General features: G+C 43.2%; 13 protein-coding genes, 1 long non-coding RNA gene and 2 pseudogenes across 32 annotated transcripts; 2 read left to right on the top strand and 14 right to left on the bottom strand.

Annotated features, from left to right (window-relative positions):
* Window positions 1–38223: 38223 nt before the first annotated feature.
* LOC139573408 (oocyte zinc finger protein XlCOF6-like) lies at window positions 38224–46333 on the bottom strand. 3 transcript variants are annotated; one of them, XM_071396814.1, is made up of 3 exons: window positions 46253–46333; window positions 45126–45631; window positions 38224–44659 (listed from the first exon to the last, which is right to left on the bottom strand). In XM_071396814.1, exons 2-3 carry the CDS (start codon window positions 45580–45582, stop codon window positions 43236–43238), a joined length of 1881 nt encoding a protein of 626 aa, XP_071252915.1. In that variant the 5' UTR covers window positions 45583–45631; window positions 46253–46333; the 3' UTR covers window positions 38224–43235. The 3 variants fall into 3 exon arrangements, with proteins under 3 accessions (XP_071252915.1, XP_071252914.1, XP_071252913.1); XM_071396813.1 differs by having other exon boundaries at window positions 46094–46329; XM_071396812.1 differs by having other exon boundaries at window positions 46086–46328.
* Window positions 46334–49067: 2734 nt separating this feature from the next.
* On the bottom strand, window positions 49068–55655 carry LOC139573410 (uncharacterized). Of its 2 annotated transcripts, none has more exons than XR_011674592.1 (3): window positions 55187–55655; window positions 49465–52125; window positions 49068–49337 (listed from the first exon to the last, which is right to left on the bottom strand). It is a non-coding gene; the product is annotated as an uncharacterized lncRNA (long non-coding RNA). The 2 variants fall into 2 exon arrangements; XR_011674591.1 differs by lacking the exon at window positions 55187–55655 and adding an exon at window positions 52533–54662.
* A 1472-nt stretch (window positions 55656–57127) lies between these two features.
* On the bottom strand, window positions 57128–67273 carry LOC139573409 (zinc finger protein 436-like). Of its 3 annotated transcripts, none has more exons than XM_071396816.1 (4): window positions 67033–67273; window positions 59105–59484; window positions 58921–58996; window positions 57128–58674 (listed from the first exon to the last, which is right to left on the bottom strand). In XM_071396816.1, the coding sequence occupies exons 2-4, from the start codon at window positions 59450–59452 to the stop codon at window positions 57290–57292; spliced, it is 1809 nt and encodes a 602-aa protein (XP_071252917.1). In that variant the 5' UTR covers window positions 59453–59484; window positions 67033–67273; the 3' UTR covers window positions 57128–57289. The 3 variants fall into 3 exon arrangements, with proteins under 3 accessions (XP_071252917.1, XP_071252916.1, XP_071252918.1); XM_071396815.1 differs by lacking the exon at window positions 67033–67273 and adding an exon at window positions 60732–61164; XM_071396817.1 differs by lacking the exon at window positions 67033–67273 and adding an exon at window positions 60198–60570.
* A 1481-nt stretch (window positions 67274–68754) lies between these two features.
* On the bottom strand, window positions 68755–91922 carry LOC139573406 (zinc finger protein 436-like). Of its 2 annotated transcripts, none has more exons than XM_071396811.1 (4): window positions 90987–91922; window positions 70728–71107; window positions 70544–70619; window positions 68755–70285 (listed from the first exon to the last, which is right to left on the bottom strand). In XM_071396811.1, the coding sequence occupies exons 2-4, from the start codon at window positions 71073–71075 to the stop codon at window positions 68901–68903; spliced, it is 1809 nt and encodes a 602-aa protein (XP_071252912.1). In that variant the 5' UTR covers window positions 71076–71107; window positions 90987–91922; the 3' UTR covers window positions 68755–68900. The 2 variants fall into 2 exon arrangements, with proteins under 2 accessions (XP_071252912.1, XP_071252910.1); XM_071396809.1 differs by lacking the exon at window positions 90987–91922 and adding an exon at window positions 72805–72890.
* On the bottom strand, window positions 73652–80822 carry LOC139573407 (gastrula zinc finger protein XlCGF57.1-like; annotated as a pseudogene).
* Window positions 91923–97935: 6013 nt separating the features above from the next.
* On the bottom strand, window positions 97936–105550 carry LOC139573404 (gastrula zinc finger protein XlCGF57.1-like). Of its 3 annotated transcripts, XM_071396805.1 has the most exons (4): window positions 103828–105550; window positions 101256–101537; window positions 101079–101166; window positions 97936–100897 (listed from the first exon to the last, which is right to left on the bottom strand). In XM_071396805.1, exons 1-4 carry the CDS (start codon window positions 103885–103887, stop codon window positions 99450–99452), a joined length of 1878 nt encoding a protein of 625 aa, XP_071252906.1. In that variant the 5' UTR covers window positions 103888–105550; the 3' UTR covers window positions 97936–99449. The 3 variants fall into 3 exon arrangements, with proteins under 3 accessions (XP_071252906.1, XP_071252907.1, XP_071252908.1); XM_071396806.1 differs by lacking the exon at window positions 103828–105550 and having other exon boundaries at window positions 101023–101191; window positions 101256–101389; XM_071396807.1 differs by lacking the exon at window positions 103828–105550 and having other exon boundaries at window positions 101023–101166; window positions 101256–101316.
* Window positions 105551–105672: 122 nt separating this feature from the next.
* On the bottom strand, window positions 105673–110401 carry LOC139572574 (multiple epidermal growth factor-like domains protein 8; annotated as a pseudogene).
* On the bottom strand, window positions 110015–115094 carry LOC139573405 (multiple epidermal growth factor-like domains protein 8). Its single transcript, XM_071396808.1, has 6 exons — window positions 114929–115094; window positions 112625–112793; window positions 111444–111636; window positions 111067–111251; window positions 110736–110866; window positions 110015–110154 (listed from the first exon to the last, which is right to left on the bottom strand). Exons 1-5 carry the CDS (start codon window positions 115092–115094, stop codon window positions 110815–110817), a joined length of 765 nt encoding a protein of 254 aa, XP_071252909.1. The 3' UTR covers window positions 110015–110154; window positions 110736–110814.
* Window positions 114294–122686, bottom strand: LOC139573403 (gastrula zinc finger protein XlCGF57.1-like). Of its 6 annotated transcripts, none has more exons than XR_011674590.1 (5): window positions 120580–120833; window positions 119379–119660; window positions 119193–119280; window positions 114513–119014; window positions 114294–114354 (listed from the first exon to the last, which is right to left on the bottom strand). XR_011674590.1 is itself a non-coding variant. In XM_071396799.1 (5 exons), the coding sequence occupies exons 2-5, from the start codon at window positions 120667–120669 to the stop codon at window positions 117567–117569; spliced, it is 1908 nt and encodes a 635-aa protein (XP_071252900.1). In that variant the 5' UTR covers window positions 120670–120672; window positions 120846–121854; the 3' UTR covers window positions 115622–117566. The 6 variants fall into 6 exon arrangements, 5 of the variants coding, with proteins under 5 accessions (XP_071252900.1, XP_071252901.1, XP_071252903.1 ...); XM_071396799.1 differs by lacking the exon at window positions 114294–114354 and adding an exon at window positions 120846–121854 and having other exon boundaries at window positions 115622–119014; window positions 120580–120672; XM_071396800.1 differs by lacking the exons at window positions 114294–114354; window positions 120580–120833 and adding an exon at window positions 121861–122686 and having other exon boundaries at window positions 115622–119014.
* Window positions 122687–122930: 244 nt separating this feature from the next.
* On the bottom strand, window positions 122931–163346 carry LOC139573402 (multiple epidermal growth factor-like domains protein 8). 5 transcript variants are annotated; one of them, XM_071396797.1, is made up of 43 exons: window positions 163212–163346; window positions 161509–161760; window positions 161165–161328; window positions 160666–160875; window positions 160146–160326; window positions 152869–152957; window positions 151708–151921; window positions 147813–147996; window positions 147196–147341; window positions 146914–147024; window positions 146598–146761; window positions 146040–146141; window positions 145746–145893; window positions 143350–143513; window positions 142225–142428; window positions 141902–142105; window positions 141516–141761; window positions 141282–141400; window positions 141036–141167; window positions 140638–140835; window positions 140171–140398; window positions 139784–139968; window positions 139411–139624; window positions 138922–139165; window positions 138670–138802; window positions 138330–138580; window positions 137844–137954; window positions 137592–137710; window positions 137157–137394; window positions 135194–135365; window positions 134749–134912; window positions 134437–134572; window positions 134097–134328; window positions 133789–133915; window positions 133498–133714; window positions 133152–133366; window positions 132783–132978; window positions 129208–129376; window positions 127997–128189; window positions 127628–127798; window positions 127287–127417; window positions 126347–126479; window positions 122931–126154 (listed from the first exon to the last, which is right to left on the bottom strand). In XM_071396797.1, the coding sequence occupies exons 2-43, from the start codon at window positions 161681–161683 to the stop codon at window positions 124652–124654; spliced, it is 8637 nt and encodes a 2878-aa protein (XP_071252898.1). In that variant the 5' UTR covers window positions 161684–161760; window positions 163212–163346; the 3' UTR covers window positions 122931–124651. The 5 variants fall into 5 exon arrangements, with proteins under 5 accessions (XP_071252898.1, XP_071252895.1, XP_071252896.1 ...); XM_071396794.1 differs by having other exon boundaries at window positions 163164–163251; XM_071396795.1 differs by having other exon boundaries at window positions 146610–146761; window positions 163164–163251.
* A 10431-nt stretch (window positions 163347–173777) lies between these two features.
* Window positions 173778–179193, bottom strand: LOC139573401 (zinc-binding protein A33-like). Its single transcript, XM_071396793.1, has 6 exons — window positions 178482–179193; window positions 176128–176223; window positions 175451–175681; window positions 175237–175259; window positions 175041–175159; window positions 173778–174852 (listed from the first exon to the last, which is right to left on the bottom strand). The coding sequence occupies exons 1-6, from the start codon at window positions 178905–178907 to the stop codon at window positions 174314–174316; spliced, it is 1434 nt and encodes a 477-aa protein (XP_071252894.1). The 5' UTR covers window positions 178908–179193; the 3' UTR covers window positions 173778–174313.
* Window positions 179194–189358: 10165 nt separating this feature from the next.
* LOC139573400 (chromobox protein homolog 5-like) lies at window positions 189359–197289 on the top strand. Its single transcript, XM_071396791.1, has 2 exons — window positions 189359–189480; window positions 196607–197289. The coding sequence occupies exons 1-2, from the start codon at window positions 189465–189467 to the stop codon at window positions 196840–196842; spliced, it is 252 nt and encodes an 83-aa protein (XP_071252892.1). The 5' UTR covers window positions 189359–189464; the 3' UTR covers window positions 196843–197289.
* Window positions 197290–211904: 14615 nt separating this feature from the next.
* Window positions 211905–217413, top strand: LOC139573399 (C-X-C chemokine receptor type 3-like). Of its 2 annotated transcripts, XM_071396790.1 has the most exons (4): window positions 211907–212203; window positions 215327–215345; window positions 215570–215725; window positions 215909–217413. In XM_071396790.1, the coding sequence occupies exons 2-4, from the start codon at window positions 215343–215345 to the stop codon at window positions 216629–216631; spliced, it is 882 nt and encodes a 293-aa protein (XP_071252891.1). In that variant the 5' UTR covers window positions 211907–212203; window positions 215327–215342; the 3' UTR covers window positions 216632–217413. The 2 variants fall into 2 exon arrangements, with proteins under 2 accessions (XP_071252890.1, XP_071252891.1); XM_071396789.1 differs by having other exon boundaries at window positions 211905–212203; window positions 215327–215725.
* Window positions 217414–219417: 2004 nt separating this feature from the next.
* Window positions 219418–224401, bottom strand: LOC139573397 (C-X-C chemokine receptor type 3-like). Its single transcript, XM_071396787.1, has 3 exons — window positions 223279–224401; window positions 222110–222469; window positions 219418–221667 (listed from the first exon to the last, which is right to left on the bottom strand). The coding sequence occupies exons 2-3, from the start codon at window positions 222461–222463 to the stop codon at window positions 220891–220893; spliced, it is 1131 nt and encodes a 376-aa protein (XP_071252888.1). The 5' UTR covers window positions 222464–222469; window positions 223279–224401; the 3' UTR covers window positions 219418–220890.
* A 2009-nt stretch (window positions 224402–226410) lies between these two features.
* LOC139573398 (C-X-C chemokine receptor type 3-like) lies at window positions 226411–230707 on the bottom strand. Its single transcript, XM_071396788.1, has 3 exons — window positions 230373–230707; window positions 229144–229503; window positions 226411–228705 (listed from the first exon to the last, which is right to left on the bottom strand). The coding sequence occupies exons 2-3, from the start codon at window positions 229495–229497 to the stop codon at window positions 227929–227931; spliced, it is 1131 nt and encodes a 376-aa protein (XP_071252889.1). The 5' UTR covers window positions 229498–229503; window positions 230373–230707; the 3' UTR covers window positions 226411–227928.
* A 2858-nt stretch (window positions 230708–233565) lies between these two features.
* LOC139573396 (C-X-C chemokine receptor type 3-like) lies at window positions 233566–237373 on the bottom strand. The gene is made up of 3 exons (XM_071396786.1): window positions 237061–237373; window positions 236006–236365; window positions 233566–235550 (listed from the first exon to the last, which is right to left on the bottom strand). Exons 2-3 carry the CDS (start codon window positions 236357–236359, stop codon window positions 234774–234776), a joined length of 1131 nt encoding a protein of 376 aa, XP_071252887.1. The 5' UTR covers window positions 236360–236365; window positions 237061–237373; the 3' UTR covers window positions 233566–234773.
* Window positions 237374–239355: the final 1982 nt, after the last annotated feature.

Here is a 239355-nt window from a genome sequence, read left to right as displayed (position 1 = left end):
ACATCGACGGGGCTGTCGTGGAGCGGGTCGAGAGTTAAGTTCCTTCGTGTCCACATCAACAACAAACTATCATGGTCCAAACACACCAAGACAGTCGTGATGAGGGCACGACAACACCTTTTCCCACTCAGAAGACTGAAAAGATGTAGCATGGGTTCCCAGATCCTCAAAAAGTTCTACAGCTGCACCATCGAGGGCATCCTGACCGGTTGCATCACCACCTGGTATGGCAACTTCTCGGCATCCGACCGTAAGGCGCTATAGAGGGTAGTGCGTACGGCCCAGTACATCACTGAGGCCAAGCTTCCTGCCATCCAGGACCTATATAATAGGACCTGTCAGAGGAAAGGCCCAAAAATTGTCAAAGACTCCAGTCACCCAAGTCATAGACTGTTCCCTCTGTTACCGCACGGCAAGTGGTACCAGAGCGCCACGTCTAGGTCCAAAAGGCTCCTTAACAGCTTCTACCCCCAAGTTATAAGACTGTTGAACAATTAATCAAATGGCCACCCGGACTATTTACATTGAACCCCCCCCCTTTGTTTTTACACTGCTGCTACTCACTGTTTATTATCTATGCATAGTCACTGTAACGGGTGTCCTCCTCCTCTTCAGACGAAGAGGAGGAGTATGGATTGGACCAAAGTGCAGCGTGATATTTGGACATAATGAAGTTTATTAAAGTACTGACGAAAACCGAAAACACTTCAACAAACTACAAAATAAGAAAACGACGTAGACAGACCTGAACATGGAACTTACATAAATGCACGAAGAACTCACGAACAGGAACGGACTACATCAAACGAACAAACAAACCGAAACAGTCCCGTGTGGTGCAACATACACAGACACAGAAGACAATCACCCACAAACAAACAGTGTGAACAGCCAACCTATATATGGTTCTCAATCAGAGGAAACGTCAAACACCTGTCCCTGATTGAGAACCATATAATTACAAGTGACCTAAACATAGAAACACAAAACATAGAATGCCCACCCCAACTCACGCCCTGACCAACTAAACACATACAAAAATAACATAAAACAGGTCAGGAACGTGACAGAACCCCCCCCTCAAGGTGAGAACTCCGGACGCACCACCAAAAGTCTAGGGGAGGGTCTGGGTGGGCATCTGTCCATGGTGGCGGCTCAGGCTCTGGGCGTGGTTCCCATCCCACCATAGTCAATCCCCGCTTTCGTATCCCCCTCTCAATGACCACCCTCCAAATAAACCCACCTAAATTAAGGGGCATCACCAGGATAAGGGGCATCACCAGGATAAGGGGCATCACCAGGATAAGGGGCAGCACCAGGATAAGGGGCAGCACCAGGATAAGGGGCAGCTCCGGACTGAGGGACGGCAGCTCCGGACTGAGGGACGGCAGCTCCGGACTGAGGGACGGCAGCTCCGGACTGAGGGACGGCAGCTCCGGACTGAGGGACGACAGCTCCGGACTGGCTGACGGCTCTGGCTGGTCATGGCTCGCTGACGGCTCTGGCTGGTCATGGCTCGCTGACGGCTCTGGCTGGTCATGGCTCGCTGACGGCTCTGGCTGGTCATGGCTCGCTGACGGCTCTGGCTGGTCATGGCTCGCTGACGGCTCTGGCTGGTCATGGCTCGCTGACGGCTCTGGCTGGTCATGGCTCGCTGACGGCTCTGGCTGATCCGGTCTGGCGGAAGGCTCTGGCTGATCCGGTCTGGCGGAAGGCTCTGGCTGATCCGGTCTGGCGGAAGGCTCTGGCTGATCCGGTCTGGCGGAAGGCTCTGGCTGATCCGGCCTGGCGGAAGGCTCTGGCTGATCCAGTCTGGCGAAAGGCTCTAGCGGCTCCTGTCTGGCGGACGGCTCTAGTGGCTCCTGTCTGGCGGACGGCTCTAGCGGCTCCTGTCTGGCGGACGGCTCTGAAGGCTCATGGCAGACGGGCGGCTTTGCAGGCTCATGGCAGACGGGCGGCTTTGAAGGCTCAGTACAGACAGGCAGTTCATGCGGCGCTTGGCAGACGGACAGTTCAGACGGCGTTGGGCAGACGGGCAGTTCAGACGGCGTTGGGCAGACGGGCAGTTCAGGTGCCGTTGGGCAGACGGGCAGTTCAGGCGCCGTTGGGCAGACGGGCAGTTCAGGCGCCGTTGGGCAGACGGGCAGTTCAGGCGCCGTTGGGCAGACGGGCAGTTCAGGCGCCGTTGGGCAGACGGACAGTTCAGGCGCCGTTGGGCAGACGAGCAGTTCAGGCGCCGCTGGGCAGACGGGCATTTCAGGCGCCACTGGGCAGACGGCAGACTCTGGCCGGCTGAGACGCACTATAGGCCTGGTGCGTGGTGCCGGAACTGGAGGTACCGGGCTAAGGACACGCACCTTCAGGCTAGTGCGGGGAACAACAACAGGGCACACTGGACTCTCAAGGCGTACTATAGGCCTGGTGCGTGGTGCCGGAACTGGAGGCACTGGGCTGGATACACGCACCACAGGGAGAGTGCGTGGAGGAGGAACAGGGCTCTGGAGACGCACAGGAGGTTTAGTGCGTGGTGTCAGCACTGGTGGTACTGAGCTGGGAACACGCACCACAGGGCTAGTGCGAGGAGCAGTAACAGGACGCACAGGACTCTGGAGACTCACAGGAGGCTTTGTGCGTGCTGTAGGCACTGTCTTAACCAGACGGCTAGCACGCTCCTCAGGACGAGTATGGAGAGCTGTTCCCGGTGACATTAACTCACCAACACGTTCATTCGGACGGATGCCGTGCCTCATGCACCAAACCAGTACATCCCTCATAACTCTCTCCTCCAATTTCTCCATTAACTCCTTTACTGTCTCTTCGTCACTCACCTCCAAATCCGCCCTCACCGGCTCCTTACGGTAAGCAGGAGAAGTTGGCTCACATCTCCCGACTGACCCAACTAAACTACCCGAGAGCCCCCCCCCCAAGAATTTTTTGGGTTTGACTTACGGGCTTCCAGCCTTGTTTCCGTGCTGCCTCCTCATATCGCTGCCTCTCTGCTTTCGCTGCCTCCAGCTCAGCTTTGGGGCGGCGATATTCTCCTGGTTGAGCCCAGGGTCCTTTTCCGTCCAATATTTCCTCCCAAGTCCACGAGTCCTGCGATCGCTGTTGCGCTCTCTCACGCCGCTTGATCCATGGTTGGTGGGTGATTCTGTAACGGGTGTCCTCCTCCTCTTCAGACGAAGAGGAGGAGTAGGGATTGGACCAAAGTGCAGCGTGATATTTGGACATAATGAAGTTTATTAAAGTACTGACGAAAACCGAAAACACTTCAACAAACTACAAAATAAGAAAACGACGTAGACAGACCTGAACATGGAACTTACATAAATGCACGAAGAACTCACGAACAGGAACGGACTACATCAAACGAACAAACAAACCGAAACAGTCCCGTGTGGTGCAACATACACAGACACAGAAGACAATCACCCACAAACAAACAGTGTGAACAGCCAACCTATATATGGTTCTCAATCAGAGGAAACGTCAAACACCTGTCCCTGATTGAGAACCATATAAGGCTAATTACAAGTGACCTAAACATAGAAACACAAAACATAGAATGCCCACCCCAACTCACGCCCTGACCAACTAAACACATACAAAAATAACATAAAACAGGTCAGGAACGTGACAGTCACTTTACCCCTCCCTACATGTACAAATTACCTCGAATAACCTGTACCCCGCACATTGACTCGGTACCGGTACCCCCTGTATATAACCTCGTTATTGTTATTTTATTGTGTTGCTTTTTCATTTATTTAGTAAATATTTTCTAAACTCTATATCTTGAACTGCATTGTTGGTTAAGGGCTTGTAAGTAAGCATTTCTACACCTGTTGTATTCTGTTGTATTCGGCACATGTGACTAATAACATTTGATTTGATGTTCAGGGTTCCCCTAGTGGCCATTGATGTTGCTGCAGCTTCACCAGACAGCTTCTCTCCACTGTTATTTGGTTCTGAACGGCAGATTGCAGGGATTCTGATCACGCTGTCCGTGGTGTTGAATATGCATCTCTGCTATCAGCGCTATTTGCTTGTTTGTTTACATTATTATTCACGTGAACCCACAGGGATAACCTAAAAAAAGGTCTGGATAGACAGTCATATTTTCAACATGGATGTGAGGGTGCAAACCTATAATTTGAACCCTGCTAGCTAGAGACTTCTATGACAGCTTGAGTACTGTATGATGCCAGCTCCATCCTCTCTGACTGACTGACAGACAGTGAGAGATGGGGCTGCCCGCTGCAATACCAGACTGAAAAGCGGGAGAGTTTTGGCTGATACATGGATGGCCTTTTATTTCCCCTCCTGAGATTGACACTGGTGAATGACACACACACACACACACACACACACACACACACACACACACACACACACACACACACACACACACACACACACACACACACACACACACACACAGAGAGCGAGAGAGACTGATAGCAGTCCCCTGCCTGTCGTAGTGACTGGCTCTGTGAAGGAGTGTTTGACAAACCCATTAGGGAGACGGCAGTGTAATACCTTGGTATGTGTGTCTGTAGTGACTGGCACAGGAAGACTTATAGTCGTTGAGATGACTGACGCACCATGTCTGACTGACATGTTACTGAGACTGTCTGTGCTGAAAAGAGACACTGACACCAAGAGAGAAAGCCCTCAGACACATAGAGATACAGAGACAAGAGGACACACAGTGACGCCATGTGGGTCTGGGATGGTTACTGACACAAGACAGAGATATGGGGACAGTAAGGGGAGCAGTGGCCATTTTAGCATGTACATCTTGGTGGAGCAAAATAAAAAAGTGGGATGCATGCCAGCAAAGCCACTACACAACACTAAACAATACATTAATTGCACTATACCACTGCTACACCTGGCTATCAGCAGAGCCTTGTCTGGCAGCAAAACAGTTAATTCCTCCTCATTTACTGCCTTTAAAGAAACATAGCTGATATGGCTGACTTGCTTAAACAAATGTGGTTTCTACTGACAATTGAGATGTACAAACTATGGCATAAAGGAACAAGTGGATAAGAGCCTATCCGTAATTTAAATTAAGACATTAATGAACGAGCTAGGATGGACGTAGTCAATATAATTGTTTGTTCAGCACTTTTGAAATGTACAGCGACAGAATTCAGAACATGGGCCATTCTACAGTGTTCTCCCTGTACACCAAGTCAGAACCGTATGATAAATAAAGGGGGAATATAAGCAGACAATGAAAGCTTTTACAATATTCAACGATTACATTTCTCAAAAACAGGTTATAGGTTACATGTGCACCACCAAGTCAGAACAGTAGGCAAAAATAGACAATTATTAGGGTGAGGTCCATGGGCTACTAACAGCTTACTACACAACATACACTTAGTATTACTTTCTTAGCTACAGTATACATATCTCCCTGGCATATTGCATCATTTATGCAGCAGCATAAAATACATTTTTGGACTCACCTTGTTGTGCTGTGCTCACTTGAACAGGAAGGTGGCACAGTGGTCCTTTGTGGATTTGTGGTGCTTTCAAGACAACTGGGAACTCAGGAAAAAAAAGCTGAATCGTGATGACGTCAGTGATCTTCAGATCGTAGCTCTAGAAAGAGGCCGAGTTCCCGATTTACAATTCAGAGTTGGATGAAAGTTCAAAACATATTTTCCTAGTCTTAGCAAATTTTTCCCGAGTTCCCAGTTGTCTTGAACTCACTAAAGTCAGATTTTGTAGTTCCGAGTTAACAGTTATTTTGAGCGTGGCATAAATCATGCTTCATTGACAGCATGGCCAATGTTGAATGTTTATAATTTTAAACTAGGAAAATAAACCCTTAATCTTAGACTTGGGACCACACAGCCACAGCCACTGCACTAAATGGCAGACTAATGATTGCTTTGCAACGCTTGCAGTTAGCCACTGATTCCTTCCAAACCACTCATTGCTGAAATTGTGATTTCCAACTTGTTGTGTAATGTTTATGTCCAATGGCCGATGAGCACTGATAATTATTTATATATACAGTATATATATATGTTTACTTTTGCCCCTTTTTCATGGTATCTAATTGGTAGTTACAGTCTTATCTCATCGCTGCAACACCCGTAAGGACTCGTGCGTCCCCAAAACACAACCCAGCCAAGCTGCACTGCTTCTTGACACAATATCCGCTTAACCCGGAAGTCAGCTGCACCAATGTGTCGGAGGAAACACCGTACACCTGGTGACCGTGTCAGCGGGCCTTGCGCCCGGCCCGGCACAGGAATCGCTAGAGCGCGATGGGACAAGAACATCCCTGCCAGCCAAACCCGCCCCTGACCCGGATGACGCTGAACCAATTGTGCCCTGCCCCATGGGTCTCCCGGTCATGGCCAGCTGCGACAGAGCCTGGACCTCTAGTGGTACACCTAGCACTGCAATGCAGTGCCTTAGACCACTGCGCCAGCCGGGAGACGCACCAATACATTTTAGCTATAATTTCTCTTCATATGACAAGGATTTACCAGTAGATTGTCGACTTGATTCATAATGATAACTGCTAGCTAAGATTTTGAAAGTAGTCCAATCAAAGCTACTGTAGATATGTGATTTGATGTGATTTTATCTGTGGCCAATGACCTTGAGCCTTCTTGGATGGGCACTTCTAATATAACTCTATGGCAGCACTCAAGGGGTTAGAATTTTCTAGCTCTACCCTTAGACTTGGTGGTGACGTAGTGTCCCCATGAGTGACAGAACACTGAGCCAATCACGGTGCAACTCTCCATATTTTCTGCTGGCTTGCCCCACCACCACAGAAAGCACTGAGCTAGGCTGAAACACCTGCATTTTGGAGCTGCGTTACTCAAGAAAACAAAAAGAGACCATGTTTGTATGCGGCTTTATTAGCTCAATGATATATATATAAAAAAAAAATGTTTTTACATTGTTTGCACACTGATATGTGACACGTGATAATGCCAAAATAACATCCAAAAAAAGGCTTGCCTGTTTTGCCTCTGCCCCACCTGCCCTGAATGACAGGTCGGCGTTGAAGGGGAGACACAGATATAGAAATATACAGCAAATACCAGAGGACAGCCACTGGTGTGTCCACATTTACAGAAGGGTGTGACTAAATCTAGGTGTCAGACTTGTTATACAGTGTTGTTGCGGTCAAATGTCTATGATAGACGGGTCCAATAAAAAGAAAGGGGAAAGTGAGGTAGAACAGAGAAATAGTAGAGAGCCATAAAGGGAGACAGTGGTAGAAAGAGAGAGAGAGAGCAGGGAGAGTGAGATACAAAGGAGAGAGACAGAGACAAAGTGTGAGACCAAGAGAAAAGAGTGATGGTGAATTGAGGGTGTGTGTGTGGATTAGTGTGTGCGGCGGGGCCGGGGCCGGCAGCAGGCAGCTGAGCAGAACCAGCCAGCCCTCACAAACCAATCAGGCCTTCATTAGGCCGGGCGGGAGGGATCGATGGGCAGCCTGCATCAATTAAACAGGACCCACACCACACATACCTAGGTTACACAACGCTTAACACACCCACACTACACAACTCGAGACACACGGCTTTCCTACAAAATGCTATACACAACTACGCTACGCAACACACACCTTCTGGCTATACACACACACACACACACACACACACACACACACACACACACACACCTTCACTACACGATGCTACACAAACTACACAATTCTACACAATAGTATAGACACACCACACATGCTGCACACATCTACACTACAAAACAATATACACACTATACGAAGCATATATATATATATATATATATATATATATGCCTAATGTATGCTCACAGACCACAAGCATCTACACTATACACTAGTATTCAACACTAGACACTATAGAACATCTGAATACATACACCACTATAATACACCATACATCCAGAGCAATACAGAACATTAATATAGGACACCCACACATAGGATATAGATCAGCTGCAGTAATATGAAATGTTATGAGAATGGCAATTTAAATCACTGAACATCTTACAGACTGTGGCTTTAAGGTTTTAAAACCCACAATCATCTGTACATGTGTTTTTAAAGTATTCTTTATCCTTGTATGATTGACGACAAGAAATAAAAACACTACAAGCACTATAAGGATTTCAGTAAATCCAGGCAATTTACAGACAGCTATACACAAAAAAACTGACCATCTTTTAGGGGGAATGTCTGAGTCCTGATAACAAACAATGAGAACTTTCCAGAGCATTACCTCACAACGAGGCCTCCACTCAACCCGTGATCTGTCCAAACTCACTTTGAGACTCACACAAACACTCACAGCATCGATAACACCCAATTACACACACGCTCGCACATGGTGGGTCCTGAACACACAATTACACGCGCTCCGGACAAACTTTTATTAACACTCAATTACACACGCGCATAAATCACCAACCAAGCGCGCACTCAGCGTGAACACACACAGGCAGGCGCATGCACGCGGGATCACAGGCAGGCGCATTCCACTCCCTGTCCCTCGCACAAACCATAGGCTGAAATAAATTCTACAAACAAAATCTCACCATAAAATAAACGTGTCTGTTTTCGACGATTACCGGACCACGCTTCCTGAGCCCTATGCGTCACCTGCGCAACGCGGCATTGACACGTCAGTCTCCCGCGGCTAACGCAATGTGACAGTGTTTAGATTATAATATCTGGCCCGTATTACTGAGCATTAACGCCATTACCGCGCCCCGCCCTCGCCAGAGACGTTCAGGTGGGCCATTCTGGGGCTGAGAGAGAGAAAGATGAGGAAATTGAGAAAATGCATTGAGGAAAGAGGGTTGAGGAAAACAACGAGAGATGTGTGAATAGGAAAACAGAAATGGTCAAATCAGTTTAGTTCCCTATTGGAATAGTATTTTGGTGAGTCTGGAAGAGAATGTAAAAATTTGACAATTAACTGGGAAAGATAGAGTCTTTTTGGTTGATTTTATAGTTTTCAGAGGGGTTATTGTTTGAAGGGGCCTGGACTGTAGGCCCTAGTACTGTAGGCCATAGTACTGTAGGCCCTAGTACTGTAGGCCATAGTACTGTAGGCCATAGTACTGTAGGCCCTAGTACTGTAGGCCCTCGTACTGTAGGCCCTAGTATTGTAGGCCCTAGTACTGTAGGCCCTAGTACTGTAGGCCCTAGTACTGTAGGCCATTTAGTGAGCAGATTCACTTGCCACCTAAACCTGGATGCCATCAAAAAGATCCATATTCTCAATGGAAAGGGTTGTTAAGATGCTCTCATTAAATGGTTTGAGGTAATAACAATAACTAAATGGGGAGGGGGAGCCAAACCCAACCCGACCCAATGGATATAAAGCCATTTTAACAATGAACAGCTGAACAAGCACCATCACTTTATATGATTTAGTGTTTACACTGAGCCACGTTCCGCTTCACATTGCTTTTCTCAGCCTTCATTTGTTTCTCACAGAGAAAACACTTATTATCTCAGCCTTGTTGTTTTAATTAGGGAAATTAATACATACGAATAAATGAATATGGCCTGCACACTCCAGAAAGTAGCACCCACCCATGCCTAGCTACGTCCATGCCTCCCTGCCTGGGATGTATTTGCGCACTGTAATTAACACCTAATAAGTAAGTGATTCATTATGATTAGTGTGCGGATTCGCCGTAATGGCCTCTCTCTGTGCTAGCAATCAACCTCATTCTGTTTACCCGTTCGTGGATCTCTCTATCCATCTCTGTCTTCACACGAGCTCATCTCCTCCCCAATCTACATATCCACCACTGTTCTTCGTGCCCCTCCATCCCTCTGTTAGTGACGGAGGGCCATTGGCTGTGTCTCGCTCCATCCATCTGAGCGTCATTAGCCACGCAGAGACTGATGCAGGCTGGGGAGGAATCAGAGCCGTCATCACACTGAGGGATCACTCACTTTTGAAGGGGTAAGGGGTGTTTAAGGGTGTGTGTGTCTGTGGGGGTGGGGGGGTGATCCCTTAATTTACTTAACAAAAGGCACATCTCAATAGGTGGTGCAGGAATGACATGACATGGCATAAGTGTGTGTACATTACTCTATTTGTACTTGGGTTATTGTTTTTCAACAGAAAAGGAAGAAAATAGCTGGAGAGAGTATTTTAAGAGTTGGCGGTTGGGAGGGGGGTATATAGAATGAAGCCTCATATGCTGAAGGAATCACTTATTATTACTCATCAAGTGGGGGATGTGTTATGGGGTTGCACACAGACGCCATGTGAGGAGACGATCATACGTTTTGGGGGCACTAATAGGAGACACCATCTTGTGATGAGGGGATCATTTGGGACTCTTTACAGGCAGAGAGAGGGATGGACGGAATCATCAATCGTCAAGGAAGTGGGGGAAGAGGGGTTTGTTGGTGATGATTTCAATAATCAAAAGCCTATGCCAAAGGGCTCTGGTAGTGCTGACATTAAGAAGAACAAGAGAGAACATACAACTATGCACCAATAAATTATTTCAGGGAGGTGAGAGAGAGGTGCATGGACCTTCTACAACTCCAGGTTCTAAACCCAAACAATCCGGTTGAAGATCCATGAGGATTTTCAGCAAGCTATTCTTGACAGCAGTTTGCCTGAGTCATTATATACAGTCAAAGAACAGGTTGTTTTTTTCTCCCCTTCCTTGCTCCTTCCCTCCCTATAGAATGTTCCTCGCCCTCAAAATCATTTATTGGTCATTTTAGCCCCTTTGGGAGCATGCGGCGATCAATTCTCTCTTCTCTTCATGATGGTCTTAGCGCTTGGCCACAGGAGTTTGACCTTCTCTAAAAGATCTATCCATTTATCTGTCCATCCTGCTACCTACCTATTAATGTTTTCATATTGCTTCTGGGTTTCTGGCGCCTGTTGACGATAAAGACTCGTGTTCATCAAGCCATTATCTCTGTCTGTTTGTGCAATTATATGCCCTGGTCCTAAAGCGGGGCCAAAATCAGCCAGGGAAGAAAATGACGGGTCATTGTTGAGAATATGCACTTGAGACAGAGGGAAACACATTGTGTGGGTTGTGATGGTGGGATACAGGGAAGAGCAGGGTCAGGCTGAGAGTAAATTACATATCACATTACCTAGTGAGGGTCACCCAATTCCTCCCAATCTTTCACCATCCTCACCACAGTAACAGCTCTTTCTGTCCGTCCGTCTATGCACCTGTCTGTTAACTGTATTGTAAACATTAAAGCTAATGTCCAGGACTCCTATCAGCAGCAACAGTTTCAGGACCTTGGACAGCAACCCCAGCAGGCACTGTCAGACTATAGTCACATTTCAGCACTGGACAGCAACCACTCATTAGTAAAATGTCTGTTTTCTTGTATGAGAGGACCATTTATTGGCAGGCTTATTACAATTGTTGCTCTCTGTATTTATATTCAATCTCTACAAAATAATATTAATAACAAGTATGAAGATCTTGCCTTTCTGGTTTTGCTTTCATACCTAGAATCACCTTTATATACATGTCATATGGCCAGACATGATCAAGTGTAAACAACTGTACAAATAGATGTACTTACAGTGGTAGAGAGACAGACTCAGTCGTCTCCATGTTGGTCCCACAGGGAGATTGCTGACAGGGGTTAGACTTCTTTCTGAGAGAGGTCACAACCTGAGGAAGTATAACCTGGTTCGGCTATAGTAAAAACTAAGTGAACATAATAACACTTTGAGAAGCATGGTAGGAAAAGCCTACTGGGGGAGGGAGGGGAAGGGGTAATCTGAACAAATGTTAGAACATAGAGATCATATTAAATGTTCTAATTCTTAATTCTGTGTTAAAAGACATCATTATGGAAAGGAAGGTATTTTTAATGACATATGAGGAGAGGGGATTTCAAATCCAGGCCCTGCGGTCCAGAGTGCTGCTGGTTTTCTTTACTCCCTGGTAGTTCATTGATTGATTAATGTCATCGATTACCCTCCTTTTTCCTTTTTCTCATCACTGTGATGGTTAGTTTGTTCTTATTTACACTTACATAGATAACCGTACAGAACTTTCACCTCAATACCTCCCATTAGGTCCATTCTACAAAACTCTCTCTCTCTCTCTCTCTCTCTCTCTTGAGGTGATGTCTCTCTCTCTCTCTCTCTCTCTCTCTCTCTCTCTCTCTCTCTCTCTCTCTCTCTCTCTCTCTCTCTCTCTCTCTCTCTCTCTCTCTCTCTCTCTCTCTCTCTCTCTCTCTCTCTCTCTCTCTCTCTCTCTCACTCACTCACTCACTCACTCACTCACTCACTCACTCACTCACTCACTCACGCCCCTTCTCTCTTTCCTCTCATTCACACCCCCTTTCTGTCCCTTCCAATCTCCCTCTTCCTCTCTCGCCCTCTTCTCTGGCTCACAGGGCAGTATTAAATATTCCAGTCCCATGCTTTGCATGATTTGGGCAATAGATGAAGCCATATCCCTCTCTCCTCCTCCGTCTCTCCCCTCCCTCTCTCTCGCCTTGTTGTTTAATGTTTCAATTTGGAGGAAGCAAACATTCAATCAGACAGATTAACTGTTTAATGCATGTCATCAGTCAAACTGTCTAGGAGAGGGGGCCCCCTCGGCCTAGCGCTCTCTCCTCTCTCCCCCCTCCACCCACGCTACGTCCTTCTCACTCCCCTGCTCTCCACGCGCCCACTGTCTACTCTCATTCAGGCTGGCCCATCCAGCACCAAGCCCATACACAGCAGTGTACACACACACACACGGTTCACACTGATATACATATAAATATATAGCGTCAAATGTGCTCAGACACACCAGTACACAGACGGAATAGAGACGTGTGTGTGTGTGTGTGTGTGTGTGTGTGTGTGTGTGTGTGTGTGTGTGTGTGTGTGTGTGTGTGTGTGTGTGTGTGTGTGTGTGTGTGTGTGTGTGTGTGTGTGTGTGTGTGTGTGTGTGTGTGTGTGTGTGTGTGTGTGTGTGTGTGTGTGTGTGTGTGTGTGTTTCAGCAGTACATGAAACATCCAGTGGGATTCCGATGCCACATATCTTTATGTGCTAAAGGACACGTGGTGATTCACTTAGGATGGTAAAACTGCTTTACACAATTAAGTCACACTCTCTTAACAGACGACAGTCACATACACATCCCGCAGGCCAGTGGACAGGGAAATCAAAGTGACACAGATGTAGAGCAAGGGAGTGAAAGATTAGAGGAAATGAAAATAGTAAAGAGGAAAGAGGGAGAGAAGGAAAGGGTTGCAGAGCGTGGTGGAGGTGGAGTAGACTGGAAAATAGGGCCGATAGAGTCGTGCACTTTAGGAATGAAATGAAATACACTCTAGATCCAGCCTGAGTTATGAAGTGTAATCAAGACATTTTCAACTGTTCATTTCTGTTAAATGTTTTTGATGAATGAGTATGAATGTCAGTGTCAATGTACATCTGCTTACAGATATCATTGCAACATTTATATCATTTCCATTAAAACTTCTCTCGCTCTCATTTTCACCCCTTTTTTTAAACATGCTCGATCTTGATCACTTTCACTGCTCCCCATCTCTATGTTTCTCCCTCCCCCTCTATCCCTCCTCTTCCTCTCCTGGTGCTCCAGTGCATCTGGTCCCCCCCCACTCTCTGACCACAGCGCTGAGGGATGGTGTCTAAACCAGGTAAGTATTGACAGGGAGCTCCAGTGACATGAGGAGAGAAGAGACAGTCAATGCCCAGACACACAGGTCAGGGGTCAATGACAAAAGGTAGGTGTCCTTGCCTGGATAGAAGAGGGGGTGGGATGGATAAGGGAGAGTAAATAGAAAGGAATGAAGAGAGGGAAAGAGAGAGGGAGAGAGAGAGAGAGAGAGTGTGTGTATGGTTGAAAAGCAATGGACAACAAAATACACAAATACACAGAACAAGTACTGACGTGTAAATGTGAGCCCATCTCAGAGGATTAAGACAATCAGTTTCTGACACATACACAAATCAATGGATTAGAGGTCCTCATTATATATAGAATTTTCACACAATCAAATAATCCCACAATTAGCTGGATTGTAATCTCAAATTGAGAGAAAGTATTGAGAGAGATGAACTGAGAAAAAGAGAATGAGAGTGTGAATGAAATGTTAGCGAAGAGTTGACAAGAGTGGGTATGCCACTGAACTAGGATTAGGATACACACACACACACACACACACACAAACAGACACACACACACACGGTATGTATTGACACAGAGGGAGAGTGTCAGTGTGTATTGAACGGCGGCGGTAAGCGAGCCCTCCCCTCCCGCCCTCTCTCTCTCTCTCTCTCGGATATCAGTCCCTTCTCCTCTAATCATTTCCTTCCTTCTGGCCTTCTCTTCTTTCTAATGCAATTATCCATCATTCATCTCTCTCTCCTTCTCTTTATCAATTTTTTTCTGGTTACATTACATTTGTACTCTTTGCTTGGATGGCAATGGCCTTTTGCTGCATCTTTAGTTTCCGTCTCAAACAACTGACTCCTCTTCTTCCTTTATCTAAAGCTTCTCTTGTTGTTTCTTCTTTTGTTGGTTCTCACCTTCTGCTCTTTTGTTCTGATCAATTTACACCCTCAAAGAGTGAAACAAAATAGCACTCATCCATGTATGTCACTCTCCAAATCCTAAATGAACTTTCCTATGGTAAATATAAATGTCTATTACGTCTAACCTTTATGAACAGAATTCAATTATTATTATTATCAAGCAAATAGACAGACAGTAACAATGAAACAACGTAATGTATCGATATACATTATCATGTTTTAATGAAACACTGATGTCATTACTCCATTTCCTGATTGCCATGGTGTCAGGTGGGACTCAGTGAGGCCAGGTGGTCTCATCTCTGCAGTAGAATAGAAAATACAACACCTGATGGTGAACAGTGGAGCACCCACCTGCTCTATAACCTCTCTGGAACTGGCCCAAATCATTGGATGCTGTTGGAGTCAACAACAACAAGAGATCTAAGATCAGCTCTCCCTCCCTTAGCTTTAATCTTAGCCTTTATGAGCAGAACAAGATGACATGCCTGGGACCAGCTATTTAGCCGACCATAAGATGTAGTTAGATATACAATAATAACCACCAGCCAGAAACAGACAACCCTCTAATATGTGGCCCTCAACCTGTGGACTGAAACGTAGCCTACAGATTTTGGGAACTATACTGTAAACAAAACCAACGCCACAGGCTAGTACAGTCTTAAGATACACTTCAGAAGGAATCAGCTGTGTGTGTCCCTCCAGTGCCCACAGTTGGGAAGCACTCCACTCCTCTAATCTATGCACTGTATATAATCACATGTACTGTATAAGCCATTGACTGCCTTGGGCACTTCCCCTCGAAGAGGTGCTTTGTCTCCCTGCCAGTTCACCTTGATAACACACACACACACACACACACACACACACACACACACACACACACACACACACACACACACACACACACACACACACACACACACACACACACGCACACACACACACGCACACACACACGCACACGCACACGCACACACACACACACCGCCTTGTTCTGCGCCAGACGTTCTCTTAATGAACAGAATGCGAACAGTGTTAATTTGTTGACAACCTTCAACCCACCTGTACTTTCCCTGGTCTCTCTTCCTTCCACCTTGCTCAATCTTCCTCTATCCATCTCTCTCTCTATGTTTCTCTCGCTCTCTCTGTCTCTCTCAAATGTGCAAGTTTTTGATATCTTCTGAAATGAAAGCATACACATAGCTCAGATTCTGTTTTTGAGAAGTACACTTACAGTATATACATTTAATGCAATGTAACTCGCTAAAATTAAGTAATGTAAGAGGTTAGTGATATAGGAATGAGCCTATGACACAAATGTTTGGTCACTTTCATATGAACCCTATATGAACTCAGTATGTTGAGGATATCCTTTGAATTATGATTTTCAGCCTAATTCAAGAAGACCATTCATCTGATGGGAAGATGTGGGTGTTTATAGACTGGGCTAGTGTGTGGCAGTAGGAAGGAGGTTTGTTGATTTCTGGTTCTGCCAAGGAAAAAAGAAAAAGGAAGATAGCATGTATTTTCTTACCTCCTGTTAGGTCTTTAGAAAAGTTTAGTGGAGTGAGAAAATAAATCAAACGGAGCATTTTCACAGTAACAGGCGTATTGGCAGACAACCACCGTTCCCTGCAAATTTGCGAACTCTGCTTCCTGCCCTGCGCTCAGAGTTCTTCAGGAAACAGATGGTTGCCGGAATGTCCTCGAGCAAAGTTCTACACAACTTGCTAGCCAAGAGGCGCGTGACGAGGGGTGTGCGCATCTCTGACAACTTCTGCTATTTTCTATCGTCGTCCTCTTTGCATGAAAAACATGCAAACAGGCGTTAAAATATATCTTGAAGTGTAACAGCAAAAATAGACAAATGAGATGGAAGAAAAAGTAGGCCTATTTGGTGCTATAGGCTATTTATCTCTACGATGGAATATATGTGGCCCACATATGTCATATGAAAATGTTAGAATGACAAGAACTGCCTACAAAGTTCAAAAAGTGATGCAGTCTTGAATATTTAAGGAATCTGCAACGTGAACTCGATCTGGCGCTGACCAAAAGCGAGGTGCTGACCTGACGCTGTCCATGGTGCTGAAATAGCTAACGCCTGACCATAGCAAAGCGCACGGTCATTCAGCGTTCAATGAAACTCATATATAGCAACATTGGCTATAGGCCTAATATGAATAGGATATTGTAGGCTGCACATTTTGAATCCCATAGGCCTTAGGTCTATGCCTATTTGAGAACTGTATCCAACAGTTTCGCTTTGGCCTATGAGGGAGTAGTGGGACGATAGAGGCCTAAACGAGAAGCAGAATGTTTGAACCACCTCTTTTAATGGACTTACAGACTCATTTCCAATTAGCCCGTTGTAATCCGCAGCTCATCCCTGTTTTACGCCCCGCTTGTCCTACACCCGATACTTTGATCTGGACTCAGCGGGCCTGACGCTCCGGCCCTTTGTTAAAGACTTCGCCGGGACTAATCTCAGTGACCCGGCGTAACCTTGACCACCCATTCCCGGCCTTGGGTTTGGTTCATCACCGCCCCGGACACACAACGTTTCCCGGGAGAAAGACCTTGATCGTTTCATCAAACAGTGCGCCCCGTCGACTTCTCTCTCATCCTAACATGGGGGGAGTGGGCACCGCCATCGAGGAAATTATCTATAAACAGCGCAGGCCAATAGTCAAATGGGTAATGAGATACTTTATTGAAACTTCAAGAAGCATGGGCTGAAACTAAAATAAACAAAATTAGTGGTGGAGAGGATTTTGCATATGGCTATTGTTGATTGATGGATGGGTGGACGGATGTATGGATGTATGGAACGTTTTTTCTCTTCCTCTGAAGACAGATGTGATAAGGGAAGCGAGTAGGCTATAATGTCTCAGCAGCTAACAATGATCTTAATGAGAGTCTACGTTTGTCATCATTGTATCATTAATAACGGAACGCCAATTTAACAACACTTCAACCAAAGATAATGGGGAGAGTTAATACGGAGGCGTATACATCAATCGTTTTGCATATATTTAGTCAAACGGGTACAGAAAATGATACGCACAGACGAAAAAGCTCAATCGGATGAAGATAAAAACGGTTTCACTGGCTCTTATTGCAAAGCAATATACAACACAAGACACTCTCACAAGCACTCAAACTCAAACAGAGAGAAGGATAGGAAGAGAGAGAAGGGGGGAGAGAGAGTGAGAGACCCACACAGCCGCATCTCTCACCCCCACCCCTCCCTCCTTCCTTCTCTATCTCTCGTTCTCCTCTCTCTCTCTCCTTCCCTGGAAAAAAACGGCAAGCTGCCGAGACTAGCAGGGCCGCACATAGCTGATCAATATTCGATTTAGTTGCTAATTTAGGGCCTTTCTATACCTGTCATCCCGTGATGTATGAGTCCTAACCCGAGGTCGCCGCGGAAAAGAAGAAGGAAAAAAAATAAGAAGAAAAAATCAAACACCAGTCAACTTTTCACTTAACAATAGAGCGACTTGAATATTATTTATGGGCGAAAGGCTCACTTTATGGGTGAATTGCTCCTATAGCTGGCGGAATGATGAAGCGCCTTGTAAGTACATGCCACACAGGCATTGACACAGGCGTAAACAGACACACAGGGGACAAAACATGTAAACATGTGAAAACCTGATGTTTTGTATAACGCGTGCAAAGAGAGGAAGCATTGGCATCAGCACACATCAATTGAGTATCGATACACGTATACCTAACTACATATGAGCTCACGGCTTGTGTTTTTTATGTAAAGGGGATTTAGCTAGTACAACATCAGTGATGACATTTGGCCATTGTATGTAAGTACATCATAACATAGGGCGGCAGGTAGCCTAGTGGTTAGAGCGTTGGGCCAGTAACCGAAAGGTTACTAGATCGAATCCCCGAGCTGTTCAGGCCGTCATTGTAAATAAGAATTTGTTATTAACTGACTTGCCTAGTTAAATAAAGGTAATAAAATAAATACACATATGGGTTGAAAACAAGCCTTATGGACCTTTTACTGTTAGAGAGTTACATCTAGAGACAGATTATATGCTTTCCTAAGAACACACACACACACATCACAATCCCTGCTTTATTTGATCACTTAATGTCTTACCGATCGATCACTGTTCTAAGGATGTTATCAATAATTTGAAAGCTTGATTAACTTCAACGTTTCCACAACAATTCTCCACGTTTATAGTCTCTCGAATTTTTAATTAACGCTTGCTTAATTAGTTCGAGATCGTTTGGGAGTAAGACGCTTTATTTTAGGGGGAGGGGTGGAAATTAACATAGAAATCTCGGCTGATAAATTGATATATTATCAGGAAAGAAATGTTGTAGGAATTTCTTGGCGGAACGAATCATAAACAGACATCCATCAAAATAAGGCAGCTAGAGATAAAATATTATTCTTTAGCAATATTATTTAATTATTTGATGCCTCTACAACTGTTTAAATGTTTTAGACTGGAATAATGAGAATACAGTCATAATGTACTTTAGTACTGCCTCTTCACAAAGGCCAATTAAATTGCCAATTGCTAAATATTGTATCAAAAGGGCTCAATAAACAAAGATAGGCCAACAGACCACTATTTATCTCCCACAAACAAATAATTTCAGCTGGTCTGTCATTGGGCGAGTATAAAGCATCTTTGATATGAAAGTACTCACTTTGTCTGTGGTGCAGTAGAGTCCCATTCCTCCCTCTCATTGGATCTGTAAAGATAATCAAACATGATGCATCGACAATTTTAGATACAATTGCCACTTCCATTGTAGGAGGTCAGTGGAATGAGTCAAAGGTCACAGTGGTCAAGGTCTGGGTGATGTGCTGAAGGTAACATATATTCCAGACAAAGAGGAAAGCTCTAACAGTGTATTAGTTTGGCATCAGACTTAAGACCTAATGGTGAATAAATTAATGCATGTTCTAATGCAATGCTAGTTCATAGAAGGCATTTCATTAGTGTAATCAGTTGAAGGATCAATGAGCTGGCATTAGCAACACTACTATTGGCCAACGATCTCCTAAGAGATCTGTGGTGACTTTGTCACCTGCAGAATATCTAATGTTAACCTTTCAGAACCATGGACAGCGATGATAGCTGTGTTCAGAGTTTCCAACCTTCAGCACTACAGGGCAATGGACTGGGACTGTCACCCATAGTTTTTATTTTTCCCTTTAGAATTGTAAATAATCTACACCACCTAAGGGCTCTCTGAGACTTCTGGACAGACCAATGGAGAAATAACACACTATGATCAAACATGAGGTGAATAAATATACTCATTTATGTCAGTTGTTGTAGGTCCCATATTAGAAGCCTAGGAAGCATTGACTGTGAGTCACTGGCTTTAGACTGTGATTTCAAATTATTCACACACATTCAATCATACAGCACAAATGTGATTCTCTTTTACAGTATACAAACAAACCATGATAGTGGATGGAGAATGGTTCAACTTGGCCTGTATGTAGCTCCCTCAGCTCAGTCCTATAGGATCCAGTTGTTTGGTGTGAGTGTGATTTCCCCAGACCCTGCTCTCCAGGGACGCCCCGCTCCCCTGCCATCTCTCTGAGCCCGGCTGGTTAAATGGACAGGTCATTCATTCCCTGCTGCCTTTCAATCTCCCCTCCCTAGATGGGCCCTCACTGCCTTAAAGGCCACATTTCCCTGCCCATTATCTACAAGTCACAGGGAATATCTCATCGCACTGCAGAATGATAACCCAATCAACACCGTTGTAATCATCATAACCCAATCAACACCGTTGTAATCATCATAACCCAATCAACACCGTTGTAATCATCATAACCCAATCAACACCGTTGTAATCATCACCAGTAAATGGGGACAACTCACTCATAAGGAAGTAACGAATAACAGAAAGATAGAAATAAGATGAGGCTGATTAGAGTTTTACAAATTGTAAGCAGAGAACATGTTCAATGAGAGCGTTTTCCGCTGCCTGTATGTAACAAGGAATATGCCACAACATTGTAGAAAGGAAAATTGAGGTGAAAAAAAGATGTGGCCACTTATGGTGCTAATAACTGCTTAACTTGTACAAGTGATTGCTACTGCTTATTATCTATCTTGTTGACTTGTCCCTTTACCCCTACCCATATGTACATACAGTATCTACCTCAATTACCTCGTACCCCTGCACATCAACTCAATATTGGTAGCCTGCGTATATAGATAGTTATCGCTACTCATTGTGTATTTATTCCTCATGTTATTATGTTTCTATAATTTTTCAATTTTTCTCTCTGCATTGTTGGAAGGGCTGGTAAGTCAGCATTTCACTGATAGTCTACACCTGTTGTTTACGAAGCCTGTGAGAAATACAATTGGATTTGATTCTAATCTCTACACCAACACCAGTGAGCTACAGATGTAGGATCTTAATTTGAGCCAGTTTGCTACTGCAGCAAAATAATCCTGCACCAACAGGAAATGTGAATTATTATGTGGATTACAATTAATGGACATTTGACATATTTTTCATAAGGGAAAATCAAGTCTGAAATTTCTAAGTGAAAATTACAAACATCAAAAGCCTTTTTGAACCTCAAATACATTACAAGTTTTAAATGTCCTGGAACAGGATGATCAAATTAAGATCCCACATCTATAGGGGCATCATTTAAATGAGTCAAATGAAATGGGTGCCACCTCCCAAGAGCCTACATGACAGGCATAGAGCTGTGTGCTGGGAATGAGAGATGATCAGAGTGTGCATTAAGACTCTTGTCTGTGTTGATGATGGTGGTCCTGACTGGGCCGGTTAACAGTGTTATTAATAATCCTGTGATCTATGAGCTTGTCTGATGTCAGTCAGCCATTAGAGACTTGCCTCTATGTTCTCCACACTTGGTTTCCTTGACGCCGGTGTCGGCAGCGGAGCAGAGGCCTGTTCACATAACTGTGCGTTAATAGGCAAAGAGTGGTGGGGGTGAGGAGAGGGGGAGGAGGGGGAGAGAGGGAAAGAAGTGTTTAAAAGGCAGGGTCATAATTTACAGGGATGATTAGGTGCCTTGACTGACCCATGCCCTGCATCTCACTCACCAGAGACAAATGATGGACAGATAGACAGACCAGAGATAAAGAGATAGAGAGAGAGAGCGGGAGGAATTGGAGACTTAGAAAGAGAACAAGCTTGTGAAACAGGGAGACTGCAGACAGATAGGGAGGCCAAGAGAACAGAAGAAAATATGACCAGAGGAAACAGAAACAAAAATAGTGACAGGAAAAGAGAACAAGGTAGGGTGCTCTGACAGGATGTCTAGTGGGCAGAGCGGTAGCCTACAAGATAGGGGTGCTATGATAGGATGTATAGGAGGCAGAGCGGTAGCCTAGAAGATAGAGGTGCTATGATAGGATGTATAGGAGGCAGAGCGGTAGCCTACAAGATAGGGGTGCTATGATAGGATGTCTAGGAGGCAGAGCGGTAGCCTACAAGATAGGGGTGCTATGATAGGACCTATAGGAGGCAGAGCAGTAGCCTAGAAGATAGAGGTGCTATGATAGGATGTATAGGAGGCAGAGCAGTAGCCTACAAGATAGGGGTGCTATGATAGGATGTCTAGGAGGCAGAGCAGTAGCCTAGAAGATAGGGGTGCTATGATAGGATGTATAGGAGGCAGAGCGGTAGCCTACAAGATAGGGGTGCTATGATAGGATGTCTAGGAGGCAGAGCGGTAGCCTACAAGATAGGGGTGCTATGATAGGATGTATAGGAGGCAGAGCGGTAGCCTACAAGATAGGGGTGCTATGATAGGATGTATAGGAGGCAGAGCGGTAGCCTACAAGATAGGGGTGCTATGATAGGATGTCTAGGAGGCAGAGCGGTAGCCTACAAGATAGGGGTGCTATGATAGGATGTCTAGGAGGCAGAGCGGTAGCCTACAAGATAGGGGTGCTATGATAGGATGTCTAGGAGGCAGAGCGGTAGCCTACAAGATAGGGGTGCTATGATAGGATGTCTAGGAGGCAGAGCGGTAGCCTACAAGATAGGGGTGCTATGATAGGATGTATAGGAGGCAGAGCGGTAGCCTACAAGATAGGGGTGCTATGATAGGATGTATAGGAGGCAGAGCGGTAGCCTACAAGATAGGGGTGCTATGATAGGATGTCTAGGAGGCAGAGCGGTAGCCTACAAGATAGGGGTGCTATGATAGGATGTCTAGGAGGCAGAGCGGTAGCCTACAAGATAGGGGTGCTATGATAGGATGTCTAGGAGGCAGAGCGGTAGCCTACAAGATAGGGGTGCTATGATAGGATGTATAGGAGGCAGAGCGGTAGCCTACAAGATAGGGGTGCTATGATAGGATGTCTAGGAGGCAGAGCGGTAGCCTACAGACAGAGTCAAGTGGAGGGGACTTTTAAGGGGCCTAATCAGAGCGGAATGAGCCATGTTAGGAGGGAGGAACTAACGAACACTGACTAGCAGGTCTCCCCTGACCTCTCTCTAACTCCCTCTCTCCCACCGCTACTTTCCCCCCTTCATTTCCTCACTTCCTTCCTCCCCGTCCGTCCTCACCTCTTTCCCTTCAATCTACAAACAAAGTTGCCCAGTGTTGACTGGACTCTGGAGGCTTCAACAGGATGGTGGAGGAGAGAGAAAGAACGAGAGAGAGAGAGACAGAGAGAGAGACAGAGAGAGAGAAAGAGGGGGAGGAGGAGATTGAAGCGTTTCTAATTTAAATAAACCCTTCGGCAGACTGAAACTGGCAGCAAGCTTCCCCTCCACGCGCCAGTGAAAGAAAGAGAAGAAGGGAAAAGGGAAAAGAGGGAGGGCAAAAGGAAAGAAGAGATAGATAGATGGATATAGAGATGTCTCCATGTTGGTTTGGTTATCCGCATGGGAGAGCTAGGGGCGGGGGACGGGGGTCGAAGGGAATAGGCTAAAGTGGAAAAAGATAGGGAGGTATATAGAGGGAAAAGAGACGGGACAGGTAGAAATAATGGTTACCAAAGAGAAAGGAATACAGAGGAGATACAGGAAGTAAAGAGGTAGGGGAAAGAGAATAGGAGAGAGCTGGGAAAAGTTAGGCGTTAAGGAGAGAAGTCACTGTGTGTGTGTGTGTGTGTGCGTGTGCGTGATCGTGCGTGCGTGCGTGTGTGCGTGCGTGTGTGTGTGAGAGAGAGAGAGAGATTGGGAAATAAGGTACAACGGCATGAGGACGTCCATTGGGAGACCTCCAGTCCTACTCCCTGTCCTGCTCCCGGTTTCAATCACACACACACACTCACACATTCAAATAGGGTCTCTCAGCGGTGGGCCGATCAGTCTCATTTCATCAAAAGTGGGCTGAAGTTTTTTGGTTTGTTCCTAGGACATTGTGCTAGTCAGTCAGATTGTCTCCCCCTGCCCCTCTGCTTCAGCACAGCAGTGGCCCTCTCTCTCTCTCACTGGGCCACAGATCAACCACCTGGAGGGATGGTTCAGTACATCCACTAGGCTGAGCTATCATTAAAGTCTCACATTTGAATTCCTGAGAGTAAGGATTGTTGGCCAGAGATATCCTAAGGATTTATTTGTTCATGAAAAGTTTGTGGTTCTGAAAATACAGCCAGTTCAGTCAGTTCAGTCTGTACAGTCTGTTCAATCTGTTCAGTCTGTTCAGTCGGTTCAATCGGTTCAGTGTGTTCAGTCATAAACAGTAATAAAATAAAAACATATTGAAAGAAGGCAAATGCCTTTCAGCGTCACAGACATACAGTATATATTAACACTATGAATGTAGTCTGTAGAAACCCAGAACCAAAGCATCCTGTTACCCTGTATTACATGAAGTATAGACTATCACCTAGCTCCATAAGAGGCACCAATCGAAGAAACAGGTCCTATGACATGCATGTAGACAAAAATGACAATATGCGATTACACAGTCCCAGAATAAAGGAGCATGTGCACATAGCGAGACACACGACTCTGTTTGTGTATATGCAAGATATATATATATATATAAAAGAGAGAGAGAGAGAGAGAGAGAGAGAGAGAGAGAGAGAGAGAGAGAGAGAGAGAGAGAGAGAGAGAGAGAGATCACCCCCTCCTTTCTTCAAACACACACACCGAGAACTGGCCCTGGCTTCGGCGGCGCTGGAGTGGAGCGGAGACGAGGGGAGAACCATAAATCTTCATATAGCGGCTGTTTTGATTAATGCAGCCGAGTCGAGCTAGGGGGCTGGACCTATCCCATTACGGCCTAATGGAAGATGGAGCGGCGCTGTCTCCACCACTAGGCCCCTGTCATTTGTTCCACTTTGCAGTCCATTTGGCCGAGAGACTACAAGCCACTCCATCAAAAATATTTTCAGAGTTAATTTCCGCCCGCTTAATTCGCCTTGATTCGGATTGCGTATCGAATGGCAGGATCGATTTTCGCCTGGCGTCTAAATTAAATAAAAGAGGGGGTATACTTTAAGTCTGCGTTTTCTTTATTTTCTCTTTTCCATTCCATTCTTCCACCCTTTTTCCAACCATCCTTTACTGTTGGTTCCCCTCAGTCTTTTTTTTCGATGCATCTCATTTCCCACCTCTCTCTTAGATTTTGATATGTTTGGGGAGGAGAAGGAGGAGAAGGAGGGAGAGTCGGCACAGATCCTTGGGTGTAGTTACAGATGAAGGTAGACCTATTGAAAGACAAGTAGTGTAGGTTGATAGATTTATGGATTTGTCATAAATTATAAACAGACACAAATAAAGACACTCGTTTTGGGTAGCCTTTGGGTTAAGTAGCATGATCCCATCATGAAATGGGTTGATCATGGGTTAAGTGTAGGCAGGTAGTTTATTATTAATAATACATAATAGCCTAATGCAAAAAAGAAAAAGACATACAGATACAATTTTAGGCAAATGATAGGCGAATAGTAGTCTAACCAAGACAAAAATAATGTGGGAAATGTGTAAAGAGAATGGATGGAACAGGATGGGGTGAAGAAGAATTGGATAGACGGGAAAAGTGGGGTAAATTAGGGGCATCGGTGTATTGAAGAGGCGAAAATAATAGGTGAAAAAGTACAAAAAATAAATGAAAAAAGGTAAAGAGCGCAGTGACAAATTGGTCGAGTGTGTCGCGAATTCCCTTTTAGATTTAAAGCCGCGTGTAGCCTATCGTCATATCTTTCCAGAGTAATTTATTTTCTCATTTCTCTCTCTCCCTCAGTCCCTCTCTCTCGCTCTCTCCCTCCCTCTTGCTCTCTCTCTGTGAATTTATCTGTTAGCCCCCACGCAGGCTCCAGTCACGTGCGATTGAGTAGGGGAAAAAGTCAATGCAAGTCTCCAGCGACAACTGTTTCCCCCGTCCGCCTCTTGCGTCTCTAGCTCTATCTTTTCCCAGCTTCGTATTTTATTTGTTTATTCGTAAAAGTTTATCTTCCTTCCCGTCCTCTTTCTCTCTCCTGTCTCTCAACCTTTCCCTTTCCGTCACATTGCTTCATTTATTCTCCTCAGCAGTCAACATTTAGATATTGATTTGATTCTTCCTCCTTCTCAACTGTTCACACTGAAATTAATGATTAGCCCAAATCCCTCTCTTGAGTCCAGAGGGGAAGTTCTTTAGAAATATGAACACAGGCATAGACATACACATAGACATACATGGGGGGGGGGGTCACAGTTGATAAGGCCTCTGCTTAGCCCACCCTGAGGGGGTAAGACATGTCCCAGATAGGAGGACTGATGACCGCTGTCTCTACTAGTGATATGACCAGTGCACTCAACCCATCCCGATATCTGTGTCTCTATTTCAGACCCCACATCTGTTATTGTATGATCTCTAAGAAAAACTGCCTGAGCACAGAATAATGAAATCAAAACAACATACACAGTCAACAACCCTCTGGTAAGAAACACACCGTGTCAATATTAATCACACTGACAGAAAGTCGAAATATGGCATCTGCCAAACGCCATCTTCCCTCTCTCCTGTCTTTCTTTGTTGGAGGAAGGAGAGATGGAGGGAAAGACAGAGAGGGGGAGGTTTGGGGTGAGAGAGGAACGGGAAGGTGCTTTAAATGGAGGAGTTGGAGGGTCAGTAGAGAAGAGGGGAATTTGAAAGTGAAGGTATATGAGGTATAGGCCTAATGATGTATAAATGGTCTAGTTGCCTTAGTAATGTTTAGTGTGCTAGTTTGAGTTAATTCAGTAGGAAAGGCCTCAACATAATGCTAATGGCATCCAAACTATGGTTAATAGTGTAAAAAGCATGAAGGGAAAATGACCACAACGCAGTAAATATATGTATTTATTGGTTGCCGTGGAAATCTCTCTACAAGATACTTCCCTTTAAGAAATGAAGTGATTGAAGGTCAAGGTCTGAGGTTCAACAAGTCTCTAAAATTGAGATCCGAAGCCTGTCTGTCTTGAGGGTTAGAATAACACCAGGATCTACACATTGTCAGGAATCACACTTGTAAGAGCTCAAACAATATACACAAGTCCATTCTCTGTCCCTCTACATTTCATCAGTCTTCCTGTTTGCCATGCTTCCCCAAATACATCCACTATCTTCTATTTATCCCTCAATCATCTCAGCCTCTCCATTCTGTTATCCTCCTCTCCCACTCATTCCATCCTCCTTTCTTTTCTCTCGTCCTCTCCCCATCTGCCTCCTTCAATTGCCCCTCTCTCTCTTTCTCCCCTTCTCTTTGGCTGTACTGTGGTCACTTCTTTGTTGCCGCTCCTTCGCTCGCTACTTTCCTCTCCTCCTCGCTCCTTTCCTCTACCCTCCATTCTGCCCCTCTCTCCCTTTCCCTCCCTCCCTCTCCCTCCCTCCCTCCCTTTCCCTCTCTCTTTCCCCTGTGATGAATGAGTCTGTCTGCTGGGTGCAGTTCATATTTACTGAGCAGGGGAGCGCACACTGTCAGTCTCTCTCGCCCTCCACATCTCTATCCCTCCCTAAACAGACAGAGGGAGCAAAAGGTTACATTGGGATGGAGTAGGAGGGAGGCCGTGGTCAGAGAGCCACGACAGCAGCCGCTGCGACAGATGCTAGCTGGATGGTACAGCTGGACAAGCCCCTAGTCAAGCAAAGAGAAAGTGGTTAGCAGTTCCTGTTAGCGATAGCCCTGGAAGTCCTCACTACATACACTACATGTCCTGACTAGGAAAACCTCTGGAACCATATAGGCTATATAACTAAGGCCATGAGTTTTTCTAGGTCAGATCTTCAAAACACAGGCCCTATCTATATGCCTGCATACCAGAGGGTGTAAAACAAATAGTTGGCAACAATTGTCTAGGACAGAGGTTGTTAAACTTTTTCAGCCTGCCCAGCAAACCAAAACTGTTTCTGTGAAAGTTCCCAGAACATTTGTTAGGTCTTGGCAAATGTTCTCATAACACAAAAACTGTCCAGTCGTGCTGATGATTATAGAATGTTTGTATAAAACATTCACCTGATGTTGCAAGAATATTATAGAACACATTTAATCTGTTCTTTAAAATGTTCCCATAATGTTTCATTAAGTCTATAGAAACAGTCTGGTGAGAACATTATGGGGATATCACAAAATATATGTTCTCAAAATACAAAAACTGTCCAGTTGTGTGGTTGATTCTACCAGTTGTGTGGTTGATTCTACCAGTTGTGTGGTTGATTCTACCAGTTGTGTGGTTGATTCTTTTAGGGTGCAAAAAAACATTCACCTGATGTTACAAGAATGTTCCCATAATAACATTATTATTATTATTTTTTTTATCATTCTAACATTAGATAAAACCATAACTAGAACTTCATGGGAATCTTAGCTAATGTTTTGGGAATTTTCCCAGTTTGTTGGGTGGGATCGAAATGAGAAACTCAGTGTTTTCCATGGGCCCACGCCCTTTTGGGGGCCTTTTTTTTGCAATTTTATAAAACAATTCGGCAATTGTACTCATTTTGCCATGGGATGGAGTGAAGTCTTTGCAGTTTTAAAGGTAGACTCAGCGATATGACGTAGATGCAGAAAGTAAACAGCATTGTGGGTCTGTGTGCCCTCCATGCCTGGTTGGTATTCAGCCTTGATTACTTCAAGTTTAGATAAACTGGCTAGATTAATTTACCAATCTAAAAATTTTTGCTGACATGACTAATTGAGTGACTGTCAATGACTGACATGAGAGGAAAACTGCTGAGGCACAACCACATTTTGAAATTGCACCTTGTGTATTCTACTATTCTAACTCTCAACCGTAAATTGAGAACCCAGAGAGAGTTCCTAATAAATGTAAAAATATATAGAATATACATATATATATTTTACTCTGACATGTCGCGATCCACCATTAACGTATCCGTGGCCCACTTTGGGTCGCGACCCCACTTACATACCCAGGTTGTTCACCAGCCTCCTCATAGCACTCTTTACCAAACAATTGAGTTATTTTTTTCCTTCTTCTTTTGTGTAAACCAATAGTTTTAGGCGTCTTTGGACTTGTGAGAGTGAGGCGAAAGAACTGTTACCAGCTGCAGCCTATACCAAAGCCCCCCCAAAATACCCAGTTTCATCTACGCCTACACACCAGCGCGTCTCTCCAGAGTCTAACGGGATGTTTTGACCCGTATTTTGACCCCTTCATGAATGAGAGGAGTGGATGCGGACCTGGTGGAGCCCAAAGGGACGGGCCGAGAGCGGCTCCAAAGCCCCCATAGAGCCACCTTCTCTTCCCACACACTGACCTCCAGGGCCAATGAGAGCCAAAACCACCGTACCGCGACGACACCGGTGACACCGAAGCACCAACGCGTACAATGTGTTCCTCTGCCAAATTGACAAAAATATAGACAGTAAATACGAGGAAAATTGGATAGCTCAAATTACATCACAGAAAGAAAATCCCCCCAACTGGACTTTTATAGGATCCAATATGAGGTAATTCAATTTTCAGACTGCAACCTAAAGGACTACCAACTGTCTGTCAGGGGACAGATTGAAAACGCTTTTGCCGTTTGTCTTTGGGATGTCGAAGGCTAAATAAATGTTTGGTTTCATGTTTCGATTTGTTGATGATTTGCAGTAGTATCCGTAATAGTACCATCTATATTGTACTGATGAGATATAATGTCATTGCAGAGTCAGACATTCATAGAGTATACTGGAGCACCATAAATACAATGTATCTGAGGCTGGGGAAAGATAATGGATGGAAAATAAGAGCCATAGAGAAAAAAAATACATTATTGAAGGGAGGGAAGAGATGCATCATGCCATAATTATGTGAATATTATAGAAAATAGGACAGAATGTAGGAGAGATGTTTGTCATTGGACACAATGACTGGTTCCAAAATAGGAAACACAAAAGCATTGGCTGTGTTGTCTCTCTCTACAGGTTCTAAAAGTTGTTTTAGATGGGGAAAAACACAGTGCTAAATAAAAGGGGTGTATTCCACTTGTGGCATGTAATACTGCTCAACATTATAGATACAAGAATACATGTAACACTGCTCAACATTATAGATACAAGAATACATGTAACACTGCTCAACATTATAGATACAAGAATACATGTAACACTGCTCAACATTATAGATACAAGAATACATGTAACACTGATCAACACTATAGATACAATAATACATGTAACACTGCTCAACATTATAGATACAAGAATACATGTAACACTGCTCAACATTATAGATACAAGAATACATGTAACACTGCTCAACATTATAGATACAAGAATACATGTAACACTGCTCAACATTATAGATACAAGAATACATGTAACACTGCTCAACATTATAGATACAAGAATAAATGTAACACTGCTCAACATTATAGATACAAGAATACATGTAACACTGCTCAACATTATAGATACAAGAATACATGTAACACTGCTCAACATTATAGATACAAGAATACATGTAACACTGCTCAACATTATAGATACAAGAATACATGTAATACTGCTCAACATTATAGATACAAGAATACATGTAACACTGATCAACATTATAGATACAAGAATACATGTAACACTGCTCAACACTATAGATACAAGAATACATGTAACACTGCTCAACATTATAGATACAAGAATACATGTAACACTGCTCAACACTATAGATACAAGAATACATGTAACACTGATCAACATTATAGATACAAGAATACATGTAATACTGCTCAACATTATAGATACAAGAATACATGTAATACTGCTCAACACTATAGATACAAGAATACATGTAACACTGCTCAACATTATAGATACAAGAATACATGTAACACTGCTCAACATTATAGATACAAGAATAAATGTAACACTGCTCAACATTATAGATACAAGAATAAATGTAACACTGCTCAACATTATAGATACAAGAATACATGTAACACTGCTCAACATTATAGATACAAGAATACATGTAACACTGCTCAACATTATAGATACAAGAATAAATGTAACACTGCTCAACATTATAGATACAAGAATACATTATCAAATGGAATAGAGACCTTCTGATTCAGAACATTCTGTGCTTATCTGAAACAATGTGCTAAGTCTGTTTACTGCCGTCTCTAGTTTGTGCCATCTAACAGCACTCAAGCTCTTCCTCCTGCCTGCCCCTAAATCAGAGAAGGAGAGATTTCCTCCTGTATTCCCTGGCTGAAGCATCCATCGACAGCTAGCGGTTTCCCCCTGCTGCCCCGAGAAAGGAACTGCTTGTCAATTAGGACCCTTCAGTGACAATTTACGGGTGAACTCATCTGCATTAAGGCAGTTCTGGACTTCAAACTATGACACATCCGGCCATTACAGTACTAACCATAACAGAGACACACACTCACTCAACATATCTACACACTAACACCTTTATCTGTGAGGCAGGATGCATTCTCTGCTGCTGCCCTGTGTACTCTGTTTTATCCCCCACCACCACAACCCCTGATCATATTTGTCCATCTTCCTCCCAAACCAATGGAACATTCTAAATATGTCTGCTGCACAATCCATCTCAATTTTCTAAATCTATTAACTTTCTTTGTGTGGCCTGCCTCCCCTAACGCCCGATCTTTAAAAACCGTGGTTGTTCAACAATTATGATAACTGCAACAGGGGAATTAGAAGATCCAGCCCATTTATCTCCCGGCCCCTCCTCTGCACATACATGACGCGGCTAAATGAAAAATGGACACGGTTTAAAACGTATTGATTCCAGCTTTAAACAAAGGTACACTCAATATTATTTAGCTCTAAATACATCTTTGTTATCTGTGCCTGAGTGGTAGTTACAGCTACGTCCTCGTAATCACGGACATAAAAATAATAGAGCAATTCCCTTTGAAATGACCCAGACAAGCTTGTTTGGGACCCTTGTCCAAGTGATGCATATCCAGGCTGTAAATGAATGTGTGAGTAAGGTTCACAGCTGATGAATGGCTGGCTTACTATAGGGTACTATTAGGGACAAAAGTGTTTGTGGTCCTCAATGACATGAGGAGTGGATTTAACACAAGTTTAAACGATACAAGTGATTTCAAGAATGCACAGCCGCAAATAACTTAGTGCCTTTGAACGGGGTATGGTAGTAGGTGCCTTTGAACGGGGTATGGTAGTAGGTGCCTTTGAACGGGGTATGGTAGTAGGTGCCTTTGAACGGGGTATGGTAGTAGGTGCCTTTGAACGGGGTATGGTAGTAGGTGCCTTTGAACGGGGTATGGTAGTAGGTGCCTTTGAACGGGGTATGGTAGTAGGTGCCTTTGAACGGGGTATGGAAGTAGGTGCCTTTGAACGGGGTATGGTAGTAGGTGCCTTTGAACGGGGTATGGTAGTAGGTGCCTTTGAACGGGGTATGGTAGTAGGTGCCTTTGAACGGGGTATGGTAGTAGGTGCCTTTGAACGGGGTATGGTAGTAGGTGCCTTTGAACGGGGTATGGTAGTAGGTGCCTTTGAACGGGGTATGGTAGTAGGTGCCTTTGAACGGGGTATGGTAGTAGGTGCCTTTGAACGGGGTATGGTAGTAGGTGTCTTTGAACGGGGTATGGTAGTAGGTGCCTTTGAACGGGGTATGGTAGTAGGTGCCTTTGAACGGGGTATGGTAGTAGGTGCCTTTGAACGGGGTATGGTAGTAGGTGCCTTTGAACGGGGTATGGTAGTAGGTGCCTTTGAACGGGGTATGGAAGTACGTGCCTTTGAACGGGGTATGGTAGTAGGTGCCTTTGAACGGGGTATGGTAGTAGGTGCCTTTGAACGGGGTATGGTAGTAGGTGCCTTTGAACGGGGTATGGTAGTAGGTGCCTTTGAACGGGGTATGGTAGTAGGTGCCTTTGAACGGGGTATGGTAGTAGGTGCCTTTGAACGGGGTATGGTAGTAGGTGCCTTTGAACGGGGTATGGTAGTAGGTGCCTTTGAACGGGGTATGGTAGTAGGTGCCTTTGAACGGGGTATGGTAGTAGGTGCCTTTGAACGGGGTATGGTAGTAGGTGTCTTTGAACGGGGTATGGTAGTAGGTGCCTTTGAACGGGGTATGGTAGTAGGTGCCTTTGAACGGGGTATGGTAGTAGGTGCCTTTGAACGGGGTATGGTAGTAGGTGCCAGTCGCACCGGTTTGTGTCAACAACTGCAATGCTGCTGTGATTTTCCCGCTCAACAGTTTACTGTATGTATCAAGAATGGTCCACCACCCAAAGGACATACAACTAACTTGACACAACAGTGGACAGCATTGGAATCAACATGGGCCAGCATCCCTGTGGAACGCTTTCAACACCTTGTAGAGTTCATGCCCCAACTAATTGAGGCTGTTCTGAGGGCAAAAGGGGGGTGCAATTCAATATTAGGAAGGTGTTCCTAATGTTTGGTATACTCAGTGTATATCAGAGGAGAGGAAGAGGCAAAGCGAGAGGCTTCACTCTCACCAAAATCTGTACAAAATAAGCCCAATGCGTGTCTATGGGCTTAAGCATGTCTCCTACCTTCCAGCCTTGGGAAACTACTCCGGGCGGAGACATGAGCATCTCGTCATTACATACAGGTCTCTGATATCAGTCACTGGCAATGTGTAACCTTTATTTAACTATGCAAATCAGTTACGAACAAATTCTTATTTACAATGATGGCAATGAGTTGACTCATTGGTGATAAGGTGACTTGATTCATCTTGTATTTTGCTTAAATAGAAATAAACACATACTATACAGTGCCTTCAGAAAGTAGTCATACCCCTTGACTTTTTCCCACATTTTGTTGTGTTACAGCCTCAAATTAAAATTGATTAAACTGAGATTGTTTGGCACTGGCCCCATAATGTCAAAGTGGAATTTGTTTTTAGAAATTAAAATCTGAAACGTCTTGAGTCAATAAGTATTCAACCCTTTTGTTATGGTAAGTCTAAATAAGTTCAGGAGTAAAAATGTGCTTAACAAGTAACATAATAAGTTGCATGGACTCACTCTATGTGCAATAATTGTGATCTGTAAGGTCCCTCAGTCGAGCAGTGAATTTCAAACACAGATTCAACCACAAAGACCAGGGAGGTTTTCCAATGCCTCGCAAAGAAGGGCACCAATTGGTAGATGGGTAAAAAAATACAAAATAACCTGATGCTGAATATCTCTTTGAGCATGGTGAAGTTATTGATTACAATTTGGATGGTGTATCAATACACCCAGTCACTACAAAGATATAGATGTCCTTCCTAAGTCAGTTGCCGGAGAGGAAAGAAACTGCTCAGGGATTTTCCCATGAGGCCAATGATGACTTTAAAACAGTTACAGAGTTTAATGGCTGTGATAGGAGAAAACTGAGGATGGATCAACAACATTGTAGTTACTCCACGGTAGTAACCTTATTGACAGAGTGAAAAGAAGTAAGACTGTACAGAATAAAAAATATTCCAAAAGATGCATCCTGTTTGCAACAAGGCACTAAAGTAATACTTCAAAACATGTGGCAAAGCAATCTTTTTTTTCTTCCTGAATACAAAGCATTATGTTTGGGGAAAATCCAATACAACACATTACTGAACACCACGCTCCATATTTTCAGGCATAATGTTGGCCGCATCATGTTATAGTTATTCTTGTAATCGTTAAGGCCTGGGGAGTTTTCAGGAGAAAAAAAATTAAGGGAATGGAGCTAACCACAGGCAAAATCCTAGACACTGGGAGATGAATTCACTAGAGGTCGACCGATTAACCGGCATGGCAGATTAATTAGGGCCGATTTCAAGTTTTCATAACAATCGGTAATCTGCATTTTTGGATACCGATTATGACCGATTACATTGCATCCCACAAGGAAACTGCGTGGCAGGATGACCACCTGTTACGCGAGTTCAGCAAGGAGCCAGGGTAAGTTGCTAGCTCGCATTAAACTTATTTTATAAAAAACAATAAATCTTAACATAATCACTAGTTAACTACACATGGTTGATGATATTACTAGGTTAACTAGCTTGTCCTGCGTTGCATATAATCAATGCGGTGCCTGTTAATTTATCATTGAATCACAGCCTACTTCGCCAAACGGTGGATGATTTAACAAAAGCGCATTCGCGAAACAAGCACAATCGTTGCACGAATGTACCTAACCATAAACATCAATGCCTTTCTTAAAATCAATACGCAGAAGTATATTTTTTTGAACCTGCATATTTAGTTAAAATAATTCATGTTAGCAGGCAATATTAACTAGGGAAATTGTGTCACTTCTCCTGCATTCATTGCACGCAGAGTCAGGGTATATGCAACAGTTTGGGCCGCCTGGCTCATTGCAAACTAATTTGGCAGAAGTTTACATAATTATTACATAACATTGAAGGTTATGTAACAGCAACAGCAATATTTAGACTTAGGGTTGCCCCCCATTCAATAAAACACTGACCGGTTCCGTATTTCTTTTTTTGTTGTTGAATTTTACCCCCTTTTCTCCCCAATTTCATGGTATCCAATTGTTAGTAGTTACTATCTTGTCTCATCGCTACAACTCCCGTACCGGCTCGGGAGAGACGAAGGTCGAAAGCCATGCGTCCTCCGAAACACAACCCAACCAAGCCGCACTGCTTCTTAACACAGCGCGCATCCAACCCGGAAGCCAGCCGCACCAATGTGTCGGAGGAAACACCGTGCACCTGGCGACCTGGTTAGCGCGCACTGCGCCTGGCCCGCCACAGGAGCCGCTAGTGCGCGATGAGACAAGGATTTCCCTACCTGCGATGTAGTGCCCTAGACCACTGCGCCACCCGGGAGGCCTTGAACGGTTCCGTATTTCACTGAAAGACTAAACGTTTTGTTTTCAAAATGATAGTTTCCGGCTCGTATTTCTGTGTTTATTATATTATAATTTAGTCTATGATTTGATATTTGATTGAGCGGTGGTAGGCAGCAGCAGGCTCGTAAGCATTCATTCAAACTTTACTGCGTTTGCCAGCAGCTCTTAGCAATGCTTGAATCACAGCGCTGTTCATAGTCAAAGGTGCCTCAAACTCAGTGCCTCTTTGCTTGACATCATGGGAAAATCAAAACAAATCAGCCAAGACCTCAGAAAATAATTGTAGACCTCCACACGTCTGGTTCACCCTTGGGAGAAATTTCCAAACACCTGAAGGTACCACGTTCATCTGTACAAACAATAGTACACAAGTATAAACACCATGGGACCACGCAGCCGTCATACCGCTCAGGAAGGAGACATATTCTGCCTCCTAGAGATGAACGTACTTTGGTGCGAAAAGTGCAAATCAATCCCAGAACAACAGCAAAGGACCTTGTGAAGATGCTGGAGGAAACAGGTACAAAAGTATCTATATCCACAGTAAAACGAGTCCCATATCGACATAACCTGAACAGGTCGCTCAGCAAGGAAGAAGCCACTGCTCCAAAACCGCCATAAAAAAGCCAGACTACGGTTTGCAACTGCACATGGGGACAAAGATTGTACTTTTTGGAGAAATGTCCTCTGGTCTGATGAAACAAAAATAGAACTGTTTGGCCATAATGACCATCGTTATGTTTGGAGGAAAAAGGGGGAGACTTACAAGCCGAAGAACACCATCCCAACCGTGAAGCATGGGGGTGGCAGTTGTGGGGGTCATGTTGTGGGGGTGCTTTGCTGCAGGAGGAACTGGTGCACTTCACAAAATAGATAACATTATGAGGGAGGAAAATTATGTGGATATATTGAAGCAACATCTCAAGGCATCAGTCAGGAAGTTAAAGCTTGGTCGCAAATGGGTCTTCCAAATGGACAACGACCCCAAGCATACTTCCAAAGTTGTGGCAAAATGGCTTAAGGACAACAAAGTCAAGGTATTGGAGTGGCCATCACAAAGCCCTGACCTCAATCCTAGAGAAATTGTGTGGGCAGAACTGAAAAAGCGTGTGCGAGCAAGGAGGCCTCCAAACCTGACTCAGTTACACCAGCTCTGTCAGGAGGAATGGGCCAAAATTCACCCAACTTATTGTGGGAAGCTTGTGGAAGGCTACCCGAAACGTTTGACCCAAGTTAAACAATTTAAAGACAATGCTACCAAATACTAATTGAGTGTATGTAAACTTCTGACCCACTGGGAATGTAATCAAATAAATAAAAGCTGAAATAAATCATTCTCTCTACTAATATTTCATATTCTTAAAATAAAGTGGTGATCCTAACTGACCTAAGACAGGGAATTTTTACTAGGATTAAATGTCATGAATTGTGAAAAACTGAGTTGAAATGTAATTGGCTTAGGTGTATGTAAACTTCTGACTTCAGCTGTATATATATAAAACAACAAATGTGTCACTGTCCCAATACTTTTAGAGCTCACTGTATGTCTGACCACATTATTGAGAGCTGTTCAATCAACAGACCAGTTATGACAATCAAACCTATCAGCAATACAAACACACTTTCCATATGGCGCAAGCTGGTAGAAGCCCTGAATGAGTCCTTTGTTTTATTCTGTTTCAAAGCCTAAAATCTCTCTCTCATATATATATATAATATCAATAATATATATAATAAATAATATATACATACATTATTATTATTTTTATTTATTTATTAAATCAGCCGATTAATCGGTATCGGCTTTTTTTGGTCCTCCAATAATCGGTATCGGCGTTGAAAAATCAGTCGGTCGACCTCTAGAACTCACCTTTCAGCAGGACAATAACCTAAAACACAAGGCCAAATCTCCACCGGAGTTGCTTACCAAGAGGACAGTGAATGTTCCTGAGTGGCCGAGATAAAGTTTTCACTTAAATCTATGGTTGTCTAGCAGTGATCAACAACCAATTTGACAGAGTTGAGGTAAATGTTGCACAATCACAGGTGTGGAAAGCTCTTAGAGACTAACCCAGAAAGACAATTGTAATCGTTGCCAAAGGTGCTTCTACAAAGTATTGACTCGGGTGTGAATACTTATGTAAATGAGATATTCCTGTATTTCATTTTCAATACATTTGCAAAATGTTCTAAAAAATGTTTTCACTTTGTCACTATGGGGTATTGTGTGTAGATGGGTGAGAAAAAGAAATACTTTTAATCAATGTTGAATTCAGGCCTTAACACAAAATGTGGAATAAGTCAAGGGGTATGAATACTTTCTGAAAGCACTGTAAGTGCTATATTAATTCCTAGCATCTATTAGGCTTACATTGTACAGAAATTGTAAGTTTCAAAACAAAACACATCTACCTAATAAAACAATATATCAATATACCACTTTTTGAAATAATTTATTGCATTGTGCACAGTTTGGTTAAACAGCCTTAACATTTTTCATATTTTTTAGTCAATGTAATGACTTAGTAGATAACAAGTTATTGACACATTCTTATAATAACAGTTGCCTAATCATTTATAATAAATACCACTATCGTTCAAAAGTTTGGGGTCACTTAGAAATGTCCTTGTTTTTGAAAGAAAAGCAATTTGTTTGTCCATTAGAGTGTCTACTTTGAGAAAAACACCTCACAAGTCCTCAACTGGCAGCTTCATTAAAAAGTACCCGCAAAACACCAGTCTCAACGTCAACAGTGAAGAGGCGACCCCCGGGATGCTAGGCAGAGTTCCTCTGTCCAGTGTCTGTGTTCTTTTGCACATCCTTATCTTTTATTGACCAGTCTGAGATATGGCTTTTTCTTTGCAACTCTGCCTAGAAGGCCAGTATCCCGGAGTCACCTCTTCACTTTTGACGTTGAGACTGGTGTTTTGCAAGTACTATTTAATGAAGCTGCCAGTTGAGGACTTGTGAGGCATCTGTTTCTCAAACTAGACACTAATGTACTTGTCCTCTTTCTATTCTGGTTAGAGACAGTTTGCGCTGTTCTGTGAAGGGAGTAGCACACAGTGTTGTACGAGATCTTCAGTTTCTTGGCAATTTCTCGCATGGAATAGTGTTCATTTCTCAGAACAAGAGTAGACGGACGAGTTTCAGAAGAAAGTTTTGTTTCAGGCCATTTTGAGCTTGTAATTGAACCCACAAATGCTGATGCTCCAGATACTCAACTAGTCTAAAGAAGAACAGTTTTATTGCTTCTTTAATCAAAACAACAGTTTTCAGCTGTGCTAACATAATTGCAAAAGGGTTTTCTAATGATCAATTAGCCTTTTAAAATTATAGCTAATCTAAGTTTAACACAACATGCCATTGGAACACAGGAGTGATGGTTGCGGATAATGGACCTCTGTACGCCTATGTAGACATTCCATGAAAAATCTGCTGTTTCCAGCTACAATAGTCATTTACAACATTAAATGTCTACACTGTATTTCTGATCAATTTGATGTTATTTTAATGGACAAAAAAAATGTGTTTTTCTTTAAAAAACAAGGACATTTCTAAGTGACCCCAAACTTTTGAACGGTAGTGTAATTAATCAGTTACAACACAACTATTTATCACACACACAAAGATACTACTATTTATCACACACACCAAGACAACACTATCAGTTAAAGTAGGTTATAGATTCAGTACATAGGCTGTATAAAGAGTATTTGTTTCTTGTATGTACAGTCGTGGCCAAAAGTTGAGAATGACACAAATATTAATTTCCACAAAGTTTGCTGCTTCAGTGTCTTTAGATATTTTTGTCAGATGTTACTATGGAATACTGAAGTATAATTACAAGCATTTCGTAAGTGTCAAAGGCTTTTATTGACAATTACATGAAGTTGATGCAAAGAGTCAATATTTGCAGTGTTGACCCTTCTTTTTCTTGGACCTCTGCAATCCGCCCTGGCATGCTGTCAATTAACTTCTGGGCCACATCCTGACTGATGGCAGCCCTTTCTTGCATAATCAATGCTTGGAGTTTCTCAGAATTTGTGGGGTTTTGTTTGTTCACCCGCCTCTTGAGGATTGACCACAAGTTCTCAATGGGATTAAGGTCTGGGGAGTTTCCTGGCCATGGACCCAAAATATCGATGTTTTGTTCCCCGAGCCACTTAGTTATCCCTTTTGCCTTATGGCAAGGTGCTCCATCATGCTGGTAAAAGTCATTTTGTGTCACCAAACTGTTCCTGGATGGTTGGGAGAAGTTGCTCTCGGAGGATGTGTTGGTACCATTCTTTATTCATGGCTGTGTTCTTAGGCAAAATTGTGAGTGAGCCCACTCCCTTGGCTGAGAAGCAACCTCACACATGAATGGTCTCAGGATGCTTTACTGTTGGCATGACACAGGACTGATGGTAGCACTCACCCTGTCTTCTCCGGACAAGCTTTTTTCCGGATGACCCAAACAATCGGAAAGGGGATTCATCAGAGAAAATGACTTTACCCCGGTCCTCAGCAGTCCAATCCCTGTACCTTTTGCAGAATATCAGTCTGTCCCTGATGTTTCTCCTGGAGAGAAGTGGCTTCTTTGCTGCCCTTCTTGACACCAGGCCATCCTTCAAAAGTCTTCGCCTCACTGTGCGTGCAGATGCACTCACACCTGCCTGCTGCCATTCCTGAGCAAGCTCTGTACTGGTGGTGCCCCGATTCCGCAGCTGAATCAACTTTAGGAGACGGTCCTGGCGCTTGCTGGACTTTCTTGGGCACCCTGAAGCCTTCTTCACAACAATTGAACCGCTCTCCTTGAAGTTAAATGGATAAATGGTTGATTTAGGTGCAATCTTACTGGCAGCAATATCCTTGCTTGTGAAGCCCTTTTTGTGCAAAGCAATGATGACGGCACGTGTTTCCTTGCAGGTAACCATGGTTGACAGAGGAAGAACAATGATTCCAAGCACCACCCTCCTTTTGAAGCTTCCAGTCTGTTATTCGAACTCAATCAGCATGACAGAGTGATCTCCAGCCTTGTCCTCGTCAACACTCACACCTGTGTTAACGAGAGAATCACTGACATGATGTCAGCTGGTCCTTTTGTGGCAGGGCTAAAATGCAGTGGAAATGTTTTTGGGGGATTCAGTTCATTTGCATGGCAAAGAGGGACTTTGCAATTAATTGCAATTAATCTGATCACTCCTCATAACATTCTGGAGTATATGCAAATTGCCATCATACAAACTGAGGCAGCAGACTGTGAAAATTAATATTTGTGTCATTCTCAAAACTTTTGGCCACGACTGTACTGCAGAGACCCAATCTGCTGACCTTCATAAGAAAACAATTGTCATCATACATTCAGTAAAATAGTGTCATTATTTTAGATATAGTACAAAACAGAGATAATTCACTCAAAATAGTAACTGACATGATAGACGTCTACCTTACATTTAAGTCACTTTATTGCGCTATAATCAAATTTTGACGTTTTGATGAATCATCTACACCTACAGCCACTGTAAGTGGGAAATTAGATTAATTTGTACTTTGTTGTGAACTATCCCTTTAATGTCCAGAAAACAAATCTGAAGATGCATGCCAACTAAGAACTCTACCCAACATCTAGCTGTATCTAGTAGAGGTCGACCGATTAATCGGAATGGCCGATTTCAAGTTTTCATAACAAATCGGAAATCGGTATTTTTGGGCGCCGATTTTTTTTTTAACACCTTTATTTCATCTTTATTTAACTAGGCAAGTCAGTTAAGAACACGTTCTTATTTTCAATGACGGCCTAGGAACGTTCTGCCTCGACAGATGTTTAACCTTGTCAGCTCGGGGGATCCAATCTTGCAACCTTACAGTTAACTAGTCCAATGCTCTAACACTGATTACATTGCACTCCACGAGGAGCCTGCCTGTGCCGCGAATGCAGTAAGCTAAGGTAAATTGCTAGCTAGCATTAAACTTATCTTATAAAAAACAATCAATCAATGACTGTCATTGCTCCAATATGTACTTAACCATAAACATCAATGCCTTTCTTAAAATCAATACACAAGTATATATTTTTAAACCTGCATATTTAGCTAAAAGAAATCCTGGTTAGCAGGCAATATTAACCAGGTGAAATTGTGTCATTTCTCTTGCGTTCATTGTACGCAGAGTCAGGGTATATGCAACAGTTTGGGCCGCCTGGCTCTTTGCAAACTAATTTGCCAGAATTTTACGTAATTATGACAACATTGAAGGTTGTGCATGTAACAGGAATATTTAGATTCATGGATGCCACCCGTTAGATAAAATACGGAACGGAATAAACATTTTGTTTTCGAGGTGATAGTTTCCAGATTAGTCAAAGGTATATGGTTTAGAGCGAAATAGTCGACGCGTTATAATTCCTGTAATAACTTGCGGCTGAACTTGAAAGGGGTTCCTTCGTTATTTTACCGTTCATGTCTTCCATAGAGAATGTCTTGATCTACTTCAAATAAGGTCTGTGTTTCGTGCAGGCTTAAACTGCCTCGACATTTTGATACCCGTGTAAATCTCACTAGGATATGGTAAAGTTTGTCAACATATTTTCATAAATCCACTCTACAAAAAAAATGATCTTTGCTTATATTTAGCCAATATTGATCAGAGTTACCTTGTCCTATGGATATCTACAGTTATAAAATTGTCACGGTGGTGTAAGCCTACACGAAACACAGACCTTATTTTAAGTGAATCTAAAAATATCCTATGGAATAAATGAAGGAACCGCTTTTCAGATTTTGCTAGAAGGTGTCATGGGAATTATGACGTCAATTCTTACCATGCCCATTATTAAAATAGGATTTCCTGCATATAGAAATGACAGTTTTTGTTTTCAACATTCATCACAGGTAACTTACTCTATTTTTATTCAAACAGTTGAGAGTATTTGTCTCCTAAGCAGACTCTTCAGTATCATTGTCACTTCAGAGCTGTGTGTGTGTGTATTTATGTATTATATTAAGGTAAAATAAAAGTGTTCATTGTTCATTCAGTATTGTTGCAGTTGTCATTATTACAAAAATGTGTGTGTGTGTGTGTGTGTGAGATATATATATATATATATACAAATTTTTTTTTTTTTTTTTTTATTAATCGGCCGATTAATCTGTATCGGCTTTTTTTGTCCTCCAATAATCGGTATCGGCGTTGAAAAATCATAATCGGTCGACCTCTAGTATCTAGTGGAGTGTCAATGTCTGGAGCTCTTACACCTTCGAATTGACGCTTCCTACATCATCTTGTTTGTCCGCTGTAATAGTCAGCCAAATGCCCCACCTCCACCCACCTCAGTGTTCTAGTGAAATATGGCTGCCCCCCCAGGTAAGGGCTACAAATTGGGAGTAGTGGAAAGGGTGAGTTACCCCCATAAAGCAATGAATTTGAGAAAGGCGCAACACAACCAGGCAAATCATTATCATCAATCAGCGACACTGAGCCAGGTGAACAGAGAGGTGGTGGGTGCGAGCGAATGTCCGGAGGCAGCGGGGGCAGGAGTACGGTCTCTCACCAGTGTGGGTCCTCATGTGAGTTTTAAGGTGGCCGACCAAGCGGAAGCTCTTGTCACACTCCTGGCAGGGAAAGGGCCGTGAGCCATTGTGGATCCTCATGTGTTTTCCCAGATCCCCTGAAGAGGTATAGCAGCCGTGGCAGACAGAACATTCATACGGCTTCTCTCCAGTGTGGGTGCGTATGTGTTTTGTGAGATCTCCAGATTGAGCAAAGCTCTTGCTGCACTCAGAACAGACGTATGGTCTCTCACCTGTGTGAGTGCGTTGGTGGTTCTTCAGGTGTTCCAGTCGAATGAACTGCTTGCTGCACACTGTGCAGTGGTAAGGCCTCTCACCGGTGTGTGAGCGCATGTGTGTCTTCAACGCCCCAATGTCTATCACCTTCAGGCCGCACTCCCCACACTGGTGGCCTTTCTCATTGTTGTGGATCTTTAGGTGAAGCCTCAGGTTTCTCTTGATAGAGAAGTCTTTACCACACTCTGTGCAGTGAAAGGGTTTCTCCCCTGTGTGAGAGCGTAGGTGAATGGTCAGACTAGACTTGTATCCAAACTGCCGGTCACAGTGGGAGCAGGAGTACTGCTTTTTGCCAGAATGAGTGGTCATGTGACTCCTGAGACCCTTCATACGGGCAAAATCCTTCCCGCATTCCTGGCATTTGAATGCCTTGACTCCAGAGTGTATCAGCAGGTGTTTGCGTAAACTGCCGCTCTCAGCAAATCTTTTGCCACACTCCTTGCAGGCATAAGGCTTCTCTCCGGTGTGAATTCGCATGTGAATGTTCAGGCTCTGAGGACTACAGAGGATCTTGCCACACTCTGAGCAATGGAAGCCGACTTCAAGACAGACCACAGGCTTAATGTCCTGAGGTTCTGTGCCCTCTGGTTCGTGACACAGGTGAGGTCCCAGTCCCCAACAATTCTTGAAGCTCTTCCCACAATCGGCACAACTGAGGTGTCCATTGGTGCTGACAACAGCCATTTTGTGTGAAAGCTCACAGTGGTTTTGCAGACTGCCCAGGTATCTGAATCTGCGGGCACACTGTGGGCAGGTGTAGAGTTTCACCGAAACCCTGTGGGGACGAGCAGGTTTCCGGGGAGTGGCTGAAGGGTGGATCTGGCGGGTGTGGATGCTAAGCAGCCGTGGGGTTTGGAACATGAGGCTACAGTGGAGGCAGCTGTGTGTTGGGACCGTCTCTGTTCCACTGCTCTTTGAAAAACTGTTTCTCAACATGGCCAGATACTCCTTCTGGTGGTTCCACTTGATGTGCTTCTCCAGGAAGGAATGGTTGGTGAAGGAGATGGTGCAGTATGAGCAAGGAAAGAACTGAGGAGAAGAGACTGAGGGAGAGTGGTGGAAGTAGGGGTAGAAAAAGACAAAGGGAGAATAATAGATGAGTTGTTATTCTTGACTTTACTCTTTTTATTGTTATTATTGCTATTGACTGATGTACTGCATAGTTGAAGGAGCATTTCACTGCACCTTTTACCTGCTGTAAACTGTGTATGTGACAAATAAAATTTGATTTGATTTACAGAAGAGGGACATAAACTAAAATAACAAAACATTTCAAAAGTAAACGAGAGTAGTCCTATATTTTCATGATGAATCTTAAATTCAATATCAAATAACCATTTAGCCTAGTCAGTCAATATCAAATAACCATTTAGCCTAGTTAGTCAATATCAAATAACCATTTAGCCTAGTAAGTCAATATCAAATAACCATTTAGCCTAGTCAGTCAATATCAAATATTCAAGCAAATTTTAAGATGACACTGATTTTAAGGGTGGGTGTGTTGCATACCTTTGTTGCTGTCAGTATCCCTCCCGTCTTCGGGGTCCTCATCTGTGTTTTCTTCACCCACATTCTCCTCCTTCATGAAACACACTTGAGTTTCTCTCTTAACCACCACCTTGTGTATTTCAGAATCAGAATCATACTCCGCTTTTATCTCTACTGTTCCTTGGCTAATGTAAACGGAATCTGTTTCAGTCTTGGTTATGACGGTTCCAGAATCCTTGTGGAGTGCTCTAGAATCCAAGCAATGACTCTGTACTTCAAAGTCTGCTGGTTCCTCTTTAATTTGGATGGAGTTGGAAGTAACCTCTTTAGTGTTGGGAGAGGGAGCTTGGCTAATGTCTGGTTCTTCTCTTTTGCAGTTAACATCATCTGACTGTGTTTCACACTCTGTTTTGATGGGGTCTCGATGGTGTTTAGACCTCTTGATTTTGTGTTGCTTTTTCACAGATTTGTTCTTCATCTTGTTAACAAGAGTGTCTCTGGTTAGGTCAACACCTTCACATTACATTCTGTGGCGAAAAGACAAGGTTTGATTGAACATCACCCTATTATGATCCCTGATAGAGAGCTATCAGGGATCATAATAACCCATCCAACATGTAAAAAGTAAGAAACCCCCATTCTGCATTAGTTATGCTGAAGTCTGGTTTAGTAACACTCAATAGCCTACTACTTCATAGCCCTTCATTACACAGCATTATCATTATTACCTGATGAGTAACTTTTGGTTACAACCTACCTAGCTAGATTGTTACGTCGTCGTTGGTAACCTATATTAGCTTGCATTGTTGTAGCAAGATAGCTAAACGTGTCTGTTAGCTAACGTACCCTTGCTACTTTGTATGATTGTCACCCACCAAATGTAGCTATCTTGGTTATGAAGAGAACCACGAGACGAAAAAGTTGTTTCTCTCGTATAAATAAATAAAAAAGCAAGCTAGCAAAGTTTTGAAAATAGCTTACCTAGCTACCTTATTTCTGATTGTTGTCACCGGAAACAGAGACGGAATAGAAAGCAAGACATCCCACTCCCTAAATGTTCTGGTTCATATACAGTCAATGAACTAAGCAGACCAGACCAAACTGCTAATGCATTGGCGAGCCACCACGTTAAGCAGACCGGAACGTACCATTTTATTTTAATGATCAACGGCCTGAGCGGGACCTCTTCATTTATCCACCATCTTTAACCGGAAAGACGCTACATTTCCTGGATTGTTAGTCATGAAACCTGACCAATCAGGCAAAGATCCCTGGATCATGTGCAAAGATTTAGCGCCTGTTGACTAATTGCCTGATGTGGATTCTTAAAGGAACATTCATTCTCGCCAAAAAGTATCTGCCATATAGAATGATAGAGACCTCTAGTGGCCAAAAGGCAGAATTAGCATGGGCAGCACAATTGAGGGATTCCACCATTTTAATGTAGCCAACTGGGTGGGACTTACAACTTCATTGGATGATCCCTTCTGGAGACCCTGTTGCAGTCATGTCCAACCAGGCCACCAGGAGGGGTCAGCCAATTGTGAAGAAGAAAATTGACTACCTGAAAATGGAGATTGCCTCAGTGCCGCTGCCCATGCCGTCACAGACACTAATCAAAGATAGAACAATGAGCCAGATATTTTACCGGATGTATGCACGTGAAGCATTTGGTTGATGTTTCCACTCACTACCAGATATGGTGAAGAGATGAAGCCCAGAGGCCAGCAGAAGGAGAAAATGGAGCAAGGTGATTTTGTCCAACATTCTGCAAATGTTCTAATCGATGAAACATTTGATCTCCATACAGTTCTCGGTTTCCAAAACTAAACTCTAACAGAGTGGACTGCATTTTGTAGACTTTACCCTTTGCCATTGCCAAAGTTTTACAAAAATGGCGTTGTTTGGAAGGAGTGCAAGGGCGAATTGAGTTATTACATTTAACATTTTACATTTATTACACACGCACACGTCACAGAGTAGGTGTTCCCTAATGGAAATACGCAAATAAATGCTAGAACGTGCTAATAGGATCTCACTAGCTCGTGGAAACTACAAGCTCTGGTCTATCTTGGGTTAGTTATCAAAAAATCTTTGCTATAATGGCACAGATACAAAGATGAGTCTTCTATCTCTATGTTATCAGCAGAGAAAGGGAAAAGTTAAAAGTACACTACATGAACAAAAGTATGTGGACATCTGCTCGTCAAACGTCTCATTCCAAAATCATGGGCATTAATACAGAGTTGGTCCCCCCTTTGCTGCTAAAACAGCCTCCACTCTTCTGGAAAGGCATTCCACTAGATGTTGGAACATTGCTGCTGGGACTTGCTTCCATTCAGCCACAAGAACATTAGTGAGGTCGGGCACTGATGTTGGGCAATTAGGCTCGCAGTTGGCGTTTCAATTCATCCCAAAGGTGTTCGATGGGGTTGAGGTCAGGGATCTGTGCAGGCAAGTCAAGTTCTTCCACACCAATCTGGACAAATAATTTCTGTTTGGACCTCTGTTTGGACCTCTCCATTATTCCTCCTCCACCAAACTTTACAGTTGGCACTATGCATTCGGGCAGGTAGCGTTCTCCTTGCATCCACCAAAACCAGATTCTTCGATCGGACTGCCAGATGGTGAAGAATGATTCATCACTCCAGTGAACGCATATCCACAGCTTCAGAGTCCAATGGCGGTGGGCTTTACACCACTCCAGGCGACGCTTGGCATTGCACATGGTGATCTTAGGCTTGTGTGTGGCTGCTCGGCCATGGAAACCCATTTTACGAAGCTCCCAACAAAGTTATTGTGCTGAGGCTGCTTCCAGAGGCAGTTTGGAACTCGGTAGTGAGTGTTGCAACCGAGGATAGGCTATTTTTTTTTACACACTATGTGCTTCAGCACTCGGCAGTCCCGTTCTGTGAGCTTGTGTGACCTTCCACTTTGCGACTGAGCCATTATTGTGAAGTGGAAACGTCTAGGAGCAACAACAGCACTTAGTTGACCGGGGCAACTCTAGCAGGACAGAAATTTGACGAACTGACTTGTTGGAAAAGTGGCATCCTATGACAGTGCCACGTTGAAAGTCACTGAGCTCTTCAGTACAGGTCATTGTACTGCCAATGTTTGTCTATGGAGATTACATGGCTGTGTGCTCAATTTTTATACACCTGGCAGCAACGGGTGAAACTGAAATAGTCAAATCCACTAATTTGAAAGCATGTCCACATACTTTTGGTATCAGTTTTGTAACAGTTGCGCCCTTCTAATTTTTCTAGCTTTATCAAAGCAGTACTTACTGTAAAACTGTTGTCAAAGATTAAATGTGTCCATTGGATTAGCAAGATGATGGTTATTGAAGCCAATGTCTAAACTACAGCGGAGGCTGGTGAGAGGAGCTATTGGAGGACGGGCTCATTGTAATGGCTGGAATGGAGAAAATAGCATAGGAACCCTACTCTAATTGGTAGAGACAATCACTGTCAAGATGTGGAAATGACAATGTAGCCGACATGCTTGGCCCAATCATCTTCAATAGAATGAATGTGTATGATTATTAGCAAGTGAGACATGGCGCAATATCAAAACCAGTGCAGGCCATTGATGGCATATGAATTGACACAAATCAGTTATGACAGGATGTTCTACAGCTGTTGAAGTGATCACTGTATAATTCATTTTAAAGTAATGTCTAATGTGCAAATACCAAACAAACATGTCCTCTTTCACATACTTAATTCACAGCAATCATTGTCACTTTTGTCATCCCCAGCCAGTAAGTCGGGCATATACAACCATCATCTGTTATAAGTGCCTTAAATTTTCCTGGACTCCAGGAAGAGTAGCTAATGGGGATCCATAATAACTACAAAATACAACACAAAATCAAGAACCATGCTCAACTTAACAGTTCAAATAAGTCTTTGGGTGCAGGGTCCAAAAGGCATATAAACTGGAAAAGGAAAACCGGCATTCACCAAAATAGTCAAAGTTTTAATGTTCTTTAGCAGCAGCAGCAGAGGTCAAACAAACTGACATCTTTCGATGACACATAGCTTTAGTCAACGCAGACTGCAGTGGATGAGAAGGGTTGAGGTCTCCAGAGGAAGAATGAGAGGTTGTGGACATGTGCACATGCTTACAAACAGGAGCTACAAGCTGCTTTTAAGACATCACTGGCATCATGGGACCTTATACTCCCTTGCAGTAGTTCAGGGAGTTTCCACCATCCAGTCTCAATCACTGTTGGAAACACACCAATTCAAAACACAGTTGGGACGGAAAAAAATACTATTTACGTAAATATACAATCTATTACACATATAGATGCAATAAAAAACCTTAGCACAATGTTTTATTAATATGTTACCTTGAATATAAAGTCCATTCTTCTCATAGTCTGGTTGGCAAACTGGTCAATGACCCTCTCATACCAGTGAGGATTCTTCTGTAGTGATTTAAGAATTCTCCTTTCTATAGATAGGATTGCCAGGTTCCTGAGTCGCTCTTGTCCCATGGTGTTCCTTGTGTAGCTTTTCAGCCTCTTCAGACGAGAGAATCTGCTCTCCACGCCCGCTGACGTTGCCCCTATAGTTGCAACAAGGCACATGAGCCGGTACACCTCAGGCATCACTTCATTCAATCCACACCCCTTGAAATGCAAGATTCTGTCACACAGTTTTCGACTGTTTCCTTGAAGCTCCTCACCACAGTAGAACACTTGCAGCTCATTTTTCAGTTTTTCCATGTTGAAAAAACACCCATAGCTCTGGGACAGGCTTTCCATTGCATTTGCAGGGAATTCACTCCGGAATGACTCAAATTTCTCATCATCTAACAACTCCATGTTTCTCCTGCTGTCCAGGCTTTGGAACCTCTGCTATTTGTGTCTTGATGTTGTCATGGATTGAATCGTACAGTGATTTGTACGTCTGCGTTACATCCTGAGTGCTCTGCCTTCGCTTCCTTCTGTGCATCAACTCTGGATCATCTGTCATGTTCGAAGCCTTCTGATATATAGCACTAAATTCTTCTTCAGATTTGTGCTCCTCTATCTTGAGTATAAGATTCTCAATCCTCCTCTTACAAAATTCTACATCCATGGCATTCTGTTGCACACTGTCAAAAACCACATCTGTGCAAGCAAATATATATTCAAAAGTGAGAAGTAAAAAAATAAAATGAAAATCTTCCAGCTGTGTCTTGAACACATTTGCATCGAAAATCGTGTCATCATCCATGTTAGGATGCTCTGTGATACTTGTGAATGTGTCCAATAGATGCTCAAAGTTTTTTGCCACTGTGTTAACGACTCTAGACGTGAAATTCCAATGTGTTGGTACGTTTTTTGGCAAACTTGCACAAGTGGCCTTTTCTAGCAGCATTCTATTGGTGGACTTACAAAAAAACGTTGCGAAGCCACCCAGTGTGGCAAAGAAAACCTTGGTCTTGGGCATGGACTTCACGCTCTGGCTTAATACGGAGTTGAGGGGATGTGCATAGCAATGCACAAAGGTGGCGCTCGGAGCTACAGCTCTTACTTTTGCTTGCAGACCATTTAAATCAGAAGCCATTACAGCAGCGCCATCATATGTTTGAGCGACTAGTTTCTCCACAAAGTTTAACTCTGACATCTCCGAATTCACTAGATCAAACACAGACTGTGCATCTCGCCCAGCTGACACATCAAAGTAGCCCAAGAAACGCTCCTGGACACACCCCCGATCATCCACATACCTGACAATGACAGACAACTGCGAATGGTCTGTAGTTTCATCCATTTGCCATGAGAAAAATGGAGCAGCGTCAACTTCGCTTTTAATCTCACTTTTAATTGATGATGCAATAGCAGTTATCAAGTCGTTCTGAATTGTTCTTGACATTCCAGTGAACACAGTTGAAGATTCCATATGCTGAGCAAGTAAAGCATCATACCGTGCGATTACCTGTGCCAATTCCCTGTAGTTGCCTTTGTTAGCGGAACTTTCCGTCTCATCGTGCCCCCTAAAAGCCAACTCTTGCAAGCCTAAGTATGCAATGCTGTCAATGAGGCGTTTGAGAACATCCCTGTTTCTTCGGACCTTCTCATTGTGTTGCGCAGCTTGAATATGCAGGCCTTCATTGAGTGAATGATTGGCATGATGACTCGGGTGTCCCAAAAGCTTGAGTTTCGCGTAGGAGTTGAGATGCTCCCGGCATTCGTCATGCCGTTTAGCTGAACGGTCAATGTTCTTCAGGTCACTGAACCCCCCTTTAGCCCAAGGCTCAAAAGTTCCAAAGAGCAGACAAGGCCAGCAATACAAGCGGCTTGATGAAAGACTACCTGTTAGCCATTGATACTTTTTATACCAGTTGGTATTGAACGCCCTCCTCACTTTGTCATCCTTCCTTATGTACTTGATTTCAGGCAGAGGTCGACCCTCAGTTTTAATTCGCACCCTTTCTGTGGACTCCAAAGAATGAAACGGGGTCTTCAACAAAAAATCCACAATGTTGTCGGAATTCGCGACCTGGCAGGTGTGGACAAGTAGCTGCTGTGGTGTGTGGAACATGCAACTGCAGTGGGGGCAGCTGTGTGAGGGGGCGTACACTAGAGTTTCTGTCTTAACCACTCTGATTTCTGAATCATGCTCAGTCTTAATTTCTACCGTTCCTTGGCTAATGTGAACAGAATCTGTTTCAGTCTTGGTTTTGATGGTTCCAGAATCCTGGTGGAGTGCTCTAGAATCCAAGTGATAATTTGATCTGATTCCATTATGTTCCTCACTTGTTTCATGCACTTCAAAGTCTGTTTCCTCTTCTTTGATTTGGATGATGTTGAAAGTAAACCCATTACTGCTGAGAGAGTGGGCTTTGCCAATGTCTGAATCTTCTCTACTGGAGTCAACATCAGCTGACTGTGTTTCACAATCTGTTTTGATGGGGTCTCGATGACTTCTAGTCATCTTGGTTTTATTGCGTTACTTTTTCCCAGGTTTGATCTTAATCTTGTCGATTGGTTATTGTCTACATCTTCCTCTTCATTTGCATTCTGTGGAAAAAAAGACTTGATTTGAATGAACATCACCCTTGCAGAAACACCAGGTCAGGAATCATCATGACAATCATCTTATCCAACACTACAAAGGAAAAACAAACAGGCTGGTACATACTAAGGAGAGCATTTCGTTACAACATGCATTTTTACATAGCTTATCAATGGGTGAATAAATAGCTAGCAAGACAGTAGCCCAATATTGGACAAAAGGAGCCTAACGTTACTCCTTAGTCCAAGATCCTTACATCTTGTTTATAGGGCGAATTAGCTCTGCAAGCCAAAACAGCCAAATACTCCAAAACGTGAATCAATTCTCAATTGCGGTATGGTTCTAGAAACTTAAATCCTTCTACTTTCATCTCACATCAAAATAATTTCACAAATGCAAAATACACACTTACTGTAAGCTAATTAGCACAGGTAGTTGACTGTCTTCCGTAAACAAGAGCTGTAACATGGAAATATGGCCGTGGGGAACCTTAACCCTATAAAAAGGTATATCATTTTAACCTCTGGTTTTTTGAAAATTATTTCTCGCCAAGATGAAAGATCCTTATGCTTCCAAAACCGTACTACAAGTGATGCGTGTCAAATGTTCAGGCCGAGCATCAGTGCTCTTAAAAAAACTGCCCCCTAGAGAAGACACCATAGTCCAATTACTCGTTATGTGTAATGCAGAGCCATATACAGTGCATTCATAAAAGTATTCACACCCCTTTACCTTTTCCACATTTTGTTGTGTTACAGCCTAAATTTTAAATTGAGATTTTGTGTCACTGATCTACACACAATACCCCATAATGTCTAAGTGGAATTTGTTTTGTAGATATTATTAATAAAAAATTAAAAGCTGAAATGTCTTGAGTCAATAAGTATTCAGCCCCTTTGTTATTGCAAGCCTAAATACGTTTAGGAGTAAAAATATGGTTAACAAATCACATAATAAGTTGCATGGACTCATTCCATGTTCAATAATAGTAGTTAACATGATTTTTTAATAATTACTCCATCTCTGTACCCCACACATACAGTTATTTGTTAAGGTCCCTCAATTGAGTAATGAATTTCAAGCACAGATTCAACCACAAAGACCAGCAAGCTTTTCCAATGCCTCGCTAAGAAGGGCACCGATTGGTAGACGTGTACAAATAATAAAAGCAGATGCTGAATATCCCTTTGAGCATGGTGAAGTTATTAATTAGGCTTTGGAAGGTGTATCAATACACCCAGTCGATACAAAGATACCGGCGTTCTTCCAAACTCAGTTGCCAGAGAGGAAGGAAGCTGCTCAGGGATTTCACCATGAGGCCAATGACTTTAAAACAGCTACTGAGTTTAATGGATGGATCAACAACATTGTAGTTACTCCACAATACTAACCTAAATGACAGAGTGAAAAGAATGAAGCCTGTACAGAATAAAAATATTCCAAAACATGCACCCTGTTCGCAACAATGCACTTAAGTAATACTGCAAAAAATGTGACAAAGAAATATACTTTTTGTCCTGAATAGAAAGCATTTTGGACATATCCAACACAACACATCACGTGAGTACCACTCTTCATATTTTCAAGCATGGTGGTGGCTGCATCGTGTTATGGGTATGCCTGTCATCGGCAAGGACTAGGGATTTTTGGGGGGGAATAAGAAAACGGAATACAGCTATAAGCACAGGTAAAATCCAAGAGGAGAACCTGGTTCAGACGGCTTTCTAACAGACATTAGGAGACCAATGTATCTTTCAGCAGGACAATAACCTAAAACACAAGGCCTAATCTACACTGGAGTTGCTTACCAAGACGACATTGAATGTTCCGGAGTGGCCTAATTAGTTTTGAAAATCTATGGCAAGATTTGAAAATGTCTAGCATTGATAAATAATGAACCTTTATGAATAATGGGCAAATAATGTTCAATCCAGGTATGCAAAGCGCTCAGAGGCTTACCCAAAAAGACTCACAGCTGTAATCACCGCCAAAGGTGCTTCTACAAAGTACTGACTTAGGGAAGTGAATACTTATGTAAATGAGATATTTCTGCAGTAAAATTTAAATACATTTACAACAATTTCTAAAAACACATTTTCACTTTGTCATTATAAGGTATTGCGTGTATTGGTGGGTGAGGAAAATAAATATATTGAATCCATTTTCAATTCAGGCTGTAACGCAATAAATGTAAAATAAGTCAAGTGGTATGAATACTTTCTGAAGGCACTGTGTATACATATGGCTCAGGTGTAATGTAATGGAACTGAATTGAGAGTCATGGTCAAAAACTAGCAAGATTGATAGTACAGAGTAAAGCCAACAAAATACTAGGCTGTTGGGAAAAAACTATTCTGGCTTAGCCAAAACACTGGAGAAGTATGTTTACTTCGACATACCTTAATTGCACAACACTATCATCACAGTACGAGTCATAATACCCATGAAACATAACAGTCAAACAAGGAAATGGTTCCAATTGTTTTTCCCATAGGGATTTTAGAAACACTTAAAATATGGGGTTTGTTTCGTGTAGGCTTACCCTGGCGTGACGTTTTGATAACCGTGTGAATCTCTCTAGGACAAGGTGACTTTTCAATATATTCGCCTATATTTACCCCATCCAAAATGAAATTTGTAGTCTTGCATGTCTACTTTGATTCTAATTAGCATTTTTGGATCTGAGTAAATAGAGCTGAATATATTGATAAAAGTAACCTTGTCCAAGAGAGATGTACATGGTTATCAAAAAGTCATGCCAGGGTAAGCCTACAAGAAACACAGCCCTTATTTTAAGTGTTTATAAAATTCCCATATTTTATGGTGGAAAACCGATTTGAACCATTTCCCCGTTTGACCGTTTGGTTCTATGGGTGTTAGGACACCTTCACTGTTTCTCTCTACTACAACGGTCACATGGACATACCTCTATCAGAGGCAGTACAGAACCTCGGTGTTATTTTCTCAAATCAAAAGGTTTAACATACAGCAGAGTGGAGCATTTGATAGCAGAATACATTTTTACGTCATCATTGGGAGGTTAGTTAAATTAGCTAGGTTGCATACCTTTCTGGGTCAGAAATTGACTCTTCGCCTGGCTAACGTTAGCAAACAATATTAGCTAGATAGTAGATAATGTAAGCTACCTTACTCCTTTTGACGACTAGATATCTCTCACCAAATACTGATTGTAAAGATACTAACCATGAGAGGAACACTTTTTTGTTTCTCTTTCAAATACTCACAAATAGAAAATAAAGTTTAGCTACACCGGAAGAATTATACGTTTCCTTACAGAGGAAGAGGCGAAGCGAGAGGCTTTACTCTCGTTAAAATCTGTCCGCGAGATAATTGTTTTGTTGTATGGAGGTCTATGAGAGTGTCGAATTACGTTAGGCTTTTTTTTATCAAATAGAAGTTTCGTAATGTTTAGGTTGTTACAAATGTACGGATATAAGTGGATGCACGTTGCATTACGGCAACTAGGAGAAAAACGACTTAACACGGAACCCAAACCAGCTGCGCGCGTGCGCCATCGTGCATAAATGTATTTTGCCCCCCCCACACCAAACGCGATCACGACACGCAGGTTAAAATATCAAAACAAACTCTGAACCAATTACATTAATTTGGGGACAGGTCGAAAAGCATGAAACATGTATGGCAATTTAGCTAGCTAGCTTGTACTTGCTTGTTAATTTGTCCTATTTAGCTAGCTTGCTGTTGCTAGCTAATTTGTCCTGGGATATAAACATTGAGTTGTTATTTTACCTGAAATGCACAAGGACCTCTACTCCGACAATTAATCCACACATAAAACGGCCAATCGAATCGTTTAGTCATCTCTCCTCCTTCCAGGCTTTTTCATCTTTGAATTTATATGGTGATCCATCTAAACTTTCATTGTATTACCACGACTACCTGCAACATAGTTCTTATTTCAGTCACCCACGTGGGTATAACAAAGAAATGGGAATGACTTCTATTTTAGCCCTTGGCGTCACAGACGCTCGTCGGCGCGCCCGAGCAGTGTGAGTGCAATAATTGAAAGACATGGATTTCTAAATTTATTTTGCGACGCTCGCGCACGCGACATGTCCGGTCTGGTCAGCATGTAAAGTACTGCCTGTTGTGCCCAAGTATATCTGCCCTCTCATTGGCTAGAATGGTCCCGCCTGTCTTCCATAATTGAGGGAGAACATGTATTTCCATTGTTAGAGCGGTCACTTGACTATCTTGTCATCATAATAGACAAGCGTTTCCATTCCTGCGTTAATAATTCACGGTACCTGACCAATCAAGCAATGACCCCTGGATTATGTGCAATAATTCTTAAATAAATATTAATTCTCGCCAAAAGTATCAGTTTTGTATCAGCAATTTTTGTAGCTATGCCAGTTCTGACTCCGAGTGGCGCAGCGGTCTAAGGCACTGCATCTCGGTGCAAGAGGCATCACTATAGTACCTGGTTCGAATCCAGGCTGTATCACATCCGGCTGTGATTGGGAGTCCTATAGGGCAGAGAACAATTGGCCCAGCGTCATCCGGGTTTGGCCGGAGTAGGCCGTCATTGTAAATAAGAAATTGTTCTTAACTGACTTTCCTATTAAATAAAGGTTACAATCAAGAACGAATTGTTGTCTTTGTATTAGCAAGAAGATAGTTATTGAATGGATTAAGCACCTGTTGTAAAGAGGATAGAGCATACCCTTTTATTTACTGTCCTGATTCTCCATAGGAAGACAGGTTGACTCCCACACTGACAATGTTGCCCTAGGTCTGGGATTTCAAAGACAAATAGCCTAAATTATTGAATCAATCCTCTTCAATAGCTTGCGTATTGTAATATGAAATGTACAACATGGTATAATATCAAAACGAGCCAGTGCAGGCCAATGATGGTTTACCAATAGAATACTGGGAGATTGAAATGTATGTGATATGGCTCTCTTATTTCAGCTCAAAGAAAAAACATACACAAAATACATCAGAACCAGACAACAGGCGTGCCATCTTTCACAGACTATAGAGGCCTTTATTGACATTACCATTTATTGGCATTACCACAACAGAGTAGGGCACAAAACCATATTCTGTACATCACTGTTCCCTTAATAAATAACTACAACAAGAGTAAAAGAGTTGACTGTATATAAATAATCTAATCATTCAGCAACATCTAGGCAGGTGACCAGAGAGGTGGTGGGCGCGAGCAAAAGTACGATGGCAGCGGGGGCAGGAGTACGGTCTCTCACCAGTGTGGGTCCTCATGTGAGTTTTAAGGTGGCCGACCATGCGGAAGCTTTTGTCACACTCCTGGCAGTGATATGGCCGTGAACCATTGTGGATCCTCATATGTTTGCCCAGATCCCCTGAAGAGGTATAGCAGCCGTGGCAGACAGAACATTCATACGGCTTCTCTCCAGTGTGGGTGCGTATGTGTTTTGTGAGATCTCCAGACTGAGTGAAGCTTTTGCCGCACTCAGTACAGGTGTATGGTTTCTCACCTGTGTGAGTGCGCTGGTGGTTCTTCAGGTGTGCGTGTCGGAAAAATGTCTTGTCACACACTGTGCAATGGAAAGGCCTCTCCCCAGTGTGTGTGCGCTGGTGGGTTTTCAACGCAGCAATGTTTATGAACTTCAGCCCACAAACCCCACAATGGTAGTTCCTTTCATTGCTGTGGATCTTCAGATGCAACTTAAGATAACCTTTATCTGCAAAATCTTTACCACACACAGTACATTTGAAAGGTCTCTCCCCTGAGTGTGTGCGCAGGTGAAGCTTCAAAGAATCACTGTATGCAAACCGCCTGTCACATTTGGGGCAGGATAAAGGCTTCTCGCCAGAGTGAACGGTCATGTGAACTCGGAGGTGCCACATCCGGGCAAAATCCTTTCCGCAGTCCTGGCATTTGAATGGCTTGACACCCGAGTGTATCATCATGTGTTTGCAATGACTGCTGGCTTCTGAGAAGCTCTTGCCACACTCCTTACAGACGTAAGGCTTCTCGCCGGTGTGTGTGCGCATGTGAATGCGCAGATTCTGAGGACTAGAGCAGCTTTTGCCACACTCTGAGCATGGCATGCCAATGTTCAGACAGACAGGGCCATTCACAGGCTTAGTGTCCTCAGGCTTGTGACACTGGTGAGGCCCCAGTCCCCAGCAATTCTTGAAACTCTTTCCACAGTCAGCGCAACTGAGGTACCCATCTGTGAAAGCGACAGCCATTTTATGCCAAACCTTGCAGTGAGTATGCAGTCTGGCTATGTACTGGAAGCTGCGGGCACAATAGGGGCAGGGGTGGAGTTTTCTCAGAGAGGGAGAGGGGTGGGCCTGACGGGTGTGGACGTGTAGCTGCCGTGGGGTATGAAACATGCAGCTACAGTGGGGACAGCTGTGTGTGGGGGCATACACGGTTTTACTCGTTGAGACATGGCCTTTGAACAAAGCCAGGTACTGCTTCTGGTGTTTGGTCTTCATGTGGTTCTCCAGGAAGTAACAGTCAGTGAAGGAGATGGTGCAGTGTGGACAAGGAAAGAACTGAGGAGAAGAGACTGAGGGAGAGGGAGGGACAGAACAGTGGAAAGAAGGTAGAAAGAGGGAGAAGAGATAGATGGGACAGAACATAGTTGTGTTTTCCTACATTTCCTCATTCAACAATAAAATACTTGAGTAAATATCTTTGCTGAATATTCATTTCAAAGTTTGCTAAATTAATGTTCAAGTGATGTTCAAGTAATCCCATCATCCATTTCAAATGCAGTGTTGAGGGTGGACTGGATGTATGAACTATGCCTTACCTCCATCGGGCACATCTGGGTTTTCCTCCTTCACCAAACACACTTTAGTGTCTCGCAGAAGAGTCTTAACCACCACCTTATGGATTAGAAAGATAAAGAAACAGTATGCATGAACCAAAAGTCTAAATACTATTGTCTAGTTACTAACTGTCACATGTTGGGAAAGACCACTAACTCTTCTTACATTAGACAATCTTGTTAGCATCACCATAGGACTCCTTGATATCTGGCTACACCCGGTCATAGGACTGGATGTATTTTGATGTTTGATGTGCTTCTTCTGGAAGGAAGGAACAGAACGGTTTTGTTCCTCTCCCATTCCCTGCTGTTCAAAGTCTGTTGGTTCCTCTTTGATTTGGATGGAGCTGATACAAACCCCTTTAGTAATGTAGGGTGATTGGCTAATGTCTGGTTCTTCTCTATTGCAATAAGCATCATCTGACTGTGTTCCACACTCTGTTTTGATGGGGTCTCGATGGTGTTTAGTCCGCTTGGTTTTGTTGTGTTGCTTTTTCCCAGGTTTGTTCTTCATCTTGTTGACTGGAGTGCTTCTTCATTTGAATTCTGTGGGGAAAAGATCAGGTTTTATTGAGCATCACCCTTAGAGAGCTATACCAAGCAGTGATCATATTAATAAACCATGCAACACTATAAGTCACAGGAAGACCAAAAAGATCATCAAGGACAACAACCACCCGAGCCACTGCATGTTCACCCCGCTATCATCCAGAATGCAAGGTCAGTACAGGTGCATCAAAGCTGGGACCGAGACTGAAAAACAGCTTCTATCTCAAGGCCATCAGACTGTTAAACAGCAATCACTAGCACAGAGAGGCTGCCATATACAGACTTGAAATCATTGGTCACTTTAATAAATGGAACACTAGTCACTTTAATAATGCTACTTTAACAATGTTTACATATCTTGCATTACTCATCTCATGTGTATATACTGTATTCTATACCATCTATTGCATCTTAGCTTATGCCGCTCTGACATTGCTCATCCATATATTTATACATTCTTATTTCATTAATTGACTTAAATGTGTGTGTATTAGGTTTTTGTTGTGGAATTGTTTGATATTTATTACTTGTTAGATATTGCTGCACTGTCAGAACTAGAAGAACAAGCATTTCGCTACACTCGCAATAACATCTGCTAACCATGTGTATGTGACCAATAAAATTTGATTTGAACAATCGGGTAATTTGTAAAACCACAAGTCTGTATGAACAATCAACGTAAATGCATACGTTTTTAACAGTCAACCTACCAGTAATAATAGGCCTATAGACGGGTTGGTTGTTTAGCAACAAAACCGACGCCTGTACAACTAAGGCAAAACAGATGGGGTTGTCTTAAATTGCTGACAACATGTAAACTATATTTCGTCTCCAATGTTTATTGAAAACATAAATACATTTGCACAATGAGAACTTGTCTCTCAAATACATCGTTACATTTCTTGGTTAGCTAGCTAGCGAATTTGAGCCATAATAGCATAGATGACGTGGCAACAATAAAAACACCCCAAAATACGACATGGTATCAAGAACAAGATAAAACGATATGAAACGAGCCATTAACGATTCCCCACACGGCAGCTTCTTGTCATTGTTGTTAGCTATTTGGCTATCCAGAATCACAACACATGGAGTTATGCCACATTGAAGCATGCGCATCCTTTTCGTGACGTTGTCAGCTAACCCTCAATATGACATTAGCATTCATGTTGCTACCAACCCCCTCCCTCAGACATAGCATAGCTCGTTATAGGATTATATTACAGGCAGCAAACTCTACTTACTGTTGCAGACTACTAGCTACTGCTTTGAGCTGCTAGTAGCATAGTCTTTGTAAACGAGAACAACACAACGAAGGCCAATTACTTTGTATCTTGTAAATGCTCAACGACAGAATAGCACACAGCTTCGCTTTCCTTTGTTGACGCCTTAAAACGCTGCACTTCCTGGTCTATGTCCGCAACGTTCCACCACATAAAGAACAAGGTCGTCACTAGTTACCACAGCCACAAAGCCAGAAACCCCGCCCTTTTTCTTAAAAAAAAAACATTATACCTAATTTAGCAGACACTCCTATACAGTAGTGAATGCATACATTTTTGTACTGTTCCCCCGTGGGAATCGAATGCACAACTCTGACGTTACAAGCACAATGCTCTACCAACTGTGCCACACGGAACCTATTCTACAATAAAAAAAAATAAAAAACGTGGTTTTAAACCGTAACCACGGTGCTAACCTTATTTCTAAACAAATTTTGACTTTGTGGATTTGGTAACTAGTGGAAACCATAGAACAAGGAATCAGATGTTTCACCGGATGTGTAAATCTGAAGCATCCGGTTAGAATTTCCACTTCACACCAAATATGGTGTGAAGAAGCCCAGGGGTCTAGCCTGACCACTGAGAAAAAAAAGAATGAGCCTGATGACTTGCACAAAACTCTTCTGCTGCTCTGTCGTTCGCTATGTACTTTGGTCTGAGACTCCCATAATTGAAGTCGTTTGTGGTGAAGAGGGGCACGAGCATCAAAGTCAACAACATATTTTCAAACCACCGCTTTACCCAGGGAGAAAGACTGCCCCCTCTCATTGAAGCATAGACAGCGTTAATAGATAGCGATAGCGCTGACGTCATCCACCTATTTCTATGGAAAACTCCCGATGGCGTATTTGAATTTGAAATGCGCGGCGCCATATTGGCACAGACAGAATAATCAGCAAGATATTTCAACAGGATGCATAAGTGTGAAGCATCCGGTTAGCGTTTCCACTCACTACCAAAAATGGTGATGAGAGAACACTAGAATCTGTTACAAACAGAGTGGACTAAGTTTTGTAGATTTTATCCTTTGCCCAAGTTTTAAAAAATGGCGTTGTTTAGAAGGAGTGGAAGGGCGAATTGGGTTACGGACATGTTCAATCTCTCCCTATCCAAGTCTGCTGTCCCCACTTGCTTCAAAATGTCCACCATGAAAGCAAAGGTAACTGAACTAAATGACTATCGCCCATAGCACTCACTTCTGTCTTCATGAAGTGCTTGAGAGGCTAGTTAATGATCATATCACCTCTACCTTACCTGTCACCCTAGACCCACTTCAACGTGCTTACCGCCCCAATAGATCCACAGAGGATGCAATCGCCATCGCACTGCCCCTACGTCAGAATGCTGTTCATTGTCTATAGCTCAGCCTTCAACAGCATAGTACCGTCAAAGCTCATCATTAAGCTCGGGGCCCTAGGTCTGAACCCCGCCCTGTGCAACTGGGTCCAGGACTTCATGACAGGCTGCCCCAGGTGGTGAAGGAAGGAAACAACACTTCCACTTCGCTGATCCTCAACACAGGGGCCCCACAAGGGTGCATGCTCAGCCCCCTCCTGTTCTCGCTGTTCACTCATGACTGCGTGGCTACGCACGCCTCCAACTCAATCATCAAGTTTGCATATGACACAACAGTAGTATGCCTGATTGCCAACAATGATGAGACATCCGACAGGGAGGTGAGGGCCCTGGCGGAGTGGTGCCAGGAAAATAACCTCTCCCTCATTGTCAACAAAACGAAGAAGCTGATCGTGTACTTCAGGATACAGCAGAGGGAGCACACTCCGATCCACATCGACGGGACAGCAGTGGAGAAGGTGGAAAGCTCCAAGTTCCCCGGCTTACACATCACTAACATTCTGAAATGGTCCACCCACACAGACAGTGTGACGAAGAAGGGGCAACAGCGCCTCTTCAAACTCAGGAGGCTGAAGAAATTCAGCATGGCCCCTAAGACCAATAGAAACCTTTCCAGATGCACAAATGAGAGCATCCTGTCGGGCTGTATCACCACCTGTACGGCAACTGCACCACCCTAAACCGCAGGGCTCTCCCGTGTGTGGTACGTTCTGCCCAACACATCACCGTGGCAAACTGCCTGCCCTCCAGGACACCTACAGCACCCGATAACGCAGGAAGGACAAAAATATCAAAGGACATCAACCACCCGAGCCACGGCCTGTTCACCCAGCTATCATCCAGAGGGCAAGGTCAGTACAGGCGCATCAAAGCTGGTACCAAGAGACTGAAAAACAGCTTCTATCTCAAGACTGTTTTATTTTAAGGGATGTATCAGCTTTAATATTGCAGATAGATTGTTGCTTCCATCAATGTAATAGTCTGCACCATATATTTTGGGGGTAAATATATATATCCATTTACAGTTGAAGTTGAAGTTTACATACACCTTAGCCAAATACATTTAAACTCTGTTTTTCACAATTCCTGAAATGTAATCCTATTAAACATTTCCTGTCTTAGGTCAGTTAGGATCACCACTTTATTTTAAGAATGTAAAATGTCAGAATAGTAGTAGAGATAATGATTATTTCAGCTTTTATTTCTTTCATCACATTCCCAGTGGGTCAGAAGTTTACATACATTCAATTAGTATTTGGTAGCATTGCCTTTAAATTGTTTAACTTGGGTCAAACGTTTGGGGTAGCCTTCCACAAGCTTCCCACAATAAGTTGGGTGCATTTTGGCCCATCACTCCTGACAGAGCTGGTGTAACTGAGTCAGGTTTGTAGGCCACCTTGCTCGCACACGCTTTTTCAGTTCTGCCCACACATTTTCTATGGGATTGAGGTCAGGGCTTTGTGATGGCTACTCCAATACCTTTACTTTGTTGTCCTCAAGCCATTTTGCCACAACTTTGGAAGTATGCTTGGGGTCATTGTCAATTTGGAAGACCCATTTGCGACCAAGCTTTAACTTCCTGACTGATGACTTGAGATGTTGCTTCAATATATCCACATAATTTTCCTCCCTCATGATGCCATCTGTTTTGTGAAGTGCACCAGTCCCTCCTGCAGCAAAGCACCCCCACAACATGATGCTGCCACCCCTGTGCTTCACGGTTGGGATGGTGTTCTTCGGCTTGCAAGCCTCCCTCTTTTCCTCCAAACATAACGATGGTCATTATAGCCAAACAGTTCTATTTTTGTTTCATCAGACCAGAGGACATTTCCCCAAAAAGTACAATATTTGTCCCCATGTGCAGTTGCAAACCGTAGTCTGGCTTTTTTATGGCGGTTTTGGAGCAGTGGCTTCTTCCTTGCTGAGCGGCCTTTCAGGTTATGTCGATATAGGACTCGTTTTACTGTGGATATAGATACTTTTGTACCTGTTTCCTCCAGCATCTTTACAAGGTCCTTTGCTGTAGTTCGGCGATTGATTTGCACTTTTCGCACCAAAGCACGTTCATCTCTAGGAGACAGAATGCGTCTCCTTCCTGAGCGGTATGACGGCTGCGTGGTCCCATGGTGTTTATACTTGCATACTATTGTTTGAACAGATGAATGTGGTACCTTCAGGTGTTTGGAAATTGCTCCCAAGGATGACCCAGACTTGTGGAGGTCTACAATTTTTTTCCGATGTCTTGGCTGATTTGTTTTGATTTTCCCATGATGTCAAGCAAAGAGGCACTGAGTTTGAAGGTAGACCTTGAAATACATCATACATCTACAGGTACACCTCCAATTGACTCAAAGGATGTCAATTAGCCTATCAGAAGCTTCTAAAGCCATAACATAATTTTCTGGAATTTTTCAAGCTGTTTAAAGGCACAGTCAACTTAGTGTATGTAAACTTTTGACCCACTGGAATTGTGATACAGTGAGTTATAAGTGAAATAATCTGTCTGTAAACAATTGTTGGAAAAATTATTTGTGTCATGCACAAAGTAGATGTCCCAACCGATGTATGTATGTAAACTCCGACTTTAACTCTATTTTATGTCGGAAACAGTTAGTTATACATTTTTATGTCCTAGTTATAAACAAGTTATCATCTAGTAGGCTTTGATTACATTTCCAATATCCTCGCCCACGTGGAAATTCTGTAAGTGTAGTATGTATGCCAATTAAGTGATGATCTGACCGCATTCTGTCCCCATGAACACTTTTTAAACTTTTGGTGCCAGAGAGAATGACATAAGAAAGTAATCAAGATGACTAGCTTGATTAAGCCTCCTCCATGTATAACTCACTAGGTCAGGGTATTTAAGCCTCTGTATATCCACTAATTCCAACATATCCATGACATTCATGATTTCCTTAAGTGCCTGAGGGTGATAGTGTGATTTCCTTTACGGTCCATAGAGGTATTTAAAACCTTATTAAAATCCCCCACCATAACAATAGAGTCTAGTGTTGCTTGTAGAGTGATAAATTCTTATATTTTCAAAGAAGCTTAGATCATCATTATTTGTACCGTATAGGTTAATAAGTCATATCTGTTTATTGTCCAATAACATATTCAAAATAATCCATCTTCCTTGATGATCTGTTTGGACAATTTGCACATTTGGATCAAAATTACTGTTAGTTAATATCATCAACCCTTTTGAATTTCTTTGCCCATGGGAGAAATATATTTCACCCCCCCGGTCCTTTTTCCACAATACTTCATCTAAAATTGTTGAATGAGTTTCCTGTAAACAATAGATACTATATTCCTTCTCTTTTAGCCAGGTAAATTCTGATCATCTTTTCTTATTATCTGCTAAGCCATTGCAATTATAACTGGCTGTACTTATTTCACCACTTACCATAATAAGACACACGTTTAAATTCTATTAATCAAAATATATGTTTGCAAACGAAACATGATGATTGAGTGTCTATATAGGTGTACCATGATATTTGCATTGCTACTAAGTAAACCTCCAATTGGTCCCCCCTATTCCACCCGCTAAAATCCCTCATCCTGAGTTGGGTTGTCATCCCAATGCCCGGCAGACCACCCTCGACCCTCCGGATCACATAGCCCCGGAGAAACCGGGACCCATCCTTCGAAAAGAGCACACAGTGCCACCCACAGAACAGAAGCAGATCAACCGCCAAATGCATTTCCATCGCCCTCACCTCGATTTATATTATATATAATTAGCTGTTAATGTTTGTAGTAATGTAGGCAATTTATGCAAAGGATTTTTACCTCTCACCAGTCTCGCCATTACCAAAATTACATTATGGCAAGCAATTATTATATTAGCAAACAACTATTGTGAATCTTCCTATATTGTCCCTAACATCTTTTACTCCCTCGCAACAGTTGTGGGATACACACACGCATACACACTCAACCCCTTTCCCCCACAACAACCATAGACTCAGATTCTCAACAGTTGCACCATTCCAGAACCCAACTCAAGAAAGGTCTTGATATTCAGTTACAGCTGTATGAGAAGGCCTGCAAAACTGTCTCTTTTTTTTTTCAGAAATGGGGAGATTTGATTAACCATTGTCATGTCCTAGATGATGGAGGTCAGATATACCCCATAGACCATATTCCCAAGCATCTCTATGCAGACTGTTAAATAGCCATCACTAGCCGGCTACCACCCGACTACTCAACACTGCACCTTAGAGGCTGCTGCCCTAAATACATAGACATGGAATCACTGGCCACTTTAATAATGGAACACTTGTCACCTTAATAATGTAACACTTGTCACCTTAATAATGTTTACATACTGCTTTACTCATCTCATATGTATATACTGTATTCTATTCTACTGTATTTTAGTTAATGCCACTCCGACATTGCTCGTGCTAATATTTATATATTTCTTAATTCCATTCTTTTACTTTTAGATTTGTGCATTGTTGTGAATTGTTAGATATTAATTCACTGTTGGAGCTCGGAACACAAGCATTTCGCTACACCCGCAATAACATCTGTTAAATATACTCTACCGTTCAAAAGTTTGGGGTCACTTCGAAATGTCCTTGTTTTTGAAAGAATTTTATTTTTTTTGTCCATTAAAATAACATCAAATTGATCTGAAATACAGTGTATACATTGTTAATGTTGTAAATGACTATTGTAGCTGGAAACGGCTGATTTTTAATGGAATATCTACATAGGTGTACAGAGGCCCATTATCAGCATCCACCACTCCTGTGTTCCAATGGCATGTTGTGTTAGCTAATCCAAGTTTCTCATTTTAAAAGGCTAATTGATCATTAGAAAACCCTTTTGCAATTATGTTAGCACAGCTGAAAACTGTTGTTTTGATTAAAGAAGCAATACAACTGACCTTCTTTAGACTAGTTGAGTATCTGGCGCATCAGCAATTGTGGGTTCGATTACAGACTCAAAATGGCCAGAAACAAATAACTTTCCACTGAAATTCGTCAGTCTATTCTTGTTCTGAGAAATGAAGGCTATTCCATGCGAGAAATTGCCAAGAAACTGAAGATCTCGTACAACGCTGTGTGCTACTCCCTTCACAGAACAGCGCAAACGGTTTCTAACCAGAATAGAAAGAGAAGTGGGAGGCACCGGTTCTACACTCATCTAAACTCCTTACTTGTTCGTTGAAACAATGAACAAACGCCACCTACTGGAGAGAGACCGAGTTTCTGCGAGTTGTGCCTTCCTCTTCCTTTTTGTTAATCAGTGGTCTCACGCCGAGGCAGCTCGGTTCCAAATCGAATGCAATCTACTTTCAGCAGGTGCAAAACACGACTACACGCTTGCCTGGGCAAGATTAATCGAACCCCCTCATTGAAAACGACATAAATGAACTATTTTGAGTTAGTTATAAATGAGCGCGTTCGATATTGCAGCCGACTTTAAAGGCAAGTCGAGACTGACTGATCACCTTGCATCATTAATAACCCTTTAACTGGCACACCAATATATATACTTTTTTTTATTTTAGTCTATTGCACTGATGGCACATTGTGTCACCTTCTTCAACTACAAGACCTACAACCCACAGCCTTGTTGCCCTAGGTCTGGGATTTCAGAGATTAGGGGATGTTCTCATTTGGGAAAAAGGCTGTCCTCTCCTCGAATCCTCTGTCCTCTCCTCGAATCCTCCGTGACCCAGAAACCGATAAGTGGTCGAGTGTCAATATGTTAGTAGAACTGAGGAGTGTCCTCGCATCCTCATGTCAAGGAAGCACAAGATTATCCTACCGGAGTCTTTTGTGGGAGGGTTTGGAGATCCGCTACACCCCAATTGTTCTTGACAGAGAAAAGCAGGCACGTATTTAAAAACGACATGCTACTTATCCTTTTATTTATGAAACTAAATGACGTTTTACTACTTTAAACATTTAATTTGCACGTGAAGGAGTCTTCATACATGTGCATTTGTTTCCACATTTCCTCTCCTCCTCTTTGATTACCTTTGACCTTTTTCAAAAAGAGGCGAGGAGATGACGAAAGAGCTTTAGGTAAGCTAATTGAGAATGTCCCTAGGTCCACAATGTGACTATCAAAATGTGGGAATGATATTGTAGCCTGAAAGCCAATTTATGCTTGATCTACAAATGTGGTCGGAGGCGTTGTATGGAAGGTGTGACACAATTACGAAGCCTCCGGAGGCATGCAGAGGCCAAATCAAGCTCCGTACCACATCGCTGTGCGCCTTTCACATTTTGTAACAATGCAGAGGGCACTGTATAGCTCAGCATTGACATGATTGGTTGGCGGTAAGTGGGGGCGGGAGGTCCTGTATAAACATTGTTCTGGCTACTGTGGCGGCTGCATCTCAGTAAGTGCTATACGGCCACAGCAGGTGGCAGATTTACCATGCAGAGCCTTTAAGAGCTTAAATCAATCCACTTCAATAGCATGCATATCGTAATATGCAGAGTCAGTCATGCTGCAATATCAAAACCAGCCAGTGCAGGCCAATGTATACTGGGAGACTGAAATGTTTGTGATATGACTCTTATTGGCTACGCACGCCTCAAACTCAATCAACAAGTTTGCATACACAAAAAACACCAGAACTACACAACAGGCGTGCCATCTCTCACAGACTATAGCGGCCTTTATTGGCATTACCACAACAGAGTCAGGCACAAAACCATCTTCTGTACATCAATGTTCCCTTATTAAATCACTACAACAAGAGTAAAAGACTATTTATATACATTCTAATTTCATCATTCAGCGACATCTAGGGAGGTGACCAGAGAGGTGGTGGGTGCGAGCGAAGGTGCGATGGCAGCGGGGGCAGGAGTATGGTCTCTCCCCAGTGTGGGTCCTCATGTGAATTTTAAGGTGGTTGGCCAAGCGGAATCTCTTGTCACACTCCTGGCAGGGATATGGCCGTGAGTTATTGTGGATCCTCATGTGTCTGGTCAGATCAGCAGAACAGATAAACCGTCGGTGGCATTCAGAACATTCAAATGGCCTCTCCCCAGTGTGGATGCGCTTGTGTTTGGTCAGATCTCCAGACTGAGTGAAGCTTTTACCGCACCCGGTACAGGTGTATGGTTTCTCACCCGTGTGAGTGCGCTGGTGGTTCTTCAGGTGTTCATGTCGGAAAAATGTCTTGTCACACACTGTGCAATGGAAAGGCCTCTCCCCAGTGTGTGTGCGCTGGTGGGTTTTCAACGCAGCACTGTTTATGAACTTCAGCCCACAAACCCCACAATGGTAGTTTCTTTCATTGCTGTGGATCTTCAGATGCAACTTCAGATAATTTCTGTAAGCAAAGTCTTTACCACACACAGTACATTTGAAAGGTCTCTCCCCTGAGTGTGTGCGCAGGTGAAGCTTCAGACAGTCCTTGTATGCAAACCGCTTGTCACATTTGGAGCAGGAGAAAGACTTCTCGCCAGAGTGAATAGTCATGTGAACTTGGAGGCGCCCCATCCGGGCAAAATCCTTTCCACAATCCTGGCATTTGAATGGCTTGACCCCCGAGTGTATCATCATGTGTTTGCGGTAACTGCTGTCTTCTGAGAAGCTCTTGCCACACTCCTTACAGACGTAAGGCTTCTCGCCGGTGTGTGTGCGCATGTGAATGCGCAGATTCCGAGGACTAGAGCAGCTTTTGCCACACTCTGAGCATGGCATGCCAATGTTCAGACAGACAGGGCCATCCTCAAGCTTAGTGTCCTCAGGCTTGTGACACTGGTGAGGCCCCAGTCCCCAGCAATTCTTGAAACTCTTTCCACAGTCAGCGCAACTGAGGTATCCATCTGTGAAAGCGACAGACATTTTGTGCCAAACCTTGCAGTGAGTATGCAGTCTGGCTATGTACTGGAAGCTGCGGGCACAATAGGGGCAGGGGTGGAGTTTCCTTAGTGGGGCAGAGGGGTGGGCCTGACGGGTGTGGACGTGTAGCTGTCGTGGGGTATGAAACATGCAGCTACAGTGGGGACAGCTGTGTGTGGGGGCATACACGGTTTTACTCTTTGAGACGTGGCTTTTCAACATGGCCAGGTACTGCTTCGGGTGTTTGGTCTTGATGTGATTCTCCAGGAAGTAACAGTCAGTGAAGGAAATGGTGCAGTGTGGACAAGGAAAGAACTGAGAAGTAGAGACTGAGGGAGAGGGAGGGACAGAGCAATGGAAAGAAGGTAGAAAGAGTGAGAAGAGAGCGATGTGGGGAGAGAGGAAACAGAACACAAATGTGATTTCTTACATTTCCTCATTCAACAATAAAATACTTGAGTAAATATCTTTGCTGAATATTCATTTCAAAGTTTGCTAAATTAATGTTCAAGTGATGTTCAAGTAATCCCATCATCCATTTCAAATGCAGTGTTGAGGGTGGACTGGATGTATGAACTATGCCTTACCTCCATCGGGCACATCTGGGTTTTCCTCCTTCACCAAACACACTTTAGTGTCTCGCAGAAGAGTCTTAACCACCACCTTATGGATTAGAAAGATGAAGAAACAGTATGCATGAACCAAAAGTCTAAATACTATTGTCTAGTTACTAACTGTCACATGTTGGGAAAGACCACTAACTCTTCTTACATTAGACAATCTTGTTAGCATCACCATAGGACTCCTTGATATCTGGCTACACCCGGTCATAGGACTGGATGTATTTTGATGTTTGATGTGCTTCTTCTGGAAGGAAGGAACAGAACGGTTTTGTTCCTCTCCCATTCCCTGCTGTTCAAAGTCTGTTGGTTCCTCTTTGATTTGGATGGAGCTGATACAAACCCCTTTAGTAATGTAGGGTGATTGGCTAATGTCTGGTTCTTCTCTATTGCAATAAGCATCATCTGACTGTGTTCCACACTCTGTTTTGATGGGGTCTCGATGGTGTTTAGTCCTCTTGGTTTTGTTGTGTTGCTTTTTCCCAGGTTTGTTCTTCATCTTGTTGACTGGAGTGCTTCTTCATTTGAATTCTGTGGGGAAAAGATCAGGTTTTATTGAGCATCATCCCTTAGAGAGCAATACCAGGCAGGGATCATACTAATATCGAACCAGGGTCTGTAGTGACGCCTCTAGCACTAAGATGCAGTGCCTTAGACTGCTGCGCCACTCAGGATCCCTAAACTAACTAGCTAATGTCTTGAGCTGCTATGATTTGTATTTTATTAGGATGCCAATTAGCTACTCTTACTGGGGTCCAAACAAAACATAACATATTACATAACATTAATAGATAGGTACAGAACATACATTTTAAATTAGAATACACACTTTTATACATTTACGCCTTGGCATTCCATGCATAATGTAGTAATTATAACGGCAATACTGCAGCCATTAATTTCCCATACATTGCCATCCTTTACTCTACCGTTAAAATCGCTTAGTCTAAAAGCCGATTTATGCGGTCGGAGGCTCCATATGGATGATGTGAAGCAATTTCGGAGCCTCTGGGGGCATGCATATGCCAAATTGAGCTCCATACCGTACCGCCGTGCGTTTCGCAAATGGTGTAACAATGTGGAGGGCTCCATTTAGCTCCTCCGCATTGACATGATTGGGTGACGGTAGGTGGGGATGGGAGGTCCTGTATAAACACAAACTCATTCCTTGACAACTTCCTTTACAACAGATCTGCGCTGCTTGACAAAGTGCAATAAGTATAAATGCCCTGACTTCTGCAGAGGCGTATCGCAAACATCAGATGCAAACATCAGTTTGACCACGTAGCGCCTTTAAACAGGTCAGGATATCCTAATCTCGCAGCATCCTTGAACCCTGATATAATAATCTCACAGCAGAAGTTGTTTTGTAAACACCAGATAGAATCTCAGAACATCAGGGGTGTAGTCATTAGTCCAACCACGAGTTTCTATTGGACAAATTCAGATAGGTCCTTCCCCGTTTCGTTCCTTTTGCTTCCGTTAAAGAAACGTTTTGCAACAGAATCAGCTAATGAATAGCCCCTGGAACCATCCTGTCCTTGGTTCTTCCGTTTGACGTCAATCCTATGTAATCGTGTGATTCATTGATGCTACTGAGTGCAAGTGCAACCAGATAGGGAGAGGCAATGCAAGAGGGTGTACTCTGCCCAAAATCTGTCCACGTTAAGCAGATCATTAGTTATGTATGGAGTTTTTGTATGGGGTCGGGGCAATGAGTGTCGAATTTATTCAAGATAAAAAGGAAATGCTATTTTAATAAGTGCGGCTTATTTGATATAATAGAAGTTTGGTAATGCTTAGGTTATTACGAGTGTACTGGTATAAGTGTGATGCACTGACATCCCGGCAACTTTGAGAAAATCACTTTATACTAGAGCTGTCCCTGTTGAAATTCAAGACGGTCTACAGGCGGTGGACGTTAACACCCCTCATAGAATATTCAAAAAAAGAGATGTATCCACCTATCTAAAGAAAGCAATAGGGGGGACCTCGCCGTTATGCTGTGGACAACGAATCCCCATTGTTAGGGCGGAGACACACGCATCTCATTATATCCAGTATCTTTGGTGCAACACACGACAACGAAAATGCAATAATCACATGGAGTTTCACAGAAGTCGTTAACGAGTAGTCTCGTCTGTTGACAAGAACAATACAGCAAAGGCTAACATATTTTATATCTCGTAAATGCTCAATGATAGAAGGGCAAACACAGCCTCGCCTACCTTTGTCGACGCCATAAAAACGCTGCACTTCCTAGTTTATATCCTTAAAGTGCCTACTAAACGTGGCCTTGACCAATCAGGTAATGGATCCTCGAGATGCAGCGATTTGGAGGCGGTTTATTGATGTGGATTCTTAAAGCAATATTCCTCAAAATAAATGATACTGGAAATGTGTGATATGTTTCTGATAATAAAAATAGTTATTTTATTGCAATAATAACAGGCCTCTTCTGCTGTCAAAATGTGGGAACGATACTGTTTAGCATTGGTTCCCAACCGTTTTTGGTTACTGTACCATCAACTAAATGTAGCTTTTCCTGGAGTACCCTTGAAGTATCCCATCCTGTGCATTTTACCAGTAGGCCTATTGTCTCATAAGTCTATGAGTTTTCTCAAGTACCCCCAGGGGTCCTAGGCTAGTACCCCTGGTTGGGAAACAATGCTGTACAGGACAAAGTGATATCAACACCACTGCAGGCCAATGATGGTTCTTATCCTATGGACTGGTTCAAATCAGTTAATGACAGGATGGGTGGTTCTCTGTTCAAGTGGTAACCCATGCACATAGTGTAGATCAGAGGAGGCTGGTGGGAGGAGCTATAGGAGGACAGAATCATTGTAATGGCCGGAATTGAATAAATTGAACAGTATGAAACACAAACATATGGAAACGACGTTTGACTCGGTTCCATTCCAGACATTACAACGAGCCCGTCCTCCCACGAGCCTCCACTGGCACAGATACCACGTGAGAGCAAAGTCTTGCATCTCGCATTATCTGTGGTGCTGCTCGTGGCAACGTCATTTCACTAAGTCTACCTTTAAGCACAAAACACAACATACATGCCATCTTTCAAAGACCGTCACCTTTATTGTCAGTCATCAGCAGGAGTCGGCATACAAATCTTGTGTATCATTTAAAAAGCGATAAAATGAAGAAAACCCCCCCAGAAAAATAGTACAAAGACGTAGTTCATTAAACAATGTAACTATAACCTACTAATGACGTTCCATTATAACGTTATAATTTCACTGTGGTGGAGTCATCTCCAAGTGATACCTATGAATACAATGAGTTTCATTATATAAGGTGTTATATAAAAAAGTCAAATCATGATCATTTACAACATTAGGCAGGTGTTTCAAGAGGTTTGGTTTGAAGCTGGAAAAGCAAGGGGGGCAGGGGTACAATCTCCCCCCCGTGTGAGTCTTCATGTGGCGTCTAAAGCGTTTCTGTTCATAGAAGCTTTTCCCACATTCTTGGCAGAAGTATGGCTTCATAGGTTTGGTATTGCAACATTTCAACCAGTGCAGGCCAATGATGGCTTATGGAATGAAACAAATCATGTGTTCAACTGTTCTAGTGGTCTTTATGTAATTAACTTTACATATATATATATATATTTTTTTTTAAATGTAACTAGTTAAGAACAACTTCATATTTACAATGACGGCCTACACCGGCCAAACCCGGACCACGCTGGGCCAATTGTGCGCCGCTCTATGGGACTCCCAATCACGGCCGGTTGTCCTACACCCTGGTTCGAATCCAGGTTGTCTGTAGTGACACGTTTAGCACTGAGATGCAGTGCCTTAGACTGCTGCGCCACTCGAGAGCCCCATGAATCTAACGTCATGTTTATAACAATGCATGGAGTGAGCTTTACATAAATGCTCCTCTTGTTCGAAGTCAAGGAATACACTACAAAACAAAAATAAACATACCATCATCTTTTCAAAACATTATCACCTACTCATCACTAGGACAATAAGTCAAACAATCTTCTGTATATCACTGTCCCTTCAAAAAATATATATAAAATACAGGTTAAAACTACTAGACAACAAAAACGTAACTAACAACCTAATGTATATGAACAAATTGGAGTATTGCTAAAGACATTGTGGTATCATAGGTAGATTCTGTGATATGGAGTTACCATACACAGTAGGGGTACAGTTTGCATCTGCTGTCAAGCAGCAATCACTAAAGGGAACAAATCCCCCTCCTATTCATTCATATGTTTAACGCATTTAAGTTAAAGACATCTAGGCAGGTGATTGGAGAGGTTGCTCTTGCGTACAAAGCAACAAAAAAAAATTTGGGGACAGGAATAAGGTTCCCCTTGTGGATTTTCATGTGGCCGTTCACATGACTCTGTTCATAAAAGCTCTTCCCACACTCTTGGCAGGAGTATGGCTTTACGTCACGGTGAGTGTGGGTCCTCATGTGCAGAGTCAGAGAACCTGAACAGATAAACCTGCTGTGGCATTCAGAACATTCAAATGGCCTCTCCCCAGTGTGGAGGCGCTTGTGTTTGGTCAGATCTCCAGTCTGAGTGAAGCTTTTACCGCACTCGGTACAGGTGTATGGTTTTTCACCTGTGTGAGTGAGATGATGGTTCTTCAGGTGTGAGAGTCTAAGAAACTCCTTGTCGCACACTGTGCAGTGGTAGGGCCTCTCACCGGTGTGTGAGCGCATGTGTAACTTCAATAACCCAAGCCTTATGAACTCCCGCCCACAAACGCCACAATGGTAGTTTTTCTGGTTGTTGTGAATATTCAGGTGTGTCTTCAGATAATCTTTGTCAGCAAAGTCTTTACCACACACAGTACATTTGAAATGTCTCTCCCCTGAGTGTGTGCGCAGGTGAAGCTCCAGACTACCCTTGTATGCATACCGCTTGTCGCAATGGGAGCAGGAGAACTTTCTATCACCAGAGTGACCGGTCATGTGATTCCTCAGAAGGTTTGCCTGGGCGAAAGCCTTCCCACAATTCTGGCATTTGAATTCTTTGACCCCCTTGTGTATCAGCAGGTGTTTGCCTAAACAGCTGCCGTTCGAGAATCTTCCTTGCATTCGTAAGGCTTCTCTCTGGTGTGGATGCGCATGTGAGTGTTCAAGCTCGTAGGAGTAGTGAGGATCTTGCCACACTCAGAGCAATGGAAGCCGACTTCCAGACATATCACAGGCTTAGTGTCCTCTGGTTCGTGACACCGGTGAGGACCCAGTCCCCAGCAATTCTCAAAGCTCTTCCCACAGTCTGCGCAACTGAGGTGTCCATCGATGCGAACAACGGCCATATTGTGCAAATTCTTGCAGTGCTTCAGCAGGCTGCCCAGGTACGGGAATCCACGGGCACACTGAGCAGGTGTGGAATTTCTCCTGAACCCTGTGGGGACGACCAGTTCTCCGGGGAGGGGCAGGTTTCTGGGGACGGGCAGAGGGGTGGGCCTGGCGGGTGTGGATGTCTAGCTGTCGTGGTGTATGGAACATGCAGCTACAGTGGGGACAGCTGTGTGTGGGGCCGTACACTCTTTTACTCTTTGAGACTTGGCTTTTCAACATGGCCAGGTACTGCTTCTGGTGTTTGGTCTTGATGTGGTTCTCCAGGAAGTAACAGTCAGTAAAGGAGATGGTGCAGTGTGGACAAGGAAAGAACTGAGGAGACAAGACTGAGGAAGGACAGAGATGGGTGGGTGGAAGGAAGGTAAAGAAGAAAGAAGGGTATGATAAGAGGGGAGAAAGGGAACAGACAATGGGAAATGTCATTTCTCTCATTAAAAAATCCTTGCTGACATTTAGTTCACCTTCAGTAATTCATCACCCGTTTAATCCTGTGAGACGCAAGGATTTTTGCAAATCTGTTTTTGCAACCCATAAAAAAATTCCTCTAGTTCAGAAAGTTTCTTGACTTTTTTTTCTACATAGTCACTGCATCTTAGAGATGACAGTATACAACAAATGCTTCTAAGAGATACATCTGGGTGGTGCCGAGCAATTCACCGAAATGTGAAAAGAAAAATAACCAACAACTAAATGACCGACGTCGGTTCAATTATTCTAATTAAATTAATTTTATTTTATATGAGCTCAATGCACAGATTGCACAGTTTCTCTAGAGATTAATCAGATCAAGCCTGAACTGTGCAATTAGTATGGAGTTGTAGTTTCCAAATAGTCTACATAGTTTTGCAGAGAAAACATGGTAATTAACTACAATGACCATAATCCATTGCATGCCTACTTGTCCGGTCCGTTTCTTCTACGCCTGCTACGCCTGCTACGTAAAAGAAAGAATGCATGATCGAGAAGGATGGAGAGCAGTTGCTTCGAGAGGAGCAATGAAAATACACGATCTAAGTGATTGATAGTTGGTAATCAGCAGTCATAAAAGTATGCCTTATTTCCTTTTAGTACTACTAAAATAGTGATTCTGTCAGAAAATAGGCAGCAGCTCTATAGAGATGAAATGATGACTTGGAATGTAATAAAGTCATAATAATAATAAAGTGTAATATACAAATATTTTATTAAAGTAAAGTGAATAAATTATGGTTAATAAGTGATAAGCAGTAATGGGCATTAACTGACTTTAATTGTTATATTCTGTGTTACAGCATTCAAATCACAATGCTTGGTGCATTTAATGTTTAAAAAAATGATCCAAACTGAAAACAGTTAATTTTTAAAATATTATAATTGAAACAGAACCGACCTCAAAAAGCACTAATCACTCAGCACTATATCTGGGTCACAGGAGATTAACTGTGTAGTGTTTGACATGAGTTAAGACTCTTACAGGGTTAAACTGCAGTGTTGGGAGTAGACTAAAGTATGTATGAACACTATGTCCTACCTCCACTGTTGTCTTCACCCCTCCTGGCATCTGTCTCTTCCTTCACTAAACACACTTTAGTATCGCTCAGAAGAGTCTTAACCATCACCTTATTGATTAGATAGATGAAGAAAACAGTATGCATTAACCAACAGTCTAAACACTCATCTAGTTATTAACTATCACATGTTTGGAAAGACTACTAACTCTTCTTACCTTAGACAATCTTGTTAGCATCACTAGAGGACTCCATGATATTTCACTACACGGGGTCGGTTGGTTGGATGTAGTTTGATGTTGCTTGACATGCTTCTTCAGCAAGAAAAGTTTGGAACGGTCACCTATTTCCTTCTGCTCAAAGTTTCTTGGTTCATTTTTTATTTGGATGGAGTTCAAAGTAACCCCATTCGTTTTGGACTGTTTAGTCCTCTTGGTTATGTTAACTTTTTCCAGGTGTGTTCTCCATCTAGTTGACTTGAGTACCTCAGTCTGGTTAACCTTCATCTTTCTTTGAGTTCCGTGGAGAAAATACCAAGCTGACTGAACTCGTGAGCTAGACCATCACCCTTCCAACACAAACATGTAATAGTAGGTTGCCGTATCAAATGCTTTCTTCAGAATTATGAACCAATAAAAGTCTGCATGAACCAAACTACGAAATGCTGAAGCCTACTAAGAGCCATAAACTCGGAACTAGCTTGCTAGTCTACTTACAAACAAACCACCAGCAATAGCGGCGATCTATTCACAACATTATCATAATGTTGCGGTGTTTACCATGTCAGAAAGTGCATTTTATGGTATTTTATGGCACTAGCCTCTTTGCTAATGCTGTAGCAAATTAGCTACTAGTCTGCTCCGTAGACCTGTGTCTGTACTAAATTGAGTACTGCTAGCGCTAGGCATCTAGCACCTGGCTAACAGATAATGGTCTTTGTTGATGAGAACAGAGCAAGCTAAAACAGAAACCCACCACCTGCAATTCTAGGCTATAAACTGGCGAGCAAGAAAGCTAATGTTAGACAACTTTCAAACCCAACAATTACCAAATCCACCAGAAACTGTTTTTGTTCCTCATTAATAATCTTCACGGATAAAACAGCATGCTGGATGTCGTACTGGCCGAGATTAAAACCAGAAGACAATTTACTTTAGCCGGGACAACTGGCCAATCAGGTAATAGCCAAAGATTAAGAGGCTGTTGATTGGGTGTGTATTCTTAAAGGAATATTCCAGTGGAATCATGTACATGATACAGCGGTTCTTAAACTTTTCAGCCTGGGACCCAAATGAGAAATTCTGTTTTCCTGGGATCCAAGCTTAGGAAAATATGCAACTATACGTTAATATCGGTACATTTCATTGCCCTTATGCCTAAAAAAATGCAATATGGACAAAAACAAATAACAATGAAATACCCATAAATATCTTTTGTTTATTTTTCCCCATAAAAAACACTCTTACATACCTGTCTAGGTTGGAACTGTTGCGGTTAAAATACAATAAATGATTTCATTCTGAACTGGAATAAACGGATTGACCACATCACACAGATGTATAACAGAACACACAAACACAGGCTTTTTGATCGTGCAACCCTAAGTAACAGTATAGATTTTAAAAATGATCAGCCCTACTGTACATCTTACTGTTGTAGGAGTAAGTGACATATGTAGGTAGATATCACACTATTAAACAATAGACAGGAGTATACTAGAAAATAGTATAAGAAGGCAGATGTGAGTGCATTTGCCATTCTGGTAAATACAGGAAACCAAAGATTAGCAGATGGTGTAGTAATGTAGTAGTAACGAACCACATGTTAACATAGATCATGAGACCGTGGTAATGGAAATCTACTAAGGGACGTTCTGACCCTCTGACCCTTGTAGATTCTCCATTGTGCTGACAGATTGACCAGACATGTCGGCGCCTGGGTGCTTTGACACACTAGATTTATAGTCTACCCATTCCACTAGAAAAGCATACATACCAGAGAAATATGCCTGGGGTGGCTGGACACTAATGAACAAGAAACACATAGTCTGCTGATTCCATTTAAGTGAAACTGACCAGACACATAGACCAGATACATAGATAGGATAGGGGGGCACAAAGAGTGCATTGATTTAGTGGTGAAGGGAGGGGACACAGAGTATGTTGACACACTAAGATGGAGGGTCTGACCACTATTATAATTTAACTGAAAGCAGATGATGGGCGTTAGTATGTGTGAACAAGCAGGAAGCCTGAACTAAAAAGAGAATGATGTTGAAGAATTAGGGGAAGTATGTTTATTTGCATATGGGGTGGACTCATATGCTATTTGGGTATAAAGAGCGAACCAGTGCTCTGGGAGTGGGGGTGTTCCGCGGGGTGTGTTCCGCGGGGACATGCCAGTGGGCTGTACAGTTGTAATAAAGAGCATGTTTGAATTTACAAGTTCTGATAAGCGTTGTATTTGAAATGATTTTCCACAACATATTTGGCGAGCTGAGCCAGGAGGGACAGGGACTGAGGAATGGCGTTCAGGGCTGGAGATAGTTTCTTTGGACAATCTGGCAAACAAGGGTGGCCGCCCAACTAGACGGTAAGCAAGTTCTTACAATAGTTGAAATGTTTGTGTAAGATTGCTTCAGAGATACTGTCTCAGCGAGAGGAGCGCCACGTAAGTCTCTCTTTCAAATTTCCTAAAATGAAACCAGTAAATACAAAAGAACTTTTAAATTCAATGAATTTGCATGTATGTGTAATTTGGGGAATTGTATTAAATATAAATGTATGCGCATGTATAGAGACTGAGTGAATAGGTGCTGTGAACTTTGCTTGTGTTAGATGTAGAGTGGGCATGCATGCGCTCGTTCAGATCAGACCGTTCGAATGTGTAGCTTAAATTATGCGGTTGTTTGCGCATCTGGCTGAGATGGTTGGCTATAATGTGGGACAGCCCATACGGTCAAAACAGAAAATGTAGGTAGAAAATCCTGTGATACCTCTTCAATAAAATTAGTAGAAGGAATGCTTGGACAGGTTACTTATGAATAACGGCTCTAGAGATAACAGAGAACTGCATAAATAAGTAGTTAGGAAGCCATGATACCGCTCTTTAAAAAAGGAACATTTTTAAAAAGGTCTGCTTGGGTGGGATATTCACGTCGCGGCAGAAGGGTCTGTTGGTGAATATTTAGTAGTTAAATAAATATTTCATGGTTACCGCTTTGAAAGAAGGACTGAACGGGTGAAATATTTAGAAGGCAGGAAAAACGTTAGCCCGATTGTGCGGCGTTCAACTGCAAAAGTAGCTTATACGGTCAAAGCATAAATCAGTAGGTTGTAGGAGAACGTTAGCCCGATTGTGCGGCGTTCAACTGCAAAAGTAGCTTATACGGTCAAAGCATAAATCAGTAGGTTGTAGGGGAACGTTAGCCCGATTGTGCGGCGTTCAACTGCAAAAGTAGCTTATACGGTCAAAGCATAAATCAGTAGGTTGTAGGAGAACGTTAGCCCGATTGTGCGGCGTTCAACTGCAAAAGTAGCTTATACGGTCAAAGCATAAATCAGTAGGTTGTAGGAAAACGTTAGCCCGATTGTGCGGCGTTCAACTGCAAAAGTAGCTTATACGGTCAAAGCATAAATCAGTAGGTTGTAGGAAAACGTTAGCCCGATTGTGCGGCGTTCAACTGCAAAAGTAACTTATACGGTCAAAACATAAATCAGTAGTTAAATAAATATTCATAGTTTCCGCTCTGAAAGGAGGACTGTACGGGTGAAATATGTAGGTGCAGGAAAAACGTTGGCCCGATTGTGCGGCGTTCAAATGCAAAAGAAATCCTGCGAATAAAAAAACCGCTCTGTCTAGCTAACAAGGTTTTGAAATTCAGTAGGTCACGCCACAATACTCCTCTAATAATAGAAGAAAAGATAAGTATTGGGGGGTGAATAGGATATGAAGACAAGCTGATCCGATTAGACAGTAGTCTCGTCATATTGTAGAAATCTTAGCAGTCTAGGCTTATGTAGGTGGAAGTGAATTAAGTCAATAAAGAAAGACTAAGTTGTTTTGAGGTAAAAACAAAGGGATTGAATGAACAGGTGAAAAATAAAAAGGATGAATGAAAATGTTGTAAGAAATGAGTGGATCTGTGTAAAAATAGAACATTAGGAAGGAAAGACAAGTTGTGTGTGTGTAGGCAGAGCGTCCAGACGAGGGAGCGCGCAGCCTTCCTGTGACAGAGTAGAACGTAAAGAAAGGGTGCCTCTAAATACTAAGATAGAGGGAACGAAATTAAGAAACATCGAAGTAAAAATAAGTTGTAATCAAGGATAAAAACACTGATGTGATAAAGTAATAAGCGACCATAGTAGAATTACTAAAAAAGGTGTCAAAACAAAGAATAAATAAAAATACTTAAAAAGGCGTTAACCGAATAGTATAAATACGGATAGAAAAGTGTGAAACAAAACAGAAAGTAGGAGCGCCAATGAACTGAAATTGTACTATAACGTTAAAACGAATCTAAGTTGGTTAAGATAAATAGTGGAATCCAGGACACATTAAGAATTCGCGTACGGTGAAACAAAGAAGGAGGACAAAACAGGCCGTCAGACACTCTGTGTCTACAGAAGCTACGGTCTAAAAACTAGCCTGCAGGGTAGACAGCGGTGCAAAATCGAGTGGCCAGGATAAAAAGGAGAACAGGGGTGGCTTGACTCACTAGTAAATTGACCATAGGATCAAACAATAAGAATATGGAGAAGAGGTAAGAAAGTAGAGACAAAATAAATAAATAAAGGTAAAATGTTAAGACGTTAGATAGAGATCTTAACGGAGCGGGCAGTGGTCCCGTGTGGCTCAGTTGGTAGAGCATGGCGCTTGCAACGCCTGGGTTGAGGGTTCAATTCCCACGGGGGGACCAGGATGAATATGTATGAACTTTCCAATTTGTAAGTCGCTCTGGATAAGAGAGTCTGCTAAATGACTTAAATGTAATGTAAATGTAATCATAAAATTGATTAGAGCTATAAGAATAGAATAAACCAAACGGATAAAATGAATTAATAATGATATCTGTAAAGGGAAAAACACAGTGATATTTGAAGTACTGTACTAGAATAAGACATTAAGTCTTCTGTAGTATTCAGAAATAATGTCTGTACTATAAAGAGTAGGCTTTGATAAGAGAAATTAAGTGATGTGACAAATGAATTATTAATTGGAAAGGAGATTAGCTCTATCTCGGAAAAATAATAAATAAAAGGTGTATGGGAGTATTTAGGAAAAATAAATGAATAAATAGTGGTATGAAAACAAAAATGATTGTTTCTCCCTAGCATAGAGGGTTTTTAAAAAGCCATGGAGTCACTGAAAGACGCGCACATTAGTTCTACCGACTTCGGATTGAATATGAAAAAACTGGATAATGGGGGACGCCATTACCCGGTAACATTCTATCTTCAGAAAATACATTACTATAAAAGACAAATGTGGTTCCACTCGTCCTCGCAGACGTGCGGGTGATTAGTAGAACTATTGACAATATCTAAAAACAAATAAGAAAATAGCTCCCTGGTTTGAGTATGGATATAGCGGGTTATGGGGAAAATTAGTGTAAGGTGACACTAGAACTTAGTGTGGTAGCAGGAAATGCCAATATACGAGAGTTTATTTCCTTGTCAAAATAACAAACAACTAATCGGTTTGAGGTTAGTGTGAATGGAATTTTTACTTGGCGGTGTATTGTCTCTGAGCGAACAATGAGTGGTTCATAGAGATTACAGTTTATATGTGGTCAAGAAGAAGTATTAGTTCACGTTTGACTTGACATATAGTAGAGTACAGATGGAATTTTAATTGTTAGACATTCTATACCGTCATTCTCTGAAAAATGTTAAGACGTTTATGAAATAAAAACTATTTGCAGATTAAAAGCTGACGTTGTGAAATTAACGATATGTATACTTTCTTTTCCAGGAAAAAAAAAAAGGGTTTAATCTTCTCTGGTCAAAATATCATTGGAGTCTGCATTACTGTGGAAAGCAGTTAATTAAAGTCAGACGCTTTCAAAATAAAAATATCTGGATAAGGCTAATAAATAGAGTTCTGGTTAAGTGAGTCCAGTCCCTGTGTGCTATTGGCTATGGTTTACTAGTAAGTGCACCATGTACTGGGAATGAATATACATTAGTAGATTTATTGGAAGGGCTTTTTCCACTTCAGTTTCAATTTGGGTATGCAGAATGATGGAATTATTTTTTGAAAAATGTATTTCAGTTGTTCCTAAAGAAAGGGGAGTGGAAACATTTTAATGGTGTCAAAATGCCCTGATTCCTAAGAATTTCCTGTGAAAGACTGATCACCTTTTACTAGAAATTGTTGGAACAGGTGGGATTTAATTTTTAAATGATTAAAAGACACAAGACTCTATTCAAAATGTCTAATTACTTTGAAAATCTATTATGTCCCTGGGAAAATTATGAAGAGTTGTACCCTTAAATTGAATAAGTTATTCGGAATAGGTTTATTTTTGTTTTTTTGATATAACATGTGTTCATAGGTAAAATTATCAGTTCCTTGGGGTTATGGTCTTTGGGTAAATACACAAATGTGCTTTGTTCATTCTGCATATAAAAAGTGATGTAAGTTACTCCAAAGGGTTTATTGGAGTGTGGGTTTCTGTGTGGGTTTTGTTGATAAATACATCATCTGTAATTCATCTGAGAGATCACCAGTAGAATAAGGGAGTTGTCATAAAAGGTGACGTCAGAATGCTTTAAGGCATGGGAGAGAATATCACCACAAGTGGGTGTGGAGCTCATACCCACCCTAATTGACTGAATAGTGAGGGACAACTGTGTCTGATGACCTGTGAACTGTATCAAATAATAGACATGTTGAAATGATATGGGCCAGGGTGAATTATGAATTAAAGGAATTGGGGTATTGAACTTTTATTACCAGGCCACTCATGAGAGAAAATCTGTGACAAAAGGGCTATTGGGAAAATAGATACTACTGGTAATAAAAGTGTTTAGTATACATGTTAATTATTAAAGGGATGATGTGTATTGAATTGATAAGGTCATATTTGAGTTAAAGTAAACACTAAGGATTGTTATCCTGAATATTGGGTTGGAAAATGTATTAAAAAAATAAAATAAAAAAATAACTGTTTAGTTATTTAGATATAGCACTGTTTAAATTTAATAGGCCTAGGGCCGCTCTGGAATCTAATCCTGGGACAAGGAGGTTGACAAAACTTCCAGAATATTTGATTAAAGGTTTTTTGTTTCTTTTGTTTTATAATGTCATTGGAAGTGTAATGATAAATTGTATTGTTTGATTGAATATAAAGGTAGTCTGTTGTGCGATGATACCCAAGAATGTAGAAGAAAGAGACCAATAATAACGTGGGCATAGAATGACACGGATGGACGTTTTCTCCAGGTTTAATTACATTACAAATAGTGGTAATTTATTGCAAATGTGTAATTATTATAAAAAAAAAACTTTTTTTTTTTTTTTTCTCTTTTTCTCGTTTGGTCGATTTATTTTTGTTTTGAGGAACATAAGGTTGTGTATATGTTCCTGAGGAGGGATTTGATACTGATATAAATGATATATAAATTGACTTAAGGATGTTTTAAGTATGTATCAAACAATGGCTGTTATGGGTTAGGGGACTCATAAATGACGGTAATGGTAGTGAAGGGGTGTTATTTCTAGAAACTATGTATAAAAATAGAGATAATTCACAGAAAAGGAAAGACAGCTGGCTGTGTAAAATATAGGGACAATTCAAAAGTAAATAGAACAATTCACATATCTAAAGATATGGTAAAAAGAATAAGTGGTGGCATTTTGAACATTAGAGCAAAAATTTAAGAAACTTATGACATAGTTTTGTTAGGATTGGATATTAATCCAACTGGAAAACGCTTGAATGATTATATGTTATTTTACAGCAGTTGCTGTAGGGACAATCATTTGACTATCATTATGAATATTTCTGTGGCAGGAGGCCAGGTATTTGAGGCAGAATGGTTACATAGGGCTGTTATTAAAAATTAAGATTTAGTGATCTTGCTATAAGAAGGAAGTCTGTTGTCAGGGAATAACCCATGTGTTAGTGTGTATGTTCTCAGGAAAAAAAAACAGCCAGAAATGGAAGGGCTTGGGCTGCATTCTGGAGACTGAGTGTACATCAAGATACACCAGGCTGGTGGTATACTTCTTACAACACTGCGGTGGTAAAGTTCTTCATGTTTCTCTTTGGTGGGTACATAAGTCTCACGAGAAGTGAGGTCCAGCTGAATAAAGGGTGAGCTTGAAAACACCATGACAGAGGACGTGGAATCAGAGAGAGAGAGAGAGAGACTAGATTCCACTATAGACATACTGGGTTGAGTTTGAGGGTTACTTGTTTCATTTTTTAATACATCATGTGAAAAAGAATAGATGATAGGATATTATACTCTAAACAAACATGTTAAAGGGATTGATATGAAAGCATAAACAGTGTTGAATTAATTCAAGAAGAGATAATGTTAATTGTAGGTTATGCACATGATTATCAGTTGAAATGGAGCAGATGGGAAACTAAGTAAAAATTGACATGATTTGGGAACACCTCTCAGAACCTGGGGCCGAAAGGGGAAGACTGGGTGGAAGCATGAGGAAGCTTTTTAGGGCTTTTATTTTTGTGGAGTCCAGCAGAAAAGTATCCTGGAGGCATAGAGTCAGGTAAAGAGAGAGTGGGAATTGTCATGGTCTCAGATTTCAGTTTGCATGAATATATTTATGCATAACACATAACATTGTCAATGCTGTTATGTTTTGTCTGTTGTTTTCCAAGTCTTATGTTTAGGAAAACAGAAGGAGAGGGGTTCGCCAGCTTCAGCTGGAATGTCTGTTTGTTGTGTGATGAGTGATGGAAGTAAGAGGATGTATGGTGCAATCATAGAACAGAGGCCATAAGTCTCTAAGTATGAATGCTTCACAGAAAGTAGGCAGAAACCTGAACCAGGATGAGAGGTTCTGCGTCTGATGATCCAAGGGGACCAGAAGGACCTCTCCCAGTGATACCAGGAGATCTAGTCCACGTTGGAGGGATCCGGAGGAAGTGGGATCAACCGAGGAGAGATGGACCCTATGAGGTGGCCAAAGCAACAAGAACGGCCGTCCAAGTGAAAAGAAGCCAGACGTGGTACCATCTGAACCACTGCAGCTGAGTCCCAACAGAGAGAAGGATACAACCACATAGAGATGAGGACACAGAGGATGCTGATTCACCAGGAGGGAGCCTGGAGGGAGCAGGAGCAGCGGAAACGATTGAGACACCAGGGAGGAGCCAAGAAAACAGCAAATCAAGTGAAAGCCAAAATGTGACAGGTGCACCGAATAATGCACCCAGAAGAGGAGGAGAGGCCTCACAAGGAACAGAATGAGAACATCTCTTCCCTAAAATTGAAACCCTTCCAGATGGAAGCTAAGTCCTGCCTGAGGAGGGAGCCTCAGGTGAAGAAAGAGAAGGAAAAGTCCCGCAAGCTGAAGAAAATGGGGATTTCCCCACAATTGACTTTTAAACTCTTGAATGGTCTTCTTTACAGACAATTGATGTTAGAACCACAAAAGAATAATGACATTGACATAACAGAAGTAACAGTGAATGCTAGTATAGAAACAACAGACTAATGCACAATCAAGATATATGGTGGAAGCAGGAAGAGAAGAAAGGAATCAGCCGAACAATCCAAAAAGACTGACAAGGTTAGAATCTCTGTTCCACCTCAACTTATAACAGAAGCTGGAGAACTGAAGTCTATCTCAATCATAAGGATCAAACCCTTACCGGAGATGGCACTCTGTGGATGGACACATCACCAAACAAAGGGACAAGTCGTTTGGGATCCGAAAGGATGTGACCTGACATTAATTAAAGAAAAAGATGAGAGGGTGCTCATCATGAATCAGATTGAACCAGTTGAAGGTGAAGAATTAATAGTTGAAATAACAAGAACAACAGTGACCGAAGGGAGTAGCACCATGGTCATTAAGATTGATCCTACCCCTGCACCTGAACAGGAAGAACCTGTGACAACAACAAGGGTGGCGGCTGCTGTGATGACCACAGTAGCTACCACTAAGATGACATCGACCTCCCTTACCAAGCAGACCACCGTATCCACAAAGCAACCTGAGACATCAGAGTCAGGAGAATTTTTTACTGACATTTGGAACTTTCTGATAAACTCTAATGATCTACCTCAAGATAAGAACATTGAAAAAGCGACAGAATTAGATATATTAGAACCACTCAAGGACAGCACACGAGAAGAAGTAGTGAAGAACGAGTGGTACAAATGGGTTAAGTCTATGGCAAACAAACACAGAATGGACAATTGTATTTTGTGTAGAAAATCACCTTTGTCTGATCTTTTAATAGTCTCTGAACCAGCATCATTTAAAAACTGTGTAAGTTGGAAAAATGACCATTGTACCAATAGAAAGTATTCTATTTCCTTGTGTGACATTGAATGTAGGATTGCTCAAGGGAGCACTAGAGGCAGAGCCATGTTAAACGAGACTAAGTTGGGAGACAATGATTGTGCTGCCTATGAAATTAGAACTGAATTAAATGGACCCCAGTTAGACAGAAGTACTGTGGTTAAAGGAAAATATGAATGTTTTTACAGACACCACACTGAAGGAATTGATGTAGGAAACACCACTGTAGAATGTGATACTATTTGGGTGCTAGAGAATGCGGGAGTTCGTAAAAGTAATGATAAAGGATTGATTATGAATAGAAAAGGGTTGTGTAGTTACATAACTCAGGTTGCGCCATCTCTTACTATGTTGAAAAATCAAGACAGAGGTATTGCTGATAGTTTCTGGATGTGTGGAAAAAAACTAACTGTTGAATGTATTGCCTGATGGATGGATTGGTCCTTGTGCCTTAGTTAGAGCAATTAAATAGGTTACTATTATTGAATCACTCCATGATGACTATGTTAAACCTAGAGTTAAAATGGCTTATGATAAGGATCCTGAGGTATACCTTAATGCAATTGGACTGCTTAGAGGTCTACCTAGGGATTTCAAGGCCAGAGATGAGGTTAAATCAGGATTTGAATCTATATTTTTGTGGATAACACCAAATATGAACTTAGAATGGATTAATTATATATGTTATAATCAACAGGGATTCATTAACTATACTTAATTGGCTCTTAGTGGAGAAGGGTGGAGTTTGTGTCATGTTTGGGGATGACTGTTGCACCTTTATTCACAATATTGCTATGGCCAAACTCAAAGGATTACGAGCAGAAGTAAAGGCTAATGCTGATGTAAATGTAATGAAAATGTTTAGACTCTCATGTATGAGTTTGGTTGGATCTAGCGTTAAGAAAGTGGGGAGCCATGTTTGCTAGGATGACCATCATGTTGGGAGGAGGGTTGTTGGCTTTGGGTATTGCATTTTGTTGTGTTATACCCCTGGTAAAGTCAATTGTGGTTCAGACAACAGTTAAATAGATGTCTGTAAGGAGAGATGACCCTCCTGTGGTGATTGATCCTGTACCGGGTAGCCCAGGCAAGTATACTAATAAGTATGGAAAGCCTTGTAATGCGGTCGGTGGACCTTTGGACTGCCCCTTTGGGAATCCAAACTGTCTATATAGAGTAGTTCCTGGAGGTGGTTTTGCTTGTCATGATTTTCGTAAGGATGGTCTACCTGTATATGCTGTATTCCCAAATTCATGTCTGCAAGGAGGATCATGTTGAAATGCTTAAATTTAGAATGATGTTGTGTCAATTTTCTTTTGTAACTGCATGTAGGTCTTTGATTTTCTCATATTCAATTTCTTATTATATTCATTGTATTATTTTTATTTTTTATAATGTTTCTGATTGGATCTTTTACTCCTATTTCACATTGGAGATGTTTGGTACAAGTGTTTTGTAAGCTTTATTTTAATAATGTTTTAGTCAATTGTTGGTATTGATATCTACTCTCTATATGTCATTTTAGTATAGTTTTTGAGGTTAATTACCCTCAAGAGGAGGGATTATGTAGGAGTAAGTGACATATGTAGGTAGATATCACACTATTAAACAATAGACAGGAGTATACTAGAAAATAGTATAAGAAGGCAGATGTGAGTGCATTTGCCATTCTGGTAAATACAGGAAACCAAAGATTAGCAGATGGTGTAGTAATGTAGTAGTAACGAACCACATGTTAACATAGATCATGAGACCGTGGTAATGGAAATCTACTAAGGGACGTTCTGACCCTCTGACCCTTGTAGATTCTCCATTGTGCTGACAGATTGACCAGACATGTCGGCGCCTGGGTGCTTTGACACACTAGATTTATAGTCTACCCATTCCACTAGAAAAGCATACATACCAGAGAAATATGCCTGGGGTGGCTGGACACTAATGAACAAGAAACACATAGTCTGCTGATTCCATTTAAGTGAAACTGACCAGACACATAGACCAGATACATAGATAGGATAGGGGGGCACAAAGAGTGCATTGATTTAGTGGTGAAGGGAGGGGACACAGAGTATGTTGACACACTAAGATGGAGGGTCTGACCACTATTATAATTTAACTGAAAGCAGATGATGGGCGTTAGTATGTGTGAACAAGCAGGAAGCCTGAACTAAAAAGAGAATGATGTTGAAGAATTAGGGGAAGTATGTTTATTTGCATATGGGGTGGACTCATATGCTATTTGGGTATAAAGAGCGAACCAGTGCTCTGGGAGTGGGGGTGTTCCGCGGGGTGTGTTCCGCGGGGACATGCCAGTGGGCTGTACAGTTGTAATAAAGAGCATGTTTGAATTTACAAGTTCTGATAAGCGTTGTATTTGAAATGATTTTCCACAACACTGTATAAATTATTGTTGATAGAAAGTCTAGGTTGGAACTGTTACTTTTAAAATACCTTTTTAAAATTTTTATTCTGAACTGGAATAAACTGATTGATCACGTCACACAGATGTAGACCAGAAACCACACACAGTCCCAATGAGAGGTGTGTGGCTGGTTGAAGTTTTCAACAAGCAGGTCTATTCTGGGCTGTTTTAGACAGTGCAACACTGAGGTGATGCTCAGCACTGACACTGTTTCTGTACTTGAGAACCCTGACTTGCATAGGTATGTGGTGTCAAACTGGATCAGAACATCTACTGCTTTCTCAGTCAGGCAGGAGACTGCTTCCTGCTGCAGATGAGCAACCCAGAACTGTGTGTTTGCCTCAAAAAGCATCTTGCTTCAATCAGTTTATTCCAGTTCAGAATAAAAATGATTACTTGTAACAGCAACAGTTCCAACCTAGACTTGTTTTCAACAATAATTTCTACAGTAAAATGTACAGTAGGCCTGATAATTTTTAATCTTCCTCTGTACTGTTTCTTAGGTTTGCACTATCAGTAGCTAGTTAGCTTGATTTGGCTAACATTAGCTATTAGCTGTGTTTGAAAGAAAAACTTACATCTACTAACGTTACTCACTTGTTATAAAATGACAACAATGCCTTGTTAGTTGACTTACTTTTCCACTTTCGAAGCACTGTTTCCTGAAGCATTCTGCCTTGTTCTGAAATAACTCCCTGGGTTTACCGCCATGTACAGTACTGCCTGGATGTTTGGTCAGGACGTGTCGTTTTATTAAGTTGTTCGTTTTGAAAGACTCATTACTAAGCACTTCCCCACACGAAACACATTGTGAGCGCTCCTCGTTATTTCTCAAAGTGTGTATGAAAGAGACAAAAAGTAATCACTGTACATGAGTCAATTTCATGACAGCGGTGAGGAATAACAAGTCAGTGGCTTGTACCACAGCGCTGCAGCGTGTGGGTCGCGGAGTGATCTTCAAGAAAACTGCAGAAAAAAAGATCCAGTAAACCACGAAGCACACAGGCATCTCCCGCTACCTCTCCCACTTGCGCAGCTGCCAAACTAGAGCAAGCAGAGAGCGCACTGAACCGAGAGCGCAGTTGCACTTAGCCTAATCAATTACAGTAATTAATGAAATAATTATACATTTACATCGCGACCCACCATTAACAGGTCCGCGACCCATACTTTAAGAAACGCTGAATAATAAATGGTAGCAAAATGTAGGAATGATACTACCATAGATATTCAATATAGATAGATATACAGTATATAGACATGCACACACACTGGACAGTTTTATCTCCATCTCTTCATTCAAAGACTCAATCATGAACACTCTTACTGACAGATGTGGCTGCTTCGTGTGATGTATTGTTGTCTCTACCTTCTTGCCGATTGTGCTGTTGTCTGTGCCCAATAATGTTAGTACCTTGTTTTGTGCTGCTACCATGTTGTTGTCATGTGTTGCTACCATGCATTGTTGTCATGTGTTGCTGCCATGCTATGATGTTTTCTTGGGTCTCTATTTATGTAGTGGTGTCTCTCTTGTCATGATGTATGTTTTTTGTCCTATATTATTAATCTACACACAATACCCCATAATGACTAAGCAAAAACAGGTTTAGACATTTTTGCAAATATATTACAAATAAAAACTGAAATATCACATTTACAGAAGTATTCAGACCCTTTGCGATGAGACGCAAAATTGAGCTCATGTGCATCCTGTTTCCATTGATCATTCTTGAAATGTTTCTACAACTTGATTGGAGTTCACCTGTGGTAAATTCAATTGATGGGACATGATTTGGAAAGGTCAGTACAGGTGCATCAAAGCTGGGACAGAGAGACTGAAAAATAGCTTCTCTCAAGGCCATCAGACTGTTAAACAGCCATCACTAACAGAGAGGCTGCTGCCTACATACAGCCTTGATTATTAATGCCACTTTAATAATGATTAAGGGTTGCACATTTTGGGGAATATTCAGAGGTGGAAACTTTTTGTGGGAATTAACCAGAACATATGGGAATTAACGGAAATATATGTAAATTAATATTAATACCATTTCAATGTAGATGCTTTTTGCATTGGATATATTTACCATATCATATGGAGACAGAAACATAAACTTTTTACCTTATAAGTAGACATAATTGCAAATGATAAATCCTTCCAATAGAAATAAAATGTTTTTAAAAATTGTTACGAATTTAACTTTAATTAAATGAGTGGACTCTTCACATGGGATAATTTCACTGAACAACAAAATAAAGTGAATATTGAATGATCCCCAATGATCCATCACATCTCCCACAAACGATTTCAACATGCATCTGTAAAATGATAGTTTCTAGACTAAAGCTTTGGTTGTCTTCCTCTCAGGCTTCCATGTCTTCTCCTTGGACCTCCTCAATGTCCACCTCTTGAACATCAGACTCTGAGGCCTCATCTTCACTGTCACTTTCCAACCTTGTTGAGGATGGCTTGTTGTCAGGCTCAAAAAGCCTCAAATTTGCCCTGATGGCCACCAATTTTTCAACCCTTGTATTGGTCAGCCTGTTGCGTGCTTTGGTGTGTGTGTTCCCAAACAAGGACCAGTTGCGCTCTGAGGCGGCTGATGTTGGTGGGATTTGGAGGATGATGGAGGCAACAGGGGAACGAGTCTCAGATTCACAAAGTCCCTTCCACCAGGTGGCTGATGAGATATGTTGGCACGACTGCCATATTGCATCTCCATCTCAAAGCCTTTGCTTGGAAGTGTACTTTGCCAGACTGCCAAGAACCTTACCCTCATCCAGGCCAAGGTTGAGAGACACGGTAGTGATGACACCATAGGCTTTGTTGATCTCTGCAGCAGACAGGATGCTCTTGCCAGCACACTTGGGGTTCAACTTGTACACTGCGGCATGTATGGGCTTCAAGCAGAAGTCTTCACGATTTTTGATGTATTTCAGAACTGCAGTTTCCTCTGCTTGGAGCAACAGTGAAGTGGGCAGGGCAGTACGGATTTCTTCTCTTACATCTACAAGCAGAGTCTGAACATCAGACAGGATGGCATTGTCTCCCTCAATCCGTACAATGGCTACTGCTATAGGTTTCAGGAGTTTCAGGCTGCTTACCACTCTCTCCCAAAATACATCATCCAGGAGGATCCTCGATGGGGCTGTCCATATCGGCAGACTGTGATATGGCCATTTCTTGGAGAGACTCCTTCCCCTCCAGAAGACTGTCAAACATGATGACAACACCACACCAACGGGTGTTGCTGGACAACATCAATGTGGTGCTCTTATTCTTCTCACTTTGCTTGGTGAGGTAGATTGCTGCTGTAACTTGATGACCCTTCACATACCTAACCATTTCCCTGGCTCTCTTGTAGAGTGTATCCATTGTTTTCAGTACCACGATGTCCTTGAGGAGCAGATTCAATGCATGAGCAGCACAGCCAATGGGTGTGATGTGAGGGTAGGACTCCTCAACTTTAGACAAAGCGGCCTCCATGTTTGCAGCATTGTCTGTTACCAGTGCAAATACCTTCTGTGATCCAAGGTCAATGATGACTGCCTTCAGCTCATCTGCAATGTAGAGACCAGTGTGTCTGTTGTCGCTTGTGTCTGTGCTCTTGTAGAATACTGGTTGAGGGGAGATGATATAGCTAACTATTCCTTGCCACGAACATTCAACCACCCATCAGAGATGATTGCTACACAGTCTGCTTTCTCTATGATTTGCTTGACCTTCACCTGAACTCTGGTTGGAGGGGTGTATGCTGGGTGAAGAACATTCAGAAATCTCTTCCAATACACATTGCCTGTGAGCATCAGAGGTGAACCAGTTGCATACAGAGCTCGAGCAAGACATTAATCAGCATTTATCTGACTACGTACCTCCATTGAGTACAAAAAAAACTTCTGATTCCAGGAGGACCATGAGCTGTTGCTATTGATAAGGTGTCTGATTTATCATTTTCACCTCGACTAGAAGTAGAGGGACTTTTGTCAGAGTTTGCTTGTTGTGATCGCTGAGGGAACTTTATGCACTTGGCCAGATGATTCTGCATCTTTGATGCATTATTCACATATGATTTGTCACAGTATTTGCAAATGTACACAGCTTTTCCTTCTACATTAGCTGCAGTGAAATGTCTCCACACATCAGATAGTGCCCGTGGCATTTTCTTGTAAAGATGAGAAAAAATGAATTAAAAAAATACAATTCCATGTACAGATAAATAGTTAAGCAGTTAGATTAAACAACCCACATGGTAGCAAAAACTAACTAGCAGAAATTGTTAACAAGTTAGAAATTATATGAACACACTTTGCTGTAGGCTACTATTTACTAGTTATTAACAAAAAATCATGTATGTCATATAAAATATATTCACCCCACCCAGTATTGTAATCAAAACTTACCAGAAAGCATGTAGTCCTTGGCTCAGACAGTGTAGTAGTGTGGGCTCAATAGCATCTCATTAGTGTGCAAGATCTTGAGGATCAGCTGTACATGTGATGGAAGAGTGCACTGCACATGTGATGGAAGAATACACTGTGCATGCAGAGGGTTGTCATTCCATTGAATTGGGGATAGTTGAATCAAAATATGCCACAAGACCTATAATTGCCTTATGTGTATCCCACAAAAAAAGGTTCACAGTTATAAGCTTACCTTTTTGACGAATTTAAGCAAAATTCCCCAAATTCCTGGGCTTAACTTCCCATGGAAAATTTCCGGAAAACTTCTGGAAAGTTTCCGACCCTTTGCAACCCTAATAATGATGTTTACATATCTTGCACTACTCATCCCAGATGTACAGTTGAAGTCGGAAGTTTACATACACCTTAGCCAAATACATTTAAACTCAGCTTTTCACAAATACTGACATTTTATCCTAGTAAAAATGTCCTGTCTTAGGTCAGTTTACCACTTCACCACTTTATTTTAAGAATGTTAAATGTCAGAATAATAGTAGAGAGAATGATTTATTTCAGCTTTTATTTCTTTCATCACATTCAAAGGGGGTCAGAATTTTACATACACTCAATTAGTATTTGGTAGCATTGCCTTTAAATTGTTTAACTTGGGTCAAACATTTCAGGTAGCCTTCCACAAGGTTCCCACAATAAGTTGAGTGAAAGTTGGCCCATTCCCCCTGACAGACCTGGTGTAATGGCGTCAGGTTTGTAGGCCTCCTTGCTCGCACACGCTTTTTCAGTTCTGCCCACAAACTTTCTATGGGATTTAGGTCAGGGCTTTGTTTTCCTTAAGCCATTTTGCCACAACTTTGGAAGTATGCTTGGGGTCATTGTCCATTTAGAAGACCCATTTGCGACCAAGCTTTAACTTCCTGACTGATGCCTTGAGATGTTGCTTCAATATGTCCACAATTTTCCTCCCTCATGATGCCATCTATTTTGTGAAGTGCACCAGTCCCTCCTGCAGCAAAGCACCCCCACAACATGATGCTGCCACCCCCGTGCTTCACGGTTGGGATGGTGTTCTTCGGCTTGCAAGCTTCCCTCTTTTTCCTCCAAACATAACAATGGTCATTATGGCCAAACAGTTCTATTTTTGTTTCATCAGACCAGAGGACATTTTTCCAAAAAGTACAATCTTTGTCCCCATGTGCAGTTGCAAACCGTAGTCTGGCTTTTTTATGGCGGTTTTGGAGCAGATGCTTCCTCCTTGCTGAGCGGCCTTTCAGGTTATGATGATATAGGACTCATTTTACTGTGGATATAGATATTTTTGTACCTGTTTCCTCCAGCATCTTCACAAGTTCCTTTGCTGTTGTTCTGGGATTGATTTGCACTTTTCGCACCAAAGTACGTTCATCTCTAGGAGACAGAATGCGTCTCCTTCCTGAGCGGTATGACGGCTGCGTGGTCCCATGGTGTTTATACTTGCATACTATTGTTTGAACAAATGAACGTGGTACCTTCAGGTGTTTGGAAATTGCTCCCAAGGATGAACCAGACATGTGGAGGCCTACAATTTTTTTCTGAGGTCTTTGCTGATTTATTTAGATTTTTCCATGATGTCAAGCAAAGAGGCACTGAGTTTGAAGGTAGGCCTTGAAATACATCCACAGGTACACCTCAAATGATGTCAATTAGCCTATCAAAAGCTTCTAAAGCCATGACATAATTTTCTGACATTTTCCAAGCTCTTTAAAAGGCACAGTCAACTTAGTGTATGTGAACTTCTGATCCACTGGAATTGTGATACAGTGAATTATAAGTGAAATAATCTGTAAACAATTGTTGGAAAAATTACTTGTCATGCACAAAGTAGATGTCCTAACCTACTTGCCAAAACTAGTTTGTTGACAAGAAAATTGTGGAGCGTTTGAAAAATGAGTTTTAATGACTCCAGCCTAAGTGTATGTAAACTTCCGACTTCAACTGTATATGCTGTATTTTATACCATCTATTGCATCTAGTGTTTTCCGGTTGGTCATTGCCCAGCCATATATTTTTATGTACATATTCTTATTCCACCCCTTTAGTTAGATTTGTGTGTATTAGGAAGTTGTGGAATTGTTAGATTACTTGTTAGATATTGCTACACTGTTGGAACTAGAAGCACAAGAATTTTGCGACACTCACAATATCTGCTAACCATGTGTGTGACCAATAAAATTGTATTTGATTTATATAAGGTCCCACAGTTGACAGTGCATGTCAGAGCAAAAACCAAGCCCTGATGTTGAAGGAATTGTCCATAGAGTTCGGACAGGATTAGGTCAAGGCACAGATCTGGGAAAGGGTACCAAAAAATGTCTGTAGCAACCCTAAGTGCACAGCCAAGACAAGAGTGGTTTCGCGACAAGTCTCTGAATGTCCTTGAGTGGCCCGGCAGGAGCCCGGACTTGAACCTGACCAAACATCTCTGGAGACCTAAAAATAGCTGTGCAACAATGCGCTCCAAACAACCGGACACAGCTTGAGAGGATCTGCAGAGAAGAATGGGAGAAACTCCCAAAATACATATGCCAAACTTGTAGCATCATACCCAAGAAGACTCGAGGCTGTAATCACTGCCAAAGATGCTTCAACAAAGTACTGAGTAAAGGGTCTTAATACTTATGTAAATGTGATTTCATTTTTTTTTTTTTTTAATTTCAAACATTTCTAAAAACCTTGTTTTGCTTTGTCGTTATGGGGTATTGTGTTTAAATTAAGGAAAAACTATTTCAGCCATTTTATAATAAGGCTGTAAAGTAAATGTGGAAAAAGTGAGTCCGAATACTTTCCTGAATGCACTGTATATGCACACAGAGAAAGAATACTACATGCTTGTCAACCATGTTCAAATGTTTGGTAATGTAATAAAAATCACAACCAGTGCAGAGTTCCCGAGTGGCGCACTGCATCTCAGTGCTAGAGATAAGTCACTACAGATCCTGGTTCGATCCCAGGCTGTATCACAACCGGCCGTGAGCGGGAGTCCCATAGGGCGGCGCACAATTGGCCAGCATCGTTCGGGTTAGGAGAGAGTTTGGCCATCAATGTAAAATACGATTTTTTTTACTGACTTGCCCAGTTAAAAGATCAAAGAAAACAAAAAAGCAATGGCTTCTGGACTGAAACAAATCATGTGGTGTCTACGTAATTAACTTTAATAAAATGGCATGTTTATAACAATAGTAGTGGAGTTACCTTTACATTAATTCTCCTCTTGTTCCAAATCAAGGAATACACTACAAACACAAAGCAAAAAAACCTGACGATCTTTCTGAATTTATTATCACCTACTGATCATCAGGACAATCAGTCATGAAACCATCTGAGCAAATAAAAAAATGAAATAAACAACTGTTTATAACCTCTTAGACATAAGGTCCCTTGTAAGGGGACCTGTGTGGTTCTGGTACCAGTCCCGACCCTGCGTGACATATGATGTGAAATCTTACACCATTTGAAGCTGGGATGTCCCTTCTACCATTTCAAATCGCTCTTCCGACTGTCCAACTCCTGGCTGAACCCTATATCACAACTACTGACAAAGCACATGCTTTGCCATCCTTACATCATAGCGCAGCAGGACAGTGGTTTCATTACAGTAGCACATTCAGAGATAGATTTATAGCCAATAATCTAAAACAATTAATAGATTTTAAACAAAAAAGATTAACATGAGATGGAGTTCCTAACGAGTTCATGAAGCCAAACTAGAGCTCTGAAACTTCCACAGCGATGGGGGCAAACATTTTGATCAAGAGAAACCTGTAGAAAATATGCACTTTCTCTAACACTAAACATACAAATATGTAATTTACAGTTATGAGGTGAAATCTTAGTGTCATTTTGTAATTTATTTATGCTAGATTTAGAAAGCACACAAGTCATTTCAAGCATTATTCATACAATTTTGTTGAAAAGAAAATACATAACATCTCATATTTGTACTGTGTACTTGAGCTAGTGTTCTCAAAACTGACCACCTCAGCAATTTAACTATTTTTTCACTATTAGTGAGATTACCTTTTTTTGAGTATGCAACATTACTAGTTATCATTTATGGCCCTCGTGATAATTACTTTTGGGGATTATGTAGATTACATTGAACTGGTTAAACAAACAACCATAAAACAAAAGAGCAATAAAAGTAACAACCTAATGTACACTGAGCTCCAAAAGTATTGGGACAGTGAATTTTTGTTTTGTTCTTTTGGCTCTGTACCTACAGCACTTAGTTTTTGAAATGATACAATGATTATTAGGTTAAAGTGCAGACTGTCAGCTTTAATTAGTATTTTTATCCATATGAACCGTTTAGAAATTACACCACTTTTTGAACATGGGGGGGGACGGGACTATTTTAGGGGACAAAAAATATTGGTACAAATTCCTTTTTGTGTAGTAGTCAAGTGTAGATTATTACTCTACAAACTTTTTGGATGCTACCATGATAACGGATAGTCCTGAATGAATCGTGGATAATGAGTGAGATATCATACCCCAAGACATTGCTAAAATATTGTGGCGTACCCATAAACAGGGTAGAAAAGTTGTCACATCCATCACTGACTAAAGAGATCAGACTCCCCTCCATTTAATTCATAAGAGTAACGGAGTTTCATAAAAGGTGTTATGTTAATATACATCATTATCATTTAGGTTTATGACGTCTAAGCAGGTGTTTGGAGAGGTTGGACTTGCGAGCAAAGCTGATAAAGCAGTGGGGGCAGGAATAACGTTTCCCCTTGTGTATTTTCATGTGGCCGTTCACATGACTCTGTTCATAAAAGCTCTTCCCACACTCTTGGCAGGAGTATGGCTTTACGTCACGGTGAGTGTGGGTCCTCATGTGCAGGGTCAGAGAAGCAGAGCAGATAAAGCGTTTGTGGCATTCAGAACATTCAAACGGCCTCTCCCCAGTGTGGAGGCGCTTGTGTTTGGTCAGATCTCCAGACTGAGTGAAGCTTTTACCGCACTCGGTACAGGTGTATGGTTTCTCACCTGTGTGAGTGCGCTGGTGGTTCTTCAGGTGGTCGAGTCGGGTAAACTGCTTGTCACACACTGTGCAGTGGTAAGGCCTCTCACCGGTGTGTGAGCGCAGGTGTATGTTCAGCACCCCAATCCTTATGAACTTCTGCCCACAAACCCCACAATGGTAGTTTTTCTGGTTGTTGTGGATCTTCAGATGCGTCTTCAGATAACCTTTGTCAGCAAAGTCTTTACCACACACAGTACATTTGAAAGGTCTCTCCCCTGAGTGTGTGCGCAGGTGAAGCTTCAGACTCTCCCTGTATGCAAACTGCCTGTCGCATTGGGAGCAGGAGTACTTCCTCTCACCAGAGTGAACAGTCATGTGCTTCCTGAGGAGCGACTTCTGTTTGAAAGCTTTCCCGCAGTCCTGACATTTGAATGGCTTGACCCCATTGTGTATTAACAAGTGATAACGGTAAGCGCTGGTATCTGAGAAGCGCTTGCCGCACTCCTTGCAGACATAAGGCTTTTCTCCAGTGTGGATGCGCATGTGAGTGTTCAGGCTTGTAGGAGTAGTGAGGATCTTGCCACAATCTAAGCATTGGAAGCCGACTTCCTTAATGACCATCTGTTTAGCGTCCTTAGGTTTATTGCCCTCTGGTTCATGACACCGGTGAGGCCCCAGGCCCCAGCAATTCTCAAAGCTCTTCTCACAGTCTGCGCAACTGATGTGTCCATTGGTGAGAACAACGGCCATTTTGTGCAAACTCTTGCAGTGCTTCAGCAGGCTGCCCAGGTACTTGAATCTGCGGGAACACTGTGGGCAGGTGTGGAATTTCTCCTGAACCCTGTGGGGACGGCCAGTTCTCCGGGGAGTGGCAGGTTTCTGGGGACGGGCAGAGGGGTGGGCCTGGCGGGTGTGGATGTCTAGCTGTCGTGGTGTATGGAACATGCAGCTACAGTGGGCACAGCTGTGTGTGGGGCCGTACACTCTTTTACTCTTTGAGACTTGGCTTTTCAACATGGCCAGGTACTGCTTCTGGTGTTTGGTCTTGATGTGGTTCTCCAGGAAGTAACAGTCAGTAAAGGAGATGGTGCAGTGTGGACAAGGAAAGAACTGAGGAGAACCTGAGAGTGAGGGATAGAGGGAGAAGAGATGGGTACGATAAGAGGGGAGAAAAAAATGACAAATGTAATTTCCCTCATTCAATAGTCCTTGCCGATATTAATATGAATGTTCCAATAACCATCACCCATTTAAACTGCACTGTTGGGAGTAGACTGGAGTATGTTAAACAGTATGTCCTGCCTCCATGGTTGTCTTCATCCCTCCTGACATCCGCCTCCTCCTTCACCAAACACACTTTAATATCTCTCAGAAGTGTCTTAACCACCACCTTATGGATTAGAAAGATACAGAAACTACAAGTATGCATTAACAATCTTGCCACAATACTACACATCAGAAAACACTAATCCTACTTACCTCAGCCAACCTGGTTAGCACTACCACAGGATCCTTGTGGAGTGGACTAGAATCTGAATGATGATTTGAACTGGTGCTCTTCGAGAGGGCTTGGGTACAATCTGATTCATCTCTGCCGGTGGAGTCATCACCTGACTGTGGGTCATGTTCTGTTTGTGTTATACCCAGGTTTCCATGGCGTTTAGTCCCCATGGTTTTTTTGTGCAGTAGTTTAGTTTTTGAACGTTGTTTGATCTTCATCTTGTTGACTAAAGTGCCTCTAATATCCTCCTTACTGGCATTCTGAGTAAAAAGAGAAGCAGTTTCCGGCTGATGCTCTTTAACCAAGACAAGCTAGACTAGGTCAGGAACCGTAAGGGAAACTCTTCTCATGGCACTTCGACATTTTTGTAGCAGGTTAGGAGACTGTGGTTAAGGTTAGGAAAATGCTCTCCTTACCCGCTATGAAAATCACTTTGTATCAAAGTGCCATGAAAAGAGTATCCGGGACCAAAACAGCCTATACACACACACAAACACTGCAGACTTAGGCTGCTAAGCAATGATGATTACACACAATTCTGCATTATTAGCCAAAATTTGAATCACTCAACTAACAAGACTAGTCGTCTTAAATTGGCACAGGCATTTATTTTATTAAATCACTCTACATAATAGGCCATTATTAGAGACAGTATTCTATTTGAGCAAGGCATCTACACTGAACAAAAATATAAAACGCAAAAGTGTTGGTCCTATGTTTCATGAGCTAAAACAGACCACAAATTTTGCATATGTACAAAAAGCTTATTTCTCAAATTGCACAAATTTGTTTACATCCCTGTTAGTGAGCATTCCTCCTTTGCCAAGATAATCCATCCACCTGACAGGTGTGGCACATCAAGAAGCTGATTAAACAGCATGATTACATTTACATTTTAGTCATTTAGCAGACACCTATCCAGAGCGAATTAGTCATGAGTGCATACATTTCATAGTTTTTTTTCTCCGTACTGGTCCCCCGTGGGAATTGAGCCCACAACCCTGGTGTTGAAAGCACCCTGCTCAACCAACTGAGCCACATGGGACCATACACATGATCATTACACAGGTGTACCTTGTGCAGGGGACAATAAAATGCCACTAAAAGGTGCAGTTGTGTCATACGTGGCATTGTTTTGTGTCAAGTTGAGGGAGAGTGATATTGGTTTCAACTGTACCGGGCGTGTGGGCGAGCGGTTTGCCGATGTCAACGTGCCCCATGGTGGCGGTGGGGTTATGGCATGGGCAGGCATAAGCTACAGACAATGAACACAACTGCATTTTATCCTTGGCAACTTGAATGCACAGAGATACCGTGACAATATCCTGAGGCATGTTGTCGTGCCATTCATCCGCCACATTCACCTCATGTTTCTGCACGGCCCCATGACGTAAGGATCTGTACACAATTCCTAGAAGCTGAAAATGTCCCAGTTCTTCCATGGCCTGCATACTCACCAGACATGTCAACCATTGAGCCTGTTTGGGACGATCTGGATCCTTGTGTACGACAGCGTGTTCCAGTTCCCCCCCAATATCCAGCAACTTCACACAGCCATTGAAGACGAGTGGGACAACATTCCACAATCAACAGCCTGATCAACTCTATACGAAGGTGGTGTGTCGCACTGCATGAGGCAAATGGTGGTAACACCAAATAGACTGGTTTTCTGATCAATTTTTTTTTTGTATGTTAGGGCGGTGTATGTGACCAACAGACAAATATCTGTATTCCCAGTCATGTGAAATTCATAGATTAGGGCCCAATGAATCTATTTCAATTGACCGATTTCCTTAACTCAGTAAAATCTTAGAAATGGTTGCATGTTCAGTGTCTTTTCTTAATGCACACAGCATTGCATAGATAATTGTTTGATTCCAGCGTTCACTTCCAGCATTTTAATCAATTTCCTGAACTAAAGTGTTATCACTTACACACTAAGGTTTCTTTTGCCTTAGAATGCCTATTAAAATTTTAACAAATTCATTGACTGAATTTTTTTGAAAATACATTTTCTGCAGTTATTACTTTCTCCACTAGAGGGCGATCACCCGATATCTAGAGATATGGACTAGCAGTTTCTTTCTGGCGATATAAACGCCAGTAAGTCATTACTGAATAATTTAAACTCAACAAATCAAAACATTAAGTGGTTAACATGAATTGTTTAACGTTACCTAGTTTAAACAACTAATTTAGACCTGACGTTTATTTGCTGACATGTGTGCCGTTGCCCGGTTATTAGAAAGGGACAAGCAGCTATTTCAAACGGCGTTTAATTGAAGTTACGGTTAAAGGTGTCTAGAATCTAGTTAGAAGATGTGGTCTTTTTTGTTGAAAACGGCGTGAGCCAGCTACAAAAACATATCACGTGGCGTGGTTTTGGTGAAACTTGCATAAACCAAATTACGCAGCTTCCTACTTTGCTTATTTAGCTACAATTGACAATGGTCACCCACCTAACGTTTAACTTTGTTATAAAGACATCAACGATGTGAGTAAACATTTTTTTACACACAAAACATTCACAGGGAAAATAACTTCACTTACCTTCTTCGATTCAAACCAAACACAGTGACCGGAAGAACTCTGTTTGCACTTCCTTGGCATGGGTGTAAACTGACCAATCAGGTAATCATGTAGAAAGATTTAGTCTGCTGATTGATGAGGATTTTAAAAGGGACACTCGCAGAAAAGTGTGGGTACCTACTGACCTGAAAACAATGAGCCAATATAATCAAAATCTGACCCTTAACCTAATTGTAACCAATTCAGAAATTAAATAGCCTATCGGTTTGCATTGCAGACCAGGAGTGCATTATAGGGTGCGTTCGTATTGCACTCTGGAGGGCGTATGTAAATTCAGAATATTTGTATATTTTTTTGTTAATTTTATTCATTATTTAACTGTCATATTGCCCTTTAGTAAATTCAGAGCGTTTCACTGTCGGAGCGTTTAGAGCGCACACTGGACGCTCTGGCTGAGGAGTAGGGTTGATCCGAGCCTTCTGACCTCACAACGGCAGTCAAGCACCCAAATTAACTGGCTAACGTTAGCTAGTTACTTCCAAACAAATAAGAGAACACCTCACTCTGGCCATTTTACTTGCCCTAGCAGAGCTGGTTATGCGGTTTTCATGTTATCCAGAGCGTTGGTGACTGTAACTGTGCTGCTGGCAACAACTGAAGTAAGTTTTTTTAATCCGTTTGCTGACACCGGCCCTATTCAACGGGTGTTGAGCGTTCGTAAATTCATCAGTTATTCTGCGCTCTGAAATGGAGATAACCAGGGCGAATTTTCGAACGCCTATAGTCTTCCCCCACCGATGACGTAACAGGATAAAATGGTCTTCAACCAAGGAATTGGACGCGATTTCAATGATATGTGTTGAACTGACATGAATTGAATATAATTAGTCTTCCTCAACCGACGTCTCTCTTATTCCACTTCAAAGAAAACATGCACAAGAAAACCATGTGTGTCATCTTTCCTGGACTTTTAATATTGTCGCCTACTCATCACCAGGACAAAGAGTCTGGCAGGCAACCATCTTCTGTACATCACTGTTTCCTAATTTAAAAAAACGAGTAAATAAAAAATGTAAAAATAAAATAAAAAAGGGTTAAAAAACACGTAAACAAACAAATACAAGAAAAATGTAACCAGTATAAAAATGCTTGTGACCAGACTCGAGGGTAGCTGAAGATAGTGTTACAATTTTCCTTAATTAGGAGCAATGCTACTAAACAAGAAAGCTGTTATTTTTGTTATATATTTGATTAAATACATGTAAATGAGAAATCTATCTGAATGACCAATCATTTTGTAGTCTAATGGTTGTTTTGTGTAGTGTATCCAGTAGCACCATTCAGATTGTTCCAAGATAATGGGGGGATTCATCTTGGAGTGATTCATGAGAAACCGAAGAAAATGTCCTTCTTAAGAGTGCAAAAAACATCTAACAAAAAATTAACACACCCTCCTTGAAAGTAAAACACCATTTTCATTAATGTTATCTTTCACCAGGAAGATGCAGCTTTTCACATATTTTGTCCCTTTCCTTTGTCTCCATTATAACCTGACATAATTTCCATACAATATTTTGTTCCACATAATGTAATTGTTTTCTTGTTCCATTTGTCACAAGACAAATCCTCCAAAATAATGAAGTTCTAATCATAGCTCTCACTGGCTGATAAAATCATCCAATCGAGAGAGCCCAAAAAAATACAAAGCCATATAAGTTAACATACAGTTCATATCAAATAACTGAAATAAAAAACGATGTATTGTTTAGTGTGTTATGTTATCCACTCATAAAATGGCTACAGGGATAAAGGTCTGATAACTGTAATATTTGTGTTGTGGAGAAATGACCAGGCAGGAGACGGGAGTACAGTTAGATTTCGTTTAGTCAAAACCTCTCGTGCTCTACAGTTCCCGGCACAATAGTGCACATGTGCATTCCCTATTAGGTGTAGTAACGTAACACTGCCGTAATACATCACTGCTTAGTAACAGTATAGTAACTAATATAAACAGATGTAGATCCCAGATACCACACTCCTCCCCCATAGTGTTTAACTCCCAGAGAACAAGGTAAATATGTTAGGGAACTACTAATGCCATATCTGAACAATGCATTCTTAAACATTTTTCAACTACTGGGTTGAAGCAGACTTTTCAGAGCCCAGCACAAATCCTGGGGAATATTCTGCCCCGAAGATGGAGTTTATGTCCTAATAACTAACCCAGGTAATGTCCTTTTTCTTTCCTTTTATCTAGGACATATTAAAGTGTTTGTTTGTTTTACTGTCTGTTACCTCCTTAAACAGCTCAACTCACAGGTCAAGCTTTTGAGGTGCCCTTCGCTGTCGAATAGGATATCTCCGCTCCTCCTGGGCTTCCGGTGGTGGGCCAGGTTCGGGTGGAAGGTCAGGCTCTGTCTCTCCCGTACGTCCACAGTCAGGAGAATAGTCCTGGGGGTCGTTTTTGTTCTTGTTCTCTCGGGCATGTCTCTGCTGGGGCGTTGGACCGTAGCAGATGATCCACATGAACGTTGACCTGGCGATGACCAATTTGGACTTGGTATGTCAAAGGTCCTCTGCGTTGCAAGATCACAACTGAGTTCCACAGGCGCTTGGGGTGTCTGAAATCACGTACCATCACCCTCTCTCCCTCTTTGAATTCTCTGACAGTCTTTGAGTGTCTGTCATGAACTTTCTTCTGCTGTAGCTGGTGCTTTGCCACAGTGCTTGACAAGTCTGGTTTCAACAATGTCAGGCGGGTACGTGGTTGGCGTCTCAGAAACAGTTCAGCTGGTGTACATTCCGTTACTGTGTGTGGTGTGTTACGGTAAGTAAACAGGAACCGGGGAAGCCTTTGGTGGGTGGGCACAGACTGAACCTCGAGTCTAGTCCAGGCCTTCTTAAAGGTTTGCACGGCTCTCTCCGCTGCTCCGTTTGATGCCGGATGTTAAGGTGGTGACAGGATGTGCCTTACTCTGTTGTTCTTGAGAAACATTTCAAAATCGTTTGACGTGAAAGGAGGGCCATTGTCCGATACGAGCTCCTTGACTAGTCCAAAGGATGCGAACAGGTGTCTGAGAAGATTGATGGTCGTGTCAGATATAAGGTGCTCTCCAATGGTTGGTGCTGACACGAGGATGTCGTCCATGAAGCACACAACATTGTCGATACCGTCCAAGATCTGATCCATTGTGTGTTGGAATATCGCTGGAGCTGTCGAGATTCCATAGGCCAAGCGATTGAATCTGAATAGCCCCTTGTGAGTATTGATGGTCAGAGACTGTTCTGACTCCGTTCCCACCAGCTAGAGTGGCAAACAAATCTTCAGCGTTTGGTAGTGGATATTCCTCTGGTAGTATGCAGCGATTTACTGTGACCTTGTAGTCACCGCACATTCTGACGGTCTTGTCTTTCTTTGGGACAACAACAATCGGAGCGGCCCAGTCGCTCCTCGCTACTTTCGTGATTATGTTATTCTTCTGTAGGCGGTCCAGTTCCTTCTCTACTGCTCCCTTAAGAGCATAGGGAACTGGACGTGGTTTGTGAAAGATAGGCTTGGTTCCTTCTTGCACTCTGACTTTTGCTGTGAAGTCTTGTATTTCGCCGTAGCCATCTTTGAAAAGTTATTTGTGCTTCTCCAGCATGTTAGTGAGTGTAGCCTGACTCACTGGTTTGTCATTTCTCAGACTGAAGATTTCTCCCCAGTTCAACTTGATCTTTTGTAGCCAGTTTCTGCCTAGCAAGGCTGATTTTTCTCCTTTAACAATGACAAGCGGTAGCGTCCACTCCTTCCCCTCATACCGGACTGGTACCTGGATCTGCCCTAACACAGGAATAGTGTCACCAGTGTATGAAGAAAGGCGGATGGACGCTGGCTGAAGAGGGCACTCTTTCAGTTTTCCTTTGTAGAGTCTCTCTGGAACCAGAGATACAGACGCTCCGGTGTCCAGCTGCATTTTTACTGGTTTTCCCACTAACTCCATGTTGAGATAGATTCCATCTTTTTGTTGTTGAGCTGTGTACACTGTGAACAGTTCCAATACTGTTTCAGTTGTACCTTCCTCTTCTTGTGCTGCGTCTGACACTTTGTGCGCTCTTGCTGTGCGTTTTGAGGCTTTACACACTCTCTGTAAATGTCCAACCTTTCCACAATTGTGGCACTTTTCATTTTGGAATCGACATTCACTGTGCTGATGATTATCTCCCCCACATCTGTAGCAACTTGGCTTAGACCTTTGAGATGTTCTGGACTGGCAGGAGACGGGAGTACAATTAGATTTCGTTTAGTCAAAACCTCTCGTGCTCTACAGTTCCCGGCACAATAGTGCGCATGTGCATTTCCTATTAGGTGTAGTAGCGTAACACTGCCGTAATACATCACTGCTTAGTAACAGCATAGTAACTAATATAAACAGATGTAGATCCCAGATACTACAATAACAACCTAGTTAAATCCTTCATTTGTAACAAAATATATTTAAAAGACATGAAATGTGTCAAAAGTGTTGCTTTGCTAAATATGTGCTCCATAAGCCTCACAATAGGAAACGATACACAACAGGATTGTTTAGTGTAGTCCTGGGAGTTCACAAATGCATAAGAACTGGAGACAGATGAGCAGAGAAACAAATACAACAGAAACCGATAAAGAACCATGTAACAGGTCATGTGAATGAACATGTACAAATATATACTTAGGGTTTTGAGTTAATAAACATAGCTTAAAAGCCTACCATATATTAAGTTATAATTAATTTCACTCATCATTACTGCCATGATATAAAAAAACATCTGACAAACAAGCATCACTTTCTTTATTCCTATCCTGTCAATTCGATGTTGCACATCCAGGTGGACTAAGCCTTCTATCTCTTGTTTTTATTGGCAATGTTTGATTGTCACTTTTTGGGGTATAAAGCACATGTTCGCCCCCCCTCTACATAGCCATGGTGGTGAGGTGCTGATGCCCTAGCAGGCCTTTGCGCTCCCCTCCCGCCCCGGGGTGTCCCCCTCCATTGCCGTGACCACAGTACTCCTGGAGATTCTGCCGTAGTGTGACCAGGGCGGACCCCAGGCAGGCGCGATTAGGGGCCAGGATGCCCCCCGGCAGCTGGATGAGGACCGTGGCCACCTTGAAGGTGGAGTAGGAGAAGCCCATGAGCTGGGACAGGAAGGGGTCGGAGCGGCAGAAGTGTTGGTAGCCGCTGTGGGAGGATGGGTGGTGGTGGTGTGAGGCCGTGGTGTGAGGCCGTGGTGTTGGCGGTGGTGGGGACATAGTGGTGGGTGTTGAGGTAATGCAGGGGCAGATGTTGCCCACTGTTGCCCCCTCCGCCCAGGGTAAGGTGGTGGTGATGGTGGACGGTGAGGCCTGCGCCTGACTCGTATTTGTAGGAGACGGCTCCAGCTCGCCCCCTCTGGCCAACTACAACGGCCCCCAGCTTGCCTGTGCGTGCATGGGCCAGGGACACGGCACTGCCCCCCACCCCTCCGCCCCCTGATGAGAGCTGGGGCTCATCTGGCTCCAAATAGACAGTGAGCTTGGCGAAAGGCCTGGACGCCATCTTGGTCATTTCCTGGATATGACGCCTCTGCTCTCGGCGGAAGTCCATGAACTGCTTGATCTTCCAGAGGAGGACGCAGAGGAAGAGGAAGAAGCAGGAGAAGAAGACGAACAGGTCGATGTGGGCCTGGTCCTGGCGGAGGAAGAGCAGGCCCTGGGACTCGCCCCGTCTCTCCTCTGTGCCTACACCGCGCAGGGCGATGTAGAAGCGGCTGGACTTCAGGGAGTGGACCTCATGGGGGAAGGTGATGACCACGCGGTCACGGACACCTCGAACAATCAGCACCGTCTGGGGCTTCCACACCGTGATGTAGGAGATGAGCCCCTCCGTCTTGGCCTCCCGTACCTCCCTGTCCGCCCCCTGGGGCTTGGCGTGGAGCTGCAAGGGGGTGTTGGGGAGCATGGGCCCACCCAGGCTGGATTAGGAGTTGGCATACACCTTCATAGGTGATGGAGGCGTCTCCTTATCCCCCCCGCTCGCCCCACCTCGGGCCGCCGACTCGTCCTCGATCTTGATGGCGTGGATGCCTGTGTGGAGGTCCACTTCTACGATGAAGGTGTCATGGGAGTTGGACACGTACACCTCCACCTCCCCGAAGGTCACGTCGATGGTGACCCGGATGTCCACGTTGGTGAACTTTGGCTGGGCAGCGAAGAAGACGGTGCTTCCCTTGGGCAGATTGCGGTTGGTGGGGGTCGACACAGCACTCATTGTCCACGATGAACTGCTGGTAGCACTGGTGCTCATTTACCGGCGTGCCGTTGAAGGAGTCTTTGCACTTGGCGCACTGCGAGAAGGATTCCAGAGAGGGAGAAGAAACAAGAAATACAAGTGCAAGAGAAATGCAGTTAAATGACATCCAAGATGGTATACCGATTCCTACACAGTGAGTGTCTAGCTAGCACATAATTCTCTTGAATTACTTGTTACTTTATTTCTTATTCTTATCCGTATTTTTTAAAACTGCATTGTTGGTTAGGAGCTCGTAAGAAAGCATTTCACTATAAGGTCCACACCTGTTGTATTCGGAGCATGTGATTAATAATGAACTCAAAGCAAGTTGGAGAGAACATATAAATGAACTAAAACAGACAGGCATGTCCCCTTGCCAACCCCAAATACAGGGGCTTACACTTCTCACTGTGATCACCCTGGAACAGGAGAGAGAACAGCAACTACATTTACTGTTGATACTTAAGTATATTTAAAACCAAATACTTTTACTGGGTGACTTTCACTTTTACTTCGAGTAATTTTATATTAAGGTATCTTTACTTTTATTCAAGTATGAGATTTTAGTACTTTTTCCACCACTGATTACAAGTGAATTAGATGTGGCTAGTTAATTTTAAAGGAATCACTACTCACTTGTCACAGTTCCCCTGCAGTAGGAAGTAGCCGCTGAGGCAGCTCTCACACTTGTCCCCCACGCTGTTGTTCTGGCAGCTCACACAAACCGCTGAGTCCTCTGTAGGACCCTCCGACACCCACTGAACAATCTGATAAAGGAGAGGGAGTTCAACAAGAGAAATGTAGTTAAATGACATCCAAGATGGTATACCTGTTCCTATACAGTGAGTTTCTAGCTGGCACATAAATCATGATATGACCACAAAAGATGCTGTTGATTAGATCAAACGTAATCCATTAGTAAACTCAAAGCAAGATGGAGAGAACATATAAATGAACTAAAACAGACAGTGAGTCACTTACGCTGTCTGGGTCCAGAGGGTGGTCTTGGGGGTGGTCTAGCGCCCTCTTGTGTTCGTCCCGGGACAGACACACTGCGCTGTTCCCCCTGCAGAACTCCCGACAGGGGCGACACGTCCCCCCACCCACCGCCGACCCCACATACAGGGGCTTACACTTCTCACAGTGATCACCCTGGAACAAGAGAGAGAGAGCCACAAACCACATAATCATCAGTATATGATACACTGAATGAACTGGGAATCTGACCTGGGATCAGCACCAGTGTGTCACTAGTGTTTTGTTACTCAAGAAACACATTGGGCTGTGACATGCATAATCTTACAGTTTAAATACTGTGTGTGTGTGTGTGTCTGCCCCACTCACCATAGTGTTGTTTTTACACTCCAGACACTTGTCAGGCTCAGACACTCCTTTACAGTTGCTGTGTTTGTTACAGCGACACTGAGACGAGCAATTGTCCCCCACAAAGCCAAAGTGACACTGACACACTCCCGGGGACACACAGGTCCCGTTGACACAGCCCTGAGCACAGACCGGCTCACACTGGCCTGACACACTGCAGGGAGGGAGTAGAGAGAAAGAGGAGAAACTTAAACGGATACTATGGATGTATACCTACTGAATATGTAGCCCTGTTTGTTTTCAAGTTTCTATGTCACATACACAAGTACAGTGAAATGCCTTTCTTGCAAACTCAAAACCCAACAATGCAATAATCAATGTATTACTAGAAAAAAACAAGAAATAAGAAGAGGAAATATGAAATAAGCAATAAAGTAAGCAAGAAGGATACTATATACAGGAAATATTTAAAAAGTCTGTTCCAATACCATATTTACATGTGCAGGGATACTGGAGTGATGGAGGTAGATATGTATAGGGATAAGGGGACTAGGCAACAGGATTTAAGATAAACAGAGTAGCAGCAGCTTGTTGTGTAGAGTCAGTATAAATGTATGTGCATATAATGTGTGAGTGAGCAGATGATGGAGTGAGTGTTTGTGTGTGTGTGTTGGAGTGACAGTGTGTGAGTGTGTAGGGCCCTGTGAGAGTGAAAATATTGAAATAAAAGGTCAATAAAGATACAGGACAAACTCAGTCTGTGTAGTTATTTTGGTAGCTAATTATCAGTCTTATTGTTTGGGGATAGAAGCTGTTCAAGAGCCTGTTGGTGTCAGACTTGATGCCTTCCTTCCACACCTCCTAATATAGATGTCCTGGATGGCAGGGAGCTCGGCCCCAATGATGTACTGGGCTGTCCCAAAACCCTATGTAGCGCCATACGATCGAGGTCGGTGCTATTGCCATACCAAGCAATGATGTAGCCAGTCAATATGCTCTCAATGGTACAGCTGTAGAACCTTTTCAGGATACTATGTATGTATACCAACTGAATATGTAGCCGTGTTTGCAGGACAGGTGGAGTGGTAGTACTGATGATTGTGATGATGTAATGATGATGAGGTTGTGTGTGTATAGCTGCTGAGGTATCCAAGTGCTACTTCTTCTGCCGTTAATGATGATTGTGACGTGTGGCTTCCTACCGGCTGAGAACGTAGCCCTGCTTGCAGGTGCAGTGGTATCCCTGGGTCAGGTCATGGCAGTCCTGGGTGATGTTACAGTGGTGGTGGCCGTTGGCACACTCATCCTCCTCTGGGCAGTGGAGGAAGGACCAGCTGCTGTTTCTCTGGACACACACTCCCTCACTCACACCTGACACATGCACGCACACACACAGGGGAAAGTGAGGAGAAGAGGTAACTTTAAATAGTTATTGGGACTAGAGAATATAACCCTAAATGTTGGACAATAAAGTTATATTCTATAAAGCTCTTATATTTTATAAATATATGTATATATATATATATACACTACCGGCAAAAAGTTTTAGAACACATACTAATTTAAGGGTTTTTCTTTATTTTTACTATTTTCTACATTGTAGAATAATAGTTTAGACATCAAAACTATGAAATAACACATATGGAATCATGTAGAAATCAAATCAATCTATGATCCAACTCAACCCAAACCATCTCAATTTGGTTGAGGTCGGGGTATTCGGGGGATCCTTCTTAGTAAAATAGCCCTTACACAGCCTGGAGTTGTGTTGGGTCATTGTCCTGTTGAAAAACAAATGATAGTCCCACAAAGCCCAAATCAGATGGGATGGTGTATCGCTGCAGAATGCTGTCGTAGCCATGCTGGTTAAATGTGCCTTGAATTCTAAATAAATCAGACAGTGTCACCAGCAAACCACCCCCACACCATAACACCTCCATGCTTTATTGTGGGAAATACAGATGCGGAGATCATCCATTCACCCACACCACGTCTCACAAAGACAGCGGTTGGAACCAAAAATCTCCAATTTGGACTCCAGACCAAAGGACAAATTTCCACCGGTCTAACGTCCATTGCTCGTGTTTCTTATCCCAAGCAAGTCTCTTATTATTGGTGTGCTTTAGTAGTGGTTTAGTTACAGCAATTCAACCATGAAGTCCTGATTCACACAGTCTCCTCTGAACAGTTGATGTTGAGACGTGTCTACTACTTGAACTCTGTGAAGCATTTATTTGGGCTGCAGTTTCTGAGGCTGGTAACTCTAATGAACTTATCCTCTGCAGCAGAGGTAACTCTGGGTCTTCCGTTCCTGTGGCGGTCCTCATGAGAGCCAGTTTCATCATAGTGCTTGATGGTTTTTGCAACTGCACTTGAAACTTTCAAAGTTCTTGAAATGTTCCGTATTGACTGACCTTCATGTCTTAAAGTAATGATGAGCTGTTCTTGCCATAATATGGACTTGGTATTTTACCAAATAGGGCTTTCCTCTGTATACCCCCATTACCTTGTCACAACACAACTGATTGGCTCAAACGCATTAAGAAGGAAAGTAATTCCACAAATTAACTTTTAAGAAGACACATCAGTTAATTGAAATGCATTCCAGGTGACCTCATAAAGCTGGTTGAGAGAATGGCAAGAGTGTGCAAAGCTGTCAAGGCAATTTGAAGAATCTCAAATATAAAATACATGTTTAACACTTTATTGGTTACTACATGATTCCTTGTGTTATTTCAGTTTTGATGTCTTCACTATTACTCTACAATGTAGAAAAAAGTAAAAATAAAGAAAAAGTCTTGAATGAGTAGGTATTCTAAAACTTACAAACACACTATAGCTCCCTCCAGTAACCACGAGCACAACCGTTCCTTGATTTTAACTGGCGGCTTTATTCTGTAGATTTAGTCAGAATTATCACCTTCCGTGAGAACTATAAAGTAAATGAAAAATACAGTTAAGCACACTCTTACAACCTTATCTTACGAGTGACTTATTAGCTTGGTATAACTCTGAAGTGTTTACATACATAAACAGTTTAGCCGGCGCTATAACAGTATCAGATTAAACACATGAATAAAGGAAAAATACCTCATTGGCTGCTTATTACAGAAGGGAGGAAATCAAACTTCACACTTATTATTCCTGGCATGAATTCACGCTTCATCCTTAATTATTATAACGTTACCATCCTAACATACACGCTTCAAACTTTATGAACTACACCCGATGACATGAAAACTTAGCTAACACAGCGCGGGATTGCCTTCCCTCCAAAAGTGTGTTGCTACAATAAGGATCCCCGTTACAACAGTTATTAGCTACGTAGTTCCGCTTGTCTTATCATTTCCCCCGCACAGCGGACACGTAAACAATTCAAACACAAAACAACGACATAACCTGTAAGTCTAACTGTCAGTTACACACACAGTGGGCGAGGATCTATTATTCAATCTTAAAAAAAAAAACTATATTCTAAAAGGTCTATTCATTTCTGTTCCCCTCACCGTCGAGGCCTCCCTGCTGGCAGCACACCAGGGCCAGGCGATGCAGAGAGCACTGGGTGAGCAGGTGTTTGCCTAAACTGCTGCCCTTCGTGAATATTTTGCCGCACTCCTTGCATTCGTAAGGTTTCTCTCCGTTGTGGATGCGCACGTGAGTGTTCAGGCTCATAGTTGTGAGGATCTTGCCACTCGGAGCAATGGAAGCCGACTTCCAGACATATCAAAGGCTTAGTGTCCTTAGGTTTATTGCCCTCTGGTTCGTGACACCAATGAGGCCCCAGTCCCCAAAAATTCAGGTACAGGAATCTGCGGGCACACTTATCCATTTTAGAACAAGGCTGTTACATAACAAAATGTGGAAAAAGTTAAGGGTTCCAAATACTTTCCCGAATGCCCTGTATATACACACAGAGAGAATGAATACTACATGCTTGTCTACCATGTTCAAATGTTTGGTAATGCAATAAAAATCAATCAGTGCAGGTCAATGATGGCTTATGGACTGAAACAAATGTGGTCTCTATGTAAGTAACCTTCATTAAAAGTCATGTTTATAACAATACTAGGGGAGTGACCTTCACATATAAGCTCCTCTTCTTCCAAAAATACACTACAAAGCAAAAAAAAAAAAACTGACAATCTTTCAGAATTTATTATCACCTACTGATCCACAGGTCAATCATTCATGAAACCATCTTCTGTACATAAGTTATTTATTTTTATACAGAGCAAATATATATATATTTTTTAATTGGTGTTTATAACCTCTTAGACATAAGGTCCCTTGTTTGGGGACCTGTGTGGTTCTGGTACCAGTTCCGACCCTGCGTGACATAGGATGTGAAATCTTACACCATTTGAAGCTGGGATGTCCCTTCTACCATTTCAAATCGCTCTTCCGACTGTCCAACTCCTGGCTGAACCATATATCACAACTACTGACAAAGCACATGCTTGCCATCCTTACATCATAGCGCAGCAGGACAGTGGTTTCATTACAGTAGCACATTCAGAGATTGATTTATAGCCAATAATCTAAACATCTTTTTTCTTTCAAATCTGAATTAACATGAGATGAAAGGAGTGTTCCTAAAAAGTGAATATAGTCAAGCTAGAGCTCTATGAGATGTTCACAGCAATGGGGGTCAGACATTATGAACAAGAGAAACCTCCAGAAAATATGAATTCTCTAACACTAAACAAATATGTATTTTACAGTTATAAGGAAGATGAAATCTTAGTGTCATTTTATAATTTAAGCAATATTTAGAAAGAATAGTAATTTCAAAGCCCTATTCATACAATTTTGTCAAATAGGAAATACATAACATTTCAGAATTGTATCATATTTGTACTGTGTGTACTTGAGCTATTGTCCACCTCAGCAATCTATAACTTTTTTATATATACCAGAAGTGATTTTTTTTTTTATACCTTTCTTTGAGTATGCAACATTACTAGTTATCATTTATGGCCCTCGTGATAATTACTTTTGGGGATTATGTAGATTACATTGAACTGGTTAAACAAACATCCATAAAACAAAAGAGCAATAAAAGTAACAACCTAATGTACACTGAGCTCCAAAAGTATTGGGGCAGTGAATTTTTGTTTTGTTCTTTTGGCTCTGTACCTACAGCACTTTGTTTTTGAAATTATACAATGATTATTAGGTTAAAGTGCAGACTGTCAGCTTTAATTAGTATTTTTATCCATATGAACGGTTTAGAAATTTACACCACTTTTTGAACATAGTCCCCTAAAATAGGGGGGGCTAAAATAATTGGTACAAATTCCTTTTGTGTAGTAAAAGTAGTCAAAAGTGTAGTATTTGGTCCTATTGTCCTAGCACATATTGATTACAACAAGATTGTTACTCTACAAACTTGTTGGATGCTACAATGATTACGGATAGTCCTGAATAATGAGTGAGAAAGCTAGAGTACAGACGCACAAATATCATACCCCTAAGACATGCGAACATCTTACCATTACAATAACGGGAGGTTAGCATTTTGAGGGGGTATGATATTTATGCCTCTAACGTTCTCACTCATTAATCACAATTCATTTAGTTGTATCCGTAATCATGGTAGCCACTAATATAGAACACATACACTATTCTAATTTATAATAAAAGTGACAATACATTATTTACCATGAATTTCTATTGAGCACAAAATACTCTGACAAACCAAAATAAACAGCAAACACATCCAGTCACAAGCCTAATGTAAGCATTGCGTGCTAGGAATATGGGACCAAATAATTTAACGTTTCCCTTAAAAAAGGGGGGATATGTACAAAACGTCCTGTTCTTTCTAAGCGGTTCACCTGATATGGATGAAAATACCCTCAAATTAAAGCTGAGTCTGCACTTCAACCTCAGTCATTGTATAATTTCAAATCCAAAGTGCTGCAGGAGAAACAAAACGTGTCACTGTCCCAATACACAGAGCTCACTGTGACCCAACTGGAGGATTGATAAAACATTGTGAAGTTATCATAAACAGGGGGGCAAAATTTCGTTAGAATTTGTTGTCACACATCGATCACTGACTAAAGAGATCAGACTCCCCTCCATTTAATTCATAAGAGTAACGGAGTTTCATAAAAGGTGTTATGTTAATATACATCATTATCATTTAGATTTATGACGTCTAAGCAGGTGTTTGGAGAGGTTGGACTTGCGAGCAAAGCTGATAAAGCAGTGGGGGCAGGAATAACGTTTCCCCTTGTGGATTTTCATGTGGCCGTTCACATGACTCTGTTCATAAAAGCTCTTCCCACACTCTTGGCAGGAGTACGGCTTTACGTCACGGTGAGTGTGGGTCCTCATGTGCAGGGTCAGAGAAGCAGAGCAGATAAAGCGTTTGTGGCATTCAGAACATTCAAATGGCCTCTCCCCAGTGTGGAGGCGCTTGTGTTTGGTCAGATCTCCAGACTGAGCGAAGCTTTTACCGCACTCGGTACAGGTGTATGGTTTCTCACCTGTGTGAGTGCGCTGGTGGTTCTTCAGGTGGTCGAGTCGGGCAAATTGCTTGTCACACACTGTGCAGTGGTAAGGCCTCTCACCGGTGTGTGAGCGCAGGTGTACGTTCAGCACCCCAATCCGTATGAACTTCTGCCCACAAACCCCACAATGGTAGTTTTTCTGGTTGTTGTGGATCTTCAGATGCATCTTCAGATAACCTTTGTCAGCAAAGTCTTTACCACACACAGTACATTTGAAAGGTCTCGCCCCGGAGTGTGTGCGCAGGTGAAGCTTCAGACTCTCCCTGTATGCAAACTGCCTGTCGCATTGGGAGCAGGAGTACTTCCTCTCACCAGAGTGAACAGTCATGTGCTTCCTGAGGAGGTACTTCTGTTTAAAATCCTTCCCGCAGTCCTGACATTTGAATGGCTTGACCCCATTGTGTATTAACAAGTGATAACGGTAAGCGCCTGTACCTGAGAAGCGCTTGCCGCACTCCTTGCAGACATAAGGCTTTTCTCCAGTGTGGATGCGCATGTGAGTGTTCAGGCTTGTAGGAGTAGTGAGGATCTTGCCACAATCTAAGCATTGGAAGCCGACTTCCTTAATGACCATCTGTTTAGCGTACTTAGGTTTATTGCCCTCTGGTTCATGACACCGGTGAGGCCCCAGGCCCCAACAATTCTCAAAGCTCTTCTCACAGTCCGCGCAACTGATGTGTCCATTGGTGAGAACAACGGCCATTTTGTGCAAACTCTTGCAGTGCTTCAGCAGGCTGCCCAGGTACTTGAATCTGCGGGAACACTGTGGGCAGGTGTGGAATTTCTCCTGAACCCTGCGGGGACGGCCAGTTCTCCGAGGAGGGGCAGGTTTCTGGGGACGGGCAGAGGGGTGGGCCTGGCGGGTGTGGATGTCTAGCTGTCGTGGTGTATGGAACATGCAGCTACAGCGGGCACAGCTGTGTGTGGGGCCGTACACTCTTTTACTCTTTGAGACTTGGCTTTTCAACATAGCCAGGTACTGCTTCTGGTGTTTGGTCTTGATGTGGTTCTCCAGGAAGTAACAGTCAGTAAAGGAGATGGTGCAGTGTGGACAAGGAAAGAACTGAGGAGAACCTGAGAGTGAGGGATAGAGGGAGAAGAGATGGGTACGATAAGGGAGAAAAAAATGGCAAATGTAATTTTCCTCATTCAATAGTCCTTGCCGATATTAATATGAATGTTCCAATAACCATCACCCATTTAAACTGCACTGTTGGGAGTAGACTGGAGTATGTTAAACAGTATGTCCTGCCTCCATGGTTGTCTTCATCCCTCCTGACATCCGTCTCCTCCTCCACCAAACACACTTTAATATCTCTCAGAAGTGTCTTAACCACCACCTTATGGATTAGAAAGATACAGAAACTACAAGTATGCATTAACAATCTTAATGATCTTGCCACAATACTACACATTAGAAAACACTAATCCTACTTACCTCAGCCAACCTGGTTAGCACTACCACAGGATCCTTGTGGAGTGGACTAGAATCTGAATGATGATTTGAACTGGTGCTCTTCGAGAGGGCTTGGGTACAATCTGATTCATCTCTGCCGGTGGAGTCATCACCTGACTGTGGGTCATGTTCTGTTTGTGTTATACCCAGGTTTCCATGGCGTTTAGTCCCCATGGTTTTTTTGTGCAGTAGTTTAGTTTTTGAACGTTGTTTGATCTTCATCTTGTTGACTAAAGTGCCTCTAATATCCTCCTTACTGGCATTCTGAGTAAAAAGAGAAGCAGTTTCCGGCTGATGCTCTTTAACCAAGACAAGCTAGACTAGGTCAGGAACCGTAAGGGAAACTCTTCTCATGGCACTTCGACATTTTTGTAGCAGGTTAGGAGACTGTGGTTAAGGTTAGGAAAATGCTCTCCTTACCCGCTATGAAAATCACTTTGTATCAAAGTGCCATGAAAAGAGTATCCGGGACCAAAACAGCCTATACACACACACAAACACTGCAGACTTAGGCTGCTAAGCAATGATGATTACACACAATTCTGCATTATTAGCCAAAATTTGAATCACTCAACTAACAAGACTAGTCGTCTTAAATTGGCACAGGCATTTATTTTATTAAATCACTCTACATAATAGGACATTATTAGAGACAGTATTCTATTTGAGCAAGGCATCTACACTGAACAAAAATATAAAACGCAAAAGTGTTGGTCCTATGTTTCATGAGCTAAAACAGACCACAAATTTTGCATATGTACAAAAAGCTTATTTCTCAAATTGCACAAATTTGTTTACATCCCTGTTAGTGAGCATTCCTCCTTTGCCAAGATAATCCATCCACCTGACAGGTGTGGCACATCAAGAAGCTGATTAAACAGCATGATTACATTTACATTTTAGTCATTTAGCAGACACCTATCCAGAGCGAATTAGTCATGAGTGCATACATTTCATAGTTTTTTTTCTCCGTACTGGTCCCCCGTGGGAATTGAGCCCACAACCCTGGTGTTGAAAGCACCCTGCTCAACCAACTGAGCCACATGGGACCATACACATGATCATTACACAGGTGCACCTTGTGCTGGGGACAATAAAATGCCACTAAAAGGTGCAGTTGTGTCATACAACAATGCCACAGGTGTCTCAAGTTGAGGGAGTGTGACATTGGTTTCAACTGTACCGGGCAGATGGCAGACGGCGTGTGGGCGAGCGGTTTGCTGATGTCAACGGTACCCCATGGTGGCGGTGGGGTTATGGCATGGGCAGGCATAAGCTACAGACAATGAACACAACTGCATTTTATCTTTGGCAATTTGAATGCAGAGATACAGTGACAAGATCCTGAGGCACGTTGTCGTGCCATTCAACCGCCACATTCACCTCATATTTCTTCACAATTCCTAGAAGCTGAAAATGTCCCAGTTCTTCCATGGCCTACATACTCACCAGACATGTCAACCATTGAGCCTGTTTGGGACGATCTGGATCCTTGTGTACAACAGCGTGTTCCAGTTCCCGCCAATATCCAGCAACTTCACACAGCCATTGAAGACGAGTGGGACAACATTCCACAAGCCACAATCAACAGCCTGATCAACTCAATAGTCAGATTTTCTGATCCACGACCATACCATTTTTTTTGTATGTATATGTGACCAACAGACAAATATCTGTATTCCCAGTCATGTGAAATTCATAGGGCCCAATGAATGCATTTCAAATGACTTATTTCCTTAACTCAGTAAAATCTTAGAAATGGTTGCATGTTCAGTGTATTTTCTTAATGCACACAGCTTTGCATAGTTAATTAATTCCAGCATTTTCTTAGGAAATTCTTCAGGAAATTTCTTAATTTCCTTAACTAACGTGTTATCGCTTACACGTCAAGGTTTCTTTATTAGTATGCGTATTACATTTTAAATTAATTTGACTGAAATTATATTTGAAAATATATTTTCTGCAGTTATTACTTAATTAAGCCACGATTTGTAGGGATATGTACTAGCAGTTTTCTGGCGATATAAACACCAGTAAGCCATTACAGAATCATTTAAACCCAACAAATCAAAACATTAAGTGGTTAACACGAATTGTTTACCTAGTTTAAACAACTCAATTAGACCTGGCATATGTGTGCTGTTGCCTGGCTAATAAAAATGGACAGGCAGCTATTTCAAACGGCGTTTAATTTAATTTACGGATATAGCGGTCTAGAATCTAGCTAGAAGATGGAATTTTTTTGTTGAAAGCGGCGTGAGCTAGCTACAAAAACACATATCACGTGGCGTGGTTTTGGCGAAACTTGGATAAACCAAATTACGCAGCTTCCTACTTAGCTTGTTCAGCTACATTTGACAATGGTCACCCACCTAACGTTTAACTTTGTTATAAAGACATCAACGATGAGAGTAAACATTTGTTTTCTACACAAAACGTTCACGGGCAAAATAACTTCACTTACCTTCTTCGATTCAAACCAAACACAGTGACCGGAAGAACTCTGTTTGCACTTCCTTGGCATGGGTGTAAACTGACCAATCAGGTAATCATGTAGAAAGATTTAGTCTGCTGATTGATGAGGATTTTATAAGGGACACTCGCAGAAAAGTGTGGGTACCTACTGACCTGAAAACAATGAGCCAATATAATCAAAATCTGACCCTTAACCTAACTGTAACACATTCTGAAATTAAATAGCCTATCAAATCAATTTATATAACCCTTCTTACATCAGCTGATATATCAAAGTGCGGTACAGAAACTCAGCCTAAAACCCCAAACAACAAGCAATGCAGGTGTAGAAACACGGTGGCTAGGAAAAAAACGGTTTGCACTGCAGGCCAGGAGTGTCCATTATAGAGTGCGTTCGTATTTCACTCTGGAGTGCGATCGGGGCGTTAGTAAATTTAGAGGATTTATACTTTTTTGGGGGGTAAATTTAACCTTTATTTAACTGTCATATTGTCCTTTAGTAAATTCAGAGCTTTTCGCTGTCGGAGCGTTTAGAGCGCACACTGGACGCTCTGGCCGAGGAGTAGGGTTGATCCGAGCCTTCTGACCTCACAACGGCAGTCAAGCACCCAAGCTAACTGGCTAACGTTAGCTAGTTACTTCCAAAACAATTGATATAACACCTCACTCTGACCATTTTACTTGCCCTAGCAGAGCTGGTTATGCGGTTTTCATGTTATCCAGAGCGTTGATGACTGTAACTGCGCTGCTGGAAACAACTGAATTAAGTTTTTTTTCTCAGTTTGCTGACACCGGCCCTATTCAACGGGTGTTGAGCGTTCGTAAATGCATCAGTTATTCTGCGCTCTGAAATGGGAGATAACCAGAGCGAATTTTGAACGCCTATAGTCTTCCCCCGCCGATGACGTAACAATATAAAATGGTCTTCAAACAAGGAATTTGACGCTATTCCAATGATATGTGTTGAACTGACATGAATTGCATAAAATTAGTCTTCCTCAACCGACGTCTCTCTTATTCCACTTAAAAGGAAACATGCACAAGAAAATCACAGAAGTGTGCCATCTTTCCTGGACTTTTAATATTGTAGCCTACTCATCACCAGGACAAAGAGCCTGGCAGGCAACCAACCATCTTATGTACATCACTTGTTCTCTTCTTTAAAAAAACAAACAAAAAACGAGCAAATGAAAACTGTAAAAAAGTTACTCAGGTAAACAAATACAAGACAAGAAAAATGTAACCAGTCTAATAATGCTTGTGACCAGACTCGAGGGTAGCTGAAGATAGTGTTACAATTTTCCTTAATTAGGAGCAATGCTACTAAACAAGAAAGCTGTTATTTTTGTTATATATTTGATTAAATACATGTAAATGAGAAATCTATCTGAATGACCAATCATTTTGTAGTCTAATGGTTGTTTTGTGTAGTGTATCCAGTAGCACCATTCAGATTGTTCCAAGATAATGGGGCGATTCATCTTGTAGTGATTCATATGAGAAACAGAAGGAAAATTATGTCTTAAGAGTGCAAAAAACATCTAACAAAAAATGCCACACCCTCCTTGAAAATAAAACATCTTTTTCATTCATGTTATCTTTCACCAGGAAGATGTAGCTTTGCACATATCTTGTCGCTTTCCTTTGTCTCCATTATAATCTGACAATTTCCATAATTTTTTTTGTTCCACATACTGTAATTGTTTTCTTGTTCCATTTGTAACAAGACAAATCCAAAAAGTTAATTCAGTTCTAATCATAGCCCTCATTGGCTGATAAAAATCATCCAATCAAAAGAGCTAAAAACAAAACCATAAAAGTTAACATACAGTTCATATCAAAGAACTGAAATAAAAGCCTTAGAAACTAAACAATACATAGTGTGGTATGTTATTCACTCACAAAATGGCTACAGGGACAGAAGTCTGATAACCTAGTTAAATCCTTCATTTGTAACTAAATCTATTTAAAACAGACATGAAATGTGTCAAAAGTGGAGACGATACACAACAGGATTGTTTAGTGTAGTCCTGGGAGTTCACAAATGCATAAGAACTGAAGACAGACGAGCAGAGAAACAAATACAACAGAAACCGATAAAGAACCATGTAACAGGTCATGTGAATGAACATGTACAAATATATACTTAGGGTTTTGAGTTAATAAACAGACACGTAGCTTAAAAGCCTGCCATATATTAACATCACTCATCATTACTGCCATGATATAAAAAACATCTGACAAACAAGCATCACTTTCTTTAATCCTATCCTGTCAATTCGATGTTGCACATCCAGGTGGACTAAGCCTTCTATCTCTTGTTTTTAATGGCAATGATTGATTGCTACTTTTTGGGGTATAAAGCACATGTTGGTTCCAACGCCAGTAGTTATCATCTCTACTTTTATTGGTCATTCCAAAAAAACGACAGTGCAGCAAAAGTCTGTCTATGCGTCTGGTTGTCGGCTGCACTCATAGCTCAATAGCGGACGCAGACAGGATGCAACTGAATGGTTGAGCTGATATAACGTGCAGTTGTAGTGCATTCTATTCACGTATAGAGTTTGAAATAAAGCGATACATAACGGAATAAAAGACAATCAATATTGAAACAGTGTAAATACAGGTATGATCCTATCAACTTCAACAGGCTCTTATACAACTTTCTCCTTTATGGCCTTTTTCATGTAACTCCCCATCTCTCTTCTAACCTCTTAACATGTTATTACCACCCCACCACATACCCCTCTCTCTCATCCACTTTCTCCCCCCCTCCCCCTCTACATAGCCATGGTGGTGAGGTGCTGATGCCCTAGCAGGCCTTTGCGCCCCCCTCCCGCCCCGGGGTGTCCCCCTCCATTGCCGTGACCACAGTACTCCTGGAGGTTCTGCCGTAGTGTGACCAGGGCGGACCCCAGGCAGGCGCGATTAGGGGCCAGGATGCCCCCCGGCAGCTGGATGAGGACCGTGGCCACCCCGGCCATGCCATCGTCTGTGGGCTCCAGGGTGATTGGCCCCACCTTGAAGGTGGAGTAGGAGAAGCCCATGAGCTGGGACAGGAAGGGGTCGGAGCGGCAGAAGTGCTGGTAGCCGCTGTGGGAGGATGGGTGGTGGTGGTGGTGTGAGGCCGTGGTGTTGGTGGGGACATAGTGGTGGGTGTTGAGGTAATGCAGGGGCAGATGTTGCCCACTGTTGCCCCCTCCACCCAGGGTAAGGTGGTGGTGGTGGTGGTGGACGGTGGGGCCGGAGCCTGGCTCGTGTTTGTAGGAGACGGCTCCAGCTCGCCCCCTCTGGCCAACTACAACGCCCCCCAGCTTGCCTGTGCGTGCATGGGCCAGGGACACGGCACTGCCCCCCACCCCTCCGCCCCCTGTGGAGGGCAGGTAGATGAGCTGGGGCTCCTCTGGCTCCAAATAGATGGTGAGCTTGGCGAAGGGCCTGGACGCCATCTTGGTCATTTCCTGGATATGACGCCTCTGCTCTCGGCGGAAGTCCATGAACTGCTTGATCTTCCAGAGGAGGACACAGACGGAGAGGAAGAGGAAGAAGCAGGAGAAGAAAACAGAGAAGAAGACGAACAGGTCGATGTGGGCCTGGTCCTGGCGGAGGAAGAGCAGGCCCTGGGACTCGCCCCGTCTCTCATCTGTGCCTACACCGCGCAGGGCGATGTAGAAGCGGCTGGACTTCAGGGAGTGGACCTCATGGGGGAAGGTGATGACCACGCGGTCACGGACACCTCGAACAATCAGCACCGTCTGGGGCTTCCACACCGTGATGTAGGAGATGAGCCCCTCCGTCTTGGCCTCCCGTACCTCCCTGTCCGCCCCCTGGGGCTTGGCGTGGAGCTGCAGGGGGGTGTTGGGGAGCATGGGCCCACCCAGGCTGGATGAGGAGTTGGCATACACCTTCATAGGTGATGGAGGCGTCTCCTTATCCCCCCCGCTCGCCCCACCTCGGGCCGCCGACTCGTCCTCGATCTTGATGGCGTGGATGCCTGTGTGGAGGTCCACTTCTACGATGAAGGTGTCATGGGAGTTGGACACGTAAACCTCCACCTCCCCGAAGGTCACGTCGATGGTGACCCGGATGTCCACGTTGGTGAACTTTGGCTGGGCAGCGAAGAAGACGGTGCGTCCCTTGGGCAAATTGCGGATGGTGGGGTCGTGGAAGCAGTTTGTCTGAGAGGTGGGGTCGAAGCAGCACTCATTGTCCACGTTGAACTGCCGGTAACACTGGCGCCCGTTTACCGGTGTGCCATTGAAGGAGTCTTTGCACTTGGCGCACTGCGTTGAGGATTCCAGATAGGGAGAATAAACAAGAAATACAAGTGCATGTAAGTACTGTGCTTATTGTCTGTATATGGATGTGATCTTTACAACCAGGAAAATCAAGGTATCCTTCTTCATTACTCCCCCTGCTGTATCAGTATACCTGCTTGTAAACTGTGTCTAGTGCCTGCACCATCCTAACCATACCTGTGTTCTGTAGCAGTCCTTCCTGTCGCTCTGCGGGCTGCTGAGGCAGGAAGAGGTCTCTGTGTTGTTCTGGCATGGGCAGCCTGTGCCGTCATGTTCATTACACGTGTCTGCATGGCCGTTACACTGACACCTGCAGGTGGGAGAAACAAATAGCCTTTCAGCTTTCTGTAGGATTCAGCCCTCTGAAGTGATTTTTACAGAATCACTCCATCATGAACACACTTCTGAAGTGCACAGTCTGGAAAAGTGAAAAATCGGATGGGTGTGAACACCACAATATGGCTCCATGTCCCTTTCATCCATTAATTACAAGCAGTGGTGTAAAGTACTTAAGTAAGAATACTTTCAAGTACTACTTAAGTAGTTATTTGGGGTTATCTGTACTTAACTTAACTTTTTATATTTTTGACAACTTTTACTTCACTATTTTCCTAAATTAAATTATGTACTTTTTACTCCATACTTTTTCCCTGACACCCAAAAGTACTCGTTACATTTTCAATGCTTAGCAGGACAGAAAATCATCCAATTCACACACACTTATCAAGAGAACATCCATGGTCATCCCAACTGCCTCTGATCTGCCAGACTCACTAAACACAAATGCTTTGCTTTGAAATGATGTCTGAGTGTTGGAGTGTGACCCTTGCTGTCCGTAAATAAAATAAAAAAATAAAATTGTGCCGTCTGGTTTGCTTAATATAAGGAATTTTAACTTATTCATACTTTTGTACTTTTCTGTTGATACTTAAGTATATTTAAATCCAAATACTTTTACTCAAGTAGTATTTTACTTGGTGACTTTCACTTTTACTCGAGTCATTTTATATTAAGGTATCTTTACTTTTATTCAAGTATGAGATTTTAGTACTTTTTCCACCACTGATTACAAGTGAATTAGATGTGGCTAGTTAATTTTAAAGGAATCACTACTCACTTGTCACAGTTCCCCTGCAGTAGGAAGTAGCCGCTGAGGCAGCTCTCACACTTGTCCCCCACGCTGTTGTTCTGGCAGCTCACACAAACCGCTGAGTCCTCTGTAGGACCCTCCGACACCCACTGAACAATCTGATAAAGGAGAGGGAGTTCAACAAGAGAAATGTAGTTAAATGACATCCAAGATGGTATACCTGTTCCTATACAGTGAGTTTCTAGCTGGCACATAAATCATGATATGACCACAAAATGCTGTTGATTAGATCAAACGTAATCCATTAGTAAACTCAAAGCAAGATGGAGAGAACATAAATGAACTAAAACAGACAGTGAGTCACTTACACTGTCTGGGTCCAGACGGTGGTCTTGGGGGTGGTCTAGCGCCCTCTTGTGTTCGTCCCGGGACAGACACACTGCGCTGTTCCCCCTGCAGAACTCCCGACAGGGGCGACACGTCCCCCCACCCAGCGCCGACCCCACATACAGGGGCTTACACTTCTCACAGTGATCACCCTGGAACAAGAGAGAGAGAGCCACAAACCACATAATCATCAGTATATGATACACTGAATGAACTGGGAATCTGACCTGGGATCAGCACCAGTGTGTCACTAGTGTTTTGTTACTCAAGAAACACATTGGGCTGTGACATGCATAATCTTACAGTTTAAATACTGTGTGTGTATGTATGTGTGTGTCTGCCCCACTCACCATAGTGTTGTTTTTACACTCCAGACACTTGTCAGGCTCAGACACTCCTTTACAGTTGCTGTGTTTGTTACAGCGACACTGAGACGAGCAGTTGTCCCCCACAAAGCCAAAGTGACACTGACACACTCCCGGGGACACACAGGTCCCGTTGACACAGCCCTGAGCACAGACCGGCTCACACTGGCCTGACACACTGCAGGGAGGGAGTAGAGAGAAAGAGGAGAAACTTAAACGGATACTATGGATGTATACCTACTGAATATGTAGCCCTGTTTGTTTTCAAGTTTCTATGTCACATACACAAGTACAGTGAAATGCCTTTCTTGCAAACTCAAAACCCAACAATGCAATAATCAATGTATTACTAGAAAAAAACAAGAAATAAGAAGAGGAAATATGAAATACTCAATAAAGTAAGCAAGAAGGATACTATATACAGGAAATATTTAAAAAGTCCGTTCCAATATCATATTTACATGTGCAGGGATACTGGAGTGATGGAGGTAGATATGTATAGGGATAAGGGGAGTAGGCAACAGGATTTAAGATAAACAGAGTAGCAGCAGTTTGCATGTGAGTGGGTGGGTGGGTGTGTAGAGTCAGTATAAAATGTATGTGCATATTATGTGTGAGTGAGCAGATGATGGAGTGTGTGTGTGTGTGTGTGTTGGAGTGACAGTGTACGAGTGTGTAGGGCCCTGTGACTGTGTATTGAGACAGTGCAAATATTGAAATAAAAGGTCAATGAAGATACAAGACAAACTCAGTCTGTGTAGCTATTCTGTTAGCTAATAATCATTCTTATTGTTTGGGTATAGAAGCTGTTCAAGAGCCTGTTGGTGTCAGACTTGATACACCGGTAGCTCTTGCCATAAGGCAGCAGGGAAAATAGTCTATGACTTAGGTGGTTGGGGTCTTTGACGATTTTCCAGGCCTTCTTTTCACACCTCCTGATATAGATGTCCTAGATGCCATACCAAGCAGTGATGTAGCCAGTCAATATGCTCTCAATGGTACAGCTGTAGAACCTTTTCAGGATACTATGTATGTATACCAACTGAATATGTAGCCGTGTTTGCAGGACAGGTGGAGTGGTAGTACTGATGATTGTGATTATGTAATGATGATGAGGTTGTGTGTGTATAGCTGCTGAGGTATCCAAGTGCTACTTCTTCTGCCGTTAATGATGATTGTGACGTGTGGCTTCCTACCGGCTGAGAACGTAGCCCTGCTTGCAGGTGCAGTGGTATCCCTGGGTCAGGTCATGGCAGTCCTGGGTGATGTTACAGTGGTGGTGGCTGTTGGCACACTCATCCTCCTCTGGGCAGTGGAGGAAGGACCAGCTGCTGTTTCTCTGGGGACACACTCCCTCACTCACACCTGACACATGCACGCACACACACAGGGGAAAGTGAGGAGAAGAGGTAACTTGAAATAGTTATTGGGAGTAGAGAATATAACCATAAATGTTGGACAATAAAGTTATATTCTATAACGCTCTTATATTTCATTCATTCATTTAATATAAACTCAGTAAAAAAAGAAACGTCCTCACTGTCAATTGCGTCTATTTTCAGCAAACTTAACATGTGTAAATATTTGTATGAACATAACAAGATTCAACAACTGAGACATAAACTGAACAAGTTCCACAGACATGTGACTAACAGAAATTGAATAATGTGTCCCTGAAAAAAGGGACACAAAAGTAAGTCAGTATCTGGTGTGGCCACCAGCTGCATTAAGTACTGCAGTGCATCTCCTCCTCATGGACTGCACCAGATTTGCCAGGTCTTGCTGTGAGATGTTACCCCACTCTTCCACCAAGGCACCTGCAGGTTCCCGAACATTTCTGGCCCTAGCCCTCACTCTCCGATCCAACAGGTCCCAGACGTGCTCAATGGGATTGAGATCCAGGCTCTTCGCTGGCCATGGCAGAACACTGACATTCCTGTCTTGCAGGAAATCACACACAAAACGAGCAGTATGGCTGGTGGCATTGTCATGCTGGAGGGTCATATCAGGACGAGCCTGCAGGAAGGGTACCACATGAGGGAGGAGGATGTCTTCCCTGTAACGCACAGCGTTGAGATTGCCTGCAATGACAACAAGCTCAGTCCGATGATGCTGTGACACACCGCCCCAGACCATAACCGGACCCTCCACCTCCAAATCAATCCCGCTCCAGAGTACAGGCCTCGGTGTAACGCTCATTCCTTCGACGATAAACGTGAATCTGACAATCACCCCTGGTGAGACAAAACCGCGACTCGTCAGTGAAGAGCACTTTTGCCAGTCCTGTCTGGTCCAGTGACGGTGGGTTTGTGGCCATAGGCGACGTTGTTGCCGGTGATGTATGGTGAGGACCTGCCTTACAACAGGCCTACAAGCCCTCAGTCCAGCATCTCTCGGCCTATTGTGGACAGTCTGAGCACTGATGGAGGGATTGTGATTTCCTGGTGTAACTTGGGCAGTTGTTGTTGCCATCCTGTACCTGTCCCGCAGGTGTATTGTTCGGATGTACCGATCCTGTGTAGCTCTTGTTACACGTGGTCTGCCACTGCGAGGACAATCAGCTGTCCGTCCTGACTCCCTGTAGCGCTGTCTTAGGCGTCTCACAGTATGGACATTGCAATTTATTGCCCTGGCCACATCTGCAGTCCTCATGCCTCCTTGCAGCATGCCTAAATCACATTCACTCAGATGAGCAGGGACCCTGGGCATCTTTCTTTTGGTGTTTTTCCAGAGTCAGTAGAAAGGCCTCTTTAGTGTCCTAAGTTTTCATAACTGTGACCTTAATTTCCTACCTTCTGTAAGCTGTTAGTGTCTTAACGACCGTTCCACAGGTGCATGTTCATTAATTGTTTATGGTTTGTCATGACGTTGGCCTATTTGGGTACAGCAAGCTCTCCCTGCCTCTCCCTGCCCCCTACAACTACGCTGCTGTGGTCAGAGAGAGGTCATAAATTCCTGAGGAGGAGATCCTGCCACATGGCCACGACAGTATAAGAGGCAGAGGGTAAGCTTTCATAGAAAACAAAGGAATTTCTTCCACCTCACAGAACTTGAGGTACGAACAAATTTCATGTTCCGGAGAAAGTATAAAAGATCGGTGAAGAATCCAGCTACGAACTGGTCCGTTTGTTACAACTTGGGGAAGCTCATGGGAGACGGTGTGGCCACATTACCATAACGCTGTTTATATAATAGCCTCAGATATGAGGTTTACATCTAATTGTTGTATAAGATGAATGAGTGAGTATGATACTGTTTGTAAAATTGTGTAATATACTTTTGGACTGTTTAATGAAGGAAAACCCAATTCTTTTTTGATTTGAACTAAATCAGAGGACCGCCCCTGAGCCCAGTAAGGGTCAGGCATCCTGGGACAGCCCTTTTTCGGCCCTTCCGAATAAAACCCCCACTCGGGTTTTCTATCACCAGACCGAGCTTACCTCAATTACGAGATGGCTGAAGGTTGCAGACCGTTGCTGAATCTTTTAACCATACCACATGGTTAAACTCTTAGACTATCGATACAAACAGAATAATAACAAGTCTTTGATATTAATTACTAGTCTGCAGCTAGGAATTCGGTATCATTGAACGCGAAGAACGACAACCACCGAAACATCCATTCTACAACAACACGAATGAATGTCACTCTGAACTATCCCCTCCAACCTACGACAGAGAGAGAGAGAGGACGGAAACTCTCCAACAGAAACTAACTTCTCAACAGCGATCAAGACGACACACTGAGCGTAAATATATATATTGATTGCAATTGTTCCCGAATGAGTGAGCGTTCATGTGCAAAGGATTAGCATTTCAATTGTTATAATTATTAACTCTGTAGTGACTTCTCAGTCGACCCCCACTTCCCTTTGGTCTAACAAGCCGCCATGCCGGTTTAGCCCACTAGGGCACATTCTCCTATAATTTCTTGTAACCATTATTTACTTTGTTTGTTTGTTTATGCATTTCTGTGAATTACTTAGTTAGTAATAAATAAATGATTTAAGACAATTGATGTATGGATGACTCATAGTGAAGACTGGGTTCGTGCAGATAACCAACAGTTTACGACGTTTGGAATGAGACTAACGTGAGGTAAAGTAAATAATTCATTAATTAAGAAGACTATGGATCAGATATGAAAATATCTGAAAAGTTATTTTAGGAAATGATAACTTTGTGATCTGAATATTCTCCTTGGTGCCCCGACTTCCTAGTTAATTACGGTTACATGATTAATCAGTCTAATCGCGTAATACTAATTACAGGAATCTTTGATAAAAACGAAGTCTTCAATTTAATGATAGTAAAGACACGACAGGTTCATTGAACAAGCATGGGAAATAGTGTTTAAACCCTTTACAATGAAGATCTGTGAAGTTATTTGGATTTTTACAAATTATCTTTGAAAGACACGGTCCTGAAAAGGGGACTTTCTTTTTTTGCTGAGTTTACACACACACCTGTTCAAAAGTTTGGGGTCACTTAGAAATGTCCTTGTTTTTGAAAGAAAAGCAACATTTTTGTCAATTAAAATAACATCAAATTGATCAGAAAGACAGTGTAGACATTGTTAATGTTGTAAATGACTATTGTAGCTGGAAACAGCTGATTTTTAATGGAATATCTACATAGGTGTAGAGGCCAATTATGAGCAACCATCACTCCTGTGTTCCAATGGCACGTTGTTTTAGCTAATCCAATTTTATAATTTTAAAGGGCTCAGGAGTGGATATTCTAAAGGTCTATTCAATTCTGTTCCCCTCACCGTCGAGGCCTCCCTGCTGGCAGCGTCCAGCCCCGTTGCCCCCCCGGGCAGCACACCAGCCACACTGGGGACATGCGATGCACTGAGAGCACTGGGTGAGCTGAGCGCACTGGGGGGAGCAGGAGTCCCCACCAGACAGCAGACGACCACACTGACCCGCCTCACAGCGCAGAGGCACGAAGGATGGACTCACACACTGGAGGAGAGGGGGAAAGAAGGGCTGAAATATAATCTCATTCATTTGTTTTTGAAGCTACAATGCAGAAATACATTCAGGAAGAAAATAAACACAGATATGATCCTAAAACACCCGCCCAACCAACCAACCAACCCACTCACCCACCCACCCACCCACAGTCTCCGTCTTACCTGCTGCAGTGCCATGCTCCACACACAGTGCTGCCAGCCCCCGTCTGAGCCCCGGGAGCCCAGGCAGAGGCTGCAGGTGCTGAGGTGGTGGCAGGGGGGCGGGCAGGGCAGAGGGGGGGAGGACTCCACCTGCATGGGGGACACGTTGAGCAGGGCGTAGCTGAAGCACGTCCAGTCGTAGGTGGGGTTCACACTCAGGATGCGCCTGGTCTCGCCTGGAGGAACCGCAACACAAGATGTAAGAGAGTGGTTCTCAGTTATTCCAGCCACAACTTAGTCTAGTGGTCAATCCAAGACTCCTGTCCCTAGCAATAGAAGGTGAATGGCGGTGTCTCTCGTCTCTCACCAGTGCGTTTGAACTGGCGTGTCCACATGCACTTCCCTGAGGCGGTGCACTTGGGGCAGTCGGAGGCCTCACAGCTGGTCTCAGTACAGTTGCTGGACAGGAAGATCTCTCTCTGGTTGATCCTGCAGTCGTGTTCTGAGGTGCAGCTGACTGTACTGCTGATGCATGCTCCCTCTGGACAGTTGGTGCACCACTTACACTGCAGAGCAGACTGGGACTGACAGAAAGGGGGGGTTAGTGTGTGTGTACTGTCTGAGCTGGTGTTTGTGTGCGTTTGCATGTGTGTATTACCTGTGAGGGGCTAGAGAAGGTCCTGGGGTGGCGTGCCAGACACTCGCTGCAGGTCTTCAGTCTGCGACACTGGTCTGGTAGACGAGGGGTGGGGGAGCAGGGAGACTGACCAATGGAACAGCCCAGTCTGAGAGAGAGGGACAAAACACCATAAAGAGGGAGAGAAGGGATAGTTTGTCACTAATTCTGAGATAGGGAAAGAATAAACATGATTACACAAAGTGACAACGCCAAGACACACCTACAAAATAAAAGACACAGTCAACAACTTGGAAACAACATCATTCCAATGATAACCATAGCTGTACCTCTCAGCAGTATCGGAGGCGGCGCAGGTGCCCCTGCACCAGACACAGCTGCCTGTGGTGGTGTTGCAGGCCTCGGGCGTGGGCAGCAATGTACAGGGGTCAGAGGGAAGGGTCAGGGTGAGAAGACGCCCCAGGGTGACCCCGTTGAACCCCCCAGAGAGGAACAGCCGCCCACCACAGCCCGCCATGGCCAGAGACACTGAACGGTTAACCGGCTCGCCCACTGCCGAGTCTGAGAGAGAGGAAGGGAGAAACGTTAGGATAATCTCCACATCATCATCAAACTGAGCATATATGCAGTGTTTTGGCTAGCCACATGTAGTGTCAGTCACACAGTTACCTGGCTGTATCCAGGTGTTACAGTTGATCTGGTACAGAGACACCGTGTTGCTGTAGTCCTCCACTCCTGTCCTCCCTCCCACGATCACCATGGTGTCTTTTATCAGGGCTGCTGCGTGGAAGAAACGAGACAGGGGCTGGGGAGAGAGAGGGAGAAAAAAAGACAGTGTTAATTTAAGAAAAATTGTTATGATATAATGACGATGTCATCAATTAAGGCCAGCCTGGGAACATGTAAAAGCTGTTTAAATACCGGTTAGCGAGTTGTGAAAGAAGCATGTTCTCGTGGTAAAGCTGCCGTGGTAGTACCTACCTTATTCCCCTGTGAGGGGACCAGTAGGGACCAGGCGAGGTTGGCATAGTAGAGACTGTAGAGCTCTCCTGAGGGCTCCACTGTCTCCACGTGGAAGCGGTAGCCTCCGAACACGTACACGGCGTCCGTCTGCTCGTGGTACACAGCCGAGTGGCCATACAGACCTGAAGAGAGGACAGGACACACAAGAGTCAGTCAAGAGGCAACACGGGAGGGTTAAGGGTTAATCAACAGACTGGTAAATTATGCAACATCATAAGGGACAACAGTTTACAGTTCATAGTGTCAGAAATGACTCTTTGCTCCAACCATAATGGATGCACCTCAATCTTTATATTCTATGCCTACTTAGTGGGAGAGGTTCCACGAAAGCTGAGTAGGGACTTTCCAGATTGCCAGGTACTAAGTGAGTTAATGAGTGCAGGTGGAGATAGGTCCTTCTGACCTGTAGGAGGTGTGCCGGTGTGGGGGGCGATGGTCCAGTTGCCAGAGTGGATGTTGAACTCCAGCAGGTGATGGTTGAAGCCGTTCTCTGGAGAGTAACCTCCGATGAGCAGCATAGAGGAGTCCCGACGCACCGTTAGAGTATGACCTGCCACCGGTGGCAGCACTGAGCTCTGTGGGGGAAGAGGACACAGATTAATCGGTTACATAGAACAAGTTTATAGTAAATTGAATCGTGGGGTGTAGGCTGACAGTTAACTACCAATATTTTATGTTTAGTGTTTTTTTGTTCATATATATACAGTGGGGCAAAAAAGTATTTAGTCAGCCACCAATTGTGCAAGTTCTCCCACTTAAAAAGATGAGAGAGGCCTGTAATTTTCATCATAGGTACACTTCAACTATGACAGACAAAATGAGGAAAAAAAATCCAGAAAATCACATTGTAGGATTTTTTATGAATTTATTTGCAAATGATGGTGGAAAATAAGTATTTGGTCACCTACAAACAAGCAAGACTTCTGGCTCTCACAGACCTGTAACTTCTTTTTTAAGAGGCTCCTCTGTCCTCTACTCGTTACCTGTATTAATGGCACCTGTTTGAACTTGTTATCAGTATAAAAAGACACCTGTCCACAACCTCAAACAGTCACACTCCAAACTCCACTATGGCCAAGACCAAAGAGCTGTCAAAGGACACCAGAAACAAAATTGTAGACCTGCACCAGGCTGGGAAGACTGAATCTGCAATAGGTAAGCAGCTTGGTTTGAAGAAATCAACTGTGGGAGCAATTATTAGGAAATGGAAGACATACAAGACCACTGATAATCTCCATCGATCTGGGGCTCCACGCAAGATCTCACCCCGTGGGGTCAAAATGATCACAAGAACGGTGAGCAATAATCCCAGAACCACACGGGGGGACCTAGTGAATGACCTGCAGAGAGCTGGGACCAAAGTAACAAAGCCTACCATCAGTAACACACTACGCCGCCAGGGACTCAAATCCTGTAGTGCGAGACGTGTCCCCCTGCTTAAGCCAGTACATGTCCAGGCCCGTCTGAAGTTTGCTAGAGAGCATTTGGATGATCCAGAAGAAGATTGGGAGAATGTCATATGGTCAAATGAAACCAAAATATAACTTTTTGATAAAAACTCAACTCGCCGTGTTTGGAGGACAAAGAATGCTGAGTTGCATCCAAAGAACACCATACCTACTGTGAAGCATGGGGGTGGAAACATCATGCTTTGGGGCTGTTTTTCTGCAAAGGGACCAGGACGACTGATCAGTGTAAAGGAAAGAATGAATGGGGCCATGTATCGTGTGATTTTGAGTGAAAACCTCCTTCCATCAGCAAGGGCATTGAAGATGAAACGTGGCTGGGTCTTTCAGCATGACAATGATCCCAAACACACCGCCCGGGCAACGAAGGAGTTGCTTCGTAAGAAGCATTTCAAGGTCCTGGAGTGGCCTAGCCAGTCTCCAGATCTCAACCCCATAGAAAATCTTTGGAGGGAGTTAAAAGTCCGTGTTGCCCAGCAACAGCCCCAAAACATCACTGCTCTAGAGGAGATCTGCATGGAGGAATGGGCCAAAATACTAGCAACAGTGTGTGAAAACCTTGTGAAGACTTACAGAAAACATTTGACCTCTGTCATTGCCAATAAAGGGTATATAACAAAGTATTGAGATAAACTTTTGTTATTGACCAAATACTTATTTTCCACCATAATTTGCAAATAAATTCATAAAAAATCCTACAATGTGATTTTCTGGATTTTTTTTCTCATTTTGTCTGTCATAGTTGAAGTGTACCTATGATGAAAATTACAGGCCTCTCTCATCTTTTTAAGTGGGAGAACTTGGACAATTGGTGGCTGACTAAATACTTTTTTGCCCCACTGTATATTCCCAATTAAGGCAAGATGGTGGATTGCTAAAACCAAACAAACCAACTCTGACCTTGTGCTGTCGCCACACCAGACTGCTGAGGTTGAGGCTCCACGTATCCACGGCGACGCCCTTCTGCGTGACACCGCCCACCACCAGCATGAGGTTGTGAGTAGCTCCCTGGGCGCCGGAGAGAGGCTCGTGACTGGACAGAAGGGCAGAGGCGTGGTGGTAACGGGGGCTGGGGGTGGAGCCTTCCTCCACTGAGCTGGTCAGCATCTGAGTCCAGCGCCGCTCCAACACAGAGTACCTGAACCCACCAATCAACACAGAGAGATGACATGAACCCACCAATCAACACAGAGAGGGAAGAGAGACAGAGAAACTAACTGATATGAGTTACTGGTAATTTCAAACAATTACAACAACAAAAAATTGCTGTCTCATAAAAGGCATCTTTAAATGAACGCTAATAAAAACACAGCCATTAAAAAGTCCCCCCCACACCTGTAGACGTTTCCCAGGATGCCCTCTGAGAGAGAGAGGCCTCCATACATCCAGAGGTTCCCCTGGGGTCCAGACACTAGAGAATGGCCCATCCGGTGGAGGAACCTGTGGGCCTGGTTCTGTGAAGGGAGGGGGAAGTTTAACACTGTGAAACTCTGTGGTGGGAGTGTTTGTATATGTGTGTGTGTGTGTGTGTGTGTGTGTGTGTGTGTGTGTGTGTGTGTGTGTGTGTGTGTGTGTCCTGGTTCTTACCGCTGTGAGCTGTGTGTCCAGTAGGGTTTCCCAAACTAGGCTGCTGGAGTCCAGAGGAGTGAAGCAGTCAGAGCCGCCCCAACCGTCTGCACACACACACACTCCCAGAGACTAAAACAGAGACAAACAGAGAGACAGACATACAGACAGAGAGACAGACACAAACAGACGACAGAGACAGAAACAGACAGAGAGACAGACAGGCAGACAGACAGAGACAGACAGACAGAGAGCAAGACAGACAGACAGACACAGACAGAAACAGACAGACACACAAACAGACGACAGAGACAGGCAGACAGAGACAGACAGACCGACACAGAGACAGACAGAGACAGACAGGAGAGAGAGAGAGAGGGTTAACATCAGAGATACACAAGAGACTGCAATATATAGGAACAGGATAAACAAAGAGGAAAACATCAAAACAACAATGAGCATTCACACTGTCCTGCAGTAACAGTGCTACTGTTCAGTCCCTCTCACCAAGTTACAGGAGCCTCGGCCCTCTGCTAGCCCACAGCCCTCGGGACAGAGGGGCCTGTCGCAGTACGGTCCCCCGTACCCCTGAGTACACTGGCACAGCCCCCCGCTGCACTGCGCCCCTCCCTGGCATACGGGTGACCCATCCTCCCCCGCCTCAGAACCCTGGCGACAGCGCCGCACCCAGAAGGAGGCGTTGAAACCCTGAGGGCGGTCGGATGAGACGTTGGCCTCAAAGTACACAGAGATCACACCTGGGAGAGAGAAAAAAGAGGGATCAGAGGGAATCTTTCAATAAAAAATGACTAGAAGTTTTAATAAACAAACAAATCGCCAAGGTCACCTGAAGTGGCCTCCACAGTGATTGGCTGAGTCCGGGTCGTCCCACAGAACGCGCCAATCAGGTTGTGGTCCGAGTGCACCACCCCGTTGCTCAAGAAACGAGGCAGGCCGTCAAACACGTAAACGTAGGAGCTCTGTGTGTGAGAGACAGAAAAGACATCTCAGGCCATGGGAATGCTGGTGGCTCTGTTTACTACAGCACAATAAACATCAGTCTGTGTTGTAGGAGTTAGTGTGTGTGGTTAGTACTCACAGTGCACTGTGTGTGGGAGTCTGGGTGCAGGGTGAGAGCCACAGGAGGGCACAGCTCGCCCGGCACACAGGGGGCCAGGTTCTCAGAGACAGACAGGACCCACAGACAGTGGGAGAGTCCCCCCTTCCCCCCGACACCCCCTCGCCACCCCAGGGAGGACGAGATGGGGAGCTCAGAGAGGGGTGACTGGTGGGACAGGATCACAGAGCGCCCCTGACACTGACGGAAACAGGTGCCATTATTCCTGAGGAAGAGAGAGTTGTATAAGTGATATGCATTAAGTGAGAGAAATTCAAACATTCAAATATATAGTGAAGCAGGTTCTTAATTATAGAGCACATAGCAACTAGTTGCTGATGCACAGTACACATACTGTTCTATAAAACAGATCCTTTACAGAATGCCTATTATTTGTAATGCTGCAAAACTAATTTCCTCACTGGGGGTAATAAATCCATCCATCTAGAGTCCATTGTCTGTCCCCCTCACCTGGGGTCTCCGTAGTATCCAGGCAAGCAGGATTCACAGTGTGGTCCCTGGGTGTGGTGTGTGCAGTAGCATTGGCCTGTCTGATTGTGGCAGAAGCCAAGGAGGGGGCCTCCATGGCCGTTACACTGGCAGGGCACACAGCCCCCGCCCCCGGCCAGCGCAGAACCAAAACTCCCTGGTCGACAGTGCTCACACTGGAGACCCATTGTCCAATCTGAGGAGAAGGGAGAACGGAGAGCACATTAACTAATTAGAGAAAATTATGACTTGTGAAATTAATAAAATATGTTGTTTTTCTGGTCATCTTGGGGTGTTGCTGTAATTTTCCCTTTTTTGGAAGGATGAATTGGGTTGATATTTATGTCTGTCTCACCCTGGCAGTGGTCACAGATGCCTGGGGCGGTGATACAGGTGCTGTGGAAGTTACAGCCACAGTCCACGTCACACTCCACCCCGCTCAGCACCAGGGTTGCTGGGTCAGATGTCCAGCCCAGGGAACACTCACACTCGAACAGCGGGCTGCCGCTGCACTGGCCCTCACGACACTCATTATAACAACTGGAGCAGAGAGAGAGAGAGAGAGAGATGTCAGCCTTAGGAGAATGGAGTTATCCAGAGAATGAGATATTATAAAAGCTAGTGAACAGAAAAAGGGCTTGTCATGATAGGGAGGATGAGAGAGAGAGAGAAAGAAAGAGCGACAGGGAGTGAAATGGAGAGAGAGAGAGAGAGAGAGAGAGAGAGAGAGAGAAAGGCTCACGTCTGGTTGCAGTGCAGGGTGCCGTCCCCGGTGTAGCCCCTCTCACAGTGGCACTCAAAGGAGGTGGGGGTGTTGACGCAGGTGGCGAAGGGGTGGCAGCTGTGGAGGCCCAGCCTGCACTCCTCCACATCGGGACAGCTGGGGTAGGACCAGACTGGGTCCCTCTCCCCCTCCTCCAGGTGCTCCATCTCCATGGGTCGCGGGGGGGCCAAGGTCTGGGGCTCAGGACTAGAGGGGGAGGAGGAATAACAAGGTTCAGTATTACCTCCTAATGCAGAGAGGTGGTCTGGTATTGACATGGTAACTTCACAGGCAGGTCCAGTGTACGTAGGCATTAGTTACACTGGACCTGCTCAGATAATACTTTTTTTCCATCACCACAGCCCGTTTTGGGGGCTTGTCCTCAGTTGAAGTCAAACCTGGGTAAGTAAGCATTTTGAAGTGTGGTAGTTTGCTGGTCATCATACCTGGTAGCCCGTACTTCATCCACAGCCACACTGCAGTTATACACAGAGGGGTCGTCCATCCCTCCCCAGTCTCCTCGTAGACACCTGCCGATGGTGGGGTTGTTGTAGTCTCCACACCAGCCGCACTGAAACGTCTGGAGACAGTCTGTACAGGTGACCAGAGCTGAGCACTGCTTACACTGGGGCACTGAGTGAACACTGGAGTGGGGGAGAGAGGGATAGAGGAAGGGATGGAGAGAGGATTGGGGGAAGGAGGGAGACAGAAAAGGTTATTGCACGTTGTTGGTACATAATAGATTCCAAATAGGAAAGGGAAATAAGATTAAACTTCAATTTTAAGCTGTTCCAAGTTTCATTGTTGACTACAGGAGTTCAGCTCATTGGTTCTAATGGTTTACCTGTCATACCAGTCCCTGCACTCTCCGTAGGGATACTTGGTGAGGTAGGCAGCGAAGTAGAAGCAGGCCTGGGCCGACTCACACCACGCACACTGACTGGAGTTAGACAGACACTCCCCACACGTCCTCCTCCTGTTACAGAGGGGGGGAAGGGGGAGAGAGAGAGTGTGTGTGAGAGAGTTGCATACTGTAGGAGTAATTGCCCCAAGCAATTATATTACAATGAGCCTGACAGTGGGTACTAACTGGTTGCAGACTTTAGGGCACCCCCCTGGGTCGCGAATGGATCCATCCAGTTTCCCCCGTCGGCTGCATTGGTAATCACCCTTCTTGCTGGAGTTGATCTGCCACTCACAGTAGGGGTCCTGTTGGCCAAAGATCATAAAAGTCAAATGGTCTACAAGATCTATAAGGGGAGTATAAAAAATATAAAATGTTTTATGAAGCTAATGGCAGTGAGGTGTTCTGTATGTTAAATACCTGAGTGCAGGCGGAGCAGTCCCTGTACTCCTCACAGAGGGTGCATTGTGGCGGGGCCAGCAGCAGGTGGCGCTCCCCTCCCCCCTGGTCCTCCGGGCAGGGCTCCAGGTCAGGTAGGGCACGGAACAGACAGCGGCCCAGAGACGGGCACCAGCCACAGGACTGGTCTGACAGACAGGCCAAGCAAGACTGGTACCCCGAGCAAGAGCCAGAACGGTACGGCTCCAAGAACAGGAAGGAAATCTCCTACAGAGAGAAAGAAAGGGGGGATAGAGAGACAGTGGGAGAAACAAACATCAACAATATTGATGTTAAGGGTATTGAGCCTTAGTATTACAGTGTAAACCTTTTGTTTATAAAATGTGTAATTGTCAGCTGGTACTCACACTTCCACCGGGCAGGGCGGTTCTGTTCCAGGTCAGAGCCATCTCACTGGTCTGTCCAGAGCCTGAGTTGTTGAGGTATCCCTCGGCCTGGACCAGGTAGCGGTTCCCTCGGGTCAGGTTTGGAAACAGACGACCCATGTCAGGACGGGACAGCAGCTTCGTCTCCTTCTCCTGGTGAGCTGCCCAGCGACCTACCACCTCCTTCTGAGGGGAGGAGGAAGAGGGAGGGAGAGTTCAGTAAAAACAAATTACTGTCTGGCTCTATTCGTATCTCTCAAAAAATGTGTAATGTAAGCGCCCACCTCCCGCTCCCTCCCTCTCACCAGTTTCAGGGAGTTGGGTCCAGCGGCCATGCGGGCCTCAAAGTGTAGCCTCTGTATCCGGGCCCACATTGAGACTGTCTCGGTGGGAGGGGGCGCAGGTGGAGGGGCACCCCACAGGGGATGGATGAAACCCCGGAACTGCAAGGTGACGTCCATCTCTGTGGTTGGGCTGAGGATGATGGAGGTGCTGCGCAGGATGGACACCTGAAGGGGTGGAGGTTCAAGGGGGATTGGATGGAGGTGTTACAACTGACATTAAGAGTGGCATGCCTTACAGCAAGGTACAACATGTCAGAAGTCAGCAGCATCTTAAGCAGGGTGGGAGGAGGGTAAGTATTTAGAGGGGCTTTAGAGACGCAGTATAGCTAGAAGTAGAGGTAACACCAGGGGTGAAATTAAGGTGGTACGGTGTCCCGGCAAAATAAAGTAGGGGTACGCCGTACCTGTAAAACACGGGCCTATCATAATAATTAAAACAAAATGTCAATAAAAATAAAAATAATGGTGTAGTAGCCTACAGTTATCATTACCGCATGTCAAAGGCATGAAACATCTCTGAATGAACTTGGGGGGAAAATGGGTGGTATTAGCCTACAAAAATGTGATGTGGTTCAATGAGAACACTGACATTTTGCCAAGGCAGAGTTGAATGGCCGACACCGGGACAGCAGTGGACACATAAATTCTTACACTTTTTGGTGTTTTGTGTAAAAGATGTCGCTTTCCATTCACCACTATTTGGAGGCTGGAAATATGTTGAGAGTGGATGCATATTCCCGGGTAGCCTAGTGAAGGAAGTGATTTTTTGAAGTGATTTATTTGACCATCAGATGAAAACATCATGACTGGTTGTGTTTGTGAGGGAATCGAACCCTCAAGCCACACAGGACCGCAATACTTGGCGGTAGGGTAGTCACGATACCGGTATCGTGATACTCAGAGATATCGTGGCAAGGAAACAAAACATGAAGCAGACTAAATGTTCTGAATCCCGTTCTTTTCCAAGCTATAAACACACAATATACATACAGTAGGTTTTTTAAAGGACCAAAGAGTTTTTGCCATGGAAAATCAGTTATCGTGATGTTGGTATCGTGACAACCCTACTAGGCGGGGCCTCTGTACCTTGTCAGGCTGGGAGTCGTTGCGGGGGTTCTGGAAGGTGAGCAGGTGCAGTCCCGGGACATAGTTCTCAGTGCGACAGGAAAGGAGTGAGGTGAGGAAACGGGTACGCTCCCCCCACCAGCCGTACGCCCCTGAGATCTGGTCCACACGGCAAGCACTTTGATCTGCAATACCAAGAGGGAGGGGGAGCTCATTAAACAACACACAGCACCAGACCTCAATCTTACAATACATTTTATTTAACTAGGCAAGTCAGAACAATTCTTATTTACGATGACGGCCTACCCTACCAGAAGGAAAAAGACCTCCTGCGGGGACGGCGGCTGGGGAAAAAAATATATATATATACACTGCTCAAAAAAATAAAGGGAACACTTAAACAACACAATGTAACTCCAAGTCAATCACACTTCTGTGAAATCAAACTGTCCACTTAGGAAGCAACACTGATTGACAATTAATTTTACATGCTGTTGTGCAAATGGAATAGACAAAAGGTGGAAATTATAGGCAAATAGCAAGACACCCCCAATAAAGGAGTGGTTCTGCAGGTGGTGACCACAGACCACTTCTCAGTTCCTATGCTTCCTGGCTGATGTTTTGGTCACTTTTGAATGCTGGCGGTGCTTTCACTCTAGTGGTAGCATGAGACGGAGTCTACAACCCACACAAGTGGCTCAGGTAGTGCAGCTCATCCAGGATGGCACATCAATGCGAGCTGTGGCAAGAAGGTTTGCTGTGTCTGTCAGCGTAGTGTCCAGAGCATGGAGGCGCTACCAGGAGACAGGCCAGTACATCAGGAGACGTGGAGGAGGCCGTAGGAGGGCAACAACCCAGCAGCAGGACCGCTACCTCCGCCTTTGTGCAAGGAGGAGCAGGTGGAGCACTTCCAGAGCCCTGCAAAATGACCTCCAGCAGGCCACAAATGTGCATGTGTCTGCTCAAAAGATCAGAAACAGACTCCATGAGGGTGGTATGAGGGCCCGACGTCCACAGGTGGGGGTTGTGCTTACAGCCCAACACCGTGCAGGACGTTTGGCATTTGCCAGAGAACACCAAGATTGGCAAATTCGCCACTGGCGCCCTGTGCTCTTCACAGATGAAAGCAGGTTCACACGCACATGTGACAGACGTGACAGAGTCTGGAGACGCCGTGGAGAACGTTCTGCTGCCTGCAACATCCTCCAGCATGACCGATTTGGCGGTGGGTCAGTCATGGTGTGGGGTGGCATTTCTTTGGGGGCCGCACAGCCCTCCATGTGCTCGCCAGAGGTAGCCTGACTGCCATTAGGTACCGAGATGAGATCCTCAGACCCCTTGTGAGACCATATGCTGGTGCGGTTGGCCCTGGGTTCCTCCTAATGCAAGACAATGCTAGACCTCATGTGGCTGGAGTGTGTCAGCAGTTCCTGCAAGAGGAAGGCATTGATGCTATGGACTGGCCCGCCCGTTCCCCAGACCTGAATCCAATTGAGCACATCTGGGACATCATGTCTCGCTCCATCCACCAACGCCACGTTGCACCACAGACTGTCCAGGAGTTGGCGGATGCTTTAGTCCAGGTCTGGGAGGAGATCCCTCAGGAGACCATCCGCCACCTCATCAGGAGCATGCCCAGGCGTTGTAGGGAGGTCATACAGGCACGCGGAGGCCACACACACTACTGAGCCTCATTTTGACTTGTTTTAAGGACATTACATCAAAGTTGGATCAGCCTGTAGTGTGGTTTTCCACTTTAATTTTGAGTGTGACTCCAAATCCAGACCTCCATGGGTTGATAAATTTGATTTCCATTGATAATTTTTGTGTGATTTTGTTGTCAGCACATTCAGCTATGTAAAGATAAAACTATTTAATAAGAATATTTCATTCATTCAGATCTAGGATGTGTTATTTTAGTGTTCCCTTTATTTTTTTGAGCAGTGTATATAGGACAAAACACACATGACGACAAGAGAGACACCACAACACTACATAAAGAGAGCATGGCACAACATGGTAGCAGCACAAAACATGGTACAAACATTATTGGGCACAGAAAACAGCACAATGGGCAAGAAGGTAGAGAGAGCAATACATCACGCGAAGCAGCCACAACTGTAAGTAAGAATGTCCATGATTGATTCTTTGAATGAAGAGATGGAGATAAAATGCAGTGAACTGAAAAGAGGAGCGACCCAGGGATGTGTGTGCTTTGGGGACCTTTAACAGAATGTGACTGGCAGAATGGGTGTTGTATGTGGAGGATGAGGGCTGCAGTAGGTATCTCAGATAGGGGGAGCCCTAATATAGTATTGCTGTTTCTCATGTGGCCCCTTATGTCTTTTATCTCGTATGCATTTTAGCTATTGATATTTGTATTTCCCTTCCTCCCTCCCTCCCTCTGTGCATCTCACCTGACACAGGTAGGCAGGACTCGTTCTGGACACACCAGCCGAAGTCACCGGGGGCGCGGGGCAGGGAACCTGGAGCCCCACTGAACACCAGGCAGGACTGGCAGTCAGACAGGAAGCGGGCCAGGCCCAGGCACCCTGTGCTGCCACACTGGAGAGAGACAGTTAAACATTGTTTTATCCATAGTCAAGATAGGTTGTTAGGAGAAGGTGGATGGGGAGGACAGATGGATGAGGTTTGGGTTGAAGATGGAGAAAAAGGGATGGAAAAAGCAGGGTGTTGGAAAGGTGTGTTACCGGGTTGGTGGGTTGGTACTCCCGACAGCGGCCCTCACACCAGCTGCATTCTGGGTTCTTCAGACACACGCTCTCGTCTGGTGCCTCGGCACACACAGCATCCTGACACACACAGAAACACACAGTCAAACAATTATACACACACACACACCACAGCAGGGCTCTCCAACCCTGTTCCTGAAGAGCTACCGTCCTGTAGGTTTTCGCTCCAACCCTAATCTAGGGCACCTGATACTAATAATTAACTGGTTGATAAGATGAATCAGGTGAGTTACAACTGGGGTTGGAGTGAAAACCTAGAAGAGGGTAGCTCTCCAGGAACAGGGTTGAGAGCCCTGCACCGCACTATACTGTGAACTACTCAAAAATTGTGCACAAGAAATATAATGTTTACAAGTCCTGCTTTCAAACCCCAAAAAACATTATCACTGAAAAATATTATGCTTCAGGAGATGAGAGCATTGCAGTTTCAACCATCCACCTCTCCCCCTTTCAATATGCCCCTGTCCACCATGCAATAATATTCCTTAATAAACTCTCCATCCCTCCCCTCCTTACTTCTTGACTCACCCGGTCTCCTGGGTCGCTGCTCACGAACAGCGGAACTTTGTACGCCACCAGGTCTCCACGGGCAATACCACTGTAACCCCCAGCAACCAGCAGCACCCTGCCTTCCATCACAGCAGCTACATGGGAGTACCGCCCTCTCACAGCCTCTCCTCCTGAAGGGAAAGAGAGATGATGCAACATAAAGCAACATGAATATGAGTGAGTGAGAATGTGTGTGTGTGTGTGTGTGTGTGTGTGTGTGTGTGTGTGTGTGTGTGTGTGTGTGTGTGTGTGTGTGTGTGTGTGTGTGTGTGTAGGGACTCACTGTGTTGGAGGCTCTCCCCAGCAGACACCCACTGGTGACATCCCAGGTGGTAGAAGAAGATTTCCTCATCATAACACTTCTCCTCCTGGTAGTGGATGTGCACATTCCCCCCTGAGAGACAGAGGGGGAGGAGAAAGAGAGGGAATAGGGAGAATAAGAGCGATATTAGACGGTAAAAGGGTCTGGACAGCAAACAATTGTATGAATCCATTCAAGAGGTGTCCATCCCTATCCTATATTCTCTGTGATCACCATCTCCATTTCTACCACACGTCCCCTCACCATAGACCACCATGTAGTTTCCGATGATGGTGGCTGAGTGGAAGGCTCTCTCCCTGGGGCCTGTGGCTGGGAAACGGGAGCGGAACGAGGTCCAGAACCTCCGGTCCACGTGGAATACATCTGTGGAGTTCACACGTACACTGAACCTGAGGGGGAGAAAGAGGCAGGAAGGAGGCAGATGATTTGAGACAACAGAAACACTCCAACATTAACACAGACACCTGCTGAGACACAGATAATAAACAGTAGAGGGAATCACATGGAAGCCAAGAACCTAGCGAGAACCTGTTCTTTTTTTAAATTTTTATTTTACCTTTATTTAACTAGGCAAGTCAGATTAGAACAAATTCTTATTTTCATTGACGGCCTAGGAACAGCGGGTTAACTGCCTTGTTCAGGGGCAGAACGACAGATTTTTACCTTGTCAGCTCGGGGATTCGATCTTGCAACCTTTCGGTTACTAGTCCAACGCACTAACCACTAGGCTACCTGCCGCCCCTTGCATTACCAAATAGCACCAAACACACAACACAATGTGTACTCTCAGTGTGTACTTTAACTTTGATAATAAAACACATCCCCATGCAAGACAGTCCCACAATCCCATCCAACTGTACCTGGCGGTGGTAGGCCTGTGGCCCCCGTAAACCAGCAGGGCCCGGGACAGGGGGTGGAACACCATGGAGTGGCCTGCAGTGGCGGGGGGCTTCCCCCCGGTGGGCTGCACCGCTTCCCACACCCCAGACTCCCGCAGACCAAACCGATACAGAGATGACGAGAACATGTCCTCTTCCGTACGACCTGCAGAGGGGAGAGGAGGAGAGAAAGATTACAAGAGTACTTATTCACAACAGACAGGCGCGATCTTAGAATAGATAGAGTGAAGTAATGAGACAGTGACACTGTTGTTGTTTTGGCGCTGTACTCCAGCACTTTGGATTCCAAATGATATAATGGACTGTGAGGTTAAAGTACAGACTGTCAGCTTTAATTTGAGGGTATTTTCATTTATATTGGGTGAACTGTTTAGAAAGAACAGAACTTGTTGTACATAATTCCCTTATATGTGTCAAAAGTTTAGTATCTGGTCCCATATTCCTAGTACACAATAATTACAACAAGCATGTGACTCAACAAGCTTGTTGGATGCATTTGCAGTTTGTTTTGGTTGTGTGCCCAATAGAAATGAATGGTAAATAATGTAGTGTCATTTTGGAGTCACTATTATTGTAAATAATATGTTTCTAAAAAAACTTCTACATGAAAGTGAATGTTACCGTGAATGCTTAAAGTCCTGAATGAATCGCGAATAATGTGGTATTTTATTAGGATCCCCATTAGCTGTTGCAAAAGCAGCATCTACTCTTCCGGGCGTCCACACAAAACAAGACATACAGTGCATTCGGAAAGTATTCAGACCCCTTGACTTTTTCTACATTTTGTTACCTTACAGCCTTATTCTACAATGGATTAAATAGTGTTTTCCTCCTCATTAATCTACACACAACACCCCATAATGACAAAGCAAAAACAGGTTTTTAGAAAGTATTAAAACCGAAAACATTACATTTTCATACACTACCGTTCAAAAGTTTGGGGTCACTTAGAAATGTCCTTGTTTTTGAAAGAAAAGCACATGTGTCCATTAAAATAACACCAAATTGATCAGAAATACAGTGTAGACATTGTTAACATTGTTCATGTTGTAAATGACTATTGTAGCTGGAAACGGCTGATTTTTTTATGGAATATCTACATAAGCGTACAGAGGCCCATTATCAGCAACCATCACTCCTGTGTTCTAATGGCACGTTGTGTTAGCTAATCCAAGTTGATCATTTTAAAAGGCTAATTGATCATTAGAAAACCCTTTTGCAAGTATAAAAGCACAGTTGAAAACTGCTGTTCTGATTAAAGAAGCAAAAAAACGGGCCTTCTTTAGACTAGTTGAGTATCTGGAGCATCAGCATTTGTGGGTTCGATTACAGGCTCGAAATGGGCAGAAACAAGGAACTTTCTTCTGAAACTTGTCAGTCTATTCTTGTTCTGAGAAATGAAGGCTATTCCATGTGAGAAAATGCCAAGAAACTGAAGATCTCGTACAGCGCTGTGTACTACTCCCTTCACAGAACAGCGCAAACGGTTTCTAACCAGAATAGAAAGAGGAGTGGGAAGCCCCGGTGCACAACTGAGCAAGAGGACAAGTACATTAGAATGTCTAGTTTGAGAAACAGACGCCTCACAAGTCCTCAACTGGCAGCTTCATTAAATAGTACCTGCAAAACACCAGTCTCAAAGTCAACAGTGAAGAGGCGACTCCGGGATGCTAGCCTTCTAGGCAGTTGCAAAGAAAAAGCCATATCTCAGACTGGCCGGTAAAAATAAAACATTAAGATGGGCAAAAGAACACAGACACTGGACAGGGGAACTCTGTCTAGAAGACCAGTAACCCGGAGTCGCCACTTCACTGTTGACGTTGAGACTGGTGTTTTGTGGGTACTATTTAATGAAGCTACCAGTTGAGGACTTGTGAGGTGTCTGTTTCTCAAACTAGACACCCTAAAAACAAGGACATTTCTAAGTGACCCCAAACTTTTGAACGGTAGTGTAAGTATTCAGACCCTTTCCTCAGTACTTTGATGCACCTTTGGCAACGATTACAGCCTCGAGTCTTCTTGGGTATGATGCTACAAGCTTGCTACACCTGTATTAGGAGAGTTTCTCCCATTCTTCTCTGCAGATCATCTCAAGCTCTGTCAGGTTGGACGGGAAGCCATTTTCAGGTCTATCCAGAGATGTTTGATCAGGTTCAAGTCCGGGCTCTGGCTGGGCCACTCAAGGACACTCTGAAGCCACTCCTGCGTTGTCTTGGCTGTGTGCTTAGGGTTGTTGTCCTGCTGGAAGGTGAACCTCTTCCACAGTCTGAGGTCCTGAGCGCTCTGGAGCAGGTTTTCATCAAGGATCTCTTTGTACTTTGCTCTGTTAATCTTTCCCTCGATCCTGACTAGTCTCCCAGTCCCTGCCACTGAAAAACATCCCCACAGCATTGTGCTACCACCACGCTTCACCGTTGAGATGGTGCCAGGTTTCTTTCAGACGTGACGCTTGGCATTCAGGCCAGAGAATCTTGTTTCTCATGGTCTGAGAGTATTTAGGTGCCTTTTGGAAAACTTCAAGCGGGCTGTCATGTGCCTTTTTACTGAAGAGTGGCTTCCGTCTGGCCACTCTACCATAAAGGCCTGATTGGTGGAGTGCTGCAGAGATGGTTGTCCTTCTGGAAGGTTCTCCAATCTCCAAAGAGGAACTCTGGAGCTCTGTCAGAGTGACCATCGGGTTCTTGGTCACCTCCCTGACCAAGGCCCTTCTCCCCCAATTGTTCAGTTTGGTCTTGGTGGTTCCAAACTTCTTCCATTTCAGAATGATGGAGGCCACTGTGTTATTGGGGACCTTCAATGCTGCAGACATTTTTTGGTACCCTTCCCCAGATCTGTGCCTTGACACAATCCTGTCCCAGAGCTCTACCGACAATTCCTTCGACCTCATGGCTTGGTTTTTGCTCTGACATGCACTGTCAACTGTGGGACCTTATATAGACAGGTGTGTGCCTTTAAAAATCATTATGGGGTATTGTGTGTAGATTGACAAGGAACATGTTTTATAGACTAAGGCTGTAACGTAACAAAATGTGGAAAAATACTTTCTGAATGCACTGTATATTATCCCTCTGATTACAATGAAGAGCAAGACGTGGCACTTTGTTCTGGGCCACCTGCAGCTTAACTAGGTCTTTCTTTGCAGCACTTGAACACATGACTGGACAATAATCAAGAGAAGAATGTCACGACTCCTACCGAAGGTGGCTCCCCTTCCTGTTCGGGTGGTGCTCGGCGGTCGTCGTCACCGGCCTACTAGCTGCTACTGACTTTTTCCTCCCCCTCCTTATTTGTTTATTGGTTACACCTGTTTGTGGTAAGGGTGATTAGTGGGGCTTTAAAGCCCGGCCTGCTGGGTGTGCGGGAATGTTTTGTGTACAGGTTGTACATGCTTGTGTGTCACGGTTAGTGTACGTTGTCTTCTGGATTATTTTGTTCTCGTTAATGTGTTGGAGCATTTACTTGGAGTGGCGTCGTGTTTCACCTATGTGTGATTAAATTAGTACGCTACTCGGAACTCTGTCTCCTGCGTCTGACTCCTTCCTCCACTACATCCCGGGCATTACAAAGACTAAATTAGAGCCTGCAGGACTTGGTTTTTGGAATCTGAAATCCAACAGTACAGCGTAAGAGTGAGTAAGTTAGATGCACAAATATCATATCCCCAAGACATGCTAACATCTTACGATTACAATAACAGGGGAGGTTAGCATTTATGCCTCTAACTTTCTCACTCATTATTCACGACTCATTCAGGATTATCTGCAATCATGGTAGCATCCACATTATAGGATAAGTGTTTAGAAACATATTCTGCAAGAAGTTAGGTGACAACATTGTATTTCAATAAGTTATTTACCTCCAAATATGTAGAGATAGTTGTCCACTACAGCTGCTGCATGGTTGGCCACCCTCGGTGCCCCGGGCGAATGGGATTGGCCGAGCTGCTGCCAGTCATCCTGGATTGGGCAGTACATCCAGACGTCGCTGGCTAAAGCGCCGCTCGTGAGCTCTCCTCCGAAGATCACCATGTTCCCCTTCCACTCTACTGCCGTGTGGGAGTGACGAGCCGCCTGACAGAGGGAGGGGGGAAAGAAGGGCGAGAGGAAGAAGGTGGTGATGAGAAGAGAGATGAGAGGAAGTGGAAACAAGAAGAAAGAGAAAGGGGAGGGGTCAGAGTGAGGCAGTAAGATAAGGAGAGATGTAGAAATGGGTTAACAGGAGAGGAAGGGAAAGGGAGATGTTTAGGAGCATTGGTTTAATCCAATGAGTCCCATCACAGGTGTGTTTTGAAGTAACCCCTTTTAGTCTGTGTGATTAACAGGGCCAAAGCTAGAGTTGTGTTTGTGAGACAAGGCGTAACCCGAAGGGGCCTTTGGCCGGGTCTTTTATACAAAAACATCTGTAGAGTCTGAATGGTTTGAGCTACAAACAATTAAAAGCGGAGTCACATGCACATGTAACATGTTTCGCTCTATGACGCTCACAAGCTACACAAGAGTCGTTAAAACATAAGGGGTTCTTCTACATAGAAGATCATAGTGAATCCCAGGACATAGTGTCTATAATACTGTAATAAGCTAACATAGTTGCTGTCAAACTCCAACAGTTGTCACTGACTAGTTGGATATTAATTTCCCAATAAGCAAACAATTTCTGTACTTACAGCATTCATATACGTTATTTTTTATCAGGTCAGCTTTGGCAGACTTTTTTATTTTTTTAAATCAACATTTGTCAATACAACTCACGAATGCAACTGTTTATGTGAAATTGTTTTGTGTTCTACTTGTAGCCCTGGTTGTCTTGAAAAGAAAATGGTAATACACTTTGTGAGGCTAAATAGAAGGGCTGGACATGTAGTTTAATGAAAGTCAGATAAATGAAAATCTGATTTTTGCTAGGATCTTGAATAAAATAATCAAAGCATAAGATAAACACAAGAAAGAATAACTAAAAGAGTACAGTCTTTGATATATTTTATTAAGATTACATTTCTGGCATGCGGGCGGGCACTTACTGGGGAGTGTCCATAAGATCTGTTCTCCCATTGGTTCAAGCTGAAGTTGTATTTAACCAGGTCCCCCAAAGCTCGGTTCAAGTCAAACCCTGAAATATCAAAACAGCACCAACCATACAGAAGTAGTTAACCAATTACATCATGACATACATTGAAAGCCACAATGATTACTATGCAGAGCCAGTTGTCCAACAGCAATAAGGTCAAGGTCTTCTGTGAAGCCGTGTGCTTGCCTCATCTTTTTTTTTTTAAATTTATTTTTTATTTCACCTTTATTTAACCAGGTAGGCTAGTTGAGAACAAGTTCTCATTTGCAACTGCGACCTGGCCAAGATAAAGCATAGCAGTGTGAACAGACAACACAGAGTTACACATGGAGTAAACAATAAACAAGTCAATAACATGGTAGAAAAAAAAAGAGAATCTATATACAATGTGTGCAAAAGGCATGAGGTAGGCAATAAATCGAATAATTACAATTTAGCAGATTAACACTGGAGTGATAAATCATCAGATGATCATGTGCAAGAAGAGATACTGGTGTGCAAAAGAGCAGAAAAGTAAATAAATAAAAGCAGTATGGGGGGTGAGGTAGGTAAATTGGGTGGGTAGTTTACAGATGGACTATGTACAGCTGCAGCGATCGGTTAGCTGCTCGGATAGCAGATTTTTAAAGTTGTTGAGGGAGATAAAGGTCTCCAACTTCAGAGATTTTTGCAATTCGTTCCAGTCGCAGGCAGCAGAGAACTGGAAGGAAAGGCGTCCAAATGAGGTTTTGGCTTTAGGGATGATCAGTGAGATACACCTGCTGGAGCGCGTGTTGCAGGTGGGTGTAGCCATCGTGACCAGTGAACTGAGATAAGGCGGCACTTTACCTAGCATAGCCTTGTAGATGACCTGGAGCCAGTGGGTCTGACGACGAACATGTAGCGAGGGCCAGCCGACTAGGGCATACAGGTCGCAGTGGTGGGTCGTATAAGGTGCTTTAGTAACAAAACGAATGGCACTGTGATAAACTGCATCCAGTTTGCTGAGTAGAGTATTGGAAGCTATTTTGTAGATGACATCGCCGAAGTCGAGGATCGGTAGGATAGTCAGTTTTACTAGGGTAAGTTTGGCGGCGTGAGTGAAGGAGGCTTTGTTGCGGAATAGAAAGCCGATTCTTGCTTTGATTTTGGATTGGAGATGTTTGATATGAGTCTGGAAGGAGAGTTTGCAGTCTAGCCAGACACCTAGGTACTTATAGATGTCCACATATTCTAGGTCGGAACCGTCCAGGGTGGTGATGCTAGTCGGGCGTGCGGGTGCAGGCAGCGAACGGTTGAAAAGCATGCATTTGGTTTTACTAGCGTTTAAGAGCAGTTGGAGGCCACGGAAGGAGTGTTGTATGGCATTGAAGCTCGTTTGGAGGTTAGATAGTACAGTGTCCAAGGAAGGGCCGGAAGTATATAGAATGGTGTCGTCTGCGTAGAGGTGGATCAGGGAATCGCCCGCAGCAAGAGCAACATCATTGATGTATACAGAGAAAAGAGTCGGCCCGAGAATTGAACCCTGTGGTACCCCCATAGAGACTGCCAGAGGACCGGACAACATGCCCTCCGATTTGACACACTGAACTCTGTCTGCAAAGTAGTTGGTGAACCAGGCAAGGCAGTCATTAGAAAAACCGAGGCTACTGAGTCTGCCGATAAGAATATGGTGATTGACAGAGTCGAAAGCCTTGGCCAGGTCGATGAAGACGGCTGCACAGTAATGTCTTTTATCGATGGCGGTTATGATATCGTTTAGTACCTTGAGCGTGGCTGAGGTGCACCCATGACCGGCTCGGAAACCGGATTGCACAGCGGAGAAGGTACGGTGGGATTCGAGATGGTCAGTGATCTGTTTGTTGACTTGGCTTTCGAAGACCTTAGATAGGCAGGGCAGGATGGATATAGGTCTGTAACAGTTTGGGTCCAGGGTGTCTCCCCCTTTGAAGAGGGGGATGACCGCGGCAGCTTTCCAATCCTTGGGGATCTCAGATGATACGAAAGAGAGGTTGAACAGGCTGGTGATAGGGGGTGCGACAATGGCGGCGGACAGTTTCAGAAATAGGGGGTCCAGATTGTCAAGCCCAGCTGATTTGTATGGGTCCAGGTTTTCCAGCTCTTTCAGAACATCTGCTATCTGGATTTGGGTAAAGGAGAAGCTGGGGAGGCTTGGGCGAGTAGCAGCGGAGGGGGCGGGGCTGTTGGCCAAGGTTGGAGTCGCCAGGAGGAAGGCATGGCCAGCCATTGAGAAATGCTTGTTGAAGTCTTCGATTATCACGGATTTATCGGTGGTGACCGTGTTACCTAGCCTCAGTGCAGTGGGCAGCTGGGAGGAGGTGCTCTTGTTCTCCATGGACTTTACAGTATCCCAGAACTTTTTGGAGTTAGAGCTACAGGATGCAAATTTCTGCTTGAAAAAGCTGGCCTTTGCTTTCCTGACTGACTGCGTGTATTGGTTCCTGACTTCCCTGAACAGTTGCATATCGCGGGGGCTCTTCGATGCTATTGCAGTTCGCCACAGGATGTTTTTGTGCTGGTCGAGGGCAGTCAGGTCTGGAGTGAACCAGGGGCTATATCTGTTCTTGGTTCTGCATTCTTTGAACGGAGCATGCTTGTCTAATATGGTGAGGAAGTAACATTTAAAGAATGACCAGGCATCCTCAACTGACGGGATGAGGTCAATATCCTTCCAGGGAACCCGGGCCAGGTCGATTAGAAAGGCCTGCTCGCAGAAGTGTTTTAGGGAGCGTTTGACAGTGATGAGGGGTGGTCGTTTGACCGCGGACCCGTGGCGGATACAGGCAATGAGGCAGTGATCACTGAGATCTTGATTGAAGACAGCAGAGGTGTATTTGGAGGGCAGGTTGGTCAGGATGTCTATTAGGGTGCCCATGTTTACGGATTTAGGGTTGTACCTGGTGGGTTCCTTGATGATTTGTGTGAGATTGAGGGCATCAAGCTTGGATTGTAGGACTGCCGGGGTGTTAAGCATATCCCAGTTTAGGTCACCTAACAGAACAAACTCTGAAGCTAGATGGGGAGCGATCAATTCACAGATGGTGTCCAGGGCACAGCTGGGAGCTGAGGGGGGTCGGTAGCAGGCGGCAACAGTGAGAGACTTATTTCTGGAGAGATTAATTTTAAAAATTAGAAGTTCGAACTGTTTGGGCATAGACCTGGAAAGTATGACAGAACTTTGCAGGCTATCTCTGCAGTAGATTGCAACTCCTCCCCCTTTGGCAGTTCTATCTTGACGGAAAGTGTTATAGTTGGGTATGGAAATCTCAGAATTTTTGGTGGCCTTCCTAAGCCAGGATTCGGACACGGCAAGGACATCAGGGTTGGCAGAGTGTGCTAAAGCGGTGAGTAAGGCAAACTTAGGGAGGAGGCTTCTGATGTTGACATGCATGAGGCCAAGGCTTTTTCGATCACAGAAGTCAACAAATGAGGGTGACTGGGGACATGCAGGGCCTGGGTTTACCTCCACATCACCCGAGGAACAGAGGAGTAGTAGGATGAGGGTGCGGCTAAAGGCTATCAAAACTGGTCGCCTAGAGCGTTGGGGACAAAGAATAAAAGGAGCAGATTTATGGGCGTGGTAGAATAGATTCTGGGCATAATGTGCAGACAGGGGTATGGTGGGGCGTGGGTACAGCGGAGGCAAGCCCAGGCACTGGGTGATGATAAGAGAGGTTGTATCTCTGGACATGCTGGTCTCAATGGGTGAGGTCACCGCATGTGTGGGGGGTGGGACGAAGGGGGTATCAGAGGTACGGAGAGTGGAACTACGGGGTCCATTGCAAACCAAAACAATGATAGCTAGCCTGAACAACAGTATGCAAGGCATATTGATATTTGAGGGAGACATACAATAAGGCATAAAGTGATTGCAGGTCTTGATTGGGAGAGCTAGCTAAAACAACAGGTGAGATAGCAGCAGCTAGTCAGTTAACACAGCAGCAGCAGGTAAAAATGGCGACGGCTAGGCAGAGAGGGTCGGATTAACTACACACAGATCCTGAGTTAAAGCACAGAGCCGACAGATAAAACACAAATAAACGGAATGGAGTACCGTGAATTAATGGACAGTCAAGCAAGCATCAGCTATGTAGCCAAGTGATCATAGTGTCCAGGGGGCAGCCGTAGATGGAGCAGTGAGGCCTCCACTAAGCTAGCCCGCGGCGTAAGATTGTTCGATAGACCTGTTCAGATAGCAGCCGATATGCTCAAGACAGCTAACGATTAGCGGGCCGCAGTTAGCATATGGGCGTTCAGGTTACGTCGCGATGGAGGGGCCAGTTGAATAACTCCCTCGGGCAGATAACGTCGGTATCCCAGTCGTGAAGGCCCGGTGGGGCTCCGCATCGGCAGTAAAACGGGTCCGGATAGGTAATTGTAGCCCAGGAGTGGCTGATGGAACTCTTCAGCTGGCTAGCTCCGGGATAATTGGTGTTTGCTCCGGAATTGATGTTAGCCAATAGTCACTCGGATAGCAGCTAGTTAGCTGCAAGATCCAGGTGTAAATGTCCAGAGCTTGCGGTAAAAATCCGGGGATATGGAGAGAAAATAGGTCTGGTATGCTCTGGTCTGAGTCGCGTTGTACAAAACTGGCAATAGTTTTCCGAGCTAAAGGATAGCTGATAAGCGCTAGCTGTGGTTAGCTGAACTACTCACGTTAGCTTGTGAGCTGGCTAACTTCTGGCTAGATGAATAACTCCCTCGGGCAGATAACGTCGGTATCCCAGTCGTGAAGGCCCGGTGGGGCTCCGCATCGGCAGTAAAACGGGTCCGGATAGGTGATTGTAGCCCAGGAGTGGCTGATGGAACTCTTCAGCTGGCTAGCTCCGGGATAATTGGTGTTTGCTCCGGAATTGATGTTAGCCAATAGTCACTCGGATAGCAGCTAGTTAGCTGCAAGATCCAGGTGTAAATGTCCAGAGCTTGCGGTAAAAATCCGGGGATATGGAGAGAAAATAGGTCTGGTATGCTCTGGTCTGAGTCGCGTTGTACAAAACTGGCAATAGTTTTCCGAGCTAAAGGATAGCTGATAAGCGCTAGCTGTGGTTAGCTGAACTACTCACGTTAGCTTGTGAGCTGGCTAACTACTGGCTAGCTTCTGTTGTAGATTTCGGATACGAGGTGAATAATACCTTTGAGGAGAAAAAAAAGCAGATCCGCACCACATTTGGTGAGGTACAGTGGGGAGAACAAGTATTTGATACACTGCCGATTTTGCAGGTTTTCCTACTTACAAAGCATGTAGAGGTCTGTAATTTTTATCATAGGTACACTTCAACTATGAGAGACGGAATCTAAAACAAAAATCCAGAAAATCACATTGTATGATTTTTAAGTAATTAATTTGCATTTTATTGCATGACATAAGTATTTGATACATCAGAAAAGCAGAACTTAATATTTGGTACAGAAACCTTTGTTTGCAATTACAGAGATCATACGTTTCCTGTAGTTCTTGACTAGGTTTGCACACACTGCAGCAGGGATTTTGGCCCACTCCTCCCTACAGATCTTCTCCAGATCCTTCAGGTTTCGGGGCTGTCGCTGGGCAATACGGACGTTCAGCTCCCTCCAAAGATTTTCTATTGGGTTCAGGTCTGGAGACTGGCTAGGCCACTCCAGGACCTTGAGATGCTTCTTACGGAGCCACTCCTTAGTTGCCATGGCTGTGTGCTTCGTGTCGTTGTCATGCTGGAAGACCCAGCCACGACCCATCTTCAATGCTCTTACTGAGGGAAGGAGGTTGTTGGCCAAGATCTCGCGATACATGGCCAAATCCATCCTCCCCTCAATACGGTGCAGTCGTCCTGTCCCCTTTGCAGAAAAGCATCCCCAAAGAATGATGTTTCCACCTCCATGCTTCACGGTTGGGATGGTGTTCTTGGGGTTGTACTCATACTTCTTCTTCCTCCAAACACGGTGAGTGGAGTTAGACCAAAAAGCTCTATTTTTGTCTCATCAGACCACATGACCTTCTCCCATTCCTCCTCTGGATCATCCAGATGGTCATTGGCAAACTTCAGACAGGCCTGGACATGCACTGGCTTAAGCAGGGGGACCTTGCGTGCGCTGCAGGATTTTAATCCATGACGGCGTAGTGTGTTACTAATGGTTTTCTTTGAGACTGTGGTCCCAGCTCTCTTCAGGTCATTGACCAGGTCCTGCCGTGTAGTTCTGGGCTGATCCCTCACCTTCCTCATGATCATTGATGCCCCACGAGGTGAAATCTTGCATGGAGCCCCAGACCGAGGGTGATTGACCGTCATCTTGAACTTCTTCCATTTTCTAATAATTGCGCCAACAGTTGTTTCCTTCTCACCAAGCTGCTTGCCTATTGTCCTGTAGCCCATCCCAGCCTTGTGCAGGTCTACAATTTTATCCCTGATGTCCTTACACAGCTCTCTGGTCTTGGCCATTGTGGAGAGGTTGGAATCTGTTTGATTGAGTGTGTGGACAGGTGTCTTTTATACAGGTAACGAGTTCAAACAGGTGCAGTTAATACAGGTAATGAGTGGAGAACAGGAGGGCTTCTTAAAGAAAAACTAACAGGTCTGTGAGAGCCGGAATTCTTACTGGTTGGTAGGTGATCAAATACTTATGTCATGCAATAAAATGCAAATTAATTATTTAAAAATCATACAATGTGATTTTCTGGATTTTTGTTTTAGATTCCGTCTCTCACAGTTGAAGTGTACCTATGATAAAAATTACAGACCTCTACATGCTTTGTAAGTAGGAAAACCTGCAAAATCGGCAGTGTATCAAATACTTGTTCTCCCCACTGTAGGTTGCAGGAGAGTGTTTTGAAGTTGAGTTTTTAAGAAGAAGAAAAATATATATAAAAAGAAATGCGAAGAAAAATATATAAAAAATATATACACGGGACAGGACGAGGACAAAGGACATCTGACTGCTACGCCATCTTGGATTAATGATTAATCTAAACTGGGTTAATGTTAACCAAGCCCACCAATACTCCTGACTGGGTCGATACCGGGTCTAGTTAGACAATGAATCAGCACATAAAGTGAAAACAAATCAATCCTAACATCCAGACTAGCAACACCCTCCTAACTAACAACCCTAATATCCTACCCAACAACACCTGAATTAGAATAGTATACAGTATTGGTATACCTTGGCATGTAATTTTTTTTTAAATGTACAATGGGATCCAACACTATATAAAAAATAAATAAACAAACAGTTGTTCAGTGTTCTATCCCTCACCTCCAAACAGGTACATGGCTCCAGTGGAGGACAGGTAGACCCCAGCAGAGCCGGTCCGGGGGGGCGTGTAGGGGTCGCCCCCACTCACCTGCCACCACTGCCCCACCCCACTGTCATCACGGAGACCCAGCTGACAGCTCTGGCCCAGGAAGTCCGAGCTGCATAGACAACGCTCTCCTCTCTAAGGGAAAGAAGGAGAAAGAGAGAGGAGAAAGTTTGAGAGAACTCAGCAATAAACAATATCTAAAGGAAAGGAGGGTCATTCAACCCCTATTTATATTGCTGCTGTGCTGGTTTCCCCTTCTGTTTGAACTCAAATGTATACCCTGCTTAATAATTAACTCCTTAGGTAGCCTTGTACATAGGTTCCCTCAGCTAGCTGTCTTCAGCATCTCAGTTGGCTGTCCACTTTCCATCCTCACCTAACTCATGCCAACCTTTGTTTTATTGCACTGTAATAAACCAACATTTCTAGACAGCACAGTTTCCAATGTGGATAATAAAGTCTCCCTCTTCTTACCTTGTCACAGGTGCCGTGCAGGATGCAGGCCTGGGGACATAGAGGGGTGCTGCAGTCGGCTCCTCCCCAGCCCAGATGGCACTGGCACAGGGAGGAGGCCGTGTCACAGCGCCCGTGACCTCCACAGGCCCCAGGGCACACAGAGAACGAGTAGGTGGCATTGAAGCCCAAGAGGTTGTAGTTGGCATCGCTGAAGAGGTGGAGCAGCATCTGGAGGGAGGAGAGAAGACAGAAAGGATGTGAAGGTGGCAATGAACAACTTGACTACATTTTCCCCATGATATTGTAATCCATCCAGCCCGTCAAGTCAGAAACGTCCAGCTGTCACTCTGAATTGTGTGCTGAATTCAAATTGAGGCCATGGAAACCCGTCAATAAATCCATCCATTTAATGCTGGTATGAAACGTTTCCCCACCCAAATCCCCAGCAGTCTGAGGTTGATATCTGACATCTCAGAACATGTCTAGTTCCGCCTTCCATAGATAATGATGCGGTTACCTTGCCAGACTTGGCTTCTATGGGCTGCGGCAGGGTGGTGCCACTCAGACTGGCCAGTAGGGGGCTCTGGTAGGAGTCTCCATCGTAGACGAACAGGTAATCGTAGGTGCATTCTGTCTCCATGAAGGTGAAGTTCAGGACGATACGGTAATTGCTGCTGGGGGCTTGGAGAGAATACAGGAAAGAAACATCAGTCGGATATAATTTAGAGTTGACTTAATTTGCCCTAGACAGGATTTTCCTTGGCATATCTTGAGATCTATGTATTCACATCAAACTGACAAACTAATCAATCAACACACACTCATCACAGCACTCAGTTTTCCCACCACTGTCTCACTCACCTTTGATGAGCCACTCGCAGTTTCCGTTTACAGAGTAGTTCCCTGGCCCGTCAGTGACGTACCCTGGGGGGCCCCTGAGCACCTGTCTGTGGCCCTTACAGTCTCCTGCCCAACACCCAGGGGCCACAGCCACCAGCAGCAACCCCAGCAGGGGGACATGGAGGAAGGAGGCCATCCTCTCCCCCACCTGGAATAGGTGGAGGAGGTGAAGAAGATGGGGTTGTCCGATTACCTCGCTCACAAGCCGGGAACCTAGAAACAGTTCAAACAAGCAATGCAACTTCAGTGATGGATTACATATGCTAAAAATAGGGGTTACAAGAGGTTACATTTCAACATAGGATGAAAGATGCTCTAGTTTTGCCTATATGTCACATCAGTGTTGCTTTCTGGTTACAGACCCATATTTACAGAGTCAAAAATCTAAAACTGCAAGATAGCCTTTTGGCAATAACTTGCAATCAAACATCAGCCAAATACATATTGCAGTCACATACAGAAGTAAGCAAACAGGCAACCAAAACAATTGTGCTGGCAGGTAGACAAGAGATTCTTTAATTTATGTCCATGGCATGGTGGCAACTTAAGGAATGTGCTTTTCATATGAGACTAACGTTAGTGTTATTACTGTTCCAATTATTTCTGTCTCCAGGAAAGGTAAATTAATGATTCACATTTTGTAAAGTGGCAACGTGTACCCTGCACATTGTAGAAGATTCGGCTTCTGTCAATATGACAAAATCTCATTCATTTGAATTACAGACATATGCAAATAGTTACTTACACTTGTCAACACATTAAGACGTTTTCTAGATAGATATTTCATAGCTAATCATCATCGCAGTTATTATGTCTATGGGTGCTGCTCTGTTTCTAGCTTACTAATTAGCAAAAATCTCAATTGAATCACGTTTAGCAAATAATTTTTAAGAAAAATAAACGCATATATAATTAACGTTAAATGCCATGAAACGGTGAGCGAGCAGCTAGCTAACGTTACTAGTAGCTAGCCACTATCAAACAATGCTTACTATCCGCAGACAAGCGGTAACTAGCTAGCTAACGTTAACTGTTATTGCTATGGCTAGCTAACGTAATGTCATTAGTTGGCTAACGTTAAAATAATAGCTAAATACAAACTTTGCACGTTGCTATTAGCTAGTTATAACCAGCTAGCAAGCGAGGATTGAACGTTAGCTAGCATAGCGGATTTGCTGTTATCTTGAACGCGATACCAGTCACCACACTAGCAGAGGACCGTTAGCTTAGCCTTCCCATTCATTTGTCTAACTAACCAGATCCCGTGTCTCCGTTCCCATGATATTTTACATTGTCAGTGAGTTATGAGCGACACAATGCAAAACTGAATGTGAGATAGCTAACGTTAGCTAGCAGTACCAAAGAGGGTCGTCGGACTCCAGCACTGGACTCCAGTACTCGATGTCCGGATTCACAGGACAGACCACCCTCCGCAGAGGCTCGCGCTTACTGGATGGCTGCTAGCCAGTTAGCGACCCAGCTAACTTTACTCAAGATGCAAAAGCGCAGTCGTTGGCCATTTATTCAATGATAGTTAGCTAAATCATAATAATAATAAAATACATCTGTCGCATCTTCAGACACATCATTATTTTTGCCATAAATTATCCTCTTACGCATAAGCACACTAGCCAGCGTGGAATGTTACTTGCTTATTGCCTGACCTCATGTAATGTTTGTTGTTTTTGTATATGACAGCCTCCCACACAAAAGGCTCCTCCTCCTCTTCTTCTTCTTCTTCTTCTTCTTCTTTAAAGTTTTATGGCATACTACACCTATTCTGCCACCTACTGTACGGGGTATTGAAACAAAAACAAACAATATTCCATTGTATGCACTGCTTCTTCTTCTTTTTTAAGGTTTTATGGCAGACTACACATATTGGTGTATTACCGCCATCTACTGTACAGGGCATTGAAACAAAACATATCCCATTGCGGGAAAGGGGGGGCAAGGGGACCGACAACATACAAAATACAAAGAAAAAATTTATAAATCATCCCACTCCTTCAGTCACAGATGTCCTCTCTGTATGCGCTGTGCAGTTGATAACCAATGCAATAAACACTACAAAGTCCACCTTCTTAAATATCATATAATATAATTTCATGAAATCACAAGTCCAATATTGCAAATGAAAGATAAACATCTTGTGAATCCAGCCATCATTTCCGATTTTTAAAATGTTTTACAGTGAAAACACAATATGTATTTATATTAGCTAACCACAATAGCCAAACACACAACGCTATGTTTTCACCATGTTTCCACCGCATAGGTAGCTTTCACAAAACCCAGAAATAGAGATAAAATTAATCACTAACCTTGAACAACTTCATCAGATGACAGTCTTATAACATCATGTTATACAATACATTTATGTTTTGTTCGAAAATGTGCATATTTGAAGTATAAATCGTAGTTTTACATTGCAGCCACCATCACAAATAGCACCAAAACAGCCAGAATAATTACAGAGAGCAACGTGAAATACATAAATACTCATCATAAAACATTTATGAAAAATACATGGTGTACAGCAAATGAAAGATAAACATCTTGTGAATCCAGCCAATATTTGCAATTTTTTAAGTGTTTTACAGCGAAAACACAATATAGAATTATATTAGCTTAACACAATAGCCAAACACACAAACGCATTTATTCACCGCAAAGGTAGCTTTCGCAAAAACCAGCAAAAGATATAAAATTAATCACTAACCTTTGGACAACTTCATCAGATGACAGTCTTATAACATCATGTTATACAATACATTTATGTTTTGTTCGAAAATGTGCATATTTATAGCTACAAATCCTGGTTATACATTGTGAATACGTAGCAACGATTCACCAGAATCTCCGGAGATATTTTGGACACTCACCTAATCTGACCAAAGAACGCATCATAAACTTTACATAAAAATACTTGTTGTATGGCAAATGAAAGATACACTGGTTCTTAATGCAACCGCTGTGTTAGATTTTTAAAAATAACTTTACTACAACATACAGCATGCATTATTGTGAGACAGCGCTCACCTATTCTCCGCCGTGTTGGAGCCAACATATTACACAAAAATACGAAATAACATCATAAATATTCTCTTACTTTTGCTGATCTTCCATCAGAATGTTGTGCAAGGAGTCCTATTTCCAGAATAAATCGTTGTTTGGTTTTAGAATGTCCATTTCTTCTGTCGAATTAGCAACTTTGGCTAGCATTGTGGCGCGAACATGCCCATCAACTCTTGGCGCCTGGAACGAAAAATTCCAAAATTCCCAATAAACGTCGAATAAACTGGTCAAACTCGGTTGAAAATCCTACTTTATGATGTTCTTCTCATATGTATCCAATAAAATCAGAGCCGGAGCAATTCGTCGTGTATACCGAACGCTTTTCAGAAGACAATGTGAGGTTCCCCGGCGCGCAGTTGAAAACTGACAAAAGAGCGGACCTGTCACTCCAAAAGCTCTTATTCGGCCTCACATCAAGCTAGACACACCATTCAACCTTCTACTGCCTGTTGACATCTACTGGAAGGCGTATGAAGTGCATACAGATCCATAAATAAAAGCCAGTTGAATAGGCAGGCCCTGACACAGAGCCTCATTTTCAGAATTTTCACTTCCTGTATGGAAGTTTGCTGCCAAATGAGTTCTGTTTTACTCACAGATATAATTCAAACAGTTTTAGAAACTTCAGAGTGTTTTCTATCCAATAGTAATAATAATATGCATATTGTATGATCTAGAACAGAGTACGAGGCCGTTTAATTTGGGCACGATTTTTTCCAAAGTGAAACAGCGCCCCCCTATTAAGAAGAAGTTAACATGCAACATGTCAGGATCCCTCTGTTGACAAGGAATATTATCTGGTGTCTTTACTCCTACTACCATTACTTCTTGAACATCACTCCTTTCTTCCACTCTTTTCACCGACTCCGGATAGGAGACATGCTGGACAGCCCTTATTCTTGCCACCTCCGTCTCCTTCACCCTAACAGGACACTTCAGAAATTCAGTTGTATGTTCACCAACACAATTACAGCATTTAGGCTCAACTGGCTTAAGATACCCCTCATATCTACATACACTTGACACATGACTAAATCATTTGCATTTATTGCACTGCATGGGTTTGGGCATGAAGGCTCTCACAGGGAATCTCATAAAACCCAAATACACGTGAGAAGGGAGAGACTTCATCAGAAAACAGTAGAACGGATGGAGTAGAACGCATCCACCATGCAAGTCAAAAAGTGTGCACAAACCACTTCATCCAATTCTTCCCATATACTCTTGGCTTTTACTTCGAGCGCCACCCCACAGATAACACCCTTCATAGGCGCAATGCTTCGAAGATCCACATTCCAAACATTCCTATCTTCTTGAGTCACAGAGCATGCTCCTTCTGTTCCAAAGATATCAGTGGAGGCTGCTGAAGGGAGGACGGCTCATGATAATGGCTGTAATGGAGTCAATAGAATGGCATCCAACACATGGAAACCACGTGTTTGATGTGTTGATACCATTCTACTGACTCCATTCCAGCCATTTTTATGAGCCGTCCTCCCTTCAGCAGCCTCCACTGATAGATATACAAAAAAACTAAATATACCCACTTCCCGTTACTCTCATCTACGCCACCTCATCCAATGCATCCACAATTTTCTTCTTCTTCTTATGTTTTTAAATGGCGGTTGGCAATCACAAGGTGCATTACAGCCACAAATTGAACTGGAGTGTAAATCCATTACACTTTGTAAAACAAAAGGGAAAAAACTAAAAACATGCTTCTGACTAACCCTTCACTCATTAAAAACCCATTACCCCATTCCACTACTTTGACCCTATCTGCTCCTACATCATGCCAACGGCCTGGGAGGACAGGACACCACCATTAAACACACCCTGTAACTCTACTGAAGTCAAATCTCGTATACCCAAGTACTTCTCTGCAGCCATGAACACTAAGAACCTAACCTTACTGAAGGATATATCACTCATTGGCCAATCCCTCTGTGCTGGCACAGATCTACTACTCACAGGGATCCTCTCAGGATTCCTCACCATTGACCCATCCTCCTCTACTTTCTTCATTGCCTCAACAACGACACCTTCTGCACTACTCTGACCCTGGCCACCGCAACCTCAAAAAGGCTCCTCGTCATCTCTACATCACAAAAATTGTAGTCATCTCTACATCACAAAAATTGTAAACCTCAGCATTGCCTTCCAGTGGCGATGTTTGGTAATTGCGTCCTCAGAGAAACTCACCTGAGAAAGTATGAATATTGACGACTAGAAGCCGTGTAACACGAAGTGTGTTAGTTTTGATTTCTAATCAGATGTAGTGTATATCAGTTAAACATTTATTACCATAGCTATAGCTGCTGTGCATCACCCGAGGAGTGCATTATTCGCAGAGTGCATTGGTGGTGAATCTGGGCTATGTAGACTTCAAAAGACTCAATCCATTTATTCATTATTATTTTACAAAATCAGTATCAGTACATAAAACTTATTCCAAAATAGATTACTGGTTAAATAAACATTGAATAGTGTCTGAACATCAACCAGAGCAAAAGCTTGTCTGATTCAACTGTTTTATCGTATAAAACAAAAAATTAAACATGAAATCAAATCAAATTGTATTTGTCACATACACATGGTTAGCAGATGTTAATGCGAGTGTAGCGAAATGCTTATGCTTCTAGTTCCGACAATGCAGTAATAACCAACGAGTAATCTAACCTAACAATTCCACAACTACTACCGTAGTCTAGTTTCCCATAGTATGTTTATTATTTTATAATAAATGATTAACAAATACAATCAATTTGATTGAGAGCAAAACACTTTGGCATTCACTTAAACCTAAGACAATGAAAAGTAAGAAATCATCATAATGCATTATTTCATATAATCTAATTGTCACTTAAATGTTTCTATGAAACATTACATCAAGTCATTATAATATCATACAACACTGTCATGAAAATATGCAATCATGTGCCTTACTAGATTTTTTTTAAACATTAGATGAACAAATAAAGCATCACATAGAATAGGCTTATACAAAGACTAAGACAGTTTGGCATAGACTAATTAGTAAATTAAAAGTACTGTACCCGAACTACCTGCACTGACTCCATCTTGCACTGACCCTACACACACTCCCTAGACCAGTGGATCCCAAACTTTTTATAATCCCGTACCCCTTCAAACATTCAACCTCCAGCTGCGTACCCCCTCTAGCACCAGGGTCAGTGCACTCTCAAATGTTGTTTTTTGCAATCATTGTAAGCCCACCACACACACACACACTATATGATACATTTATTAAACATAAGAATGAGTTTGAGTTTTTGTCACAACCCAGCTCGTGGGAATTGACAAAGAGCACTTATAGGACCAGGGCACAAATAATAATATAATAATAATCAATAATTTTGCTCTTTATTCAACCATCTTACATATAAAACCTAATTTTGTTAATTGAAAATGGTGAATAACTCACCACCGGTTAATGAGAAGGGTATGTTTGAAAGGATGCACATCACTCTGCAATGTTGAGTTGTATCGGAGAGTCTCAGTCTTAAATCATTTTCCACACACAGTCTGTGCTTGTATTTAGTTTTCATGCTAGTGAGGCCGAGAATCCACTCTCACATAGGTACGTGGTTGCAAAGTGCATCTATGTCTTAACAGCGCGATTTGCCAAGGCAGGATACTCTGAGCGCAGCCCAATCCAGAAATCTGGCAGTGGCTTCTGATAAAATAAAAATTTCACAGAACCGCTTGTTGCAATTTCGATGAGACTCTCTTGTTCAGATATCGGTAAGTGGACTGGAGGAAGAGCATGAAAGGGATAATGAAACCAGTTGTTTGTGTCATCCGTTTCCGGAAAGTACCTGCGTAATTGCGCACACAACTCACACAGAGACTAAGCTATATCACATTTGACATTTGCAAACAAAAAAATCATACAATGATGGAAAGACCTGTGTGTTGTCCTTGTTAATGCAGACAGAGAAGAGCTCCAACTTCTTAATCATAGCCTTAATATTGTCCCCACATTGAACATAGTTGTGGAGAGTCCCTGTAATCCTAGATTCAGATCATTCAGGTGAGAAAAAACATCACCCAGATAGGCCAGTTGTGTGAGAAACTCATCATCATGCAAGAGGTCATACAAGTGAAAATTATGGTCAGTAAAGAAAACTTTAAGCTCGTCTCTCAGTTCAAAAAAACGTGTCAATACTTTGCCCCTTGATAACCAGCTCACTTCTTCTGTATGTTGTAAAAGCGTTACATGGTCGCTGCCCATATCATTGCATAGTGTAGAAAACACACAAGAGTTCAGAGCCCTTGCTTTAATAAAGTTAAACATTTTCACTGTAGTGTCCAAAACGTATTTCAAGCTGTCAGGCATTCCCTTGGCAGCAAGAGCCTCTCAGTGGATGCTGCAGTGTACCCAAGTGGCGTTGGGAGCAACTGCTTGTGTCTCCCTGCCTCCCTCCCTCACTCCACTATGTCTCCCTGTCATGGTTTTTGCGCCATCAGTACAGATACCAACACATCTTGACCACCAAAGTCCATTTGATGTCACAAAGCTGTTCAGTATTTTAAAAATATCCTCTCCTGTTGTCCTGGTTTCCAGGGGTTTGCAGAAGAGGATGTCTTCCTTAATTGACCCCCCATAAATGTAACTGACATATACCAGGAGCTGTGCCAGGCTTGCCACGTCTGTTGACTAATCCAGCTGTAACGCATAGAATTCACTGGCTTGTATGCGAAGCGTCTCCTGCCATGTCTCTGATGCGTCGTGAAACAATGTTGTTTGATGAAGTAATTGTCTGTATAGTTTATTTGGCCTTTCCCCCCAGCATTGTCTCAGCCATATCCACGGCAGTGTTAGGATTTATGTTTATGCACTATAGCCTGCTACCATATTGTATGAAGATGAATATTGTTTTGTTACACACACACACACAAACAATGCAGATGTGTGTGTGTGTAAAGACTGAGCAACAGAGTGACTTGCTACAAAAGCTGTGGTCAATCTGGAGAGGGGAGGGGTGCATATCTCCAGGCCAACCAGGGAGGTTAGGACACTGGACAATACCATATAAGGAACTGTTTGAGTGTAGCGGCACAAGACGGATCTAATCTACCCAACGACCAGATGCGGACATCTGAGAGACTGTGACCAGAGACTGGGACCAGTCTGAGTACCGGCGATAGGCTGAGCAAAGTTTAAACCACGCTCAGCCTCTCCTGTGATAGGCCAACATACGGGTTGGAACTACGTCATCACGGTATAAGAACAGCTGTTTACGTACTTCCTGCCAGTTCTCTGTTTAACCCTGCGCGGTGATACAGCGAACCCGTATATAGGAAAATTGCATTTGCCATTTATTGTTTGCGTTAATTAAACATAATTAAATAAAGTTAGCAGACCTTGCTTTTTATTTATCCTGATACCGGATTTGATTAACGCAGTGCTTTCAGCAGCAGGAAGAATGAAGTCCTCCACAACAGGATGGGGCTTGCCTGCCCTAGCCACTCGGTAGCTCACCATATAAGACGCTGCTAGCCCCTTCTTATTAATGGTATCTGTTGCTTTTATACATATTTTACTACTTGAAAGTAGTCTTAATTCTCGCTAAAAAAACTCCCGACTTATTTTTCAAATTGGCATGTTTTGTTTAAGTGTCTGCACAAGAGTGAAGGTTTCATCGAGTTGTGAGGTAGTACTTTTGCACATATAACACACTGTGGCTGAGGGAAGGCACTACACCCAATATAAGTGAACCCCAAATCAATGTAGTTCTCATCATATTTGCGCCTCTTCGATGGATCAACGTCCCTGTCGGTTGTTCTGTACTTTCCCGGGTAAAGGGAGCTCTTTGGCTGCATCAGATTCACAACTGTCAGTGTCCGTGCTAGCTGGGTTAAAACAAATGTATAATTACTGATGCTGTCATTGGATGTGCTCGTGGAAGGAGAACACCTTGTGTCGTCGACAGGTGCAGGTGTAGTACTGCTGGTAGTAGTAGTACTACCAGATGAGCTGGTATGTGTCTCTATGGGCCTTACTTTTTTTTAACCATTTATCAATTTTCGAACAAACGGAACGAGCAGCGGCTATGTTTGGCTACATACGGACAGTTAGTGGAATTCCCACGAGAGAGTAACGGTTAACGTGATTGGATGTCAATTATTTGACTAGGCTGCCTGTGTTTGACATTGTGTTGTTATTTCGTTGAACACTAGATGGTTTAATTTTGTTTTTGGCAGTGAAACGAGGCTACTCAGGCAAGATAAAAACCTCACCCAAATGTCTAGCCCCGTTAGAAAATATAAATGGACTGTTTGAAAATGTGAAGAATTGTTTTCATTTTATTAGGCGTACCCCGACGGCATTGCGCATACCCTAGTTTGGGAATACCTGCCCTAGACACACACACACACACACACACAGAGAGACAGTACATTCGGAAGGTATTCTGAAAAGTATTCAGACCCCACATTTTGTTACGCTATAGCCTTGTTCTATAATGGATGAAAATGTTAAAAAATACACACGATACCCCATCACAACAAAGCAAAAAGTTTTTTTATATGAGCAAATTTACAAAAATAAACAGAAATACCTTATTCACGTCAGTCTTCAGAACCTTTGCCACGAGACTCAAAATTGAGTTCAGGTGCATGCTGTTTCCATTGATTATCCTTGAGATGTTTCTACAACTTCATTGGAGTCCACCTGTGGTAAATTCAATTGATTGGACATGATTTGGAAAGGCACACATCTGTCTATATAATGTCCCACAGTTGACAGTGCATGTCAGAGCAAAATTCAAGCCATGAGGTCGAAGGAATTGTCCATAGAGCTCCGAGACAGGACTGTGTCGAGGCACAGATCTGGGGAAGGGTACCAAAACATTTCTGCAGCATTGAAGGTCCCCAAGAACACCGTAGCCTCCATCATTCTTAAATGGAAGAAGTTTGGAACCACCAAGACTCTTCCTAGAGCTGGCCAAACTGAGCAATTGGGGGAGAAGGTTCTTGGTCAGGGAGGTGACCAAGAACCCGATGGTCACTCTGACAGAGCTCTAGAGTTCCTCTGTGGAGATGGAATAACCTTCCAGAAGGACAACCATCTCCACAGCACTCCACCAATTAGGCCTTTATGTTAGTGGCCAGATAGAAGCCACTCCTCAGTAAAAGGCACATGACAGCCCGCTTGAAGTTTGCCAAAAGACACCTAAAGGACTCTTAGACCATGATAAATAAGATTCTCTGGTCTGATGAAACTAAGATTGAACTCTTTGGCCTGAATGCCAAGTGTCCCATCTGGAGGAAACCTGGCACCATCCTAATGTAACAGTATAACTTTAGACCGTCCCCTCGCCCCGACCCGGGCGCGAACCAGGGACCCTCTGCACACATCAACAACGGTCGCCCACGAAGCATCGTTACCCATCGCTCCACAAAGGCCGCGGCCCTTGCAGAGCAAGTGGAACCACTACTTCAAGGTCTCAAAGCGAGTGACGTAACCGATTGAAACGCTATTAGCGCGCACCACCGCTAACTAGCTAGCCATTTCACATCCGTTACACTCACCCCCCTTTCGACCTCCTCCTTTTCCGCAGCAACCAGTGATCCGGGTCACGGCACCAATGTAACAGTATAACTTTAGACCGTCCCCTCGCCCCGACCCGGGCGCGAACCAGGGACCCTCTGCACACATCAACAACGGTCGCCCACAAAGCATCGTTACCCATCGCTCCACAAAGGCCGCGGCCCTTGCAGAGCAAGGGGAACCACTACTTCAAGGTCTCAAAGAGAGTGACGTAACCGATTGAAACGCTATTAGCGCGCACCACCGCTAACTAGCTAGCCATTTCACATCCGTTACACTCACCCCCCTTTCGACCTCCTCCTTTTCCGCAGCAACCAGTGATCCGGGTCACGGCACCAATGTAACAGTATAACTTTAGACCGTCCCCTCGCCCCGACCCGGGCGCGAACCAGGGACCCTCTGCACACATCAACAACGGTCGCCCACGAAGCATCGTTATCCATCGCTCCACAAAGGCCGCGGCCCCTGCAGAGCAAGGGGAACCACTACTTCAAGGTCTCAAAGCGAGTGACGTAACCGATTGAAACGCTATTAGCGCGCACCACCACTAACTAGCTAGCCATTTCACATCCGTTACACTAACAGTGAAGCTTGGTGGTGGCAGCACCATGCTGTGGGGATGTTTTTCAGAGGAAGGGACTGGGAGACTAATCAGGTACGAGGGAAAGATCAACAGAGAAAAGTACAGAGAGATCGTTGATGAAAACCTGCTCCAGAGCGCTCAGGACCTGACTGGGGCGAAGGTTCACTTTCCAACAGGACAACGAACCTAATCACACAGCCAAGACAATGCAGGAGTGGTTTCAGAACAAGTCTCTGAATGTCCTTGAGTGGCCCAGCCAGAGCCCGGACTTGAACCCGATCAAACATCTCTGGAGACCTGAAAATAGCTGTGCAGCGACGCTCCCCATCCAGCCTGACAGAGCTTCAGAGGATCTGCAGAGAAGAATGGGAGAAACTCCCCAAATAGAGGTGTGCCAAAATTGTAGCGTCATACCCAAGGAGACGCAAGGCTGTAATCGCTGCCAAAGTTACTTCAACAAAGTACTGAGTAAAGGGCCTAAATACTAATGTAAATGTGATATTATTATTTTTTTTTTAAATGTATACAGACCTGTTTATGCTTTGTCATTATGGGGTATTGTGTGTAGATTGAGGGGAAAAAACAATTGAATCAATTTTAGAATAAAGGCTGTAACGTAACAAAATGTGGGGGGAAAAAATCAAGGGGTCTGAATACTGAATCCGACTGCACTGTATGCATGTATGTGTATACACACAAACCATATATTTGCACTCCCACACATTCACTACATCACACACACACCTTTACTGCTGCTGCTCTGTTCTTTATTTGACTCTTATCTATCCTGATGCCTAGTCACTTTACCTTGCCTTCATGTACATATCTACCTCGAATACCTCTGCACATTGATCTGGTACTGGTTCTCCCTGTATATAGCTCCCATCTTGTGTATATTATTTTATTTCTCATGTTACTATTTTATTTAGATTTTTAAACTCTATTGTTGGGTAGGGATGGTAAGTAAGCATTTCCCCGTGTTCGGCACAGTTGTAATTGGCGCATGTGACAACATTTTATTAGTTATTTTTCGCAAAATTCCATACAGAAACATAATTAAATCAGTAAACATATCAATAAATCTCAGAACGCAGTAAAATGACAGAAAATACATTCTTACCACTGGAACCCCTCTAGTCCTAGAAAATCCCTATGTATAATAGCTCAGCAATCTAAACATACCAGTTAAAGAATCAGGGTCCAAAAAAATCCCTCATGTAATAAATGCCTGCATTATGTACATCCTATGGAAAGCATAGGAATACTGCTATGGCACAATTTCAAAGATGATTGTGACCATACAAAAAGCCTTGATCCAAACCTCAACGCAAATCTATAGCCACAGTAAAACCACTAGAATACAACCACACCTGACAGCTGAAACAGTGGAATGCGCCATCTATTCAAGTGCACATATTAGGCTACCTTCTGACCATAACATGTGACGTCTATCCAAGCGAGTACTACGACTGCTCATCGGCTATTGAACCAGACACTTAGCAAGCTGTAGTGACTGTCACACTGCCCTGTCACGCAGTATGAATGGTCACCTTGGCCGGGTTAACCTCCATCGGGGTGGTGTGGAGCCCAGGACCAAATATGGGGAACACTCTCTCTGTAAACTTGTGTGTGAAGGTGCACAGGTGCTTCCCACCGTTGCCTGCGTCCCAAAATGACACCTCCCCCTTATCCATGTTTAGCTTGACCCGGACCCTCTCTGGCCGACTCTCCACGACCAGCACTGTGCGTTTGCCAGTCAGGGCGTTGTACACCCCTTTGCTCAGCCCGATGGTCCACACGCCCCTGTCTGTGGACACGGTGAACTTCCTCTTGCGAGCCACAGACTCCTTACAGATTCCCAGGATCCACTTTGGGTTGTCTCCCACATGGACCTCCCAGCGGTGCTTGCCGGAGCGGAAGCCCTCAGCTCCAAGGACAAAGACACAGGGGTCGAAGCGCTCAGGGTTGTCCGGGAGGGACTGGCGCTCTGGGCTGTCCCGTACGCTGGCCAGGTCTGGGGACATGGAAAGCCAGGGAGAGGCTGTGTTAGGGTCCATCACCACTGGGACTGGAGAGAGAGAGAGGGAGACGTGTTACAAAACATTAGGATTGAAGCGTAACTGTTGCCTAAAGTGTTTCCTCCATCATTCAAAACATTGACCCCTTACACATTATATAGCCATCCACACCCATTTTATTGTGTGTCATAACTTATGTAGCAAGCTAGAACCCTAACCCTTCAGTACATGTACTCACTGCATGTGACGTGAGCCTGCATGCTCTTCCAAATGTTGTGGCCCAGAGAGCCCACGTGTTTGGCCATGTTCAGGAGAGCATCTGAGGGATTCTGGGGGTCTTCACGAGGCCACTGGGCTCTGTGAAAACATGACATCATAGAAGATGACCAAGATGACCAACTGTTGGGCAACTGATAGGATGTTACTGTACTTACTTTTTCTTTAAGGCTTGGAAGTTCTGAAAAACAACACAATTGAACCCATTAGTTCATTGTGAATAAGATTGACAAATGTTTGCATTCAAAAATGTCTCACTGTCATGCATAGTGACAATGTACAGTTAGGATAAGAGAGGGTGACCCCCACCCCACGAGAGAGAGGGAGACCCATGACCCCCCCCCCCCCATGAGGGAGACCCCTTCTGCCTACCTGCAAGAAGGTTAAATCCTCCGCCCCCATCTCCCGCTTTACTGTTTGGACCAGCTTAGTGAGGGCAGCGATGTCACGGGTCAAGGAGCTGATCCTGTCTTCCATACTGGATCTCTTGTCCTCCTCCTCGTCTGCCAGGGCCTTCAGCCTGGCAGCCTCCTCTACACACAGCACCTGACGGAGCCTCTCAAACTCTGCCTTGATCTGCTTCTCTGCCTGCTCTGTCTGGATCTGGGTACGAGAGAGGTTGGAGGAAGAGTGCCATTTTGTAATGATACTGACATACCTCTTGCAATTCATATCTCACACAACATTACTCATCTATAGGCTATAATTATAGTTTCCTCTAGAGGCTTTCCTTATCAGGACTGCAGGCCCTAGGTTTGATCTACAGTCAACTATTTTGTTATTTCCAATTCTTTCTGGAGGCTCAAGGAATCTCAGTCTGTCCCTACCAGTCAAACAGGTTGGTTCACATATCTCATTACAGAACAATGATGAACATCAAACTGTTGGGCTCTGGATAGGCTACACACGTCTGGATAGAACTAGTGAGGGCATCAAAGAGCTCTAACAAATCACATTATCTTACACAAAACCTTCACCATTAGTCATGGTCATGGATAGGCCCTACAGTGTAGATGTCAGCAGGTCAAGCAGATACAGTATTATAGTACCTTCATGAAATCAACTGTGTTAGAGTATTTCTTTTTCATTCTCTTGAAAGTCTCCACTTTCTCCTCCAATATGTTGACTTTAATGGTCAGTTCTTCCTGCAATAGAACACATAAAACACAATTAATATGCATATTAGTTTGTGATCTAGTGACTACCAGATAATAAAAACATACAGCAACTTATTTTCAGTATTGTTAAAGGTCCTAAGCTATTGGGTGTTGACTAAAGGACAATAAAGCTTTGTTCACACTGCATGCCTTAAATACTCAAATCTGTTTTGGAATACTGATTGTTCAAACACCAAGTTACAAGTGACCAAATTAGATGTGTGTGTTCAGACAGCAGTCATTAGCTGACATTGCTATGCTAGTTGTCATAGTAACAACAGGTGTGTCCACAATGGTGTAGGCTGATTGGTGGTGGTGCTTGTGGTTCCTATCACTCAGAAGTTATATAGCAAGCTAAGGTGACAAAAATGCCTGCCGGGAAAGTTTTATTGTTGTAAGCACTAACTTGGGGAGGGAGAGCAATGGCGGAACCAGAAGCAATGCTTGATTCTGTTAGTGCGAGTGAAGACAGAGGAAATGATTGGAATACTGAAATATCTAAGAATGGAGCCAAAAGGATTAGTTGTAAATCAAGATAAGCCTCGGTATGATAATGCCTCATTCCTTGTTGGAGTGCGATTCATGAGCAAGGATTTTTTTGGGGAAACCCATTTGGTCACAAAGATGGTGAAGGATGCATTGGGAGAAGTGGAGTCAGAGTGACCAGGAGTGGTATGATGTTGATTTCATGTGTGTCAAAGGAACAAAAGGAGAATGCACAAATTATCGACGCACAAAGTGGAATGCTATGATTATCGGAGTAGGTCACCAATAAAAGGTGTCATATCTGGCGTCTCTATGGATATTGAGGCTTCATGGTTTAAGATTAACATGCCAGGAATTGTTGATGCACGTTGCTTAACCCGCACGGTGAATGAAAAGGAGGAAAGCCTTTCTGTGTTATTGATGTTCGATGAATAATTTCTCCAAACCCATGTAAAGCTGGGATATATGAGATATGTGGGGCGAGTTCATGTACAAAAGCAACTTCAATGTCAAAAATGTAAAAAGTTTGGCCATGTGTCAAGTGTTTGCAAACAGAATATCGTTGTTGAAGAGTCTGAGGATGCACCATGTTGCCATTGTGATGGGAATCACATCCCAGAGTTCCCTGAGTGCCCTGTTAGGATGGAGGAGGTTGAAGAAGGAAGGATCAGGGCTGCTGAGAAGGTCTCCTATGCAGAGTCAGTGAAAACTGTCGAAGCAGCGAGTAGAGATGATGAAGATATGGCAGTGGATGCCCATCAGTCTGTGAATGTCAGTCAATTGAGAGATCCTGAAACACTAATCGTGAAGAATGTTGATTTTGTTGCGTTCATTGCGCAGGTGATTAATTGTACAGGGTAAAAAAACAAAAAAATCTAGGAAACTGGAAATAATTGTGAAAGCGGCTAAAAGGTTCTTATAACTCCAGGATTTCACATCTGAGACATTGCAGGGAAATAATGTCTGAAGATGCATCCCCCTCTCAGGCCCTAGAACCTGTGTAGGGTTCTGAGTACATTTTGACTAAGTGAAGGAGTACATAGACTTTTGTTATGTTTTTTAAGAATAGTATGAGTGATTTATTTTTCATTATTACTATTTATTTTCGTTCTCAGTTCTATCCCACCCAGCAGGTGGCGACAATACACCTTTCGGATATAGTCTGCCAAAACAATCTTGAAGAAGAAAAAGGCCTGAAGAAAAAAGCCCTGCCATGGACGTTTCCCAGTTGCTTTGAATGTTCAAAATCATGCTTAAATCCTCAAAGGATAAGATGATCGAACTTTTTGGCTAGCCACTGCAGTTCATACAAGTCGCATGGCCAGGAATCAGATTTGTATCTGACTTCAAACCACCTATCAAGGGCAAAAGCGGTGAGGGAGGAGCGCCCTTCTCAAATGAACAGTTATCTGCAGCGCTTGGTCATGTCAACAAGGCAGCATGGTGCATCGTTCAGAAACATACAACATATATTTTCCATAAAATAAAATTTTCTAATTTTCAAACGAGTTTTCATTGGGAAGGCAGATAAAGCGCTATTAAACGCAATCAATTTGCATGTTAAAACACAGTATTCTATTAATTACTCCACGTTCTTAACCTGTCACTTTTTTGGCCTACTTCGCCGTCGGCCAGAGCCGGGCACCTGGCTCAAGCCTCGGAGTCAAACCGGTTCCAAAACGAATGCAATCACTTTTCACCCAATGCAAACTCATCTCACCTGTGAAACCCGGCCCAGATAATCGAATCTCCTCACTTACCTTACACAACGGCGCCCCCTTGTTGAGTGGCAGCAGCTCGTGAGTCCGATGTAGAGTGACACAGTCAACGCACACGGGCTCCTCGTCCTTTACGCAGTAAAGTTGAAGCTCCAACCGGTGCAGGTTACAAAGAGGCACATTATTGATTGCGTTCGGTCCCCGCCAGCGCTTCTCCTTCTGAAAGGACTCGGTAGCGGCCATCAGCGCCCGGTTGGAGATTGGTTGCTCCCCGTCACAGCTCTTCCTGCACACCGGACACCTCTGCCCCATCTTTCGGCTTTGCTCCAAGCACTCCTTGCAGAAGCTGTGGCTGCATGAAAGAAGCACGGGCTCCCGGTAAAGATCTTTACACACCGGACAGGTCAGATCTTCCTGAAGGAGGAATGGACCCTCTGACATCTCCTCATTCCAATCACATTCAGCCATGGTGTCGCTGTCGGCAATGCAGGGCCCTTCTGAAAACGCGTAAAGTTTACTTTCGCTTTCTTCAAAATGCTCCTTTTTCTACGCTGACAGTTGTCCAGAGACACTCTTCCGTTCTGTTTGACAGTTTACCTTTATTGTTTGTAGATTTGTTGACGCCAACACAAAACTTCAGTTTGTAAACAGGTAAAATGTGCCTTTTTGGAGAGCCATCGCTTACAGTTCTAACTGTAACCTTCCTTCCTCAATGGAGTGGGTGTGTGTATTGTGCGCAACGTTCTTCTTCGATGAGGTTTAAAGGCGGTTGCCATCCAATAAATGTTGCATTACCGCCACCTACTAGACTGGAGTACAACTCCCTTATACTTTCCATGAAAAAAATTATAAATAAACAAATACCCTACCATCTAACACTACACTCTCCAATAAAATTATAATAATACAAAAATAACACCACCCTACTCCACTATTTAAATCTATTTAGTCCTACCTCAGGCCAACAACCTGAAAGGATGGGACACCACCACTTAACACACCCTGTAACTCTTCTGATGTCAAGTCTCGCACACCCAAATACCTCTCTGCAGTTGCCACCACAACCTCAATTTTCTGTGACTTACATTCCATTGCTATAAATTATAAAAATCCAATCTTACTGAAACATCACTTGTTGGTTTATCCCTCTGTACTGGTACAGATCTACTACTGACACCACTCCTCTCAGGATCCCTCCCCCTTGACCCATCTTCCTCTACTTTCTTCCCTGCCTCAGCATATGACAACTTCTGCACTACTCTAACCCTGGAAACCTCAACCTGCCTCTCTTGCACGGGACATTTCTAGTCCTCAGCCCCATAGACACCACTACAACTAACACATACCACTACTTTCCACAATACTACACATTCCTTTGTCTCATGCCCTTCTGCACACTTCTCACATCTAGTAACCTCCCTCCTACACACTGCTGACACATGCCCATAAGCTTGACACCTGTAACAACGTAATGTATTCAGCACAAAAGCTCGTGCAGGATAACTTACATATCCTAACATCACTTTGTCAGACAAAGACTCAACATCAAAACTCAAAAGAACAGACAATGACTCTTCTGTTTCACCACTCACGCCACCCTGTCTGTGTCGCACCAAACGAAGAGCATCAAAAACCTCGGGAATCTTCCCCTTCAGTTGGGCAACTTTTACATTTACTGCTACCCCAGTAATCACTCCTTTCAATGGTGTCCTTTTCTTGAGACCATTCGTTTAACTCGGAGCGCCTTTTCCACCTGACCAGCAGAAACACAAACAATTATCACAAGACCACTTTTGGTTACCCTCACCGATTTCACAGCACCCAAATCTGTTTTCACCCACCCTGAAACCACAAATGGATCAGCCAAAAGGCAAGGGTCCACTTTTTCCAAAAACTTTACTCCTACTGCCACAGACTCATCTCTATTCTGATCCTCGGTGCAAGCCTCTGGCTCAGAGAACTTTACCACACCTACCACCTCCGATACTTTGTCCTCATTCACTTCCATTTCTCCTCCTGTCTTCAGCTCACTCTGCTTACACTTTCTACCATTCTTCTTTAACAAACCATCTCCATTTTGTCTGCCATTTTTAACCGACTCAAGCTCACTGCACAACGGTCCCTAGCGGAGCTTAGGGTGTACAACCATGTATTATACACGTTGCTATTGAATGGGTACAAGTAATGCAAAGTAAAGTATACATGATTGAATGCTGTGTCAAGATGCATTTCATTTTATACATTGTGCCAGCAGGTAAATTGCTCCTGTCATTGCTGTCTCCCCCCTTTCCCCCAATCCATGAAATCCTCCGACATGGATTTAGGCCTAGAAATAGACTACATGTATGTTTATGATCAATCCATGAAATCCTCCGAAATGGATTTAGGCCTAGAAATAGACTACATATAGTGGGGAGAACAAGTATTTGATACACTGACAATTTTGCAGGTTTTCCTACTTACAAAGCATGTAGAGGTCTGTAATTTTTATCATAGGTACACTTCAACTGTGAGAGACGGAATCTAAAACAAAAATCCAGAAAATCACATTGTATGATTTTTAAGTAATTAATTTGCATTTTATTGCATGACATAAGTATTTGATACATCAGAAAAGCAGAACTGAATATTTGGTACAGAAACCTTAGTTTGCAATTACAGAGATCATACGTTTCCTGTAGTTCTTGACCAGGTTTGCACACACTGCAGCAGGGATTTTGGCCCACTCCTCCATACAGACCTTCTCCAGATCCTTCAGGTTTCGGGGCTGTCGCTGGGCAATACGGACTTTCGGCTCCCTCCAAAGATTTTCTATTGGGTTCAGGTCTGGAGACTGGCTAGGCCACTCCAGGACCTTGAGATGCTTCTTACGGAGCCACTCCTTAGTTGCCCTGGCTGTGTGTTTCAGGTCGTTGTCATGCTGGAAGACCCAGCCACGACCCATCTTCAATGCTCTTACTGAGGGAAGGAGGTTGTTGGTCAAGATCTCGCGATACATGGCCCCATCCATCCTCCCCTCAATACGGTGCAGTCGTCCTGTCCCCTTTGCAGAAAAGCATCCCCAAAAATGATGTTTCCACCTCCATGCTTCACGGTTGGGATGGTGTTCTTGGGGTTGTACTCATCCTTCTATTCCTCCAAACACGGCGAGTGGAGTTTAGAGCAAAAAGCTCTATTTTTGTCTCATCAGACCACATGACCTTCTCCCATTCCTCCTCTGGATCATCCAGATGGTCATTGGCAAACTTCAGACGGGCCTGGACATGCGCTGGCTTGAGCAGGGGGACCTTGCGTGCGCTGCAGGATTTTAATCCATGACGGCGTAGTGTGTTACTAATGGTTTTCTTTGAGACTGTGGTCCCAGCTCTCTTCAGGTCATTGACCAGGTCCTGCCGTGTAGTTCTGGGCTGATCCCTCACATTCCTCATGATCATTGATGCCCCACGAGGTGAGATCTTGCATGGAGCCCCAGACCGAGGGTGATTGACCGTCATCTTGAACTTCTTCCATTTTCTAATAATTGTGCCAACAGTTGTTGCCTTCTCACCAAGCTGCTTGGCTATTGTCCTGTAGCCCATCCCAGCCTTGTACAGGTCTACAATTTATCCCTGATGTCCTTACACAGCTCTCTGGTCTTGGCCATTGTGGAGAGGTTGGAGTCTGTTTGATTGAGTGTGTGGACAGGTGTCTTTTATACAGGTAACGAGTTCAAACAGGTGCAGTTAATACAGGTAATGAGTGGAGAACAGGAGGGCTTCTTAAAGAAAAACTAACAGGTCTGTGAGAGCCGGAATTCTTACTGGTTGGTAGGTGATCAAATACTTATGTCATGCAATAAAATGCAAATTAATCACTTAAAAATCATACAATGTGATTTTCTGGATTTTTGTTTTAGATTCCGTCTCTCACAGTTGAAGTGTACCTATGATAAAAATGACAGACCTCTACATGCTTTGTAAGTAGGAAAACCTGCAAAATCGGCAGTGTATCAAATACTTGTTCTCCCCACTGTATATGTTCATGATCAATATCTTCTCTCCAACAGAGGGAGCCCAAACATTTGATAAATTATGTTCATAATTGCTCATGAGAGTTTTACCATTGTTTGTGATTTATGAATCACATTTATGTAATGAAATTGTGAAATAATTTTTCCAGTATCAAATATTTCTAAATGCAAAAAAATGAAATACACATGATATCATTTTTATAAGTATATTTGCATTACAAATCAGTGACAGTAAGACCTGAGTTCCACATTATGGGAATGGAAATTATCTTCATCTGCTGGATGAGTCTCTCCATGTCCCCACTCTGCGTGTCCAACACCATGGAAATCAGTCAAGCTTAGACACATTCTACAGGTAATACTGGTTTTATATGTTGCTAATAGGATCTGATTGGCCACCATTTCAGCACTGAATCTCATTTGCATTTTAGCAGACACTGTTATCCAGAATGGCTTACAGGTGCCATTAGGGTTAATCTCCTTGTTCAAGTGCAGAGACAGATTTTTCTCCCAGTCAGCTTGGGGATTTGAACCAGCAACCTTTCAGTTACTGGCCCAACACACTTAACGACTAGGCTAACTCCCACCCCTTGTGGTCTGTGAGTAGTAGCCATAGACACAATATGACATCATTGATAGTAATAGCAGTGCTTGACTGAAATACAGTGGCTTGCAAAAGTATTCACCCCCTTGGCATTTGACCTGTTTTGTTGTCTTACAACCTGGAATTAAAATGGATTTTGGGGGGTTTGTATCATTTGAGTTACACAACATGCCTACCACTTTGAAGATGTAAAATATTTTTTATTGTGAAACAAACAAGAAATAAGACAGAAAAACAGAAAACTTGAGCGTGCATAACTATTCACCCTCCCAAAGTCAAGACTTTGTAGAGCCACCTTTTGCAGCAATTACAGCTGCAAGTCTCTTGGGGTATGTCTCTATAAGCTTGGCACATCTAGCCACTGGGATTTTTGCCCAGTCTTCAAGGCAAAACTGCTCCAGCTCCTTCAAGTTGGATGGGTTCCCCTGGTGTACAGCAATCTTTAAGTCATACCACAGATTGTCAATTGGATTGAGGTCTGGGCTTTGACTAGGCCATTCCAAGACATTTAAATGTTTCCCCTTAAACCACCCGAGTGTTGCTTAGCAGTATGCTTAGGGTCATTGTCCTGCTGGAAGGTGAACCTCTTTCCCAGTCTCAAATCTCAAGACTGAAACAGGTTTCCCTCAAGAATTTCCCTGTATTTAGCGCCATCCATCATTCCGACCAGTTTCCCAGTCCCTGCCAATGAAAAACATCCCCACAGCATGATGCTGCCACCACCATGCTTCACTGTGGGGATGATGTTCTCGGGGTGATGAGAGGTGTTGGGTTTGCACCAGGCATAGCATTTTTCTTGATGGCAAGAAAGCTCAAGCTTAGTCTTATTTGACTAGAGTACCTTCTTCCATATTTTTGGGGAATCTCCCACATGCCTTTTGGCAAACACCAAACATCTTTGCTTATTTTTTTCTGGACACTCTTCCGTAAAGCCCAGCTCTGTGGAGTGTATGGCTTAAAGCAGTCCTATGGACATATACTCCAATCTCCACTGTGGAGTTTTGCAGGTCCTTCAGAGTTTTCTTTGGTCTCTTTGTTGCCTCTCTGATTAATGCCCTTCTTGCCTGAGTTTTGGTGGGCGGCCCTCTCTTGGCAGGTTTGTTGTGGTGCCATATTCTTTCCATTTTTTAATAATGGATTTAATGGTGCTCCGTGGGATGTTCAAAGTTTCTGATCTTTTTTTATTACCCAACCCTGATCTGTACTTCTCCACAACTTTGTCCCTGACCTATTTGGAGAGCTTCTTGGTCTTTATAGTGCCTCTTGCTTGGTTGTGCCCCTTGCTTAGTGGTGTTGCAGACTCTGGGGCCTTTCAGAACAGGTGTATATATACTGAGATCATGTGACAGATCATGTGATACTTAGATTGCACACAGGTGGACTTTATTTAACTAATTATGTGACTTCTGAAGGTAATTGGTTGCACCAGATCTTATTTAGGGGCTTCATGGCAAAGGGAGTGAATACATATGCATGCACCACTTTTCCGTTTTCTTTCAAAACATTTTTTTGAAAGAAGTTATTGTTTTCATTTCACTTCAACAATTTTGACTATTTTGTGTATGTCCATTACATGAAATCCAAATAAAAATCAATTTAAATTACAGGTTGTAATGCAACAAAATAGGAAAAACGCCAAGGGGGGATAAATATATTTGCAAGGCACTGTAGGTGCCGGTACTGTTTATATTTGGGAGCAGGTGCACCACAATACTTTTGAATTAATATTTTATAAGAGGAACCGGAACTCAAGCTGTAGAACATTTGAGGCAGCAGTAAGCTCCTGCCCAAGTCAAGCACTGAGTAACACTAGTATTTTAACTAGGCAGGTCAGTTAATAACAAATTCTAATTTACAATGATGGCCTACCCTGGGCCAATTGTGCACCACCCTATGAGACTCCCAATCACAGCCAGATGTGATACAGCCTAGACTCAAACCAGGGACTGGAGTGACACCTCTTGCACTGCAATGCAGTGCCTTAGACCACTTCACCACTCAGGAGCCCAAATATGAAACCATCGCTTTAAGCTTAAAAGGCCTCAGGCAAAGAGACACAGGAAACCGACAAAAGTGAAACAAACAATGTGAAAAGGTTATAAGTCGGTACCACATACACACTCACAAACACACACACTATAGGGATCACATGCTACAACATCCTCAACACACACATCTAGATCAGACCATATATAGAAATGTATCTGTATGGATCCGTTGTAGACGCTACAAACTTATCTCTGTCACACAAAGGCTACAGCAGAGCACAACCTACACCCCAGTGGCCAAACACACACATACACACCATGTCTGTGGGTGTACAACTGTGTCAAATTGATGATTGGAGACATAGGCATAATTACTCTGATAATGAAGCAATTATTCAGAATAGAATTGATAGCAAGGATATCAGCTCCTGTGCCAGATTAAACAGGGTTCAGATGATTACAGATGACTGGAATGATAAGTAACTGTAGACATGTGTGCAAATAACACATTTGTAGGTATTGATATAGTTTCATACCTAGATAGAGCTTGTCATCCCCTTTGATTCCAGCTGTGTCTGACTGTGTCAGTGTGTCAGGTTAGCGTCTGGCTGTGTAGTGTGCTGTGGTGACCCCATTTCTTCCACCAAACAGAAACATCGAGAGATGAGGGAGGAAAGAGTGGTTTTACGAGAGACCTATTCAAAGTCATATCTTCAGTGCAAATGGTAAAACTCTGGTTTTAAAATAGATTCAGTATTATTTTTCTCAGAAAAATAAGTTGGTGTGTATACCAATTTGAAAACACTAAGAATATATTAAATAACCTTTTCAACTCGGTCAAATTCAGTCCTAATATTTGTGTTGTCATTGATACGGGTTGTTTGCTGCTCAAGCACCATAGTGAACTATAATCACAGCTCATGTGTTTTGTGGTACCAGTTCCTGGAACAACAACATCTATAAAAGAGTTTCCTTTTTACTATTTTTCAGTTCCTGTACCATGTGGAAGTAGTGCACTCAGTCAAACTTGTTACATGTGTAACAACTGCCTTTTTGAAACAATTGCCTTTTTGATATGTTTTGAGAACCTAATATCACGGTTTTTGGTGAAACGAGAAAGATAGACGACAGGCAGGCAGGCAGGCGGCAGTGGAAAGAAAGGGGGAGGAAGAGGTGCAAGTTTAGGGTTTTAAGCGGCACAGTGGTTCCGAGTGAACTAAGGGGGGAGAGAGAGAGAGGTGCCCTTATGACTCATCTTTGACATGAAGAATAATAATAATAATGAATTTTATTTTCATTGTTTTTCACAACACTCAGTCACTTTACATACACAAGAAAATCAGCAGGATAAAAAGCAATACAATCACACAAAATAAGTCAGTATATAAAAGTAGACTAACCATTGAGAACACTAAACATGACGACAGACTAACCATGGAGAACACTAAACATGATGACAGACTAACCATTGAGAACACTAAACATGATGACAGACTAACAATGGAGAACACTAAACATGATGACAGACTAACCAGGGAGAACACTAAACATGATGACAGACTAACCAGGGAGAACACTAAACATGATGACAGACTAACCATGGAGAACACTAAACATTATGACAGACTAACCATGGAGAACACTAAACATGATGACAGACTAACCATGGAGAACACTAAACATGATGACAGACTAACCATGGAGAACACTAAACATGATGACAGACTAACCATGGAGAACACTAAACATGATGACAGACTAACAATGGAGAACACTAAACATGATGACAGACTAACCAGGGAGAACACTAAACATGATGACAGACTAACCAGGGAGAACACTAAACATGACGACAGACTAACCATGGAGAACACTAAACATGATGACAGACTAACCATTGAGAACACTAAACATGATGACAGACTAACAATGGAGAACACTAAACATGATGACAGACTAACCAGGGAGAACACTAAACATGATGACAGACTAACCAGGGAGAACACTAAACATGATGACAGACTAACCATGGAGAACACTAAACATTATGACAGACTAACCATGGAGAACACTAAACATGATGACAGACTAACCATGGAGAACACTAAACATGATGACAGACTAACCATGGAGAACACTAAACATGATGACAGACTAACCATGGAGAACACTAAACATGATGACAGACTAACCATGGAGAACACTAAACATGATGACAGACTAACCATGGAGAACACTAAACATTATGACAGACTAACCATGGAGAACACTAAACATGATGACAGACTAACCATGGAGAACACTAAACATGAGGACAGACTAACCATGGAGAACACTAAACATGATGACAGACTAACCATGGAGAACACTAAACATGATGACAGACTAACCATGGAGAACACTAAACATGATGACAGACTAACCAGTGAGAACACTAAACATGATGACAGACTAACCATGGAGAACACTAAACATGAGGACAGACTAACCATGGAGAACACTAAACATGATGACAGACTAACCATGGAGAACACTAAACATGATGACAGACTAACCATGGAGAACACTAAACATGATGACAGACTAACCAGTGAGAACACTAAACATGATGACAGACTAACCATGGAGAACACTAAACATGAGGACAGACTAACCATGGAGAACACTAAACATGATGACAGACTAACCATGGAGAACACTAAACATAATGACAGACTAACCAGGGAGAACACTAAACATGATGACAGACTAACCAGGGAGAACACTAAACATGATGACAGACTAACCATGGAGAACACTAAACATGATGACAGACTAACCATGGAGAACACTAAACATGATGACAGACTAGGATAACCCTTTTTGATTCCAGGTAGAACACTTTTGGTTTCAGGTAGAACCCTATTGGGTTCCATATAAAACCCTTTCTCTAGAGGGTTCTACATGGAACCCAAAAGTTCTACCTGGAACCAAAAAGGACTCTCCTATGGGGACAGCCGAAGAACCATTTTTTTCTAAGAGTGTAGGATTTGAATATGTGTATGGAATGTGAGGCTCTCACATGGAGAGGGAGTTCCAGAGTTGGCTAAAAGCCCGGTCTCCAATGGAGTGGAGGCTGGTGTGAGGGATGATGAGGCAGCCAGTATCAGAGGAGCTCAGTGAACAGGTGGGAGTGTAGGCATAGCATAGGCACAAGAAAACATGTTTTGCATGAGCTACAGATGGCTATATCCGGTCAGCTAATAAAGGACTAGCAAAGGCCCAGTGCACTACCGTTAAAATAACATCAAATTGATCAGAAATACAGTGTAGACATTGTTAATGTTGTAAATTACTATTGTAGCTGGAAACGGCTGTTTTTTAATGGAATATCTACATAGGCGTACAGAGGCCCATTATTAGCAACCATCACTCCTGTGTTCCAATGGCACGTTGTGTTAGCTAATCCAAGATTGTCATTTTAAAAGGCTAATTGACCTTTAGAAAACCCTTTTGCAATTATGTTAGCACAGCTGAAAACTGTTGTTCTGATTAAAGAAGCAAAAAAACTGGCCTTCTTTAGACTAGTTGAGTATCTGGAGCATCAGCATTTGTGGGTTCGATTACAGGCTCAAGATGGCCAGAAACAAATAACTTTCTTCTGAAACTTGTCAGTCTATTCTTGTTCTGAGAAATGAAGGCTATTCCATGTGAGAAATTGCCAAGAAACTGAAGATTTCGTACAACTTTGTGTACTACTCCCTCACAGAACAGCGCCAACTGTCTCTAACCAGAATAAAAAGAGTAGTGGGAGGCTCCGGTGCACAACTGAGCAAGAGGACAAGTACATTAGAGTGTGTAGTTTGAGAAACAGACGCCTCACAATTCCTCAACTGGCAGCTTCATTAAATAATACCCGCAAAACACCAGTCTCAAAGTCAACAGTGAAGAGGCGAGTCCGGGATGCTGGCCTTCTAGGCAGAGTTGCAAAGAAAAAGCCATATATCAGACTGGCCAATAAAAATAAAAGATTAAGATGGGCAAAAGAACACAAACACTGGACAGAGGAACTCTGTCTAGAAGGCCAGCATCCCGGAGTCGCCTCTTCCCTGTTGACGTTGAGACTGGTGTTTTGCGGGTACTATTTAATGAAGCTGCCAGTTGAGGACTTGTGAGGTGTCTGTTTCTTGTTATTTGTCCTTTGGCCCAGTTGTACTGCAAGGACTTCTGATTGGTCAACCCCAGGCTAGGGTGGGGGGTTATAAGTGGCATCCTGTTTCTTTGTTCTGTGGAGAAAAGCTGAGGACAGGGGGAATGAAAATCTACTGTACCTCCCAGCATAACATCTATGACAAGGAAACTTAGCAACTGTGTGTTGATCCAGAGGAAAGAGAGAAGGCTGCCCGCAACTCACTTTGGGAAGTCAACTCTTAATCTCTTGATTGATGGCAGAATTGCTGGGTGAGTCTAGACCAATATCCTTTTAAAATAACCAAATCAGGTTAAAATAGTGCATGCAATGAGTGATATGTATCTGTGATGTACAAGGGTTCAAGTCCTTTTTTCTATTACAGAGTTTAGTTCTTTGTTTGCTCGGTTAGGGGTTCAAGTCCTCTATTAAAAGGTTTGAGTCCTTTCTCTATTATAGGGGTTTGAGTCCGCTATTAAAAGGTTTGAGGCCTCTGTTTTTGTGAAACCTTCTTATAGCATAGAAGTGAGTTGCTAGTTGAGTAGCAATTTTTACACATGCGGTAAATGTAAGCCTTTAAAGCATTCAACAAGCTTTGAAGTGAACATAAGTTTTATGGGTAACCAGGCCCTACAGAAATAATTTGTGTTCTAGAAGATAATAGAGATTTGAGTCCACAAAAGTGGTTACATAAATATATATGTATATTGGGGTTAAATAAATATATAAACATAGAGATATACATTATACAACTTTTGACGTTAATGTAATGTCATTGTTAAGTGAGAAAAGCACTCTGGAAAAGGGAGGAACAGCTCTTCCGGATGTGAACATGAAACAGATTTTAAACTCACCGTCCAGTGATATAAAGAACCATTGCAAAGTAGAGGAGGAGACATGGGTGAAAAAGTCAGACGTGACCCCCACCTGTAGCCTCTCTGTTCCCTCTATATATCCTCACATTGAGTTGTGCAAGACAGATCAGGTTTCAAGCATCTGGTCAGTACTGCCTGGCTTTGAGTCAACGGATACTGACAGCAGAGACGAACGATGTCTTAGGCAAAACAGAACACAGGCTGTAAAAGGTAGTAAAGATAAACCTCTAGTGACAGTAATCACACATAAATCAGTATCTCCAAAGCAATTTGATGAATGGTCAAAAACTTTTAAGCATCCACGAGACGTGGGTATCAGAGTTGTGCAGGATCAGAGTGAAACCAACAACATTATTCGTTCAGCAAAAAAGGAGCCTGGTGTATGTCATTATTGCGGGATTTCTGTTCACTGGTAACGAGAATGTCGGAAAAGAAAACGTGATTTTATGAGAAGTGGCCAGGAGAAGTAGGGTCCGTCTAAGGGAAAATGGAATCAAGACAACAGCCACAAAGACAATGCTAATGCAGAAATTTAAGAAGCTCTCTCTGGCTCAGCAGCAGAGTTTGCTGGATACCGTGGAGGTAAACTAACAGGCCCTGCAGAAACAATTTGTGTTCTAGTAGATAATAGGTTTGAGTCCTTAAAAGGGGTTATATACAGTTGAAGTCGGAAGTTTACATACACTTAGGTTGGAGTCATTAAAACAAATTTTTCAACCACTCCACCAATTTCTTGTTAACAAACTATAGTTTTGGCAAGTCGGTTAGGACATCTACTTTGTGCATGACACAAGTAATTTGTCCAACAATTGTTTACAGACAGATTATTTCACTTATAATTCACTGCATCACAATTCCAGTGGGTCAGAAGTTTGCATACACTAAGTTGACAGTGCCTTTAACAGCTTGGAATATTCCAGAAAATGATATCATGGCTTTAGAAGCTTCTGATAGGCTAATTGACATCGTTTGAGTTAATTGGAGGTGTACCTGTAGATGTATTTCAAGGCCTACCTTCAAACTCAGTGCCACTTTGCTTGACATCATGGGAAAATCAAAAGAAATCAGTCAAGACCTCAGAAAAAAAATTGTAGACCTCCACAAGTCTGGTTCATCCTTGGGAGCAATTTCCAAATGCCTGAAGGTACCACATTCATCTGTACAAACAATAGTATGCAAGTATAAACACCATGGGACCACGCAGCCGCCATACCGCTCAGGAAGGAGACGCGTTTGCTCTCCTAGAGATGAACGTACTTTGGTGCGAAAAGTGCAAATCAATCCCAGAACAACAGCAAAGGACCTTGTGAAGATGCTGGAGGAAACAGGTACAAAAGTATCTATATCCACAGTAAAAATGAGTCCTATATCGACATAACCTGAAAGGCTGCTCAGCAAGGAAGAAGCCACTGCTCCAAAACCGCCATAAAAAAAGCCAGACTACGGTTTGCAACTGCACATGGGGAAAAGATCTTACTTTTTGGAGAAATGTCTTCTGGTCTGATGAAACAAATATAGAACTGTTTGGCCATGATGACCATTGTTATGTTTGGAGGGAAAAGGGGGAGGCTTGCAAGCCGAAGAACCACATCCCAACCGTGAAGCACGGGGTGGCAGCATCATGTTGTGGGGGTGCTTATTTGCAGGAGGGACTGGTGCACTTCACAAAATAGATGGCTTCATGAGGAAGGAAAGTTATGTGGATATTTTGAAGCAACATCTCAAGACATCAGTCAGGAAGTTAAAGCTTGGTCGCAAATGGATCTTCCAAATGGACAATGACCCCAAACATACTTCCAAAGTTGTGGCAAAATGGCTTAAGGACAACAAAGTCAAGGTATTGGAGTGGCCATCACAAAGCCCTGACCTCAATCCTATAGAAGATTTGTGGGCAGAACTGAAAAAGTGTGTGCGAGCAAGGAGGCCTACAAACCTGACTCAGTTCCACCAGTGTCAGGTTTTGGCCAAGACTGTTCGGGTTTTGGTCACTAGATGTCCCCATTGCACCTTTTTTGTACCTTTTGTTTTTCTTGCTCTTATTATTGTTTGCACCTGTAGGTCATTCCCTTGTTAGTATTTAAACCCTGTGTGTTCCTCAGTTCCTTGCTCAGTGTTTGTAAGTTAGCACCCAGCCCCAGCCCAAGCCTTGTTTTATTCAGATATTTCTCTTGTTGGATTTTCCAGAGGTTCTCTGGTTTAGTTCTTGTGTATTATTTGAGTAGTCTTTTGAGGTTTGTTTTTCCCTGCTGTTTTTTACCACTTTGTGGAGTTTCTTTTGTATTTTGGAGGATTTCCATTTTGTGCCTTTTGGCTTTATTTTTGGACATTGTGGATTTAGTTTCTTTGCCTGAAGATTTTGTTCTTTAATTAAACCACCATCTCTAGTACTGCTGTGTCTGCCTCATCTTCTGGGTTCTGACGATTATTAGTGACTGTTTCTCGCACCGGGTCCTGACAGAAACACTGAGCCATTATAATGAACCCAGAGGCAGCCAGTACCCAGGATCTTTTTTCCATGCTGTCCCACCACGAGGGGACTGTCCAACGCCACGAAGCTGCTCTGGTTCAGCAAGAGGCCTTAATGGCTAGACATTCTCAACTTCTGTCAGAGATGCTGACTTCCATAAAGCAGATTTCGGATCGACTTTCCCCGGCAACCGCTTCTGCTCCAGTTCATCAGATTCAAGTGCCCCTGGCAGTTAACCCCCTGGCTGAACCTCGTCTACCGCCTCCCCAACGGTTCTCAGGGGATCCGAGTGTTTGTAAGGGGTTTTTCACCCAATGTTCTCTCTCCTTTGAGCTGCAACCATCGTCGTTTCCCACCGACCGGTCCAAGATAGCATATATCATCACCCTGCTGTCGGGAAAAGCCCTAGCCTGGGCTACTGCTGTGTGGGATGCCCAAAGTCCCTGCTGTGCCAGCTACTCTACCTTTGCTGAAGAATTCAAGCGAGTGTTTCAAGGTCCTACCAACGGCCCTGACTCAGCCAAACAGCTCCTGACTCTCCGCCAAGGTCGGCGCAGCGTGACGGACTATGCCATCCAGTTCCGCACTGTGGCAGCAGCAAGTGGCTGGAACAACGAGGCGCTCACAGTGTGTTTTTTGAAGGGTCTTTCTGACACCATCCAATATGAACTGGCCACTCGGGAACCACCGGACAACCTCGAGTCCCTTATCAAGTTGGCTTCACGCATAGACCAGCGTCTGAGAGAGAGAGAACTAAACCGTAGACCGCTCACCCTAGCTCCTATCGGTTCCAGCTCCGAGTCTCCACCTTTATCCTCGCTGGCTCCACCAGAACCCATGCAGGTTGGACGCATCTCCCAGGCTGAGAGAGACCGCCGGATGAGGGAGCGATGCTGTCTATATTGCGGCAAACCGGGCCATTTCCGCTCCACGTGTCCCGGGCTCCAGGGAAACGCACTCTCCCGTGCAGGCCTGGGAGGACTGTAACGGGAAACATAACCTCCTCCCATCCATCCAACTCCCGCCTGCTCATTCCAGTTACCCTTTCCTGGGACGACCACGAGTTTTCTCTTCAAGCCTTGGTAGACTCTGGAGCCGCAGGTAACTTCATGGATGGGGTCTGGGCGAAAGAGAATGGCGTTCCTTCTGAACCTCTGAGTGACCCCATAAGGGTTACTACGTTGGATAGAAGCCCTTTGGGATCTGGACTTGTTACTCGTGCCACTACCCCCTTGCGACTTTCAGTTTCCCAACACCAGGAAGTGATGAACTTTCATCTGATCTCCTGTTCCGAGTTCCCTCTCGTCCTTGGTTATCCCTGGCTTCACAGCCATAACCCTCACATCGACTGGTCTGTGGGCACTATCAAGCAGTGGGGTCCTACGTGCCAAGCCACTTGTATCTTCCCGAGTTCCCCGAGTTCCCCTTCCGAGTCTCTAGAATCCATCGACCTGTCCCGAGTTCCCGAGTGTTACCATGACCTCAAACTGGTATTTAGCAAACAGAGGGCCACCAAACTACCACCCCATAGACCTTACGATTGCACCATCGACCTGTTTCCGGGGACCTGCCCTCCCAGGGGTCGGATCTTTTCCCTTTCTCCTCCCGAACGAGCTGCTATGGATACCTACATCAAGGACGCTCTGGCAGCAGGCCTCATGCGTCCATCTACCTCGCCGGCGGGAGCAGGGTTTTTCTTTGTGGCCAAGAAAGACGGTGGATTACGACCTTGCATCGACTACCGGGGACTCAATGCCATAACCGTCCGTAACCGCTACCCGCTACCCCTTATGGCCACAGCCTTTGAGCTGCTCCAGGAAGCAGTTGTCTTCGCTAAGCTTGACCTGCGGAACGCATACCATCTTGTGCGGATCAAACCCGGGGACGAGTGGAAGACCGCTTTCAACACGCCTACTGGTCACTACGAATACTCGGTGATGCCCTTCGGCCTGACCAACGCTCCGGCTGTGTTCCAAGCGCTCATAAACGATGTGCTTAGGGATATGCTTAACATCTTCGTGTTTGTTTACTTGGATGACATCCTCATCTTTTCGAGCTCCCTTCAAGAACACACTAAGCATGTCAGACAAGTGCTCAAACACCTCCTAGACAGCCATTTGTACGTTAAGCCGGAAAAGTGTGAATTCCATTCCTCTCGAGTACAATTCCTGGGATTTATAGTGGAACCCGGTCGAGTCCAGATGGACCCCAAGAAGGTAGGGGCGGTAGCGGATTGGCCCACCCCCAAGTCCGTTAAGGAAGTTCAGCGTTTCCTGGGCTTCACCAACTTTTACCGCAAGTTCATCAAGAACTTCAGCTCGGTGGCAGCCCCTCTCTCAGCTGTAACCAAGGGTGGCAACACAAGGTTTCTGTGGGGAAGAGAAGCTGAGACGGCCTTCCAAGGACTCAAGCAGCGCATCCTCTCTGCTCCCATCCTGACACTACCAACGGCGGATGAACCTTTTGTGGTGGAGGTAGACGCATCAGAGGTTGGGGTTGGAGCTGTCCTGTCTCAGAGGGGTGAAGACAAGAAGCTTCATCCTTGCGCCTTCTTCTCTCACCGGCTTACCCCGGCCGAGAGGAATTACGATGTGGGGGATCGTGAACTCCTAGCGGTTAAGATGGCATTGAAGGAATGGAGACACTGGCTCGAGGGGGCTTCTCAACCGTTTCAAGTGCTTACGGACCACAAAAATCTGGAGTATATCCAGCAGGCGAAGCGGTTGAACTCCAGACAAGCTCGATGGTCTCTTTTCTTCAGCCGATTTCAGTTTATCCTCACCTATAGACCCGGGTCGAAGAATCTCAAACCGGACGCCTTGTCACGAATCTACTCTCCTGCCATTCGAGAAGATACTGACATGACTGTCCTTCCGGCCGCTAAGATCGTGGCTCCGATCTCGTGGCAAGTGGAGGATACCGTGAAACAAGCTCAAGCCATCGAACCGGGCCCTGGAGGAGGTCCTGCTAATCAGTTGTTTGTTCCCAAGGCAGCAAGGTCCCAAGTCCTTCTGTGGGGGCACTCCTCTCGCCTCACCTGTCACCCGGGCGTAGGTCGCACCTTGGAGTTCATCCAGCGTAAGTTCTGGTGGCCCACCATAAAAGAAGACGTTGCCACTTTCGTCAAGGCCTGTTCCGTGTGCTGCCAGGGCAAATCTTCTCACCTCCGCCCTCAAGGACTCCTTCACCCTCTATCTATTCCCCACCGACCCTGGTCCCATATCTCGTTGGACTTTATTACTGGCCTTCCTCCGTTCCATGGTAATACTACGATCCTAGTCATCATCGACAGGTTTTCTAAGGCGGCCAGGTTTGTTCCCTTGACCAAATTACCTTCTGCCAAGGAAACAGCTGAGTTGGTGATTAACCATGTGTTCCGAGTCTTTGGGATTCCGCAAGATATGGTTTCCGACAGAGGTCCCCAGTTCGCCTCAAGGTTTTGGAAGGCCTTCTGCCAACTCGTAGGGGCCACGGCCAGTTTATCTTCAGGGTACCATCCGGAGTCCAATGGCCAAACTGAGAGGATGAATCAGGAGCTGGAAACCACCCTCAGATGCATGGTTTCCAACAACCCGTCCACATGGTCATCATTCATTGTTTGGGCCGAGTACGCGCACAACACCTTGTGCTCCTCCTCCACTGGTATATCCCCGCATGAGTGTCAGTTTGGCTATGCGCCTCTATTGTTTCCGGACCAGGAGGCAGAAGTCAGAGTGCCTTCAGCCTCGAGGTTCATCAGACGCTGTCGGCTTACGTGGAAGAAGGCACGTCTTAATCTTCTGCGTTCCTCTCAGCAGTACCAACGACAAGCCAACAGACGTCGCCGTCCCGGTCCTACCCTGTACCACGGCCAGAGAGTATGGCTCTCAACTAAGAATTTACCACTACGGGTGGAGTCTCGCAAGCTGTCCCAGAGGTTCATCGGTCCCTTTAAGATTGCCAGGAGAGTCAATCCCGTTACTTTTCGCCTGCACTTACCCAGATCCCTTAAGATCAATCCAACATTTCACATTTCTTTATTAAAACCTGTTGTTTTTTCTCCCCTTATCCCGGCAGGCAGACCTCCCCCTCCGCCCCGTGTCATCGGTGGCCAGTCGGCTTATACCGTCCACCGGATACTGGATTCCCGCCGGGTGCAGCGGTCCTGGCAGTATCTGGTGGACTGGGAAGGCTACGGTCCCGAGGAGCGCTCCTGGGTTCCTGCCAAGGACATACTGGACCCTGACCTCATTCGTCAGTTCAGGACCCTCCACCCTGAGAAGGCTGGTAGGAACGTCAGGAGCCGTTCCTAGGAGGGGGATTCTGTCAGGTTTTGGCCAAGACTGTTCGGGTTTTGGTCACTAGATGTCCCCATTGCACCTTTTTTGTACCTTTTGTTTTTCTTGCTCTTATTATTGTTTGCACCTGTAGGTCATTCCCTTGTTAGTATTTAAACCCTGTGTGTTCCTCAGTTCCTTGCTCAGTGTTTGTAAGTTAACACCCAGCCCCAGCCCAAGCCTTGTTTTATTCAGATATTTCTCTTGTTGGATTTTCCAGAGGTTCTCTGGTTTAGTTCTTGTGTATTATTTGAGTAGTCTTTTGAGGTTTGTTTTTCCCTGCTGTTTTTTACCACTTTGTGGAGTTTCTTTTGTATTTTGGAGGATTTCCATTTTGTGCCTTTTGGCTTTATTTTTGGACATTGTGGATTTAGTTTCTTTGCCTGAAGATTTTGTTCTTTAATTAAACCACCATCTCTAGTACTGCTGTGTCTGCCTCATCTTCTGGGTTCTGACGATTATTAGTGACTGTTTCTCGCACCGGGTCCTGACAACCAGTTCTTGACAATAGGACGATTGAATATTATTGTCTTGCAGACAAGTGAAAGATGTTTGAAATGATAGGGGATATCATAAAATTCATCAACCGTGTCCTTTTGGAGATGGGTGTCAGTGGTGTTCACAAGAATGTGGTGGGTATCATAAGAGTCTTCATCATAACACCAAGCCTCATGATTGTGGTCAATGTGTCTGTGGAAACTGTCCTCGGTGCTGTAACGAACCATGCTCTCTCAGATGTGGTATCACATCTGTTAATACCTCTTTTCTATAACTTTGTGTGAAATCTATTTCTTATTGCAACGGCAAGTAAAATATGCCCTTTGTGTTTTATAGGAATGCAAGGTGTTTAATGTGAATGATTTTATGCTTACCGCTAATGTTTTTATTCTGTCTATTTTTTCATGTTTTCTATTGTTTTCCAAAAATATATTTTAAGTATATTTATTTTTAAAATGGTCTAGGGGGCATAAGAATATTTTGAAGATCAAATCAAATCAAATGTATTTATATAGCCCTTCTTAGATCAGCTGATATCTCAAAGTGCTGTACAGAAACTCAGCCTAAAACCCCAAACAACAAGCAATGCAGGTGTAGAAGCACGGTGGCTAGGAAAAACTCCCTAGAAAGGCCAAAACCTAGGAAGAAACCTAGAGAGGAACCAGGCTATGAGGGGTGGCCAGTCCTCTTCTGGCTGTGCCGGGTGGAGATTATAACAGAACATTGCCAAGATGTTCAAATGTTCATAAATGACCAGCATGGTCAAATAATAATAATCACAGTAGTTGTCGAGGGTGCAACAAGTCAGAACCTCAGGAGTAAATGTCAGTTGGCTTTTCATAGCTGATCATTGAGAGTATCTCTACCGCTCCTGCTGTCTCTAGAGAGTTGAAAACAGCAGGTCTGAGACAGGTAGCACGTCCGGTGAACAGGTCAGGGTTCCATAGCCGCAGGCAGAACAGTTGAAACTGGAGCAGCAGCACGGCCAGGTGGACTGGGCAAGAAGTCATTAAGAAGTCATTATGCCAGGTAGTCCTGAGGCATGGTCCTAGGGTTCAGGTCCTCCGAGAGAGAGAAAGAAAGAAAGAGAGAAAGAGAGAATTAGAGAGAGCATACTTAAATTCACACAGGACACCGGATAAGACAGGAGAAGTACTCCAGATATAACAGACTGACCCTAGCCCCCCGACACATAAACTACTGCAGCATAAATACTGGAGGCTGAGACAGGAGGGGTCAGGAGACACTGTGGCCCCATCCGATGATACCCCCGGACAGGGCCAAACAGGCAGGATATAACCCCACCCACTTTACCAAAGCACAGCCCCCACACCACTAGAGGGATATCTTCAACCACCAAGATAAATACACAACACAGAGGATGAAAGGACGAGAGTACTAAATACGAAATAGAGTACTAATGGTCAATAGGGAATTGTCAATGGAAATAGTTGGTTCAGTTCAACAGCTGTTTAGAATCTGTGGAATGTCAGTCCTGAACTCAGAGCTACGTGTGCCACGTTTTCATTGGTCTGTACATTGAGTCTGGAGCAGGATACCTGTTAGAAAAAGCCATATCTCAGACTGGCCAATAAAAATAAAAGATTAAGATGGGCAAAAGAACACAAACACTGGACAGAGGAACTCCATCTAGAAGGCTAGCATCCTGGAGTCGCCTCTTCCCTGTTGACATTGAGACTGGTGTTTTGCGGGTACTATTTAATGAAGCTGCCAGTTGAGGACTTGTGAGGTGTCTGTTTCTTGTTATTTGTCCATTGGCCCAGTTGTACTGCAAGGACTTCTGATTGGTCATCCCCAGGCTAGGGTGGGGGGTTATAAGTGGCATCCTGTTTCTTTGTTCTGTGGAGAAAAGCTGAGGACAGGGGAAATTAACATCTACCATCTACCACCCAGCATAACATCTATGATTTGTCCTTCTCAAATAAATCAATTTTTCTCCCCCTAATTTGCTTTGGGGTCTGTGTTATTGAAGAATAATATGAACTGCTAACACTCGCCACCATTTGCCTTGATGACAGCTTTGCACACTCTTAGCATTCTCTCAACCAGCTTCACCTGGAATGCTTTGCCAACAGGCTTGAAGGAGTTCCCACATATGCTGAGCACTCGTTGGCTGCTTTTCCTTCACTCTGCAGTCTGACTCATCCCAAACCATCTCAATTTGTTTGAGGTCAGGGGATTGTGGAGGCCAGATCATCTGATGCACCACTCAATTACTCTTCTTCTTGGTAAAATATCCCTTAAATAGCCTGGACATGTGTTGGGTCATTGTCCTGTTGAAAAATAAATGATAGTCCAACTAAGCCAGATGGGATGGGTTATTGCTGCAGAATGCTGTGGTAGCCATGCTGGTTAAGTGTGCCTTGAATTCTAAATAAATCACAGACAGTGTCACCAGCAAAGCACCCCCACACCATAACACCTCCTCCTCCATGCTTTACGGTGGGAAATGCACATGCGGAGATCATCCGTTCACCCACACCGCGTCTCACAAAGACACAGCTGTTGGAACCAAAAATCTAAAATTTGAACTCATCAGACCAAACGACAGTTTACCACCGGTCTAATGTCCATTGCTCGTGTTTCTTGGCCCAAGGACGTCTCTTCTTATTATTGGTGTCCTTTAGTAGTGGTTTCTTTGCAGCAATTCGACCATGAAGGCCTGATTCACACAGTCTCCTCTGAACAGTTGATGTTGAGATTAGAGGTCGACCGATTAATCGGAATGGCCGATTAATTTGGGTATTTTTGGACACCGATTTGGCAGATTTTTTATTTTTTTACACCTTTATTTAACTAGGCAAGTCAGTTAAAAACACGTTCTTATTTTCAATGACGGCCTAGGAACAGTGGGCCTTGTTCAGGGGCAGAACAACAGATTTTTACCTTGTCAGCTCGGGGATTCAATCTTGCAACCTCACAGTTAACTAGTCCAACGCTATAACCACCTGCCTCTCATTGCACTCCACGAGGAGCCTGCCTGTTACGCGAATGCAGTAAGAAGCCAAGGTAAGTTGCTAGCTAGCATTAAACTTATCTTATAAAAAACAATCAATCAATCAATCATAATCACTAGTTAACTACACATGGTTGATGATATTACTAGTTTATCTAGCATGTCCTGTGTTGCATATAATCGATGCAGTGCGCATTCACGGAAAAAGGACTGTCGTTGCTCCAATGTGTACCTAACCATAAACATCAATGCCTTTCTTAAAATCAATACACAGAAGTATATATTTTTAAACCTGCATATTTAGCTAAAAGAAATCCAGATTAGCAGGCAATATTAACCAGGTGAAATTGTGTCACTTCTCTTGCGTTCATTGCACGCAGAGTCAGGGTATATGCGATAATAATAAACGTTTTGTTTTCGAAATGATAGTTTCCGGATTCGACCATATTAAGGACCAAAGGCTCGTATTTCTGTGTGTTATTATGTTATAATTAAGTCTATGATTTGATATTTGATAGAGCAGTCTGACTGAGCGATGGTAGGCAGCAGCAGGCTCATAAGCATTCATTCAAACAGCACTTTAGTGCGTTTTGCCAGCAGCTCTTCACTGTGCTTCAAGTATTGCGCTGTTTATGACTTCAAGCCTATCAACTCCCGAGATTAGGCTGGTGTAACCGATGTGAAATGGCTAGCTAGTTAGCGGGGTGCGCGCTAATAGCGTTTCAAACGTCACTCGCTCTGAGACTTGGAGTAGTTGTTCGCCTTGCTCTGCATGGGTAACGCTGCTTCGAGGGTGGCTGTTGTCGAGAGCGAGGAGAGGGACGGAAGCTATACTGTTACACTGGCAATACTAAAGTGCCTATAAGAACATCCAATAGTCAAAGGTATATGGAATACAAATGGTATAGAGAGAAATAGTCCTATAAATACTATATTAACTACAACCTAAAACCTCTTACCTTGGAATATTGAAGTCTCATGTTAAAAGGAACCACCAGCTTTCATATGTTCTCATGTTCTGAGCAAGGAACTTAAACGTTAGCTTTTTTACATGGCACATATTGCACTTTTACTTTCTTCTCCAACACTTTGTTTTTGCATTGTTTAAACCAAATTGAACATGTTTCATTATTTATTTGAGGCTAAATTTATGTATTATATTAAGTTAAAATAAGTGTTCATTCAGTATTGTTGTAATTGTCATTATTACAAATAAAAATAAAAATCGGCCGATTAATCGGTATCGGCTGTTTTTGGTCCTCCAATTATCGGTATCGGCATTGAAAAATCATCTAGTTGAGATGTGTCTGTTACTTGAACTCTGTGAAGCATTTGTTTGGGCTGCAATTTCTGTGGCTGGTAACTCTAATGAACTTATTATCTGCAGCAGAGGTAACTCTGGGTCTTCCATTCCTGTGGCATTCCTCATGAGAGCCAGTTTCATCATAGTGCTTGATGGCTTTTGCGACTGCACTTTTTCCGGATTGACTGACCTTCATGTCTTAAAGTAATGATTGGCTGTCGTTTCTCTTTGCTTATTTGAGCTGTTCTTGCCATAATATGGACTTGGTATTTTACCAAATAGGGCAATCTTCTGTATACCACCCCTACCTTGTCACAACACAACTGATTGGCTCAAACGCATTAAGAAGGAAAGAAATTCCATAAATTAACTTTTAACAAGGCACACCTGTTAATTGTAATGCATTCCAGGTGACTACCTCATGGTTGAGAGAATGCCAAGAGCGTGCAAAGCTGTCATCAAGACAAAGGGTTGCTATTTTGAATAATCTCAGATATAAAATAGATTTTGATTTGTTTAACACTTTTTTGCTTTCTACCAGATTTCATGTGTTATTTTATAGTTTTGATGTCTTCACTATTATTCTACAATGTAGAAAATAGTACAAATTAAGAAAAACCCTGGGATGTCCAAACTTTTAACTGGTACTGTATATATACACATATATAGACCAAATTAATTACTTAAAAAAATAGATTTTCTTATGGGGTGCTGCAGCACCCACAGCACCCCAACTTCTCGTTGCTATGAGTGTAGGGGTGCAGGAGGTCCGTAATGTATGTGGGCGCCAGTCCATTGAGTGCTTTGTAGGTGAGCATGAGCAATTTGAAGATGATTCTGTATTGAACTGGAAGCCAGTGGATTTTGATGAGAGTGGGGGTGATGTGGTCCCAAGGTCTGATGTGTGTGATGACTCGTGCGTAGGCCAGGTACCAAAACAAAGGCATGAATGAGGGTTTCTGCGGTGGGGTCAGTGAGATAGGGTCTGAGTCCTGAGATGTTTTTGAGATGTAAGAAGGCTGACTTGGTGATATTCCGGATGTGGGGTTCAAATGAAAGAGTTGGGTCAAATGTCACCCAAATATTCCTGACTTTGGAGTTGGAGTGGATAGTGCAGCCGTCAACTGTCATGTTGAGTTGAATACTCTGACACACTCAAATCTTTTTCAGTCAAAGGATCGAGGGCAGGGGTAGGCAACCCTGTTCCTGGAGTGCCACAGGTACTGCAGGATTTTGTCCCAACTTGGCACCATACCTGACCAACTGAGCTCATTGATCAGTTCAGTGATTGCCTAAATTCAACATACTTGGTTTTCCAGGTTGGTTAAATCAAAAACATGAAGTGCCTGCAGCAGTCCGGGACCAGGGTTTCCTACCCCTGGTTGTCTATCCCTGGTCTAGGGTCACATCTATCCACCGCTCATCCTCTTACACTCACTGAGACACAGGAAGTCAGACCCCACTGAACCATGTTTTGTTCAAGTCCTGGGTGGGCTTGTTTGCTATAACAGTAAAAGACAAAGACTCTGAACAATAATGTTGAGGGAGTCGCACAATAAATTTGAGGCACTGTCAGCATGTAGGCGTTTTGTCTGGAGTCTTTATCATGCGTTTTACTTTAGGGGGTCTCCTGTTTCTCATGTCCTTGAAACGGTCTCTTATAGCTAGTGTTAGGAGCCTACAATAATGTCCTGCCATTGCTGTCACGTATACTCCCTCTCCGGCCTCTAGGTCATCAGGCTGCTGATCCCGTACACCTGTCACCATCATCTTGCGTACCTGCGCCTCATGACACTCACCTGGACTCTATCACCTCCTTGATTATCTTCCCTATATCTGTCACTCCCCTTGGTTTGCCTTGGGTCCGGGAACTGCTACAGGCTCTCGTGCCTCAACCAGATCGTCGGGCTTCCCCCCCCTCAGCCGGCTCGTCTGGCTTTCATTCCTCCGCCGGATCACCGGGCTCTCCTGCTTCCATCGGCTCGTCAGGTTCTCATGCCTCAGCCGGATCGCCAGGCTCCCCTGCCTCAACCGATCTGTCAGGTTCCCGCGCCACAGCTGAATCGACAGGTTCCCGCGCCTCAGCTGGCATGACAGGTTCTTGCGCATCAGCAGGGGTGAACGGTCCGCTCCTGATCCCCGGGTTCGTCCCCTTTGACGGCGTCCTGTGGCTGGAGGGGGTACTGTGTCAGGGAGGGGGTACTGTCACGTATACTCCCTCTCCGGCCTCTAGGTCATCAGGCTGCTGATTATCCCGCACACTCACCATCGTCTCGCGCACCTGCGCCTCATGACACTCACCTGGACTCTATCACCTCCTTGATTATCTTCTCTATCTGTCACTCCCCTTGGTTCTTTCCTCGGGTGTTATTGACTATGTGTTCATGTCGGCGCGTTTGTGTTTCGTGTTTATTGTATTTATTAAAACACTCACTCCCTGAACTTTCTTCCCGACTCTCAGCACACTCGTTACAATTGCAATGCTTATCTGTTAATAATATATTGTTGATACAGTATTTTTATGAATGCAGTATATGTCGATGTTTTGAAGTTCTTGTAAAATATCCCGTAAATATTGACTGTCTTCCTCTTTTTCTCTTCATTCCTCTCAGATGCATCTCTTCTGGTGGATCACCCACATCTTTCTATCCCTCCCTTCTCTCCTCTCTCTTGTCCAATCCCTCACGTGCGACAATGAGACACAGTATGCTTGGTAAGCCAATGGTGCTGCAACAAATGTCCACCAGGTTAGCCATTTTGAATAAGACGTGTGTGTGTGTGAGTGTAAAATGTACTGTATTGTCCTATGCAGGCCAGCGTATGGTGGGACGCTGCATTGGTCAGAACAGCCCAAACAATGGTGCTGAATAGTCAGAATGTAATTGATAGCAAGTATATCAACACCTGTGCCAGATTTAACTGGGTTCAGTTGATTAGAGGACATAAAATGTTTTGTGATTCAGTATTATTCTCTCTCAAAAAAAGTTACCCACTGGGCACAGACGTCAGTTCAACGTCTAGTTTTGATTTATATTTGGTTGAGCTATCAACTAACGTGAAATCAACCAAAAATGTCACCTTGTCATTGGATTTAGGTTAAAAGTTGGGTGAAGAAGAAACAGAATTCCCTTACGGGGATGACTTTTTGTAAATCCAATCAGTGTTCCATGTTGATTCAACATCATGACATTACATTTTTTGCTTGAAATTATGTGGAAACAACGCTGATTGAACCAGTTTTCATCCAGTAGGTAGTGTGAACACCAATTAGAAACCACTTAGAATATATTAAATAACGTTTTCAACTCTGTCAAAATCAGTCCTATTATTTGTGTGGTCGTTGATACGGTTTGTTTGCTGGTCAAGCTTAGCGTCACCATAGTGAAATAAAATCACAGACCATGTTGTTCCAGGAACTGGTAAGACAAAACACATCTGTAAAAGAGGTTCCTTTTTACTATAAGCACATTTCAGTTCCCATACCACATGGAAGTAGTGTACTCAGTCAAACTTGTTACGGTACACACAGGTATCCAAATGCATTAATCAGCAATGATGAAGCCAAGTTTTATTGTTTCAACCAATCAGAAATCCTGTAATACATTACTCTTGCCTAAATGGATCTGAGTGAAATATTTTGTTTGATGGTGACTAGGCCCATTCACACCTCTCTGGCCTACAGGACCTCTGCCATAAACAGAGTAAGTCAACCACCTTTTCATCAGTTGCTGACTGCAGAGGCAAGACACTTCCAATCTCATCTCTGGTAAGAAATAACATTGCTGCAGTTTTTGTGGCTCAATTATGTTTTCATGACTTTTACCCTCAAGACATTCATACAATCGTTGGCAGGCAGCATTTGTAAGTAGGTTACACAACTAGCACCACCAGTCATTCAGGTGGTTTATACCAGTATGTGTCCTCACATGACACCTATTACAGACTACCCCTCTACTTCTTCAGTAAGCTTCTCCAGTCCCATGGGAAACAGTGTCCAGCGGCCACATGTTCCATGAAAAACATGTAAGTCAACTTGTAAGTCGCTCTGGATAAAAGCGTCTGCTAAATGACTTAAATGTAAATGTAATGTAAATGTAAAAAGCTGCAGTTCCATGAAAAAGCTGCAGCATCTCCCTCAAAAAGTACTACACAAGATCTACACAAAACCTACTGGTTATACTACTTTATTGATACTGAGATGTGTAGTGATTTATGTAATGATAAATTGGGAAATTTTTACTACTGGTGAACCCTACATATTTCCTATTTAAATCACTACATATTTCTCCCTTAATGACTACTGTGTAACTAATGAGCTTTTGGGTATCTAATACTTAAAACCTACACATACAACAATTCCTACATGTTCACTACTGAATTACTACACAATGCCTACACATTACTGCTGTATGCCTACTCAATCCCTATTGATACTACTGCCAGTGCCATCTGTGTGTTTAGTGTTGTCACTACTGAATTGCTCCTGATCCTTTTTCCTTTCCTACATAAACCCTTTTGAATTACTATTAAAAACATTTACTACTGTTTGCTTATTCAAAATCACTATTGACATCTTGTTTAACTACTAGACTGGTGCACTTGTTGTTTCTAACTGTAGTTATATCATCAAACAAGAAATAATACGCTTATACAAACTTTATAGCACTTTGTATTAATAAAATGAAGTCCCTTTGAGGCCTTGTTTTCATGCAGCTTTGATAGAGCTATCTTCAGATCCTCTTTTTTTTTTTTTTTGCAGACACTTCTCCATCACGTAACATTTTTAGAAAATAAAGAAAAGCACAAAAAACAACCAATTATGTCATTATCAATAATCTGCTAACAGAGGTCACATAATACAACAGAAAAACATTTGATAAACAATGTTAATTTTATCATCAATGGCCTCCAGTCTTCTTACAGATGTAGGATCTTAATTTGAGCTAGTTTGCTACAGCAGGAAAATACATCTGCAATAACAGGAAATGTGAATTATTTGGATTATAGTTAATGGACATTTGTGTAGGGGTCGATACATTTTCGTAAGGGCAAATCAAGTCTGAAACTTCAAAGTGGAAATCGAAGCTGTATAAATCTCTTTAAGCCTCATGCACTACAAGTTTGCATTTCCTGTTGTCCAGGACAATTCTCAGCAACAAAAGAGTGATCAAATTAAGATCCTACATCTGTATGTCGAGGGCTTCCTTGGCAACAGGTTAAAAGAGGTAGGTAGAATGGGTAAGTAAACCAACGGGAACATACTGTACATTTGCATACAAACACACACACTTATTAGCTAGCATGACAAAAACAGAGGCTACATGGCTACATTTCAATAGGGCTAGCAAACATATATGCTAAACTCAATACATCTCTATGACAACGGCTAACGGCTAATACCATTTTGGCTAGCAATCTAAAAAGATATATAAACGGCTAAACAACGATATGAAAGTATTCATAAAACATAAAGGAAAGTTAAACTTACAAATGGTGCCTGCATAAGTGCTATCAAAGACAGGATGATGAAGGATGGAAGGTGATTACATTCGGGATTGTCAAAAAAAGTAGCTAGCTAACAACAACCAACAACTTCCTGTTTTGCCTTCTGTGGTTTCAAAAAGCCAGTGTAGTCTGGCTGTAGTGTTGTGATACTTATTTACTACCATCATCAAGTAGTCAAAACTCTGCCTGATTACTGTTGAAAAGACTGTTTAGTAAAGCTGTAATGTTTTTGCTAGTTATGAACTACCAACATAAAGTTGTAAAAATCTCTACCTGATTACAACACGACTGTTTTCCTACTGAACACTACAGAACTCTACCTCTGTATCTTGAGTAGTTGTAACGATCGTCCTGGAAAGAAGGTGACCAAAATGCAGCGTGGTAAGTGTTCATTGTAATTTAATAAAATAACCTGAATACTGAAACAACAAAACCAACAAAGAGAGTGAATGAAACGAAACAGTTCTGTCTGGTGCAACAACACAAAACAGAAAACTACCCACCACACACAGGTGGAAAAAGGCTACCTAAGTATGGTTCTCAATCAGAGACAACGATAGACAGCTGCCTCTGATTGAGAACCACACCCGGCCAAACACACAGAAAAGAAAACATAGAACACCAGACATAGAATGCCCACCCCAACTCACACCCTGACCAAACCAAAATAGAGACATAAAAAGGATCTCTAAGGTGAGGGCGTGACAGTAGTGCATAAATTACACATTCACTACACAATCCCTGCAAGTCTCTAAATAGTCACACATGTACAAATAGGTTTTGTGTAGTAATTCAGAAGTACTTTTTCATGAGGGCACTTCATGTTATGGTGAGGATATATTTAACTGTCAATCAGCCCAGAACAATAACAATGTGAAACACCGTACGTTGCTACACAGTAACAAAGAGGAAACATTATTTTGGGAAAAACGCTGTTTCCTCTTCACAATTACTGATCACGTGCTTTGTTCATATTTTCAACTGTCTCCATTTATGTGTCTTTATTAATAAAACCCATCTTGAATGGGTGAGGGGTAGTGAGAGTGGAAGTGGGCTGCCTGGCAACTGTACTTCACCTTTCAAATGGCACATTACTTCCTGTTTACGTTAATAACTCATAATATATCAATATTAATATAATATCAAGGCTGTTTGACCACAAAAATGTTTAGAATACATTGATATCCAATTTCGTGAGTGCATCTGTGCATCTCTGTGTGTGTGTAGTTGGGGGTTGGTGTTGGGTGTCTTTGCATGTGAACAGTGCTGAGAAGAGCAGAGTTTAGGGCCCATTATAGAAATATATAGAGGACTCATTGTGTGTATATAACCTGTTTTAACCTCTACTTCATCCCGAATCCGGGATCCTCCTCATCAAAAAAGCTGACTAGCATAGCCTAGCCTAACGGGACAGGGATATCATATAATATAATTTTACAGCAAATGAAAGATAAACATCTTGTGAATCCAGCCATCATTTCCGATTTTTAAAATGTTTTACAGCGAAAACACAATATGTATTTCTATTAGCTAACCACAATAGCCAAACACACAACTGCATATTTTCACCATGTTTCCACCGCATAGGTAGCTTTCACAAAACCGACAAAATAGAGATAAAATTAGTCACTAACCAAGAAACAACTTCATCAGATGACAGTCTTATAACATGTTATACAATACATTTATGTTTTGTTCGAAAATGTGCATATTTGAGGTATAAATCATAGTTTTACATTGCAGCCACCATCAAAAATAGCACCAAAGCAGCCAGAATAATTACATAGAGCAACGTGAAATACATAAATACTCATCATAAAACATTTATGAAAAATACATGGTGTACAGCAAATGAAAGATAAACATCTTGTGAATCCAGCCAATATTTCCGATTTTTTAAAGTGTTTTACAGCGAAAACACAATATAGAATTATATTAGCTTACCACAATAGCCAAACACACAAACGCATTTATTCACCGCAAAGGTAGCTTTCGCAAAAACCAGCAAAAGATATAAAATTTATCACTAACCTTTGGACAACTTCATCGGATGACAGTCTTATAACATCATGTTATACAATACATTTATGTTTTGTTCGAAAATGTGCATATTTGAGGTATAAATCATAGTTTTACACTGCAGCCACCATCAAAAATAGCACCAAAGCAGCCAGAATAATTACATAGAGCAACGTGAAATATATAAATACTCATCATAAAACATTTATGAAAAATACATGGTGTACAGCAAATGAAAGATAAACATCTTGTGAATCCAGCCAATATTTCCGATTTTTTTAAGTGTTTTACAGCGAAAACACAATATAGAATTATATTAGCTTACCACAATAGCCAAACACACAAACGCATTTATTCACCGCAAAGGTAGCTTTCGCAAAAACCAGCAAAATATATAAAATGAATCACTAACCTTTGGACAACTTCATCAGATGACAGTCTTATAACATCATGTTATACAATACATTTATGTTTTGTTCGAAAATGTGCATATTTATAGCTACAAATCCTGGTTATACATTGTGAATACGTAGCAACGATTCACCAGAATCTCCGGAGATATTTTGGACACTCACCTAATCTGACCAAAGAACTCATCATAAACTTTACATAAAAATACTTGTTGTATGGCAAATGAAAGATACACTGGTTCTTAATGCAACCACTGTGTTAGATTTAAAAAAATAACTTTACCACAACATACAGCTTGGGTTATTGTGAGACAGTGCTCACCAACACGGCGGAGAATAGACATCAACATATTACACAGAAATACGAAATAACATCATAAATGTTGTCTTACTTTTGCTGAGCTTCCATCAGAATGTTGTACAAGGAGTCCTATTTCCAGAATAAATCGTTGTTTGGTTTTAGAATGTCCATTTCTTCTGTCGAATTTGCGCCACAATGCTAGCCAAGGTTGCTAACATTCCCATCCTCTCTTGGCGCAAAGAACGGAAAACTCCAAAAGTCCCAATAAACGTTGAATAAACTGATAAAACTCGGTTGAAAAAACCTACTTTAAGATGTTATTATCATATGTATCAAATAAAATCAGAGCAGGAGATATTCGCCGTGTATACCGAACGCTTTTCAGAAGACAATGTCGAGGTCCCTCGCGCGCCGTCGAAGACAAAGAAAATACCGGACCTGTCACTCCAAAAGCTCTTGTTAGGCCTCAGATCAAGCTAGACACCCCATTCCACCTTCCACTGCCTGTTGACATCTAGTGGAAGGCGTATGAAGTGCATGCATATCGATAAATAAAAGTCAGTTGAATAGGCAGGCCCTGAAACAGAGCCTCGTTTTCAGATTTTTCACTTCCTGTATGGAAGTTTGCTGCAAAATGAGTTCTGTTTTACTCACAGATATAATTCAAACAGTTTTAGAAACTTGAGAGTGTTTTCTATCCAATAGTAATAATAATATGCATATTGTATGATCTAGAACAGAGTACGAGGCCGTTTCATTTGGGCACAATTTTTTCCAAAGTGAAAACAGCGCTCCCGTATTGACAAGAAGTTTTAACATCAACATTGCCATTGAGGGCTTCCACTATGAACTGGCCATGCTGTCACAGACGCTATAATGGCACAGATATAAAGATGAGATCTCTTAGTGTTCCACATGCAGCTTGTTCTATCGATAGCTCACCTCACATACTACAGCTGCACCGGACGCTGCAAAGGTGTGAAAAAAACACTGCAACTACACCATGTGCACAGACCAGACAAGAAGAACAGAGACCGACACTGAAACAAGCCAGATGTGTGTGTGTGTGTGTGTGTGTATGTGTGTGTGTGTGTGTGTGTGTGTGTGTGTGTGTGTGTGTGTGTGTGTGTGTGTGTGTGTGTGTGTGTGTGTGTGTGTGTGTGTGTGTGTGTGTGTGTGTGTGTGTGTGTGTGTGTGTGTGTGTGTGTGTGTGCGTGCGTGTGCGTGTGTGTGTGTGTGTGCGAGAGACAGGTGATGTGGTTTGATGGCTTCGGTGGGGATTACAACATGAAAGAAAGTAGTAGAAAAAGGATGTAAAGAGGGTTAGAAAGTAAGATAAGATTTTTTTAAATCAAATACGTTGAAATCAAGATAAAGAACATTTGGTTCATTCATAATGAAAACATTAGAGATCACAATGTCATAATACTAGTTCCGCATTTAAGATGCCATATGTCCGTGGCAGAGTTATTGCAAATTATATATCTCTTTTTTCATGGGCCTAATGGGAAAGACTTATTTTAACTGTCAAAATGTATGACCTTTTAATGTGGCATGAACACAACCAGTCATAATGTTTTAATCTAATTGTCAGAACAGCTACCTGCTCAAGTTTGTCTACTCCAAAATCATTCCAGCATCCAAACAGTGCACTGTGTGCACCTGCCATTTGATGAATGGAAAGACACAATTGTTACAAATTGCTAAAAAGTCACATTTGACAATTGTTATTAGGTTCACACTTTTGTTGCCTGAATTAAAAATTGGACAATGGTTAAATTAGCAGTAATTACTTAGATACCCCCCAAAGTTTGACTTTTGTTGCATTTAAGGGTGCTTATCTCTCATTCAGGGGGGTTTAGTCCCCCGTAATTCACACTCTGGGGTATGTGGAGTCTGTTCAGTGTGACTGTGGTTAATTGTGCCAACCTCAGCACAGGATCTTATCATCCTTCACCTTTGTGCAAGCCAACAATGTTAAACAATTTTTTTTCTCATCTCTCTTCTTTTTGTTATGGCGTCCAACAATGTGTTTGAAATAATAACACATTCGTTACAAACAACAGGAAAACAAGGCATGGAATATAATGAATACAAATTAATGCTCATTCACAAATAAATCTGATACAAATCTGTGATCAACATTGGGCCTGTAGAAGTATTACAAATGAATAAGTATTGCATATGAATGCCTTTGAGTCTCCTGGTTCCTCCCCATTTACTGAAAATAGCAGTTCTGTTTGACATCATGCTCACAACGTCGCCAGCCCATCATCTCTGTGGAAACTGATTGATTGACTGCATCAATACCATTCAAAGGCATGGTAAGTGTCCCGATATACACATATTCCAACTGCATATACAAAATACTCACTATCACATTGAATAACAACATTGATTTTGTACAGGTTTATTTTATTTGTCTATTGCTTTAAAAACATAAGTTGGGAGCATTAATGGTATTATAAGCAATTTTATATTACTTTTCATAATGCACATTGTTAATAACAATAGGCTTTCAATTAGTTAAATGCACTGAAAAAAAATTCTACATTTGAATCAGACCTAAGAGAAGCACCTTAACATTAAGTGTAGGTGTGAACAGTCTTTGAATGAGTCAAATTGAATCGTCTGAAAATACCGAAACCCATAAGTTATTGACATTTGACAACTCCGATAGGGCTTTAGGTGTCCCCACATCACATTTAGCATGTTTCACAGGTGCAGTGCAGGGTATATAATATGTGTGAAAAGAAAGACAGTACCCACACATTTTGTTAAGATGTTCAGATGTTCCACAATAACGCGCCAATATTTTGACTCACAGTTGCATTATTGGGGTGCATCTGAAAATATTGTGACTATATTCTCCTTCCTTCTCATAGTATGTTTTGGACATCTAACCCCTTTTAAACATTGTGTGAGCTACAGACTTCTGGGTTGTACCATTAGATTTGTTTAGAGATAGATACCAACCATTAACAAGGGTTGAGTGGCATTTGTGAGACAAGGGTGGACCCCTGGTCTTTTTACAAAAATGTATGTAAAAGCTATCTATGAAAAACTGAAACTCTCACAAACACACACATGTAACATGTTGCGCTCTATGACGCTCACAAGCTACACAAGAGTCGTTAAAACATAAGGGGTTTTTCTACATAGAAGATCATAGTGAATCCCAGGACATAGTGTCTATAATACTGTAATAAGCTAACATAGTTGCTGTCAAACTCCAACAGTTGTCACTGACTAGTTGGATATTCATTTCCCAGTGAGCAAACATTCCGTACTTATAGCATTCATTAAAATTCATTTTTCATGTTTTTTTTTTTGCTTTAGCAGAGTTTAAAAATGTGTTTGTGTAATTGTTTATGTCAAATAGTTTTGTGTTGTACTTACAGCCCTGGTTGTCCTGAAAATAAAATGTTAAAACATTTCATTGTGAGGCTAAATATAAGGACTGGACATGCAGATAAAAGCCGATTTTTGTTGGGGTCTCTGGACTGATAGGGTTAACTGAAGACGATGTTGGCGATGAAACTACAGAAAGCCATTCATATCCAATGGAAGAGAAGCAAAGTGGGCAGCTTTCCCAAACTTTGGTTCCGCCCTGTTCAGACTCCATCACCCATGCTCGCATCGCCCAACGGTCCCCTCGCCCACTTCACTTCCCTTCATTGAAAATGTATGGGGCTCCGGTTGTGTTATGTGGAAATGCACTATAATGGCTGTTGATACCTAGCACTACCTAGCCTGCTTGCTAGCACCAAAATCAGGGTGAAGCTAGTGTGGCTATGCAAATGATCATGTTATGTGTAAGTTCACTACAAGGAAATTAGATCAAGTGTTAACCAGTGATAGTGACACCTGCATAGCTGTTGTTTTGGTGGTGTTCAAATCAAGTAAAATTGTATTGGTCACATGCAGATGTTAATGCGAGTGTAGCGAAATGCTTGTTCTTGTAATTCCGACTATGCAGTAATATCTAACAAGTAATCTAACAAATTCACAACAACAACCTTATACACACAAATACACACAAATGTAAAGGGATGAATAAGTATGTACATATAAATATATGGATGAGCGATGGCCGTGCGGCATAGGCAAGATGCAGTAGATGGTGTAGAATACAGTATATACTGTACATATGAGATGAGTAATGTAGGATACGTAAACATTATTAAAGTGGCGTTATTTATAGTGACTAGTGATACATTTATTAAGTCTGTTTATTTAAGTGGCCAGAGATTTGAGTCTGTATGTTGGCAGCAGCCTCTCTATGTTAGTGATGGCTGTTTAACAGTCTGATGGCCTTGATATAGAAGCTGTTTTTCAGCCTCTCGCTCCCAGCTTTGATGCACCTGTACTGACCTCGCCTTCTGGATGATAGCGGGGTGAGCAGGCAGTGGCTCGGGTGGTTGTTGTCCTTGAGGATCTTTTTGGTCTTCCTGTGACATCGGGTGCTGTAGGTGTCCTGGAGGGCAGGTAGTTTGCCCCCGGTGATGTGTTGTGAAGGCCGCACTAACCTCTGGAGAGCCTTGTGGTTGAGGGCGGTGCAATTGCCGTACCAGGCGGTGATACAGCCCGACAGGATGCTCTCGATTGTGCATCTGTAAAAGTTTCTTCAGCCTCCTGAGGTTGAAGAGGCGCTGTTGCGGCTTCTTCACCACGCTGTCTGTGTGGGTGGACCATTTCAGTTTGTCCGTGACGTGTACGCCGAGGAACTTATCACCTTCTCCACTACTGTCCCGTCGATGTGGATGGCGGGGTGCTCCCTCTGCTGTTCTCACTTTGGCTCTTCTATAGTGATGGCGTCTTTTTGTAAGCACTAACTCCGCCATGGCCAAAGCATACGGAAATGTTTTTATTTATTTGGTGGGGGGTAGGGGGGGGGGGGGGCGGGTTGGTTAGATCTTATATGTTTTGTTCTATGAGATCATCTTCATCAGTTAACATCACTTTTGTGAATTCTGAAGAATTTATGTAATAAAAACAAACAAATAAAGACATTTTTTCCGAAAGGTCATGTTAACTGTTAGATATTATCTCATAGAACAAAAGGTATAAGATCTCTGTACCTTATTTTCGGCGTTTATCCCAAAACCCCATTCTTTCCCCATTAATTTCCCCCATAGGAATGGCTGAACGAACCAAAGGCAACTAATTTCTGTATCAGTCAGTAGACAGCGCCCCCTTGGGTGCACAATGGAGCCGTCTGTATGATCATTTGTCATAAATATATAATCATCTGAATTACAGTCCCAGTCATCTGAAAATATATTTGTCACACATATATCATACTAAAGCCACATAAATCCTACTGGTGAAACACTCCAGGAAAAACAATACTTTTGGCACTTTTTCTGACATTGCATTTTACTCACACACCGTGAAGCCTAAATCAAACTGAATGTAAAACTGAATTTGTTCTGTTTCCTTTACAGGAATCTTTCACGGCCAATGGTGAGAAATTTACAATTAACATATCTGTCATTGACCTCGAATATTATTTTGACAAGGAGTATAGTAACTACACCGATACCAGTGACACGTGCTGTTCTACTGGGGAGGTGTGCAGCTTGGAGGAGGGTATGAGATTTGATGCTGTGTTCCTGCCCGTGTTCTACTCCCTGACACTGGTTCTGGGGCTGCTGGGTAACGGGTTGGTCCTGTTGGTTCTGGTCCAGAGGAGGCGTGGCTGGAGCGTGACGGACACCTTCATCCTGCACCTCTGTGTGGCTGACATCCTGCTGCTCCTCACACTGCCCTTCTGGGCTGCTCAGGCCGCTGGGGAATGGAGCTTCGGGACCCCCCTCTGCAAGATCACTGGAGCCATATTCACAGTAAGGGGGGTGGAGGGGAGGGTCTGGTCTGGGAAGCAAGAGTATACGTATCTGTAATAACACATAAATAAACTGCAACAAAATTGTTATCAAGATACCCAATTACAGCAGTAGTCTTTGTCTGAACCTTGTAACAGTTGTATAACAGTCATGTTTCCCTCTGTCTCGGTGTCTCTGTCTCAGATCAACTTTTACTGTGGCATCTTCCTGCTGGCCTGCATCAGTCTGGACCGCTACCTGTCCGTGGTCCACGCGGTCCAGATGTACTCTCGCAGGAAGCCCTGGATGGTGCAGGCCAGCTGCCTGTCCGTGTGGCTCCTCTCCCTCCTCCTCTCCATCCCCGACTGGCACTTCCTGGAGTCTGTGAGGGACACCAGACGAGACAAACAGGAGTGTGTCCACAACTACCCGTCTCTCTCCCAGTCTGGGTTTGACTGGCGCCTGGCCTCCCGCCTGCTCTACCACACGGTGGGCTTCCTCCTTCCCTCTGCCGTGCTACTCTTCTGCTACTCCTGCATCCTGCTGCAGCTGCAGCGTGGCTCCCAGGGCCTCCAGAAGCAGAGGGCCATCCGGGTCATCCTGGTGTTGGTGCTGGTCTTCTTCCTCTGCTGGACGCCCTACAACATCACCCTCATGGTGGACACCCTCTACTCCAACAACACCTGCGAGAGCCATAAAGCCCTGGACATCTCCCTGACGGCCACCTCCTCTCTGGGCTACCTGCACTGCAGCCTCAACCCTGTGCTCTACGCCTTCGTGGGGGTGAAGTTCCGGCGCCACCTGCTGGACATGCTGAGGTCCCTGGGCTGCAAGCTGAAGAGTGGAGTCAGGCTGCAGACTGCCAGCCGGAGGAGCTCCATGTGGTCTGAGTCTGGAGACACCTCCCACACCTCTGCCATCTATTAAGGACTTATCTCTCTATCCCAAGGTCTCCCAAACTATGTCCTAAGGACCTCAAATGGTGCATGTTTTGTTTTTTACCCTAGCACTACACATCTGATACAAATAATTGGCTAATCGTCAAGCTTTGATAATGTGAATCAGCTGTGTAGTGTTAGGGCAAAAACCAAAACGTGCACGCCTTGGTGTCCCGAGGACCGAGTTTAGGAAACACTGCTCTATCCTGTTGCTCTTGAGTTGTCGTTGACTCAATAATTGGATTATCAATGTGACCTTTAGCCTACTCCAACCTCCCCTCCAGTAGATTTGGGCTGGAGGAAAGGTTGTTAGATCCGCCGTGTTTCACCATCAGCTTTTCCCAATAGAGCATGCTCAGAAAACTAATTATTTTGTAGAATTATTGCCTATTAAATAAACTCTTTGTAAATAATGGAGCCTATAATGAAGTTACACATAAGTAAATCAGATGTACATACTAAAAAATAATAACGTGATTACAAAATTATATTTCCACTATAAAAAAAAAGATATCATTTTTTTTTAGAGTATGAACAATATCTTATGGGTTTTAAGCTTGTCATTTATCATTTTACTTACCTGCTTTATGTTTTGTTAAATGACAACTGGCATATGTGCTCTGTTATAGTTAATGCACTTGTTATTACTGACACATGCAATGATTTGATGTATATTTTTTTCATAACAAAAATGCACAGTATCCTATGACAGGTTAAAATTTCAAGGAACCATAGTGAAATACTGAATAAAGTTGAATTCTTTATACTATCGTTCAGAATCTCTGTCTTTTAATGGTTGGTTAAAAAATGTCTGTACATCAAAAACGAAACCCCCTAGAGGAAGCCACTAAGATCAGCAGAGATTTAGCCACACCACCAACAAGGGCCTGTTCAGGATGATTCAACATCACAGAACAATCATAGACATGTATGATTGTCTGGCATGTAGAATGGGGAATTGTGTCAGCTCTATACATTACATTTCTATCTGTAAACATTCTGAACATTCCACCTCACTAAACACAACATGGTAGGCCTGCTGGTAGTCTAGCGGTTAAGAGTGTTGCACCAGTAACCGGAAGGTCTCTGGTTTGAATCTCTGTGGAGATTAGGTAAAAAACAAATTGCTCTGGAAAAGAGTGTCTGCAAAAAGATAACATAATTACCCAAATTCTCTGTGATTTCAGCTGAAAAATACATACTTTTACTGTGGCAGGAAGCCAAGTAAAGCTTACCAACATGGGGTGACAAAGCTTGGCACACAAAAAATTAAATATAACACAGGAGTGAAGAGCGATATGAGAAGTCACCACCCAAGATGACGAAGAGACAGTCTGCCTCTCTTCCTGTCCCTTCTCTGCTTTACTACAGCATCTGTGCACCTAAATGTTTATTCTAGAAGGACATGCAGTAGCAACAAAAACTTTCACTTGTTCCATTCAAGAGCTTCATAAGCACTTCAGCCTTTAGTTAGCTTTACTTAATCATCAACAATGTTGAGTGACAGGACTTAAATGGACAGCATCATTCAGTCCAACTGAACAGCTTGCCTCTACCACCTTTTAGCAAGAAGAGAAAAGTATCATCTACTTTAGCTGATACAGGAAGAGAAACAGGAAGCAGGTCATATCTTGAGTTTGGTGTGTTGCTTCTACTGCCACATGATTCCTCTGTCCTCCATATCTCATAGAAAACAAGAGGTGAAATATCACACAGTGAAACAAAACCAAAACATGTATAAACATGAGCGAAAACAGGAAGGAGGAAAAGTGGTTAAAATTGTGTTTTGTGCTAAAGAATTGGAAACCAGACATTCAGCTTAACCAAAATACAAATAGGGTCAAGATCTGTCATGAATATTCCAGGTCAGTTCTTCTGTTCCATTCCATGTCAAATTTGTTCTGAATCACATATACAGTATATACAGTACCAGTCCTAAGTTTGTACACACCTACTCAATCAAGGGTTTTTCTATATTTTTACTATTTTCTACATTGTATAATAATAATTGTGAAGACATCAAAACTATGACATTTTGATTTGTTTAACACTTTTTTGCTTACTACATGATTCCATATGTGTTATTTCATAGTTTTGATGTATTCACTATTATTCTACAATGTAGACAATTATAAAACATTTAGAAAAACCCTTGAATGAGTAGGTGTGTCCAAACTTGACAGTTACAGGATATTTTTTTTTACAACTCATTTACATGACATAATCTGCTCAAAAATAGCCCATTGTATTTAAAAGACATGTATTGACTTGTATGTCAATGTTTAGCATTGAAAACAAAGGATTAGTGAGTCACACACCGTGCAACCCTAAAATCATCTCTCTTTCTCTATATCTCTCCCCACCCTCTCTCTCCACCTCCTTCTTTTCTGTTTCTTCTTATCTTGCCTTCTCCCACAGTGTGACCTGGTTGACAATGCCCACTACAGTCCTCTCTTAGTAAAATAAACAGTGGAGTATTCAGACGGATATCGATTAACCATGGCTGTGTGTCATCAGGCCTGCCAAAGGCCTAAACAGCCTGTTGCAACAAATAAATTAACTCAAGCCTGGGACGTCTGGGACGGAGTGGGAAACCCTGTCTCATGCTGCTGTCAGACACGTTAAAACCAGCCAGTAGAAAGGGTAAAACAACATTGGGCTTCCCCAGAGTGGGTCAATTTACAGGATATTGTGACACCGACTTGAGGAAATCAAAAGTGAAACAATTGTTGTAAAAAGGGAAACATACTCTTATTCATTAATTATATACAGTAATGGAAAAATAAAATAACAGTATATAATTGAAAAAAATAACATTATAGTTACACAATAGAACAGTAACATACACAAGTCTTACTAAAACTTCAATATTCTGTGAGAAAAGTTGGGGATTTCTTCATACAGATAATTATGAATGAATCGTGAATAATATTGAGTGAGAAAGTTACAGATATATAAATATCATACTCTATCATATTTTCATCGAAAATCCTATGCTCCCCTGTTATTGGTAATGGCGAGAGGTTAGCATGCCTTGGGGGCATGATCTTTGTGCATCTGTAACTTTCTTACTCATCACAAATCACGATTGATTCAGGATTATCCGTAATCATGGTAGCCACTTTAATATAGAAGAAAACACATTCTATACTTATTTATAATAAAAGTGACTCCAAAATGAAACAATACAATATTTATCATTAATTTCTATTCGGCACAACATAATCTGAAACACATCAAAAACAAACTGCAAACGCATCCAACAAGTTTGTAGAGTCACATGCTTGATGTAGTCATTGCGTGCTAGAATTATGGGACCAAATACTAAACTTTTGACTAAATTTAACACACTAAAGTGAATTTGTCCAAATACTTATGACACCTTCTAGGACTAGATACATAAAGTGCATTCATTTCTAAACAGTAAAACAGATACTTATGAAAACACCCTCAAATAAAAGGTGACATGCTGTACTGTCTAATATTGTCACGTCCTGACCTTAGTATTCTTTGTTTTCTTTATTATTTTTGGTTAGGTCAGGGTGTGACAAGGGTGATATATGTTTTTTGTCCTGTCTTTGTCCTGTCTATGGTTAGTTGCCTGTGTCAGCACTATTATTATATAGCTTCACGTTCATTTTGTTGTTTTTGTATAGTTCGTTCAGTGTTATTTCTTTATTAAAGAAGATGTACTCAAATCACGCTGCGCTTTGGTCTCATCACTATAACGAACGTGACAAATATAAAACATTTGATTTCAAATCCAAAATGCTGGAGTATAGAGCCACATAAAAAGTTTTAGCTTCACTTTCCAAATAAATATGTAGGGGAGTGTAACAATCTAAATGTATGATGTATGTGTCTGCTGAGAACGTTGTTTACTCTAAAATCCATTACATTCAGTGAAGTGCTCTGTAATAATAATAATACAATAGATATAGGTTTGAATAATTAATGCATGAATCTTTCCAACAGATTCTCCAGAGCCGGACGGCATCGATAGGTAAAACAAAACGTGAAGATCAGACAACCCACTGACTTTATACAAATATACATTTAGTCTGAGCGTTTTCCATTAAAGTGCAATTCAAAGAAAGCAGTCCTCATAAGGGACTTTCTACTATGCATGTCTTTCTCTCATGACCCAGGTCACAGTCATCCACCAATCCCCAGACCCATGACCCATACAACTTCCCCTCAAGGCAGGAAGAAATACTATATTAGTCATTAGGATCCTCTTCCTACCCATCAGCTCTGGGTGGACTGTACCTGTCCCATGGTTGTCATTGGGTTCAACGTCCCCATCTCCTCTGCTTGGTCAGGTGAGTCTTCAACCACACCTGAATCCCATAGTGAGAGTTTCGGATCGTTCTGCACCACCTCAACACACCTCACCATATCCAGCACGTGTCGCCGGAAGTTTCTACACAGGCCGAGATGGAGCACTGGGTTGAGGCAAGCGTGCAGGCAGGCTAGAGCGAACGTAACCACCAGAGTGTTCTCCAGAGCTGTCCTCCTGTTCTCACAGGACCCAGAAACAGGCACCCCAGGCCTCCCCTGAAAGGTGTCCACCATTAGGGTGATGTTGTAGGGCGTCCAGCAGAGGAAGAAGACCAGCACCAACACCAGGATGACCCGGATGGCCCTCTGCTTCTGGAGGCCCTGGGAGCCACGCTGCAGCTGCAGCAGGATGCAGGAGTAGCAGAAGAGCAGCACGGCAGAGGGGAGGAGGAAGCCCACCGTGTGGTAGAGCAGGCGGGAGGCCAGACGCCAGTCAAACCCAGACTGGGAGAGAGACGGGTAGTTGTGGACACACTCCTGTTTGTCTCGTCTGGTGTCCCTCACGGACTCCAGGAAGTGCCAGTCGGGGATGGAGAGGAGGATGGAGAGGAGCCACACGGACAGGCAGCTGGCCTGCACCATCCAGGGCTTTCTGCGAGAGTACATCTGGACTGCATGGACCACGGACAGGTAGCGGTCCAGACTGATGCAGGCCAGCAGGAAGATGCTACAGTAAAAGTTGATCTGAGGAGAGAGAGATATATATATATAGAGAGAGAACAGAGAGATATACACTTGAGAAAGTTCTTAGCTGGAATGAACATTAAGATGAAACAGCTGTGTTCCTCCTCTGTACTTCCTCTTTTCCCAGAAATGTTGACAGTTTATTTTTGTACTCATTAAGAGTACATTAACCCTGATCTGGATTGAAGGATGTATTGAAAGTGTATCCGATGACTTAGCAGAATAATAGGATGTAAAATCTCTTCGTCCCCTTCTTATCCTACACTACCCAGCCCTCGGATTTCACAGGACTAGAACCCCCCATCATATACCACACTACTCCACACTAGTCCAAATCCTTTACCCCCTCTCCCCATCCCCATCCCCAACCCCCAGTTCATGTGTTCATACAGATATATACACTTGCTAGACCAGTTGCCCCCCACCCCCCACAAGTCCTTACTGTGAACATGGCTCCAGTGATCTTGCAGAGGGGGATCCCGAAGCTCCATTCCCCAGTGGCCTGAACAGCCCAGAGGGGCAGCGTGACCAGCAGCAGGGTGTCGGCCAAGACCAGGTGCAGGATGAAGGTGTCCGTCACGCTCCAGCTCCTCCTCCTTTGGACCAGAACCACCAGGACCAGCACGTTACCCACTAGCCCCAGGACCAGCGTCAGGGAGTAGAGCATCGGGAGGAACACCGTGCCAAAACACACCGCAACGCCATCTTCAGGGGAGCATTCCTCTTTATAAACATAGTCCTCATCGTAGTTATAGGTGCTATTCTCTAGAAATATCCCACCCAGGTCCAAATCCATGTCTGTCTGTAGAGAAGTCGAGAATCAGTTTATCGTTTGGGTAATACAGACCAATCTATTGGGTTTCAGACAAAAACAATGCGAGCAGAATGTGTGTTGGCGAGGACAACAATTTCCTCTTTCACCAAGTTATACCTAGAGAGATCTGTCTTTAGTCTCCGGTCCTCTGCTCTAACACTTACAAGTTGTGTGAGAAAGAGAGGTATCCCCTGAAGTGTCTCATCTGACAATGGCCAGATCATATTATACTCACGCTGCTCACATGATTCCGATGTCACCAGATGAGGCAACACCACACACAGCATAGTAACAGTGGAAAGTACAGTTCCCCTTACAGGGGCTGTCCACTGCACTGCAGACCATCTGACTGGTGCCGTTGACACACTATGGGAGTTTGTTTCGTTGTGCTCGAACCACACTCTCTAACCTCTCTGTAGGTATTCTATACTTATCAGATTTTCTGTTAAACCAGAAAGACTGGTGGGAGATGGCAAGAGAGAGGGGGAGACAGAGAGAAAGCAAAAGAGAGACAGAGAGAGAGAAGACTTGTCCTGGGAAATTTGGACGCACAGACATATGCACAAGCACACACACACACACACACACACACACACACACACACACACACACACCACACACCACACACCACACACACACACACACACACACACACACACACACACACACAGGAATTCAAATAGCATGAAAGACATAAGCGGAGTAAAGAGAACTTGTGTAGGACAAAGACCACAGACGAGTAGAAAAGAGAAAACACATAGACAGTAAAAGGGGTTTGAAATGAGAAATGTACTTACCACATAAGCCGTGTTCTATAGTTAAATAAAGGTTCAATTTAAAACAAAAATAGCCGATCATTCTGTAGTCCCAGTAGTATTGCAGAGACTGGAGACAAACACTGCTCTGTTTGCTTACACTATAAGTAGAGAACAGACAGTTTGTTTGAATGGCTGCATTCCCTGAGCAGGAAAGAGAGAGAACAAAACAAAAGTGAAGGAGGTCAAGGGGATGAGGCAGGACTTTTAGAAGAGAGGAGGTATAGTCATTTCAGTCCTCTACTCTCACGGTAAGCAGAGTTGTACAGTACACATGTCACACAACCAGAGAACCAGCGCCAATATTTTTGGAGCTTTACAGAAGAGAGTATACCTCAGCTGCCGGTTGTCCATCAATAACACGTACTTGGCAGGGCTTACGCTCACAAAAGCAGTGCTCTGCGCAGTGTGAACACGGTCGCGAGCCGTTGAGAGTGGATTTGTCAGAATGTATTGTGTCGATGTTGCAGCCTGGTCTCATAGACAAGACTTAACATAGTAAACGTAAATCCGGAATCAGGACACTTAAATTAGTATCATATGTTATGTTTGGGATGGTTACATAAGACAGATGGTTACTTTAAGGCAGTCCTTCTCAAATAGTGGGGCGCACCCCCCTGGAGGGGCTCGGAGCGATGCCAGAGGATCTGTGCGTGTGATCCCGGGGAACATGCTTTTTTTTGCCGCAAAGAGTAGTTTTTTTTTGCACCGAACAAAAGCACACAGCACAGAGCAGGATATATGAAGTGCAGATAACAAACCCTTAAGAGACACCATGGAAAAATATTTAACAGGGATGAAAAGAAAGGCGGAGAGAGACGGAGATAATGAGACAAACGTAAGTCTCCCGAAAGCTAAGACGAGGAAATAGGACGACGCGTATGTAGCGCTTGGCTTCACTGTGACTACGGTGGGAGACGAGGAAAGACCGGTATGTTTACTGTGTCTAAAAATGTTGGCAGCGGACAGCATGAAGCCAAATAAATTAAGGCGTCACTTAAAGACATTACACCCCAATCACGCTGATAAGCCGCTTGAGTTTTTTCAGCGAAAACGTGCCGAATATTGCCAACAATCGTCCCGCTTTGTGAATGCTACTTCAGTAAACCAGCGATTACTGCTGGCATCATATGAGGTGGCGTACCAAATTGCTCAGTGCAAAAAACCCCACTCCATAGCAAAGGAGCTGATACTGCCTGCAGCATTAGACATGGTCTCTGTCATGCTGGATGACGCAAGTGCTGCAAAAATAAAAACTATGACTTCCTCATTTTGATTTAAAAAAAATCAGCACAAATTGTTTTATTCATTTTTGTTTTATAGGTCAGTGTTTCATATATTGTGCTCCTGAGTTAATGTTGCTGATCAATTTGAATGTATTATTATTCATTGATTATATTTTATTTTATTTTTCAGTATGAAATGGTCAAAAAATGTTTACAGTTTGAATAAGGCTTGAATTATTTTTTACATTTCAGGCAAATTGATGCACTTTAAGTCTTTTCTGTTACAGACTAAAAAACAATGTTAATAAAGTTATTCTTTGTTGTAAGTTGATCTGTATTTCTTTCTTTTTTCTTTTTTTGTTTTCTTTAATGTTAATAAGGATACAATGTTATGCAGAGGTGTAATTATAACAATTTTATAGACAAATGATACTATTTACAGTCGCGGCGGAGAGTTGGGGGGCGCGAAATGTTTACTTCTTCCTAGGGGGGGCGTAACAGAAAATAATTAAGAAGCACTGCTTTAAGGAAACAACGAAAGTATGGTGGTTGGTCGGGGTTGGTGTATAACGTGAACGTCTAGCAACCCAAAGGTTGTGAATTCAAATCTCATCATGGATGAAATGTAGCATTTTAGTTAATTAGCAACTTTTCAACTACATACTACTTTTAAACTACTTTGCAACTACTTAGAATGTTAGCTAACGCTTCCCCTAACCTTAACCCTTTAATCTAACTCCTAAACTTAACCCTAACCTCAAGCTTAGCTAAGAAAGGGCAAGCTAGCTAACATTAGCCACCTAGCTAGAATTCGTAACACATCATACATTTAGAAAATTCATAATATATTTTACATTTTGCAAATTCGTAAAGTAAACATTTTGCAGATTCGTAACATATTTTACGTTTTGCAAATTCATAACAATATAGGAATTTTAATTCGTAACATATCTTACGAAAAGGGCGATGGACATCCACATATTAATACATACCATACTAAACGTAACATATCATAATAAATTGAGCGTCCCAGATTTAAATACAAAGTAATACGAAATGCTCTAAGACCAGGTTGGGCCATAGGATATGTACTGTATGTATGCATAACCATGTTTCTTTTAGTAAGCTAATCTTGTGTCTTCAGATCAGTGAAGGAGGAGAGGAGATGAGAGCAGGAGGTGTTCTTAGTCTAAACTATTGAGATGGACATGCACCACTAATTTAATATGACTGAAGCACTATTCTGGCAGGCACAGTGTAGCACAACTACTGCTGGTGAAGTCTAGAATATGCATGCAAACTAGAAGTCTCCAACACCTCATGTTATGTTTGGACCATGGCTCTCATATGAAAAAGAGCGGTGCCTAACACTAGAGAAGCGGATAAACATTTCCCTCGTGGTAACCGCAGCTGCTTATACCAGCAGTATATCTCCTTCACTATCTCTCCCCACCTCCTTATTTTCTGTTTCCTCTTATCTTACCTTCTCCCAGTTTCACCTGGTTGACAATGCCCACTACAGTCCTCTCTTAGTAAAACAAACAGTGGTGTATTCAGACGGATATGGAGGACACAGACCCGTGAAAAGTGCACAGGACACAAAGAGCAATATTACTGTCTCCCTCTCCCACCACATCTGACCAATGATGTCACTAACCATGGCTGTGTGTCATCAGGCGTGCCAAAGGCCTAAACAGCCTGTTGCAACAAAGGAATTAACTCAAGCCTGGGACGTCTGGGACGGAGTGGGAAACCCTGTCTCATGCTGCTGTCAGACAGGGTAAAACCAGCCAGTAGAAATGGTAAAACAACATTGGGCTTCCCCAGAGTGGGTCAATTTACAGGATATTGTGACACCGACTTGAGGAAATCAAAAGTGAAACAATTGTTGTAAAAAGGGAAACATACTCTTATTCATTAATTATATACAGTAATGGAAAAATAAAATAACAGTATATAATTGAAAAAAATAACATTATAGTTACACAATAGAACAGTAACATACACAAGTCTTACTAAAACTTCAATATTCTGTGAGAAAAGTTTGGGATTTCTTCATACAGATAATTATGAATGAATCTGAATAATATTGAGTGAGAAAGTTACAGATATATAAATATCATACTCATAAATATCCGAAATATCATACAGAAAATCCTATGCTCCCCTGTTATTGGTAATGGCGAGAGGTTAGCATTCCTTGGGGGCATGATCTTTGTGCATCTGTAACTTTCTTACTCATCACTAATCACGATTGATTCAGGATTATCCGTAATCATGGTAGCCACTTTAATATAGAAGAAAACACATTCTATTCTTATTTATAATAAAAGTGACTCCAGAATGAAACAATACAATATTTATCATTAATTTCTATTCGACATAACATAATCTGAAACACATCAAAAACAAACTGCAAACGCATCCAACAAGTTTGTAGAGTCACATGCTTGATGAAGTCATTGCGTGCTAGAATTATGGGACCAAATACTAAACTTTTGACTAAATTTAACACACTAAAGTGAATTTGTCCAAATACTTATGACACCTTCTAGGACTAGATACATAAAGTGCATTCATTTCTAAACAGTAAAACAGATACTTATGAAAACACCCTCAAATAAAAGGTGACATGCTGTACTGTCACCTAATATTGTCACGCCCTGACCTTAGTATTCTTTGTTTTCTTTATTATTTTTGGTTAGTTCAGGGTGTGACAAGGGTGATATATGTTTTTTGTCCTGTCTATGGTTAGTTGCCTGTGTCAGCACTATTATTATATAGCTTCACGTTCATTTTGTTGTTTTTGTATAGTTCGTTCAGTGTTATTTCTTTATTAAAGAAGATGTACTCAAATCACGCTGCGCTTTGGTCTCATCACTATAACGAACGTGACAAATATAAAACATTTGATTTCAAATCCAAAATGCTGGAGTATAGAGCCACATAAAAAGTTTTAGCTTCACTTTCCAAATAAATATGTAGGGGAGTGTAACAATCTAAATGTATGATGTATGTGTCTGCTGAGAACGTTGTTTACTCTAAAATCCATTACATTCAGTGAAGTGCTCTGTAATAATAATAATACAATAGATATAGGTTTGAATAATTAATGCATGAATCTTTCCAACAGATTCTCCAGAGCCGGACGGCATCGATAGGTAAAACAAAACGTGAAGATCAGACAACCCACTGACTTTATACAAATATACATTTAGTCTGAGCGTTTTCCATTAAAGTGCAATTCAAAGAAAGCAGTCCTCATAAGGGACTTTCTACTATGCATGTCTTTCTCTCATGACCCAGGTCACAGTCATCCACCAATCCCCAGACCCATGACCCATACAACTTCCCCTCAAGGCAGGAAGACATACTATATTAGTCATTAGGATCCTCTTCCTACCCATCAGCTCTGGGTGGACTGTACCTGTCCCATGGTTGTCATTGGGTTCAACGTCCCCATCTCCTCTGCTTGGTCAGGTGAGTCTTCAACCACACCTGAATCCCATAGTGAGAGTTTCGGATCGTTCTGCACCACCTCAACACACCTCACCATATCCAGCACGTGTCGCCGGAAGTTTCTACACAGGCCGAGATGGAGCACTGGGTTGAGGCAAGCGTGCAGGCAGGCTAGAGCGAACGTAACCACCAGAGTGTTCTCCAGAGCTGTCCTCCTGTTCTCACAGGACCCAGAAACAGGCACCCCAGGCCTCCCCTGAAAGGTGTCCACCATTAGGGTGATGTTGTAGGGCGTCCAGCAGAGGAAGAAGACCAGCACCAACACCAGGATGACCCGGATGGCCCTCTGCTTCTGGAGGCCCTGGGAGCCGCGCTGCAGCTGCAGCAGGATGCAGGAGTAGCAGAAGAGCAGCACGGCAGAGGGGAGGAGGAAGCCCACCGTGTGGTAGAGCAGGCGGGAGGCCAGACGCCAGTCAAACCCAGACTGGGAGAGAGACGGGTAGTTGTGGACACACTCCTGTTTGTCTCGTCTGGTGTCCCTCACAGACTCCAGGAAGTGCCAGTCGGGGATGGAGAGGAGGATGGAGAGGAGCCACACGGACAGGCAGCTGGCCTGCACCATCCAGGGCTTTCTGCGAGAGTACATCTGGACTGCGTGGACCACGGACAGGTAGCGGTCCAGACTGATGCAGGCCAGCAGGAAGATGCTACAGTAAAAGTTGATCTGAGGAGAGAGAGATATATATAGAGAGAGAACAGAGAGATATACACTTGAGAAAGTTCTTAGCTGGAATGAACATTAAGATGAAACAGCTGTGTTCCTCCTCTGTACTTCCTCTTTTCCCAGAAATGTTGACAGTTTATTTTTGTACTCATTAAGAGTACATTAACCCTGATCTGGATTGAAGGATGTATTGAAAGTGTATCCGATGACTTAGCAGAATAATAGGATGTAAAATCTCTTCGTCCCCTTCTTATCCTACACTACCCAGCCCTCGGATTTCACAGGACTAGAACCCCCCATCATATACCACACTACTCCACACTAGTCCAAATCCTTTACCCCCTCTCCCCATCCCCATCCCCAACCCCCAGTTCATGTGTTCATACAGATATATACACTTGCTAGACCAGTTGCCCCCCACCCCCCACAAGTCCTTACTGTGAACATGGCTCCAGTGATCTTGCAGAGGGGGATCCCGAAGCTCCATTCCCCAGTGGCCTGAACAGCCCAGAGGGGCAGCGTGACCAGCAGCAGGGTGTCGGCCAAGACCAGGTGCAGGATGAAGGTGTCCGTCACGCTCCAGCTCCTCCTCCTTTGGACCAGAACCACCAGGACCAGCACGTTACCCACTAGCCCCAGGACCAGCGTCAGGGAGTAGAGCATCGGGAGGAACACCGTGCCAAAACACACCGCAACGCCATCTTCAGGGGAGCATTCCTCTTTATAAACATAGTCCTCATCGTAGTTATAGGTGCTATTCTCTAGAAATATCCCACCCAGGTCCAAATCCATGTCTGTCTGTAGAGAAGTCGAGAATCAGTTTATCGTTTGGGTAATACAGACCAATCTATTGGGTTTCAGACAAAAACAATGCGAGCAGAATGTGTGTTGGCGAGGACAACAATTTCCTCTTTCACCAAGTTATACCTAGAGAGATCTGTCTTTAGTCTCCGGTCCTCTGCTCTAACACTTACAAGTTGTGTGAGAAAGAGAGGTATCCCCTGAAGTGTCTCATCTGACAATGGCCAGATCATATTATATTCACGCTGCTCACATGATTCCGATGTCACCAGATGAGGCAACACCACACACAGCATAGTAACAGTGGAAAGTACAGTTCCCCTTACAGGGGCTGTCCACTGCACTGCAGACCATCTGACTGGTGCCGTTGACACACTATGGGAGTTTGTTTCGTTGTGCTCGAACCACACTCTCTAACCTCTCTGTAGGTATTCTATACTTATCAGATTTTCTGTTAAACCAGAAAGACTGGTGGGAGATGGCAAGAGAGAGGGGGAGACAGAGAGAAAGCAAAAGAGAGACAGAGAGAGAGAAGACTTGTCCTGGGAAATTTGGACGCACAGACATATGCACAAGCACACACACACACACACACACACACACACACACACACACACACACACACACACACACACACACACACACACACACACACACACACACACACACACACACACACACACACACACCACACACACACACACACACACACACACACACACACACACACACACACACAGGAATTCAAATAGCATGAAAGACATAAGCGGAGTAAAGAGAACTTGTGTAGGACAAAGACCACAGACGAGTAGAAAAGAGAAAACACATAGACAGTAAAAGGGGTTTGAAATGAGAAATGTACTTACCACATAAGCCGTGTTCTATAGTTAAATAAAGGTTCAATTTAAAACAAAAATAGCCGATCATTCTGTAGTCCCAGTAGTATTGCAGAGACTGGAGACAAACACTGCTCTGTTTGCTTACACTATAAGTAGAGAACAGACAGTTTGTTTGAATGGCTGCATTCCCTGAGCAGGAAAGAGAGAGAACAAAACAAAAGTGAAGGAGGTCAAGGGGATGAGGCAGGACTTTTAGAAGAGAGGAGGTATAGTCATTTCAGTCCTCTACTCTCACGGTAAGCAGAGTTGTACAGTACACATGTCACACAACCAGAGAACCAGCGCCAATATTTTTGGAGCTTTACAGAAGAGAGTATACCTCAGCTGCCGGTTGTCCATCAATAACACGTACTTGGCAGGGCTTACGCTCACAAAAGCAGTGCTCTGCGCAGTGTGAACACGGTCGCGAGCCGTTGAGAGTGGATTTGTCAGAATGTATTGTGTCGATGTTGCAGCCTGGTCTCATAGACAAGACTTAACATAGTAAACGTAAATCCGGAATCAGGACACTTAAATTAGTATCATATGTTATGTTTGGGATGGTTACATAAGACAGATGGTTACTTTAAGGCAGTCCTTCTCAAATAGTGGGGCGCACCCCCCTGGAGGGGCTCGGAGCGATGCCAGAGGATCTGTGCGTGTGATCCCGGGGAACATGCTTTTTTTTGCCGCAAAGAGTAGTTTTTTTTTGCACCGAACAAAAGCACACAGCACAGAGCAGGATATATGAAGTGCAGATAACAAACCCTTAAGAGACACCATGGAAAAATATTTAACAGGGATGAAAAGAAAGGCGGAGAGAGACGGAGATAATGAGACAAACGTAAGTCTCCCGAAAGCTAAGACGAGGAAATATGACGACGCGTATGTAGCGCTTGGCTTCACTGTGACTACGGTGGGAGACGAGGAAAGACCGGTATGTTTACTGTGTCTAAAAATGTTGGCAGCGGACAGCATGAAGCCAAATAAATTAAGGCGTCACTTAAAGACATTACACCCCAATCACGCTGATAAGCCGCTTGAGTTTTTTCAGCGAAAACGTGCCGAATATTGCCAACAATCGTCCCGCTTTGTGAATGCTACTTCAGTAAACCAGCGATTACTGCTGGCATCATATGAGGTGGCGTACCAAATTGCTCAGTGCAAAAAACCCCACTCCATAGCAAAGGAGCTGATACTGCCTGCAGCATTAGACATGGTCTCTGTCATGCTGGATGACGCAAGTGCTGCAAAAATAAAAACTATGACTTCCTCATTTTGATTTTAAAAAAATCAGCTCAAATTGTTTTATTCATTTTTGTTTTATAGGTCAGTGTTTCATATATTGTGCTCCTGAGTTAATGTTGCTGATCAATTTGAATGTATTATTATTCATTGATTATATTTTATTTTATTTTTCAGTATGAAATGGTCAAAAAATGTTTACAGTTTGAATAAGGCTTGAATTATTTTTTACATTTCAGGCAAATTGATGCACTTTAAGTCTTTTCTGTTACAGACTAAAAAACAATGTTAATAAAGTTATTCTTTGTTGTAAGTTGATCTGTATTTCTTTCTTTTTTCTTTTTTTGTTTTCTTTAATGTTAATAAGGATACAATGTTATGCAGAGGTGTAATTATAACAATTTTATAGACAAATGATACTATTTACAGTCGCGGCGGAGAGTTGGGGGGCGCGAAATGTTTACTTCTTCCTAGGGGGGGCGTAACAGAAAATAATTAAGAAGCACTGCTTTAAGGAAACAACGAAAGTATGGTGGTTGGTCGGGGTTGGTGTATAACGTGAACGTCTAGCAACCCAAAGGTTGTGAATTCAAATCTCATCATGGATGAAATGTAGCATTTTAGTTAATTAGCAACTTTTCAACTACATACTACTTTTAAACTACTTTGCAACTACTTAGAATGTTAGCTAACGCTTCCCCTAACCTTAACCCTTTAATCTAACTCCTAAACTTAACCCTAACCTCAAGCTTAGCTAAGAAAGGGCAAGCTAGCTAACATTAGCCACCTAGCTAGAATTCGTAACACATCATACATTTAGAAAATTCATAATATATTTTACATTTTGCAAATTCGTAAAGTAAACATTTTGCAGATTCGTAACATATTTTACGTTTTGCAAATTCATAACAATATAGGAATTTTAATTCGTAACATATCTTACGAAATGAGCGATGGACATCCACATATTAATACATACCATACTAAACGTAACATATCATAATAAATTGAGCGTCCCAGATTTAAATACAAAGTAATACGAAATGCTCTGAGACCAGGTTGGGCCATAGGATATGTACTGTATGTATGCATAACCATGTTTCTTTTAGTAAGCTAATCTTGTGTCTTCAGATCAGTGAAGGAGGAGAGGAGATGAGAGCAGGAGGTGTTCTTAGTCTAAACTATTGAGATGGACATGCACCACTAATTTAATATGACTGAAGCACTATTCTGGCAGGCACAGCGTAGCACAACTACTGCTGGTGAAGTCTAGAATATGCATGCAAACTAGAAGTCTCCAACACCTCATGTTATGTTTGGACCATGGCTCTCATATGAAAAAGAGCGGTGCCTAACAATAGAGAAGCGGATAAACATTTCCCTCGTGGTAACCGCAGCTGCTTATACCAGCAGTATATCTCCTTCACTATCTCTCCCCACCTCCTTATTTTCTGTTTCCTCTTATCTTACCTTCTCCCAGTTTCACCTGGTTGACAATGCCCACTACAGTCCTCTCTTAGTAAAACAAACAGTGGTGTATTCAGACGGATATGGAGGACACAGACCCGTGAAAAGTGCACAGGACACAAAGAGGAATATTACTGTCTCCCTCTCCCACCACATCTGACCAATGATGTCACTAACCATGGCTGTGTGTCATCAGGCCTGCCAAAGGCCTAAACAGCCTGTTGCAACAAATAAATTAACTCAAGCCTGGGACGTCTGGGACGGAGTGGGAAACCCTGTCTCATGCTGCTGTCAGACACGTTAAAACCAGCCAGTAGAAAGGGTAAAACAACATTGGGCTTCCCCAGAGTGGGTAAATTTACAGGATATTGTGACACCGACTTGAGGAAATCAAAAGTGAAACAATTGTTGTAAAAAGGTAAAAATACTCTTATTCATTAATTATACACAGTAATGGAATAATACAATAACAGGATACCACTTGTTTAATATAACATTATAGTTACACAATAGTACAGTAACATACACAAGTCCTACTAAAAATGTAATATTCTCTGAGAAAAGTTTGGGATTTCTTCATACAGATAATTATGAATGAATCGTGAATAATATTGAGTGAGAAAGTTACAGATATATAAATATCATACTCATAAATATCATACAGAAAATCCTATGCTCCCCTGTTATTGGTAATGGCGAGAGGTTAGCATGCCTTGGGGGCATGATCTTTGTGCATCTGTAACTTTCTTACTCTTCACAAATCACGATTGATTCAGGATTATCCGTAATCATGGTAGCCACTTTAATATAGAAGAAAACACATTCTATTCTTATTTATAATAAAAGTGACTCCAAAATGAAACAATACAATATTTATCATTAATTTCTATTCGGCACAACATAATCTGAAACACATCAAAAACAAACTGCAAACGCATCCAACAAGTTTGTAGAGTCACATGCTTGATGTAGTCATTGCGTGCTAGAATTATGGGACCAAATACTAAACTTTTGACTAAATTTAACACACTAAAGTGAATTTGTCCAAATACTTATGACACCTTCTAATAGGGCGACTAGATACATAAAGTGCATTCATTTCTAAACAGTAAAACAGATATTTATGAAAACAGCCTCAAATAAAAGGTGACATGCTGTACTGTCACCTAATATAAAACATTTGATTTCAAATCCAAAATGCTGGAGTATAGAGCCACATAAAAAGTTTTAGCTTCACTTTCCAAATAAATATGTAGGGGAGTGTAACAATCTAAATGTATGATGTATGTGTCTGCTGAGAACGTTGTTTACTCTAAAATCCATTACATTCAGTGAAGTGCTCTGTAATAATAATAATACAATAGATATAGGTTTGAATAATTAATGCATGAATCTTTCCAACAGATTCTCCAGAGCCGGACGGCATCGATAGGTAAAACAAAACGTGAAGATCAGACAACCCACTGACTTTATACAAATATACATTTAGTCTGAGCGTTTTCCATTAAAGTGCAATTCAAAGAAAGCAGTCCTCATAAGGGACTTTCTACTATGCATGTCTTTCTCTCATGACCCAGGTCACAGTCATCCACCAATCCCCAGACCCATGACCCATACAACTTCCCCTCAAGGCAGGAAGACATACTATATTAGTCATTAGGATCCTCTTCCTACCCATCAGCTCTGGGTGGACTGTACCTGTCCCATGGTTGTCATTGGGTTCAACGTCCCCATCTCCTCTGCTTGGTCAGGTGAGTCTTCAACCACACCTGAATCCCATAGTGAGAGTTTCGGATCGTTCTGCACCACCTCAACACACCTCACCATATCCAGCACGTGTCGCCGGAAGTTTCTACACAGGCCGAGATGGAGCACTGGGTTGAGGCAAGCGTGCAGGCAGGCTAGAGCGAACGTAACCACCAGAGTGTTCTCCAGAGCTGTCCTCCTGTTCTCACAGGACCCAGAAACAGGCTCCCCAGGCCTCCCCTGAAAGGTGTCCACCATTAGGGTGATGTTGTAGGGCGTCCAGCAGAGGAAGAAGACCAGCACCAACACCAGGATGACCCGGATGGCCCTCTGCTTCTGGAGGCCCTGGGAGCCGCGCTGCAGCTGCAGCAGGATGCAGGAGTAGCAGAAGAGCAGCACGGCAGATGGGAGGAGGAAGCCCACCGTGTGGTAGAGCAGGCGGGAGGCCAGATGCCAGTCAAACCCAGACTGGGAGAGAGACGGGTAGTTGTGGACACACTCCTGTTTGTCTCGTCTGGTGTCCCTCACAGACTCCAGGAAGTGCCAGTCGGGGATGGAGAGGAGGATGGAGAGGAGCCACACGGACAGGCAGCTGGCCTGCACCATCCAGGGCTTTCTGCGAGAGTACATCTGGACTGCGTGGACCACGGACAGGTAGCGGTCCAGACTGATGCAGGCCAGCAGGAAGATGCTACAGTAAAAGTTGATCTGAGGAGAGAGATATATATATATATATAGAGAGAACAGAGAGATATACACTTGAGAAAGCTCTTAGCTGGAATGAACATTAAGATGAAACAGCTGTGTTCCTCCTCTGTACTTCCTCTTTTCCCAGAAATGTTGACAGTTTATTATTGGACTCAGAGGAAGAGCTCATTAAGAGTACATTAACCCTGATCTGGATTGAAGGATGTATTGAAAGTGTATCCGATGACTTAGCAGAATAATAGGATGTAAAATCTCTTCGTCCCCTTCTTATCCTACACTACCCAGCCCTCGGATTTCACAGCACTAGAACCCCCCATCATATACCACACTACTCCACACTAGTCCAAATCCTTTACCCCCTCTTCCCATCCCCTTCCCCAACCCCCAGTTCATGTGTTCATACAGATATATACACTTGCTAGACCAGTCGCCCCCCACCCCCCACAAGTCCTTACTGTGAACATGGCTTCAGTGATCTTGCAGAGGGGGGTCCCGAAGCTCCATTCCCCAGTGGCCTGAACAGCCCAGAGGGGCAGCGTGACCAGCAGCAGGGTGTCGGCCAAGACCAGGTGCAGGATGAAGGTGTCCGTCACGTTCCAGCTCCTCCTCCTCTGGACCAGAACCACCAGGACCAGCACGTTACCCACTAGCCCCAGGACCAGCGTCAGGGAGTAGAGCATCGGGAGGAACACCGTGCCAAAACACACCCCAACGCCATCTTCAGGGGAGCATTCCTCTTTATAAACATAGTCCTCATCGTAGTTATAGGTGCTATTCTCTAGAAATATCCCTCCCAGGTCCAAATCCATGTCTGTCTGTAGAGAAGTCGAGAATCAGTTTATCGTTTGGGTAATACAGACCAATCTATTGGGTTTCAGACAAAAACAATGCGAGCAGAATGTGTGTTGGCGAGGACAACAATTTCCTCTTTCACCAAGTTATACCTAGAGAGATCTGTCTTTAGTCTCCGGTCCTCTGCTCTAACACTTACAAGTTGTGTGAGAAAGAGAGGTATCCCCTGAAGTGTGTCATCTGACAATGGCCAGATCATATTATATTCACGCTGCTCACATGATTCCGATGTCACCAGATGAGGCAACACCACACACAGCATAGTAAGAGTGGAAAGTACAGTTCCCCTTACAGGGGCTGTCCACTGCACTGCAGACCATCTGACTGGCGCCATTGACACACTATGGGAGTTTGTCTCGTTGTGCTCGAACCACACTCTCTAACCTCTCTGTAGGTATTCTATACTTATCAGATTTTCTGTTAAACCAGAAAGACTGGTGGGAGATGGCAAGAGAGAGGGGGAAACAGAGAGAAAGCAAAACAGAGAGAACATGGGAAATGTGGACGTATGGGTGCACGGACATATGCACACAAACACACGAAGCATGAAAGACATAAGCAGAGTAAAGAGAACTTGTGTAGGACAAAGACCACAGACGAGGAGAAAAGAGAAAACACATAGACAGTAGAAGGGGTCTGAAATGAGAAATGTACTTACCACATAAGCCGTGTTCTATAGTTAAATAAAGGTTCAATTTAAAATAAAAATAGCCGATCATTCAGTAGTCCCAGTAGCATTGGAGAGACTGGAGAGAGACTTACACTATAAATAAGCCAGTAGAGAACAGACAGTTTATTTGAATGGCTGCATTCCCTGAGCAGGAAAGAGAGAGAACAACTTGAACTAACAGTTCACACAAAACAAAAGTGAAAGAGGTCACGGGGATGATGCAGGACTTTTAGAGAATTAACGCCTACCACAGCTTCCGATTGTTGGTCAATAACATGTACTTGGCGGGGCTTGCGCTCACAACAGCTGTGCTGCGCGCAGTGCAGCGCAGCGATCTGGCAAGAGTGGATTTGTCCAAACATGTTGTGTTGATGTTGCAGCCTGGTCTCATAGACAAGACGTAACATAGTAAACATAAATCCGGAACCGTGACACAAAAATGTGTATGACACGTTATGTTTGGTATGGTTAGATAAGACAGATGGCTACTTAAGGAAATAACTAAAGTATGGTGGTTGGTTGGGATTGGCGTATAACGTGAACGTCTAGCAACTCAAAGGTTGTGAATTCAAATCTCATCATGGCCAAATGTAGCCTTTTAGCTAACAACTTTTGAGCTACTTTGCAACTACTTAGCATGTTAGCTACCCTAACCTTAGCCCTATTAGGTAGCCCTTTAAGGTAACCCTTCCCCTAACCCTAACCTTAACCCTTTAATCTAACTCCTAACCCTAACCCATAGCGTAGCTAACATTAGCCAACAAGCTAAGGTTAGCCACCTGGCTAATGTTAGCCACCTAGCCACATAGCTAAAAATCGTAATATATTATACTTTTGCAAATCTGTAACAAATTGTACGTTTTGCAAATGCATAACATATAATTGGATTTGCAATTGTTAACATATCATAAGAAATGGGTGATGGACATCCACAAATTAATACATACCATACGAAACGTAACATACAGTATCATCCGGCCGTGATTTGGAGTCCCATAGGGCGGCGCACAATTGGCCCAGCGTTGTCCGTGTTTAGCCGAGGTAGGCCGTCATTGTAAATAAAAATGTGTTCTTAACTGACTTGCCTAGTTAAATAAAGGTTAAATACAAATAAAATAAATAAAAATCATACAAAATGGAGTGCTTCGGTACACACAGAGTAATACGAAATGCTCTGAGACCAGCTTGGCAGATATACTGCTGGTATCAGCAGCTGTGGTTACTTCGCGGGAAATTTTGATCCACTTCTGTATTGGTAGGCGGCGCTGCTATACATATGAGCTCCAAGGTCCAAACATGAAGTGTTGGAGACAGTTCTAGTTTGCATGCTTAACCTAGGCTTCAACCGTGGGAGTTGTGCTACATCGAGGCCTGACAGAATAGTGCTTCAGTTATATTAAATTCGTGGAGCAAGTCAATCTCAATAGTTTAGACTAAAAACACCTGCCCTAATCTCATCTCATCTCCTCTCCTCCTTCACTGATCTGAAGACACAAGATTAGCACCAAGGTAAAGACAGTTTCAGGTTGGATATTCAACGGATATTCGCCTCTAGTTATCCTTACGTCCACTAACAGCAGTTAGGGACCGTCAACATAGTGACAAATCAAATTTTTCAAATTTCAATAGCTCTTTAACCATTACTCCTAACAATTGCAAAACTCGTTGTAGCTAACCTGATGGCATAGACACACATTGCACACCCTTTAGTTTGTCCATTTTCATCTCACATGGTTTTACATGAATTTTTCAAAATGTAGAATTTCAATAGCTCCTTGGTCATGTGACCTGGTGACTTCAAACAAGTTTCAGAATGTCCACTCAGTGGGCCTACACATTGCACACCCTTTAGTTTGTCCATATATCTTTTTTTATATCAGATGGTTTTACATTAATTTTTCAAAGTTTAGAAATTCAATAGCTCCTTGGTCATGTGACCTAATGACTTCAAACAAGGTTCAGAATGTCCACTGACTACCCTTCTATATTGCACACCCTTTAGTTTGTCCATTTTCATCTCACATGGTTATAAATGAATTTTTCAAAATGTAGAATTTCAATAGGTCCTTGGTCATGTGACCTAGTGACTTCAAACAAGGTTCAGAATGTCTACTCGGTGGGCCTACACATTGCACACCCTTTAGTTTGTCCATATATCTTTTTTTATATCAGATGGTTTTACATTAATTTTTCAAAGTTTAGAAATTCAATAGCTCCTTGGTCATGTGACCTAATGACTTCAAACAAGGTTCAGAATGTCCACTGACTACCCTTCTATATTGC

Source organism: Salvelinus alpinus, chromosome 4, assembly GCF_045679555.1.
Source record: "Salvelinus alpinus chromosome 4, SLU_Salpinus.1, whole genome shotgun sequence".
NCBI classification, from domain to species: Eukaryota; Metazoa; Chordata; class Actinopteri; order Salmoniformes; family Salmonidae; genus Salvelinus; species Salvelinus alpinus.
This window is presented reverse-complemented; position numbering and strand designations above follow the sequence as displayed.

What these genes read in the sequence shown, in the direction of transcription:
- LOC139573408 (XM_071396814.1), bottom strand. Translation starts at nt 45,582, where the DNA reads ATGAAGAACAAATCTGTGAAAAAGCAACACAAAATCAAGAGGTCTAAA. An exon ending in GGATACTGACAGCAACAAAG is followed by an intron (nt 44,660 to 45,125) that starts GTATGCAACACA and finishes ACTCTCCCTCAG; the next exon opens with TCTCTTCTCCTCAGTTCTTT.
- LOC139573409 (XM_071396816.1), bottom strand. Translation starts at nt 59,452, where the DNA reads ATGAAGAACAAACCTGGGAAAAAGCAACACAACAAAACCAAGCGGACT. An exon ending in TGCTAACAAGATTGTCTAAT is followed by an intron (nt 58,997 to 59,104) that starts GTAAGAAGAGTT and finishes CTAATCCATAAG; the next exon opens with GTGGTGGTTAAGACTCTTCT. An exon ending in CCCAGATGTGCCCGATGGAG is followed by an intron (nt 58,675 to 58,920) that starts GTAAGGCATAGT and finishes CCTCTCCCTCAG; the next exon opens with TCTCTTCTCCTCAGTTCTTT.
- LOC139573406 (XM_071396811.1), bottom strand. Translation starts at nt 71,075, where the DNA reads ATGAAGAACAAACCTGGGAAAAAGCAACACAACAAAACCAAGAGGACT. An exon ending in TGCTAACAAGATTGTCTAAT is followed by an intron (nt 70,620 to 70,727) that starts GTAAGAAGAGTT and finishes CTAATCCATAAG; the next exon opens with GTGGTGGTTAAGACTCTTCT. An exon ending in CCCAGATGTGCCCGATGGAG is followed by an intron (nt 70,286 to 70,543) that starts GTAAGGCATAGT and finishes CCTCTCCCTCAG; the next exon opens with TCTCTACTTCTCAGTTCTTT.
- LOC139573404 (XM_071396805.1), bottom strand. Translation starts at nt 103,887, where the DNA reads ATGCCAAGGAAGTGCAAACAGAGTTCTTCCGGTCACTGTGTTTGGTTT. An exon ending in TTTGGTTTGAATCGAAGAAG is followed by an intron (nt 101,538 to 103,827) that starts GTAAGTGAAGTT and finishes CTTTTTACTCAG; the next exon opens with AATGCCAGTAAGGAGGATAT. An exon ending in GGATGAAGACAACCATGGAG is followed by an intron (nt 100,898 to 101,078) that starts GCAGGACATACT and finishes CCTCACTCTCAG; the next exon opens with GTTCTCCTCAGTTCTTTCCT.
- LOC139573405 (XM_071396808.1), bottom strand. Translation starts at nt 115,094, where the DNA reads ATGAGCCTGAACACTCACGTGCGCATCCACAACGGAGAGAAACCTTAC. An exon ending in CCAGCAGGGAGGCCTCGACG is followed by an intron (nt 112,794 to 114,928) that starts GTGAGGGGAACA and finishes TGCATGTGTCAG; the next exon opens with GTGTGAGTGAGGGAGTGTGT. An exon ending in CAGGGCTACGTTCTCAGCCG is followed by an intron (nt 111,637 to 112,624) that starts GTAGGAAGCCAC and finishes CCCTCCCTGCAG; the next exon opens with TGTGTCAGGCCAGTGTGAGC.
- LOC139573403 (XM_071396799.1), bottom strand. Translation starts at nt 120,669, where the DNA reads ATGCCTGCCCATGCCATAACCCCACCGCCACCATGGGGTACCGTTGAC. An exon ending in CGCCGTCTGCCATCTGCCCG is followed by an intron (nt 119,661 to 120,579) that starts GTACAGTTGAAA and finishes CTTTTTACTCAG; the next exon opens with AATGCCAGTAAGGAGGATAT. An exon ending in GGATGAAGACAACCATGGAG is followed by an intron (nt 119,015 to 119,192) that starts GCAGGACATACT and finishes CCTCACTCTCAG; the next exon opens with GTTCTCCTCAGTTCTTTCCT.
- LOC139573402 (XM_071396794.1), bottom strand. An exon ending in GTCCTGCCTACCTGTGTCAG is followed by an intron (nt 143,514 to 145,745) that starts GTGAGATGCACA and finishes TTGGTATTGCAG; the next exon opens with ATCAAAGTGCTTGCCGTGTG. An exon ending in GACCCAACTCCCTGAAACTG is followed by an intron (nt 142,106 to 142,224) that starts GTGAGAGGGAGG and finishes TCCTCCCCTCAG; the next exon opens with AAGGAGGTGGTAGGTCGCTG.
- LOC139573401 (XM_071396793.1), bottom strand. Translation starts at nt 178,907, where the DNA reads ATGGCTGAATGTGATTGGAATGAGGAGATGTCAGAGGGTCCATTCCTC. An exon ending in AGGATTTAACCTTCTTGCAG is followed by an intron (nt 175,260 to 175,450) that starts GTAGGCAGAAGG and finishes GTTGTTTTTCAG; the next exon opens with AACTTCCAAGCCTTAAAGAA. An exon ending in TTCCAAGCCTTAAAGAAAAA is followed by an intron (nt 175,160 to 175,236) that starts GTAAGTACAGTA and finishes ATGTTTTCACAG; the next exon opens with AGCCCAGTGGCCTCGTGAAG.
- LOC139573399 (XM_071396789.1), top strand. An exon ending in TCACTGGAGCCATATTCACA is followed by an intron (nt 215,726 to 215,908) that starts GTAAGGGGGGTG and finishes TCTCTGTCTCAG; the next exon opens with ATCAACTTTTACTGTGGCAT.
- LOC139573397 (XM_071396787.1), bottom strand. Translation starts at nt 222,463, where the DNA reads ATGGATTTGGACCTGGGTGGGATATTTCTAGAGAATAGCACCTATAAC. An exon ending in TCACTGGAGCCATGTTCACA is followed by an intron (nt 221,668 to 222,109) that starts GTAAGGACTTGT and finishes CTCTCTCCTCAG; the next exon opens with ATCAACTTTTACTGTAGCAT.
- LOC139573398 (XM_071396788.1), bottom strand. Translation starts at nt 229,497, where the DNA reads ATGGATTTGGACCTGGGTGGGATATTTCTAGAGAATAGCACCTATAAC. An exon ending in TCACTGGAGCCATGTTCACA is followed by an intron (nt 228,706 to 229,143) that starts GTAAGGACTTGT and finishes CTCTCTCCTCAG; the next exon opens with ATCAACTTTTACTGTAGCAT.
- LOC139573396 (XM_071396786.1), bottom strand. Translation starts at nt 236,359, where the DNA reads ATGGATTTGGACCTGGGAGGGATATTTCTAGAGAATAGCACCTATAAC. An exon ending in TCACTGAAGCCATGTTCACA is followed by an intron (nt 235,551 to 236,005) that starts GTAAGGACTTGT and finishes CTCTCTCCTCAG; the next exon opens with ATCAACTTTTACTGTAGCAT.